A 283,490-nucleotide genomic window follows, 5' to 3' on the forward strand; every position below is an offset into this window, starting at 1 on the left:
CACCCGGACCGATGGTTATTGTTCTAAGGTAAGAGATCTGTGGGGAAGAGGGCACGAAGGGCAGGCTCAACACATGAGAAACATGTAAAGCCCTTTCACCTTTGAACCGACGGTGCGAACAGCTGCCTGATATTGACGCTGAGATTTACTTTGATCCGCTCATATCTGGATTCAGAACAACGGCTCACTTTGTGTAGCGCCGTTGCTTTTGGGAAATTACACCTCCTTTGGATAACATCTACCTGTTTCAAATAAATATTCTCTCACCAAGGCGGGATTATTTTTGCTTGGAGCCACAGGGCAAACAAGGGAGCCTTGGGCCCCCGTGAAGACTGCCTGTTCCTAAACCGAGTGTTGACAATAAAAACAGCTTCCGTTCAGCTTTTATGTCAGCAAAGTTGTGGAGGATGGACATATTTTACAAAGATGAGAGAAGTTCGCCCAAATGACATCTGTTGCCGACATTTATAAACACTAGCTGGCTGCGTTTTAACAGTATTTAATTTTTTGTATCAAGTCTACCCAGAAGCTCTCTAAATTGAATGACGCACGGGAAAAGAGAGACTCCAGTGTGCTGAGGAAGCACTTTGAATCCCTACAACCCTTCTTGTTTTATTGCTTGTGTCAGTGAATCTTGGAAATTTAGCAGAGGGCTGCAAAAGAGTGAGCCATCTGGCTGTGGAACCTATCGGCTTCCCCCTGGTTGCTTTCTTAAGATTCCATTCATTCCGGTTTAAGTCGCCTGTCTCATACGTTGAATCTCCCAATGTATGTGTAATTTATTTATTTATTTATTTATTTAACTGTTTTATTTTATGATATTATTTTTATTTTTGGGGGGTGGCCTTTACTGATGTGGATGACACATCTGGGGGTGAATGAATTCTTGAATCTTGAGGTATGGCATGTATGATAGCAGAGTACTAGCACAGCACTATTTGAGGACTATAGTCTAGATTCTAGGAAAATAAGATATGGATGCTTTGGTAAGCTAGTACACCAGGTGGCCTTGGGTGTTTTTTTTGTTTTTTTTTCTCCGTTTGGCATATGAGTCAAACATATCTGTGCATTCATGCAGACACGACTGCTAATTTGAATTGTCCACGTCCGAACTGCTCTGGCCGGCCATGACGTGACAAAGACCGATGGCTGTCATCTTTCGTACTTTAACAGAGAAAATGTCAGGAGGTTAATAGCAAGGTCCTGATTCATTTACTAGGAAGTGTCTGCAAGCGGATCTGGGAATAGGAGGTTGCAAAATGGCCGTCCTCTGAAATATTACTCATCTATGATAGATCTCTGACAATCCACACCCAGATGGAATGTTTTTTTTCTTCTCTACGCTCGGACTTGACCGAGTGACTCATGAGTGCTTCTGATATCGTCTCAGTGTCATTTTTGCGCCCCTCCCTGCCACTCCAAGAATCACCGGGTTGCGATATGACCAAACATACAATTCCAGTTACACGCAAAACATACACGCACACACTTGGCTTCAACAATATAGTCTGTCCCAGATTTCTCATGGGAGCAAAGTGGGACTGCAGCAGACAGCCATAGTGAGGCATGCGGAGGGAAGGAGGATGGAAGCATGCCAGAGGGAAAACACAGGCTCTTTTTTGTGTGACTCTGTGTGTGTGTGTGTGTGTGTGTGTGTGTGTGTGTGTGTGTGTGTGTGTGTGTGTGTGTGTGTGTGTGTGTGTGTGTGTGTGTGTAGACAACCCACTATTTGCAATGTGCAAGAAGTTTATACGTTTGCAGTAATGTGCAATTACACCCCTGCTAACCTAATTAACCGTCTGACAGTGAAGGAGGACTTTTTTTTTTTTAGCTTCAAGTCGTAAATGCTATCCTGCAGAAAGGGCTGAGTAAGTCATCAGACACTTTTCTTTTGTAAAAATGCTTGATATAGTGTACGCATCCCTATTTATAATGTTTTTAGGATAATTGAGCAATGAATTTGAAATATGGCCGTTGTTAAGGAATAAAATGACAATGTATTGCATTTTAATCGGTCTTCAATTTGGTTTACATTTAGCTGAGCTTTTATGTGAGTAGAAATGTGTCCAAGAGATTTTGGCTTAAGAGGATGATGCAAGCGGCACTGCTCTGTACCAGGCATCTATTTTGGCCAATCAGCCACGAGTTCAACCTCCTCCCACGACATAACAAGATGATGATGATGATGATGATGTGCTGGGTCCTCTGACATGGGATGAGATAACACACATCTGGCTGCATGGACAGTCTGTAGTGCAGCTAAAGCTTTCAAGCTTATGCTTTCTCTGAAAAAAAAAACCTCTGGGCCTCCGCTTGTTGTTCCAAGAGAAAGTCGCGGTTGCGTTAAAACAACACAACAAGCAACACTCATACGGAGGAAAACCACAGGATTGCAGAAAGCTCTGTCAAGTCCAAACTCAAGTGGAATTCCATGCAAGTTGAAGGTTCACTCAAGTGAAACCTGCAGGCTTTTCGTGTCAGTCGCTTTCTACAGATGGCGCATATGCAAAAGGGATAAATTATTCTGCCATGCTTGCTATAGAGCTGAAATCACTTCAGCCTGCACACAAACACGGCATCCATCACACGTTAGCGCTGTGAGATGGATGATCCACACTCATGCACACACTGTAAGGTGGGCTGGGGTTCTTCAGCAGGTTTCCCCCTTCCTCTCTTCAGCAATAAAGAACTCTCCTAATTCCTGCAAGGATTCACTTTAAATAGGCTCCTTCAAAGGGCTAATTATAGAATCGACCTATACCGCGCTGCTCCTTCCACTGTCAGGTACAAGACCGAAATCACATTTGTTACTTTATTTTAATGGATTTTATCTGTGGGGGTACGAGCCAAAGCCGACGGCAGGAAAAAGCTTCTGATGAGCTTATGTAACGCTCACTGCACTTTCAAAAAAAAAAAGTGCCGTACCTGTGTGTCCGGCCCCGAGCGGTATCGTTCCGACATCCTCGGCACGCAACGAAGTTAGCAAGAAGCTCAGGCAAAATAGAAGAGGGTGAAACAAGAAGCTGACTTGAAGAGAGACACGTGGAGGTGAAGCATGTGTGGTGGGAGTGTAGCAAAACAAAGCCACCCGGTCTTTTCAAGCTCAATTGAACGTTCAATCTCTTTGGGCGACAGAAATATGACACGGTGTTATTTTTTTTGCCAAGCTCGTGCAATTTTAAGGCGGTCAGAGGAATTGAGCCAAAAGGCCTAAAAGCTTGTGTTGTTTTTTCAGCAGTGGGACGGCAAAGCTCTCCGACGGCGGAGGTGTGCGGCCGCTCAAGGATGAAGTTAACGGTTCTGTCGACGACTCCCGGGGGTTGCGACTGCCTCATTATTTCTGCTTCCTCACTGCACACGGCGGGGCCACAGCTTGGGAGGGAGTCGTCTGCGTCCGATTCATAATTCATACATTTGGCCCACTGCTCCTCTCTGGCACATGTAAACAACGTGACAAGCCCAGCAGGTAGCTCTAGGTCCAAATCTGTCCACAGAAAAGCCTTCCTTGATAATGTCTGCTTATAATCAACAACTTCAACAGACCCCCCCTCCCCCCCCAAAGAAACAGTTCCGTATGCACATGACACGGTCCACCGTGTTCCCTTGACTAATTTCTTCGCCTTATCAGCAATGTTCCGAGCGAGTCCAACGACGCGGTAGGTCAATCGTGGTGCTGAATCTGTCTTTCCGCCATCAAGACTGCGGAATACAGATGGACTTGTTCTGAACTTGAGGATCTCCAACCTCAAATTGAACTCTACACTTGTGCAACTTTGAAAAGTTTAGAGGGTGTATATCGACGAGAAAGACAAAATCTGTTCTGTGATTTTTCATGGAGATTCTTAACCCATAGATTCTTCACGGCAAAAGTAAAAATTTCAATAAGGCTTATCTCATTATTAAATAAATTTGTTTATATATACACATATATACACACACATATATATTTTCAAGAGTCCCTAGATTGATTATCATGGACAGTGATATACTTCGAAAATATAAAAATGAAACAACATAATGATATCAAAATGTTTCTGAAGCCCTCACCCTCCTTGCACTTGAGCAAACTGTGCTACGGCAAAAGCAAATCAATCACTGACGACCGGCTCGGCATCAACGGTGGGAGGTGATGTCTGCTTCACACACTACCATGATTGGAAGTGGGCCCTTGCTCATATGAAAGACCAACTTTTCAAAAACAGAAAGCACCAGTCATAAAAATCACAGAGAGGCAGGACCACCAACATAGAGTCGATGCCTCGCTCAGTGTTGTCTCCGCCTATTCGTCGGCTCTTTGCCCTAATCACTTTCCATCCGCATCAACCTCACTGATATCTGCGAAGACAACTTTAAGACAATATTGATCCAAGTGCTTCTGGAGAGTGCTGCAGGATTTCTTGCTTCTTGCTTACTGTGTTTATTAACTCTTTGTCATGTAATAAGAATACAGCACGCTAAAAACAGAACACATTCAGCGTGTGCAATCTGTCATACAGGTGTTAGCGTCAGACCTGATAGTGTCACATGAGTACAAGACATCAAAACAGTTTGCTTTTCTCACTAAGGAGCATCACACCATGTGTGGAAAAAAATTGAGGGGGGGCAGTAAAAATAAAAAATATTGCAGTTTGTCAGGGTTGGCATGAACAAATATGTCACCAACCAAAGAGTATTATTAATATCCTACCAAATCACAATCGAGGGGGCGCCCTAGAGACGTAAATAAAAATACTGACTGAAGCTTTGACATGCATGCCTGAGAGAATTTGATTTAATTTTTTTGAAGGGGGGGGAGGTGACACAGCCAAATCCTTTTTTGGTAAACACCGCCAAACATTTTTCATCCTCACATGATGAATCATTTCTGTAAACAGCGTAGTAGTCTCAGGACCACAACAAACAGCCTGTCACCGCTTTTTTGGGGGGGGATGGAAAAAAAAAGAAAAAAAAAAATCAATCATCTTTGTGATTCAACAGCCGCTCTGCTCGGTTAGGAAATGAAACTGGATTGCTGTCCCAGAAGAAGAGAGGAAATTATTCTGATAAATTGCTCTGGGACGAACAGACCAGAATCAGGCCTTAAAGGAAGCGGCTTGTGCACACACAAGAAATATGTAACATTTCCTGCGAGTGTCAGTTTGTCAGAGGAACTCCCGGAGAGTCAGTCATCTGGACCAGGCTCTGCCGTGTCACCGTGGGGGATGCTTGGAGGTCAAATAGTCAAGGTACGGGTCAAAGGGTAATCTAAGAGCGCCTGAGCGGTCACTCACGGGTCAGCGCTCAGACGATCTACATGCCTCAAGGATGAAAGCGAAGGGGGACGGACGTGAGGGTCACTAACTAAGCGACATCACTATTTCCAGAGCCTCTTTGGAACAGACACAAAAGTATTGGGACAGAATCCGACTTGAGCAATCCATTCTGAACAGAAAAGGAAGCTTTCTACATTTTTCTCCTCCACGGTTCAGTGACCTCCAACGTGCTTATTGATATTGACTGCAAAGAGGCAGATGGCAGCGTCACCTCCTTGAGTCTGTCGAGTTCAGGGAGAGGACAACCACACCACAACCCCAATGCTTCCCCATCCAAAAATACTCCTCAATTATTCCACTGTCTGCCTGTTACCTTTCTAATCCCGCCCTTTATTGTCTATTCTTTCCTTTTGTCACCATGTATCTCCCACACACTGTTTTTCCCCATAATGCAGCGAGTTAAAGTTAGGAAGGAGAGCAAAAAAAAAAAAGTTTATTTTCTTGTCTCCTTTGCTCCTTGACACACCCATGTTTTCATTCGCAGGGGTGGAGAGCACGTGTTGGCCAGACAGCAGAAGGTTTTCATGTAACTGCTGCAAAGGGGACTCAAAGTCCCACTCCCCTTGCTAATAGCTCACTGCGGCAAAGTCATATGCTGCACAACCATAAAAAAGAACAGACTCCCGAGTTGTTATTGAACCCAGAGGATATTCTTTCCTTTCCTTGCTATTATATTCCAGAGCGTAAATGAACCCCATCTCCAGATGCAATTGATTGTCTTGATAGTTTTTCTTGGATTGCGGTGAAGTTGTGATGGGAAGCCACCAAAGTGGAACACAGTCATTTGTTCTAATTGCAAAACTATTTTTCCAGTTGTAAATAATGTCAAATGAATCGATACAAATGTGGGGTCGACATGAAACCTAGTTTACTGATACGTGTTATTTACATTAGCAATTGTTAGGTGGAATTCATTTGTATTTGCGATTGATATATAATAAATTGGATTTCTCATTCTCATTTCTCATTCCCATTATCATGTCTCATTTCTCCAAAAAGCTTTTAAAGCATTTTTACCCACCATAAAACTCCAAACAAAACTTTTGGGGCTTTCGACTTTGGGGGTTTGACTAAACACTTAACACAAAGTGAATTCTTTTTTTAGTTGTGCAGATGTCTGGATGTCATTAACTGAAATAGAAGAGCCTTTCATTAGATTCTATATCAATTAGTGCTTCAAATATGAGGTTTTCTCTCCGATTTTGCAAGATTTTTTTTTTTTTTTTTGAACGTCTTAATGTGGTTATTATTCCGGAGAATGGGAGCGTCTTTCCGTGCTACTGGAGCACTGAGAATAGGAGGCTTCATTGCATGTTCCCAGTTTCCAACATATCAAAGTGCTAACATAATTACTATTTCAAGTTGAAGGGACCCTACTGTTTCCCCCCGCGCTTCTTTGCCATTTCTTGCAGAAACTTCAAAGGCCTACAACATTCTGGCTCTTTTTATAACCCAGATCTTTCTTCAGCATTCTGACAAAGCCAGCAGACACCACACCAAGGACGTAGACTGAAAACAAAAATAAAGGCAACATGGGCCAAAGACAGGGCTACTGATCTGACATCATCTGTCAGAAAATGTAAACAAAAAATAAATAAATCAATATTTTAAAAGCACAACAGTGGTGTCTAACGCAGCAGTGTTTGGAAAATAAACTCATTGTGAGGAATCTACTGGGAATGCAGAAATGGAGATAATGAGCAAACATCATTTGGGTTTGGATGATTAAACTGACTTTTCCCGTACATTATATTCCATACAGCCCACAAAAAAACAAAACAAACAGAGGTGGCGACCACATTTGCTTTTTGCTAAGACAGTTAACAGCCTGTTATTTCAATCCCGTAATACCCCCAGCTTCTCATTGCCTCCGGGGGATCCTATCGGAAGGCAGAGCGGAAAAATTCCAACGAGGTAAGATAAATTCACCTCTTTTGGAAATTGAAGGCATGTGTGGAATGTCATGCCATTGAGAAAAAGAAATGGAAGGTATGGATGGGAATAGTCACTTGGGTTCCTCTCACACCTTCGAGGACAAGGTAAATAAAGGCATTGTGGAGGCTCAAGTTGGTTGCGCATGCCTCAAATGCCTACTTAATCAAAAGAAAACAATCTCGGCCATATCCACATGCTGTGAGAATTGAAACCTGCTGTTGGGAGTATTGTGGAAGCACGTTTGTGTTACCTTTGTGAAAGCTTCTGAACTCTGCAGAGGAAGCCACGCCCTGATACTGACACAACAGTGTAGTTTGATTTAAAAAAAAAAAAAAAATAATCTTTCAACATGAAAACAAAATTCCATAGTACCGTTTGTTGGATTTTGTCTGCATACTGAGGCCAGCTGGATATTTAGGAAGAACGACCTCTGTCCAGGAAGGAGGCTACAACTTCATGCTGCTTTCAGCCTTCCACCACATGGCTTCTCTTCTCCATCACGCCAGACAGAACTATCATGTTACCATAATGAATCCCTTTAGAGTAAAGATCCATCTCACTCACCCCCCCCCCCCTTCAATCCCCTTAGCACTTCAGACTCACTTTCTCTCTCCATTTTCTCCTTGCATCCATCGGTGCTTGCAAAACATCGAAACAGTCAACAGCAAAATATGCAACATTTCTATATGACAGTTGTTATTTTTGTCTTTCGAACAATAATATGGCGGTAAATTCGCTTGTTTGATACGGAAGCCTCGGGTAGGGCTTGACCGTCGTGACCTTTTTGGGTGTGACCTATTGACTTTGCTCCAGGGGTTTATGTGAGAGGGACTCCAAATTGATTGCGACTATCAAAGTAGCATGAAGTGAAATGAGAGTGCGGTGGCTTATCATCCATTTAAAAAAGGTTTAATGAAATTGCACCGAGCACATAAAGCACGGAGAGAGTGGCAGGTTGATTCATTGCGTGATCTTGGAGCATGAGCTTGGAAAAAAAAAAGCGATATCAAATGAGGCTAAAGAGATAGTGTCATTCATCCTTATCAGTGAGTATGACTTATAAAATGCATATTTTTATTCTCATACAATGCTTAAAGTAGGTAATTTATATAAAGCTTTGGCGGAGTTGGGGGTGAAATATGCTTAGACCCCCCCCAAGTGCCAGCTAGGCCAGATAATTGACTTTTGGGTATTTTCCGATTTTTGTAGGAATTTTATTCTACATTTACCTCTGTTCTTTGTAGAAAACGTATAGTGAATGTTTACCAGCATTTTCTGAATAATTGTAGGGGTTGGTTAAAATAAAAATATATAAAAATATACTTTGCGGACCCCCTCAGCCCCCCCTCAGGAAAAAACTCCTAGCTCCGCCAGTGCTCTTTACCACAGATACAATTTTAACAGCCGCATTCGTCGTTGAATGCCAAGATCACGATCCAAAACTGACTACAGTATATTGGCTGCAAAATCTAACACACTTTTGATGTCATTTGACATCGAAAAATGCACAAATGATTAACGGCAGGCTGTTTTATCTTGGATTTCCAGTTTCCTACTCTTGAGTGTAGCCAAGGAATGAGCTTCCACTCCAAACCTGGCTTCTCTAATACATTTTCCACAGGCATGAGTGGAATCTGAATGTAGGAGATGTTCTGGAGATTATATTTGTGAGTATTTAGGTGACTCATATTTATTAGAGCCAGAGGATACAGTTAAATGGAATGCAGCATTGGGAAGTTGACTATTTGGGCCATTTGTATCCACCAGACAGAAACATACTTAGTACTTGGTTCTGGGCTATTGAATACATAATAACATAAAAATGAACTCTGTTAGTACTTTTTAATCTACATTCTATTAAGACGACTTTATTCTTGACCTATCAAACAGAAACGGACCTCGGCAAATCTGATACTAAAGTGCAAAGTACCGTGCAGCGAGATGTAATGGGCCATGGAGCAATGCAATATTAGACTGTGAGAAACACTTCTCTACACTTTTTTCATTTCATTTGGATCTCATGAAGTAATGTTTCGAGAAGATACAAATTGACTGGCTGATGAGGAAAAATAGCTTTTTGTACAGCGGTCTTCCAGATGCATGGGAATTTTGTGACTTTCCCAGCTGGTCAAACTTCAATCTGTTTTCAGTTTTATGCCAATACCATGACCTAAAAATGTGTAAGAGACAACTCCTAATGGTTGTATCAACTCTTAGTTCTGCCACACTGATCGAGGTTACTAAAGATGAGCCAACACCGAAACATCACTAATGTTCCAAGGGATTTAAAAAAAAAAACAGCATATGCCATTAGAAAGATTTATAAAATACGCCGGAGACCCATAAAGAGTCGACAGGAAAGCACTTTAAATAATGGAAATAATCCTTGCTGTCTTAACAGACTTTTGACAGTCAGTCAGTTCAACCCGATGACGTGTGTCTTAAACTCACTTGCGTTCTTTGAGACGGTATTAAAGAATACATAAGGCACAATGAAAAAGAAAATGTCGGATCAAGGCACCTTGTGCATCACCCTATGCACCAGTCACACGTCAGTGGGTGGCAACAGATACACACTAATGAGCGGGAAGTCTCTGATCCAATGGGCCTCACCACATTCCAGCGCCTCTAATAAGACCACGTCCCGCTTTACAAGTTGATGGTAGCTTCATTAACCGCAATATGAACCTGCCCTGAACAGGAAGCCGATGTCGCTGTATTTACAGGGGTTTTATTACACAAGAAGAACCGGGACCACTTTAATTGGAAACAACCAGGAAAGGTGTAAGATGGTGGTGATGGGGTTAATCATCTCTGCCAAGCAGGCTAGTTGAAGTCTCTGAGGTTGAAAGGAAACTGGGAGAGCTAGGATTTTTTTTTTTTCTTGGGGAGCCATGTGGAGGTACGCAAAACAAAATAAAGTTACAAACCCAAATAATTCCTCAGATACTGATAAATATGCATATGTGCTTTGTACTGGGAACAGGTGGGAATTTGGATAAATATTCCTGAAAAAATGGAAAATACTACACAAATGTCTGGCAAAGGATAATTCATGAGGGGGCAGTGCTCTCGTGACCCCCTTGGCTCCACCAGTATTCTATACGTCATCTCCATTCTTGGATCGGGTTCTATATTCGTCCAACATCTTCAAGAGGACCTATGAGATCAGCAATGCCAATTTTAGCTGCTGAGCTAAATAGGACCAGTAGGCCTATTTTTTAGTGATAGAAGGCATTCCCACAGTCGCTGCAATGACAGACAAGCCCCGCGGTGCTTTTGGCCTATTTTGGAGCTTTCTTTGAACAAAAGTCTGACTCCCCTCCGGCGATGCTCCCGTATTTGGGTGAATCGTTGGGGGTGCGACCAAACATCCTATCGACGGTGTGTGACAGCATAGGAGACGCTCGGAGCGATGAGCTGCCTTTTTGGATTCCGCACTCAACATCCAAATTGTCCTCAAGCCAGCCCACCAACGTCTGCGGTTTTTGTTGAAACATTGAAATGTTCTGGGAACTCGGAGGGCTGTGAGGGCGGGGCCCGGGGGGGGGGGACAGTGTTTGATACTACCACATTAATCGGAATCTGTGTAATTTCATTTTTTGTTCCACAGAAATAAGCACACCTCAAGATGCTCGTAACGTAGGTTGAGCATTCTCTATTGTTTCTTGTGTCCTGTCCCTCTACAGTTGAGTATAAAAACGGGGAGTGGGTTTCGTTTTACTTTCTCCTACGCACAAATCTCCAGTTTGTACTTGGTGGTAAAACAATAGGGAGGATAAAAGCCTCTAGTATTTTTGGAATTCTTTCACCACCTACGAGTGACATCTGAAATTAATTATGTGTGGAGGAGTGGAGGGTGGGGTGTTTTCCAGAAACGGGGAATCGTGTGGAGGTCGAAGTCTATATTGCGTGAGCGATCTCTCGGAAGGAAAACAATCTTTTACAGTCAGAGGAGAATGAATTACTTTGGCTTTGATTGGAAAAATAATGGAAAAACGAGGAGCCCTTAGTTTGTGATTATAAAAACAGAACTCTTTTTGAATGGTATCGGAATGATTTCCTGGAATGAATGTCATTATGTGTGAGCCAAAAAGAACCCAAACAGAAAGGAAAGTTGTGAAAGGGTAATGGTACTTCGATTAACCTACAATTTGTTATACGGTAGCTAGCAAATTCCAATTTTCTTAATTAGGTCGATCTTGTGTAGGAAGTCAACAGAATGAACTGGCAGAGCTATAAAGCCCATCCTGAAAGCTTCTTTGGGCAACGTGAGGCCAGTACTGTACTGTTTTTTATTTAATGACCTTAAAAGCATGAATCTCCAAAGAACACCTCCTTTCAGCGAGGAGCGTGAATATGAACTAAGCTTTGCGGTCGGGAATAGGCACGGCGGCACAAGTGCATATCTCCTCAGCTAGGTCTGTCCAGCCGAGCGAGCCGAGCCTGGAGATGACATGTGGGCTCTCATTCGACTGATAACACCCAGTGCTGCTGCCCGTAGATTAGGCTCTTATAGGGAAGGGACAAGAAATCTGGCTCATGAGGATGAGGGAGGGAATGGATGCTGTTTAGTGATCCCCACCCACCCCTCCTCCCCCCCGTGCATTATTTAACCCTCCCACACATATGTACTATGTATGCCTATATCTTCGGACGACGCTTATCGACGATAAACTGGGCGAGATTTACAAAAGACATCATGAAAGGCATTGAAAGCAAATATGACATTCATAAGCACGATATTATGCTAAACACAATATAGCTGAATCAAATATTCGGCTTTTATAGAGCTAAGGTTTGGTTTTGATCAACAAGGTCAAAGGTCGGGATGTGGATATTATTGTGGATGTAGTTTTCGGTTGAGTTAACTTGTACACTGTAATAATGGAAGGTGTTCCTAATTTTTGGACTCTCCTGTGTGAATGTTAGAGGGAAGTAAAAATATTATGTCACATTTGTGGGTTTATAAGAGAATCTCCCGAAAGGAAGTTGGTGGAAGGACCGCTCACTATGTTGCTTGGGACAATTAGTGGAACTGCAAAAGGGGAAATGCTTGGCGGCTTTGTGGAGAGGTGGAGGGAAAGAGTGGCGGGGGTTCGGGGGTGATCAAATGTCTTGATAAAATAAGTTATGAAACTAACTGCTTGTTGATAAGGTCTCAAACATCAAACAGCTAAACAATGTGTTCTCCCTTAATACCATCAACTGTTGAAAACAGTTAATGGTTCCCAATTGTATAACTTTCAGGCACGCTTAAATTTTGAGGTGAATATCGACGTCACGTTCGAGTCGACAAAACTAGAAAGCATTTTTTTTAAAGCAGTGAATGCAGAAGGGTTGACACGGAGAACCCAAAATGAACCCTACGTCACCCAGCAGTGCCATTTCATCAAATTCTCCCGAGGTGTTGATTTTCCACATGCGATGCTTCACTAACCGCAGCATTTCATAATTGCTTCGCTGCTCTACCGGCGCCGGGCCCCATCAGTCACAAAGTCAGTGATGGAAATAAACAAACTCTGCTAACATCAAAGAATATTCAGAGAGGAAAGAGATGACGGAGACAGATAGCTTGGTGTGTTGAGGTATGGGGATAGTGACTCAAGTTCAAAGCTGGGGGGAGGGTGGCACAAATGGGCTCCCTCCACCCGAGGGACATCGTCTGCCATCTGTGCCTTGGCCCTGTTGTGCTCTATGGGCAAAGGCTACACGGGTGGTCGGCCTAAAGAAGGTTGTTAAAAGTCTATGGCATCGCCCTGTGACCTTGCACAGCAACGAGTGGCAAAAACAGCTGTCGGCTGCATGCACAACAACGTGCCACGGGATGCACACTCCCCCTTGCACCCTCGGGCCGCCATCTCATATGCAATAAAAAAATAGACATTAACACATCCACTTTAGAATTATTTTTTTCTTGAGCAATTTCGGTTTTGTCACATTTAAAGCATTTTGTAATTTGTCATTGCAAAAATAAAAAATCCCCTTTTGCCCCACTTCACGACAAAAATAAGAATGACATCACTAGAGCACTCACTGACTGATGCAACCCCCCCAAATATGAAGAAAACATTTGCGAGGATCATTATGTCACTGTATTAGGTCATTTGCTCTTACATAATTCAGTCCAAATACAACACTGTCATGTGTTTTTTCTATTATGATGCTTGTTTAAAGATGTCCAAAAATCAAAAAAATATGCGGATGAAATGCATTTTTTTTTTCCATGGCTGCTATAGAGGATAGAATAATAGAATTGCATTTTTAACTCTTGTAAAATCTGTTAACGACATCCACCATACTATTGATTGTGTTCTACGTCACAATATACAGTCCACAGATTGATGACAATAAAAACATTTGCACTGTGAACCTCAAACAAACCTGTCAATCAAGTGAGCATTTTGAAATATATACAATACTAAATATGTGAAATAGTTTAAACAATATAAGTGCTAACCTATATTCTTTTATAAAGGTCAGAGTAATTCACCATTGCCTTGCCATGGTTACCACTTTAAAGTTTCAGTAGCACCCTCCAGTGTTCACCCAAGGAACTACATCCTATTAAAGACGCTTCCTGTGTCATAGAGGTGTCTTTGAGTCATTAAAAAAAGTTCTTTTCCAGGGATGTCAAGAGTCTTTAGCTCTTCGGCTGTTTTTTATTTTTTAGGGATTCTAACAAGCCCTTGATCCGCTCGCTAGCCGGCTCCCTTCTCTTCTTCTTCCGACTTTTGACCCCCGCAATCTGCGACGGCAGTAGAAGGGTCGCAAGTCCCCAGGGTGTGAGGCTCCTGCCCTTTTTGGGTGTCATTGTGTCGCTTTGCTGAAGCAGCCAGGCGCTCTCCTGACACAAAGCCACAAATCGTTCGAGTTGTGTGCCGTTGACGTTCTTGCTGACGTTCAGGGCCGTTTCGAACGGGTTCTGGATGTGGAGCGGGCCCGCTTCGGGCTTGTTCTGCTCTTTGCCCTGAAGACAGGAAAGGAGGGAGGGAAAGTTGCATGTGCTGTATGTAACGGTTCATCTATCTCGTTGGTCATGCTTTTTGCACCCTTACGCCTGTATCTGGGGCACATGGGGGCCAAATGGACCAACTCTCCCCAGGATAGCAAAAAAAAAAAAAAAGAGAAATGTGGACATGGCCTTGGAGGACACTTTTGAGATACAGAAGGAAAAACTTCACATGATGTATAGAAAACTGATTCAAACACGGGCTGAGCGCCCCATCAAACAAATCATCCGTGTAAGGTTAGCGGGAAGTCAGACAGGCAAAGGCATTTGTCAAAGAAGTGGAGCCAACCAGAAAATTGTGGCACAGTAAAGCTGATTTACAGCTGGTCCTCCAGCAGCCAAAACCTAAAGGCTCAGGTCATGGCCGCCTTTTACCTGCAAAGCTTCCTCATGCGTGACACTAATGGGACCTAATGAGATAATAAATGAATGACCCAGAACAAGACAGGAACAAATATGTGGTGATCATTTTTCATATCATGTCGATTGGAAACAGATTCCCAAAACTTCAAGTGCAAAAAGCACCAAAAAGGTTTGACACAGCTAGCTTGCACACAAATACCGTAACGACTTTATCATTTTATCTGCCCACTTTTTTTTGTATTGTGTTTTTGTTGTTGTGTATGAATTAGCATTGATAACAGCACCGGCTTGTTTACCAATGGTGATTGACGATACTCCAAAAAAGGCGACGGTTGCCGTAGTGTGACCCCCGTTGACAGACGAGGCGATACATCAATGCCAGTAAAAACACAACCTCCTCGCTCGTGGTAAATATTGCTTTGCAGCCTGATGGAGTTCCTAAATTTGATCTGGGCTCAAGGGCATCGGATCTCACGGGCCCGGCATCAATCAGACGAGACAAGGGCGGCTGTCATTTGCGTGGGCTGACAGTCTCCGTGCGAGCGGGCTGCCTTGGCTATCAACAGATCTGCTGATAGAACAGCGCACCCGGGAGGGAATGAAGGGATGCCGAGTGGAGATTTTCTGATTTGCGATTGATGCCAAACAGATAGCAAAAAAACAACTCATCCGATACTATGCTTGGTGAACTCAGATATTTCATTTCGAAATAATAATGTAGTCCAATTTATTTCTTCTTTTACATACCTTTCTGATATTTATGGACTTCTTACTGAATCCAAAGGTGGCGTAGAATTCAAAGAACCCGCAAAGCAGTCCCTCTATGACAAAGAAAAGCAAAATCACGTTAGCATCCACAAAATCTGCCCTTTGTGCTCACGTGCTCACCGAGTGTTTCCGTGTTGTTCCGGAGTCGGATCCTGTCGAAGTCGCTGACAAACGTGCAGTCGTTTCCCTCGATCACGCACTTGTCGGCGGGACCTTGTGGAATGAAAGCGAGGACACGAGGTAAATGGCGGTCGTCGAACAGCGCTTATAAATAAGGCACATATATGGAGGGCGTTGTTTGTGAGGAAAAGGAGAAAACAAAAATATGAGGGCATGGATCATGTCCCTTGTGGAGTGCACGGTGATGCCCTTGTTAGCAGTCACCTTGAGCTGATGCTGAGTCTGTGTGTGTTCAAGCAAGTGCATCCAAAGGAGACGGGGTCATCGACCTGACCAGAGTGATGGGCCTTTTATTGTCCTCTAAGCACTCTGTGTGATAGAAACTCCTGAACGGGGTAAAGGCAGTGAAGCAGGTGGTAGCGGTGCTGGCCACAAATGTGGGGTGGGGGGGGGGGGCGGCGGGGGGCTGTGTGGTTTTGGTCTGATTGCTTTTGGAGGGCAATTATCAAGCAGCCAAGGTGAAAGTGAGGGAGAGTTATGAAGGTTGAGTTCAGTTGCCACGGTGTGCTATGGTGGCGCTTTGCTAGATTAGCAAACGATAAGGATGGTAAATCAATATGCGGCCAAGAAAGTTGTACTTTCATCAGCTGTGGCTAATCGTAATGACAATGTTGCATACTACGAGCGTCGCGAATGCTCCGCTGAGCAAATTCATGTGGATATGACAGTTTTGACATATTCTTTGTCTATGCTTGAATTATTCTGATGTCTTAAAAATCTGTCGTGGCTTTTGTTGCACCTGCGAGTTCTCGTAGGTGGTCCAGCGTGGGGATGACAGGCGGGCTTCTCCCCTGCAGGAAGAACAGCACCATGACAGTGAGAGAGAAGTTGGTGATCCAGGCGCCGGGGATGCTGCTTGTCAGTCCATGTGCTCGGGCCCAACATCGTACGGTGAACACCAGGTGACGCACTCGGGGGTCCAGTTGGCCATAAAGGTAAAGCAGCTCTGAGCTCTTCATCGCCACCCTGTGGACAACAGGCAGACTTGTACTACTGTTTGATTTCATGCAAACATTCACTGCGAGCTTTCAAATGCAAGTGAGGTTAACACATCCTGCAGTAATGTGCCATAAATATGTGAAAGAGTCTCTAACACTAATTTCAAAAAATGTTATATTCGTTTGCAAGTGTCTCTGGAACTGGAATCCTAAATCACCGCTAGAGGGCAGTCTTTTCTATGTCACGATAACTCAATGGGTTGTGCCTTGCGGCCGCATTTTTTTCTTTCTTCCTGTTGAGACATTCACTTGCACAAGCATTGTCACCACAGCACAAACAGGAAATTGTAATGACCAAAAGATAAAAGCAAGAAAATCCCCCACAATCTTAAATCCACCCACAACACAACTATTTCCTTGGAAACTACACAGAAGTGTATTTGTAATTGTTTGTGTGGGCATTATGGATGTGTCACATTAAGAGTGGGCTGTCAACAACATCAAAAATGAAACGGAAAGTGTAGTTTCGCTTACGCAATCACTGAACTAGATTGCCAATCAGATTGCTAACTTGATTTCAGGGGTTTTCTATTATGTCAATTGTGGCTGACATTTGGAGACCTCAAGTATGAACGTGAATGTTGGCAAATGTATGGGAGAAGGGGATTGAACCTGTTGTTGGCGGTGAGGTCACACTGAAAACCAGACGGCTGGTGGGCAAAACGGACCAGGGGGCATCGGGCATTCAGAATCTTCTGCACACCCACGCAGCCGGGCCCAAACTGGTCCACGCATTCACCGATGACAGACAGGATGCTCTGCGTGGCGCTGCGCTCTGAATTGGTTCGCTTCATCTGGTACTCCAAGGACAAACCGGATTTGGGCTACACGATGAAAGAGAAATAAATAAAACAATGCAGATAAAATGGAGGCAATATTAAGAGCCTATTTCTCCTTACTATTTTTAAATTCCTTCCACTGATGCCATCTAGGTCCAGAAACATATCCAGATCGCAGCCCAGCTTTCCAAAGCCATTCACTGAGGATCCAAATGGTTTGATGGAGCATTCTGGAAAATAAGCAGCAGCGATGTCTTTGAGCAGAGAGCAGACGAGGAAACGCAGTCGGCTGTTCTCCTCAGTTAGCTGATAGGTTTCAGTCAAAGAGACTATTTGTTGGTCTATCTGAGGGGAAAGGCAGACATAGAAATATTTTAGTTGGATTTACGTTACAGATATTACAAAAGGAAACACATAAATGGAGATGTACTAACACTCTCTTCTTGAGAAAGTTTCTGAATGAGCTCATTAATGGGAATGGTGGTTTGTGGGTGGTTCCGTTTACTGGGCTGCTGGTTGGTGACTTCCGTCAGACCCCTCAGTGTCATTAGTCTTGATTTATAAGGAACCACAGATTCATGGTTGTTATTGGGGATACTGGCCCCATCAAGTAACGAGGAAACACTGTCTTGCGAAGCAAACTCGACCACTGCATGCACGCCCTGGAAAAGAATCACAAAACAATCAAGCTTAGACCTGTTTGTAAAAATACAGCAAAGTGTTGGCGAAGGATTTCACTCACATAGCTTTCATAAGTGAAGTAATTTCTAATTTCGCCGTGTAATGCTAACAAATTGAGGATCTTTTTCTCATTGACTTTTTGAGGGCAGTTGATGAGAACAGATCTTTCTGCCTGTTCTAGTCTTTGGGCTTGGACAGCATAAAACGAAAGACGTCCATCCTTCTCACCTGTTGAGAACAGAATAATTCAGAAACTATTTTATCACCAAAATACATTCCCATGTTTGCGCTTAAATTGAGAATCTCTATTTATTCCTACAATAACCACTTTGGTTACTTTTGTTTGGAAAATGTTTAAAGGCATATTCGATTACATATCAGCGTACATGGTCACAGTTGCATTCAGAAAATGCTTTTAAAGAAGTGACATTATAACACGATGACATAATAAAAACATGTTTCACTAGTGACTCATTTATGACATTATCAACACTTAACAGGTACTACAACATATTTCTAACACTGTTCTGATAAGGCTGACTTATTAGCTTGATTGAACGTAAATTTTACTGACTGGTTTCGTCCTTTGTTGGTACGTCGGCATGGGCTGGAACAGCTGTAGTTCCGACACTTCTGTGAAAGAAGTTGTCCGCCTTTCGGAGACATTTCACGAGGTTGATCCTTCCACACATATGTAACCCGTGAGCTGCTATGGAGGACGCCATTGTTGTTGAGGCAGGACGCATGCGCTGTTTTTTGAGTCGCCCTTCCTACGGCAAGCGAGAAATGTCGAAAATAATAGCGAAAATCACAACATTAAAAAAAAAGTTTTTTATTTATAACTACTTCATATTTGATAATCAACTGACAATGATGTGTGGTTTAAGTGTTCATTCGTAGTATAATACAGTAAAATAATAATACAACCGTTTTATTATATATAATAAATAATACATATAATGTTTACATTGTAACTAACTAGGTGCGAGACGCGTTTGTTTTGGTTAGTTACTATTACAACAATCATTGTTAAAAAGAAATGCTTCCTATTCGGATCAGAAGCAAATAATGAAAAGGAAACACAAAGCTTGGTTAGTTGCGCGACTGACGTATAGACTGAAAGATATGCGCAACATTTCCACTGGGTAGTTCCTCTTCCAGAGCAGCAGATTGGAAACATCAGCCAGTCTCTGAGGTGGACGCAACTGACGCACTTATGGAGAGAAGTCGCTCTTGATATCAACGGTAATGACACTTTGATTTAATTCATTCCATTTACAATATATGTTATTTATTTATCTAGTTACTTAAACGTTATAATCAAATGATATCAGCTCGTGTTAAAATATTTTTAAAGTGGATGGAACGGCAATTAGAGTGCAGTAATAAGTTATTTGTGGACATTTATACATGTTAATATCTGTGACTTTTCATGTATTTGTATTTTGGCTGGCGCAAATAAAAGTCTAGTTGTTTGAGACGCGCTACTTCCTGGCTACTGTCGAGGTGCGCATTTATCCAAATATATCATATAAATATATTTATTTGTGTCCTTTACATTTCGGTGCTTTTTCAGGGAGTTGCACTTGAGAAATACTATTTACACTAACACGTGTTCGAATATAACTTCAGTTATCAACGTATTTACGGTATTCTACACAGAATGTTTTTTTTTTTTTTTGTTACAGTGAGTGGGACAAATCCATGCAAACAAAATGGAGTACACTTATGATAAGCACATAGAACTGCTATTGGCACATATGAATATTGAGGACATCATCAACGCTGCAGAGACGCTCTACCAGCTTGAGAAAGAAGAAGAGGAGGAAGGTGGCTTATTGTCGGAAGCTGAAAGTCAGTCCCCTGTTGAAATGGATGGGAATGAGAAGATTGGAAACTTTATGGAGGAGGACATCACTGATGGGACTGGAAGTGTCCAACATGGGACAGTGACAGACCTCCTGTCTTTTGTCAATATGCTCTCCAACATGCAAGCAGGAGCACTGCAGCACCTGACTGAGGAGATGGGCGTCCTACTAAATAAAGTCAGTTTATTTCGGATAATCTAATCTTTGTCTTACATGATGTTTAACTGCCTAGGCTAAATATGCATTCCATTAAAAAATATCTACTTTATTTACAGAATGATATGGTTGTAAAGAATGGGCGCTATAAGATCAACAAGGATGTGCTCCTGTTTCCTTGGCAACTGGCCTACAAAAACCGTGGCTCTGACCTCGTACCTGAGGGTTCTTTTGGAAAAGTTCACTTGGCTCAGGACATCACGACCCGGAAAAGAATGGCTTGTAAACTGGTACGTCCTGCTGGGAAGATTGTGGAAATTTTTTTTAATATGTCAACTTGTTTTGCTGTCTCTGAAAGCAAAAGAGGAACAAAGTTATTTGTAAAACTGCCAATACCGCAAAATGAGCAGTGGAAATAATTACACAAGTGAACTGAACTTTTGTGACACAGCATCAAAATAATTGTTGAAACTTTGGATGTAGTACTCGTGCACATGTATATTCAATCACCTCACAAGGAAAACATTTACAACCCGAGCTTTCCTCGGTAGATAAAGTTGTTGATTTTGTGCACACACAGCCAATACTGAAGCGACTGCTCACTGGCACTAATATTTACTTTGGCAATAATTTCCTGGCCATCAACTCATAATGTTAGACAATATCATGTCTTATGATTCAATGATTGACCAGCTGTGTAGTAAACAATATGAGGCCTCGTGCTTCATGTACTTCCTCAAAAAAATTAATATAAAAATATATACACAAAGAAAACTATTTCAAAAAATGTGGCAGTGTTCTTTGCTGATAATACAAAGTGAAGCAAAAAAAAAAAAAAATACTCTTGCTAATGAATTGAAGAGTATCACCACATTGTTTTTGAAAGATTCCCATGGAGAACTTTCGAGGGGCCGAAATTGAGTTCCAGGCCCGCTTCTGCCATGAAAACATCGCCAAACTCTACGGGGTATTGCTGTGGGAGCAGAACGTACATCTTTTCATGGAGGCCGGGGAGGGCGGCTCGGTTCTCGAGATGATAGACAGCTGCGGGCCAATGAGGGAGTTTGAGATTATCTGGGTAACCAAGCATATCCTTCGGGCCCTGGAGTATCTGCACTCGCACAACGTCATCCATCACGACATCAAACGTAAGAGAAAAAAAAACGACCTGTTGACAGTTTAAAAGATGTGTCATAGGAATGTTTGTGAACAATTCTGATTTATGTTAATACAGAAGGTTTGAAAATATGCATTTATTATCCCTTCTCTCTTTAGCCAGTAACATTGTCCTGATGTCAGACAAAGCAGTCCTGGTAGACTTTGGCCTGACCGTGCAAATGACAGAGGACGTCTACATTCCAAGAGATCTGAGAGGAACCGAGGTAAAATAACAAAACAAAAAAAAACAAAGGCCGAGTTTACATTCTGTTTAGATCTTGTTCTCCTCATAGCTTTCTTAGTGGAAAGTCCCAAGGCAAGCTCCCGGTCAAAAAATATGAATCAGAAATGCTCACAGACACATTTTTTAGCTCAAGCCAAAATTACACAGCAGACTGGAATTTCCAGCACAGAGACAAGCTACTACTGTTTACTTGCCATGCATGATCACGTTGACGCACCACCTTTGTCACAGGAAAATCCTTTTTTTTATTGTGTGTGTTCATGCATCATTATTCTTGTTTTGGTGTTCTTTAAATGTAACTTTTATTTTATTCAGATGTACATGAGTCCAGAGCTGGTTTTGTGTCGTGGACATGATACCAAAACAGATATCTACAGCCTGGGAACTACAATCATTCACATGCAGACTGGCAACCCCCCCTGGGTTCAAAGATATCCACGCACGGCCTATCCATCATACCTCTACATTGTATGTATTTATTTTTATTTTTTTAGATATTCATGCCTCGAGGAATGACCTAATGTCACCATACGTGACATATGTGCCCACATCTGTTTTCCATTCCACATGGCTAGTTTCAAAGAAACTGATCTGATCTTTTAAATGTGACTCAGTTACTCACTTCCTCTCGAAACTGTTGACAGAGAATACGGAAGCAGTGCGAGCAATTCAGTGAAACGACAGTTAATCATTTCACCTCGCTTTTCAGTCGGTTTAACAAGTTGTAACTAACGGCATCACTCGGAAAACAAAATCTGGGTCACTGCTTTGTAGTTGTTTTGGGGGATTATTGCAAGCCTTGACTGATGTGTTCATTTCTTGCTCTCTTAGATCCACAAGCAAGCACCTCCCCTGGAGGACATAGCAGACAACTGTAGCCTGACCATGCGCTCTTTCCTGGAACGGGCTCTGGAGAAGAACCCGACACTTAGGAGCTCGGCATCGGACCTGCTGAAGGATGAAGCCATCAACCCGCCCAAAGAGGACCAACCCCGATGCTGGAGTCTCGACTCAGCTTTAGAGGAGGCCAACCATGCCATGTTGTACCAGCAAAACCAGCAAGATGACACCACACAAGGTACTTTAAATGAGATCACGTAGTAGTGATTCGATAAATAACACCAGCTGCTATTAAATGCCCATTTGTTATTCATTATTTTCTGTATATTTATTCACATTTTCCTTCCAGACTCTTCACTCTATGCTGAAGTCTCTAGCCCCCCGAAAAGGAACGGATCCTTGTACCTTGACCTTGGAGCTTTGTCTGGTTATTGCCCATTGATGACAGGGCCACCTACTTCAGAATATAGCTAACATTTGTTTATATATGTGGATGACCTTTGTTTTAGGCCACCTAATAATATACAAAAACATCTTCTGTAATTGTTTCGGTTTTATTGATGCGGACCAGCGCTTTTTGTCAGAGGCTAGTGCCAGAGGGGACACGGCTCACTGATGACCTGTGTACAAGACCCACGATGACTAATTAGTTAATCCTTCGAGATGGAGTTGTCTTGTGTGACTCACTGCACTGCAGGACAGTATTTGGATGAGACACATTCATAACGATGTGCATGAATTGTTGCTGTCATTTAGTAAGTTGTCATTTTAATGGCTTGTCATGTCTTGAAATGTTTTTGCTTGATAGTCTTTCTGTCGTATTTTCTTCAAGTATGTGCACACTCTGGAGTCATGACTCATTTAGTTCTTCATGGACTTCCTCAATTTAATTCCTGTGGAATATAAATAACAATCTTGTGATGCCTATTTTGTGTATTGTACATCCTGTGAGATGACCGATTCTGGGTTTTTTTTAATAAATTCAAGTATTCAGCACGTTTCGCTTTCAGTGGTTCCCAATTATGCATCTGTAAAGAAGCGACACGATAAGCCAAAATCTTATTACATCATGTGACGCTTAATAAATGTATTGTTTGACTATTACCGTTAGATGGCACTCAAGTCAAATGCATTTCTGCATCCAACCAACTTTGCGTTGATGCAGCAATATTTTCAATATAAGTCTTAAAATATTAATTGTCTGTATCTAGAAACATAATTCTGGAGCAGAGCAGTGCCAACTAAAACTATGTACAAGAATACTTCATTTTCAAATTACCCTCATAATAAAACAGAATATTGTAGATTTGAATATTCTATTCTATTATATGCAATCACGGGACGTAGCTATCAGATTTATTATGAAAATCATAAGAGGATGTTGATATTCTCTTACAACTATCTTGACAATTTATAAACCAAGCACCTGTTGTTAAAGGAGAAGCGTGCGCTCATAAACAGACAGACGCGCGCATACTCGGTCAAGATAACGTCACTCGTAAAGGGGGAGGCAAGCAAGTCCCTCAAGTAAAACTCCAACAAGGAGCACCAAACCGGTACATACGAATAGCTTCGCTTCCTGTGGACTATGTTTTGTTTTGTCTTATTCAAACATAACTAACCCCATTGGACCGTCTTTTTGCGTTTGGATCCTCATCAGAAGGAATGTTTCAGGATTCTGCATCGGGTTCGTATGCATGTATAATAAATCTGCAGTACTTCATCCAAAAACGCAAAGTATTGTTTTGCAAATGCAACACAATTATTCTTTTTTTGTGTGCGCTTTGCACGCAAGAGAATTAAATCCCACAGCTACTACTATTTGCTTTATTGACGTTATAGTGCGTAACATTGCGCACGGACGAGCTGTGTTTTAAAAACGGACATTTTTTCAAATTGCAATGCATTTTGTTCGACTATTTCTCATCGTTCATCCCCAAATAGTGACAAAACATTTTGCGGTAAAAAACAACCCGCAACACTGCGGCATTTAACTTTGCGTTGTTTACAAGCGGTGCGCCTTTATTATTTGTCAACGCCTCAGCAAATCTGAACACCGCATAAAAGTAAACTTCCACAATTTAAAGAGTTCAAAAAAATAAAGCAGATTCTCTAAAACGTGTTCAGATTTGTTTGGCGGTGTTGTCAGAGAGTATTACTTTAAATGGTATGACTGTAAATATTTGTATTTAGTTTATCAGAAACACGACTGACAGCATTTTTGTCACGGCTCTTGAACTTTTTAGCTCTCATAAGCAGCACTTGTGCCCTATTACACTTAATGTTGCTGATAAAAACAATTACACACCATGCAGGTTCTTCGTTTTTGTTATTATAGTGAGACAATATTGTTGACTATTGTAACACTCGCCTCTTGTTTTGCAGCGCCCTTCATTCTTAAGGCAGGTCTGTGTTCGGATTGAGACCTGAGTACAACTACAGGTTTAAAGGCCACAGGGCCAGGAAAGCATGCTTGCCGCCATGCTGGGCCAGACTACCGGCGGAGGATCCGGAGGTGGCAGTGGTGGCAGCGGAGGGGGAAGCAAACTCTCTCAGAACATGTCTCGATTTTCCAACTCCAGCTTGAACACTGTCACTTCGAGCTCCTCTATGTCGGATAAAGTCTCCAAGGGTCGCCCATTGCACTTGCCCAACCTGGAAAGCCTCACCTCAGACCCCAACTACATCCTGCAGTTGGTCACGGACGTACGCAAATTTGCTGATGTCGTGCTCCAGTTCAGAGGAGTTTTTGCCTCCGGAGGTACGTTTGGGAATTCGGTCTTTAATATGACCTATTTTTATCCTGTTGTGGCCTTGGCTGCTGGGCCACCCAACTTTCCTTATCTCTCTTTTAGTTGCAGGTTATTGCTCTCTTTGTGGTAAACAACACAATGAAATGTGCTGCTGACCAAGCACAGTGAATAAAGTATCACGTGTCTACCACTTTTTTCCACAGAGGAAAAAAAATACTTTTACTTGATGTGCATTTAAATTGTATTCTGTATCAATCCTCTCACCATCAAGAAAACATTAGTCATACAAAATATAACCAGGTTAGCTGACAAACGTGACAAACCCTTTTAGCTCAACTCAAAGAAACCGGTTCATGATTGTTTTTTGATCCATAAAATGATTACGGCAAAGTATGGGTGAGGGTTCCCAAAATCAATCAATTTTAAATCACTTAAATACTGTAATGCTACAAGAAAGAAAATAATGTCATAAAATAATTTCCAATGTACTGTCAAAATGAATTGAATTAATCTTTCAGACTCCAAAAGTTCATTGCATAAGCAAACGTTAGCAGTAAACAGCTCAATTATGCGGGTGCGATCACTGTAGTAGATTCCAACATGTGACTTGAGTCTTCCCATTAGGGCTTGTTTCAGCTAAATGCAGGAAAAGACCAATTTGAGAGCCTGATTCGGAAGTTGAAAACAAAACCCTCCACTTTTGAGGAAAGTCGTAAATAGTCCAATTTGCCTGAAAAAAAAAAGAAACTCTCAAAGGTCCCTATTGTTTCTTAGTCGACATATCCTAGATGTCATTGTTTCGGTTTAGCATGGATACTTGGAGACAGATTGTTGGGAGTCACTGACTTGGATTGTGATTGGAAGTGATTTAAACCTCTCTTTAATTTATGACCGTATTGTCCGCATGCTGCATCACCAAAGTTCAAACCTTTCATTGCTGTGGTCACTCACTGAAAGTGACTGAAACAACCCCCCTCGCCCTTTGGGTCTCCTTTGCAACTAAATTCGCAGTCAATGACGTCACCCATCGTCCCTGGCGGCATCCCCGCACTCCAAAGCGGCCGTGTTTTTTTTCACAAATGGCTACTTTCCCAAGTCTGGAATAACTGGCCTGTAGGAACGATCCCCATGGGGTTTCTTCAGCCGAGTCTTCCAAATAAGACATTTTAGATTTATTTTGACTGGTAGTACTTCCTTAGATGGTTCTTATTGCCACGGCCAATGACGCACACACACACACGCGACTGAGTTCAGTCTTCAGAAGTTGTTTACGTGATTCAACTGGTGTCAGGTCAACGTCGTAGAATTGCCCACTGTCGCTCGGCAGATATTTACATTCTTTTGTTGGGTTGTGACCTCGTCGGCTACGCACTTGTGAAGGGCATGTCAGTAATTGGAGGGGATTATTATTTAGAGGTTAGTCCCCATTAGGGTCACAGAGGACATCATGAGACCATATGAGCTGTGGGGGTGGTCTCTCTGGCCCTTTTGTATTGGATGCTGAAGTGAATAGACACTCCAAAGCACTCCATCATATTAGAGAAGCAAACATTCGGCTCCTGGCTTAACCAAAAGGAGATTTTATTTTCAAATCAGTGGAGGAAGAGAGTTGTTGAGGGTGTGTTGTCTTGCACGCTGCTTGATTTAATAACAGGTGTGTCATCTGTTGTTTGCGCTGCCAAGCAGAATGATTTTTTTGCGTCAGCCGCACAAGCATAAAAAGTGAACGGGTCAGCGTCGACAATGGAAAGTTGAGAGCTGGGTGTTGTTGCCAAGCGATTATAGGAAGTACAGAAGAAACCTGTCAATGACACGGCAACTTTGGAATACCGCAAAAAAGACACATACAGGACGGATGAGTGTTCTTTTAAATAAGTCGGCATTTGTCAGTGTACAGTATGTGCATGACTCACCCTGCTCCTATGTCAACTCAACTATTTGCTCTGAGTCACGAGGAATCTTTAGCTAATCATTATCTATGCAAAAAGCTTACCTCAGGTGTTGCGTCATGCGAAGGTACACATAAAGGCGACACGGTGAATAATAGCTTTTAATTGTCTGGAATAGTTTTTGGGTTAGTCTTGATTTGGTTGTATGGTGCTGGGAAACTCTACGGTTGGTACTCAGAGAAAGTCTAAAAATATTTTCAGTGGTTTGGATGCCAAATTAGCCCTACTTGGACTTTTCACCAACTATTCCAGACTTTCTTTGAAGGCTCTAACTCTCTCGTGTGTTTAGACAGTCGATCCCGCTGGGTTTTGTGGGATCGGCTGTAAAGTACTACAAGCAAGCTTCTTGCTTCCAAAAAAGTTCCTTTTATGGTTCTTCTAAATATTTTGAGGGGGGGGGGTTAATGTCTAAGGTTTTCTTAATCTGTCTTTTTAAAAGGGAACAGGTCACAATGTATGAAGCGCCACAGGGTTAATTCAACTCACAATCATCAGGCAATGCTTTAAGATGGAGAATACTTTAAGCCGAATTTGACTTCGATTCTTTGAGAGTAAGAAGGTAGACTTTCAAGTTCCCAAAGCCCATTCAGTTACCATCAGGATGACAGTAAATCCAAATAGCCTCCCTTTGCTCTCTTATATCCATTGACAGGTGCACTAAAAAAGGGGCCGTCTTCACTTCCTGGCCCGTTGATGTTTCTTTGCGTACAATACACATTGTGGAGAACAAGCTTTTAGCGCCAACGCTTGAGCAGTTTGGCTTCCAGATCAAGGTTGCACAGAGGGGGGGGGGGGGGGGATCGGTGGTTTTCTTAAAGAAAGCAGAGAGCATAGTTGGAATGCCAGCATTTAGAGATGGGGGGGGATATCAAAGTGTTATCTGTCTTTCCTCTCCGAGACAGACAGCTAGAAAAATGAGGAGCAAAACAAATACTGATCTCGGCATTGGGTTATTTTTGGGTCTTGGTTAGTTGTGACATTTTTTGTGATTTCTCCACCCTCCCTGCCCCTCTTGCATGTGTTTTGAACCATAAATAATACATTACTTATGATTTGCGATGCATAATTGAGCAGAGTGAATGGAATGTTGCCAGGTCATACAAATTCCGTACTTCTTTATGTGCTTGACTCCTATAATATTATAATCCAGACAATATTTAGTTGGATACGTTCATCTGCGGCGTAAACGTTTCAAAGGAAAATCAGCAAACTGAAGATTTTGAAATGTTCTACTATTATGGTGTCATTTTGATGGTGACTTGTCTGACAATGTTTTCATTATGGTTCCCTCCTGCCCCCTTGCTGCATCCCCAAGACCCAAACAAGAGGCTGGAATGTTGTGTTTCCATGACGCTAATGAAGTAAAAGCCTGGCAATGTGTTTCTGGCAGCCTTACGAAGGAGCTCCTGATCCGCGGCCTCCTTCTCATCAGGCTCAAGGTCTGATCCCTCCATAGCTTTCATTCAGCAGGCCTTATTATGCACTGGAATGTCTCTCGCTCCTTCTCTGGTCGCGGGGATGTGCAGCGCAAGGGGTAAAGTTGGGACAAATCCCCAAAGGCTGAGAACGAGCCCAAATAATACTCAACCCCCTTCTCCTTTCATATTTTCCCTCCCTCCCTCCCTCCCTCCCTCCCGTACTGGCCGCAACTCCTCCCCTGTCATTCCTTACCATCCTCCCACCACGCACAAAGACCGACACACACTCACACACACCCCGATCATCCTTTCCTTCCAAACCTAAAAGGCCGGCGTCGCAATTTATTGTTTCATAAATGCTTCGTGCGGTCAAGTCCACGAGATGACCTGAATCCCCTGTTTGCTAGCGGCCCCAGGGACAATACTGAGTTTTTTTGCTCCTTGGTTTTCCCTGTGGACTGTGGACAGAAAGATTTTCCCAGAACCTCTCTTTAAACTTTACGTCCTCTCTTTAAAACAAGACTACAGCTGCTGAGTCTAAATTTGTGTTTGTCAGATACAGTATGCCTTAAACAGATTCTTCTTGGTGGGAACAAGTTGGGTATGCTTTGTGGTTCTCACTTTTTGAGGTTAAATAATCAGTCTTTTTTATTAGGGGTGCCTTGCTGTGCCATAATGTCTTGCTAATTAGCCTCAATTTAGGATGGCCCGTGGGACCTTTTAAAGGAAGCCCTTCTATCTTGTGGGGCATTCATGCTTTAGGGTAGTCTGAAATAAAACCTTTCAGTTTATGCCTCCTATAGTAAGGATTCTATTCAATGAATGGGCCATAAAGCCTGGAGCAGGAGGATTTGAGCTATGCTGTTTATTTTGACCATTAAAAAAGATAATGAGTGGGGATTTTAAATGACTAAGACCAATTATAAGGGTTGAAGCAACTTGTTGGAAACTTTGAAACTTTGTCCTGCGCACGTGCCTATATCCAGCCAAGAAGATACAAATATTTGAATTGCATCACCTGACTTTTTGGGGATGCCTTTAATCTAAGTATTTTGTTTTTAATGCCAGTTGGGCAGTTAAAACAAAAAGGAAAGAAGCTTTTGTCATTAAAATCGACCAGTTTCTCAGCAGCTGAAGAAGCTGTGCATGACATTTGATGAAGATGAATGAAAATGGTTGCTATGGGGAAGGAGTATCTAAAAGTCCTGCGGCGAAGCTTTTGGCCAGCGCAAATCATTGGCTGCAAGCAGTTCTTTTTTTCTATTTGAAATTTGAAGTGGCTGATTTTAGGAGTCATGGCAGCTTCTTTTTTTTTTTTTTTTAAAGGTTTTGTAGTGAACTTAGAAGCTCAGAAATATCTGCTTGGAGGGTTATTATTATTATTTTATTTTTTATTTATTATTTATTATTATTATTATTATTATTATTATTGTATTGCCTGTGAAGTGAAATGAAAATGTCTTGAACATTTATTGCGTCCAAATTGGAATGATTTCAAAATATTTGTCTTTGATGCTTGTTTGCACCTTCTTTTGTTTTGTTTTTGTAAAACCGGGTTGGTTACCTTCTGCCGGGAACTTGCGACATACTGTTTAGCTGGCTTGATTTTCTGGATCACCCCAGCAAGCATTGTCAATATGTCCATGCAAAACCCAGCTGCATTAGCCCCGCTGTTTGTCCCACTCCCAAAAAAGAGCTAATGAATAAAAGGAAAAATGGGCGACAGCTAAAGTCTTTCTGATCCCCTTCTCCATGAAGAGGTAATCCAGGGGGGTGATCATCAGCGCCAATGTGGCTTTGGCTGTCACTGGGATGTGGTTTTGTCTGAGGGGGTCGGGTAGAAAAGTGGACAGTAAGCAAAGCGCCCGTCGTTGCGCAACACCGATGTTGTGAGCTTTTGTTATTTTGAAAAATATCAACAAACTGCACCGTGATGTACAGTCGACTTGTCTTTGATACAAACATCCGCTTTGTTCTCTTTGCTAGCTCACTTTGAGGCAGAACATCAATTCCCACCCTTATCACAGTCTCCGTTTTTGGCTTTCTCACCTCATCATTTCTGTTTAAAAAGGGGCTTCTGATTAACCGACTTGCAAACTTCCAATTGTAGTAAGGTCGCAATAGGTCGTGGGTCTTTATGCACTTGGCTCTCAGGTACGACTTCTCTATGTAGGTTACACAGCCGAACGAGTGCAATCCCAATGCCAGCCTTGCTTTATGGCCTTGTTGCCTAGACAGACCATTGAGTGCTTTAGTGTCGAGCGCAACTGCTGTGAATGGATGGTAGTCGTCTGACATGGCTACCATGGCCACCCTTTAAAGCAGCAAAGGCGGAATGTAATCTAGTGATCCTGTTGGCAGAATGGCTCTACTATTTGTAGGATGGGAGATTTGTAATTCTCTTGGCTCTTGATCGACTTTTCCAAGTGGGGAGGGCCTGGGCCGCTTCGATATTCAAATAAGACAAATTTTTATTTTTAATAGAAATCATCATCATAAAGCTTGTTAAAATCTCCAATTTTGTGACTTCACAGAGCACCAAGCCTGCCTCCACAAGGCAGTCCACGAACGTCTAAGGGAGTTGCTGGCAGTCCTGTCGAATCTCATCAGCAAACACCGTAGCCTCAACTCACTTGATATCCTGAGTTCGGCTGGGACGCTGATCACGACAGTGAAAGGTAGGAAAGGAAAATGTTGGCAAAACAATAATGGGAAAAATCAGCCAGGCATAACCGTTTTTGCTGCTCCTGTTTCTCCATGCCACATTTTCAGTTAACATGAAAGCGGTTGTTATTCCATAATCAAAGCTCATGTAAGAGTGTAATTTATTTTATTTTTTTATATATATATAACACAGCCTTTGTGCTTTGAAAGCGTCAGCTAGGAGCACAAGACGATAGATAATACAACAGAACGGAGGATAAAGCGCTTTGGGATAATGGACGGCTTTGAGCACTAGACAATCTTTATTCTGTTCTTCATTCTCTTAGATATAATTTGGTAAGATGATCTTAACTCTTTAAATGGCCAACACCCTGGAATACCAGCTGCCTACAGCCCAACCCTTTGGCGTTTTATTTATAAAATTGCTCTAAAAACAAGGCGGCCTTTCATATGTGTTTATGGTAAAAATATTAGCCAGAGTTTTGTGAGCGTGTTGTGCTTTTCCATTGAAACAATACCATTTTTTCTCAATGATGTAACTTCCGCATTTGGACCACTGGTTGGGGCCTGTGTGAGCGCTGGCATTGTATTCCAACAAGGCTCAGGATGTCCTGTTGAGGGGTTAGGGGTTGGACACAAGCAGAGGCCATGTAAGCACATAAGTGAGTTAGTTGCATGCTTTAAACGGTGATAACGCCGCCGCCGTGTTCCCAGGACCTTACGGATCATTATAATTGTTCATTAAGTCAGTTTCTCTTTGGATTGCTTTTTTTTTTTAAATCCTGAACTCAATTTTGCCTGACTGAGGATAATATGACCAAATCATTTTATTTCAGTGATTGTTATGATAAAATTGCTTGTTGAATAGGAACGAGTTTGGAAATACATTGCAGGTAGGTATTCTTAGATTTTTTTAAAGAGTGCAGGTGTCTTTGACAAATCTTTCTGATACTTAATTGTTTTTGTGTGAAGTACAGTATTGAGCATTTGGTTGCTATCGTTCAAACTTAACTAATTGAAGAAACCTCAGAAAATAAAAGTAGTATCTTGAGCTGTTTGAAATCTTCATTGTTCCAATGTAAAGAAAGACGTTTCCTCAACAGCACTGATTTACTGTGTCTATTTTTTTCTCTGCACAGTCCAGAACAGGAAGGTTATTGTGAAGACTGATTACAAGCATTTTTACATTGGTGTTTTTCTTTCCCCTATTCTGTCTTCAGTCATCACCGTGTTTTGACTCGCAGCAGGAAACTACTGGATTTGCCGATTACGGCCCGTTTATATACACTTGGAATCTTTGCTTATCCTTTCAGAACATACAAGGTTGTTTTGGATGCTTGTGGTGGACTTGACAATTCTATATTACGCATACAATGGTGGTGACTCATTGAATCTGAGCAGGATGTCACCAATGTACTGAATTGATATTAGGACAGGAAGCTTGACTTCATCTCAACTCATCTCTATTTGATAGGAGTGAATTTGGAAGAGGTGAACGAAGAGAACAAACAGAATCTTTTGAGAGACATCCACTGTGCAACCGAGCAATTGGCATTCACCGTTGGCAATGTGTAGGTATCACCATAGCGATTCCATATTACAAGCCCATGTGGGCTTTTCGGCATCAAAATGAATTTGATTATTTTTTTTTCCCTCCAGAGTGTCTGAGTTCCTTATGGGAGATGTAGAGAATGGATCATTGTTAGGGCTCCCCCTAACTAAGACGGGGAGGGTAAGTGGTGTGCAGAATAATAACATTGCAAGTTGCTTGGTCTAAAACATTGTTCCTTTATCTTGTTGCGGTTTTCTTTTTCATGTGCTTTCAGTCTTTTGACAACCTGCCCGTGGAATCTGGAGGATCCAGCTCTGAGAAAGATGATCCGCCAGGTAAGATAGTCTGCTCCCTTTGACAGAATGTATTTTGATTTTGTACTCTAACAATTGGGCTGAAAAAGTGGGGGGAAGGGGAAATATTTGTATTGGTCAGACTAATTTGTACATATCGTTTGAATATGAATATATTCAAATGGTACAAATACAGAGTCCAACTTTTACAATCTTCCTCGTGCAGTTCCTGTGATTGTAACAGGCCCAGCGTTTCGGGGCGAAGAAGTGGATCGGACGCTCCAGCAGCAGGACAACGGGGTGGAGTCAGCACTGCGCTACTCCAAGGCCTGGTCCAAATACACCAAAGAAGTGTTGGGGTGGGTGGAGAAACGTCTTAATATGGGTGAGTCAAGGATGGAGTACGGTTTGCATGGGTTGTATCGGGTGTTTTGTGTTGCCGTAGCAACGCAGAACCCTAAATGTACGTTTTGTGTGTTAAGTAGCAAGATAGTTAAGAGGTTGAGGAAATAACCTTGTTTTTGTTTTTTTTACTAAGAACCAGAAAATCACATATTCATTGGACTTTTTTTTTTGGTTTCAATTGGAAGATAAATTTGACGGAAATTTCCAGGGATATTTTATTCACCTGAGCTAGTCTCGCATGTTCAAAGCTGAGAATCCAGTGTGTGAACTGGTATTTTGCTCGATGGTTAATGAATGGTTTAACTGTCTTCCTTAGTCATTCCCACAGTCAGGATGGTGACACAGGGCCCTCTGTAAATTGGCACAATGTGTTATCAGGACAAAATGTTTATTGAACACATCCTCTGTGGCTAATGGTTTATTTGATGATGGATGACTCAAGGACATTGCTTGACTTTATGTAAAGTCTTTGTTGGCTTTCCTGTTATTCTATTCGAAATTTTTACAATTAAGTCAGAGGGATCTATTTATAGTGTTACTTGAATTGTCACATAATATACATCCAATATATTTACAGATATCGAGTTGGCAAAGAGCTACAACAAAATGGCTGAATCTGCAAATGCCCTTGCAAGTCAACAGGTGATTTAAGAATTTGGTGTTTATATTTAGACGCGCTGTGATTTTTTTATTTTTTATAAACTCGCCTTGTCTGTCCTTTCTGCTCAAGGAATTCATGCCGTTCCGTGACATCTACATGGCAGCTTTCAAAAATGACATTGAATACAGCAAACTTGTACTTAACACCACATCAGTACTCCAAAGCAACAAATTTATGCAGGTAATTTTACAAACCAAATATTAGCTGGACAATAAACACAACAATACTAACATAGTATGTGCTGCTTTTTTTTTTTCTTTTTTAAATGAAGCCTCTAATGACCCGAAAAAATGAATTGGACAAACTACGCAAAGAAATGAAGGAGCGGTGGCAGAGAGAGCTAAAAAGAATGGTAATTATTCTATATTGGTAAAGAATTTACAGTAATTTTAATAGTTGTGTTACCAAATGTTCTTTGTATGACAAGCATGAGGCGGACAGCGCTCTGAAAAAGGCACGGATGCTGCAGGATCAGCGTCAAGAGGAGTACGAAAAGGCCAAGGTTTCTACCAGCCGCTTGGAGGGCGAGCAGATCGGAGGAGTGGGAGGAGCAACGGCCGCTAAACAACTAGAAAAGCGCCGCAGGTTGGAAGACGACGCCCTCCAGAAGGTACTACAACATTTAACTCTCCTGATATCATTTTCCGAATCTGAATTGATAATCCATTTTTGTTGTTGTTGCAGGCTGAGGAGGCGAGGATACACTCCAATGCGTGTCAAATTGATGTTGAGGAAAAAAAAGCTGGTCTAGCCAAAACTAAGAACGACATCATCACTCAGCTCCGAAAGATGGTTTTTCAATGCGATCTCACTCTCAAAGCTGTACGTTGAAATATCTCAAGTCGTGAGTGGAATCTGATCAGTTTAACACCTGACAGAATGTAATTGTCTGTTCAAGGTCACGGTCAATTGGTTCCACCTCCAGCAGGCTCAGGTGCTATCACTTCCTGTCAACCACCAGAGTCTTTCTGAAAAAGCCAAACTGTATGAGCCCGGGCTTCGCTATGTTGAGTTCGTCCGGAATTTGTCCCCTGAGTCCCAATATCTGGATTCAGCTTTTTCATCAAGCACAGGGTGAGACATGTTGAAAGATTTAGGACCATCTCGAATATTACCGTCTTTTTCAGACTCAGGACAGATGTTCTTACTCCTCTGGTAGATTTCCTCTCACCCAGCACATACAAAGTGGCAGTTACTCATCCTTCAGTAACTTGTCACAAGGATCCTTGACATCGGACCTCCTCGGTACGGATGAGAACGACGGATCCAACACGACTCGACAAGGCAAGATTGCAGAGCGCCGCGCCAACAATAACACTGACATTCAAGGTATTTCCAATCCTGCAGAAATGGTTTCATTGAATTAGTCATCATAATGATGAGTCAGCGTTTTACTACCGTGGGTAAACAAAGTGACGTGAGACGAATCTTTTTTTTAATTTTTTTTTTATACGCAGCACTTCGGATTCGTTCTTGCAATTCAAGTCAAGGAGGAGGAACGTGTAGCGACTCAGAAAGTGTAGGAGGAAGCAGCGAGTCCCGATCAATGGATTCGCCCACTGCCAGCCCAGGTGAAGCATTTCATTGGCACCACCAGAAGGATGGAAAATTTGCTTAGACTGCACAAATGTGGATTTAACTTGGTGTCTATTCAGGAGACTTCAAGAGGAGATTACCCAGGTCTCCCTCGACTGGCACCATGTCATCTGCTGATGACCTGGAAGAGCCCAACTCTCCTTCTGATAATGGTATGCCAAGCAAAACAATCACAAATGCTGAGTTTGCAATTTTTTTTTAAATTATATATTGCACTCATTTCAGGTCTAAGCGATCTTTTAAACGAAGTCGCCAGCTCTCCACGTTTTTTTCGAAACGCACAGATGTCCAAAGCTGCTCAAACGCACAAGTTGAGAAAACTCCGAGCGCTCTCTAAGTGTCGAGAGTGTGATGGGCTGGTGGTGTTTCAAGGAGCAGAGTGTGAAGAGGTAAATTGTTTTCTTCTTTCTTTTCATTGACAAGAACGACTTTTGGAAACTCCAGTTAACATTTCTGTCTGGCCAGTGTTCGTTAGCTTGCCATAAGAAGTGCCTGGAGACCTTGGCCATTCAGTGTGGCCATAAGAAGCTTCAGAGGAAGCTTCACCTCTTTGGCGTCGACTTCATGCAGATTGCAAAAAACAGCCACGATGGCATCCCCTTCATCATACGCAAATGCACATCGGAAATCGAGACCAGAGCTCTCGACATGAAGGTATTTACAGAAAAAACATTTATTAGATGGTTTGGTTATTTTTCTTTCCAAATTCTTTGGATCTTAATGTCAAATATTTTGGACTGCAAAAGGGTATCTACCGTCTGAATGGCGCCAAATCACGTGTGGAAAAACTGTGTCAAGCGTTTGAGAATGGCAAGGACTTGGTTGAGTTGTCAGACCATTACCCCCACGACATCAGCAATGTTCTCAAACTCTACCTTAGACAGGTAAGTTTGTGTTTAACACAACATAAAGATTTGTATATGTACTTTAGTTTGACCTTGATGATCTTTTCCTCAGCTTCCAGAACCACTCATCCTCTTCCGCTACTACAATGAGCTTATTGGTTTGGCCAAAGAAAGCCAAAGAGGAATTGCGGAAGATTTGGAGGCATTTCGCCTCAGCTCCTCTCCAGTGGCGCCGGCTCAGGTCGGCGTGGAGCTCAACCGCATCCTCTTCAAGCTCAAGGACATCCTCAGGCAACTGCCGTCTGCTCACTACAAGACGTTGCAGTTTCTCATCCAACATCTCCACCGGTAGGCTGCTCCTAGCTCAAAAAATAAAAAGGTTTAAATACTAACAAGCCTTTTCCTTCAGGGTGACAGAACAAGCTGAAGAAAATAAAATGCCTGCAAGAAACCTGGGGATCGTCTTTGGGCCAACTCTCATCAAGCCGAGGCAGGCTGATGCCGACATGTCTCTTTCCTCCGTGGTGGATTACCCCTATCAGGCGCTCATTGTCGAACTCCTCGTCAGACACTACCACATGATCTTCGACACCCCGCTTAGTCCTCTTTCAGGCAACTCTCCCAAAGAGGTTGGCTCTCAATCCTCACTGGACCTCATCTATCCTTCAATGGGAAATGAGCAGCATCTTAGCAGGCACTCAAAGTCTGTGGGTGACATCCAGGAGGTAAAGCAGGACTTCACAATTAATATTATGGTTGGACCATAAACTTGGTGTAGTGATGCTGTGAATCATCTGCTACCAATTACAGTTGAGCTCCAAGAATTTGAAGAGACATTCCTCCACTCCTCCATATCACTTGTCGCCCGAGTATAAGGACCCAGTTCTGCTCCATCCCGGTGACCATGAAGAAAAAGAATTTGAACCTGGTCAGTATGAAAGTGCATTTTTAAATTGATTTGATATAATGGCATTTAAATATCCTTTTTTTTTTTTTTTTTTTTTAAAGGTGATGAAGTGGATTCAGAGTCCTTCAATGGGGTCATTGAAGGGGCGAAATCCGGCGAGCGAAGTTTCAACCGCTCTCCACACGTCACACCTACGTCTCGGGTGAATCTCCGATCGCACCGTAACAAGTTCTCCCGACCAGTCAGCATGCCGGTGGAACGCAGTCGTGGTCGAGATGACGAGAATCCCACCTGGACAGCCTCGCATGAAGATGATAGAAAAGGAGGCATCCAGTCTATCCAAGAGGTGGATGAAAGCGAGATGAGAGGCGGAGCACGCTACGGGACCACCTTTAGTAACAACCATACCTTGCGTAGGACTTGGGCCGATCAATACAAGCACCGTGATGTTGCGTCGAAAACTACCAAAAATATTTCCAGTCCAGAAAGCTCATCAGAAGATGCAAGCTTGCCTCCGGAAAATTCCAAGAGCCAGCTTAATGGACCTTACAGCATGTCAACATCATTGAGACCCGGCAGGATATTAAGACGGGAGGAAAACGTAACCAAGTACAACATAGTTTCAACGGGTTACCGGCCTTCGAGGACCCTCCAACCACCACCTGGAACTTTCTATAAGCCTCCATCAGGGAGTCAAACAAAATCACTCCATACATTAGCTAACAGCGCTGAAAACGAAGAGGACGAGGACGACGAGTTGGAGATTGAGGTTTCTGTGGACGAGCCTCTTGAGAAGGACGCAGAGGCAGAGCAGGCCACCGCCTCGTCGTCCCACAGCCCAAATCTCGAGGACGGGGATCTAAACCAGGCCAGACCGTTATACCAGAAAATGAGATCCAGGCAACTTCAAGAGGTTGAACATCGAGAAGCTCATTTTGTGTGATATCTCCAGCCACCAGAGATGATCGGATGTCAAGATGTCTGTTTGACACACAATAAAAGACAAAGCTTGGTGGTCCTGAGTGGACAAGGAAAACTTAATTTCCTTTCCCAAAAAGCAAACAGAACGCACTTAAATGGGTGTACATTTTTAGAAGCAAATTGTATTTTTCTGCCATCACTACACTGACACCAGATCGGACTATTTATAATTCTTCTTAAACTGTGCAATTGCATTTTATGTGAATATTTGTAGTGCTCTTCCAGACTCACTGTCTATTTGTCTGTTTATATACCAACAAGTATATTTGACAAGTTACAGAAGATCATGTAGCCATAATACTGAAAAGAACAAAAATGGTGCACTTGATCACTACAGGAATCTTTTTCTGTTCGTTTATACTGTTACACAGAGAGGAAAAAAAAATTGTTAACATTTTTCTGTCAAGCATTAAACACATACTTGCTCTGTGGGGCTAATGATATGAACGTTATTTTACACAGTTGAACATGTGACCCTAAAAATCGTCGAGGAAACAAAAATAGGTCTAACTAAGCCTTATATATATTTTTTGTAAGTATAACAGGATTCGTTTTTTTAAATACGTTTTTTTTTTTTAGGGTGACTTTCGAGCTTGATGGAATGATCAAATGATTCAATGTAACAAAAAAAAAAAGTGGTACAGCCGAACAAGCATACTTTGTAAGTTATTAAAATGTCTCGCAACTTTCAGCCATGGTATTCTTTTGTTTTTTTAACCAAAACATGATCCTTACACGCTTCCCCGTGTTTTGTATCCTTAGCTGTCCAATCGTTTTTTTTTTCTTTTGTTGCCAAGTGCAGGTAAAAAAACCAGCCAATAAAACAAGTCTGCGATTATTCTTGCCAAGGCACTGTCTGTTCTAAAGCACTAATTAAAACAATTAAGACATAAAATAAAGGTCACTACTTAACATCATTTTAACAATAGTCAACTGTCAAGTCATGCAAAGAGTCCAACAAAACTTCCCACCAAGTTTTTGCTGTCATTAACCTATGCTCTGGAATTGTTTTACAAAACAAAAAACTTGGCTTTATTTATTCCCTCTTTGAATTGCTACAATTTACTCATCTTTATTCCTCATCATATTCTGACAACTCCCTTAGAATAAAATCCAGGATGGCTGGTGTGCAGGATTAGCGGCCTCCACACTTGCAAGTGAGATGTTGACTGCCGAGAAAGGAGATTAAATCAATCTGCTTAACTATTCACAAGGTTTACAAATTAGCTGCGTTAGCAATCCCGTAGCGCATTCGGTGGAATATGCCGTGTTATGTGCTATTCATTAGATATCCATCACGGGGGCAAGCATTCATCTGAGGTAGGTGCTACATTAATTTATGCGTGACTATTTTAGAGGGCTCATTTCAACAGATAAAACCCAAAGTGTCTTATGTATGCGAGATCCATTCGAGTACATTTGGTTGGATACAGGCCCGTTTGCTATCGCGACCCCCTTTTGGGGGTGAAACGGAAGAGTCATGGGGTCAGGAACGCAGGTCAGACTCCTGCTGTGGAAGAATTGGACCGTCCGCAGGAGGCAGAGGGTAAAATCCTTTCATCTATCATTTGCACACTGCATTTAATCATGAAGCATGCTGTGAGGCTTTTTTTTTTTCTTTTTCCAACTAGATGCGTTTCTTCATGGAAATCATGTGGCCTGTTATTTTGTTCATTGGGCTCGTTTGGCTACGAAGAGTGAATCCGCTCTACCGTCAGCATGAATGTAAGCTGAGCTTTTAGGTTTTACCATTGCACGTATTTTGAATATATCTCATCTTTCTCAGGCCACTTCCCCAACAAGGCCATGCCCTCTGCGGGGGTCTTACCATGGATCCAGGGAATCTTCTGTAACGCCAACAACCCTTGTTTCCAGTACCCTACCCGCGGTGAATCACCTGGCTTGGTGTCCAACTACAACAACTCAATGTGAGTTTTGTTCCGATGTGTGTTGGATTTACGATTTAATCCTCAAACAAACATCAGTTTTGTTTTTATATTACACACACACAAAAATGTGCAAAAATAAATGAATGAAAGAAGCATGACAAATGTGTGATGACTTATTTTTCAGATTGGCCCGCTTCTACTCAGATGCCCAGGAGCTTCTTTTTAGTGATTCAAAACTTCTACCCATGGGACGACTTTGGTCTGAAGTGAAAGCCATGAGTAATTTCATGGACACGTTGCGTACCCATCCTGATAAAGTTACAGGTGAGTTATCTAAATATCAGCCAAAAATATATATATTTTTTTTCATAATGATGTAGCATTTGATTGTGCTGGTGTCCCTAATGAAGTGACAATTCATATTCTACATTTTCTAAATCTTGGATTGCTTTTGACAGCACTTTGAATATCTTCACTGTCACTCTCACACTTTTTTAACCATCAGACTATGCGTATCTTTATGTAACAGGATTACAGCGCAAGGCTTCAAGAAAGATACGTAAAGTAAGCTGCTTACTTTTGCTGGTGGCTCTGTGTTTATTTGGTGGGAAAGTGCTTCACGGGCCTCGGACCAGTGTCCTCATGAGGCACAATAAAACCACAGTTTCTATCTCCCGGGACACCATGCCAACAATATTGTTTTTGTATAAACAGGAACACTATGCAAGCCGGTGTGTGTATTTTTAGTACAAATCTTAACGATGGGATAGGGAAAAAGACGCAAGTTTTTTTTTTCTTTCGCAATGGTTATGTCAGACTACTCTCATGGCGTAACATTCAACAGACCTAAAAGAAAATAGGAGGCCACATTACACCAGGAGTGCGGTTCCCATGAGCCCTCGGGAGAGAACATTAGAGCATACCAGGCACTGGCGGCGCTAGGATCTTTTCTTTGGGTGGTTGGGGGGAAAGGATTTTTTTACAAGTCTCCAAAAAATGCTGATCAATATTCAAAATTCCTTTCCTACAGGGGACAAGTGGAAATATGGGAAACAAATCTCGGAATAATCGGAAATCTCTTTGCACACCTTTACAAATGTCTAGAATTTTACAAGCCTAGTCAAAACTGAATGATCAACATCACATTTTTTTCCTCGTTTGCAGGGCGAGGACTACAGGTAGAGACAATCCTTAAGGATGATGAGACTCTGACGTCATACCTTCTGAGAGATGTGCCACTAACCCAATCGGTGGTTAATCAACTTGTCACTGCCAAAATCAGGCCCGAACAGGTTCATTACATTCCACAGGTGGGCCTGGGGATCTCTCAAATCAATATTTAATTGTTGACCATTATGCCTCATTTCCCCAGTTTGCCTTTGGAGCTCCAAATCTGCATTTAAAGGACATTGCCTGCAGCTCGGATCTCTTGGAGCAATTCCTCATTTTCCCGAACCACAGAGGACTTCTCGCCGTCCGCAACGCTATGTGTATCCTCACCGCAGAGCGGCTGCAGGTCATCGAGGAGAAGTTCTATGCCAACGTTGACTTTTTCAAGCTCTTCCGAGTGGTCAGTGCAACTTTTAAAATTCTTTTTTTCATTAAGTCTGCCTTCACAATCAACAATTAAAAAAAATAATTTCATGAAATAAATGTAAGAATTTTGATTTTAAATGGAAGTCAAGGCTTCAGATACATTTTTGGTGAGTTAACCAAAACAAGGCGTCGATCCAACTATTATGTGACTGTTTATATAACCGTCATTATTAATCATTTTAATTTAATAAGCCAACAGCTGCAGGGTTTGTCCGAGCCGATGAATAGAGCAAGACCTCATTAAGCTGTGATGGGATGAACCCCAATTCATCTTCTATCTTCTCAACAAAACAAAACAAAAAGGCTACGGCAGGATGGAAGCCAGATTGAACAAAAAACGGATCACACGTAGCTTTTTGCCCAAAAATGACGAATTACTCGATTATCAATTCATTCATCTGACATTTTACATAAATATGAGTCTGCGCAGAATGTTTTCCATTGCATCATTATTCTGTCAGAAGTGTGAAAAAAAAGTCCAGAAGTTTGGTCATGGGTAAAAAAAAATTGCTAGTGAAGTCATCTTAAAAGGTCAGAGGTCACGCACTCACTGACATAGTTTAGATCAAAGAAGGCAATCTTTTCCACGAATCAGCAGGGCGGGAAAGACGAGATAAAAAGTGTGTGCTTGCCGAGCCAGCATACTTGAAATAGTTAAGCATGTGTACAAAACCTGTGAAACGGCATTGGTGGCGCTGTCAGACTCGCCCTCTTGCACTAATTAGCTTAGACGCAACACTCCCTCCTTGATGATTGTCTGGTAAACAAAGGCCGTCAGCCGTATACAGAGGGCGACGGCTTCTTCATTCCTCTGCAGTCTGAAGTTAAGCGAGACCATTAGTAGTCAAACTTTAGCTTACGCACGCACGCTGAGATGGACAGATATGTCGCAAAGGAAGGATGTCTCCTCTAGTCTTTGTCTTGGCCTGCTTCCTGTACCTTCAGCCTATTGTATGCAAGCTCTCAAGCATGTCGGTCCCACATTTAGAATCAGGAGCCAAAACGGATCCTCCCAAGTCATTAAAATATTTAAATCAGATGCAGGATGAGTGTTACTATAGAATATTTTGATATTATGTAATATTGTAATGTTTCTGTTCCTTTCTCAAGCTCCCTCGAGTTTTGGATGGTAACTCCGAAGGCATCGACATTCACTTTTGGGTCCAGGTGGCGTCCGCCGCCTCGGACAAATTACGGGAGGTAATAGTGCACTTGTGCGTTCCTGTTGAGCCCCATTCAAAAGTTCACTCGCTTTCTATTTTTAAGTAGGCAGGAAACGGTTGCTTCCGTTTGCCTCAGTTTTTACGCAAACACAAATGTGACGGTGGTGGGAGGAGTTTAGCTGTAACAGTGAAGATGAGGATAGTTAAATCAAGATTAGGTTCCGCCTCCAAAACACAGTAACTACACTAATAGCATCATAATACTACTTTTTAGAATGTATCATTTGATTTACATTGTACAAAACTACAGAAATGCCCCATCAATTTATCATTTTTGGTTCGCATCACAGTCTAAGCTTTATTCTCTGCTCTGACCATTCCGTCTTTTTTTTTTTCTTTCTAATCAACCTCCTCAGTTATTCCAGAGAAGCAGCACACAGGAGCTCTTCCAGGTCATGACCCCTCTCTTCCAGAACGATCCCACCTTCAGGCAGGTGATGACGGCTGCTTCCAACCTCGTTTGCGGCTACACTGAGGGCGCTTTCTCCCGAGTGGCCTCCTTCAACTGGTACGAGGACAACAACTACAAAGCGTTTCTTGGCATCAGCAGCGGCAGAAGACCGAGCCAGCACACTTACGACAACAACACCAGTGAGTAACTACCAACATGAGCTCCACACCTGCTTTTATAATCACATTGGAATGTAGGGTTCGGATAATGCACAATTTTGCCCCGCAGCTCCTTTCTGCAATGATATGATAAGCGAACTGGAATCCAACCCTGCGACCAGGATCGTATGGAACTCCCTGAAGCCCATGTTGATGGGCAAAATCCTTTACGCTCCTGACTCGCCTGCTGTCAGAATGATCATAAGAAATGTAAGTTTCTTCAACGACGATGAGAATGCCAGCATGCAAAGTGGAAAGACTTTCCACCGCTTGACTACCTGCTTTGATTTTCTGTTGAGCAGGGCAAGCACGCTGCAGGGAACAATGCCTTGCCCCTTTCAAAAGGGGATCAGCTTTCCTCATGTCTTGTCCCAGCCTTTGTATGGAGATGTAGATACTTGTTGGTCAAAGCCCCTCAGGGGGTGGAGGTGGTCATGGATGGCTCGGTTGCAATGGCTGAACACAAGCCGATTGGCGCCATGGCTTTTCTAGTCTTGGTAAACATGGTACTTTAAAAGAAGGTGCCATTGACCTTTAGTCACCCCCATTTGTTTTTCTCTTCCTCCCTGCATTGGCCAAGAAAGTCAGTTGGACCAAAGAAAATATCAATAATTTTGTCATTTGTGTGGAATAATTAAAGGTTTCTTGTATCTAAAAAGAAACGCACAATTATTTTGATCACAAACTTTTCCAAATATGGCTCCTTAGCGGCGTTAATGCCACTCTGCTATTTTCGTCCTCACGGATTCAAGAGGAAAAACAAACTTATCACATTGGAACAAAATAATACAAAGGACTATTTGAAAATGGCACAAATTCCACATCCAGACTGTTACGCAACAGCTTAACAAATACAACTGATGAATGGTTTCCTCTTACGTAAATGGTATAACAGAGGAATTTACTTTAAGTGGGGTTATATCAGCGGCCTTCACCCATTGGCCGAACTTGAGAATGTTCATGTTCGTTTGGTACTGACATACCTCACAGATTAGAAACGCGACAGCTCAGCATTGCGTGAGGCCAACCACTCAAATGTTTAACACACCCTCATTCAGTACCATTGACGGTTATAGACGTCAAAGATATGAACTGGGCTAGCAGTGAATGGGTTAAAATCAAAGCAAATAGATATTTGCTTCAAAACTGGGTGAAGTCAACATGCAGGAAGACCTCAATTGTTTGACTTATACTAATTGTTGCTTGGAACAACAAGTGACCTGAGGGAACCCCTTCAATCCACCTCCTGCTTGTTTCTGCTGTTTTAAACTACCTCGGGAAGGAGGAAGCGCTCACTTGTGGGAACCTGACTAAGATTCACGAGTCCGGAGAGGAACGCATTGGACCAACGGCCTCCATTGTCACCCCGGCCCCATTGTCCCTATTGTCACCCAAAATCAGACACACAGAAGAGGAAGGCGTTTAATTGGGTGTACTCTTGAGCACGCACGTTCACCCCCCTGCTGCGCATGAGTGAACGCTAAAGAGCGGCGAGCGGCGTTAGCCGTTCACACACAAAACACTGTAGTGACACATTTGGGGATTTCAACGATAAGCTTGCGGTAAATATTTGACGTTTTGGCAAAGGTTATGTTTGTCGCATAGTCGATGTGGTTATCTGAAGCTCGTGCCTGGCGGGAATTCTTTGTGTGAGAATGTGTGTGTTGTCTTTGTAAAGCCTGTTTGGGGAGAGGGGTCGGTGTGGGAATTTTGTGAATGCTTCAGACAAGAACGTGCAAGTTTGGAGGTCTTGTATATGAACGTATTCAATACACATGTTGTGTTTCATTGACTCGCATCTCTCTTGTAGTCCAACAGTACTTTTGAAGAACTGCAAAGGATAAAGACGATGGGAAAGGCCTGGGAGGAGCTAGCTCCACAGATCTGGGCTTTCTTCCAAGAAGGAGTGCAAGTCAAAATGATACGGGTATGGCGTGCGTGACACCCGCCTGACAATTTGTGCCAACTATGACAAAAACTGTAACTGCAATGTCATTGTACTTGTAAGAATTCTTTTTCCTTTTCAGGACACTTTTCAAAATCCGTCAGTGATGGATTTTATTGACCGTAGTCTTGAGGAGGCTCCGTTCTCCACCAAACATATCCTCAACTTCCTGCACAATGGTCCACCGGAGGAGCGACTTGACAGCATGCCTGATTTTGACTGGCGGGATGTTTTCAACCTCACTGACCGTGTCATTCGAATGCTCAATCAGTACGGAGATGTGAGGGAATTCTGAAATTTTTTTGCACTGTAGCCTAGAAACCTTTGTTGTATTTTAGCATTCCTGGAGGTACAAAAAAAAAACCCAAAACTTAAAGGAATACGTGGGTTAAGCCAGGTTTCCAAATGAAAATTCGATGTCAGGATCATTCGTTTTGGTCCCCGCCCACCTATTTGAACTCCTGACACTACAATTCACCTGAACTGTCACATTCTTGGACCGACCCATTCATTGAATAATCCAAGTCCGTCACTTGTTGATTTCATTAGCCTGCTTGAAAGGCCGCTGTTTGACGTGATGTGAGCATTTGGATAAGTTGTCTTTTCATACGGCAATTTGTTCCTCCATCTTCAAAACTTGGCAACACCCAGGTGGGACAAGAGCCAGACGAGCTGTCGACTCGCTTCTGTTAACTACTGATGGAATGGAGTGGAAGCCTTTCCAAAAAAATAAAACAAAGCATCGCCGGTGAAGGCCCTCCATAGCTAAGTGGGCCAATATATTTAAAACAAAGTCCAAATCAGCCTTTTTCCCCCCAAAGGGGCTTATAAGGATGAGGGGGTCTATCCCACTGGGGGGTGACACGGGGGGCACGGTTGTGCTCTTTCTTTTTGTCCAAGTTAAAGCTTACAGCACTTGAGTGTGACAGGGAGAGTGGGAACGCCTCGGGCTGATTAGACACAGCTGTCACTTCACCCGCCATCTTTTATAGGGCAACTACAATGACGGTGAGTGCTTGGCTGCTCGCACGTTGGTGGCATGCATGCGAATCACGCAACACACTGGGTCTGTACTGATGATGTGGAGCAGCGTGGTTTTTGGAATGGCAGTTGCTAATGTTGAATACAAGGGGAACTTTGTAGATAATGTTAATTGACATTTTGACATTTAGTTGCTAGCAAATGGCATGGGTGTGGCATTTGGACAGGTAAAATGTTCCTTGTCATTTGTTACCTTGTAAATTAAGACCTTTTTTTGTCTCCTCCAATTCTCATTCCTTCTCCTTCAGTGTGTGATACTTGATAAATTTGTCGCCCTACCCAACGAGGACACCCTAACTTATCGGGCCTTGGACCTACTTGAGGATGGCAAGTTTTGGGCAGGTCTTGTCTTTGTTAACATGCATCCTTGGAGCGCCAAAGTCCCGGCTCATGTCAAGTTCAAGATCCGTATGGATATTGATGCTGTGGAGCGCACCAATAAAGTCAAAGACAGGTTAGAAAGAAGGGCAGAAAGGATGATCATGTCTTACTTTTGTATATAATTGAAGAGATTAATAATGTGTCCTTGTCAGGTATTGGGATCCAGGCCCCAGAGCGGATCCGATGGATGACCTGCGCTATGTTTGGGGAGGGTTTGCTTATCTTCAGGACATAATAGAACACGGGATCATTCGGACTCAAACGGGGAAAGAGTGGCCGTTGGGGGTTTACCTGCAACAGATTCCCTACCCTTGTTATGTGGATGATCTGTGAGTGGACGCACACAACATAAAATTCAATACATCAACACAAAATCAGATGGTCATATCAAATTTCTCATTCTTCTAGCTTCATGCTCACACTGAACCGCTGCTTTCCAATCTTCATGGTTCTGGCTTGGGTGTACTCCGTGTCCATGATCGTCAAAAGTATTGTTCTGGAAAAGGAACTCCGTCTAAAGGAGACCCTCAAGGTCATGGGGGTCTCTAACAGCGTGATCTGGTTTACATGGTTTATTGACAGCTTCATCGTGATGGGTACCAGCACTGCTCTCCTCACAGTCATCATCATGGTGAGAAATTTCCAAAGTTTGTGTTCAGGCTTGATAACGCTGTGAACCGCCTTGGATTGGCAGGTGACAAATGATACTTTGACCTTGTCACCCTTTTAATGAATCACTGACAGTGATTCTCCACATAATGTACAAATCATTAACAAATTGACAGTGAAGTCCATGACATCATGGGAATAATGTCAACACCTGGTGTGCAGGAATGGACTTAATAATTAACTTTTGTGCCCAGTTAAGATTATACAACAAGTTTTCACATTGTGTACTGTAGTGGCCCCTAGTGGCAATAATAGGGAAAACATAATTTGGGAGAGGGGGTTACGTTAAAATGTTGCATGTGAATTTGATCCCTTACTTGTTTATGACTGACTTGCAGGGAGGAAGGGTTCTGAACTACAGCAACCCCCTCATCCTCTTCCTCTTCCTGCTCACCTTCACCACGGCCACCATCATGCAATGCTTTCTCCTCAGTGTCTTCTTCAACCAGGCCAACCTGGCAGCAGCCTGCTGCGGAATTATTTATTTCGCCCTCTATCTGCCGCACATCTTTTGCTTTGCCTGGCAAGATCGCATCACCAAAGACTTGAAGATCCTGGTGGTAGGCAGAACATCTCAACATGGTTGAATCCAATGTATATTTAAAAGGTTCATTCTTGAATATCTGCTCCCTCAGAGTCTGATGTCCCAAGTTGCCTTTGGTTTTGGGACAGAATATCTCTCCCGCTATGAGGAGCAAGGTCATGGTCTGCAGTGGGACAATATCCAGACTAGTCCTCTGGAAGGGGACGAGTTCTCGTTCCTCACCTCTATCTGCATGATGGGCCTGGACACGTTGCTTTATGCTGTACTTGCCTGGTATCTTGACAACATCTTCCCTGGTGAGTTTGATGAGTTTGTCTTTAAGACATGCGTGTGAACATCTGAGACATTTATTGTTGCTGTGTTTTGAAATGCAACACAGGCCAATATGGAATCGGCCGGCCTTTTTACTTTCCCTTCATGCCCTGTTATTGGCTCAACACAGTGACTCCAACTTCAGGTATGCCATTTTCCATTCAAGACTTTCCACTTAATAATTTGTTTTCCTCCTTCTTGTCTTTAGACGCTAAACACGATCTGCCTAAACAAGGCTTTGACAACCCAGCATTCAAGAATAAAGGGGAGCCACCGAAGAAAGAGGAGCAGGAGAAACCAGACAAAATTAGTACATGTGAACACAGAGATCAGAGAGATGTGAACCAGACGGCAAATGGTACTAAATCAGTTTGCTTCTTTGACTCAGTCCCTAAAATAAACACCATTTCATAAATGGTGGATATTTCGATTATATTCCAATTGCAAAATCTGTACTAGCTTGACATTTCTGGTTTTAGTATCGTGCCCTTTGCTTCTTCTTTGTTTTGTGGTCCTCCAATAGCTTTGTTATCACTGTCATCACTTCAGGCCAGGCATTCTTTGAGGCAGAACCAGCTGACCTGGTGAGGGGCGTTTGTATCCAGAACCTGGTCAAAGTTTTCAACAACCGCTCCAAGCCTGCTGTGAACGGCCTTAGCCTCAGTTTCTACGAGAACCAGATCACTGCCTTTCTTGGGCACAACGGTGCTGGCAAGACCACCACTATGTACGTACGGTGTAATCCATCATCAACACAAGGGTCACGTTTCATTAGCCAACTCCCTTTGTCCTCTATCTTCTAGGTCCATCTTGACTGGTATGTTTCCTCCCACCTCAGGCACAGCTTCCATATATGGGAAAGACATCCGTACGGACATGGATGCCATCCGTCTGTCTCTTGGAATGTGCCCACAGCACAACACTCTTTTTCAGTAGTATGTAATAATCCATCTAATTCAAGTTGTGTCATTTTTTGATCACGGGCCGCATTGTTGTTATGGTCCATAACAATGTCTACCTCCGCCTGCCGTGATTCCTCTACAGTATGACCGTCGCTGAGCATATCCTGTTCCACTCACTGCTGAAAGGTCGTCCAATAGCGGAGGCAGAGGAAGAGGTGGAGAATATGCTCCAAGATTTAGGTCTACCACACAAGAGAGATGAACTGACACAAAACCTCTCCGGTTGGTCGGGATATTGTGGATATGAACTATATTTTATTTCCTTCCCTGCCACAGCAACCGTATGGATATATGTTGCTATTGTTATTCAGGGGGCATGCAGAGGAAACTATCAGTCGCCTTGGCATTTGTTGGTGGTGCAAAGGTGGTGATTCTGGATGAGCCCACTTCTGGGGTGGATCCTTACTCCAGACGCTCCATATGGGATCTGTTGCTCAAATATCGTGCAGGTAACGGTGGTCCATCGCTGGCTTAAGTTGGGATCGTCATCATTTGAATTGTGCTTAGGAATTTAAAACCAGGTGTGCCCCATGATGTCTTTTTCCAGGTTGTACTGTGATCATGTCCACCCACCATATGGATGAGGCAGACCTGCTGAGTGACAGGGTCGCGATCATCTCTCAGGGTCGTCTCTACTGCTGCGGTTCCCCTATCTTTCTCAAGAATTGCTTCGGTGCCGGCTTCTACCTCACTCTTGTGCGAAGAATGAAATACAGCCAACTTGGAGTTGTATGTTGAAATAGGCGGAATATTGGACAATTCATTTTGGTCTGTCCATTTCATCTCCTCTTATTAATCATCTTGTAGGATGCAGATGTCTGTTCAGAAAACTGCTCCTGTAAGTGCTCCAAGTGTTTGAAGTTTAAAGTAAACCAAGAGGAGGGTCAGGCTCCGGACAGACAAATGGATGGTAACGTCCGTGTTAAACTGAGACAACAGTATGGGGCCGAGAGTGAAAGTTTTGCATTTCCAGGTAACATTGAGCGCATCACGGCCCTGGTGCATCATCACGTGCCGCAGGCTCGTCTGATTGAGGCCATCGGCCAAGAGATGACCTACCTGCTTCCTAGTCACGACTTCCAACCGCGGGCCTACGCAAGCCTCTTCAGGGAGCTGGAGGAAACTCTGGAGGACATCGGCCTGAGTAGCTTTGGGGTGTCGGACACGTCGTTGGAGGAGGTAGGAAGGAGGACAGGGCAGACTTAATTTTTGTAGCTTGGGACAAACTGTTTTGTTTTTCCTTGTAGATTTTCTTGAAAGTTACTGCTGATGGATATGCAAGCAACCAGAAATGCATTCAAGGTAAGAACATTTATTTTCCATTGTCATTTTAATATTTCAATCCCTTTTCCTTATAATCTGTCATCTGCCTCTCTCAGACAATAAATCATTGCAACAGATTTCTCGAGCTAGCCTTTGTGGATTCAACAGAGTGGCGATTGCGATGGAGCCACCTGAAGGTGACGGTCGCATTTGGCTTGCAGCTTTGAGCAGATTCTACTGCCGCTTTAGTGAATGACAATAAAAAACACCAGCCCGTTTTTATACAAGGAGGATGTCATGTCTTCCTGTGCTTAATTTTAACTTGTACCATTTAGCTTGCTGAGTCACCAAACCTCCGCTGCTTGCCAACTAGCCTTCATCGCAAATGTTATTCAGATGTGTTATTTAACCTTAGCACCCTATTCCAGACTCAGGAGAGCCTTTGGACGCCAATCCGTGTGATGGTCCCAAAGGTATTGAGGGCCGTGGGTCGTATCAAGTCAAAGGTCTGTGCCTGGCCGTCAAACAGTTCTTTGCACTGCTGATCAAGAGGTTGCACCACACCACCCGCTCTTGTAAAGACTTCTTTGCTCAGGTAATATTGGGTTAGGCCCGACTACATTATTTCTCATTTGACTCATTCACTGCCCACCCAGTTAATTGAGTTTAGATCATCTCTGTCCGTTAGATTGTTTTACCAGCCAGTTTTGTTTTCCTGGCACTGACCTTTACGCTGATCGTTCCACCGTTCGGGGAGTATCCAAGTATGACTCTAAGTCCGTGGATGTATGGCCGACAGTACACTTTCTTCAGGTGAGTCCATTTTTATGTTTGTAGCATTTTTCTTTGGGCAATAATATTTTTGGGGCGACTCTTCTGCAGTAATGAACGTCCACTGGATGCCCAGATGAGAAATTTTGGGGAAGTGTTGCTGGACAAGCCGGGCTTTGGGACACGCTGCATGGCGGATGAACCTTTGCAGTAAGTAAATGTCACACGTTTATAGTGGACGCATGATATTTAAAGACCTTTGGAGGACCATTGTGATGTAATAGCCTTCCCCTCGCCTGCCTCAGTGGTCACACAACAACAAAAACTTAATTCCGTGCATAAATCCCACCTGATTTTATAAACGGCGCGCCCTTCACTGTTTTGTTTAACCACATGGGTCAATTCCCCCCCCCTAACCCTAACCCCCCCCCCGGTAGAGATTTTCCATGTAACAACATCACCACAGAGTGGGAGATGCTCCCGGTTAACCCCTCAGTGATCGAGATGTTGGCTGAACCGGAGTGGAACTCCATCAGACCGTCTCCGGACTGTCAGTGCAGCACCGAGAGGAAACTCACCATGCTGCCCACATGCCCCGAAGGAGCCGGGGGTCTTCCACCCCCACAGGTACTCGAGGTCACAATATTCAATCCTCCTGAAGGTTTCATTTTAAATGTCATTCTGTGTGTGCATCAGAGAATTCAGTCAACAGGAGATGTTCTCATGGATCTGACGGGAAGGAACATCTCGGACTACCTGGTGAAAACGTACCCCATTCTCATCAGAACCAGGTGTCCTTGTGTTCAATCAAAACATAATCGGTTTTACAAAATCCTGCCTATATAATATTCCACGTTTTTTCTTTCAGCTTGAAGAGCAAATATTGGGTGAATGAACAAAGGTAATTCATTTATATTCAAATTTAAATAAAGCTGGGTTACTTTTTGGACTTTTCGATTGGCAAGGAGACTGAAGTCTGAAATCTGTGATTTTAAAGGTATGGAGGAATATCAGTCGGAGGGCAGCTTCCTGTTTTAGAGGTCCAGCCAAAGTTCATCCAGGATTCGGCAGCTCAACTGGGGCAAATGCTCAACATTACTGGGGTATCATTATAACCTGTATAATTATACAGTAGAGCGCAGAATGAAATGATGATTATAATAAGTATTAGCGTTGCTATTGTCGTCATTATTTATATATTTCATGTTTTTGCAGGGTGACAACTGTAAACAAACACTCCGAGAAATAGGTACATTTCTCAGGTATATGGAGACGCAGAATAATGTGAAGGCAAGTGATCACCGTGGTTTTCCGTGGGGTTTTCTCGCACGTATATCGTAACTTAATCGTCGTTCAGGTATGGTACAACAACAAGGGCTGGCATGCCATGGTGTCTTTCATGAATGTGGCCAACAACGCCATCCTGCGTGCAAATTTACCAAAAGGAGCTACCCTGGACAAGTACGGAATCACGGCCATCAATCACCCCCTGAACCTCACCAAAGAGCAACTATCGGAAATCACCGTGTGAGTAGCAAAATGTTATGCAGTATCTAACGTCATATGAGCTTTGACGTGGATTTTCTTTTTTCCACTAGCTTGAACACATCAGTGGATGCCGTGGTAGCCATCTGCGTCATCTTCGCCATGTCTTTTGTTCCGGCTAGCTTTGTCCTCTATCTCATCCAGGAAAGAGTCACCCAGGCCAAACATCTCCAGTTCGTCAGTGGCGTCAGCCCCCTGATCTACTGGATGGCCAACTTTCTCTGGGACATGGTATTTATTAGAACTTGATATAAAACCATTGAAATACACCATAAATATGTATTTTTTTGTGTTTTCACAGGTGAATTACTCAATCAGTGCAATGTTGGTGGTGCAGATTTTTGTCTTTTTTGATAAGAAGTGTTACACCTCAACAACCAATCTGCAGCCACTTATTGCACTACTTCTTCTTTACGGGTAGGCGTCAATAATAATGACTTCTAATAGATAATATATATTTTTAATTATGATGAGTTGTGAGAGGTTTCCACCATTTGTTTCTCTCAGGTGGTCCGTCACCCCCATGATGTACCCGATGTCCTACATGTTCAACGTCCCCAGCACAGCCTATGTGTCTTTGTCATGTATCAACCTCTTCATAGGGATCAACAGCAGTGCCATCACCTTCATCCTGGACCTTTTCGAAGGCACCACGGTAAGAACGGACGAGCGTAGTTGTGTAAAATCCGGCTTCTAAACATTCCGTCACCAATGTGGTTGCTGTCAAGGCTTTGTACAAGTTCAACCAGCTGTTGAAGAGCGTGTTGCTGATTTTTCCACATTACTGCTTGGGCAGAGGACTTATCGACATGGCCATCAACCAAGCCGTGACTGATATCTTCACTCGCTTTGGTAATGTACGGTACAAAACACAAAATTCATACGATTTTTGGTCCAAATCCAAAACAAGGCTGGAAGAAATTAGCTTCCGAAGAAAAGTCTATCGACAATTTTTCCAGTGGGGCTTATCTGCAGTGTGTCCTTAGGTGAGGATCACAGTCCTAACCCCTACGACTGGGATTTCATTGGGAAGAACCTGTTCTGCATGGCAGTTGAGGGATTCATCTATTTCACCTTGAACATTTTTTGTCAGTATCGCTTCTTCCTGGATCACTGGTAAGATTACAAGAATTATTTTTCCCAAGACAAATTCAGCCAACAAATGGTAAATACCATTGGCAGGGTACCAGATGGCCCAACGCCTTCGATTCTGGATGAAGACTTGGATGTGGCTGAGGAACGACAGAGAGTCTACAACAGCAGGAAAACAAATGACATTTTACACGTACACAACCTTTCTAAGGTGAGATAATTTTTTTTTTTTTTTATAAAGCCAATTTATTTTTTTATATTTAATCGTCTGACTTTGGCTGTTTTCTATTCCTCACCAGATATACACAGGAACCATCACTCCCGCAGTAGATCGAATTTGTGTTGGTGTATCACCAGGAGAGGTTTGTACATTTGAATAAACAAAAGAATCAATGCACTTCATGCCATGATTTTTTTATGTTTTGCTTCTTTTCCAGTGTTTTGGTCTCCTGGGAGTAAATGGGGCAGGGAAGACCACGACGTTTAAGATGTTAACTGGCGACATTGATGTTACCACAGGAAATGCCTCAGTTGCTGGTCACAGGTTTGTTGTGTAGATACGTGAAAAGATTTCCAAAAGAGTCGCAATGGAAATATATTTCTGACCAGATTTTTTTTTTTCCCCTTTCCTATCAGCATTTTGACCAACATCCTAGATGTCCACCAGAACATGGGATACTGCCCACAGTTTGACGCCATTGATGAACTTCTAACAGGAAGAGAACACCTTCATCTGTATGCTCGTCTCCGAGGGGTACCAGAAGTTGAGATCAGCAAGGTGAGAGGTGGTTATAGGACCAGAACAATTAAATTGTCATTCCTCGCATTGCCCGTCCATCTCAAAGTCCGATTGTACAGATTGCAGAGTGGGCCATTCAAAAGCTGGGTTTGTTTGAATATGCGGGCCAAAGTGCGGGAACCTACAGTGGAGGGAATCGCAGGAAACTCTCCACAGCCATTGCCATGATTGGCTGCCCTGCTCTAGTATTGCTGGTGAGCACCAAAACAATATGTCCGCCTCACATACACAACTTGGGTATATCGCGTGTGTTTCATTCCACAAGGATGAGCCCACAACAGGTATGGACCCGCTCTCCAGACGCTTCCTCTGGAGCTCCATTGTGAGTGTGATCCGAGACAAACGAGCTGTTGTTCTCACCTCGCACAGGTAACCGGAATTGTGTGTATTCAATTTGTAAACACATTTCCTCATGATATTTATTCCTTGGCAGCATGGAGGAATGTGAGGCCTTGTGTACACGTTTGGCCATCATGGTTAATGGATCTTTCAAATGTTTGGGAACCATTCAACAGCTCAAATACAAGTAGGTCCTTGACTTTTACCCCGGTGCAGAATTTATTAGTAAATTGCCATATGGTCCAACAAAGATTTGGAGATGGATATGTGGTGACTATGAAGATAAAGGCATCCAAGGCAGGTTGCGCACCGGATCTGAATCCGGCCGAAGCCTTTATGGAGAACACCTTCCCTGGCTGCATCCAGAGAGAAAAACACTATAACACCCTACAGTATAAAATCGCCTCCGCCTCCCTGGCAAGGATCTTTCAGATGGTCCTCGCTAACAAAGACAAGCTCAATATCGAGGACTACTCTGTATCACAGACGACTCTCGATCAGGTAAAAAAAAAAAAAAATGTTCGGAAGAATATAAATCTTCCCACCTAACATGCGTCTATTTGATCATAGGTGTTTGTGAATTTTGCCAAGCAGCAGTCAAGAGAGGACGAGGCAATTGTGTTGCATCCAAAAGCTGCGGGGGCTCAACAAAGTGATCGTGGCATCCCAGTTAAGAGATTGAGGAAATGAACTTTGCCCTAACCGAACCACTTTTCTAAACTTGGCCTCCCCCCCTTTCATGGTCAGCTTTACTAGAACTTTTTGGGCAGTTGCAATTAATTCTACGCAGCAATAAGGTGCCTATAATTAGACGCTCTTTTGCTCACCTTATAGGCCTTGCGAGCTAAAAATGGCTCAGGACAGCGGAAGCTTTTTAAAAGATGCATCGATCCTGTTTCTGTATTTATGACCTTATAATGCCACGCATGACGTTTTTTTTTTTTGCCTTCTTGGAACAAGCACTTGTGACATATAGGAAAATCTTAGCACTTTATTGTTGCTCCATTATTTGTTTGTTATTGCAGAAACAAACTTGTGCAGAATCTAATTGTTTCAATAATCTTGCTGGAATGATCAAATAGCTTTCCATATGCGAATGTAAATAGTTATCTTTCACAATAATTGTTCCTCATGATTGCCTCAAATAAAATTTTCGCCCGGAGTCCGCTTTGAGATCAGGTATAAAAAACAAATGGATAGATAACTCCACTCCAGATGTTGCAGTTGTCACCAGATTTTAAATGGCTATTAACTGTTGCAATCCGGACCTGCCTGATGATTGAGTCGATAATGACAAGCCACAGCAGTCATTCATACATTTGCACGAATGGATATTTTATATTTTCTTTCCTACGGCAGCACTGCATTAATATTTAAGTACTCTTCTCTGCTGACCTTCTCTTATGTAGATATAATAAACCCCCAAAAAAATACGAATGATGCAATGCAGTCCCACATCACTAAACAGTACAACCACAGTAATTGTGCGGAAATATTGTCAGGCATGCATAATAGTTTGAGGCCTCAGTTTTTCTCCATGTGAAATAATACTGCCCTCTGCTGGAGAGGAGTGCTGGTCCCACACCATGCCACATATCTTTGATCATCTCAAAGCTCAACCCGTTAAAAATAGTTTTTTTTTTCTTTGCATACCGCTGAGCTATCATGGTACGTTGGAAATAATACGGCTATTTGATGCTCAGCATGTTTTGCGGGTTGCATTTTGTTATACACGTTGCCCACTTGCATATGCTCGAGGGTTGTTCAATAATTAATATTGCTTGAATTAATTTGTGGACACATGGAATTTTCCTGTATCTGGAGGTATTAATCTGTTTTTTATGATTATTTCCCCCCTCTTCATGCAATTAAAACAGGTAGTCAATCTGTGGAATAATGAATTACAATAAAAAAAAAATCTTCAGTATAACCCAATGCTGTTTAACTACATCACTAATTAAATCCTCTAAAAGTACAATTAAGGTGACCATCTTCCCATCAGACAAACTGGTATCAGAGGGACAATTTCATGAAATATAAAAAGGAACTCTGATCAAGTATACTTTTTGAATTCATCCAAAGAAAGCAAATAAATTAAGGTCAAATGGAGAGCAGTGAGCTTACCTGTCCAGATCTTCGTTTCTTTTTGGTAATTTGTATTTGCTCTGCATTCCGTGCTGAGTTGCTTATTCTCCTTCATGACATGCAGGTGAGTAGCGTGCACACGCCCTGTTTTCCTTGATGCACCCCAGGTGAGCAACGTGCACGCGCTCAGACACACTCGGCCAAAAAAAACAAACAGCAGAAGCACTAAAGTTTGTGAACCGCAAAAGAACATGAGACCTGCATTGGAGAAAATAAGATGACATGATTTTAGATAAAGCAGTGCATTAAGCTTCCCTGATGCAATTTATTGCAATGTTTCAAATTCTAACTTTTGCTGCTTTGTAACATGATCACTCATTAAATGAGTTCCCCTTCATTTAGCGTCCTCATTAAAACATCTTAAAAACTACCACAGTGCAGTATCCCGTCGAAAACTGCGTTTTTTGGATTGCTGCGAATTTCATCACGCCGTCCCCAAAACATCAACATGAAATAGAGACTTTGATATCGTTTTAAGATTTATAGCTCAGGATTGGAGACTTCTATGAACATACTTGACATTAATAGTAAAAATCAGAAACATTGTACAGAATGTTAAATATTAACTCTTTGGTGTCAGATGATATAAAGTGACTTGATTGCTGATGTCAGCACATTTTAGTCCTTTGGGTTTGACAGCCTGAGGCTTCTGCATTTTGATTTTGTCGTTGATGAAAGCGAGATTGCGCTCTCCAACTCGATTGCTAAAACCTAACAAAAGACAGCATCAAAAATCAACACACTTGCCCGACGTGTTTCTGCAAATACCTGCAGCTCCACATGTGATTAACGAGAAAACACAGTGAAAAATTGCTTTCAGTGACCGCTCTGATGTTTTGTACAAAAGTGCCAACTCTGAGAAATGAACAACTGAATCCATTCAGATAATACAACGTGGCGGGGGTGGCTTTTGCTCAATATAATTTTATATTTAATCAAAAATCTAGAGCTAGCCTGCTGTTCTCAGACTGGAGTAGAATATGAGTGTACCTGAGAGAGTGGAGCATAGAAATACATTTCTGACTTTGCACGCACACCAAGCAAGCAACACAGCACGGCCCAAAGGCAAAGAATGATGGAAAAGGCCTTTTCATATTATTCGCATGCTCATAATGTGACAGGTTGGTTGGACATGGCTGCCTTTTGTTATGATTTATTAGCCTGAGAGAGAATTTTGACGGCCAAACTATTATTTATGATGAAATATGTATTAAGGTGGAGTCTATCGCCTGGTTGTAAATTGAATGCCTATTCTCGACTCAATACGCCGAGATTCTCATTTGAAAGAGATATTTTCTTTAATAGTACAAGCAATATTCTTGTTTGTGGGCTGAGCATGAAGTATGTGTTATAGTTTTTTTTAAAATGCCGACTTAAGGCATTTTAAAATGACAACAAATGTGTAGCAGTGACGGCATTTTCTTCCTTATATTTCCCTCTAAGAATAATACAATTTTTTTTTTTAATTTATAGAACCAGCAAGTAAAAACACAAATAAATGGTGTTTACAGGACAATCACAATAATGTCAAACTAAACACAATCACATCCCATGAACAAAAAGTATTATCATGGTGGCTTTTAGTGCTGCATTAAATCCAGTGTTTATTATCAACACTGCAGCGTTTGTGAGGTAAATTTGAGCAGCTTCCCCCAACATCTGCTCTCCTGATTTAATGTGATTACAATGTTCAGTGCTGAATGCGCTATGATGATCTTTGGGAGTTTCAAGACTGATACCCAAGTTCTATAAAGGCACAGTGACTATGAGTAATCTTTCCCCTGCAAGCTGAGTCATAGTAATGAAATATGTTACATTACAGTTGGACATTTCCATCAGTATGCTACTGAACTGAAGATAAAACAAAAGTTGGCTTGGATTTACTTTCATTTCATGTGATGTCATTTTGCTGTTTTTCTTTTTTTTCACCATGTGGCATCTACTCATTAGGTGACGATCTCTATTTGTTTTTCTCAGCCAATCAGCTGCAGTCGTTCGTGTCATGTCCAGGTGAGACTCGTTGTCTTTGTATTTAAGGTGGGTGCTTTGTTTGGCTGTGTCATTTCTTTTCTGCACTGCTGTTCCACAGACCACACACTAGAATATACTCCAAAACTAGAATTTACTCAAAAAATATGACAGACCACATTTACCTGTGAACAGAGTAGAAGTCAGCTATCCATGCTTATATCTAATATTTTAATAATTTCAATTATATTGTATAATATAATGTGCATTTCTTTAATGGTGAATGAAAAGGATTCAACTGCTTTCAACAAATATTTTATTAAAAATGCACGAAAAATATACAGACGAAAAAATAAAATGCTAAATTGCACCGATTGCAAGCACGAGAAGCATAGGGCAGTAAGAACATAATGCACATTAGGCATGCATGCACAAACTAAGAAGCTGGGCATATATTGTACAATATAGCAATGCCATATTTAGGTGTATCATCAATGTGGAAAAAGTGTAAAAATGTTTTTCTACAGTACTCATGCTGCAGTGGTCCACTCGCTTGGTAACAACTTCAGTCCCCACTCAGAGATGGTGTGAATTTTTGTGCCCTGTAGTTGTCTGGCAACCACTTTAAGATGACGTCTGCCTTTTGCCCAACTGGGAAATTCTCCAGCTCCAGCCATAGAATGGTTTAATGGACTTATGGACCCCCCCCCCCGCATTAACTCATTCACTACCAACCCATTTAATATCTTTGACGTCTATAACCGGCAATGGTACTGAACGAGTTAAAGACGTTGCTTTCCATGCTCCATTTCAGAGTCTTGAACTTAAAAATTAGAGGACTGAACCACACAATTATCCAGGTTGGACTAAACAATTCGTCAATGTTGATCTCACTTTTTAGAGTCATCATCTGTTTCGATGACATGGAACAAGGTGATATTGAATATAACCTGGTGTCCGTTATTCCAAGCATAGAGCACTCTCTCTCTGGGATTGTAGTCAAGCATGGAGATATGGAAGTACTGATTGAAGAATGGAATGTCTATGTACTCATACGTGGAAGTCTTTGTGGAGTACGCGTAGTAAACTTTTGCTCCAGACAGATGCGAATTGGTGATGTAAAGCGTCCCGCAGATCATGAACGACTCCCCGGCGTTCCTTTTGGAGTATTCCGTGTTCCAAGTTTTCAGGACATGTAAGGTGTCCGGATCGATTTGAGAAATGACCACGTTGCCAGCGTTTTGGTTGGTGGCATAGGCCACCCACATTCCGAGTTCATCCGCCATGATGTCGATATCTGAATATCCTCCCCACGTATACGGGTACACATTATAGAAGCCGGCAAATTCCAAAGCTCGCTGGGCCAGCACGGTGCCTGTCTCAAAGTTGTACTTGACAATAATATTGCTCTGGTACTTGTTGTAATAAAGTGAGCCGTTGTAGACGATGTGATTGGTTCCCTCCCATTTGAACGGAAGGCTGTACGTACGAGCAACCACTCCTGCCGTGAAGTCCTCCATGGTCTTGAACTCTCGGACGATCTTACTGTTGGTATAACCATCCATGTACCAAACCTGTGTCAAACATGGGAGATGTTATTTAGAATGGCGTCAACAACAAAAAACCAAAACAGAATCTTGAACTCACTCTGTTGTGTCTTGAAGATACGAGTGAATCGGTCATCCATGCCCCAAAGCGGGTTCCGGAGATCTTTAGCGTAACAGGCCCGGTGATTTTCATTAACTTTCCACATGCTGAGAATAATAATAAAAAAAAATCAATATAATGAAATAGTGGCTTGGATTAGGTCAAATTTTGTTTGACTCACTTAATTTGCCCATACAGCTTCGGAGCCTGGTATCAAGTTGCAGGAGCCGCTGATAGAGTTCTTCGAAGTCGTAGACACCAAGTTCCTCCTGAATACTTGTTAACACTGCTGAGAGATTCCTGATCTCCTCTTTGAATTGGGAGATGAGTGTCGCGTCCATTTTGTACTGCTCCAACACGGGGATCAATGGCTTCAGCTGGTCCATCTTGTCTTGAAGCTCCTAAATGCGGGAAAGGAAAACTAATGTGTCCGAGAAATTAAAAAAGCGTAAGCGCAAATATGTCAGACCTGGAAGTTTCTGCTCATGACAGATTTCTTATCATCCTCAAACTGTCTGAATTTGGTCCTCAGGCCCCTCATCTGGTTCTCCATTTTCATCACTGACTGAAAATCCCTCTGGGTTCTCATATTCAGAACCTCAATGGACTGAGATAAATTCTGCACCTAGAACCCAAAATGGCTGATTAAAAAAAAAAAAACAAGGAAGAATTTGAGCGCTCCTTCCTACCTTCTCAAGAAGATGGCGGAGCTGCTTGTTCTTGGCATCTCTGGAGCACAAACTTTGTTCTGGGGCCACGACAGTGCAGATACAGCGTCCGTCAGCATCCTGACCCGAAGTGTACACCTGCCAACCCTCTTTTGGCCCGATAGTCTACAAGCACAAAACATACATTTAGACTGTATATTGATCGAGGACGGGCTTAAAACAAAAGATGAATAATGAGAAGATGCTGATGGAAAGCATTCATTTCCCCTTATGAATGTGTCACAAGTAAATCAACATAAAAAATGTCCGTCATTCATTATGTATGGCAGCCTGCGGGACAAAGCTGTCCCCAATTTCATATTTACTCTGAACTGACATTATTTTTGCTCTCAAATAGTTCATTGCCATAATAATTCTTATTGCTTAAATATGACCAAGATCAATCAAGTGTTCATTCATTCGTCTTTTTTTTTTTTTCGCAAACGGAAAAAAAAAACACAACTGGCCATGAGGTGGGTGGTTGGGCAAACAAATGCAAATATATCCCGCCTCACTCTTTCTTCCTCTTTTGTTAACACCTTAACCTTGGTGTTGAGGTCTCCTGAGTGCAATTCTGCTTTCTTTCTCAGCAACCATGTACAACAAAGGTCAACAATTCTTTGACTCTCTATTACTGCATTTTTTTTTCCATGAGCTGACTTTAATAAATAAATATTCTCCATCATACAGAGGACCTTTTTATTTCCAACTTAACCTTTCAACCAGATCCCAAGAACTCTCACTTAGTTCCCAAGCCTCATTTAAAATGCATGTAAACTTTTGAGTAAGATTTCCCGGAAAGATCTGTTGTAGTTTGCAAGCAAACTGAATTAAAACTCATTCAACAGATGAATGTGAACTGGCACACTTCCAGCGTCTTCTCATTAGTGCTTCCATGAGTACAATTTATGCTGTAGGCCAACTTTCCTTTTTCTGCATGCAGTTTATATTCTATTCAGCTTTTGTACCCAATCTTAAATTGTAAAACAAAGAGAATAGCTTCCACTTTTTAGCTAGTCTCCAAGGTGGTCCCGCTTTTGTTTGCTCACAGTCAACACAGCGCACAAAGGAAGCAATGTGCTGACTGGACGCAAAAAGCCTTGCGCTATCGTAGCGTCGGGCTCAAGGTAACCTTTGGAGAACAACGTGTGGAGAATGCTGCAATTAACTTGTAATTTAGCACACTTTTTTCGCTTTTGTCTAACTCCCTCATTGTCTCTTCAACTCTCTGTTGTCAGACCGCTGCAATAAGTCTCCAAAGGCTGGCCTAAAACACTGCTGTGCACATATTGAAAAAAAATTTTTTTTCGGTATTGGCTATCCAAGAACATGATTAATAATCATGTGGAATAATATACTCGCTTTAGACCTACATGGAATTGAAAAATTCCAGGAAGATGATCACCTTTTAATTCACTCCCAAAGACACATTTTTCAGACTCCTTACATTCAATCCTGGTATCTCGTTTCTTTTTACCAAGAGTAAAAAGTGGGACGAGAAGTAAACAAATTTGATTTGTCGGTACATTTTGAGCCGAATAGCTTACACAAGTCCGTCTTGCCAAGCTAATTCATCTCCTCGTCCATCTGCCTGTTCAAACAAGCCACGGCGGTGTAATGTGCACGACTCTTATGGAGTGAACACTTCAGATGTAATGGCAGAGGAAGACTAAGTTGAATGAGTAGCCGTTTCTGCAATCAGACTGAGGCAGATATCGGAGATGAATGGTAACACCCTGAAGACAGAAGCCATAGCAACGATAACGACCACCAGGAGAGGAGAACACTTCAGAGTGGAGAACAAAAGAGGTTGTCGGTTGAGTCAAAAGCAGCTAAAATTGTAAATGTGGCAGCCATTAAGACATGTTAAGCTTTCAGATCCGTTTGGAATCTAAAGTGGCTTCACTACTTGATGTGGGTGCCTGCACTATCATCATCCTCCCTCACAGTGTTTATGACTGCAAAACAATTGCTACGGTGATGGAGTGCTGTTGTCATTTGGCAGGATACATTCTAGTTTCTGTTGAATGACAATGAAAATAGTTCCAAGAAAATTGTTACAGAGTTGCAGCTCTATTGTAATTCCACATTTTGATTGTGATATGTTGCTATCTCGCATTTTATCACAAAGTTGAATTTGAAAAATTGATTATATAGCCACAGTGTATTCATTCAAAATAACTCACCTTTTGGTGCTGTGTTTGCTGCGATAAAAAGGAAAACTGATGACAGCCTCTTGCAGTTCAAAAAATTGCACATTATCAGTCCATTTATATGTGGCAGCACTCCAATTCCAACGATGACCCGAATCCTAATCCCGACCTTTAAGTCTTTAGTGAGTATTTTGGACAAAATGACTTTTTTCTAAATTGCAGTACAGATGCTCTATGAGCAGCCACAACATAAATACCTGGCTTGTGCAATGCAAATATTTTGATTGGCTTTGTTAGGGCACGGGGAACAAAATACACATCTTATATTAAAGGCACTTCTAACACATTCATGTACATGTTCAAAGTGGAGGCCACCAAATTGCTCAGTTCAATGCATCGAAGAACAAAGCTGTGTGTTGCGAAAGGGTTTGGCATCCAGTGAGTGACAGCTTAATTCTTTGCGGCTTAGAGTAATTCCATAAAAGGTTTGCATTTTCTAATCATTTCACCCCCAGCAATTAGCAATTCATTTGTGCACCAGTAATATTCCCCAAATAGGAGTGGGATATGAATTAACTTGTCCTTTAGTCACCCTATTCAAACTATTTCAATCCCCTTCAAACAGTTTCAAGCCCCTTAATAGAAGGTTTAAGGGGGGGGGGGGGGGGGGGGGGCTTGATTGTTGCAAGCCCCCCACCCAGCCAGTCGATTGTTTTTAGTATTTCAGCACCACGACAATGGACAGCTCCCCCATTGCCACGCGCTGCAACACGTTGAGCAATCTTTTTTGAAATGTATGTAGCAATACATTTGGAACTTTTCTAAGGTCTGGATGACAACATTTAAGATGAATAGTGATGATTTGATGATTTACAGATATAATGCAGTGTTGATTAGCAATATGAGGGATTTTCATTAGTGATGGAGATTTTGGAGATGCTCAAAAACTAAATGAAAATGTTGTGTCATATAACTCACCGCAGATGGGTACAATCCAAAGATGGTCAGGGAGAAGAAGGAGTACAATATACTCAAGAGGAGCCGCATGCTGACTGCTGTGCGTTAATGTAGCTGGATTCCGACTTCACTATGAGCAGCCCCCACAGTGGCCGGTTGGGGGGGGTACGATTCTTGGAGTGCGCAGAGAGGAGAGCTCGGCTCACGAATAAACGTCTGTTCGCTCACTGGCATCACACCCACCTCTCCTTGGTAGTCAGTGAGAACCAAGGAAAGGATTATGAGGGCGAGCAAGAGATAGAGAGAGAAATGTTAAGGGAGTTGTAGAGGTCTATTTGATGATTATGTAGATTAGACAGACTGCTGTTGAGTTCAACATCTCCCATTTTAGTTTTTAGAAGTCCTCAAAAACTTTGTATATATTTTATCAGCATTCACAGGTTTTTCTGTGGGTCATAAATCAACTGTGTCGTTCTTTCATCAATATAACAAGATTTTTCTATTTCTTATCTACAAACTGTTTTGTATCCCACGGCAGTGGAAATTGTGTGGCAAGATTTATAGATTCATTGTTGCCATTTGCTTAAGAGGCTGATGAGATAATAAATAACAAAATGTAATATCTGTGAAATATATCAAGCGTTTCCCCGAGACGGCATATTATTGAGGAACATTCATAAACAGCTTTCAAATAACATCGAATATAATTACTTTTGTGTAGTTTTGAATTGTTTGGGGAAATCATGGCTGTCATGCCAGCGAGTTATTGATTGAGTTTTCTTTGAGTGAGGAAAAAAATCAAAGCTCTCTTAAAAATCAAATCCACATGCCAAGAATGAACGCAAAATATTGTAAGATGGAACTTTATTGGTTTCAAGAGAGATGGAATTGCACCAGCCCAAAGTTTTTAGTTGACGTCATTTTACACAAACCACTGAGACATTCAGTTCACTGTTGTTTCCAATCCAGTTTTAATATTTAATGGAACTATAAAAAGCAACATGAAAAAAAAACATTTAGTTACAAAAATGGGTCACCTTAGGGGCTTCTCATTGCATTCACAGAAAGGATTTGAACAGTGGATGTCGAGCAGTTGTGGAACTCTCTCTTTTCAAAAATAATCCCCACCCAAAATATATCAACTTAATTGTTTAACCAAGGTATATACAGGGTATAACATCCTTGCATCCTAAAAGGTTATCAAGAAAGTCTGAGGTATACAACCAAAAAAAAAAAAAAATTAAAAAGCCTGTCAGAAAACAAAACAGAAAAAAAAGCAACAAATAGAATTAAATTAATTAAATGAATGCCATGATTGCTACTAGCACAGGATCACAACATTAGTGGGAGATGTTGCCATTATGTTGTTGCTAAGCTTTTTTGGAGTGTCAATATATACAAAGGGCAAAGTCTAAATTTGGCAATGGAGAATTGTTTGGATGCTCACTTTATTTGCCTGGTGAAAAGGTACACACAGTATTGGTAAACAGAATTCAAATGTGGAATCCGTTTGCTGAAATAAGCAGAATGGAACACATGCAAGTTTTGAAAAGTGGATTCAGAAATAACAGTAATGTACAAAATACTTACAGTTTTTATTATTATTATTATCAAAATATACCTTCTTTCTTTGCTTAGCACCTCTTTATTCCTTTGGAGTGTGTTTTTGAACAAGCACCATTTGAATTTCCTACAGCACCAGGAGAACCCGGAGAGGAGGTCCGCCGCCTCTTCCCCGGCTCGCTCCGATTGGCCCGCCTCCTCTGCCACGCTTTCAAATGTCCTTCACCTTTTGCTCCGTGATGGGGTCATGTGGTTCCAGCCCTACAAGGGCAACAAGTATTCTCCGGGTTTACGCGTACATACATGGAAAGGACATGTTTGCTACACCATCTCTTATTCAAAACTTGCATGTGGCATAGAAAAGCCTGGGTTGGTGTGTGGGAGGGGGAGTATAGGGGGCGGGGCTTCAACTTGACTTTCTCTGCTGACCCCATCAAGTCCTTTTTTTTTGGTCATTTTTATTTAGCCGAGGAAGCAGACGGGCCCGACTTCAAACCCGAACTTCTGATTTGGGTCCCCAAAGTCAGTCAACATGACGTCGATGATTGGAACCTGATCGATTTTGGGAGTATTAATCTCCATCACAGTCTTTCCGTAGCCCTTCCTCGTCTGCAACGAAAAAAAGACTCAAATGAAAAAAATCTGAGCCGACGATTGAAGTCATCCGGATGTTTTTTTTTTTTCCTTACCGCACATCCGTCTGAGAGGGCCTTGATGTAAGGGTTGTTATCGTAAGATAACTCCTCGTCATTGGCACCCAGGAAGCGTAGCGACTTGTCGTAGCTGTCACTGGTGGCGTCGTGCCACGCCACGGATTGGTGGCAGCTGTAGGTGAAGTTTTGCCTCGCCGAGGCTGTCAATAGCCTGAGGAAGGTCATCTGCACCATGTTAATCGAGTTGCCGTCCGAGTCGACGTAAGAAAGCTGCGGCGGGAGAGAAAAATCCACGTGTAAGCTCAGGTTGATAGTAAATAAGAGGAAAACAACAACAGCTGAAAATACAAACGAGCTACTTTAAAAAGAAAAAGCCGTGACATAAAGTTTGTCCTCTAAGCGCTTCGATTGAGCAGGAGTTGTTTACGACGGGATATTTTTACGTGCTCAAGGGCAAAGTAAGGATGACGGTGATGTTATATTGAAGACGGGTTTTCATGAGCTCTCGCTCAGGTTTTTTTTTTTTTTTTTTACTAAAAGCTAGTTGATGAATCAAGAAAGAAAGAGAGAACACTTACTATTTTACCACGCTTAAATTCACTGTACCATGACCCTGGAACTTCTTTAGGCCATGAGGATATTCTGACCTGTGGTAAAACAGAAAGACATGTTATTTTACTAATATACTCGTCTTCTTGTTAATTCCAACAAATATTTCTCATTTGCATATTGCTTCTTTGGTTGCACCAGAGTGTGTTAACCCTGAGGCAAAAGGCTTTTCATGTGATCCATAGCCTGCTTGCTAATGAAACATTACCACGATAAGATTTCAGAGAAAATAAATCATGAGTATTAAGAATGCAGACTGACTTACCCCATTGGATTTCTTATCGGGGTAGATGCAGGTTTCTCCCCCAGCAGTAAAGTTACAGTAGACTTTGAAAGAATCCCCTGAGCAACCTTGGTTTGGATCAATCCAGTATTCACCTAAAACAAACCCAAAAAAGATATTTATCAAAATGTACGACTTGATGCGACACTGTTGTGTTTTCCTTTTCTGGATTTACCATCGGGGAACTCCGGGTGGCAGAGTTGCAGGTCCTTGCATGTTCTGGCTGGGTTGTTCTGAGTCCCCATTGGGTATTTCATGCGCTCAATATCCTGTTTGAGATGGTTGAGAGAGCCAAAGATGTCCTCCATGCCCTCGCCGTAGTCCATGAAGGTACCGGCCGCATCGGACTGCATGTCGCTGGAACGCTTGGTCTTCTTAGGGGAGCGGACGGGCAGTGGCTGGATGACCTCACCCGGTGGACCCTACAGGGAGACGTGTGTCATACGTGTTGAAATTTCCTCTTAATTCATACACAGTCCTTATATACTCACAGGAGGACCCGGAGGACCCATAGTTCCAGTGTCTCCTTTAGAACCAGCCGGACCCTGTGAGACACATTCATCATATTAACCAAGTGTCACTTCATTATTTTCAACTGGATTTCAAATGATTTGACTCACAGATGAACCTTTAGCTCCCTTTGGACCTTGGGGACCCTGAATGAGAGAGGTTATCAGTTTTGCATTCACTCAGCTGAATTTTAAATGATCCAATTATTGAATAGACTTACAGGTAGACCAGGGGGACCGGGGGGACCGAGAGGACCTGCTGATCCGCCGATACCCTAATAAAAGATGAGATGGAAGAAATATTATTACAGTCGGCCATCATGATGTCTTTTTCAACCAAGTCAGACAGAAACTACTTACACCATCTCCTTTGCTACCAGATGACCCTTGCGGTCCAGGCAAACCTCGGTCTCCCTTTTCTCCTTGTTCACCAGGGGGTCCGATCAAACCGATTAAACCTGGATGTCCCTGAAAAAGAACGTTTTAAGCATAACGCCAAAAATAATTGCTTTCTTTCACTAGAAATCCGATAAACACACCTTTTCACCCTTGGAGCCTGGGTCACCCTTCAGACCAGGAAGTCCAGGAGGACCCTGAACAAAAGTAGAAATGAAAATGTTAAAACAGAACCACGTGGTGCGGAATATAACATTAAAGTTGAAGTATAAAAAGCTTTGACCTACGATACATACGTATGTGATACATACTTAAGGACGAGGTGACATGTACTAACCATTGGTCCAGGTGGGCCATCTTGACCGGATGCACCGGGAAGTCCTTGTTCACCCTGTAAAAAAAAAATGACATTACAAATTTTGTATTTCCTCTGCTTCAAGCTCATCTCTCAAATAAAATATATTTCGACTTACAACAGGGCCAGGGATTCCACGTAGACCCTCTGGACCAGGCTTTCCAGCAGGTCCCTGAGGTCCAACAGGTCCTGTTTTACCTGCTGGACCTTCAGACCCAGCCTCACCCTGGAAACAGGAAGTTGCGGCAAAAGAGTTGTACTCATTGGTAAAAGTACCGACGTCACTTCAAGCCAAAAAATTGAATTGAGTGCTTGTTACCTTGGCGCCCTTCTCGCCTTGTCTGCCTTCAGCACCAGCAGCTCCCGGAGGTCCCTGGGAAGGAGAGCACCATTGTTATGAAGCATTTTTAAAAAAAAAAAAGTGATTTTTATTCAAAAATATAAAATATAATCATTAAAGACATGTATATAGTAATCTTTATTGTTAAATTTTTTTCCATGGGTATTTCTTGTATGTCAAAACGCATTTCCTTAGTGGATGAAAATTCTGCCTCGCAACAAGCAGTTGGGAAGGGCGAAAAAATATGCCTTGTTTATTTCATTTATTTTTTCCCAAAGAGTTTCAGACACTAATCACGACAAGCTGAGTAGTGCCTGATGTGTCAATATCAATTTGATCCGCATTGCAGGGTCATCCTTTCCTCTTTTATCTTTCCACCATCAACCTGCTCGACTCATGTGGCCAGCCAAAGCCGGAGCGCCTATTGATCCAAAGTCCAAATTGAGCCCGCTAATACCCCTAGAGAGATCCTTCTGCCTCGGAGCTTTTATTAGCTTGTCATCTTAAACTTTTAACTAGTGCTCAAGATTCTCTCTGTCTGCACTAATAAGACTGTGGCCTGGTTCACAGAGTAGTTGTTTCCCTTCCAAACTTTGCCAAAGTGAATCAATGGATTGATTCAATTTTCCCAAAATGATGCAATCAATGAAAGTAAACAGCTTTTTTTTTTAGACAATGACGTGACTGACTACCTCTTCAAATAAAAGTTGGCCATAATGTGTTTTATGACTTTTCCAATCTCGAAAATATCACCAGCATCTGTGAAAGCAGCTTAGTACCACCATGCAGATATCTCATTCACGCTCCATTAAAACATTACCTTTAAGTACAATTGGGTGTTCTTAATTTGACAAGACTGCAATTCCCAATTCAATAATCTTAACAACCAAATTCACATTCTGTTCGACACTTCTTGAGCCAAGTCATATTTTCTGTCAGCAATGGTTCCACATTCATGTTATGAATCTGCTTTGCCGCAGCTGTCAGACAGCAGCATGAGATCAATAATGTGTCACGCTCGCAATGGCTCTCATTTTCAAGAAGATTTAAAGGAATCAAGGATCAATTTCTTGATAAGCCTTTTTTCATTTCTTTTGCGTAAGGGGAAAACGGATTCCTGATTTGGAAGTCTCACTGCTCGTTTACCATCAGACTTAAGAGCATCTTTTGATCACAGCAGGATTTTCACTTTAAATTTCCAACTTTTGTTATTCCCCTGTTCTTTTTTTTAATGAAAATGAATCACTCGTACTTGAGTGCAAACATATGGCACACGCACGGCAACCTTCGGACGTTGGCAGTTTGCAAACTTGGATTGCTGACAGGCACGTGACAAAAAATCCAATCCCCATACAAATTCTGAACTTACTCTTTTGCCTGGAGGTCCAGGTGGGCCAGCTTCCCCAGATGGACCTGGGGGTCCCTTGAGATCACCACAGAAACACAATGTTATGTCACAAATATACAGTACCGATTTGAACCCAGCATTATAAATATGAATTACTTACCGCTTGACCAGTTTCACCATCCTCTCCCTTCTCTCCAGGTTCTCCGTCCGTGCCCTGAAGAAATACAAATATATGTCAAAAATATATTTGGTCTCTTTTCGGTGATGAGGCCGACTTAAATTTAATAAGCATATATCAAAATCAGATTTAGATATGAAGTGAATATTGCTTGAGGATTTCAGTACTCACAGCAACGCCTGGCTCTCCAGGAGGACCGGTATCTCCAGGGAATCCGACTGGACCCTTTTAAAAGAGACCAACAAGTTGTGTCATTGACCAGATTTGCTGCTGTTGAGGCAAAATGCTCTCCGTGGAGTAGATATATATATTGATTTCTATATTTATGTCAATGCTTACAGGGTTACCCTTTGGACCGTCATCTCCAGGGGGTCCTTTAGCACCTGCGGGTCCAGCAGCACCAGGAGGTCCTGCCTCACCCTTCTCTCCTCTCTCTCCTTTGGGTCCCTGTCATGTCAGAACAAAGAACCATATCACGTCAATTTTTGTGTGTGACGGTATGAATTGAACAGAATGGAATGGCTCTCGAGATTACGTACCCCAGTGCCAGGCTCTCCAGGTGGTCCCGGGTTTCCAGCTTCACCTTGTTCACCCTTGTAGAAAGACAAACCTCAGTGAGTAAAATTATGATCGTACAAATACGGGAAATGTTTTCACTCGTACCTTTTCTCCCACTGAGCCCACTGGACCCACACCGCCAGGAGGACCTTGTGAACCCTGCGATACAGAGAAACAACTTGAACAACACCTGCTGATAGCTGATAATGAAATCACTGACTGTGGAACATAGCTACTATTTGATTTCAAATGTTAGCATACATACATCAGCTCCACTTGGACCTTGAGGACCTCGAGGACCAGGGGGACCAGGAGGACCCTACGGAAAATATATTTTATATTGTATACATTTTTCAATACTTAAGTGCGTAACAGTTGAGGTCACATTTCTTACCATAGGGCCAACATCACCGTTCTCTCCCTTCTCACCGGGAGGTCCTGGAAGCCCCTGAGGATATAAAAACATAAATCTTTAACCACGTCACAAAGATAAAAAGGAAACGTCATCCAAGTCACAAGAGGTGTGCATTGCCGTAAAACTGAACGCACATCGCTTGTAAATCAATCCTGTGCGGCAAAATCTCTGTGCAATGCATGATAATTTCCTGATGCTGAGATCTCATCTCATTGGTGTCAAGTTGTCCTCTGAGATTAAATCGTTAGTGGTCTAATTACCCAGTATGCTAAAAGTGATAAACAGAAAGTCACAAGTGCAGGAGGTTGGTCGCTGCAATTAATGGAAAGTCGGTAGGAAGTGAATGAGTCTTCTTTAAAAGTCTATTAAATGTACCTCAGTGCAGAGTCATTTTAAGAGTTTGTATCGTCAACAATTTGGCCTCACAATGACTGAGGGAAATAAATGGCTCTAACCTGCAGGCCGATGGGACCAGGTGGTCCAGGGAACCCTCTGGCTCCTTCATCACCTTTCTGTCCAAACATACCCTGCTGACCCCTAGGCCCAGGCTCTCCATCAGCTCCCTGAGAACCAACAGTTTTACAGTTGCTGATAGAACACACACCAAAAAAATTCCAGTACAAAATTGTAACGGCAACTTACAGCAGGACCTGGAGCACCAATGGGACCTTGAAGACCTGCTGGTCCAGGAGGACCCTATCAAAAAATCAGAAGTAATTAAGGATAGAAAATATCCAGTGGGATTTGTAAAGAGAATTCCTTGAGAAACAAACCTGTTCTCCCTTATCAGCTTTGCTTCCTTTCTGGCCGGGTTCACCAACCTCTCCCTAGGAAATCCACGTAAAGATCAGTCGGCTGTCTCCAATAATTTTCCTCACCACTGACAGATGTTGAAACTATCTTTGGGATGTGGCTTACTGACCTTATCTCCATCCTCTCCAGGTGGACCTTGTGGTCCAGCAGGTCCAGGCAGACCCACAGGACCCTGGACGCCGTCACGACCAGCTGGACCTTGAGGACCTTTCTCACCCTAATACAGTCAAGACATTTCTTTGCTTTCTTTTCAGACAAAGATAAGGAAAGTATTGTATCAATCAATGTTTACTAATACTTACAGGTGCACCTTTCTCTCCAGCAGGACCTGGAGGACCTTGTGGCCCAGGTCTACCAGACAGGCCGATTGGACCTGCTGACCCAGCAGGACCTCTCTCACCAGGAGAGCCCTAAGTCAAAATAAAGACAAAAAATACATTTGTCATCAATGGTATAGTATTAGATTGGAATTTTTACCACTACACACATTCTTATTGATAAAAACTCTGGTGATACCTCTCTGGATTATTTTTCTAATTTTACAATAATAAATACATCTATCATACTTACAACAGGTCCAGGTGGACCTTGGGGCCCCTCCCCGCCCTTCAGACCTGCAGGACCCTACGAACAAAAAAAATGTCAATTATTTCCTTCATCAGCAAAATATTTGCTATTGTCACCAATGCAACAGATACAAGCCATATGCAATCTACGATAAACCAATTTATATCAAATCATATAGGAAGTCTTGCACACCGTATTTGGCAAATCATTAAAAAACACTGCAGTTGGATCCCTGACCATCCTCCCTTCAGCTCGGACCATGATGCATTGCAGTTGAGGACTTCATTTGTTCCATGTCACGTTGCGATTCCTCGACATAAGATTAAATGTGAGAGCTGCTGTCTCTAAATGAGCGAATAGTTGGAGATAGGTGACGGTTCATTTGTTATGGAGTCAAGCTCTGTCACCATCTCCTATATCAAAGCCATGGGTAGAGAGAGGGAAGCGTTGATGAATATGTTTAACGTCAAGTAGCTCTCTTACCGTGGCACCAGGTAGACCTCTCTCGCCTGGAAAACCTCTGAGGCCAGGAGGACCGTCTTTACCAGAGGAACCTTGCGGTCCGGGGTCTCCCTGAACACACAATCAAAAATCCCGGTCTAAGTTTGACTCATTAAAACTCAGGCAATGATACATTAATTCTTGACAATACAATTCTGATCAAATGCAACTGTAATTGAAAAAAAAATGTAGTCTTCACAATGACAACTCATTTTCTAAGCAGAAAAGTTTCTTCGAGCTATTTTCTTCTCATTGAGCAAAACAAGGAGGCACAGCCACAGGAGAGCCTGTGGGGCTTATAAAAAGATTCAAACTCTGCTGCTTGGACTTCAGCAAAGTGTCCCTGGCATACTAAAATGGAGGCCTGAGTGAAAACGAGGGAGGGAGATGGGTCTGGGAGTAGTAAAGTGTTTAGAGTCGGCTGACAGACTTGATTAAATTGTCTGTTTTAGGGAAGATGGGGGTGGAAATGAAAGCACAAGACTGGAGAGAGGAGGAGGTTAAGTGCAATGGAAAGTCAGGGGAGCCGTTTGGACAAAATGCCTCCCGACGGCCTCTAATGGGCTCTCAAATGGTGACAAACGGGAGAATTCAGATAGAGCATTTCAGTAGTATGTAATGTATAATACATATACCTAATGGCCACGGCCATTTTTGCCGACGTGACACAAATTTGTACGTAAGTACGGAGGCGCCTCGGAGTAAATGGAAACTTTTACGTAAGCCGTATAACAGATGACTGTTGTCAAAAAATAATGTACGCTGTCTTAACTCACCTTTGCTCCCTCCTTGCCACCAGCTCCAGGGAGACCTTGCTCTCCGGGTGGACCTGGAGGTCCAGGGTGGCCTCTCTCACCAACAGGACCGGTCTCTCCTGTGGGTCCCTAATATGAAATTTATTTTAGTAAAAGAGGTAAAGGTGACAGACAATCAGATATATACATAGTATATATATATATATATATATATATATATATATGTACTAGTATTTATTTATTTTTTTACCTGTGGCCCGACAACACCGCCTGGGCCTGGTGGACCAGTTTTTCCTTGAAAACCCTGAAAGAAAATAAAGTCTTAAATTAAAAACAAACAAACCTAATAAATATATTGACCTATTTTTGAAGCAGCACCACTTTACCACCTAAGCAGAGAATCTCACAAAATACTTTTAGAAAGATCATCTCAGGAGGATGTCTGATTCTTGTCTCAAGAACAGTTTGAATGTCATCAGAAAGAAATACACATGCACACACACGGAGTTCTCCGGAGAAAACGGTGGAAGCTACTGAACAATTAGTTTAGAAAAAAAAGCTGCTGAATAAGTTGACAGTTGCACTTGATTGGTTTATGCCGTGCGGTATTCCCTTTGGATACACTTTAAAATTCTTTACCCTTCATAGGGCAAAGTAACTTTTGTGATTTTTTTTTTCCCCCATCCAATGTTGCCCTCATATTACATTTAGCGGAAACAGAGATCCAGCTTGACTCTAACACTCAGTATTTGATATGCACTTTCTGCATTACAACTTGTACTGACAACCCATGAGCATTTTTATCACTGTAATCAATCCACATATTGGATGCCTGCAGAGCGAGCTCCTTAACTATAAATGCAGGACCATAAACATTCTAATGAAGAGTATATCGTCGTTTGGATAGCAGAAACGAAAAGTATCATACGAGGCGATGATGTGCTTATAGTCCTTGCACAACTCGTGATTCATCTCAAGTATGGAATAAAAATCCCGAGAGAGCCAAATGAATGCGACATGGTCCGAATTTGCTTTTTTTTATTGTTGGATTAATCTCATGTCTGTCGGAATATAGCCTACTGTGTAAAAAAAAAAAATGAAACGTTGTCATACCAGAATGTAAATATGCTCCATATAGTGTGTCTAATAATAACATATATTAAAATGAATATATTAAGGGAGTACTCACTGTCTCACCACGCTGGCCCGGATGTCCAGGCAGTCCATCCTTCCCGGGTGGTCCCTATTTTGAAGGATGAAATATATTGGATTGGTTTCAAGGAGATTGCTTTATATTTTGTAGTGATGTGTAGATTACTTACAGGTGGTCCTTTTGGTCCAGGGAAACCCACAGGCCCCTGCGGTCCTTGAGGTCCCTGGAATAAATATATGAAGATTCAAGGTGTGGAAGTATTGTTTTGGAGGAGGATATACCTAATCATATGGCCCCAAGTTTGATTAGAATCATGCATCATGGACTTACTCTCTCACCAGGCGGGCCTGGAGGACCATCGTTACCCGATGTGCCCTGTAAACCGCAACAACAGCGACAAATGATCATCAAACATCTTTCAGTTCTAATCTATATGATAGTTTATTCTCTACAATTTAAGAGTCACTTGTATGTTATGATCAATATTGAGTCATACCTTGGGGCCTGGCTTTCCTGTTGGGCCTCGGGCTCCTCGAGCCCCACGAGGACCCTGCAAAAACAAAAACAAATATATAGGATGAGAGGACAAAATTAAGTATTTCAAGTAGAAATAAGATTAATGTAAAATTATGAGTACATACCGTTGGACCTCTTTGTCCTCTTGGACCAGGTTTGCCTGCAACACCCTTTTAGAACCAATAACAAAATATATAAGCTTATATACATTAAAGATAATTTTGTGATTTAGAATTCTTACCCTGGCACCTTTCTCTCCATTGGCTCCTGGGAATCCGGGAAAACCACTGGAGCCCTGTCAAGACAGGGAATAAAAGGACACAAAGGGAATTCATTCTGTAGTCAGGACAACTCTTCAAAATGAGGAGCACGTCATTTTAAATGAACATACACGCACAAATAATCAAGCGACCATCTTACCAACATGTGATGCCCATATCGCGTTGCATTGGAAACAAGAAGTCAATTGTGCTGAGTCACGCAATCTTTGATCATTTCACATGTCATGTTTCTTGAATTTTTGAATTATTAAACAGGACTGTATAGTTGTATTGCAATAATCCCAACGGTATTCTGATATTTTATTTGAAAATGCCATCCATTCTTTTGAAAGGCTTTATCCTTACTAGCTGGGCAAGAGGCAAGGCATCAATCTCAAGTTTAAAAAAAAAAAATGAAGATGGGCTTGAAAGTCAACTTTTAAGCTTTGGCTTTGTTTGAACAATCACTTACCTTTGGTCCTTGTCTTCCTGGATATCCCGGCAATCCTGGTACTCCAAGTTTACCCTGAGTAAAATGAAATCATGAAGCCGCAATAACTCCAAATGTTTGTCAGAAAGGTGTCCACTGTCATATTACCTTTTCTCCAGCAGGACCGATGGGGCCTGCTTCTCCATTGGGGCCAGCTCTTCCCTTAGGTCCCTCAGGACCATCCTCTCCACGGGACCCCAACATGCCAACCTCACCCTGATTAGAAAAATCTTTAATTAAGATGATGACCTTGAGTGACTTGGACGTGAGATTGAAAAATTCTTTCTCACCCGGTCTCCTTTGATTCCCATGTCACCTTTAAAACCTGGGAAACCATCTTCACCCTAAAACAAAACAAGAACAACCTACAGCATGTTTCTAGAATTGCTCATTGCAAACAAACAGTCATTTCCAAGTTGTAATAATATAAATCATTATTTTGTGATAGATCATTTAGCATTGTATTTTTATCCGCTCATACACACACATGAGCAAAAGCCCATCCATTATTCATGACAAAACTTCATCCTCAAGGCTCAGGAGTTTAAATCACATCTTTGAATCATTCACGAACTAGCACACACTAACACCGTTACTATGGTAACATCAAACTCACATTTTATACAATCAAATTTGTATCGATCTCGAGTGACCATTTCAGCTACTTCAGAGCTTTAAATTCCGAGTAGTGACACACGCGCAAACACTTGAAAGAACTGGAGATGAATTGTTAATTGTTCTTTGAAAGCGAGGCGCCTTGAGCACGGCTGCTTCACATTCGTCTCCACCGAGGGAGGCCATCCCATCGTCTGACCTCTGCTAGGCAATAGCTCAAAGGATTCAGACGGACGTGAGGAGGGCAAAGACGGGGCCCAAGTTACAGACGTTGCCGCTTGAATACAAACGATAAAGAATTCACTCCCCTCACTTGACTTTCATTCTTACCTTTTCTCCCTTTGAACCTTTCAGGCCTCTCACACCATCAGCACCCTGTTGGATATGTCACTCTTTAATAGCTCATCTGATGAAACTGTACAAACATTACTTGACTACAATTCAAACAGACCATTATTATTGAATTATTTAATTTTCTAAAGGAACTTACCTTGACACCACGAGGCCCAGGATAGCCGATTGGACCCTGTGGACCCAGTGGACCCTGAAAGAAGAAGAATGGTAGTCAGGGTGGACGAAAAGAGCAAAGCAATGACACACTACTTGAGCCTGACATCGGGAATAATCATTTAGGTAAAAAGACTATTAGAATTCCTGAAGATACCTACTTGGGCTCCTTTCTCTCCGGCCGGACCTTCCTTGCCAGGATGACCCTGTAAAAACATAACACAGATGATACTCAAATATGATGGTCCCAACAAAGTATTATTCTGGCTGCTTGACCACAAATAATAATTGCACGTACAGGGGGTCCGTCCGCACCAGGAAGTCCAGGCAACCCTGACCTGCCCTGGGGTCCCTGCAGATGAGAAAAATACATATTAAGAATTTTGTATGACAATAAAGACTGTTATCAGAAACAAAACAATTGCCCTCCCTAAATTATGCACATTTAACAGAACAAATGCAATTAAAAAATAATTAGTACGTACTTTTTCACCAGGGGGTCCGATAGGGCCTTGGGGACCGGGAAGACCCTATGAAATAAAGATGTGCATTCCGATGAGCTTTGGTTTCTATGGCAACGCCATTCAAACTTTCCACACACTTGGCTTTGACATCAGATTGCAATTCAGAGTGTGATGAATGAGTTTACCTGAGTCCCTGAAATACCCTGTTGGCCCGGTGGTCCTGGTTCTCCTTGTGGTCCCTAATCAAAATACGAAGCAGCGGTCAAAGCAAACACAACACAAGGCCGGACTTGAATTCAAAAGTATCACTTGGTTTATACTTGTTAATATATTCAAGCGTCCTTCAGATTTCTATTGCCAATAAATGCAAGTAAATGCCATAACAAATACAAAATGAGGATTTTCTGTAGGTCATTTTGAGGCACAGGAATGACCTCTGATCTCAGCTGTGAATCGCAAAAGAATGCCTAAAGAGATGAGAGGAAATGTTTGAAAGATACAAACAAAATAATGTTCTTGCCATGTTTCCTTTTGGACCATGAGGCCCGTCAACTCCAGCAATACCCTGTGAGGCAGAAAAAACGAAATCAAAATGAGGACGAATGCGAATCTTTTACCAATATCAGGAAGTGATCAAATCATGTACATACAGGTGAGCCAGGAGGTCCGGGGGAACCGCGGGGTCCCAGCAAACCTCTTGGACCCTACAAGGAGTGAGAGTATTACCATTATTATTATTATTATTATTATTATTATTATTTTTAAAGCAGATGTGCTAGAGACCAAACAAGAGCAGATTTGGAATCAGATAAATACAAAAATAATCTAATCACTCATTAAAAAAAATTGTAAAAATGTGTCGACCGGTGTTATTAATTTGAAAAAATAAATAAACGTACACTCTCGCCAGCCAACCCTCTGGGTCCGATCTCTCCATCCTCGCCCTGTGGGGGAGAAATAGACAGTTTGATAAATGCAAAGTTTGATGCAACTCAAAATAACAGTGGGTGACTGAAGATTAGTGTTTTATTTTTGCTTTCGTTCTACCAACTTGTGTTTTCAAAATCAGATGTACTTACTCTCTGTCCATCCTCTCCATGAGATCCTGGGGGTCCCATTGGTCCTGGCTCACCCTAATTAAAAAAAAAAAAAAAATTAAAACATTATGAAATTCCTGATGATCTCACATCTAATGACTTTTGTTCATTCTTTTCCCTTTCCTGACATTTCATAATAAAATTTAGTTTCAATTAAACATTTGGAAATGATCACAAAGACTATTGATGGTTCATAATAAAGATATTTGAAATGTATTTTTATAAGATAAAATATGGCTGAACTTACCCTGTGTCCTTTTTCACCAGGCAGTCCGGGTAGTCCATCAAAGCCTCGGTCACCCTGTTTTTTTTTGTTGTTGTTGTTTTTTTAAGACAACAACGTCAACTCACAGTAGCATAACATTCATATTGCACTATTTTGCAGACATAACTGCTCGTAAATCTATTTTGTACCTTGCTGCCTGGCTCTCCAGGCATCCCACGTGCACCATCGGCTCCGGCACGACCCTAAAAACAAAAGAAAACAACTAATAAAAAAAATAATAATAATTGTAAAAAAATTAATAATTTGTAAAAAAATTAATTAAGTAACAAAAATATTAGTAACCAATTAGGTCAAGCCGCTTGGCGGGTGAGACATATTGGGCCCGCACGTCACCTATTCGCTTTCTGACTCACTTTGACATTTTCAGACAGATTAAAGAGGCCGGCAATTGATCCGATGATTGGAAGCTGTACAGGCCTTTAAGCAAGCGATTGTTTGTTGGTTTGTAAATAATCCTCTCAGTGTTTGAGCAGCAGGTCCAAACAACTCCACATTAACAACAAACACTGTACAGTGAGAGTGGACGGGTCATTAAGGCCACTCACCCTCTTGCCAGCTTTTCCCATTTGTCCTGGTGGCCCTTGGACGCCGCGGGGCCCCTTTTAGACAGACACGCACACAAAAAAATACAACTTTTGAGTGACTTTCACTTGCTATTTCTTTTTGAAACACATCATTCTCACCTGAGGACCGTGGTCTCCACTTTCGCCTTTGAGTCCAGTTGAACCAGGTAGACCCTTGACAGATGATAGGACAAATTAAACCAATTGTCTGGAAAATTGTCAGCATAATATACTTTTGTCCAGCAATGGCAGGATTTATTTGAGTGTAACCACTAGAGGGAAGTGTTTAACTACATTAAATCCCACTGTATGTGACTCAAGATTGACACGGGCTTGAGGAGACTGTGGGCAAACATGTCCTGGAAATGTAAATATAAATTTGTTTTGCTAAAATTATTATATGTCTATGTTCTATACAGCTCAAAAAGTAAGCAAATAAGAGCACACAATTAATAAATATTAAAATCTCAATCCAGCATGATGCTTCTTTTTTTATTTGTATTTTTTTGGGATGATTACACTTGGACTCAAGCCAGTGAAAGGTAGATTTCACAGAGGCTCTATCCATGCGCTTTTTCCAGCAGATAATGATGGCTCGTGTATCAACAAGCCCAAAAAAAAGAGGTAGTGGAAGGTGGGGGGTAGACAGAAGTACATTTTCTAAGCAGCTGGTAGCACCTAGATAGCAACAAGCAGGCTGAGCCCCTAAATGCTGCTCACATTTCCCTATAAACAATTTGGCATGAACTCCACCACAATTAAATGATGCCATCATTAGAATAATGATGGCTTCATTTATATATAATGAAAAAAGTCAACTTTACGATCTGTTAGTAAAATAAAACATGTTGACAAAAGGACCTACATTCTTAACATGTTTCATTGACGATGCTTTTGTTGAATGTACGTTGGAGGCTGAAAGGTACAGGAGTGATGTAAAAAAAAAAAAATCAAGGTGAATAGTTGAAAGAAGTTACTCACCACTGGCCCTGATCTTCCTGTCAAGCCCATTGGCCCTGGTGGTCCCCTCATAGCCAGCTGAAAAGTAAAGATGACTGATATAATATTCTGCGTATAGTATTTACTGTATCTGCTTGATTTGGATTCATATTTTAACATTGTATGCATTTGTTCTACTAAAATGTAGCTTTTTAAATTTCCATGTCCTTGTCCACTTACTCTAGCCTGGGAAAGGATGGCCTGAGCTTGGGCTTCTTGGGCCGACACCACCGGACCCTTCTCACCATCCCCACCGAAGCGGAACTGTTACACACAAATATACACACACGAAGACTATGAAAAGGTTCCTCGGTGCGTTACTAATTGTCCCTCATTATTCGGTGGGACAAAAATAACTTCAACTGGTTAATATTGGTACAACTTACTGGCAGCATCAGCATGGTACCGGGAGGTCCGGGCACGCCGTCAGCTCCGGGCAAACCGGCACGACCGGGAGGACCCTATGGTGGATCGTGTGGAAAGAATAAATTGATGTAAATAGATGGAAATTGATTTGATTTGAACAGACTTTTCGCATTAGAACAATTTGATTTGACAGGACAAAGACATTTTTCAGGTATTTTGCAAACACAGCAATTTTGACCTACGGGTCACCATAACCGATTAAGTGATTAGAATGCACACGCAATGAAATCCGGTGCTAGATGTAATTAACTTTAGCAGCTACTCGGATCATAATTAACTTAAAACAACAAGAAAGTAAGAAATCCATTTGACACAGTTATCAATGCAGGATAAAGCTATCAGAAAATAACATGGATGTAAATATAAGTTTAATTTAATGACCAAGAAGTGGTCCGTAATGGTGGCAAAAGTCACAAATCTAAATTTAAAAAAAATAAATAAATAAAACTTACTCTGTCACCTGGATCTCCAGCACCACCAGGGGGTCCTTGTAGGCCTAAGGGGCCGGGAAGACCCTTTTCAAAAACAACAGGAAGTTAGCCAAGAAATAGAATAACGTGATAATCAATTCAGGTGACCGTGTTGTGGAAAACAACAACTGAGCATTTGAATCATTTATACTCACAGCTGGGCCAGGCGATCCTGGTGGTCCTTCAATCAGCATACCCTTGAGAAAACAAACATTGGCAGTAGAAAAACAGTGTGTTTAAACAAATATATTTACTCCAATTTGTCGTATTTTACACGACAGCAGGGGGAGTTAAATTCAGATCGACTCAAGATTAGAGTTCCTGAGCACTAAAGTCTTACAGGTTCAATCACAGCAGGCTCGCCCTTCTCTCCCTTTTGGCCAAAGGCTCCTCCAGCTCCAGCAACCTGTGGTAGTAAAGACAGCAAAAATGGCAGCACATTTTACTCCATCCATCAAGACTGTATATATGTGGGAGCCAGAGGTCAGATTTCAGACTGGAAGAAAATAATCAGGCAAATAAATGTTAGTTATCCGGAGCAAGAATGAACCCCTGGACTTGAAGTGGAGCAATGGTGTCAATGGTGATCAACTAGTTATTGCTAACATGCAAACCCCAATCCAAACAATCCTAATCATGTGATTGATGGTTAGGTGTGGAGAAATGATTTCAGAATGTATGAGGTGAAGCATTCTGTGAAGACAAACCCAAACAATGAGGTCAATCAAATCATCGGCACGACCGGTGCAACATGCCAGTGATTCGTTACTCATGCCTAACGAGATAAAAATGCACGTGCACACATGCACACACCCCTCAGTCTCCAAATTGGGGTGTGAATACTTACGGCGCTCTCAGAAACGTCCGTTTCAGCAGCCACCCCGGGCCCTAATTCCTCATCATAGGCGGCAGAGGGTTTCGAGGGGGCGGGGCCATACTCATCATATGCCCCATAATCATACAACCTGTTGTCAACCTTTCCCAAGTCATACTCCTTTAGGTCATCATATTCCTTCAAGTCATATGCTTCCACACCAGTGTCCACCTTTTCCGCCGTTTCTGGGACAACGGCGGGATCCGAAGCAACGGGAGGGGCTTGGGTGACATAATCACCGACAACATCCTCCTCCACAGCCTTGGGTTGTTAGAAAAGCGAAGAAAGGGAGCAATGGCCAGCAGAATGTTAGTTGAGCAAATTGAGTTGTTTTTTTTTTTTAATCAAATATATGGAAATATATGGTAACACCTTAAGTATTAAAAAAAGGAAGATTTCATACTAAATAATACAAAAGGTGTTATCATTATAAACACAATCAAACTAGTGTTAATATACACAATTTCTGCCTTTTTTTGGGGTTCCATATGACATAATGTATTCATATTGAAACCCCAAAACATTTTGCAAGCTCAGTCATTCAGAATTGTAAGCAAATTCACAAATTTGGATATTACCGCTAAATCATTTCTTTCTAGATTCAATTTTGGTGGGTAACAAAAAGAATGTGATTAAACAGGGTTGGCTGTCCCTCATTGATGTCTCGAAATGAAAATTTGGAGGAACCTTGTGTAATCACATCCACATCATCAAACAATGCGGAAAGGCAAAGCAAGCTGATAGCTGGCTGTGGGGAAGATTTGTTTTTTGTTGAGCGGACAAAAAAAAAAAGAAAAACAATCTGCTTCGATGACGAGGCATGTATGTTTTTCAATTATCAGTCACTATCTTATATTCAAATTATTTCCAATTTTATGTTGTTGTTTTTTCCGAATGTTTTAGGGCGTAGATGTCCAACCAGACAGTGCATAAAGTCTCATAATTTGAATCAAGATTTTAACACCAACTAACCAAAAATAAGTTAGTCAATTTAAATCTTCAGACTTTTTTATTTTAAGCAGGGTACAACCCAAAAGACGCACCAATTTCACTGAAATAGTTGTGTCTTCACATACCAGATACCTTCTCGGGCAAAATCCTCCTGGACAAAATTTCCTCTCAAACTTTTTTTTTTTACATTTAATTAAAATGAATATAAAAGTTACCTCAATGGATCCATGCGTGGCAAAAGGGGACTGAGTCTGAGAATCATCTACAGTTCCGTAGTCAATGCCTGTATTGTAATCTTCTACATTGCTTAGCTGAGGCATGTTGAAAAAAGGAAAGAATAAAGCAAGGGTTAACACAAAGATAGGTTTGAACCGGCCGGTGGGGGTTATTTGCTAAAGGGCCCCTTCCAAAGCTGACTATAGACTGCACTAGTGCTACACGGAAGAGGTTAGGGAGCTGGCGAACTACCATCACAGATTTTCTCTTGGAAATCTTGATGGGTTTCTTTTCTCAACTTGATCCTTTACCCTAAAACTGCCTCGGGGTCGCGCCGGCGCTGTGGCTTGGTAGCCAGGCATCTGTCGCTTCTTCTTAGCGGCAAACTTTTTAGTCGGTGTTTTTTTGGCAGCAAAGAACTTTAAGGGCTTGGCCTTAGTTTTACTGAGGGACTTTCGGGTCCTCTTCTTTTTCATGGAGACACTACGTTTGGTTCTCTGGAAGAGGGGGGGGCGGCGACAAAACAAACAGCAAGACAAACATTCAAGAGTGGGAATGATTTCAGGGCACAATTTGTGAGTGGTGTTCACATTTTGTCATCTAGTTCGTGACTTTTTTGAACCACAACAATTGGGAGTGTAACAACAATCACAGACTGTGCCTTTCATGCAACACAGATTCCGTGTCGGGACATATATGGACAGTCTTGGGACGGATGCACATTTAAATATTTGCTTCCCGGCTTTTGGAGTAAAAAATAAAAATTGCCGCGATTTTTAAAAATGTCAGGTGATTGGAAAGACATGCTGGAATGCAAAGATGGGATTCTGTTTGGTTGAAGCCTTGTAAGACAAAGATGTTTGACACATGACAATGTTTATATGCACGTTCACAAGTCAAGCTAATTGACAAAAAAAAAAGACATTTTTGCAATGATTATAATTCTTATTAGTACCAATTCATTTATTCAAAGGATTCCCATAATTAGATAACGTAACCAAACACTGTCACTCAAAACCGGCCTTTATAAATGAGCCTTATCAAATTCAGTACTTGGAATATTAACGTGCATATAAACATAACATTAAGAAACGGACAACACAAAAGACAAACCAAGGAACGAAGAGAAACGACACGTTGCTTTTCCTTTTTTCATTTACCTGCGGCTCAGAATACTCATCATCGGTAGGAACGATGTCACTGGCTCCCTCAGAATAATCATAGAACTGAGAGTATTCTAAATCATCAGTAGTGAACTAAAGATGTTGACAGAGAGAGAGAGAGAAAGGGAGGGAATCAACGTGTTAACATTAGCCACAAGGATGCTGGGTGAGAAGACGTTGCATCCAATGCAACCATCACAAGCATGTTAAATAGGTCAAACCAAATAATTGCATTATTTGTATGTTTTAAAAAATATATTAAAAACAGTCAGTATAGTTGTTTTTTTTTCAGTTTGGATGACATTACATCCATAATGCCTGTATGTGTAACAGAAGGGTGGAGTTAGAGGTTGCATGATAAATAAATAAATAAATAAATAAATAAATAAATAAATAAATAGTCAAGCGTTACTGAATAAGGGAGTGGCTTGAATGTGGCGAGCAGATGAGCGGAATACGGAAACAGGCTCCGCCTCCAGACACGATGTTTAAGAGCTCATAAAGTAGAGCAATACAAAAGGCAAACTTCAAAGTCCTTATATTCCAGCTGCATTTTTTAGTACATAGTAATGCAAGTTTCTCATGGAAAGCACGTAATTACATGCTTCAGAGCAGCTAAGGTCAACTAAATGAAAGATTTATTGCAGACAAGCATGCATCTCTTAACTGGGGAAACAATTCACATTTCACCCATTGATTTAAATGTTATAAGTAGCATGTTTGGTTAATTATTTTTTTCTGTGCATCCTTATAAGCTTAATAAGAAAGAAGAAAGAATGATTAGATAGAGTTAGGTAGATGGATTGAAACCAAATGACTCTTTCCAACACTAGCAAAAAATAAAACGGACCCTCTCGACACTTTACCTACAGAGTGCCGGTCAACTTCGTACACTGCACAGATGTCCACAGGTGAACCTATTCAAGCATGTGCATGTGTGCCGTGGAAACACCTTGAACCAGGTATATGCAACGGCATGCTTTGACAGCTGACTGAGGCCACTTGCTATGACATCACAGGGGAGCGGAATGCTGTGTAGGTGTGTACAGTTACAGTATCTAGTTCGGCACTTAAAAGTTATTAATGTGCACACTGAACATAGTCATAAACAGCGCCATTATTTTTAAACATTTTTATACTACACTGATGAGTAAAGTGATTTCATTAAACTGTGTGTGGAAATGGTGAAACCCGCTGAAAAGAAATAATCGTCTTAATTGGAGTATGAAAATAGACAAGGGTCTTAAACAGGTACTTTGCGGAACCCCGTCCCACTCTCCCTGATTGGCTGACCTCTTCCTGCGGCTGCTGGGCTTGCAGAGATTCGCCAAGGGGGGTGTCACAGTCTGGGCTGTAATGTTCACAGTAGTCGTATGCTGCTTTGGAGTCAGCAATGATCAGGAGTTGTTGGATGTCACCCTGTGGAAAGTAGAACAAATATGTTCAGATTAGTTCAAGGAAGTTAGTAAATTACAGTGTCACGTGTCACAGACAAAACGAAGCTTCAAGCTTGGAAGGCAGTCATAGGTGATCTTGGGACTCCCACAACAATAATGTAAAATTATAAGTGACCTAGCAGTATAAACAAACAACATAATCAGCAGGTTACGTCCTTTTACTCAATGACAACTGGCACAAATTATAAAAATTCAAATACGCCAATCCATACACACAATACCTATAATATTGTAAACTACAGTTAAGTGTTTAAGATCACCGCCTACTAATGTGAGGATACCACTTCAAGCCATTGACCAGCAGAAGCGTATTTTTGCATGTGCAAATCTTTAGTAAATGAGGCCCTTAGTGTCAATGATGATTACCAGTCAAACATGAGAAGAGAAAAGCAGGCTGTAACTTGCTAGGAGAATGTGAGCATGTATCCCCCCGCATAAAAATGTGATCTATGGATCCTGAGCATGTAGCTTCATATAAACATCCATTTGCTAAGACTTGCAGAGCCCCTTGTAAATCTCTTTGTTTAACCATCCATCAACATCTTGCACCATTTCAGCTCTTAAGATTCCTTCTTGGGTGCCTCTAGGTGGGTCAAATGCTCTTTTTAAAAAATGATTTTATGTCTCTACATATACGGCTATTAAGGTATGATTGGCTATTTGAGAAATAACTAACGTGTGTGTGTTTGTGGAAACCGGACAGGAAAGGATAGATCAAGATTTGGCCAGATTCAAGCTGACATGTATTACCTCATGTGTCACCCTAAGACCAACAGTGAATGCTTGAACCCCGGCCTAGAGTCAGTTCTAATTAGTCCATATCTGTGAGCCACCCGTTTACACACAAATACACAGTGGCAACGTGGTGTTTAACCCTCAAACGAAATCATTACCATTCAGAAATTGTAATGATTATCTCTTCTACATGGTGGGACAAATAAATTGACACCATCATTAAATCTGCTTACTTCTTGGAAACCAATTTGCCACATTGACCTTTCTTTCCAGGGAAAAATAACATTGCAGCCATGTCATTTGGAAAAGACGAGCCAATTCACAAGATCAAGCAGGGGCAAGTTCAAAACTGCCAACTCAAGAGGGGGAACACTGACAGGAACCCGGAGACAGACAGGCAGGCGGCGGTTGAGAGAGAGCAGCTGCGACGGCAAAAGATGTTTTGTGCAGGGTAACACCTGGGGAGTCTTCGGGTCTGTCCTCTACGGCGAGATAAAAGCTTTGGGCAAGTTGCCCGTCAAAAATCAGCAAAAGTCATTTCTCACATATAATCACACTGCAAGTATTGGTCGAGCACTCATCAACATGTTGGTGTACCTTTGCCTCAGGCTACATTAAATGTCAGTCATGGGCAACCTTCCTTTTGTCTGACCCTGGCCGGCTATAATTAGACATCCCCCGTACAACAATTAGCCAAACCCCTTGAAGGTCAACACAGATATGCACACACACACACACACGTACATTAGGTAGCTCTGAAACTCACGAAATAGTGACGCAGTAAAATAGAACACCTATTTGACGTCGACTTCTGGATCGGTACGTTCTAAGCAGGAAACGAAGGAACAGACAGGTATGTATATCTTCACTTCAGCTAAGTCATGTCACCTTTACATGAATAGGTGGTCTCATTGCTGCGGTGAGGCCGCAAGGTGGGAGGGGAGGTAGTGGCGGGAAGGGCAGAATACACAGGGAGGGGAGGAGATGAGGAAGTGATGAGGAGGAGGGGGGGGAATGAAAGACTTCCATTCATCTGAAGCAGATTCCTTTCCAAAGGTGGCCACCTCAAACCTGGGCCAGATAGGTATGAATAGACGTCTATGCAGAATACAGGTCATCATGGCGGTAAGAGTAAATATGGGTAATATTTGAATGTTATTTGATGTACAGTAGAAATGTTGCCTACAGCAGATGTTGACGATTAAAATGTCTATCTATGCCTGTTGACACGATTTAGCATATTCTTAATATTTCAAGCGTAGAAAAGCATCACTAGCTCAAACCCCAAGTTTCGTTACCAACAAAAATACTTTGAGCAAAACTGCTTTCACTGTTTATTTTCTCATTGTAAGCGTGTGTATGCTTAAGACTTCGGTATTTCCTTCCCCCTTTACATCCCAGCATGCAATGGGCCCTGTGGATTTGCGCCGAAAGCGGGGACAGAGAACAGACAGGAAACCTGTTCCAAAAACCACACAGCGAAGACCCTGTTGGCGTACTCACGGCTCCTATTTTCAGCGTGTCCACTTTTGTCAGCCTCTGACTGCTCGCACTGTTTCATACAGATGTTGCTTTCAGGGCTCTCTCGAGAAGGTAATCAAAACTGACGGCTTATGGGAGTAAATCAGGATTTTAAGTAAATTGTGCCTGGATCAACTTTATTTATTAATAGACACAGTTCTTTTAAGGCTCTTCGAGTCCCTATGTCGATGAGGAAGCATACTGACGACACAAACAAAATGGCGTCCGAATAATGGTTGCTCATAAACAAACCAGCCCTCTCTCAAAAGTAAACATGGCCTCTCGGTGACCTTTCCTTTCCTACAGAGAAAACCAAAAGTGTCATTATTTGATCATTCTTTACCCCTCTATCCTCACATAACCCAGTTTTACAGATTCACAATAGCGCCCGAACAAAAACAAATAGGCGCTTTTAAGAATTCTGCCAACTGTTTCTAATTACCACTCAGAATGTTACCTGGAAAAACTCCTGGTCAAGGATTCTGGTGCCAAAGACAGTGATCCCATCGGTGCTGATGGAGGTCTGGTCACTTCTGAGGAGAGGCTTGGTGATCTTCTTCTTGCAGTCCACAATGATGGTGACTGTCTTTTTCTCCACACTAATAGCAACACGGTGCCACCTGTTTAACAGCAAAAAAAAAATGGAAGATGGGAAAAATTATTTAACCGATACATTTATTTTGGTAGATCTCGATATGAAACGGGCTAACTGGGGTCACACGTGAGTATGACACCTCCTTCCACTTTGGACCATTTACCAGTGTGCTTAAGAGCTATTGCATACCAGGCAGCAGTGGACCACATTCTTGCCCCCACACTTTGGCCTTGTTTAACACAGGATTACACTCATTAAACTCCAAACTTAATCCTCCTTCAGGGTTACTCGGCATGACAGACACGGTGAACATTGTGGAAAGTGTGTGTCGGAATCCAGGAAGACTTGCCTCACCAGAGCAGGAGGCATACAGTCAAAACATTGTTCTGGGGTGGAAGATGAGACTTGGCACCAATGAAAGCTCAATGCAGGCATTAATCACACATCTATATCGGATCACGTATGAGTTGATTTTCTCTCGTAAATCTCGTAATGTTGGTTGCTTTTGAACGGGACTCCTACAGCAGATGCATTCCGGAAACACAGTTTAGAGGAAAATAAACGTGCTACAGCCCGGAAGGATTACCGGTCACGTTATAATCTAACAAAGTATCAGCTAACTTCAAATGGTTTGTATCGACTTTGAGAAAATGACTAAAAAATGACAAGTCGAGTAATGTTTCGACGATTCTACCGAGCAGTCTTTCCATCGTGGCTTATTTCCCCAAACGCCAAAAGAATCTCCTAAAAATGTATTAATTTCTCAGCAGCCTTTTTGTTTATTTATTCCTTTTTATCCCTGCACAAGGGTTCATGTCAGCTAAGGCAAAGCTCTTTGTGAGAACTTGAGGATTTCTGAACCCGGGAGCATGTAATCAGTTTTATGCTAAAAGGTTATAAGCACCGTTCCTGGTTGGGTGAGGTAATCCAAGAGGTTAAAAAAAAAAAAAGGTTGGGGGGTAGCACTGCTTTCTGCAGCACTCTCGCTAAAATAACAGAGGCAGTGAGTTCATGGATGAGGTCAGGTTGCCCACTGCAGTCCCTGCTGTGCCCCTGTAATCCAGAGTCCCTCGCCTGTCTCTGTGCCCAAAGACCCCTGAGGAGAAGGATAAGCCAGCCATGGGCACCTATGGTGCATCAATGGAAAAACCGCCATTGGTTTCTTGCTTTTGTCCAAAAAAGCAAACCACTGGAGATCAAGCGTGAGACCATGACAACGCCACGTGAAAATGTTTTTTTTTCTTACATGCCGTGTCACTTCCCTGCAGATTTCTACACTCATGCCTGACGGGTTTTTCTTTTTTTACTTAATGTGTTTTTGTATATGATTATGGAAATGTTGCTGATTTGACGTACTTTCCATCAGCAAGGTTGAGTGTACGGAATAGAGGGTAGTCCTCCGGGGCTGGTTTTCCATTCTGATCCTCATACAGGAAGACAGGTGAGCGTCCCACTTCGATCCCCAGTTGCTGGACCCCCTGCTCGTTGTAAATAGACAGCAGGAAGGACTGGAGGCCAGACTTGGGGCGTACTGTAGTCACGATGGAGAAGTCCTCGGGGAAAACACCTTCTGTGAAGAGAGAGACGTTATTGGAGGAGTTTTCCTTAATTCCATACTTCCATGTCCAGATTTTTAGTCTTACCAGGGAATAGCTGCGTGGTAGGGGCACTGATCTGGATCTGCTTGCCAACTCTGTAAGCAGCGTCCGGCTTTGATGCTCTTCGGTTTGTGCAAAATCCTGATGTTTTTGTCACTCCTTCTGGGTAATTGTGAAATTCTAATACTTTTAGCACATCCACTTCCTGTGCTGTTAAAAGACACAAAGGAAACAACTGTTAGGTCGCAGGACTGCTTGTGTCAATACATCAAAAATCTCTCGCTCCGGTTTTCCCGAAATACTGCAAGAAAACCCCTCAGGTCAAGTAAACAATATGCCAACTGAGCTCCATTCTTGCACCAGTATAGGTTTACCTGGATAAGAGTCTCCTCGAGTTTTCCATTCTCTTCCATTTGATGCCCTGCACATAAAGGAGCCTGTGTGGCACAGTCGTACCCGCTGAGACCCTCGTGAAAGCACTATGACCTTACTTCTTGTTCTAAACCAACCCCTCTCCGTAAATATAAAACAACTTTGTCCAAATGAGTGTTATTCTATATGCCAATTAAAAAGTCAACAGGAAAAAAAACATGATAAAACCTGTAAATAGAAGCCACGCCCCCTATAAAAAAATACTACTGTACAGGGAGAGGAAAGCCACGCCCCCTTTTTGGTTGGCATGTGCAGGTTTAATCCCTGTAACGGTCTCTTGAACTGCTGAATACAAGGGGATCTTTGCTATTCTCCTCTGAAAAACACGTGGTGTGGGCACAAGTCCCTGTTTCAACATGAATTTAATCCCGGTCGACAATAAAACGGGTGCCACAAGCACACCTTAAATGCAAGAATGGGATCATAATGCATATTATCCTTATTTGAGATTCTGCAGATCAGAGCACATGACTCCGACACCTCAAATGGCTTCTTATATTTCCACATTCAAATATTAACCCATTCTCTACCATCGACGGGTCTAATCGTCAAATTTTTAACTGGCAGCAAATGAGTTAACTGTTATACAACCAGTTTGTGATCAGTTCTTACTCACTGTTTGCCACTCCGCTATAGAAAACAAATGCAAAACATACCAGGTCAAGGCACAAGGAAAGATCTCATCACTGAAGACTGTAACCGAGGATGGAGCTTACTTTGGAGAGTGAACTGAGGAAATTATTGTGAGCTCCTGCTGAGTTGCTCTCCGTTGAAACGCTGCTCGATCCAGATGTGGCATTTTGGCGGGGCTGCAACCCTCACACTTAAGCATTCCGAAAATGTCAATAATCGCAATTGAATGTGCTGAATTGAGTTGACACTGAAGGGGGAGTCGGGCGGTTAGCAAACAAGGCCGCATAGCGACCAACATTTACAGGTTGGCGGAGAGAGAGACAAATGATAAGATGTCCTGTATTACTCAAACATCCTTATGCAAATCTTGAGAAGGGGAGGAGTGATATGACACACATGACTGTTGGACACATTTGATATTTTGCCAATTACAGGTGTAATCACTTGCTATCGACATTCTCATCGCAGGTGAAACATGAAGCAGATCAAACCAGTAATGAACCTGTCATTCCAAGCTTGTACATCTTCACAGAAATATGCTAGTAAATGAAAGGAGGACCTTTTCACCTGCAGCTCCCTGAGACTCCAATAATATGTCTCTTTGTCTATCTCTTCACCTGCTCTCCCGTTTCCCTTTCTAAAAACTCCCAAACCAACATTGGGACCTTTCAAACGAGAATGCTTTGTAATACTAAGAAAATGTCTACATTTCTTTACGTTTTGCTTCGTTGAAACACTAAAGTGGAATTGTCTATATTATTATATTATAAAGCGTCTGAAAATGCCGATAATTTCCAATAATTTCCAAACAAGGTAAAACAAGAAGCTGATTAGCCGTTGTTTCCCGCTTGAGCACATTATGTGCAGAAGAAGCTGAAAATGCTAGCTTTGTCTTGTGGAATGCACATCTGAACCTGCGCCCCGGGGGCTGAGAAAACATGTCAGTACACCGCTAGATGGAGAGGGCACCCGGCAGAAACAGCTTCAACTGTCACGAAGACCTTTGAAAAGAACATATTTGACCGTTAAAATCAAGAAGGAGATCTTCGTGAGTTTAAACTGTCAAATTCAGTTCTTTCCACACCTACGGAATCATTACGAAGCCCAAACTAAACTGTTAATGTCGATCAATGATCCGTCGAGAGTCAGCGATAATTCAGAACCTTGTGACTTGCAAGCTTTACGGCTGTCAACTCAACCTGCATCCATGCCTGCTCTTTGAAGGCTTTGAAATCATAGGGAAGTGCAACAAGGACCATCATCAAATAACTGCTCACCACTTAGAGGGGGATGAAGCATTCCCACACAAGACACACATCGGCCTGAAGACCGAGCGAAGAAAAAAAAAAAAAAACATCTAAGTGCAAAGTTGAGAGGAAGAAGAGTTGGGCACCAGGTGGGGAGGGGGTGAGGAAGGGGGGGGGGGGGGGTGATGGGCCAAAGCACTTTGGCCTTCAGTGTGGACCAGGCCAGTGTGGTGATAGGGTGAACCTGCCTGGCCAATCTAGGTGCCTGCGGACATTTTGGAGCTTTATACTCTCACCACTCGTAATTCTGATGAAATGCGCGCACTAGTGCATATCACCAACCCATTACGCATTAAAAATACACACAAAACCTTCACGAATTGCTCAGATAAGTTTGAAGTCACACTTGAGCATTGTATATCCAAGTGCTTGAGGATGACTCATAATTCGCGCTCCAGCATTGGCCGAGCGCTTTTCCATCCATGCGTAAAGTGGATCATTCCCAAAAAAAAAACCGCGCACAATTCAGCCTTACGCACCTCTCGCCAACGTTTTTTTTTTTAAATGGGGCGCAACTCAGGTGCGATTCCTCTAAATTGCCCCTTAAGTGCGCAAAAATCTGATACTGCCCAATCTCCATCATCAGTTTGCAGGCGGTCGGGTAATGTTTCCTTTTTTTTTTTTTTGAAAGGTGCCAATATTCTTACCTGCCGAGACACCGGTAGTCTGTAGAACCAGGGTTAACGTAACAAATGCAGCTACAGAGGAATCCATAAGCCACCGTTTCGTTTTCCACCTTGTGGACCACCTCTGCATCTCCATAGTCGTCAAGTGAACTTTGGGCCGACTTCAAGGTGATTTCTAAGTGACGTCCCTTCCACAATCCCAAATGATGATGGATGCTACAAAGAAGCCATATGTGATGAGTTCTATGCCTCTTCTCTGCAGCCACCACGAGGCCCCCGATCCTCCTTGCCAGTGCCCAGCTTCCCAGTGAGGGTAGTCGGGCTTTAACCAAAACGCACCGACTGCACTCGCTACACTTGGTGAGTACACGGGCAGGAGGGCTGGGCAAAATCCACAAACCAGAGCTACGTTTACACAGAGGGGGAATGACAAGGGAACCAGCCCCCGATTAGCAAATCACGGGGCTGGAAATTCTCCTGTGGGTCCACCCATCTGCTTCACAACGCGCCTCGGAAAGAGGAAAGACAAACATGGACAAAGTTGTCAAGGAGCTATAAAGGAGAGCATCAAGATGCAACTCTAAAATATTCAGAATACTCGACGTATACGCACATATTTCTATTCACTCTTAATTTCTCATGAACTTCATCCTTTTTGCCCCCCCCCCCCCCCAAAAAAAGCTATATAAGCAAATTTATTTCCTGGGATGAAATGCTTTTATTTCACTAGTCGGAAAATCCCAATACACCATACACAAGTCAAATTTGGTGTTGCACTATGCATTCATAATAATAATAATAATAATAATTAAAAAAAAATATCTCAAAAGATTTCACAGGCATGCTCAAGGCAGTCACCGGTCACTGTCTGTCACTGTTTACATACTGCCCATGGAGGAGTATAAAGAGCCCTTTCTCTGCTCTCACTTCAGTCCACAGTCTAGTCGTGGCAATGGAAGCTTTGCAAGTATTATTTTTTTCATAATTTGAAGGCATCAACACACTATAGATTGCATCAAGTTGGAAATGATCTCATCTTGCTCGGTTGTTTTTTGTTTTTTTTTGTTTTTTTTACTCCAGCCATCCATAGAAGATTCCTAAGATGTCAGATACAGCAAATATTTCAAGTTAATGAGATTTCTGCAAGTTCACAGAAGCATTGTGAGGCATGATGTGATTTGTGAGATCACAAACTAGGACAACAATTTCTCTGTAACCCCCCCCCCCCATTTCAGTAATGCGGTAGTTCTTCAACTACTGTTCTCGTCAATTTTAGCAGCCAAAATGCTGCAGCTCTTGCTAATATCATGTAACTTTGACCCATAGTGATTAGTCAGCAAATCTTCCGATGCTATCATTTTGTGGGTTGGACAAATCTGCAGGTAGCATTCCTCACATTCTGCCACATCCCTGGATTGCTGACCTGCTTTCACCCGTCGTTCGATTCCTGCACACTTTGGTCTAATTCTGTACCGAACTCCAAAGTCTTACAGTGACACAAGCATGGCATGTAAATGAGCATTAGCATGGCAATTAATGATTTATCACATTGACATTATTCTGTTTTTAGCTTTGAACTCCTCTTTCCTCTTTTGCAGAACAAGACTGAGCTTTTATTCCCTCCGGTGTTTCTGAGTCACTCACTTTGTCTGGCAAGGAATACAAGCACGAACTTGCATTAAGGGGATGCGTAATAAAGCTTTTAACTCGGTTCGAATACGACAATAAATGTAATTATAATGAAACGATAATTGTCAATATGGAACATCTGTAGGCCAGATGTGACTCGGATACCCGCAGCTGTTTTTCAGTACGATTGCTTTTAAATCTTATGGCACGAATCAAACTGGATTACATCCACACGAGCATGTAATACTGAAGTTCCGTTTCAGCATGTCTGAGTGTTTTAGAAATAGAAGTTGTCTGGGGGAAAGGTCTGCCAAAAGAACATCAAAATACTTTATTCCCAAAATAATATTAAATGAGTTTGATTTTAAAGTTACTCGTTCACCCATTTTTCTTTAACTAATGGGGCGGCCATATTGCCACTCGCTGTCAACTAAAAATGACGTCACAACCAATCACAGCTCAAGTTCAGAAAACTGGTGAGCTGTGATTGGTTGTGATGTGAAACCTGGAAACTGTGATGTCATTTTCCGTCGACTGCAAGTGGCAAAATGGCCGCCCTCGGAGATTAATTAAAACAAGTGGTTTATTCCTGTTTAATTCATATTCCACAATTAATCAAAACACTGTGTTTAAAAAATTTGAGTTAACTTCCTCTTTAATTATATTGAATATCCCTTCATCGTCATATACATCCACAGAAAAGTAGACAAATGCTCATATCTCATTTTTAGCGATAAAAATTCCAATTTTCTTTTTTTTTTTCAAGCAATCTTCAAACAATTAGCGTGACTTGAATGCTTCCACTTCATAACTGCTAGCGCTTGAGGATCACAGCTGTTCACTGAGCGAGGAAAGTGGAGACTTGAGACCCTGGTAAGTACTTATTGGCATTCCACACCAATCTGACACATCAACTTTGTCAAACACACACTCACATGCACAGGGTCAAGAAGACAGGCAGGGTGGGACGGGATGCGGCTGCCTCATCGGAATGCGTTTCTTTAGGAAGCGTTAAACATGGCTCCACTTGCAATTTAACTCATACGGCATATATACAGCATAAATTATTTATTGATAAAATACCGATGTCTTGAGGTGATAAAACCTGAAAATGAATGGTTCACTCAAAGCAAACTAGGACAACAATTTCTCTGTAACATATTTGCAGATGATATGATGTATTCAGAACCTGAGAGTTTCCATGAAAGCTGCTGGAAATACCCAACGCATTCATCGCTCCAAATGGTGAAAGAGTCCATTTAAAAAGTTGAGTTCACTGTCTAGGGGGTAGTCGCCAAAGGCGTCTGAAACAGACTGTTGAAGGAGGAGGAAGAGATTCTCCCAAACTATGAAAGACTACACATTTGGTTCTACATTCAATATTTATGTTTCTAAATATAACGAATTGTGAACCAGAATATATATGTTGTTCAAACATGCACTGGAAAATTAATGAAGTGCAAAACAACATATGTTAAATTGCCGTCATGTAAATAGTCAATTGTCTATTTTTATGTCTTGCAATTACATTTTTAAATCAGGGTATGTGTGTGTTGTGTGCATGTGTGAGGGAGAGCGTGCGTTTGCTTTTTCAACGTTTGCCAATACAGAGCCTTACTTGTTACTTTAGAGTCCTCCAGTTGGCACACGTAAGACATCCACGTGTCACACGTAATAGCGCAGAACTAAACGGTTTGGAAGAGATTCTGGAAGATGGTTCTTCCTTGTCAAATATATCAGCACCATTGACCACAATTTTGTGCAATATACTTTTTTTTTTTAAATGTGCTTGGAATACATTTTGATGCATGCAGAGGCAAAGTGTAAAGGTTAACAGAGTTCAGTCAGATATTGGTCAACTGCAGATTTTGTAAAAATAAATTGATTATGGATAATTGGTCCTAAAAGCTGCTTAGTAGATTGTGACAGTCTCTTGCATGGGGGCCCAAGAATTTGGGGCTATGACCCTGCTTGGTCAATGACTTGGAACTGTTCGCTTCAAGGAACCCAGAACCCTTTTCTTTTTTTGTAAATCAGGCCACTGAGAACCGTCCGTTGGACTCATTTTGTTCACTCTCCCAGATAGCCACTCCCCTTCAGCATCTTTCCCTTCCCTCCAATGCGTCACATTGGATAGAAGAAGGCGGATCTAGTGTCCACGGTTCCTCCCATCACCTGTGAAATTTCTGAGTCAGTTCACGGTGAAAGGGGGCATTGTGTCCCCCTGATGAGGAATGCCCTTGCGTCGCTCCTCAAAGAAATGGCTTCATTTGGCCAGGAATTTGGAGGCATCTTGAGAAGTGTTGGAGTTTTTCTGAGGGCTGGTGATAGAAAGAAGAAGACTTCAGGCAGCATAGATCGGCCTGCTATTCTCAATAAGTGATACTAAATCAATTGTTGCCCTAAATATGACTGTAGGCTATGCAGTCCGGATTAGCAATAATAAATTAAATTGATGTGCAATGAATGGACTAATTTAAATTCATAAATTTGGCTGCCATTGGGGGATTTTTAACCCTTATATACATGAACCAAATTAACTGGATGAGATTGTTTGTATTTTATTTCGCATGCAATAACTTTAATAGTCTCACTGGAGCTTCAGGCTCTGTTCCTACTTCATGCGCTGAGGTTGACACCTGGTGGTTAAAAATATTAAATTGCATAAAATGGCAATCTCTTCGACCAGCAGCATGAATAAAAAGCCAGGAGATCGGTGCATTACTTTGTGCTTCTATCATTTCATTGTTTACTCTATTTTATTCTTTATTCCTGGACCCCATGATAAATGCTATTCTTATTACTCTAATTCAAATTCGCAATTTATGTTGCACATAATAATGACAAGAAACCATTCTGTTATATATTCTGTTACAGAGTTAAATCACTTAGGATATGTTTTATTATTGTGGATACAACAAAATTTAGTTTTAAATTATAAAACAAATTCTCCTGTCATAGACCAAAGTGCGTCTACGGTGACGTCACTACGCCTATACGTCAAAACAGAGCATGCGCAAACCGGACACATCCCGGATGGAATTGTTTACAAACATGATGCTCTTTCGGATTGACAAAGGCGATATACCATAGACTCGGTATCCATAAAAAAAAACTATCAAGATTTCAATTCTGATATTTGCATTGAACATTTGCTTTTCCGAGTTCATTGCAATCAGAATATTTACCCCGGCAGTGCAGTTCCATTCCTGCAAAACGGGGTCGACGCTGTGCTGCTTACTACTTACCATTCACACGTTTTGTGTCAGAAGAAGTAAAGACCGGAACGACTGAGCCCAGCGAGGTTGACAACCATCTCATGGTGAGCTTTTAACACCATTATGGGGTTTATACATATATTTATACACGTACGTGTGACTTAATGTGTTTGCAGTTGCAAAGGAATGGTCAAAAGGTCATTATGCTACTCAAAAGCACCACTTTCTATTGAAAGTAAATTGCATGCACCAATGACGAGAATACTTGAATCAAATGTTCAAAATATCTTATTTTTATTTTAAAGAATAAAAGAATGCACATTTTCTTAGGTGCTAAATGCAGCAAAACATTGAATTAACCATAGCACTTGAATGTCAAATGGATCAAAACACAAACAGCAACACTACACAAACGTCTTTGTCTAAATGTTAGTCTCCCACAATTCCTTGAGACAAGGGACACAACTGAAATACAAGACAAAATGCAAAGGATAATGTAAATGTAAAAAAATATAATATACATTACAATACGGACAATAATATTACAGTATTCTGTAAATCTGTTATCTATCTATATCTACCTGCAGAAAAATGGACTTTTCTGAGGACTCAACTGCAGAGCATGGAAGCAAGACACTGTTGGTCCGCCATTTACCGGCCGAGCTGAGCGAGGATGAGAAAGAGGACCTGCTCAAATATTTTGGAGCGCAGTCTGTCAGAGTTTTCTCCAACTTTGGTAGTATGGTGGGTTCACAGAAAGATGCAGAGTTAGCTTGGAGTTAGTTTCTTACTCAGATGTGTCTGTTCTATTCTCCCCACAGAAACACACAGCATTTGCAACTTTTCCCAGTGAAAAGGCTGCAGAAAAGGTGAGCCTGTAATAACAAATGCTGACACTAATGTTGCTTTTTATTTTTACCGTATATACGCTTACACTCTGTCTCCAAACATCTGTTCAAGGCTCTTACCCGGCTCCATCAGCTCGAGATTCTCAATCGAAAACTTATTGTGGAGTTTGCAAAAGGCCAAGATAACCTGACAGTATTAAAGGATCCACCTGTGCCAGACAGGTTAGTATCCACAAATATGCAAATTTATGCTAATATTCTAGTGACATCTGAACTTTTTTTTTGTCAGTACTAAAAAGGAAGCGCAGAACAAATCAGATGCAAAGCAGCCTAATGTTCCTCTCATAGAGACGGGCATTGCTCCAAATCTTGGGTGAGTGTTGCACATACAGGTTGATTATTTTATATAATTCTTAAAGATGACAAAACAGAAAGCCAGAATTACATTTTCTTTAAAGATCAGATTGATTTATTTTTATTGGTAGGATCCAAGTTACTATAAAAGGTGATATTAATATTTTGCTTTTCTTTGTCAATTACAGATTGAAATACCAACCAAATCCATCTTTGAAGTATTTGTACCCGCCCCCTTCCAGTAGCGTTCTGACAAATATAACACATGCCCTTTTGTGTGTGCCCAAGTTTTATGTTCAAGTGAGTACACTTTTATTTTTTCCACTTGAAATCTTTAATACGCAAAGATAAAAAAAATTCAGCACGCTCTTTTGCATGCTGATTTAAATTTGGAGTGAATATTTGTCATTATAACAAAATCCATCTCTGCATGTTTCGCCCCGGGAGACGAGGAAAATATATATATTAAAAAAAATGGTCTTTGAACTGCATCCATTTCCTTCAAAGACCATCCAGCAAACGGTTACCTTTTTTTTTTTTCCTCAATTCCAATTTGCGCATGTTAATAATAAACCATAAGTGGGAAGCATGAGTTATAGGTTTAACATTTGAGTGGCCTGGATTTGTAATGCTGCTGTTAGCAGCTTTTGCATCATGGTGGCGCTCTTGCGTTGAAGCAGTGGCGGGAGCATCAGCCCCCCACCACCACCACCACCACCACCACCACCACCTCTCACACTTCTCACCTCAATTTCGCCTTGATCCATGCATTTGGAAGGCGAAAGCACAAAAGCTCTGCAATTTCCGTTTGTTTTCTTTTTTTGGTTGCAGGTATTGTATGAACCAAAGCTCAGCTGTTTACTGTTTTAATATTTTTTTTAACAGGTTCTGCATATGATGAACAAAATGAATTTACCCTGTCCGTTTGGACCAGTCACTCCCAGACCCCCAATAGTGAGATTTTTTTTTATTTTTTATTAGGCCCTTTGAATGTCGATTATTTTTCATTAAACAATAGTTATGTCGTTTTTAGTCTAAGCACAAATTGTCTCTTGCAGTTTGGGCAACTTCCGACCGCCCCACCCATCCCCATGCCTCCCCCGTTTCCTCCTGATCTCCCACCTTTCCCAGATGAGGAGATGATGTCAGCTGATGAAGAATCTGAGTATGAAAGTGATGATGAAGACAAAGAGAGGTGAGAAGTGGAATGCTCACATGATTGCATGGTTAGCATGATTTTAAAACAAGGGGCTTGGCTTCAGGATCGCTCGTCTGATGGGTCTGGTCAACCAAGCATGCACGAGACCCTTAAGACCAAAAACATCTTTGAAGAGGAGAAAACCCAAGATCAAGGATCTCCTCTATGTGCCCAAAGTAGATTCTCAGAGGTACAACACAACTGCTCGTGCATGGTTGCGGCTTCTTCTTTTTTTTTTTTAAATGGTGATTATCTCTGCTGTCCATAGCACTCCAGCCATGCAGCCGTCAGACGTGTTTGAGCAGCCCAACCCTGCTGGAACAAAAAAAATCGAATTCCACATCTCGGTTTCAGAGGTGGCGGCCAAGGTGGACGGAAGTAGGACGCAGTCTGACGAAGGTAGGAGGAACTTGACGTCATTTCAACTTCAGTTGTTTGTAGTTTTATTTTTCACTCTTTCAACAGTGCCTGTTTGTCCTTCCGAAATGGATGTGACCGAAGTTACCCTCAACAACAAAACAGAGGCTGCTGAAGGATTTGGGAAGATCTACCCCAGCATCCAGTCGTCCCAGGAATGTGAAGAACGCAGTGATGAAGAGGAGGATCTCCCATCGGATGTCATCTCAATAAAAGAGCTGGAAAAAGGACGTCTCTCAAAAGACGGTAAACAAGGAGATGACAAATACGTACGCTCCGATATGACCTCAAAGGTGCTGACTGTTTCCTCCTTGAAAACAGAGATAAAAAGGATGTCGGTGTTTAAGAATTACGAGCCCGGTGAGCCGACTTGCAGACTGTACGTGAAGAATATCGCAAAACAAGTGGAAGAGAAAGTAGGTTCTTTTCTGGCACTCGGCCTTTTTCCATGTGCCGTGTTTCTTGCTGAAGTCGTCAGATTGCTGCCGCATTGTTGAATGTCAAAAGTAAAACAATCCTGAAATTAGCTCCGCTGCATCAGAGCCGCTTTCGTTGTTATTTATTGTCCTTCCGTTGGTCTTGCAGGACCTCAAGTACATCTACGGGAGATACATTAATCCCTCCTCAGAAACTGAAAGGAACATGTAAGTGTTTTTTGGTTTTTTTTTTTTTTGTTCTATCAGCGATAGAACAAACTGATTTTATAAAATGGCAGCTGAAGAAACGAATCTCGGAAACATCTCTTTTTTTACTCTATCTCCCATTCATCAGCTATTTTTGACTTTTGTAATTTGTCACTTTCTCTCAGGAGATTCCGGTAATGCATGCTGACTGTGCTATGTTATTTAAAAAAAAAAAAGAAAAAGAAAAAAAAAAGATCCAGCCTGACACGCAGATCAGGAGGGATGTTTTTGTTCGTGTTGGAGCATCAGCCATACTTTTAAATGAATATTCCACCCGGGATCTCAAATTGAGTTTTTGTTGTGTTCACACTTGTAATCTGTCACTCCGTTCCAGCCCCCACCCTCCCTAAAAATACACAAACAGTAGGTGGTCACAAGCTTTATAGCATCATTTCGTTTGCAATCGCAAAGTATCACTTCTGAGTCTGAGGGCTCTCTCGAGTGTTGTTTTGAGTACAGCAAGCAGTTTTTTTTTTTTTAATAGAAGGAAATGGAAAGTTTTTCCATTTCCTGCATCCATATTTTTTAGCCCTTTTTTTGTAGTACCATTAAAAACGACACTTTTCTTATTTTCATTTTTTCCATTTCCCAGGCCTCTATTGGTTCTCTAATGCATACTTTTTGTGTGTAGTGTGCTAAACCGGTGTATTTTTTTTTTTAACCCCCCAAAGCGTGTTCGGCAACCACAGGTGCTAATGATGGTCCCCTTGCTTCCTGTTCCTTCGCCAGGTTCGACGTGGTGTTAATGAAAGAGGGCCGGATGAAAGGGCAGGCCTTTGTCGGACTTTCCAGTGAGCAGAGCGCCGAAAAAGCCCTGCGGGAAACCAACGGTTTTATTCTCTTCGACAAACCCCTCGTGGTGGTATCCTTTTTGTTACGCGCTCGCAAATAATGTCATTTGAACACAATGTGGTCAGCGTGTCATTTCACGGATGTCATTTTGGTGAACTCGGCTAACTCTGACATGAAGAAAAATAAAATGACAATTCACCCTATTGTGAATTTTACCGTAGTATTCTGCAGTGCTGCAGATAAATGGACAGTTTAACATCCTCCGTGTAAACTTTGAAAACTATCGAAGGTGTCTGCTTGGAAGAGAAATTGCTTTACGGTGCGAGTATCAACATTGACCTTCTTTTTAATGTTGAACGTCCTTAACTTGTAATTGCAGCAATTTGCTCGATCAGCCAGGCCAAAACAAGACAATAACGACGCCAAGAAAAGACCAAAACAACGATAACATTACAGGTGGGTAATGTTAAAAATTGTTATGTTGTATGTTGCAGCTGTTGTGAAATGCAATATATAAATAAAATATTGTATTATAAGTTTATATGAATTAAGTAGTTAGCAACAAAAAAAATGCATTGTCATGCGGCACATCTTCCAATACCACCTAATCAATATCTGCCATTGTACTATTTTATAATTGTGACCCAGAAGTGTATTTATTCTACTGTTTATTATAATTGTGACTTTACTACTGCCTTGGGATAGACTTAGGGAGAAAATTAGGAATGTAAACCGAGGACCCCCTGTAACAATCAATGGAAGGAGTATTGTATTATTATTTTTTCTGTTTCCTGAATTGTGACAGAGTTCACGTTGTCATGTTTTCCTTTAAATTTCCATTTATTCAAGATGCCAAGGCTTGAATTTTGTCGGCCAGCAGAACCATTTGTATCCTTATTTGAACATATCCTTTGGAGAAAGAAAGAAAGAAAGAAAAAAATAATTCTAAAGAGAAGAGGGCAGTTCTGTTTGTGGCACCAGTGAAACGTGTCGTATTGACCTTTTAAGCACGTTGATCTACATTTACAAGGACGGAGCGCTATTATTTTCTTCATCTGCATTCAGTGAATTCAGTCTTTTTTTTTTTTTTTTTACTAAATGTTACTTAAATGCCGTTTGACTGTTTATTTTTACCTCGTCTGGCTGGATTTCAGGTGATGATCATCAGAGGTCGTCTTCATCTATATTTAATAAAAGTTGTTTTTATTAAAATGAGGTCATGTCTCTGTTCCGCACACAAAGTCACATAATCGACATGTTATGGGGTACTTTTTATTATTCACAAACATCTCTAACGTTCAAACCGAGATGGTCGGCTCTTGGCAGTCGCAGGTTCAAAAAAATAAATAAAAAAGACTGCAAACAAACCAAATAGAGTGAAGTCTGTGGGAAATTGCCGCAACCGCTTGAGCTCACCTTCACAATCCTTCTCGCCCCACCGGCGTTATTACAGAGCGTAAACCTCTGAGAGTGAACTTTCCCCCTCAACAACCATCATATCAGAGGATTTGGAAATCAAATTATTGTTGTCCTCTGAGTAATGCGAAAAAGTGGAGTTGGGAGCATGTAAGTCAGAGATCGATTAAAGTTTGGGATGTCGTTTCAGATGTTAGATGGCTGACCACTATTGTTGTTTACTGACCACTGGAAGCACTTTGATATCATGAGGACAATTTTCTCTCAAAGCATTTAAGATCTATTCTGCAGCTATTCCAATTAATGTAGCTATTTTTTGGGTATTTCAAAATAAAAGGAATCTCAATGCAGCTACCAGAAAAACGTTAGCATATTAAATTTTTGCATTTAAGATCCGAAACCCAAAGGGTCATCCATCACATGCACTCATCTGCTCTGACCTGCAGCCCTTATCTCCTGCATGAGGGGAGAGTTGGGGTGCCATCTGTGGTCGACTTTGCCCGCCATCCCAACGATGACAAATGTGCACCCCCGCAGTGGAAATATTGAGTTACTGAGGCATTTATCAGGTAAGATTTGAGCAAGATGAACGCTAACCTTTTATAAGTAGACTCAGATGAAGATATATGATGTGTGCTAGCTCTGTCTTTTTCATACCCGAGTTGCATTTGTGCTTATCATTAGAATATTTCACTTGTCTTCCATCTAACGAGGTTACCAAAGTATCTTTATGGAAATGGTGGCACCTCTACATTTAAGGGAATCGTTCTGAAGAGGTCTTCATGCAGGTTACTACGGTAATAGTTTTGTAAACAAGTATCCAATTTATTGTAGAAACAATTTATAATCTGTTCTAAAGAGTATAGAATATTTTTAGACTCCATTCTATCGATTAATCGAATCATCAGAAAGAATTTTATTTGTGTATTTAAAAAAAATATTATTTGTTGATTAAAGGAAACATAACAGTTAATTTATGAGCAATAAGACTATATGAAAGATTGATGGTCAGTTTTAAAGCAGATGTTATATTACTTTTGAAATCCTGAAATAAGAAGATTTTGACTGTTTTTAGTTGAAAGATTTATTGAAATAAGTGGCAGATAATTTGCTAATTTGTTATCAATTAATCGATAAATTTCGATACCTGGTACGATTTGGTGGTACTCGTTCTACCTCAGGTCAAATCATGAACACTTGAGCGCTCTTTGAATTATCATCTATATTTAACGCTAGTTGACACATGACTCACCCATGACTTTACGCAAACATCAGAAGACACACAATGCTTCGTCATCTCATTGCCAACCTCCGTCCCAATAGTCAAAGTCACTCGGTGGAGCAAAAGTGTCAATTCAAAGGTACACTTATTCATGATGAAGAGAGTGATGACTTCACGATGCATATTTCATTGGCTGAAAGCTTGCAAGTTTAATGAAGTTGTCCGAACGAGTAGCATTTAATGCTGAAGGAAAGTCATGTGCTTCAAAAATTCATTCTAAGTGTCTTTGATAAGAATTAAGTCCAAGGTCATTCACTTTATTTAATCATCCAACGTTGCATTTTTCTTTAACTATTTTTAGGGAAATAACTCCCAGTAGGTATTTTATCTCTCACAATGTAAAACCGAACTGGCATTGAGATGAGATCTTCATCCCCCATGCAAGTGGCCGCTTCCGTTTTGACTTGTCTGAGGTGTCGGCGAATTCTCATCCTCACCCGCATCCACAGCAAACCTTGTTTATTCCCCACAGTAGCATTAGCAAAGCTGTAAAAGTATTTATGGGGGTACAAATGTGGGACAGCCAATCTAAGACAAATCTATAAATCCTGGCTGTTGATTTCTCAGGGCCACGAGGTGCAGGCCAGTGATCAGTAGAGGTAGGAAGTATTCCCCGGGTGACTCTGTGTGAGTAACGCACAGACACGGAGCAGCATGCCAAACAGTGTTACAGCGACGCTGTTGTGCTTTTAAAATGGCCAAGCTGGCCTTCGCCTCTAAAGTGAGACGCAGACCGGCTATCCATCTACCATGAGCTCGTATCATTAGCTAGCACCCAACTGGGACCCCACTCAGCAGTCGGTACGCGTGCTACAGTTTGCACCCTGTTCCTGCGCCGTTTGCGCCTTGCACCGGCAAGATATTACAATTGTAAAGAATTGGGCAGTGGGTAGCCATGATCTGTGTTTTGATTGGTGTCACTTTTATTTCATGTTCCCTGTTAGTTCTTCATGTCATGTCTACTCGTTAGGCTCTCGTCAACCCCGCCGCTCGTGTCTTTCCCAGATATGCCTCGTTATCTCGTCAGGTTTTTTTTTCGATTGAGTTGGCTGGTTTCGTTCAGTCTTGTTTGAATGTTATTGAGGACATGTCACATAGCTTTTGTCATCTTGTGTTTTCCGTCGTATCTGTGATGTTTCCTTTCCACTGGCGCCATCCACTTGCTCTACGACTGCAAGTTAGTCAAACTTCCTTAAAAGTCATACAATTTGGAGTTCAACCAAAATCTGGAAGTTAGAAATTTGTGCCTTGTGATTGATTGGTGACCAGAGTGTTGTCTACCTGAAGTCTGTTCCCAGCAACCCTCAACAGGAACAAGCTAGCTTAAAACACATAAGCCCGATGTCGTTTTAAGAGCGCCAAGAAAAGATATGACTTCTTTTCCATCAGATTATGCAGTAATCGCAATTCAAAAGAAGTTTTTTTCCACAGTATGTTGCCCATATGAACTTCTTCCTTCTTGAACAAGATTTGCACAACATATAGAAGAGCGTGCCGTGCAGTATACCGTGGGAGCACTTCCCTCAATATTAACAGGGAAATCGATGATCTAAGTAAACATAGCAGTGCAGTTTGCTATCACCTGCTAGGCCAAAAGTAATCATTGAACCGGAATGGTCCAAGAGTTTGTACATCCAGTAGGAAAGTTAATAATGAAAGAGTCACCTGAGCCTGTGATTGGAATTGGATATTAATCCTTATATCAAGAATAATCACCGCAGGAGGTATGAAAAATGAAATGGCTGAGTGAACCTCTCTGCTGGATTCATTTTATCATTCAACAGGCATCTTGGCCGGTGCATTGCCCAGATTGTTGTGCTTTAGTTGACACTCACTTCTAAGCTTTTGAATATTTAATTTCAGTTTTTAGGGCAAACAACCATAATTGATTATTCAAAGTTGAAATTCAGGGTGCACAACCCTTGTTTGATACTACTGGGGGCTTCACACAAGTGGACACTTTTTATGCCGGTATTGCCAGCAGGTTTTGAAACTCAGCGGCTTGTGGAACTCTTCGTGATGTTTTTTTTTTTTTTTTGCTTCAAATCGGTGATCCCTTGAGAATAGCTCAAAACAGGATTTTTTTTTTTTTTTTTTATCCATTGTTGTCTGAAATGACTTTTAGTGAAATCACCCCCTCCTGATAATCCATCCAAAATAATCAGCCGACGTATACCTTTGAGTGAGTAAAACGAAGCTGTCAGCGTTCCGTCGCGAAAGCAACGATTTTGATCTCCTCCTGGCACGGTTTGTCACGCTGAAAAATATAGCCATCAACCTTGAAGGTGAAATCTGTCTGCTGTGTAGATGGAGCCCTATTGTCTGGAGGATTGACAAGGGTTGATGCAACAGGCTACACTGAGTCAAGGCCAACACACACATTAAAAACACACACATTCTTTCTTCACCACCTTCATCCCCAGAGAGGGAATTTTTCATACTTTCAACCACTCAGCAGTGACAAGTCTTTGACACCCCTGCTTACTGTGACAGACCACTTGAGGGCTCCACCACAATCCCTCCTATGATGGTTATTGTTAGAGAAATGTTGCAGGGAAATATCAAGAAAACAGGTTTATTTATGAAGCATAAAGGTTGCAGACATGAAAATCCTCAACTCACTTCAACATTGTTTCCCAGCATCAAAATTCCACTACAAGGCAGTGAAGTACTACTTTTCGCCAAATAAAGCTCCTCAATTGACTTCGACAAAGTTCTTTAGTGCTAAGCTACCACAAATTGGCAAATAATTTGGAAAAAAAACATCCTTTCTATTTTCCTATGTAGCTTTACACCGCCGTGGTGTTGTTTGTGTCAAAAGGGCAGTGTTCTCACCTGCATAAAGAGGCCGCATCTGTTTCAGATGACTGCCCCAGCGGTACTTGCCAAGTGTGGCTTTAATGCTTCACAGCATCTCTCTCTCTCTGTCTCTGACTTGAAGCATCCATCCCTCTCCCTGAGCAGGATCGAGAACAGTCTCAGAGGTCAGTTCACATCTAAGTCCCTCCCTTTCCAATTGCCAACCATTTTTGGTCAAATCGGGACTTGGCGTGACTATAGCATGTCATCATTCATTTGGTGGGGACAAGCTAGAAATGCCACAATCCTGATTTGTTGTCATGGTAACATGAAGACCTGCACAGACAGTGGTCCAAAATATTAGAAACAGTGTGTTGGCAACTGATAGATTTGTTTTTGTCTCGGGGCTCCTTTGGGGAATCAGGTGCAATGTTTCTAGACCAGTAAATATCAGCCATTTGGCAAAATTTGATGACTGTTTCGCTAACCATAGAACACTGCAGACATTATTTTGGAGAATCCACATCCACCTGCGCTCCCCCTTTTCTCTCACTGAGCCTCCACCCCGACATTCCTCAACATATTGCTCCTGTTCAATTATTTAGTTGTTAGCCTGCTCGGGTCCCGAGCTGCAGGGAAAGCTTTACCTGGCGATTAGAACAGAGCTTGTCAGTGATGGCGACCTGATATCTCTGTTGTTTGTTGTCAGGGACTGGAGGAAGATGACTTTTGCCACATTATGCAGGCGGAAATGTCATTACCTCATTGCAGCCTCGTCATTTGCAGCCTTTGGTTTCCCAGCGGCGGAGAGGAATTGTGTGTGTTTGTGTAGATATGAAGATGGGCTTGTGTGTCACCCAACACAAATGCCACAAACCCATACAATAGAGAACAGCACATCCTTGCAATTATTGGTAAAACTAATATTTATTTGAAATGCCCACCTCTATAATAATAAGAAAAAATATCTCATTGACTACCTTCATGCTATTCCGAGAAAGCAAATATTTGACTGGAATATGACATTTTTGAATGAAATGGGAATTGGATGAAAATCATGAAAAATCCTATTTTAATCCGCTAGGGGTCACTCTTGAAGCAATTCTATTTATTTATTTTTTTAAACAATTCACTACCTCGATATGGTGAAGTTGTTCATCCAGTATTTATAATATGCACTCATCAGAATTTGAATTTAAATCACCTATCTACTCAGATAATATTCAATCGAAAAGCTGCACTTCAAATTAATTTGTTACTCAACTGAGTAACAACTGAGTTGAGTTATACTTTGTGATAGTGTTTGTATATGTCAACACATTTGTTTTTAACAATACAATAGTTTGTACAAGGAAATGCTGGTAAAGTAGTCTATTTCCCCAGACTTCCTGTGTTCATTATAGGCCAAACACTTAGGGAGAAGAGCAATCAAAAGTGCACAGTAAGCATTGCCGCTGATTTTAGCCCAAGAAAAGTCAATCTGGATTTCTCTCGCTGATCTATTATCCGGCTAAAAACACACAGGACTATTTGTTTTCTTGCTGGACTTTATGCACTGCCAATGTCTGTCCTTTCAGGCATGGATATGCAAATCACACTGGAGTTATTAATCACTGTGTCACAGGGATTATGCAAATGAATAATAATGAGGAGTAAAGACCGGGGATAAAAAAAGAAGTCTGGACATCAACAAATTTATGTTGGCATTCACCAGAGGTGAAGTGTTAAATTGTTGGCTGTGATCATGGTCAACTTTCCAGACTTTGTGTGGAAAAGGTTAAGGAGATGTTTGAAACTATGGGAATCAATTTGGTGTTTGTGGTTAAACAATGGCTTAGAATTTTAACGTCTATGCTCATTTATATTAGCCCGTTTATGGTGTTTCACGTGATAAATTAGCATTAAGCTACCGGACTTTTGATCATGTTTTCATTTTGAAACATACATAGTTTGAAAAAATTTTGTCTTTTGTACCATAAACTTCAAGTAGGAGTGATAAATAACCATCTTGAAGCAAGCACACTTGGCCTCTTATTTGGACAACTCTTTGAAATGCTTTTTTAAAAAATTTTAAAAATTACTATCTTATGTGTGTTTTACTAAATTTAGCCGTAGACATACAATAGACATACAATACCCATTGAAGCTCCTTTCTATTGTCCCTAATATAACGGTGGCCCTCACAAATTGGAAGCAGCCCACGGGAGCGACGCTCACCTCCCCCTGCAGCATTTCCTCCCAACCTTGGTGGATGATTATTGGCAGGTTTTGGGGCATTGCTGCGAAAGGTGAGTGAATGCATTTCTGCAGATGACTGTGAGGCAGGCAAAGATTGAATTCTCACTACAGTGTCCGTGTGTGTGCATGTGTGGCAGAAAGGGGGGGGAGGTATGGGTCAGTCTCCTGGAAATAGGCAGTGATAGATGAGTTACATAGAAGCAGACAGCTATGCCTGCTCCCCAGCCTGGCTGAATCAGGAAGCTGTCTGCCAACTAAATGCCTCTCCCTTCCTCCCGTCCTCTCTCACTCCCTCACTCACACTCTCATTATAATTTCCTACCTCTTTCCTCTTGCCCCCCCCCCCTTCCTCTGCTTACGAATCAATCGTGGGTTGTTGTTTTTTTGTGCTTACCAGACAACAGATCTTTAGTCATTATGAGATTGAGTTTTATATCACTGCTTAGTGAGCACTACATTCACTGCAAGCCATTCAGGAAATACAAAAAAAAAGGTGATACTTTTGATCCATTTGGCTTTTATGAACTACCAAATTAAAAATATATATTTTATACATGTGGTGTTTTTGGGGTGTGACCTTAAGTCCAAAGATGAAAGAAGTGCATTGTTGTTTTCATTCTCTCTCCAGTGCTTTTCCTTGTAACTTTTATTTCTGCCCGGGGATGCTTCTTTGTGTCTTGTTTGGGGAAAATGTACATGAGGCTTTAAAATGACAGCATCTGCCTTAGAGGGCACACTTGAGCCATGTGACATTGTCACCTGCCATGACTTTCGAAAGAGGATTAACTGGAGGAAAGGGGGATGGCAAAATATAGCAAATGAATGACTCTATGCAAGTGTCTTTAAGGAAACATATTACGGAAAATTGACTATTTAATGGCTTGTATGCCAATAATTGGATCTCTGGAGTGCCTGCCCACCAATCAAGTGTGAAATTAAACAAGTTGTGAGATAGCTATTCTGCATTTCCGCATAATAACCCCACACTGTTTTTATTCTGCCCATGACATGATTTGCTCAGTTTGGGGAAGATTCAGAGCCATTTTCAAGTGATAGCCAGAGTTTGTTGACGAAAGGTTAGCTTTGAGTGTATTAGCGGCGATAGCAGTGACGTATTTTTCAGTCTGATGCAAATGCAGGTTTAAGTAATAAATAAGCAATTTCCTTTCGTTGTATGTGGGGAATTCTTACTCATTGGTCTTGTCTGGTAATAATTTAATTAGCTTAGTGAGCGAGACTTGGCCGTGGCTGTTTCCGTGTTGTGGTCAGTCTGTTTTCTATCGCTGCAAATAGGAGCAGAATATGACTGTATAACCTCAAAATAATTCCGCAGATGATGCAAGACCAAAAAAAAAAAGTTTCTATTAGATTCTACTTTTTTTATTATATTTTTAAATTAGATTACCGTTGGTTGTATTCCCTCTTGTATGTGGTTAGGGTCACTTTATTTGGAGCAATTTGATCAAAACAGAAATGATATGAATGCATAATGAGCCACGACCGATATGAATATGAATAAACCGTTGAATACCCGCATAAGGAAGATTAATCACAAATCTGTCATATTAAAGAGCATTAGTTTAATCAGTTTGTCGAATAAATTTGTGTGAGTGCACATCTGTATTAACTAATCAGCAGTCTAAATGGCTTAAAGAGTTTTCTGATTTGACAACTACACAATTATGTACAAGAGAAGAATTTCTGTGCATAAAATAAAAAGGAAAAAAAAAATCTCACAAATAAATAAAAATTGATGTCAATTTTTACCATAATATAAATATTCACCATGACACGATATTGTCACTTTTCCTTCTATCCAAACATGCATGCCCTTCTTTTTTTTTCTTTTTTTTTTTATCACCACTTGACGATGACCAACACTGCTATCATCGTGCTGATGATAATCAATCATCAATCAATTGGGCAATAATTGCTGAGCCAATAGGCGAGGCTGGTTAAATATTGATACACGTCTAAAAGGCTCATCAGGCTTTATTGAGCATAGAGGGAGACACACAATGCTGTTGGTGCAGCTGATGAGAGATGGCAAAGTGACTCAGGTCATACACTTCATTTAAGTTAATCCAAGCAAATCTTCCGATTTATTAGAATAGTGCACTAGAATTTAATCGGGATAATATATTTAAGTGCTACCTTCCAGTGTCCAAGACACAACTCAAGGAATGGGCAGAATTTGTTTACTCTTATTTCTAAAAGTTGCAGTTCCACTTGAAGATTAAAAGAAGAGAAGAACAGTGACTTTGCTCTAATTATCCTGATGGCCAAATGAGCTGTGTCAGTTAAATTGCGTTCGCAATCGGCACAACCTCTGGCTGCTTATAGCAGCTACTTTCTGACACTGCGAATCAGCCTGATAGATTGCATTGCGAGTCTCTCCTCAACTGATTGGCACCTTAATGACAAGACCCAGTAAGGAGGGGGCAAAAAAAGAAGCCCAGACAGTTTAGGATCCTCGGCTAATATAAGTTGATTTTCCACTCTTAAAATTGATGCATGCAGGTGGATCTGATATAAAGGCATCATCAGAAAAAATATTCATTTATAATACCGTGTCTGGAACTTTCCCTGAAATGGTCTCATTTATCAAAATGAGATGACTAGTGGAGCCCAGTCTTCACGTAAAATGAATCTGTCTCATGGAGCTAATGGTGCCTGTCCAGGCCACTTAAGATATAACAAAGGTTGACAAATATTCAAGACTCACGCACAACTTCTGACAGGACAGGACATTTTTTTTCATCCAATGATTGTTTATATATTTTTTTGTTGATGGATGAAGCCCACCAGGTGAATATTAAGCCTTAACTTGAGTTAGCATGGGAACAAAGTCTCCTTGCATGCCAAACGGTCTCCAATGTGCAGTCAAGTTGTGTTGTGCATGAGCAAGGCTGCAGAGGAAGCAGATCACACAGCACAGGCTGCATTATTAAAGCACTGTGTGCTCACGAGAGCTGACAGAGGCTTTCTCTTTGCTGTCACAGGTTGCATCTTGCACGACCATATAAAAGCAAGCTGGTCAATTCAAAGCTTTATTATCCTATTTTTAATATTAGATGAGAAACAAAACAAAAATTTAAGATCATATTTTTTAAAATGATACGTGTTGACAGACTCCACTCATCATGATGAATTTGATGGTTGAAATAACCACATGAAAAGACACCAAAGGAAAAGCTGCCAGGATCTGTCATGAATATTTTCATTTCCAAGCAGTTTGTGTCTGGTGGTCTCATTCACTGAGGAGAAATGTGAGTGACAGTCAGACACAATGATAAAGCAATCAATCAAATGCTTGATTGAGGGATAGTCACAAAATCTGGAATGGAACATCTCTCTGGATTAGTGACACAACTGAAATGTCAAATCAAACAATGACATTATTTTATAACAATTAAGCCTGGAGCTACAGGTCAAGGTGACAGTGAGGTGGTTTGTGTCTGTTTGTTTTTTTTCCCCTCCGTCAACCTGCTACAATTTTAGTCCTCAAAGTGGACCTGTGAGCTTTCTTGTCTTTCGAAATGAGTCGCCCTGCAGGGTTTAGTCTACAAGGCCGACACTAATTTATCCTTTGTTCTATATTGAAACTTTGAGGGGGGGAAAAAGGGATTTCGTCTTACTCGAAAAGTCTCCCGGACTAAATATTTAAAAAGCAGTTTTCCATTGAATACTAATTCATCATCTATTTATAGCCCATTTTTATCACTTCCTGCATAATATGTCTTATGGCAATACATTTTCTTCAGACTTATATGAGAAGAATACTGAATGAATAAAATATTCAGCTCCTTGCTTAGTTAGTGTGTGTGTGTGTCTGTTTGTGTGTGCGTGTGTGTGTCTCATGACCAACCGTAAAGTAATATATACTCCACTGGTTCAGAAGAGATGAGTTCAAATCCAAATCTATTTACCTGTCACCGATGTCAAACTATTTGGAAAAGTTGTGACTTGATTTCCCCAAAGAGCTTTACTAGCAGGTTACACTGATCTCCCACTTAATTGCCCTTTCCCGTTAAGAGGTGTTTTCGGAAGTGTAGAAGGAAGGCTTGGGTTTTGATTTACTTTTAACAACCCCTCACAGTTTTTTTTTAGACAAGGCTATATTAGACTTTAATGAATTCTGTGGCTTGAAATACTCAAAGGTAATGGCAATTCAGGTATGCAACGCACAGCAGAGGTCTGCAGGGTGGCAATTAATAAGACGGCCCCAGTTGAAAAGTCGAGGCCTGCCATGTGACATCCTCCAGGATTTTCACTTTGGTTTGTTTACTTTGTCCGTGTCAGTCTCGGAGATTCCAGTAGGTCTTCTTAAATCTCTATTTTATATCCCATTCCAAGTGTTGGTAGTTTCAGAGATAGGATCAAGCTGATGCAAGAGCATTTAAAAAAGGTCGGTCTGCGCCGTATAGGGCGTGGACGCAGTTGACTTGATTCTTCCCAAATCGAATCGCCTCTTCTGATTCTCTTGAAACGTGATGTGTAAACGTTACATTGACATGTCTGAAGACAAAATGTCATAGCTTGCAGCAAAACCCAAAGAAAAGCAGAGTATTGGATGAATATCGCCGTGTTTGTTAGGATGTGTCAAAGAGAGTTGACCGGAACAAAGCTTAACTGAGTTAGAACCAGAGCGGCAACTTTTTGAGGATAACATAAAAGTCGGGGGGCTACTGCTGTCTTAGGAGTGCCTTTCCAGATGAGAGCCAGTCTGGGAGAGGGGCTGAGGCAGGAGGGCAGAATGATTGAAGTGGAAGTCAGGCTGAGAATCTGCTGGCTGAGAACTCCTTGACAAACAAAATGGGGCAAACTAAAATAGAGAGGTTTGATCTCTGACTTACTGAGCAAACAATCTGGCAGTGTTGGGGGAGAGTCATGTCGTTACGACAAACCGAGGCAGACAGGTCAGCTCTTCGTTTCCAGATCACATTGCTCACCCGACTACTGTATCTGATTATTTATCAGCAATTGGTTCTGTTTGTGAAGAATTTCTGAAGACGTAAACCCCGTAATGTTTAATCGGCCAAGTCACGCTCTTCACGTTTATTGATAGATTTAATGAACATGCCGGCATTCATTTGTGAAAATTACAGTTTTGCGAACAGACATAATTTGGAGTGTCCATCATTTGCATGCTTGCATTCACACACAAACTCAAACACACATTCTTTGTGGTTAATTTCTCCACTTACAAAGATAGTGTTATTGATGTGATGGGTCACATTGCAATTTGGAGGCAATTAAAAGGTAATGAATGTACTCGAATGAAACCTATGCCTGGAGGGCAGCAAGATGATCTATTTGTGCGCATGTGTGTGTGTGTGTGGCTTCCAGATAAAATGCAGCTAAAGTTGTTTTCACTATATATGCCTGCATCGTGTTTTCTGACTAATTGTATCTTAATGATCTCTGCATCTTCCTTTCGCTATAACTCCATCTGAATTATCATCTTTAGCTTTCATTCGAATGTTGGTGAAACTCTGAACGCATCTGGTCTATCCGTAGTGCCTAACAGCCAAACAGAAGACGGACAATTTTCGCTTGGGCTCATTCATCCCTCCCCAAGGAAACAAATTCTGTCGCTACGAAGGAAGAACTTAGCGCGGTAGTAGTCATTTTCATGTTCATTAGATCCGTCTAACCTTAGAAACCTAACCAGGCATTGCTTGCTAACGGCTCTCCTAGGTGTTTTTAATTAGTGAGGATTGCTTGTTATGTGAGGCAGATGGCCCAATCCTCCATCTTTTGTTAAAGTCACACTAATTAGGATTCTCACAGAAGATGCGTCCAACCCGAATCCTTAATCAGTAAGACTGCTTAGCCAAGTAATAACGAAGCCTGATGTGTGTCCTTAACAGTGCTCACCTTCAAACTCAAAAATAGAAATCAGGCACAGTTTCCAGACAAGTCTTGTTTTGAATGTATGCGGTTGTCGAAGGCAAATCCAGAAAACGGTTATTTGATTATTTGAGAGATATTTTGGAACTACAGAAGACACGGCTCCAAACAGATTAGCGATCAGAGGTCGTCTGGTAAATAAACCAACAGTTATGTCAGAAAAGCAAAGCAATACGCTAGAGAACGCTTGATGCCTTCTGTGAGACTGAAAAACGTGTCATTCTTTTCTGGCCCTTCCAGCACGTTGAAAGCACGACTTTGCAAAGATATGTAAAAGTTCTCATCTCATCCGAGTCCAGATATCTCCTTCTAAACAAGCACAGATGGTAAGTATGGCCTGAAACAATTCTCACGGTGGTTTCTACACTGAATAGATGCTGAGGGAAAATAATGACTCAGAAATTATTGCGACTGCTTGAAATGATTACAATATCGGGTTTATATTGCTGGAATGTCTTTATACTCAAATGTTGCTTACTTTGGAAAAGTAGACTTTGTATAAATCACCAGACCTTCCTAGTGTGCAGTCAATATTGGGTCAATAAGTCCCCAGCGTGGTAATAGCGAGAGGTAGTTTTCGAGAAAACAATGAAGTGTGAACGACATCTCTATAATATGAGTTTGCTTTTTCTATTCTGTCTTGTTACTTTTGCAACAAAGGTATCAGACACTGCTCTTTGGTCTTCTTTATAAAAGAGCTAAAATGGCTTTTATTAAGCACTTAATCCAATTTGCTTTGTTACATTATGCTCATAATAAGGCTGGGTGGATGGAATAGACTGCCTGAAACGTTTTTTTTATATATACATCTTTATAATGAAGTTCACTCCTTTGTTGGCTTGAAATGTCATACATGAAAATCAGAGGCATGGTTCCATTCTTGCCAACCAATTAATCTTTAGGATGAACTTTTTTCCTCTCCTGATAAGTGGCTTGCGTAAAAAGTCTTTTGGGCGAGAAACATCGGACTGACAAAGTTTTACTTTCGGGAATGATGAAGAATCATTTCCAATTTCCACTCCATAACATCTTTTTGATTTGAATGGTAAAATAATGACACGAGAAAGTGTCAAGATCAAATGTTATGCGGTAAAGCAACAACTAATATAGAATAACAGGATGCCAGCACAAGCACAATTTGCTTTGCCCGTAGTTCAGCCACAATAAATAGCCGGGGCCCCTACCGCATTCATCATATCGATTTTTCTTTAATGATATGCGCTAGAAAGTAATTTCCTTGTCTCTGCCTTGTCAGCGGTGACTAATCAAATTTTCTCGAGTCAACCTATTCTATAGCTCAAGGAAATGCTTGGTTGTAGGTGTTGGTCATCCGAGTGCCACAGACATTTCCGAACAACTGAAATCTTACTCTGAATGCTAAATATGAGCTGTGTTTTAATTAGTTCACATATACTCGTGACAGAAACTGTAGGAGAAAAATACCCTGCCTTGTGATCAATACCTTTAGATATATTGTCTTGATTCCATATTTCCCCCTCACATCATATTTTGAACATATGGAAGGAAACTGCCACCGAAAAGCGAAAATAATGCCAAATATAACTCATGCATTGCAGACATAAATCGAATGGGTATGAATATGCAATTTTCAAATATCATATAAGCCATTTTATGATTAAAATCAAATGCTAATTGCATTGGCTCATTACTACTTTCACTTCTAAAATGCCATTCAAAGTAGCGCACCCACAAACCAATCGATGTCAGCTGTCTTTCCGACAGAATCTTTTATTTGCTGTAAATACCGAAACAGAGCGTTATAGATTGGGGGCAGCCAGCTGGACGCCCACATGCGCGTTGTTTTTCCCCCTTCTCTGGGTGGTGGCACTCTGGAAAGGCATTGATCATCGCTTGGTGTCCAGTTTCATGGAGGCTGTCTAAAGCTATGACTAAGGCCTACCGGGGCCAAGATGTTTGGAGTAAACCCGTGACCTTTGAGGTTGGTCTGAAACCATGTTATTGATAGAAACGCGGATACGGTTACTCACCCACTGGAAGTTGTCATTATTCAATAACTGTGATTTCGTAGTCGATACTGAGAGAAACCACAATATTCCATATTTAGTCAATGTTCATTCCAATTTATTTTCCGAAATATGTGATACTGTTTGGAATTCATAAAGCCTTCTTCCACCAAGCAGAAATCTAGCTTTGTATTCATGCAGTCATTCTGACATTTCTCTGTCAATAGTATCAGACTTCAACCCATACTGGGCTCCCTGCAGTGCAAAGGGAAAGAGAAGGTAGCAGAGTGTGTTTTTCCAAACAGCCTGCTCTTCCCACCCACCTCTGCACGGTGGTTAACACTCGGATTTCTCTTTGTAGCTCTGGCTTTGGTGAATTTTCCTAAAATACACATTCATCATTGCCGAGGGCATAAACAATTATCAATCAGCTTTTACCCGGTATTCCACATAGGAGAGATTCTCATGCAGCTTGCAGAGCTCCTCTTTTATTTTCAGTGGAACACCTAATGTCCGATTGTCAACATAGAAAAGTAAGTTTGTTCAAATAAAAAGTCTAATTACCTCACGTCCTGTCATCTCCCCGGTCAGAACGATTGAATGGCCACAGGCAAAGAGGTATGTTCGAACCTAACACACCAGAGGGCATTTGATTAGCATTCATATTGTTTTGCCACTTTTCAACATATTGGCTCGTCAATAATTCAAACGGCAATTACAATGACGAAGACATCAAAATGTAAAACGGAGCACTCCGAGTCGCCCTTATTCAATACCAGTTGTTTACAAAACTACAGACAAGACTAACTTTTAATTAGTGGCTGTGTAGACTAGCCAGGATGAGCAGATTGTCTGCTCCCGCTTTCACGGTCTTCGTCATGGAAATAGAGAACTGGAAGCATTGCTATGTGAATTGTTGTTAGCGGTGCTTCATGTGCAAGTTGCCAATTTAGACTGCAATGGTCCATCTGTGACAATTGAAAACATGATTTGGATTTAATTGTGACTGACTCCTTTTATTATACATAATGACAGACGCGACCATATAAAAAAGAATATGTTAACGGACATCAAATTACGAAACACGATTGCTTATACAGCATGACTCCTTCTTGCGATTGATTATCCAGGCACAATGCCCGTCAAGCGTACCAAAACCATCTTAACTTTGGCTTTCTTTTAAGTAGAATGTCTTGTCTGACCTTTTTTTGGAAGACCTTGCTTGAGTAAGGCATGTCCTTGTCACGACTAGTTTTCATGGACCACTTGGCAGAAATGTCCTAACTTGAGAATATTGACAAAGAGGAGAAGCGGACCGTGCGTGCGGCTACTATAGGACATTTTTTTTCGGAACAAATAAAGTACAAATTGAAAACAACTCCAATGAATAATTAGAATTATAAAACATCTTTAGACAAAACACTTTCTGCAGAAAACATTTAGCCCCTAGCTTCATCTAATTCAATGACAAAACAGAAAACAAATTCACCGTTATTGATTTTCTTGTAACTTATGGACATCTTATGTGCAAATGTCAACCGCTCTCGGTGTCTGCGGAATATGTTATCTATTAATGAAGACACGCTCCGGCACGGTGGCGTGTGCCAGGCCTGACAGTCATTCTATGTGATCACAAGCTCTAATACCTCCTTTAATCAACACTGCTTGGCCCGAGGTATTGTGAGGGTATCCGTCTCACCTCGCCGGGAACACACGCTGGCAGCCGTTTTGCATATCAGGCCTGGCCGATCGATATGTTATTAGAGAACAACCTGTTGGAGGCATGTCAATTAATTCCGGGCTGTCAGCTGCCTCACTCGCGCTGTTTAGCAAGACAACCAGAAGAGTCGAAATCGCTTCAATGCCCTGAGAATGAAATAAACTGGACGAATGAGCATCTTTCTCAATCGATAAATTCTTATTCTCGGGAATCAATGCTGTCCTGAACTGTTGCTCTATTGATGTGTTTTTTTTCTCGCTAGAAAATGGGACAATTACCTCAGAATTTGACATTAGTGATGTGTGGAGGTAAATATTCATGCTTACAATGGCAGATCTTTATGCTGTCAAATCGATTCTGCAATCAAAATATCAATATTTTGGATTATTTGAGGACATGTACAAGTATATCAGTGGCGGGAAAAGTGTAAACAAGAGATGATAAAATGATGAGGGTTAGCGGGGACTATTTTTTCTTCCGCCTGGGGTAAGTGCAGAATGCTGAGTAGAGGCAATTACTCAGTGGACACACTGAAAGAGTGTAAATGGAGTCAGCGTGGAGCTATTTGACCTCCACAAACAACCAAGATGCATTTTGGGATGTTTGTGGTAAGTCAGAACAAACCACAGAACAAAATGATTTATGTTAAGTATGAGAAAATCTAATCCACACAATCTGAAAGGAATTTTGTGAGGACATTTATCTGTCATGATTGGTGTTCATCTTGGTTTCAACCAATCAACTCGCTCCAGCCACATAGGTGTGCCTCATTGTCTCATCAGTTCGTTTGTATTTATTCCCAGAATTCCTTCAGTCTGTGCTCCTTCATTGTTGTTGATGCTGTTGTTACCAATGGAAAAAAAAAAAAAAACAGGTTGGACATTTTTTTTTCTGTGAAAATAGCTTGATTATTGCGGAGGGAAGAGAGCTGCTTGAATGGGGGAGCGGCAATCCATATGCTACACTTAACAACCAATGAAGTTGTGATTCAGAGATCTGAAGCTGAAAAGAGCTGACGGTGCTTGTCCGCACCCCTGACTTTCTCAGAACAGCAGAGGCACGCAATAATCTACCTCAAATTATTGCCTGTAAACTACGTCATGTAACAGTTAGATCAAAATCACTCAGTTATGACCTTAACTGTAAAGACAATACGTTCATTGTGTTTTGTTTTGATTTCATTGCATCGTAGTTACAGCAAGACCCGAATTATTTGGAACGTTAAAATACATTCAGATTTTCAGTCAACCCATGATAAATCCTGTTTTACAGTTTGTGATCACAAACTATTACTAATGGGCTCTTTGGAAAGATAGTGTGTATAGTCAGCAAATAATCTGACCAGAAAATTCCCTTAATGGAAACTATAGAGCTTTTCTAAGCTCTCTTTGGATGCTGACAGCTTGACATGATCGCTCAATGACTTCAGCACAATTTTACTGTACTTTGGAATGTAACCAAAGCAAAATGTTTGCTAGACTTGGAAATGATCTGATGTTCATAACGACTGAGATAGAAGTCATCAGTGAGTATTATTTACTGTATAGAAAAACAATCAACTATGGAATCAGAAATAAAAATGTGGGGCGTAAAATAAAATGTAAGAGATATAAAAATTTCCTCCACATAGTAATTTGCTTGTATCATATGCTGGTTCATTAAAATAGATCCAAATCTACACAGCATGATGAAGCACACACTGGAAAGAAATGTGAGCACTTTCACAAAGTCTAAGAATGTAATAAATACCAAGCTTTTCAGAGCATTCCACTTTTGATTTATATTTTGGGTGAATTTTACCGAGAATGCAAAAAGCTTTATCGGTGTAAGATTTAATGACCCAACATAAAGAAATGGGAAATAACGTATCATATCTCTACATTTATTTTCAAAGCAAAAGCATGCATTGTGTTTATCCACATTATGAGTCCAGTTCGATGTCACTTTCCATTCAGTGAAATGTTGAATAATGTAACAGTCGTGCAATTTTGCTTTTCTCAATGGCCGACGTGAGAAAATGCAATCTAATCGGCCGGTATCTATTTTTAATGACTGGCTGACCATTGTCATTTAATTTTGCTATCATTTTGAAATTTGAAAATTGCCAGTTATATCACATGACCTTTCATAACATCCAGTCGGTCACTGCTAAGCCAAACCAAATTTCCAGCAGTTGAAAGTGGAAGTCATATGACTGCTTTTGGACACATTGCTTCAAAACTAAAAGTGGACTTTGACTTTATTCAGATGACTGAGAAATAACATAAAAGATTGAGGATGGAAAATAATATTGCTCCAGGGAGAGTCATATTCCAAAGACCTCCTTACAGGTGTCACCTGGAAGCTTTCTGCCACTCAGCAGCCCACTTCTCTAGAAGCTACGGATGAGAATCTTTCAATCAAACGGCCTCAGGCACAGTGCCCCCATAAATAGTCAACACAACAACTCGGGTTGCTTCAAGGTAGCTTGAAAATCTCAACTTGGTGTCCCGCTATGGGCTCCATTCATAAAGACTCTTTAAAGCCAATATGAAAGAGTCAAACCACCTCTGGGTTTAAATTGGGGGGGGGGGGGGGGGGGCACTTTTAAACCTACAACAGCCAAGAATTTGATCAATTTAAATCTTATATAATTACCGCAATGTGTTTTATACCCATTCCTTCAAGAAAATGGTTACAGTACACCCGGCTGTTCATGACATGTAGCAGATGTAAAAGATGTTTCCATATAATCCCATTTCCTGAGAAACGCAACACCCACAGCAGCACTTCCAATTACTCTCTCCTCCATTGTCCAGTCATCTCACGTTGCCCATTATTTCTCTCTGCATCGCATGCTGCGGTGCGAGAAGGCCGATTATTGTGGGGTGCTTTTGACATCAATGTGAGGTTCAACTCATCCCTGCTCTTATTTTATGCTTGCTTAGCCATCGGATGCTATGTAAGTTCTACAGTGTTTTGACACTTTTTTTTGGGAGTCGATGTTTTCCCCCAAAAAATAAGAGCATTAATATTCTTCTTTGCATAAATTGTCATACAAATACCGTGTGCCCTTTTGGATCCAAACATGCTCACTGCGAGAGGAACACATGGCCAGACAAATCCCCCGTAGCTTGACGGCGGGATATTCTTAGTGTTGATGGAGTTATCGATCACGCACACATTAAAATGATGTCGGCAGCGGTGAACACCAATGGCGGAGAGCTCCATTAATCAGGAAATCAATGCATCCTATCAATAGGCTGCTGTGGTTCTGACAATGGACGATACGTTTGGAGGTGGGACTTAGCTCGAACCCGACGGGTCTCGCACGTCTCGGCATTTGAACTTCGACCTGTCTTACGCAAAACTCTGGTGATGCTTCCATCTTTTATCGGATCCTTTCAGGGGATTGCTCAGTCCCACAACTCATTGTAGGTTGTGAGCATGGAGGAGGGGTCATGAGTCATGAACGCTTGAGATGAGTAAGTTCACTGTCAGCTTTCTTCTACTTGTACCCCTGGAGATAGTCACCTCCATGACTGATGGAGAAAAGTCATCAGCATGACTGGACAGTACAAAACGATTTTCAACAAGTTATTTCATAATTCTTTTTCACATTTCACAATTTCATATTCTACCGTTTCTTTCGTTTGATTTCATCTACGTGCTGAGAAAGTAGCCTAAAAAAAGACTAACTGACATTATTTTGAAAGTGTCGAATCAGCACGATATTTGAAGTGCAGAATACTTATAACTGATCATGTAAATTACAACCTGTAATGTCTGAAAATAGAACTAAGGGTTTCTAATCTGGGTCACTAGATGAGAAGCATCCAAAATGTGGAGAAAGCGAAATTAACTTTGCCAACTTGAAAAAAATTAAAGTCACATCCTAGGGGGACCAGTTGGTTTCAGGCTATTGAATAGCAGCTTTGTAGATGTCAAATAATTACCAGAACATCCTGTTTCCCATCAAACACGACATGAAGGGCCGTAAAACCTGCCATTCATATGTCGAGTAGAAGGCAATTTGGAGGTTACATCTTTTGTAAACGTATCTTTTACTGGAGGCGCTAGATTGGAACATGCCTTTAAACAGATTTCCCTCCCCTTTTCCGATCAGTGAATTGAATTGCAAAGTCTTGGATATAATTTGACTTTAGACATAACCAATTTATCTCCCGCTGCTGTGCAATCCAGCCCTGTAATGAAAACCCAGATGGGCAGTCAGGATTGGCGGAGACTGACACATGCTTCCGTTGGTTCAAATTAGAAATGCCAAAAGAAAGGAAGAAAGTGTCAAATGGCAATGCCGCGCACGGTTCACATGTCGAAGAATCGGGCTGGAGGATTCAATCTCAAGAAAAGTTGTTTTGTTACCCGCCAATGAATGCCCTTTCTTGTTTAAATGTTACTTTTTTTTGTGGAATCGCTTCTTTATCCACCGATTTTGACCAAATGACAATTTCTTATCCAGTTTTGTGCAAATTGTCTAAACTGAGATATTTTGCTGTACTTATATTTTTCTCTCTGTCTCTCTTACAGAAAACACAAAAGTCAGAAGAATCATAAAAGGTATTTGGTGCACCCTGACATATAAATCTCCTTATATAGGATGCACTAAAAAACATACTGTAACATAAATTCTACTTATATAGCAGCTGGTGAAATGTACTGTTGCTGAACCATTCCTAAAACCGAGTTAACCAGAACCCATATCACAAAAATATATCCAAACCTGAGAAAAAATCTTTATGAATTACATGGATGCCAATCTGTTATAAAATACTCTAATACTTTGTCAAATTATTCAAGTACTGTAGTTAAACCTGCAAAGTATCTAGCAGCACTTTACTTTTCCTCCTTTAGTTTGACTGATTACACCAAATCGGTGAACGTCGTGATGTCGACGTCCTGGTGAGAGCAGCTGCTCATCTTCTCTGATAGCTATGTAAATGTGCACTCTTTTGAAAGTTTTTTTTTTTTTTTTCCTAAACAAAAAATGTTATTTAAACTGTCAATCATTGTTTGCATAATTACCCCATCGTAGTTTCACTGAAATTCTGATGAATGACACTCGGCTCTGGTGATTTGTACTTCAGAGAGGAAATCTCTAAATTTAGATTTGTCATCAGTTGTATAAATGATATCGTCCGTGTCAATTATTGGTTATGACACATGGTGACACAAACAAACCACTTCTGCGCTTTTAAATTACGTCCTCTTATTGTTGCTAATCATCTCAATGTCAGAAAGCTTTAGTGGCAAACTTCATTTGAACTGATGTCACACACGATTAGGCTATGAGGTCTTCAAGGTCCTAATCAATAAAACAAATAACATGCCCAACAATAATAGCCATGTTGTATTTTCCGGAGTTAGTTTGATGCTTTATTTCAAGACCAGTTAGCGTAATCTTTTCCGCTTTGGCTGATGGATTTGATGGACTGTTTTAAGTCTTGGACCTAGCGCCAGACACCGTGCCTCCAGATATCTGGTTTGTAGCATTCGTTTAAGTTCAGATAAATATACTGCATATTATGTTGAAAATCAGTTTATAATTAAAAAAAAAAAAAAGCCAATTAATAGGTTTGAGTTGAAAGCTTTCCCTTATATCTGCTTGATAGTTCATTGGATTGATGGCATTTGTATAGTGCTCATAATAAAGTCGAGGTCACTTCACATGACTCCAATCGAACGGGAGACTTTTCTAAGTGTTCCATCCCTGAGCGCTATAAAATGGTTGTTTTATTTTCCTCTTCACCTGGTGACCCGCGTAGACCACTTGGGGTCAGTATCGAGCATTGGGATTAAATAGACGTGCGAGTACAGAAGGCATGGGAGATGTATGCATGAGCACAAGATTATTAATAGTCAATAGTGTGGATTCCTAGAGCCAAGACTAAATTTAAAATTTTCTTTTTTTTTCCTCGAATAGTTATACTTCTAAGCTAATTCAAAAGCATACCACGACCAAATCATTTAACGTTAAAACGATCTCTGCCAACATCTTCATACAGGCGACAATGCAAATTTCTCCACGTCCACAAACGTTTTTCTTTAAAGCCCCTGATACATATTTTAATACAATCACAGGCTCGGCGCCACGGATAAATCTGTTTGTATAAGACTGATAAAGTATCTGGCCCAGCTGTCAACCTATTTCCATGACAGTTGTGTGCAACTCCTGGCAAGCATTATGCTATCCAAATCAATCATATCTGACATGCTTTCACTCAAAATGAAGCAAAGTCCTTGAATGGCTTTAGTAATGTCATTCGAGGGAGGGGGGGCAAGTTGCATGTTAAGCCAGTGCAGCACAAGCTAGCTTTTAGGGAATCGTTATAGTTCAGTGGCACACTAGAAACTAAACTAAAAGTGTCGATAATTGTAATCTATTGTATTTTTTTTTTGCACAATTCTGTATCTTTACCATAGAAGCTCCACGACCATATTTGGCTGTTAAAATGTAGATCTGAAATGTTACCCACAGCATTTCGACTAATAGCTTGTGTTTTTAAAATTTGTGTTCCTGTTGACCTCACCCGACAGGGACGGATTGGTTGGCATTGTCATGGTAGATGAAAGCTTGGGCTGTTTGCAGGTAATTGCCCCCAATCCTTAGTCATCAAGTTGTGTAGATTTCTCTCCAGCTCATTAGCAGGCTTTATTTGAAGAACCTTTTTCTCTCTCCCGTCATCTTTCTCAAAGCATCTCAGCTCACTCTCCATTTTGCTGAGAGTTTTTTTTTTTTTTACTCACGTGTACAAATGTGTACAATTTGAGTTAAACACAGTCACTTTAAATATGACTTTTTTTTTTTGCATAATTTGCTTTCATCAATTATTCAGACATATCTTTTTCACTTTGCGCTGGTGTCGGCATCATCTGCAGCACAACTGTCTTGTCAATATTATCAACCTTGGATAATTAGCCGCCATTCTTTTGTAACATAAGCTGGAAATGTCTTCATTGATGAGCAAAACAACACTATTGACGTTTCCTGTAAAGCGGGATTTAAAAAAGCTGAATTTCAGTACTAATCGGAAGATCGACATTGTCGGTTCGTCTTATGTTGAAGTTGTAATTATTATTGATCATGTAATTAAATAATACAGTATATATAATATTCTATATATTATTATATAATATATATAATATTATATATAATTTAAATAATAGTGTATTATTTAATTATTTCACAACACTTTAATTCATATTATTAGATGGTCATCTTAAAAATTGGATCACCAAATTTGAATGGTAAATGAAGTCTCCCATCTGTCTGGGTTGGAGCTGTCATGTTTAGTGTTAGCGCACGGAGCCGCTTGGGAGAGTTCATGAAAGAGGCAGAAGCAAGCGCAGCTCATTTGACATGCTGAGGGAAGGCAAACGCTCCATATGCACACCAAACCAAAGTCATTATGGAAATACATTTCAAATGCATATTTATATTGTGAGACAAAAAAACATTTACATTTCATACTCTCGTCCTTACCGCCGAGAGACCTCTTGAGGAAAGCATGCGAGAATCAGTCCGATGGCATTATACCATCCCCGTGGCATTATGTGTAAATTCTGTACAGTCCTTGTGGGTTTTGTGGAGTTGTTTGTTCATGGAAATGTCATGTTCCGAATTCGGGTTCATGAATGAAGAGGTAATTGATTGTGGCGATTTTCACATTCTCCCCCCAACGTAATGAGGTTCCTAGTATGGTGCTCAGTGTTGCTGACCCAACCGGAGTCTAACATGCCCCCTTTGCTCCCGCTGAGTGATTTGCAAGGCATGGCTGTCCTTCAACAACTGGTTGCATCGGAGACTTGAAACGTCTACAGTATTTCCCCAATCTATTAAACGGCCGCTGCACTCAGCCTGTTGTAATTGTGCTGACCGCAACTGAACGTCTTGCTTGAAAATGCACTGACTGCAAGAGAGATTCAAGTCAAGTGGCTGGGTTGGTCTAGGTGAGAATTTTAGGGCAAAAAAAAAAAAACAAAGCACATTTTTCAAGATCATGCAAAATATTTAGACTCTACAGTCTTTTAGGTTTTATTTATTTATCCCTTGATAAATTTGCCTTTACTGGGGTTTTTTTTTTTTCTCAGGCCAAAGCCTCGTCTAATGGAAAAGTCGTATTTTGGTGCCATCTTGTGGCATCTTCATGCCAATGAACTATGTTGGACTGAATGAAGCATCTTTTCCCACTACTCATCTTCCTCTGCATTTGCTTGCATCAGTCAAAATAAACATATACATCCGAATTCTCAATTGTCACAGATGAAAAATGATAAAACATCAATACCTAACTTTACTAAGATAAACAGCAAAATACTTCCTCTGACCAGAGCATTGAGTACTGCAAGCTAGTGCGGTAGAGAGAATGCAAATGAAAATTAGAGAGTGGTCATAATGTGGAGCGGTACCCCTTTCAGCACACATCTTCCTGACTATAATCCTGGCACAAAATCAAATCCCACCTCCTCACTGAACCTAGATAATTGCAGACAGGGGTCTGATAAGCCCCTGTAATGGAACTCTGTCAATCAGTTCATGCCATATAGCCTCCCCCTCTCTCTCTCTCTCCCTGGTGTTTGCTCAAATTGAATGAAGAAATCCAGGAGCCGCTGACATTTAGGGCTACTGCTCTGCTGATTGTGAGAAGAATGTACCGGTTTAATTTCATTAACGGGGAAAGTAAAAGCAAATTTGCCGTATGAAAAGCAATTACGGCGCTGCTGACTGGAGCTTTTATGCTCGCAAAAGGTCCTCCTTCTCATTGTCTTTCAGAGTGCCGAAGACTCGCCTCAATTTATCGCTCGGGTATTTATTATGCAAGCAAAACAGAACTCAGACTGGGTAATTATTTGCCTTCTGTGATCCAAAGATTGTAGAATTCCGCAACTTGGTGAAGATCTAGAGTAGTTTATGAGTATGTTTTGGGTAGACTTTTCTACTTTGAAAACTGCAATCTAATATAATTTTTGAAAATATGATTCAGGCAGTGGAGAGAAATCAATGGTGGCCTTTTTCTCCACAGCTTCAGTCCAAAGTTCCCTGCTGCTTGAGTGCCATGGTTTGTTCTCCCCTTTCATCCAATGAACATGCCCCCTCCGAGCTTGGAGAATAGTCTGACTGCAGGGTAGAGGTTGCGTTCTTCTCACCTGGATTTATAGAAGAGGGGCAATTTTGAAAGGTCTTTGGCTTCACTGTAGATTCAAACATGCTGCTTCTGCTGAGAGCCATAAGTGAAGGAACATCTCAACAACTTAAGGTTTCCCATTTTGTTGTGATGGGGGAAATATTGATATTTTATGTTGGGAAGAAATCAATAATGATATCAACTTAGAGTGTGTTCATGTCGATTCATCAGGGTTACACATAAGATTGTAATTTCTCGTGCTTATGTCAAATCCTAAATGGCTAAAATGAGGTAAAACGGTTCAAGTTCATGTCCTTGTGATTCACATTTTTAAACCTTAATCAAAGGTTCGTGCTCTTCTGAGTGCTTGAGCACCAATAACTTGTGGAAACACAGAGTAGACTTTGGCTTTATGCAATAAAACGGCAGCTGGATACTTCTAATGGGCAAAAAAAAAAAAAAAAGGACCCAAGGCCCAGGGAGAAACCCTTGGGGGCAGACACTGCCAGGTTGTTTATCTCCACACGGAGCCCCTCGCCGCTCCTGTCTCATTAGTAACGCAAGGGAGTGTCACAGTGGGGCTAGCTGGCTAAAAGAAGTTGACCTTGCTCACAAGTGGAACCATTCTTCCAACGTGCACTTAGTCAAATGAGGACTTTGAAGATTATTCCATTATTATTTTTTTTTTACTTTTATTCACACAGAAAAATTTGGAGGGTTTATGTATTTAGACTGCAACCCCCCCACACACACACACACTTCCTTATTTGGAGTATAATTGTGACTTGTGATTTGTGCTTTGTGAAACACTGAGAAGGTAGATGAGAATTCAAAGCGGTTCATGGGAGAATGATGAAATGGGGACAGCGTGGTTTTTGACAGTTGATAAAATGAGATACGGAAAGGCCACGACAAAGACAAACATCTCGGAGACACAAAAAGAAACCAAAATTCATTTAGATTTTTTTTTTTTTTTTTTTCCTCAAGGCATATTTCATATTGCTTGACATCCTCACTGGTTGCTGTTTAGTTAATGTTGCAATTAAACAATGAGCCATGTTAACAACTTTTCTTTTTTTTTTTTTATAAATGTGTAAAAATGCTTTTCAGGTAGATACAGTCATGGTTCGTTATTAATCTCAGTCGACGACATGTACTCACCAAATCTAATCAGTAGTCAAATTGGAGTAACGGAAGGAGGCTTTTACTATAATTCACAATCAAAGAACTGGTTTGTTGTATGTGTTTGAAGCTTAGAGGAAGATTTCCTTGTAAAGCTCTGGGGGGAAAAAAAAAAACACAACTGTGTTACTCCTGTACCATTTCCAAATTAAAAATGTTTCCACCCTGACCATCCTCTCATCCCCCATGTATGAAGAGGGATTAAGTTGGCACAAAAGACTCTAACAATAGCTCACCTAGGTTAAACCACTTTTTTTTTTTTTTTATCACATAACTGTTATTGTTGTCTGATGACATTTTTGAAAAGAACGTTTGATCATAGATGCACGAATAATAATAAATTGAGCCCATCCCACAAAGATGATTTTATTTTTTATTTTTTTTTAGTGTGGGCTGTGCTAAAAACAAACAAACAATAAAAAAATAAAAAAATCATGATGCCACCATTGTTATAATAGCTCATGAGTTTGGCTTCCTTCAAAGTGAGCCAAGGTTAATTCCGTCAGTCTCGCCTGTGCTTTTCCTGCTATGACAAATCAAAATGTCTGCAGGGAGGCAGATCTCGGCTGAATTTATATTGGATATTGCTGAAACCACGGTTTAGCTCGTGAGTCATAAAAACCAAAACAAAAAAGTCAAATTCTCACATTCCATTCAAATACATGGAATCAAGTTGAGCGCCTTCCAGATTGGTTGATGGATAATAAATAAAACAAATAATATAATAAATAATAAAAAAATACAAAATAATATAAAATAAATATAAACAGATAACAATGAAATAGAAAATTGAGCTCCCCCCATGTTACCCTTTGGTTTGCCAATGGCAAAGTCGGCATAATATCCATCTGGCTCGACTGCACCTTCCGCCGTCTCCCAGCTAAAAAGACACAGAAATGATTATCTTTGCTCAGACATATCAGTACCCTGACTCCAGTTTCAACTCATTTGAAAAACCTCATACATTATATTTCACTCAGCAGCATACAAAACGGATTATTACGACACTAGCTGAACCATGAGTGGGAAAACCACCAGTAGCAAGCTTTGTATGAGACAAGTTTAACCCCAAGGTCACACACCACTTGTCACTTGTGGATATCCTAATCGTGAAATTGTATAGCAAGTTCTTATGAATAAGAAATGATACCTTCATAAAAGATTTAGTCGGGCAGATACTATACTAAGATTTTGGCTTTTGACATTTTACCATGTACAGTAGTGTCGTCGACCTAATCCTGGAGGAAATGGAGGCCATTTTGTTTCTATGGATTTGTTCTGCGCACGAAGCAATATTTTGGTAGTGCAGCATAAAGTAATGAGATGGGGATGCGTTGTTTTGTTTTGCCTAGATATTATGTATTTGTACATAATGTATTTATTTTAACACACCCGGGGAATATATTGAATTCTTTGTTTGGGTCACATTCAATATTGTCTTTGCACACTACATACACAAATAGATTCCTGAATAAATAACAATGATGAGTTCCCCCATCCATTCAACAATCAAAGCAATTCAATTATTCTCAGCAAGTCTCCATTTTAACACTCATTAATGCAATTATAATTTCACAACATAGATGAAAATATTCAATTTTACTGTAGTTTTATCTTAATTCTCTATCAAGCAAGTGCTTTCCCATATTAATTATACCCATGAAACAAATTGAATACTAAACAAAGCCTTCAGCCGAAGCGTGCATTTGATTTACAATGGACATGTCTCGACTCCAACCTATTACACATCTTAAAATACCCCAATATTTATATTAATCTGAGCAGATTAGGCCATGAATTACATTTTTTGATAGTTAGCCGGAATTTGGTGACCGTGATGGTTGGTCGTCATATTCATTCAACACCTCACTTGCAAAAATTCTTTGCAGACACCCCCATAAACAACATTGGTGGCTGATGTTGCTGTACCTTCAGGGTCTACTAAAATGCAGTCACTTGGAAGGGGATGAAGAAACTCTTTTTAATGGTCGCTGGAGACCAGCAGTATATTTACCATAATCCCGAGCCTGAGGGGCATCAACTTCTAATCACCTTCATCTTCCCTCCCTAATGCAGATAGAGATCAGTGCCTATTATGCACCTCATAAAGCAAAAAGCTTTAAGATAATTGTCGCTTGAAATGGAAAACTTGATTGGAAATGGAGGTAAATTACTTTGCGTGTTCTTTTGTGTCTTGGTTAGCGGATAAAAGTTACCAACTGTTGCTCCATGAAGCAGTTTTTGATGTGTCGTGTCAATTCCCATTGATATTTCAGAATACGGATTTTATAATTGTGAAATTGTGAAGGTAAATTCAACGCCAAAAAGAAAAAAAAAAGTCCCCCAAAAAAAGTTTCTCTAGTTAAATAATAATTGGGTATGGCTCGGGTTATTACAAACCAGAGAACATCTCACTTTCTAGGGGGTAGGTTGTTGGTCCACCATATTGGCAGATTAAGCAAATTAATCCTTCTTTATGCTTAATCCCTTTCCTTATCATACGATTATGAAAATACAGATCCCTCCCTTCTCTCAGATATTAAATTGCTGGCAGAATATAGCCTCTGGCTTGAAGAGGAAAAGAAGGCAAAGCAAAAGAAAAAATAGCCCTCAGTTGTGTTTCAAGTGCTCTTTATTTTGGATTTCGTCGAGTAATTTATAATTCTTCCACTCGGTTTCTGGCCCGGGCTTTGATATTTGAAAGTTGACACAAATTAAAATATAATATTTAGGCATTGGATTTTCCGTGTAGTTCTTCTACAGAGACGACTTTTACTGGACACGTCTTGGAGAAGCGTGTCAAATCTTTTGCTATTTGTCTTGGGTTGAATCAGCCACTAATTACCCATGAAAGCAAACCAGACAACTGCACTAATTGCTATGAGGGGCAAGCTACATGAAAATACTGCATCATTAGCACATCATCCCAGATTCCAAATGCCACTCAGCCACAAAGGAGACAATGAAACCGACTTTAAGCAAAAAGCCAAGCTCTTTTTCAGATGCATCAGCGGTCAAGCCATGGCGGGAAGGTGAATCCTTGCTTTCATTTTATGCAGGGGGGGAAGGGTTGTAGATATAAATGTATAAATTCCAAAATGTATTTCCAGATAGTTGACACATCCATCCACGGCTCTTTTCATCTTGTTAAACTAAACAAATGCAACCTTGGACGGTGGAAACAGCCGGAGCTGCGGCAGACGTGGTCGTGTCAATATCACTCATCAAACAGGATTCGATCAAAGACCTGCCTGTGCCCATACATGCCGGGGGATTAAAGTAGAACCACCTCCCGGGAAAAAACCAAAAAACATTATATATATATATATATATATATATATATATATATATATATATATATATATATACACACACACACACACACACACACACACACACACACACACACACACACACACACACACACACACAGGTATCAAGTTCACGTAAATTGTAAAAATTCTTTCATGTTATACCCAAGATGGTGTTGCATGAAAATGAAATCCACACCTTGCCATAAATAACATCCAAAAAGGGCTTTTAAACATCAGGTATTATTTCCTCTTGACAATGTAGAGTGTGAAACAATGATTTCACTAAATATACTTTCACAAAAGGCCCCTTTGCATTAAAACAGCAGGCCTACATGAATACCAATCAACCCGCAATGATTTTAGAGTGCTGGAATGAAAACTCCACAGGGAGATGAAATATCAGCCCACAAGCAGTAATAACTGCAGAATCCTGAGGATGAAAGATTATTAGGCATAAAAATGACTCCACCCTGAGACTTGAACAAGCACAGCGTGATGTACATAAATGCGTAAACCTGTTTGTCGGCTTTCTATAATGGAATGTGCGAAACATAAACCTTAGTGTTTATATTTTTCAATTATATGACAGATGTGGATAAAACCCTCACTTAAATTCATTAATCTGTCAGCGGTCTTTTTTATGCAAGATGTACAACCTTTCCGAGGGAGGCCGACAGTAATGAGCAGCCATTTAGCAAAGTTATAAAATGAGTACGAAAAAAAAAATGTTTCCTAAGGGGGAACTTCAGTGCTTGAGAATGAACCATAAGAGAAACGGGATAATGTCTTTTAGGTGGTTTCATTTTCACATGAACGAGCCGTATAAAGTGCCATTCCCCGTGTCATTTGCATCTCAGGGAAGTAAAATGCATGACACGTATTTTTTATTTTTATTTTTTGCAAAGTGACCTCTCTCCGTGCTTCTTAAATTTCGACCTAATTTAATTAGAATAATTTAAAAATGTATCTTTTAAAAAAATATCGCCCTGTTTTAGAATCTGGTAGCGAGATGCATACTTTGTTTATTTTTTATTTTTTATTTTTTGCAAAGTGACCTCTGGCCGTACTTCCTAAATTTCGACCTAAAATGTTATCTTTTCAGAAAAGATCACCCTGTTTGAGAATCTAGTAGCGAGATGCATGCAGACAAATAAATCGTATTGCGGTTGCCTCTCAACACTTCCACAGAGGAGCAACATTTCCTCATCAAAGTCACTTCCTCTTTCCACTTCTGTCAAGGAAAACCCAGTGGGATGCTGTGGGAGAACAGTGGCAGATCTCAAGTAAAGACCCAAGCTGCCGCCTGGCTTTCAGAATAAAAGGCAATGTCTGGCCGATGCTATTGTCATATTGGAAGGGAAAAATAATTTCTTTGTTTTTTTTGATAAAAGGAGAATATGCTAATGAGGGTTCAAAAGTTGCCTGTACCTCAGGGAATGCTTTTAAACATGAACCTATTAGGATAAATGTCACTTTGCCGTAGAACAATGGCTTCCCCCGATGAGTCTATTACCGTGTGTGCTTTGTGACGCTGTTGAATGAATGAATGCAAAATCACCTTTTTGTCAATATCATTTACTTCTTGACTCACTCCTCTTCACTGAACTTTAAAAACTATGCCGGAAAATGGCAACTCTTTTCAATGTGACTCTAAAGTAAAACCCAAGGGGGTGGGACGGGAATATATTTTTTTTTCCTCAATCTACTCGCTGATCTGTTTTTTTACCTTGGCCAGCGACTTCAATCAGAATGTTAGCCCTAAGCCCTTTGATTGCGCCTACAAAAGTTGATGGTCTCCGAGCTTGTAAGCTGCCTATCAGATAATAAGCAGGTCTGCCACAGCAGGCAGAGTGCAACAATGAAGGCGTAGCTACTGTTGTCACTAGACGTCCGGCATGTCTTTTCTTGCCCTGTCTTAGTGCTCTCTCCAGGGAAATCTCCCAAGAGCAGCTGTCCTTATCAATGTGCCAGCTCTCCGCTCACTGCCTACCTGGGTCGCATTCTCCATGACAGTAGCACAGAGGTAGCGCTAATCTGCCAAGACTTCAACAAAATTAAATCGCCAAGCGGGCCACTGGGTTGAAAGGCAATGGGGAAAGATTTGCCGCTCAGTCAGATGGCAGTTAAGGCCACGCGTTTAATAATATGCGTTGCATCTGCCACAGACTACATTTGCATCTGAAAGTCAAATTTACTCCTAAAGATTCATTATACCTAAATGATAAGGATCTTATAACATATATAACATGAGGGGAATAAAACCAGTAAATCAAATCAAATGAGCCCAACTTCAATTTGAAAATCTGTATTTTGGGGGGGAAAAAATTCAATAAATCGTGCCGTTTTTAATTTTCGAAAAATTTACGATATGCCGAGAAGCAGGCTGACAGTTAACCCCCCCCGACAATTCCTCCTGTGACATCCAAACTCATCGTTAGCCTCGCTCGCCGGATCCCGACTTCCAACTGACACCGACCACACACACATAAGTACGAGATTAATCAGCAGAGTGGTTCTACTAAATGACACCATGTTGTGGCATGTTATACTTTGTCATCACTGGTGGTGCTTGTGCCATTTTCAAGCTTTTTCAGAATCCTTTGGTTACGCTCCCGGGCTGTTGTTAAACCTCCAGCAGTGCCGTCTAAAGCATGAGTGGTTCACAGTCAAAACATTTATTACATATAAATCATTTTTCTCTTCAGCTGAGCTACCTTGGGAGGGCTAAAGTAAGGACAAGAATCAGGTTTATACAGTTTGGCACAGACTAGGCAGGAAAATAGTTGGGGGTGGGGGAGAGAACCTGAAATTTGTTGTCTCTTATTAGCTCTTATTGCTAGAATTGGTGATTCCATGCGGCGGTCAGTCAAGATTCAACACATATTCAAATGTTCAGGAAAAAAGCGTGCTTAAGCCCAGCATGGAGCACACGCGTTGGTTACCAAATCCGTTTTTCGGCCGGGAGGCACCTTGTGGCATATGAACTAAGTGAGGCTCTGGTTACATATAAATACAGTATTAATAGTGGTGATTCATTATTCAAGTGCAACCTGTAGGAGACATAACATGAGCCCACCTATTTGCGACACACAACACCTTGACATTTGAAAAATCTTCAAGCCAGTATAGAATATCATCAAACCAGAGACTATGATTGTCTTTTTATGAGCTCCACTGGGAATTGTATCAACAGCAGCATGTATGCTCTAAATATTATTCGGGTATTTTGGTTCCGCCGAGCTATCGGACCTTTCACGTCCGGAGCCTCTGAGTCTGGACATCCAGGCTGAAGGCCAAAGTGCTCCTTTCTGTTACAGACATTGTCTTTTTTTTTTTTTTTTTGCATGCAGAGTGCATTCCTCATCACATATACTGTATATACACAGAACCCAATATCACCTCACGGTACATTAAAAAAACGATCGATTTTCATCGTTTCATCAGAACATGATAGTAATTTTGTTCATCGCTACACTGTGAGGAACAGCTTTAAGGAGATGGGGGGAGGGGATCCTTAATCACTTGAGCTCGCGCTTGTTCTTAATAGGCTCGGCTTGAAAGGCAATGATCTGAAGATGTGTTTCTCGAATGCGCCGCACGTCGTCGTTTAACATCAATGAAACTATGCTTTGGTAATTGTTAGCCATCTGTTTTTCTCAACTTGACTCGTGTTCCTTTCTTTGTACGGCACCAAGTGAGATTTGCGATATAATGGGCCAAGCAGCTCAGAGGGAAAATACCAGAGAAAAATTTGGCTCAGTCCCTACTTAGCGCTTGGTTATATGTAATTATATGGGTGGAATGACGATGCCATTTTTTCTTTAGTGTCCTGCACGGCCGCACAACGGGAGGCAAAATAAAGCTGCGTGGCTTGTTCTGTAGCTCGCCTCAGATGACTTAATCAGGCCATAAAGAAGGCCTCACTTACGGATGCTGTGTTGCCCCTGTGCTCTGCATTTTATCAGCCCTAGGGAAAGGTGAAATATGCTCCCTCCGAAGGTAACGTGCCCTATCTCTGTCTAAGAAGTGACAAATTTATCGCAGCCATCGACTATTTACAATCCGTCCGAGGTATGATGATACGGACTGTTTTATTTAAGCTGCAGAGTAACAGCCATGTTGGTAATATTGTCGTGGTGAGTTGGCACAAAAATGAGAAGTAGAAAAAAAAAAGACAATAAAAATAAAGTACAATCTCATTTGTCTATAGCAACTTTAAAATGATGTTTTCGCTCATTTACAAATAGAATCACGTCCAACTAATCAGCCAATATCATTTAATGACCCTAATTAGGATGCATTCTAAATTACTGCTTCAAACTACTAATAAAATATTCATTTGCTAATTTGTCAAAGACAGATACAACTAAAAACAATACAATCTAATTTGTACTTGATAAATAATAAGTTACCCCTGCTGTTTTGTACACCTGCGGATTTATTTAACTTCCACTTGTGTAGCCTCTCTTCCAGCTCACTATAAACCCTCAATATTCATCTTCCTCTCACTCTTCCTCGCCACTCACTTCAGTGCCTTTTTGAGTGGAGTGACAGTCTTTACAATGTGTCACTGTGAATCGACCTCACCTTTAATATTTCAATAAAAAGTCAAAGCGCCGAGTGGTGAAGGGCCCTGAGGATTGACTTGTAGCTGGTTCCGGTACTTCCATATTTTGGTCTCTTTAAAAGCACAGCCAAAAAAAAAAAAAAAAAAAGTGATGATTTTTAAAATATTATTTTTAACTATCTTCCGTATAGATGATAATGTTTACTTATTGTGGTTTTGTATTTTGTAGAATTGAATAGGAAGGCTGTTGTTGCATAACAAAACCCTTCAACCTTGATTTCATTGCTGCAAAGATGACCTATGAGCAACTTTTCTCTGCATTACTACGTTATTCGAAAAAGCAGAACTCTTTTTTTCAGCAACTGAAAAGCAAAGTAGCACTTGTGCCCAGCAAATTCAAGACCTCTACTATGCCGTGACCCAACATTGTAAACACTTCCCGTCTTTGCACTGAGAAAAGCAAAAATAGACAATTGAACTTTTTTTTTTTTATTACATTGTTTGTCATATACGGACAGAAGAAAAGCTGACTCGTAGAAAAGCATGTGTAGTAAAGAGAGGATGCAGTGATAGACTATTTCTATCCAAACATGTCCTGCAGATTATGGTTGACTTGAACCTTTTTATTCCTCAGGGGAAATCAGCCCAAAAAATTCTTCAAAAACGCTGCAGGTCGGCACGTCCGCCATTTACTACCTCGATAAGCAAATCAGACCAAAATAAAGATTCTCAAAAAACATAAGGGTCTTTTCCAGCCTTTATTGATTCCGTGATGTGTACAGTATACAGTCATGGTCCAAGTTGTTCTCTGTTCATTTACTGCAAAGAACTCCTCGCTAAAGACATTCAGTGGGTCTAATGTTTCGACAGAGTGCAGGTGAAAGACAATATCTTTGTCGCCTTGCCTCACTTCATTCAGACGGAAGCTTGATCAATCCTTTGGCTCTGTATGGACTGGGACTGGTGTTACTAGGCGTCACTGCGCTCGTTTGGGTAGACTACCCCCCCCCATCCCCTCCCCGAATTCAAACCAGTCAGATCCCACCAGGGAGACCCTTAAAAGTAGAGTTACGGTAGATCCGAGTTACTTTACGCCACTGATTCATTGCTCTCTTTGGGTCAACAAATGATGACATCATCATGTGTAGAAATATCAGCTCATCTTGGCACGATCTGTCCACGACCACCTCTTCTGCTTTGCATATTAATTGACGGTGTAATCTCGTTGACGTGGAGCCGAGTGAATCGCGGGGATAACCTGAAGAGTTCATCTGAGCCGGTGTTTATCCGGGCCACGGCACGGGGGTGGCTGCCAGGGTGCTGAACGGGCGAGCTGGAGCTCAACTGGGTGTGTGCATACATGATTTATGTGGCTTACCCTCGGAAGAGGGAGATAGAGACGACCTTCTGAGGAGTCAGAGCCAAAGCGCTCTCCCTATAAATGAAAAGCGTGCTTGATTACTGCAGGAAAGATGATACAATGCAAGAAAGGTTATATTGCTACCTATGATGTGGATGATACATCACTTTAAAAGGTTTACAGTTGCAACATTATCTCTGAACTTCACAGGGATTTTGCAATTTGCTGATGCAAAAATGTCCCCCGAAGTTCATGAAAGGGTTTGTGATCGCCTCGTTTCTGTTTTCCTTTGCCCTTTGACAAATCAATTCTAAAATCAATAGTCATCTTAATTGGGTTTTTGTTTTTGTTGACCCCTTGTCAAAACAAGGTGAGATTAGGTTTTAGGGAATTGTTGTGGTTTAACCTTTGTACCCAAATTGTAGTCGCATGGTTGTGACAACAACAAAACGGGGTCATTGAACTTGTCTTATTATTCATTGAAGAATCCCCAACAAGTTAAATGAATAAAATAAAATAAAAATTTCCCTCTGGGACAAATTTCATTTTTTATAACCCCTTCGTGTTTCCCTTTGACCGTGTTGATGTACATAATTCACTAGCTCACATCCCCCTTTGATTGCAACCTCTGCTGCTTCTTAAAGTGAGAATCTAATTTGATGCCAAATCATGTTTCGGAGACCTTTTCACTCTTCCAAATTGACTCATCGTTAATTTATAAGATGGCCTCCCACCGTTAGCACCTGTTCATATTCTCTCGCCGCATTTCAACATATGGTGGCACACATAATCAGCCATGCGTCTATCCTGCCGCGTGACGCTGCTGACATGTAAACGTGTGTGGTAGACATTTTCTGCTTTCTTTCAAATGTAGTCAAATGTCATTTGACTGCCACCCGTACAATTTTCTGATGTATGTAACGTTTCTATATATACAGTCTCTCAACCATACAGAACACAACAAAAACAATATCCAATTAGTCTCATGCAGCCACTGAGGAGTCCGCGACTCAGAGCAAACTTCTAAAAATGCAAAAATGTGTCACTCAACAGTGTACACATCCATAGGGAATGCTATTTATATTCATTGGAATTTCTAAACAGTCGGGAAGGGACAAATGTATTGTTTGCACATTTAAATGAGGGTGACTTTCCGCATCCGTCTCATTTGTAAGGAAGGAATTGTTCAGTTCTTGATGTCAGTTACACGTAGTGAAGGCCCGTAGATTTGACCGTCGCTAAACTTCCACGAGACAATGACAACCATATCACTCTCAAATTCCCTTCAACAAGCCATATCAAAGCACCTGCCATTTTGTAGCCGAAGGTTAAAGGCCCACACAGGGCTACGAGCAAATCATAATGGTCCACGCTCTCTGGCTGACACTTGCAGCCTGGGAGTACTTTAATAAGCTGCTGGCTGACAGACAGAGGCGGAGGAAGTGAGGCGCTCTCGATGGGAACGACACCTTGCACTCCCTGACGGACGGGCTGTGTGCTGAAGTTATAATAAGAAGTTCAAAAACCTCTCGGCTGAGGTGATACCATAAGATTCCAAAAAGATGAGATTCATACTCGGATTAGATCTGTGTAGCATTAGCAGTTAACATCTTTGACGTCTATAACCGCCAATGGTACTGAATGAGTTCAAATTTGCTGTTGACCGATGTAATTCTTCATCTTGGTGTCTTGCCTCCGTCGGACCAAACTTAAAAAAAAAAAAAAAATCAATATCCCCACGGAGAGGCTCAACTGTTGTAGCAGTGGCCAGTAGTGCGAGATATAAACACCCCTGTTAAAAGATTATTCTTATCAGTCATCTGTGCCAGCCCCTACGCCATGTAAACGAATATCATCGCCTGTCCCGAGATTAGAGCGCTATCGCGGTGACTTTCCAGTGCAGGGTAATAAAAAGTAATATACCCAGCTTTCACTCAGCGGTTTATACGACGCTGAGAGAATAAGGAATTGGCAGTTAAAAAAGCAGGAAAGATAAGCAAGGTTGTAATAATGCAGGTATGTCGCCTTCTGTGACAGATGTGGAGAATGTGTCGCAAAAAGAGCATGAAATATTATTTGCATCGACTCCAACATTGGTATTTAGTTTGTCCACTTCCTGGACCCAAAGCGGAAATGATTTTCCCCCCCTTCCTCCAACACAAATGATCAGCTCGTCAACAAGCTCTGTAGGAGTCTGATAAGATGACGTTGGCGAGATAGCAAGCGGTAGTTGAAGTCAGACAGCGCTTTTGATTTGACTGCGTCGGAGACTGATGGTCAACGTTTCGGAATACAGTAAACACCGTTTTTTTATAGATCTTACTTGTTGCGTGTGAAATATGTTTGCTATTTCAAATGACCTCCAAAAGCCATCAACATTGCTCATTTTACGAAGCTCCAATACATTTTCTCCCAATCTACCGGGATTCGTGTTTCTGCATACGGTAGTAAACCCGAGTGACATACAGTATCTCTTTACAGCTCACTTCACATTTCATCTAAGGCCCACGAAGATAAACCAGAACCCTTCACTTGCTTTGTTGGCTCTTGCTGCAAGCAATAGGACGGGAAATCATTGCCATCAAAACAATCCTGACAAAGGTCAGGCCAAATCAAGGGAATTAAATTAGTCACCTTGAAGAAAAGCAGAGACCCATCTGAGGACAAACCCGGAGGTAGAATTAGTAATTGAGTGTGTTTACTGGCTAATAAACGTGTCATTTACTGAGTCTCATCTCAATTTGAAATTATTATTATTATCATCTGATCATCATTTTCTACAATGGCGGGGAGAAAGAGGGAAAAAAAAAAACGACTGGAAGGCTTTGAGCGCCGGGATTGTTTCCACTTAATTTACATACAACTGTGCAATCTCATCTTCCAGAAATGTGTTCCCATTGATAGAGACACACAAGAGCTGCTGGCTTTTTTTCAGATCAGCCATTCATTAGACAGGCAAATCATTTGGATGTTAGTATGTCACACATAAACACCCGGGACTGTATTCATAGAGTTGTCAAGTAACGGAGAAGGTGGCCAGAACTATTTTTTTTTTTATCTTTGCTGGTGAAAGCACTTGTAAGAATCTCAATACAGACCATAGCGATGGGATAATTGTAATATTATAATATACAACAAATCATCTCAAGTAATCGGCAGCCAATCCGTCATCATTATTTTTAGTTTCTGATAAAGTAAGTTAAAAAAAATCCATGTTTTCAAATAATAAAAAATAAAAATAAGTGTAAAAACAAAGGTAAAATAGGTTACCAAGACCTTGATGATTATTTACACCTCATTAGTTGCAGAGGGACAATATTTCACCTCATCCAGTGATTACACGCCACCTCGACTGTATTCTGGGACCTCGCTGCAGAATCTTGTCGTTTACAGCCCATTGTATGTCTTTGCACTTTCTTGCAGGCAATATAGCATGCTCCTAACTGACTCTCTGGGGATAGAGAATGACCCGGGTTCACTAAATATCCAGTGCAGCAGCCCAAAGTAGCCATTTAAGACTGCAATGTAATGTCCCTCCCGGCACTTCCTGCCCGGCCAATTAGAGGTCCGAACTGAAGTGCTCAAGCTGAGCGCTGCTTTGGATAGATGATGTCATTGTTTCAGGGAAGGGGGTGGGGATGGGGGGGGGGTGAGGCCGTTAGGCTCGGCGTGGATCCCCAAGTGTAACTTTTTGAAATGCAAATTAAAGGCTTTCTCAACACTTTCAGAAAGTAGCAGCCTCTCTTCACATGCCACTGTTGTTTTTTTTATTCACCGGACAAAAATAACTGCACAATTCTCTTTGTTTATGCTCCAAAAAATATGGAACATCCTGATGAAAAATGCGGCTTTGGATGGAGCAATGAGCTGTGTGTGTGGGGGGGGGGGGAATGTGTTTGGTGATGAACTGTAACAGTAAGTTTATGTTGCTTCGGGACAGCCTTTGCCTGTGGGCACACTTTGTTATTTTTACGGGTTCACATGAGGACATCAACACCACCCGAGGCGAGACTCGCTTTCGGTCATCTTTGACTAACAATAGAAAAACTGAAAAATTGACTTTCCCGTTCAAATTCAGACTGACTCGGAGTACCGTCGGGTTTCGTTAATTTAATTGGAACTTTGTTTTGGTTGAAAGTGAAAAATGTGTCAGGATTGTGGTGATGGGATTTAATTTGTGGTTAGTCCAAATTTTACTTGGCATAATCCGCTTCTGGAGTGTGCCAGAGAGAAATCGGGCCAGAACATAATGAGGGGTTGTGTTGTAAACAAACGACCAATCACGGCTGTCATGGCTCGCAGGCTACGGCACTATTCCATTAAGCTGTTAAGCAGCTCATTATCCATTTTCCTTTATATTCCCTCCCGGTGCTTGCCATAATTCAAAAATGTAAATGCATTGAACAAAATAATCAGATTAAGAGATTAAACTGACAAAGATTGTACATTAAGACAGTCCTTTTTTTTTTTTTTTTTCACGATAACAGTGGTATTGTTTTCCCCGAGTCTTGAAAATGGAAGCAACCCGGTGATCCCAGAAAAGCAAAACAATCCCCCATATATTCGGGCTCTCTCGTTTCCATTTGAAATTCTTAACATGGGGATAATGTGGCAGCAAATCCTTTATCTGTCTACTGAAGTTCTTTAATTTCATATTTTCATTTCAAGCAGTTGAGGTTGTGGACAGGTCGATGGATGCAATTAGACACGCAAGACACAGCAGTTGCGCTAATGTGCTTAAATGGAATTTTGTATTTGTTTGAAGGTAACCAATACGCTACAACTAAATCTCAAGACTTGCTTCTTGTGGTCAGCACGTGTTTCTGTGCAAACGTCCGTGGGTCTGTCAGCTCAGATAAATGTCTTCCTACCAGGACAGGTTTACTCTTAGGCTATCTTACCTTCAGGGCGAGACGCACGGCACCTTAACAGAAAATGAATACTGCCGTGTGTCTCTTTGAAAGAGCATTGATTTTTTTTTTTTTAACTTGGCAACAACCAAGGTCAACGGAAAGAACAAGCCGGGAGCGCCTTATCGCTTCCAAAATACCAAACCTGTGCGTCAGTCTATTTGTTGACAACAAAATGAAGATATTTGAACTATTGTGTCCTTGTAATTAGAACAAATGAACATTTTCTGCTACAACTTTTCCGAGTCCCTCGGCTGCTTGCGAAGTCATAATTTTTTACCATGAAATGACCCGCGGAAAGCCGACACGCTCGCTACCTGCGAGACAAGAAAAAGTAATTGGCCGAATCATGGCAGGTGACATCGCCTTCCTAATTCATTCTTTCTCGATAAATGACTTAAACCTGTCTCGAAATACATGGGCGGAAGTATTACATACGAAAAGAACCAACAAGACAAAAAGTATCACAAAAATAAAAAGTCGACATTTTTTAAAAGTTGAATTCTAAGTTCACAAGCTGAATTCAAATGTGTTGAGTATTAATTAAAGAATGTTAACACATTAAGAGTCCAAGGTAGCATAATAGAGTACCATCATTACGCTTTAATGTGTTTTTCAACTCAAAGACCCCAGCGACATATTTGCTTTGGGAAATGTGGTTTCAGTCAATTTCTCATTATCCCAGATAAAACTTGAGAATTGGATTCATACAATGAAAATATAACAATCCCAAACGTTTTCTCACTTTTACAATTTTCATCATGTATGGCCACGCCGTTGTAGTCTGAAATAATAATATAGCAGAATTCCATTGGAGCATATCCACTTTACTCTTAGTATATATAAATGTCGTCATTACATAAAGATTAAAATACTTTAGATTTATTTTTTTTATAAAATGGGCAGTTATTCTCTCCTAAGCAGCCAGCCCAGGCCTCCTTTCTACGCCAAATGGGGCATGTACTTGGTAATTAGACTTAATTGCATTGTACTGTCACTGATATTTGGATGCATGAGGGAAGTGAGTCTACAGGGAAGTGGTTGTAATTAATGAATTGATTTCCTGGGATGTGGATTGACGGGTTGAGGTCTTGCTATGGGACCGGCTGGTGCGACGGTGTGTGCGCTGGGTTGGTGACTTGACAAATAAGTTCGAGTGGAAACCCCCCCGGGGTGAGAGATTTTGCTTTTCACTGTTGTTTTCCATTAATACAATTAGAAAAGACAAAGTGGATGTGAATGTTATGAAAGACCAGCTTCACATATTTGGGGCTTTTTTTTTTGGTGAGTCAAACCAGCCTCATATTGATCGTCATTGCCCTTTAGTATTGTCGTCAAGATGTTCGCCCCCCCCCCTCAAACGCTTTTGCAGGTCCCTCTGCATACATTTCATGTTATTGTGTGGATTGCGTGACTGCAATCTGTCCACGCCCGTGTGCACTTCCAGGAGAATGTTGTGATCGTGTTTAGGTGTCGGTTGCCGGAGCTGACAGGTCCGGTATTACGAACAGAGTACAGGCAGCTCCCATGAGGCCATGCAAGCTGACCAAGAGGAAGAACAGCTGCCTTCGTGCAAAGCCAACCTTCTTTAGATTTTTACTGCCCCCCTACACACGCGTTCAACACTTAAACATGTATAGAAAGTGCTTCTTTCAACACATTATGTCGTGATGGCTGCTGTTTAATTACAAAACATTTCAATTGGTAATTAGGATCTAAAAAGTAGTCAAAGTAAATCAGTGATTTCTACAGCTCACATTATTCTTCCACATTCCTAAAAATTGAAAATCTCACATTTTGCTTTGCTTTGTTCCCCAACCGACTGCTGTTTTCATCATTAGAACACAAAATACAGCTTCTGCTCGTTTGTCCGGTATCGTTTGGCCAAGGTATCTGAAAGTCCCATAGGACCATCAGAATAAAAGTTCTGCCTGCCATAACTTTTGGGGAAATTTCACAAGTCTTGCACATAGCTTGTTAGAAGGTGAACAGGATGTCTGTCTAGATAAAGCACTCAAAACGAGGCATAGATGTTCAAATGTTATCCAAAAAGTCGACTAATAAAACATTTGAATAAACAGAAAGATATGAAAATAGAAATTTTGTGTAGTATAGCGAAAGCCATATATACCGCCTTCTCTCAGTCCCTGAACGCACCATTCTACTCTTACGTCATTGTCGCTTACTTGTGGGAAATGTAGGCGTTTGTACATCCACGTCAGTGCATCCCGGGCTGTATAAAACTACAAATCCCATATCAAATCCAATACCATTGCGGAAGTATTTCGACAAGCACCTCTACTACCTTTTGGTAAACATGTCTCGTGTGGCTAAGAAGCGAAAATTCGATAAAACCCGACAAGACAGCCTTTACTTTGATAGCTATTCCGATGTGACAATACACGAAGAAATGATAGCGGACCATGTACGAACCAATACGTACAGATTAGCCATTCTGAAGAATAGCGAATCGATTCGAGGGAAGGTTGTGTTGGATGTCGGGGCAGGAACCGGTGTTTTAAGCATGTTCTGCGTCCAAGCCGGTGCAAAGAAAGTGTACGCCGTTGAAGCGTGTTCCATTGCCGAGCAAGCTGTGAAAATAGTCCAACAGAATAACATGGAGAACAAAATCCAAGTCATACGAGGGACTGTTGAGAGTGTTGAACTACCGGAGATGGTGGAGGTGATAGTAAGCGAGTGGATGGGTTATGCGCTCCTGCATGAGTCCATGCTCAACTCGGTGCTGTACGCCCGTGACAAGTGGTTGAAAAAGCCCAACGGGATCATTCTGCCCGATAAAGCCGAACTTTTCATCACCCCCATCTGTGAGCCGGTAGTGGAGGACCGCCTACACTTCTGGTACACCGTCAAAGACAATTACGGCGTTGACATGTCATCTATGAGTGACTTTGCCAGGAAATGCATCAAGAACTCAGATATTTCTGTCAGTCCAGTGACCGGCGAGGACGTGCTGTCCCATCCGGCCCGGTTCGCCGAGCTGGACTTGTACACGACCATGGCGGAGCACCTGCGGTCAGTCAAGGGTCACTTCAGGTGCGAGTCTTTTGGCTCGGCTCTAGTCAACGCATTCTGTGTCTACTTCACCGTCTCCTTCCCTAGTCCGGACAAACAGCAACCACTGGTTCTCTCGACGTCTCCGTTCAAACCTGAGACTCACTGGAAACAGGCCGTTTTGTACTTGGATGAGCCCGTGGATGTGATGCAAGACACACTGGTGACCGGGGAGATCAACATGTACCCATCGGAGGAAAGCGACAGACATGTATGCATCCACCTGGACTACACGATTGGAAAACAGAAAACACACTCCAAGACGTTTTCCATCCCTGACTGGACCTCTGAAACATTGTCGTAGTTTGCTGTACTCTGAAACAATTAAGTTGGTGTCATAGTAGAATAGTATTTTATTAGTTTAGGGAATTATGGAAAGTTGTTGAATTTAGGAAATATCATTGATATGAATGTGCATGCATTTTTAAATAAAATATATCAAAAAAGCATTTGATGTTACAATTATTACCTTTTCTATATTTCTGCAATGCAGTCCTCATTTTCATGACGTGTTATACAAAAATTTATATATACAAATTCTGATCCAATTATATAAAGTTTTTGGAACAATTACAAAAAGTGAAAGGAAATTATTTCAATTTTCAGCAGTGATGGCAGGTCTAAGTCATTGTTTTTAAATTACCAGGTAAACATTTCTAAAGTGTATATTGTTCTCGCTTGTGCTATCAATTAAAAGCGAACAAATTATTGAACGTGTTTACAAGCATCTTCCTTTTCGATCGCCGCTGAAACCTGACTGGCGACGTCCGTATCTAATCACGGCCACTCATTCATCCTTGTATGCTAATGACAGCATGAATAAGCCAATAGGATTCAATTCCCGCAGTCAGTTACAGTAAGCAATATTTCTGTCAGCACATCCTAAGCACACAAATTAGGAGCACAGTATTGACAAAAGCTAATTTGGTGGACCAACCTCCCAAGAGGTGGGCTTCATTTCTTCTCGCTAGCCGAGCAGATTATTTATCATCATTACCATGAGCAATCGGAACTGACCCGTAGATTCCGTGTCCGTTGCATGGTGCTACATTTTTTTTCTTTCAACAGCCATAAAACATTGTTAATTTTGGCCTTGGGCTGCAAATCTCAGCCGTCTTTTCAAATACATCTGTCTTAAAGCACTGAGGCATGATAGCACGGACGGACGCGCGTCATAGAACAAGGACGGATCTGCCCTGTGCCTGTTAAGAAACCAAATCACTAGTCGAAGCACGTAAACCAAAACAGGGTAGACCTGAGGCGCTCTACTCTCGTACAATCTACCAAACTGTGCGAGGTCGCTAATCCTTTTTCAATCATGCACTTTTTGGATTATGCCTCCGTGTAATTCTTTTCAGGTATTGTTTTATAACATAATATGATATTTCAATTTTGCCAAGTTGGTGCATGGGCTTAGAAGAGCATATAGGATTGGATCAACGCTGGAGGTCTGCTTGCAGCAGATTGGAGCCCAGGGTTAGCGCCGGGCTGATAAGCGCAAAGACTGACCTGATTCGCTCCTTCAAGCCATCCCATATTGAAATGGGAAGTGACTTTTTACCATGGGATCGCTCCCTGAAGGATGCTGGTTTAGCACGCCATTCACCTGGATCACACCCAAGGGAATTCAAGTACCACAAAGACTATTTGATACCAACCTTATTTCAGGGTATCGGTACTTGGTATCGGTATATTCTTTTGAAGGGGGATTTTTTTTCTATTAAAAATACTTATTTTTGACACTTGGTATACTCAAACTTTGACTAGAATTGGTCTGATAAAATATGGTATCAAACATTCTTTATATATATATCAAATATAGCCATGGCTGGTGTTGTCCAGAGAGGGACGCTTTGTCCATCAATTTTCACTATTATGTGATTTGACGAGCGAGGAAAAAGGAAGGAACTTTATTAGACGCAGGGGCATTTTATTGGCAGTGGCACCTTTAACTCTCTTTAAAGAAAAAAATATTTTTTTGGGATACCGCTTATATTATGCAATTGTGTTTAGCTACATTTGAGTCTTTTAAAGTGGCCGCCAGATATTCTTTGGTTAATTTCTTCAAGGCTTAACTCTAGAATAAAAAAAATAAAAAACATATTCGAGGAAGCCATGGATTAACATAACCATCCCAAAATGCATCCGGAGTGAACACGTATTTTAGTCTCGACTTAAAGTGTCTCTTTGTTAGCTTGCCGCCGCGTACCTCTGTCTTGTCACAGAGTGAATTAGAAAAAGAGGTTCATGACAGGCAAGCTGCCCTCGGGCTAAGAGGCAGACACAAAGAGAGAGACGGCTGCAAGGAGAGCTGTCTCCGCCGTCCCCACCCTTGACGAGTCCAACAATGATGAAGCAACAGCGATCATGCTTGTGTGCTTTACATCTGCCATGCTTGCGTTTATTGCGTTGATCCATGACAGGGATTAATTGCTGTCAAAATCCACTTTGCCCCTTATATTCTCCTTAGGATGGCTATATTTGATATTTTTTTACACAATGACACGACTTAATATTGTTGAAAAGTGAACATTTGTCAAGCGTTTAGCTATGAGGCCTCTTGGCGTATTTCGGATTTCCTCCATGATTTGTGTCATAAAAATATCGGTTACCATTTGCTTTTCATTAATAGTCTTCATACAGTATATGTTAATCTCAATGTCCTTTTAGTTTCTTCGTCGAAGATAAATTATAAGACTCATTTGGAAAAGTATCTCCATTTGCAACACCTGTGCCAAAATATGCAAGTTTGGGGTATTCTAGTGAAGAAAAACGGATAATTTTGAAAATAATTCTGTTCAGATGTGAATTCCATCTCCAAAGAATGACTGAAAATGACGACAGGCATATGGAACCAGCAACCAACCTGACACTGAGTAGGCCACGCCCCCTGAATGGTACACAACTCAGGTAAATGCGACTTCTGGCTCATCCCAACATATAGTAACAATTATGTTTACTAAACCAGTTTAGTTCTTTACATACTCTTTTATTGTGTTTTATTATTTATAACACATTAGGGTCTTAATTTTCATTCTTAAAAGCACGTAACAAAAAGCTCGCAGTAGAAACATCTCATGCATTCTTGCTCCGTAAGATGCTGTCTGACTTCTGAGTGCTGTTGCAAAAAAACAAAAACAAAAAATGTAAATAAAAAATAAAAGTAGCACATATTCCTTTTTTTTCTCAACTTGTGACGTGCTGATACCGAGGCATCTTTGATGAATAAAACAAGTGCAGTTCAAGGTGGTGGCTCCCTGGCAGCTGCTGTCTGCAAAGAAATCAACTTGAGCTGTCAAAGGCTCCCAATATTGTCTGCATGTGTGCAGCCACTCGGCTCGCTCGCTCACTCTGCGCCTCTGACGCCAAACGCCCCCCCCTCCTTACCTACCAGAGCGACTTGCAATGCTTGCATCCAGCAGCCTGAACATTTCTGCAAACTTTTAAACAATTGCACAGCTCGTAGGAGAGTTCAAAGGTATTTTTTCTAGTATTGTTGTCTCCAAATCGTGGTCGCTTCTTCAGGTGCTCGAGTGGCTGGACTGGAAGCTGTCTCCCATCCAGTGGAAGGGCGGACGCAAAGCTGGTGGCACCTGCGGTTGACATGTCCCGTCGTAAAGCGGATTTGGGCGGCTGCAACAGGCAGCATGGCCGGCTTTTCACGGGGCTCTGAGACTAAGGTGAGAGGCGTGCACAACGCATTTCCGTCATGGTGTTGAAACTTTTAATTTGTTAGTAGATGCGCGCCGAATCCGGGATGCGATTTGTGGTCAGGTGACATTTTTAAGACCCACACAGATTTTTTTTTTTTTCAAATTATGTTTGTGAAGATGTGCGCAAATTGTATTTTATTTTTGCTCTACCAATGTCAAAGTTTATGCGTTAAATTATGTGGAAATGTGTCATTAAGTCACGTCACGTTAATTAGTTTTTTTAGCACAATAATGTGTCTGCAGGTTTAATGTTTTTATATCTTAAAAGCCTAGATCGACGCAAATGCATCATACATATACTGCAAGATTGCGTGCTATTACCTCACAAGCAATTCATTCACTTTCTGAATTAAACGCAACAAATTGCGCTCGTTAAATATGCGGTGAAATATATAATCAACCTTTTGATGATTTTACCCATGCTTAAAAGTTTTTTTTTTTTTTTATCAAAGCAAGTTTAACAGCTCACACTTTGGTAATAGGGTATCCCCAATTTTAGAATACATTGTCGTAATGTTTGCGCAATTATTTTTGCATGCAGGTCAACGTTTATTTTGCAAATGTTTTGTTCTGTGAGATGACTACATTTACATTTCTCTAATATATCTATTTTTTTATTCATATAAGCAATAAAGGCGAACACGCTCCTCATTCTACTCCATAATATAAGATTTTTAAAATATATCTATATATATTACTCGTATGTGCGTCTTAAAAGAGATTGCATGAGCGTGCGTGTGGGTGGATGCATGCTTGGGTGGGGATGATGTTTGGCGCGGTGAAGAAGGGCAGGACAAGGAGGCTGGGTAGGGGTGGGAGGGGAGGAGACCACCCATAGGTGTGCGCGGTGGAGGAGTTGCAAAGCTGAGCGGGCGCCCGGGAGCGCACCATCCTCCTCGCCGCCACATCTCGCATCTGAATCAATAAGTGAAGATTGTGATGGCAAGATCATCTCTTTAGTGCGTGCATGTCCAGAATTGAAGAAAGGTGGGCGCGATCCAAGCGTGAAGTTTGTTTTACGATAGTGCCACCATCGGAGAGTCGATCCGCGCGATGGATGGAATGAGACTTGGAAGGGACTATGATGGACACTTTGGAGCTAGTGTCCAGAAGTGCTCCGGTTTCCATGACGCGCGGTGTTGAGCGAGCCCCCAGGACGGCCATCAGTCATTGGTGTTCATGTGACAGGACAATCCTCTCGATCGTCCAAATAGAGCAATGGTGGTGTGTGCAGCGAGACTGACGTGCGAACTCATCACTTTGCTGCGCCTGCAAGAGCGCGTCTTAAAAACGCTTCATTCTTCATTCATGATCATTCCGATGAACTTGTTGATGAGCCCGGGGACCTTGGAGAACATTTGCACGAATGGACTTTCAGCACTTGTAAGTTCATCCAGTTGCTTAGTTTAGTTGAATATTTGTGTGCAAAAGTATTTTCTGTAATGTCATTAATAGGATTTGCTTCCAAAAGCACCGATTATTATTATTTTTTTTTTGCGCTTTTGTCCGGTACTATATCTCCAAATTTCATTAGTGGCGCCCCCTTGTGGAAGTCATTGACGCTTTTCTTCATCTATCAAGCATGATTGCATGTCTCCACTGGCATTAAATTTGTCATCATTTAAGCTGCCCGTTATAGTTAGACCTCCCTCGGCCTATTTTAATCAGGTGCTTTAGTTTCCCATTCAAATGCATTATAGGGGCGAGAATGGGGCTGCATGTGCTTGAGGCTACCAGTGAAATAAAATATTTTGTTGAATTATTCTCAGCAAATTAGATGTATGACTGTTGATGATTGTTACAATGTAAAATGACCTCAAAATTAGTTTAGAGTTGAATTCAGGTAGAAGGCAACAACTGAGTGCACTTTTAATTTGTAGTTTAAACATAGCCCAATTATATTCCGTTGTGAAATTAAGAGTCGACATGCCACAATTTCAGAGTTTTTATTTTTTTTTAATAACTGTCTCCATCTACAGTTTTTCTCCAGGCGTTAATTACTTTAAGTTTGTGGCAAGCAAGTAAAAAGTGTCTGAAAAAATATGAACGCTCACCGTTTTTCTGTCAAATAATTTATTTCTGCCACTTGCTTTTTTACCTACATTTGTTTCTTTTTCTGGCTTCTCCACGGTAGTTCCTGCTTAACGCAAGTGAGCATCTTCCTTACAGCTAAAGTGGACACTTTTGAGTATCCAAGCATGTCACTGAGGCTGCAGAGTAATGTGCATACTGCCTTTTAGGAAAAGTGTTTTTAATTATGCATTAGGTGTTCCTGTGTCGCAAAGAGACGCAGTGTGTGTGTGTGTGTGTGTGTGTGTGTGTGTGTGTGTGTGTGTGTGTGTGTGTGTGTGTGTGTGTGTGTGTGTGTGTGTGTGTGTGTGGGGTGGGGGCAGAGGCGGGGTTTGTCTCGCCCTCTCGTAAGGTGCCTGCACGCCCGCCACTTGTATGTGCCACAGGAGTAACTGACGCCTCAGGGCTCTCGACTCAAACTCGGGGGCAAGAGGCTCCACGTCGCCCCGTCAAAAGTGCTGCCCCTGCACAAACAGAGTGCATGTGTCAGACCAGGCCGGGCCACTCAAGGGAGGACGTCTATGTGTTTAGGATGGGGGGGTGGAAAAAATGTGTTGTGGCAGATGGAGGCCAGTGGATGCAAGTGAAGCGTGTCTTGAGCAGTCACACTTTGATTGCCCTTCAATGTCTTCAGACATGTGCTTGCACTTGATCCTGGATGTGAGGAGGCTTGTATGTATGTGGCTTGGAACTAACTGGACAATGTTGGCTATGGGAATCACATATGGAAAAGAAGTCTAGGGAGGGGGGGCTGTACTGTCCCCCCCACCCCACATGTCACATTCCATCAACCAGCCAACATCTCATGCACTTAAACAGCGCCGAAGCCATTTGCCGACATGATTAAAAGTTCATAAGGCAGCCACTTGTAGGCTTTAAAAAGTGGAAACGTACCGAGCTGACTGGAAGGCAAGCCCCCTCGGCGTGGTTCCATAGGAATGCGTGTTTGCTCCGTTCTTTGCATGTTTATTCACGAGGAGCGCGGTCCGATATTGGCAGGTTATTAACAGGTAAAATGAGCAGAGAAGACAGAAGCTTCTGTCCTTATCTATCTTTCATCTACCTCCGACTGTCTGCCCTCCTGTCTTTCTGGCCTTCCCTCTGCCCTGTTTCTGCTTTTGTGAGGCACTGGTGGAGAATATGAAACAGTGAGAGGCAGGGAAGATGAAAGTAAAAGAGGCAGGACAGAAGCTGTGGAAGAAATTGCCCTTGAAAATGCATAAAATGCGTGAAATTAAAAATAAGAAGGTGGGGGGGGCATCCATCGTATCGACGCTTTACCTTAATAAGTCCGCTTTGGTTAGTGCTGAATCTATCCTTTTGCGAGCTGAAGTTGTTTTGAAATTATCGGGCATTACGAATTTGTTTCATTGTGGAGTAATAGCGCTGACCTCACATTTAGTCACTGTCCATGACTCATAGGTGATGATGTAATGTTCGGTTAGGCAAGATGTATGTTGCGTGAACATCAATTTGGTAACCCAAAATGTATCGCTGGTATATGATTGAGGTTGAAAGCAATGCACACATGCAGTCAGCATTCCAGGGAGCTCTTTAGTGTGCCCCTTAACACGGTAATAGTATGTCTCCTAATAGGAGACAGGGAGCCCGGTGCCAAGAGTTCTTCTGGATAATTGGCTGCTTCCTCACCCGCTGACTTCTCGCCCATTCACATTCTCTTATTTTACATTTAAGGGGCCCCTTAACCTCTCAGACCTTTATAACAGTTGGCAACTTGATTTTTTTTGCTTCAAATTATACACGACAGTTTTTGCCCATATTCTCCATATTGGTGTTGATGTAATTTTTCATGGTTTTCTGCGCACTTGGTCATACTTAAAGTACTTTGTCTGAAACTAAAGTTAAGAAGCTGGTTTTTTTTTTGAACCGATACTTGCTACCATTCCCATCACCGTCATTTATTTTATTCCACTGGGAGCCACGTGGTACTGCTCTGTTCTCAGAGCAGAGAAGAGGAATTGTACAATGTCTATTGTGACAGAAATACCCCAAGGCATGCCAGGTGCTCCTGTGATTGTAGACAGATCTGCCATCACGCATGTCATGTTTTAGAAATATATTTTCTGCTGGAAAACAACTTGGCGACCGCTGAGAAATATGGACATAAAAAGGAATATAGAAAAATAAAAACTAAAAACATGAAAGAGGCTAAACTAACGGTTAACTCATCTAGTCGCTACATTGAATTAGCAAACCATTTCTTCATCTTGGTCTACAAACACCAACGTATTTGCATTCCACCTTGCAGTGGTGCCAAACAATGTCACCGACTTCAATCCTCGCCATAGACTCACCCTTATTCTCTGTTTCTCATTTCTCCACAGTTCCAGAACGCCACACAAGACGAGCACAATGACTGACAGCCAGACAAGCTGAGGAGACCTGTCACACATTGTCTTATCAACACGTCAAAGGGTTATCTCCTCCTCGCCCCCCCCCCTTTTTTTTTTCACTAGCCTTTCTCAATCTCGCCCTCTTCTCAATGGGCTGCTAACCCAAGAGACACCGAAATCGTGAAAAGACACCTTTAAGTCACCGAGAACGCACATCTCCCCCGTTGCTGTCAGTGGAAGCAAAAGTAGAAGAGGGGATCCTTGTTTCGAAGTCTTCATAAGGTGATCCAGCTCCAAGTCGAGGAGCTGTGAGAGGACCAGTCATGCTCCTCTACTTGGCACTGACGCTGCAGGCGTTGTGGACTGGCCTTTGCCAAGCCGCCATGCAGCACTACCCCGCGGCTTGGGGTCACTACGACGTTTGCAAATCCCAAATCTACTCAGACGAAGGACTAACCTGGGACTATATGGCCTGCCAGCCAGAGGCGGCAGACATGACCCACTACCTGAAGGTCACGCTTGATCCACCTAACATCACCTGTGGAAATCCTCCGGAAACATACTGTGCATTGGTGAGTACATAGCTTTTATGTGATGATCAGTTTTCAAATGCAAAGCCTGGCCTCGCATGAATGTGACTAAAAACAAAGAGGCTCGCTCCAACTGACGTCACGTTCTGCTGTTTAGAGAGCTGCTCCTCAGCGTGTTGTTGACACCGATTACTCACTCAAAACACAACATAATGTGACTTTGCCAGAGAAAACAAACACGATAGCCTCGGTAGTACAAAACCAAAACATAAAAATCATGTCTGTTCCAAAAAAAAAAAAAAAAAAAACCCTCAATGAAATCAATGATTAGCTTTAAAGACCTCTCTGTTGCAGATCTGCAAATTATCCAGCAATCATGAAAATCACCAACTCCTTGTGGAGCTGCAAATAAAACGGTGCATATTAGGTCAAGTGTTTAATGAGCAAATCGGCCTCCTCCGTATTTGGGGTCCTTTTCACTTTGAAGCTCGCAGATGGTTGCCCCAGATTGCTAAATGATTAATCAATTTTGGTGTGTAGTGTAAGTCATGCTCTCAGAACAGGCACGCAGCGTTGATAGCTTTTTAGATAAATCACAAAATGTTCCTGGAAGAAGAGTAGTAATTTGAGAAATATAAATAGATTCGAGTTGTCGTCAGCAGAAACTCAGATGAGGGAATGAGACGGAGGGGGGTGGATTAACAAAATTGGGATGACAAAGGCGAGCAAATGATCAAGAGAGATTGGAGAAGGAAAGAGCATCTGGGACTCATGAGACCCAGAGGACTATGTACAAAGCATGCAGTGGATGACTAGCTATTATCTTCTCAGTGGGCCACAATGGAGTCTTGGGAATCGGAATCATTCAATATGTAGATAATGTGTTTTATTCATACTGATATGATGCCTGACATATTTTAGAAATTGTCCACACAAAGTATTTTTGAAAATGTTCTAATCTGTGTCCGCATGAAAAGCCATTATCAGGCCGTCACACAACAGGTGGTGCTTCGGATCGGTTCATCAGAAGCCTGAAAATGGCAAAAAGAGACACGTACCAAAACAGCCAATTAAGGAAAGCAGGAATTGACATTTCAAATGTATTAAATTATATAACTCAGTCTGCATTTGGATGAAATATCCTTCCATCTTCTACCCTCAATTTTCTTGGTAAATTGTTTGACTTCATTTTGAGTTACCGTATTTTTCGGCCTATTAGGCGCACTTTAAATCCATTGATTTTCTGAAAAATTGAGACTGCGACTTATAATCAGGTGCGCCTCATACCGTATATGGACGCCGAATTGAGAATTTGACTTCTTTGTTGGATTGGTTTGTTTCCTTTAATCTGCTGCAAGGCTCCTTAAAATACGATGCGTCTTTTACAAGCCGGTACCCCATTGAGGAAATATCCGGTATGTTCATGTGACAGAAAATGGATGGCTGGATACATTTTCAATTTTGAACACATTCTTTTTTTTTTTTTTTGGTCTTTCCCTCCTTCAGTTAACTTGACATCGAATTGAGTGCGGTGAGTTCAGCCGGTGAAAAGGTTGCTTGTCATATTGAGAAGGCCGTTGTCAAAACAGGGCCGCCTTCCATTGTGCGACTGCTCGTTTGTGTGACCCCCGATTGATCCAAAGGGAAACCTTGAGTGCGTCTCCTGTTTGCTTCACTGCGACTGTGATGGACAAATGAATCACGGGCGGGTAGTAGTCATGCCTGTCGGCGGCTTCTCTACCACGGTATTTTATCTCTATCACTGCCAGCCTTTTAAACCATTTGATAAACTTTTATCCAATTAGAGAGTTGACGCCATCCTGTTGTCCCTGTGTCTACACCAGGCAATGTGATAAGAGCTTCAATTAAAAAGCCAGTGGGTGGCTTCAACGTCTTCTCGCTCTATTGCAATTATTCCATACAATACAACTACTATGGTGCATTTCGCAACAGCTGCAGCTGGAATAAAGTAGACACCAACGGAACAATAACAACAAAGTCAGTCAAACACCAAAGAATACAAATAGGTCTTCAAACGAGTTTTAAAATGGTCACACAATTTTTTCAAGTCCAATTCAACATATGAGCGAGGCAGCGGTGGGTGCAGCCGGAGGCTATGATGCTTATATGAGTATCGTTATGTCCGTCCGGCACAGTCCTTCATCCCTGGGTCATGGATAGACGAAGGTTGCATCAGATACTCCGAGTTGCCCGCACACATTGACGTCTTTTTCGGTTTTAGCCCCGTGACCTTTCAAATAGCAATAAAATGCCAATCATTGAATGTCGAGATACAAGACTACCATTATATGAAATGGCCTGTAATAGCACTGGTTTGACATATTCAGCAGAGAAGCCTTGAGTTTAGGAAAAGTACTGTTAGTCATGGCTGAGGAGGCTAAAGTCTCGAGTTAAAAACAGAAACTTTCACTATAAGCAACATTTCATTTCGAAAGATAATTCAACAGCAAAACTTCTTTTGCTCAAATGAAATAAGACTTAACCCACCATTTAATTGGCCTATGAAAAAATGTATGTGCTTATCTGTTATTTTTTAATGGGAAAATTCTAAGGCAAGTAACGTATGAGCCAGTTTAAATTAAATAGATGAAATAATCTGACACTTGTTTTCATTACATTTAGTTTTGTTTCATACCTTTGTGTCGTGAGTGTTTTTTTATTTCCCAAACCATTCAAGTTGCACAGCAATTTTAGTTTCTAGATGACACATTTGTTTAGTTCGGGGAACCCCACGATGTCTTGAAGGCCGAAGTTGGTCGGCTGACTCGACAAAGCCTAAATGAACCTAGATGATTTCTGAGAATCAGCTGCTTTCCCAAAGTAGTCAAGCAGGTTTAATTACATGCTAGCCTGCTGATGTGACCGTTTTGACAAGTATTAGTCAGGGCTCATGTACTTCCAAAGAGACAACTATAACAGACCATGACAGTTTACTTCATTTGCTAAATTATTACGAGAGCTTTGGGACAGAGAATGGGACTGCAAAAAAGTCCCTTGTCGACCCATAAACCGAAGACCACCTGTACTCTAAATTTCCCATAGGTATAAATGGGAGCAGATTTTTAATCTTTCAGTCCTTGTCAAAGCAGTTGTCTAATGTGTGACATGTGTCTAATTCAAACTTGTCCAGTGCAGTCATGGGTATTGTTCACTTTTGTGACTTTTTGGTTTCTCATAAACCAACTGTGTTTTAATCGGTTTGATAGTGACCAATTGCAATTGAGACATGCCCTTGTCATCCACACGCAAACTTGACCTTATCCAAAGCTCATCCTGATTAAGGATTTACGTTGGGGAAAGTACTTTTACCCCCCCCCCCCCTTTTTACTTTACTCTTGCTGTCTGCCAATTGACTCCATGATGACATTTCCTTAAGAAATAAAACAACTGTCATCCACAATATGTCTCATTTCAGATCCTAATACCGCTCAGTTTAGTGGTGGATGAGTGGGTGAGATGATTTTCACAGGGCTGCAATGTTTTCATAGTCTGTGACATTCTGTCTCATAAACCTGTTTACGGTGCCTTTTTTCTTGTGAAGTGGGCGAGATAGAAAAAGACAAGTACTAAGGCTTTTTTTTTTTTTTTTTTTTACAGAGCAACTGACTGACATCAAAAAGGTCACATGCCAGAACCGCGGCAGCAATTAACCAGCATAGAAAAACTAATTACACATCCAATAGAAGTGTTAAGCGTCGGAGGATGAAGATCCATTTTGATCCATTTTTAACATGGCTTATTTCATCTTTGCCCAGCTAAAACCAACTGAACATTTTATTCCAATATGATGCAACTAAATGGATTGGGAGACGTCTATATCTATTTAATGGGAGTCATTTTGCCAAAATGTGACACAATACCGTAATAAGGCTAAAAATTATTAATCGTATGCACCATCAACAATATTCTGTATACCGCGCATGAGTTAAAAATGTTTGTCGACCCTTTTGGGGTGAAAAGTTTGAAGATAGAAACTTGGTGAAAAGTTGGCTTGCTGACAACATCAGGTGTTTTTTTTTTTCCTGTGATGGAGTGACTTGTCTATCTGAGTGTTGCTTCAACCGTTTATATTTCCACAATGCGATAACAGCCCCCCCCCCCCCCCCCCTTGACTCCAGCTTCCCGCAGACTCTGTTGACTCCCTTTCAAAAGTAAGGAGACAAACATCTCTTATTTTGCCCCAAAACAATGAAGAGGAAAACTTTGTATATGTTTGAATCTGAATTTTAGAGTCTTTGTCTGTGAATAAAAATAGTGTAGAAAGTGGAATTTTATGGATTGAGCCCTTTGGAAAAAGTATCGCTTTCAATAATTCAGTCACTTGCGGTTTTCACATATTTCACATGACAGTTGCCATCAAAAAAATCATCGAATGGATTATCTCGTAGAGATTTCACCTCCGAATATTATTTAGAGTTATTTAACTGAAAGCCAAGAATCTCACATTGTCTCCGTGTTAAACACTCTTGCAGCTGACTGATTTTTCGAACCTGATTAGCCTCCTTGAACTCTCAATTTTGTCCATTTTTTTGGTTCAATTTTTCTTTCTTCATTCCTTACTGTGTGGTTTGAATCTTTCATGCAGTCATGGGGGGATTTGTTGCATTTGACAGTTAATCACTTCGGAAGAATTACGACAGGAAGCTGCTTTCATCCTACTTTTCCCATTTGATGCCCCGAGAATTGATAGCGATGCTGTAATATTACTTGTAATTGCTCTTTGTAATCCTAGAATGAATTTCTGCTTCAACACTAATTTTCACAGCAATGTTTGCGATAGCAAATGCAAATCAGATTCCGTGGCATATGGCGCGTATGATTTTATTTATTTATTTGTGTTGGATTTTTAATGTTAATTGCAGCAGATGAATGGGCAAAACCTATTGCTCATTTTTATCTACGTGATGGGGGTCGAATGATTCCCAGATGCTTCTAAGAACAGAATTGAATCTCTTTTTTTGAGCAAATATTAGAAATGTATCTGAGGAAGCATGAATATTTTTTCCACATTTGCTAGCTGAGGTAACGTGAGGCAGTAGCGGGGTTAAGTTGCTTGTCTCGTGCTCCTTTTTTTGGAGTATCCAAAATAGAACTCTGGTTACAGATAGAATTGTCAAGGAAGTACACACTCTGCACTTTTTTTTTTTTCCAAAGCAATATATGAGCAGCATGCTGGAACATTTTGACTGTGCACTCAGCTTGATCTGACACCGAGAAGTAATCTGACATTGGCTGCTGTGTATCACTGTGTTCACTACTCATTGACAGAAAGCGAAACAAAACAAATGAATCCGGATGGAATTCCTCCATCCTCTGTTATGGCGATATATTTTCTTAAATCCACAGAAAAAAAAAAATAGAGTCTGTCATGCTTTTTGTTTTTAGCCATTTAAGTCTGCTGGGAATGCACTCGAGTGGTTCTTGTTTTCCCCCTCCACATGGCTCGCTCCCTATTTAAGCAAGCAAGCATATGCCGTGCAAGGGGAACACACTGAAGCCTGGAAAATGTGCTTGCTTAATTAAAGAAAGGGAATAGCCAGTGCAGCTATTTACACCTAATTCTGACATAAATCTGTAGTTATCGCACTAGTGAGACCAAGCCCCCCCCAATTTAGTGACGTACCCCAGAGCCTTTCCTTAATAAGCAATCTTCCTGATTGAACCGAGGTGAGAGTTCCACTTTCTTTTTAAGGGATGAGAGAAGCTGAATTTAACCAGAAGAGAGGTAGCCAAGTGCTGTCAAGGCTATTCCGATTGTTAGCATTCTATTAACCCCGTTTAAGACAGAGAGAGCATTTTGGTAAATTGTGGCTGGATCTGCAGTATCTGCAGGAATGTAGGCAGGGGTAACCAAAATGGACTCCCCTTTAATTATGAAAAAAATATAAGGTGTCATGCACTTGTCTCAGAAGCTTGATATGACAAGCACTAATCTTTTCATTATGTTTGCACTTGAGAGGCTTGGCGTGGAAATGCATTTTACATCCTGTCTGCACATCAGACGCTAGAAATGAAATGATTTAGTGAGAGGCGCCAAGTATTAGCTGTTACTCTGGGACTCGTATTGTTGTCTCACCGAAAGGCTTCTCTTTCAATGTTTAATTCAGCGTCCTTCGGTCTGTAAACACATGCGCCATACAGCGAGAGGCAGCCATTGTGGCAAATAGCGTTGGCGTTTGAGATGAGTCTCTCTCTCTCTCACCCTCCGCCTGGATTCCCTCGGATGGCATCAAGTGCTTCTGTGCACTTGTGTTATTAGTTGGCATCCTGCCTTGCCGTCAGACTGACTTGCTTGGAGAAATATGAAAGACTAAGTAGCTGATGATTATAGATCAGTCGTCGATTACACGCTTCATTAGGATTTCTTTGAAATTTAACATCAATCACCTGAAAGTGTTCACCATTATTTGTCTCATTTACAATTTGCAGATGTCGATTTGCCATGATGTTCTACCAACTTATATTTGCCTCAGTTGAATAAATTACTAACCTCGGTTTGACTGATTTGAAGAGACTCTGTATTAATTTGTATAACATGCCCTTAGTACATAACAATATAAATGTATCATTTGAACACGATGTCTTTTCGGTCATTAATAACTTAATGGTTCCTTTCAGCAACACTAGAGGTGTGACTATTTATCTATTTGGGAAATGTGTAAATGGTCTTATTCAGTCATGAATATTCAGTTTGGGATTAGATTATAAGTAACCAAATGACTGGATGACAATAAATTATGCGCTCCATGTTACATCGGCATTGGAAAAAGGAAATACACCATAATGCACCTTTTTCAAATATAGTATGCCAAGAAGAGAACACGAGCTGGATAGCCTCCATTGTTGTTCTTTATTTACTGTGACAGGCTGCTTGCCTTTATTGAATTTATTGGCAGGTTAGACTGTGTCGCGCCGCTATGATGTCCCACTATTTACGCGTTGCCAACACATCCAACGGCGAAACCACAAGCCAGATGAAGATTTACTGTTCCAAACCGTACCACGGCGAGCTCAAGCGAAACGTAAAGCCTGGTAGTGATGCGGGATGTTGGGGACGATGTAATTGTTAAGTGACATAGTCCGAGTGGGTTTTATTGTTTTTGCTATTTGGGGAATTTGAATGACCTTTTTGATTCTTTGCACGTTTTCGGAAATCCACGGTGGTGCGCGGTGACTCACAAAAGCCGGCGTGTGACTGCACTTCACCACGTATCTGGGTGCCATGTGGCAGCAAGCTCCTCAGCATTGCTCTTGCCAAGAGATAAGAACACAGAGTAAGCCGCTCACCGTGCCAGCATACTGGATTTCCACTCTGAATCATCTTTGTTGAAAGCCGTAGGGCTGCTCCATTTCTAAAGTAACAATTCCTACGGAGCGCCGTGTTGACTTTAAATTCTTTACATGCTCAGTGTGAGAAGCTATTTGAAATAGATTATCAATAGCAAAGCACTTGACAGTGAAGCAGAAAAGTGAAATCCCACAAGGGCTGGAATTTGTAAGGTTGCTAAAGCGAGCGGGGTAATGAAGGACACATTTGCTTGATGATTAGAGCTAATAGCATGTATCAGGGTGCTCTAATTGTTGTTGATTATGTAAGTACTTTAATCTCAACTACTTTGTGTTATATTATAGTGCCGTCGAGATTTAGGGAAAGAAGCTTTTTAATTGAGCGTGTTATTGGAGATTAGTGCATTGTGATGTAAAGGGAGACAAGGTTCTGAAAGCCAAGGTGGGAAACTGTTGTGCTGACTGGATGAACACCTTTCAGCAGACTTGTGCCAGCGTTATATTGGCTGAAGTCAGCTAACGGGTTTGTGACAAGAGGGCAGTGCCCGCTGGGAAGTGTAGGCGGGGGCTGCCATACGGGCTAACTGCTTACCTAATGTTTGCTTCAGCCTTGTTAGGATGCTCTTTGACCACACAAGAGCTGAGAATTTATTTGGGATGATTTTTGTGGGTTTTATTATATATATATATATATATATATATATATATAAAATTTAATTTATGTATATTTAATTATTTATTTGATATTATTTTATTTCTATATTTATTTTATGATTTTATTTTATTCCACATTTTTACTAAATCCTAATGACATTACTCCTCAACCCTGAGTGACATCATACTTCATCTAATCACACTGCTGCATCATCTCTATCTAGAAAAAAGAAAAAAGAAAAAAAAAACAATCCAACACACTGTTACATGCGCCAGCATTTGTTGTATAATTGCTTGTAGCACAATGTTAGTTCTTTTACTTTTGCCGTGTCATTATGAATTACTCGATATGAATATTCAACACGGGCCTGCAGGAAAAACAATCTAAGTTTGAGTGACAGTACCTGAAAGCCTCCCTAGCTTCTTCACTAACGTTGTCTTTTCAAATCCCTTCTGGACACCGCCTGGTTGCCTCCAGCATAACAATTTAAATCCCACCTGATAATAGCTCTTGTCACACTGACAGCTGTCATCAAGTCAGCCGTGTATACACTTTAGTTTGCATCTCAAATTAGCAAGTGGATTTTCTCATAATGTTCTTTGTGTTTCTTTGTCTATGAAAAAGGAAGAAAAAAAAAAAAACACCCGAAGGGAAAGCAACCATGCGTGGAGCAAGTTTTGAGAATTTAAGTTTGATTGAAGATAAACTACAATTAGTGAAGCGGTTGGTTTTTGTTGAGACATTCGTGCAAAAGTCACAGAATTTTAAATCATGCATGTGTACAATGTGCAATATCGCCGCTCGTGACTAACACACATGCAATTTGTGCTTCACTGACTTGTAACGTTTCCTCGGTTTTGACAGAAAATCAAAGCTAGTATGCTAACCAACTTCCACATTCACAGTCAACCATGACAATTATGCACCCCAAGGGCTTGCCTATATATATTTATTTTTTATTTTTCATAATACAAAAAATATTGTTGATGACATCCATTGATTTGTCCTCATCATTGATTGCAAATATAATCCCTGCTTTCCAAAAGAGGCATCAGTTCAGATGCCATCCTCCCAAAATCAAGTCAAATGTTTGGCAACGCTGTTCCATCTCACTGCCAACAGATGCTCTCCAAGGGTTGGTGCAGGCAGATGCCCTCACTGAGCAGAGCCAGCGAAACAAGACTGCTTGCACGGAGTGTGCGTACCCAGGAGCCCCCAGAGACTGGTTATTATTTGGTGGATTAGCATAATACTACAAGCCAACATTTTCTGCGGTTTATCAATAAATGTCCACATCGCCGGTTTAGACTACTAATTAAGTGTCTCAATAATCTTCATTTGCTAGACTCAATATTTGGGGTACGAGGTTTTAACTGAGTGGTTTATAGATTTCAACATTTTAAGTCGAAGTGTGAATATGAAATTTGACAATGCGGTTTGTCTTGATTTGGACCGTTTTAGTTTGAAGATGATTTTTACACCTTAATAATACACCCTGTAGTTGCTGTGTATCCTAATACCCCTGTGTATTTAAGAGACAGAGACTCTCCACACTTTGCTTTTTACTCACAGATGTGGTTAGGTATTGGTCGGGTCTTGTTTTATGCCTGGAAATTTTGTCGCATTCTCACATATTTGTCCAATCCAAGCAGTGATGTCTTATATTGCTGCGGTGATTAGATCGATGTGAAAGGCGAAATTACATCTCGTTCTCATTTGTGTCAATAGTGTTGAGTCAGAAGTAATATAGTAGCTCGATGCTCCACAGTGATAAGCGCTAATAAAAACCTCATTTACAGTAAACTGTTTACTTTTTCAATGCATCATTTGAATCTGGGATATTTCCACTGCCATTTACCACCTCCATGTTAGTAACTTTTCTCTCACCAGTCCCTAAAGTAAGTCATCGGAATCGAGTGGAGATATCGTAGTTTGTCGGTGTCGATGAAATGAGATATAAAGGCCGGAGTCATATCGGCTACAGTGATGCACTGCATCTTTACCGATTTCCCCGGCGCTGCACCCGAGAGCTGTCAAGGCGTTCGCTTGCTGCCGTGTTTCGAGCGGTGACAGAGCATTTGTAGCACCTCCGCCCATGGCTTCCTCAACTCAGTCACGTCAGATGAAATCAACTCTTAGAGAAGATAGATAAAGGTAGAGTGGGTGCAGATGGGGAGAGAAAAAAAAAGCAGAAGCACATATAGAGGAACAGAAAATGGTGTTGAAATCAGCGTTGCATCGAGGTTCATCGTGCCGTTGAATATTATTATTGTTTTGAGCCACTCCAGGAAAAAAAAAAAACTTTTGTGTGAGAATACTGCATGCAAGATTACAGAAAAAAAAAAAAGGGAGGCAGTTATTATAAATGGAAAGGTACCCTCACCCGAAATTCACCTCCCCTGAGTGTGACAAGATTGCTTTCCGTTGTGCAGCTGTCAGCAAGATGTGCAAGCAAGGATAAAACGAATCTATTTGCATGATGCATTCACTTCCAGACAAACGACAACTTTGTAAATGACTCTCGTTCTGTTTGTTTGCTAAATATCCAAACGCAGTGGTGCGTTGAGCTACGAGTTCATCTATGTTCCTTAACATATCTCAAATCTTTTTTGCCCATGAATGCATTGAAATGCCATTGATCTGTTACAACCCCCCAGAACAATCAATATTGTGAAGCGTATGTTAATTAGGAAAAATAGCACTTCACATTTTACTTTATAAAAATAGACAGCAGTGACATCAATGATTATAATAATGTTAATCGTTCTTTGCATCGGACAAAGAATAAATGACTTGAGTACTGTCTGTATGTGTTGCTGCACCATTTGTGTACAAATGGTTATCGCACCACAACGTGAATGCTTAAGCTCTGTGGTTGTTTAAAAATGAAAGTCTAATTCTCATTTACGTTTAGTTTGACATTAAAGTCATAGCCTGTAGCCTGCATCATTTCGAAACCCATCACAATTTAAAAAAACACACAGCACTTAAACACCCCCCAAGTGTGTTTATTCGCAGATGGACTATTCCTTTATTTCTGCTATTTTAAGCCCATGCTGACTACCTAATGAGCGCAAGTGTATGCAGCCATCACAAGATCAACCACTGCATCTAATCCCTCATTAAAGAAGATTGCAGCCTAAAACCAGTGTGCTTCTGCTGCATTTGGCACCAGAAACGTACACATGGAATTCTACAAACAGGCAACCCCTCGTCAAGCACACACAAACACGCTGCTCTGTGTTGACTCATTAATTTATATCTCTTAGTTTAATTCACCACTAACACAGTGCTTAATGTATCTTTAATTTCAGCAGAGTGGAGTTGATTAGTGTACTCACCCCCCCCCCCCCCCCTCCCTTGTGAATCTTATTTTTCGGTTCCAAACGCCACTGGCTCCCTCTCATCTTTATGGCATCGTTCTAATCATCAGGCGCTCAGTCACAATCAACTGGTAGAGCACCCTTGAGTCCCTTTTGAGAATTGTGAATTATAATTGCAGTGGATGATTGGAGTCATTGTTGGGAATGCAATTGGATGCACTTGTAATTAATCAGTGGCATATACTGCATTTTCCCCCCTTTTTTATTTTTCTTGTCTTTTTTTTTTTAACCCTGAGTGTGTGTCTTTGTGTGTCTGCGCGAGTGTGCGCTAGGACACTTTGCCAGTCAGTCAGTGTGTCCGAGTGTCGTGATCTTCCAAGCTCAGAGAAAGTAAAAGGCCTGAGCTGCTTTTCCCCCCAGAGTCATCTGTCAATCATCTCCAATTCCAGGGTGGGGGGGGGGGGGTGATGAATGTAAGGCGTGCAGAGAAAGAGACACAGTGAGAGAAATAAAGACAAGAAGAAGAAAGTCTCCCTTTAGAATGACTAAATAGACCTTCAATGATCTGACAGAGGGGCCTGGAGCTGAATCACAACTACTCTCCGCACAGTTAAAGATCCACAGAGGGAATGCTAGGCCTAACCACAATATTGATTTTAATCATTTCTTAAAAAAATAAATACAATTTCTTGAAAAAAAAAAAAAATATATGACTTGAATCCGGAAAATGACGACGGGATTGCATGCATCATTATTCTCTCCTGATTTGGAATAAAACGTTGCATTGATTCACTTTGCAATATGAAGTGAACATGATGAGAGACTCATTGATTACCTCTCCTTACTTTATGATGTATTGTAGCATTTTAATTCTAATATCAACATTCTGTCTTTTTTACACATATCTTGGAAAAGCTGCCCATTAGACAAACAGAAAATGAAAATCAATGTTGCCCTACTCGTTGGGAAGATTTTCTCTGACTGAGATCATTTTTGTCCATTTATGCCAAAGTTCAAGTGGTTTAATGGGGGTTGAGGTCAAGCCTCTCAAGAGTTTACCGTTCTTACAACTTGCGCCGAGCCGCACAAGCCATGAACTCTTCATGTTAGCGATGCACTGTGACTTTTACGCTTCTACTCTCCAGCACGGGGCCATCATCTTGTCCTTCAAAGCATATGATAGTGACACCGCACATAAAAGATAATGGAATGTAAAATGTATTTTATATCCTCTTAACGTGAAGACGAGGTGCTGAAGGCTCACTCCACTATTGTTTTTAAGCTTCGTGAATCTCCCAAATTGACACATGGTCCTGCCTCATAAGCTCCCCTCCGTTTATGTGACGGTGCGAAAGGTAGTTAGCCAGAGCAGCCATCTTGGATCTCTCCCAATCGGGGCCACAAAACAAAAAGGGTTGAAGCCACCCTTTTTGGTCTGTGTGTTGGAAAACAATTCAAGCCATCCCAGTTGCAGATCTGCCAGGAGACATGAAAGTATTTGAAAGATAAATACTAGCAAGTTGGTGTGAATACACAGTGTGTGGTCCGCTATCATCTTGTTGACCACCGTGCAGTCTGGGCGACCTCTGGCCGACCCTGAACCATTTGAAAATATGATTGTAATCCTCATGAGGATTTGGCCCAGGTGTCTATTACCACTGTAATCTGTCACACTGGCATCCAATATTCATTCCACGTCCAGGTTAAGCCCCTCTTTCTGTCTGCACCACCTATCGCCATGGGAGTGGGAACGAAGAAGAAAGGGGGGGGGGGGTTGGTTGTGATGGCTGATCCACTCAAGGCATGGATGGGAAGAGAAAGAATTTGGAAAATGAGATGGCACAGCTTGAAAAAAAAAAAGTCCCCCGGCTTGCTATGAAGAAATTATTAAGGAACTAAAGGCTTCACTAGCATGACGAGGATATCGTAAAGAAGATTTTTGCTTCATGTTAAAAAGATTGTTATAAAAACAAAAAATGACAAATGAATAAGTAAATAAATAAGCAATAAGCTAAATCTTTGTCAGGATGAAGGTGATTATCATTGGGTCATTTTTTACCTGATTTCAACTCGAATGCTAGAAAGTGGATATTAAGTGTGCTGTAATTTCTTATCCTAGGTGTATGTCGACGTAAGAATATCAGCCAACTTTTACTTTGTATTAATGTGGAAAAAAGGGTGAATCTAAACCCCCCAAATGATTCGGACCTTTTTTGGTAGCAACAGATAGATTATTTTAAATGCAGAAAAACACACATTATATGATGATTACTGTGTGTTTTAAGATGTAACAGAGAAGAGGGGGGACACAAAGGAAGAGAAGAAGAATAGATGCTACAGGCTGGGCTCAATTTGCTGTCTGGGCTATATGTCTGACACATCTGTCACACATACAGATTGATTTGATTGGTGGGAGCCCATCCATCTTGATGTCTTATCAGCAGGCAGTAAATTTATATTCCCTCAAGTCCCATCCTCCATCAATGGCTGCAATGTAGACAGGCCAAGGTTGTCAGCGCCACAGGTTGAAAACTGGTTTGAATTAAGAGTATGGTCAAGCAGTGAATTAAATTTGTATCTCAAAGCACAACACTTTTTCATATATTCAAGATAAGGACGAATTGATCTCTCGTGAAATCCCCCAAATCAAACATGCAATTTATCTAGAGCTATAAAATTCTGAGATAAAAATTAATTTAGACTAGTGCTTTATAATGTGTCTAAAAGCTCCTCACATAAAAAAAAGCAGGAGTTAATCTCCCTTTCCAGCGCATGAACACTCCAAACAGCTCTGACTCTGTGAAGTGCGACTCAATGGAGTCTGCAATCAAATTCATGAGCCGCTGTTTACGACATTGTTGATTTTTATCCTTCTCGTTGCCTGTTAAATTGGGTTAACAGTTTGACAGTAATGGGGACAATGCGACAGGAATTCAGAGCAGTATCCTGCCAACAACACACACACACACACAATCTCTATTCTAATCTGATCAAACCGGTGTGTTATGATGACATCAACAGCAATTAAGTGCTCCAGCAACCTCAGTTCGGGATTGGTTTTCTACCCACCCTCCCCATCCTGACCACACAACACCCCGGTGGGACTTGTACAAACATCTTTAGTAATTACAGCTACGCTGCGTTTAGGGTGCGGTCAATTATTTCTGCATGTGCCAAAGCATTAATTGCTTAACAGAGCCTTCACATGTTCCCCTCCAGTAAAACACAGATGTCTGCTATTGATTTTCATAAGGCCATACACTCAGCATTTTATCTCTTTCCGCTTCTGCGGGTCGAGGTTATTGATCTACATAAAGGTTGTATTTCCAAGCGGAGGAGACAAGTAGCGGCGGAGGCGGTGATAAAATATATCTAACCTGTGGGTGCTGGACCACTGGCCAAGGTTGCCAAGTTTAACACGCAGCACATTTTCAGCTCCTCGGGGCACGGGGATCGATTATATTTGGACATACGCTATCTAGTGACAACAGCAATGGGTGAATATACACAGGTGCCATAATATTAAGAACATCTGTACACACCCAAAACGAGAATTATTTAACTGGTGTTTGACTCCCTATTAGTTTCAAATGTTGAAATATTTGCTAGCTAGCCATTTTTACGATTGCCAAGTGGATATTTTACTGCTACGGCTTTACGAGGTACTGACATACTGTCCCGTCTTTTACCGTGCCTCAGGGCCTTAACTCAAATAACCCTATGGACATTACTTGGATTTTTTTTTATCCTTATTTCCCCTAAGGGACTATTTGATTTTCCTCATGCATGTAGTCTTGGATTGCAAGCTATCTTAACATATTAGCTCTCAAGAGATTGCATTTTCAATTTAGCCCAAAGACACACAGGGCACCAGATGCTGCAGTTAATGTCACACCTTAACATGCCACCGTGAGATTGTGTTAAGAAACTTGGGTGGAATTTTCCACCACCGTCCAGCTTTTCTACCCCCTCACAGCCAAGACTTCCCAGGGCAGGAAATTGCCTGTAGGGGACGGTCGAGGCAGGATATTAATGAAGCTCTCCAACAGTTAGAAGACCTGGGAGATTGCTGTTTCATTGTCACCTTGCCATGGAGGACGAGGAAAAAACTTGCAAAGCTTATTAGCCCAACTTAGTTGTTTCTATGTTCCTCGACCTTTGGCCGCCTTACATGTAGGGTCTGACCCTGTCATGTTGTTTAATACATCAGAATCACTTCTGCACATAAACTGGGTCGAGTGAACTCTCATTTATTTTCCCCCTAACGTGTGATCTTCTTCTGTGGTTCTTCTATTTATAGGAAAACCCTTACATGTGTAATAATGAATGTGACGCCAGCACCGAGGAACTCGCCCACCCTCCGGAACTCATGTTTGACATCGAGGGCCGCAACCCCACGACGTTCTGGCAGTCGACATCCTGGAAAAGGTATCCAAAGGCCCTTTTGGTTAACATCACGCTGTCGTGGAACAAGACCATCGAGCTGACCGATGATATCGTCCTCACGTTTGAGTCGGGCCGACCAGAACAAATGGTACTGGAAAAGTCGCTGGACTATGGACGTACCTGGCAGCCGTATCAGTTCTATGCCACGGATTGCCTGGATGCCTTCACCATGGAGCCCAAGACGGTGCAGGATCTGACCCAGCATACCCTGCTGGACATCATCTGCACCGAGGACTACTCTCGAGGTTACGTGTGGAAATACGATAAAACCGTTCGCTTTGAGATCAAGGACCGCTTTGCGCTGTTCGCCGGGCCTCGACTCCACAACATGGCTTCGCTTTACGGCCAACTGGACACCACCAAGAACTTGAGAGACTTTTTCACCATCACAGACCTGAGAATCCGACTGCTCCGACCTGCCACTGGAGCTACGATGGTGGACGAGAACAACCTGTCCAGATACTTCTACGCTATTTCGGACATCAAAGTCCAGGGCAGGTAAGAACTGGATTCTTCTGCAATGCGACGCAAACATAAGTGTCCGTGTTTTACACTTTGTGGGGTTTTTTTTATTTGACAGATGTGAGTGTGGCTGAAGCAGTGTAGGAATAAAGATTTAATCACGCTTGATAGGCTCTTCGCACTCGGAAGGCTTGCGGTACAAAACGTGCAGCGTAGCTTAAAAACATCACAACAATCTGAGCGTGTCAGAGTTTTGTGAGCCTGTCCTGCTTTTTTTTTTCTCTTTAATGGTCATTAAAATCGGTCTGTCATACATGCGGCTTATTTATAGGATTAATCCGAGCAAACCTAAGCATCACTATGGGGCTGTAGGGTTGAGCAATGGCTGCGCAGCATCATCAAGCCGTGGTCACTGACCGGACTCCCCGCCGTGTGAGTGATGTTTGAAACCTACGCAAGTGTTTACCAAAGGTAACACACAGTTCAGACATAATGAGATACACTTTAGACTGGGAGTATCAACTCTCCTTTTTTACGCTCCCATTGCAAATCACCGCTCAGCTCTTTTCTTCAAGTGTCGTATACGAGACGTAAGCTCCTTAACCCCTCGGAATACGCTTCCCTGAGATTCCACGGGAGCGATTTTTGCCGGGGCACTTAGGTCGAATCTGGCACGTTTGCCGTCCTCCCCGGATCAGGAAAGAGAAGCGGTGCGGAGGGGAGAAATTCCGTAAGAGAGCTCCTAGATTTTCTAGCCTTTCCGCAGGAGTGTGAAAAACAAAGACGGGATGGTAAGCTCTTTCCCCAAGTAGGTCAACCTAGAAAAGCAAGTGCAACTTTGCAGATGCTCTACAGGAATTGAAAGACATGGGGTGTCATGCATGATGAGCCTCCTCATGGGGTTTATTACTGGAAGGGCCCGTACTTGAGGTACTTGGATTGAAAGAAATCAATGCAAAGAATTTTAAATCCAGCCAAGCATTTAAGCGTGTGATGGATGTGAACAATACAAACCCGCCCGGGATTGAAATGAATTTGACACCCTTGTCATTTTTTATTGCATCCACTATGCTAAACGGGGGCTACGGAGAATGAAAGCGTGAACGGTTCCGAGGATTTTCTAATTATCTACCGTATGACTGGAACATAATTGCAAAGTCGACATCTTTACAGTAACGACGGTCTGCAATTTCACTAACTGCCCCCCCCTCCCCACTCCCGTCCGCCATCTTGCCTGTGATCAATATAGTGTAATTAAAGCAGAAGAGCCCACCAAAGGATCTTTTTCGCCCTCCCTGTCCCCCACCCCCGCCCCCTTCCACATGTTTCGCTCTATTTCTTCTGTGCAGAGAACATGTCTCTGAGGGGACTGTCTTGAATTATACACAAAGTTGCAGACCCTTTCCATTGGCGGGCCTCCACTCCAGGGATAAACAACAATCACGGAGCCATGAAAGAACCGATGCTGATAACTGTAGATTGGATGTTTGAGCACATTTAAATCAAAAGGGCTGTTGCATCTTGATATTACCAAAGTCTGCAAGGACTTTGAGGGCAAAAGTTGCTTCCCATTCTCGTTTGTGCCATCCCTCTAAAACCTTCCTCTCATAGTCATGAAAGGCTTTTGCAGAAACTTCATTTCCTGCTGGGAAGAGGACATTTTGTTTCTCTGCATTTCCCGCCCTGTCCCTTCAGATTGTACCTTTTTTGATAAAATGGCTTTTCGCCTTTTTTTTGGGGGGGGGGGGGTTGTTTTGTTTTCATGAAACTACCTATGGGATACATTTTACATTTGGACAGAAATGGACTGCGATTACCTCGCAGTGATAAACAACGGTGCTCCAGATAATCATTGTATTTTTTCTGTCCTCACTCAATTTGAATTGTAGTTAAGTGCATGTGAGTGCTCTTGGATGTACATATCAGCAGTTTAGTGAGTGATGGCTCTCCCTTAAGGGAGGACCTAAGAAGAAGTCAATCTGCTTTTTTTCTCCCCCCCCCTTTCCCTCACTTTCTCCCTCCACAGTGCTTGGCTTGCTCTTAGGCCTTGCCTGTAGTCGACAGATAATCTATTTGTGCTAATTTCATGTTTCTTCCTGTCCGGTTCCCCGTTGAATAAGTCATTCCACTTGTCTTACCTCCTTAGTCCATCTTTTTCCCGCACACTCAATCTCACTGCCCGCCGAGCACCATAAGCAACTATTGACGTGCTTACGCTGGGCATTTTAGACTTTTTGGCTATCAGCAGTCTGTACCCGTCCTCATGTGGGAGAATGTCATGTTTGGTGGGGGAGAGCAACTAACGGGTCTGTTCTAATGTGGACCATCTGCTTCCATCCAGTCTGATGACTGTTTTTTTTTGTTTTTTTTTTGCATTCCTCAGCTTGACTTTGATACAAAACCTTGATTCTGCTTAACATTTCTATCGAGGCCAGACCTTTTTTTTTTCCTTTATATCTCTTGTTTCACTTTTCTATCACCACCTACAAAATTTGTCCCTTCTGACCCTTCCACACAGCTCTCCTCCTCTGCACCTCCGTTTCCTCGATTGTCTTTTTTCTCACTTCCTTTGGCTCAAGCTCCTAGGAGTTATTTTCTCAGCTGGACCAGAAATGCTGTGGCCAGTGTTCCTAATTTAAAAAGAAAAAAAAGTTGCCTGTGTTGTGTTATCTGCCTTGTCTGTACTTCACCGGCAATTGTGTCCTTATGTAGCAAAATATAAAAATGTAGCATGACTATCTGATATTGACTGGTCAAAATAATATTTTATCATATAAAAGTTTGTTGAGGAAAATGAGCTCTGTTGCTTCAGGGGACTTTCAATTTGTTGTTCAAGGGCATCTGACAAGAAACTTTTCTGTCCTCCATGTTTAGCAAGAGTGCTATGTTGGACCTTTTGTGTCACATACTGTCTCCGCATTTTCCCAAACACAGATTCCTTCTTTCCTTTAAAGCCTCTTCTATCTCCTCTTCCATGCTTACCATTTTCACATTCCAGTAGCAGAATGAACAAGGAAGGATTTTTCCTGCTTAGTCTGTTTGCTGAGTTGCTCATTTCCAAGCAGCTTAAAGCTATTGTATTGTATTTTTAATATTCAAAAGCCAAACAATAGACGGTCCTACCTACCTCCAACTGCTTCCTGTCTGATTGAAGGTTGCCACAAAAGCAATAGAGAGGAAATATTCCCACAGAGTTGCAACACCTTGAGATCAAATCAAGTTCACGGAAAGATTTATGTACAAATAAATTCATGTGATAAGGGTCCGTGTCGCTGACATTGAACTTGTAAAAGCCGCGCTAGCCATGGAGTCCCTCGCTGTTTATCACAGATCGGCAATGTCGAGGTGCTTTCGAGATATACCAAGCAAACCGACAAGTGACGTGATGATTTTATCAGCAGAGTAGAGCAAAGGACAGGATGCACAGATACCTCAACAAATCCAACTCTCAAGCAGGAAGCGAGATTATTTCTTTTAAAATGTTTGCACTTTAATCTCATTCTGTGGCTGTATATATCAAATGTTACATTACTGCACTGACGTTCACAGAAAATTACTTTGGATACAAAAGTATAGCAACTGTTATATACTTTCATACTTTTATTCCTGTAATATTTTACACTGAATGTATAAGGTGAATTTAACGCTACACACACTCTCGCATCGACAAAATTGCTGGGAAAAAAATATATTGTGAAATCGAGTAAAATGAAAAGAATCACATACATAGTATATATGCATTAAATGCTTTTTGTGTAAGAATAATAATATAATATAATATAATATAATATATAACATAACATAACATAACATAACATAACATAATATAATATAATATAATATAATATAATATAATATAATATAAAATAATATAATATATGTCCCTTGTCAGTTGCCAGAACCGTCAGGCCTTTGCTCTTTCTCACTGTCGACAGACCACATTCAACATTCATGTGCTGACCCATTTCATTAATGGAGAGGTCTTTTTTCGGCATGTCTTGTCCCCGTCTTTGTGGGCTGCAGCCATCCTCATAATGGTCCCGGCTGTCAGGGTTTCATGACTAATCCCCTCATTGACCTCTCCTTCACTCGCTGCATTCCACCACTCCCCCCCCCCCCCATCCCCGCCCCGCCACGACCCAACACCAACGGCCTCCTGATGAATCAATAACAAGTGGAAATATATGGCAACCCTCCCTTAGTAAATGACTTTAACTGGCCTGAGTAATTTCTAAACATAATTGTAAATTTGCAGAATTTTATATTCATGTTTATGACCGCCTCAGCCCAAAGATCATCATGCTGTTTCTGTTTGCATAATTTATGCGAACACATGCGCACGCACATGACAACAAAGTTGATGTGCTAACATCCGGATTTTCCCAAGCGAGATATTTGATTTTGATCTAGAGACGACGCAGACTGATGAATAAAAACTGCTCGATAATGGGCGCATTGAGTCATGAAAAGCGATCCGGAGTTATCTTCTCGCACAAAGCCGGTGAATGCAGAAGCTCATTATGTACGGTTATCCGACGGTGAGTTAGCCTTCAAGCAGAGCGAGCGTTCACAAAAGAGAAAAGGGAGAACACTTGGACAAAGAAATAGTGTTGTATTGGTTTTTCCAGACATTTGCAACTTCAGTCAGCCGATGTAAGTTATTGAAGCAAAATGCCTCCCGATGGGCATACGAGCTGGTCAAGGGTCAATATGGAAGACAAAATATTTATTTTAATCTAATGAAGAATTCATTTTTGTTTCCATTTTTCCACAGTTGTCAGATATGAAAAGGAAAAATAAATGATTGCCAGTTGCAGTCAGTCCTAGTAGTCACTACAAGATTAAAATAAGAGTAAAGAGCAATAAAAGTGGATTGCTGTGCTTACAAGGCTGATAAGTGCACTTAACATGGCTCATTTCATTTCTTGCAGTGGGCTTTGCTTCTCTGTTTCAACGCAGTAAAACCGTTTAGCTCGACGCTGATGTATTGCTTAATACCCGATCATCTTCATCTGCAAATTGATATTGTTGTGCCATTTTTTTTTTTTACTTTTGACCGAGAACAAAAAGTGACCTTGAAGTATCATGAGAAAATCCTCCAGACACGGTAACTTTAGCTGGTATAGCTATTGACGTGCATTAAACACTTCCTCGTCTGAGTTTTTATTATCATTAAACACAGAAAAAAACAACAACATCCAATTCCGGCTGGTCTACCAAAGCGCAAACAAACGAGCTCCAACGGCACCTCCCACTGGGATTAAGAGAGGAGAGAGATGTTAAGGGAAGAGTTCTGCTATCTGGGAAACTGCCAACATTTTCTGCAATTACACCTACTCTCCGGCCGGACCCTGCGGCGAGCACAGGTTCTGGCCCCTGGTGGCTGTTGCCATGGGAGATGTCTGGTCCGGATATCAGTATTAACGGTAAAACGACTTTGCTTTGGTACTTTTTTCCAGTGGATTCGCTCGGCACTTGATGCTCGGCCAATAGTCTTTAACACTGGGTTGTATCAGTGAGGTCAACATATTGATTATATTGAGCTTCTTTAGCACATCACAGGTGGTAAACACCTCCCGATTGACTCCTGCTTAGATAGCATGTCCGACTCCATACATTTGTAAGGGTGGTGGCTTTGATTGATACTCGGATTATTTATGAACATATAAAAGTTCTAGAAAGCTAGCCGACCGAGTAAATAGTCAAGTGTTTAAACGTTATTGAATTTTGAATTCATCACCGACAGCACTTGAGTCTGTAACTCTGCGTGCGCCTTTGCTTACAAAAACTTGTAGTCAATTCAGAAGTTGTCGGCTGACTAACCGGTATTATAAAAAAATAAACACACAGGTATCAAAAATTCAACGTTTCTAGTAGTGATGGAGAACCGCACCGCATCGTCATTTTCTGATCTCGGTTGGTTTGTTAGTTACATAAAAACGACATAAGTTAGTTCAATGAAACGACAGTTTTTTTTTTCTACAATTGAATACTTGGGAAAGGTTGGGCAAAGATGGATGCCATTGCAGCAGGTTTGAGGACTTAGGTCCAGTCCAGAGGGAAATGATGCTTCCCACAATCCACTGCAGGCTGCTAGTAAGCGGCGGAGAAGGCAATTACCAGGTAACATGTGGCGCAGGACACAGAAAGCAGCTGCGAGCGACGCTTCACAGGGGGAAAAGTGTTTTGTTTCGAAGAAGCTCTGCGTGTGTGTTCTGGAAGAGAACGACAGAGACAAAAATAGTCTTTTGTAGATTTCCTTTGCTGCCACGCAATTATCTCTTCCACTGTTGACAAATCACATGCAAACACCTCAAGGTCAGTCCGTCAGATAGCATCTCGTACATCGGACCACCTTGTTGCCTATTCACGCTGAAATAAAAGCACATTGTCATTTCAGGAGTGAAATATTCTCAGACTGGCTCGAGGCTTAGCTTTGGTAAATAACTTGGTGACACTGGAGGTTCTCGCAGTGACGTCTACGGCCACTGTGGGGCTATCAAGTGTCATCTGGCCCTTCAACACCTTCATGAACGTCTCCATCTGGCAGCCTGAGGAACAAATCAAGAGATGGCGTTCACCTCTAAAACTGAATGACTTTGAGTCATCGCAACAATGGAATGACAATCTTGAACTTCAGAATCAAGATTTGGACTTAGGCACTAATGCATCTTACAATGCCGTTAGAAGCGTACAGAATCTTCAAAAATGTTTCTATATTTTCTATGAGTACATCACGAGCCGAATGACAAGGTCATTAATTAACCAAAGTAATGATATCCCCTCGACGCTCTTCTCGGGACAGCCTAAAATGAATTTGTCGAGTCCATTGTTAAATGAATGTAGCGTGAGTGAGGATTTAGTACACCTTAAGGGAGTCCTTCCCTCCCTCCCTGCCTCCTTCCATCCTGAAAATATGCTTCTGAGAGCTCATCTCATATTAATCCCTCACGGTAGAGCGTGGATGTGGCTCCACACTGCCCGCTGGCTAACTTTGAGCTATTCATTACCTTTCAGAATTACGAGCTCCTCGCTTTTTTTTTTTTATCCTCCCCATGTCTGTTTCACCGGGCTTGTGTTGCTCAGCCTTTTGTCCTTCTCCCCGCTCCAAAATCCCTCAACTATCGACTGCGACCTTGCAACCGCCACGCATCCTCCTGCGGGACAATTAAACCTTAGCGAGAACAGACGAGAAAGGGATATAAAGAAGCCAGGTTTGTCTTTTTTTCTTTTTTTTTTTTTTTCCTATCCCCTGACTCACCTGCCTCCTTTGAATCCCTCTTGAAGTTCGAGAGGAGACCGTTTTTATCTGCTTTACATCGCCTTGAGCCAAGGACGAATGAGTCTCCACCTGGGTTGTCCAACTATATGAAATCCTGAAGTAGAAATTTTCCCCATGTTGACATGTTTGTCATTTTCATCCCCTCCCTCGCCTCTTTGACAGGTGCAAGTGCAACCTTCACGCCAACAGCTGCGTGTTTGACAAAGAGAAGCTTAGCTGCGAGTGCGAGCACAACACCACCGGGCCCGATTGCGGCCGCTGTAAGCGCAACTACCAAGGCAGAGCGTGGAGCGCCGGCTCCTACCTGCCCATCCCTAAAGGCACTGCAAATATATGTGAGTACACACACACACACACACATATATACACTTGATTAGTAATAGTGACAGGTCATGTGACAGGTGTTTGAAAGAAACGCTCCGCTACAGACAGCTGGCAAGAGTTGAAACCCAATTAGCAGCATCCCGCATCATCGTCTTTGACTTCTGACGATAACAATTTTGAAAAGGCAGACAATGACTTGTCTGACTGCCTCAAGGTAACAAGAGGCAATTAGAGAAGTTTCAAAGAGACAAACACATAGAAATGTGTTTGTCCCATGCGTTAGGCCCATTCGGTTAAATAAGATGCGAATGATTTGAAGTTTCATTTTTATTTTTATTTTTATATTCATTTTACGCATCAAATGTTTTAATGTTTTATTTATTTTATTTTTTAATTTTTTAAATTTTTTATTTATTATTATTATTTTTATTTTTTTTATTTTAGTGTTTTTATTCATTTCTCATTTATTCATAGTCTCGCCGCCATGTAATTCATTATTCAATTGAGCCATGTACAAGATCACACATAGCCATTGCCGTTCATATATCAGAGCAAACTATCGGCTCCATGTCTATGCTTGAGCGTGCCGATATTCGTTTGAAAGTCAGGTTTTATCCGGCTCCTTCACCTTATTGCATCTGCTGTGATTTCTGCATTCATCACCGGCGCTCCGAGGCTCTTGGCCGCCGACTAATGACTTATTCTCCCTCCCAAGGGATCCCTGTTATGAGACTTGGAAAAGGGCGAGTGAAATAGCCCTTCCTCGAGACCAGATTGACAGATCATTATTAAAAAAAAAAAAAAAATGTCACACACTCTTTGATTCACAGGCACACAAACACACATTCATAACCACTGCACAGAGCCGCATTGTGTATTCCCTGGATGTGATTGAGCACATTTTTATCTTTTATTTGAGGCAAAATCTGCATGCAGTGTTTATTAAAAACAAAAGTCTATACACCCTTCTTCAAAGGCCAATTTGATTTTAATTTTAAAATGTATTTGTATTTATAGCTGTTGAAAAATGACTCCAAAGCAGGAAGTGTTCTCTTGTTAAAAATCGTTTTTTCTGCCTTGCAAATGTGTTGATTGGGTGCACATTTGACCACAAATAAAAAAATATATATAACGTAGAAAACATTAAACCGGCCATCGGCTGACTTAAAAACACCGTGACCGAGACAAGTCCGAGGCAACCGTCGTTGATGATGACTCCACATCCCCCAATGACACATCTGTGCCAAAAGTATGGAGGTTAAAAAGTGACAAAAAAAAAATCACAACCCAAAGACAAACTTATCTTTTCATCTGAGGGTTGCCAGGAAACAAGCGAGCCGCTTGTAGTCCATCCGCCACTTCTCAAACTAGTCTCTCCAGATTCTTGTCAGATTGTAAAATTCCAGCCCATAAATCTCATTTAATAAAAACAAAAATTCATATCTCATTATATATTTTTTTCTCTATTGAATAAAACATCCACAGTCTGGTGCCAGGGTGATAGAACATTATATTTTTTTACAGTCAAAATAAGAGCCAGCATTATGCACGATATTCATTATGCTCTACCAGATGCTGCAGCTTTATTTTAAGTCCAACTCAGAGGCCAAACGCACACACCTTATTAGTGCATACCATACAGTGTAATGCCTCACACTCATTAACACATCCTTACACAGACACACACACACACACACACACTAAATATTTTGATTAATCTCTCCAGCACAGTGTGAGTATGTTCCCGTACATATTTCAGATGTAGGAGCAAATCCCGCAGGATCTTCCAACGTCGCTGTAAAATAAATCTCATTGTCAGTGAGCACAAACAAGCATTATGCAAAGAGTCCTCCTGATATCACTTCTGCGCAATAATATTTTGAATTACATTCACATTTGACTGGAACGTTTCTAAGAGTCGTGGCTGATCATTTGTATTTGTAGAACGAAGGCGCTCGCTCATCCCATCCAAACGCAATTGTACAACAAGTTGAATATTTATCATCTCACTGTACAATTATGATGATCATCTTTATATAATTTATTATTAAGGTCACAGTGGTGATCTTCCATGGATGAGTGGATAAATATGCAGTCCGTGAAGCATTCATTTCTCGAAGCATTAAGATTTATTGTAAAATCACTTGACGTTACCACTCATGACTCAGTCTCCCTAATATGTGTGTGTGTGTGTGTGTGTGTGTGTGTGTGTGTGTGTGTGTGTGTGTGTGTGTGTGTGTTGTGTGTGTGAGTGCGTGTGCATGGGCTACTGACCCCCACATGCTCATAGATCATTTGCAGTGAATCGGACGCCCTTCACAGATCATGTTCAGTGACTTGCAACCGTGATCCCGACACAGCTCGTAAAAATCAATGAAGCACACCGTCAACATGAGCCGCTAATGCTCTTCCTGTGCGATAGAATAAAATTAGATTGCTGCCATGCCCCCCCCCCCCCCCCCCACAACCCCACCCCCTTTCCATAATAATAGGCCTGGACCACGTGGACGGGATAGGAAATGACAATGATTAAAAAATAATGGAATGGGTGCGACATTAGAACTTAGACATCTGTTTGAAGCACCACAGGTTGTGAATAATTGCTGCTCCAAATTTTCGATACATGTATTTCATAGAACGTTTTCATCGGACTACTTTGTTGAAGATTTGAGGTGTTTGGTTCTTCAAGTACCGCGCTGTGATTAATTGTGTCTATTAGAGTGGAAGCCACCATTAGAGGAATTATTGCATATTAGAGCACCACTGAGTACATTGTGCCTTTATCACGGCATTCCAATCAACAGCTTCTTTAGCGTTACAACACCCTCATATTTTTTTTCGCAAAAGGCAAAGAGCAGTCGTAGAACTTTGACAGAAGATATTTTATCTCTATAAACCCCCGTGATTATTTCACCCCCCACCCCCCCTCCCCTCTTGCTTTTTTGCTCAAGCTGTGAACTTTGAGTTTTGTGATGCTCGCTAAGAAGAGCAAGTGTCTGTCACTTTTTCTGTATGGGGATATCCATCTTTGAGTACATGAAGATTGAGTCGATAAGTTTGTCAACATGGCCGTATTTAGAGCCACAGTGATTTTTTTTTTTTTTTAAAGAACAAAACAACAACTCAAATAGACAAGTCGGAACACTGAAGTCACAAGATGAGCAAACAACTACAAAGTTGTTTTTTTTGTGGCACCTTCTTTCACATCAATGATTGTTTTAGTTTTTTTTTAATTTCAGTGTTCTTTGTTAGCATTTATTGTTGAGACTCTTAATTATGGTATTACATGGTTTATTTTTATTATTATTTTTTTTATTTGGTAATAAAAGAAATATTTATTTATAAGGTATTTTTCTTCCATTTTTGACCCATTCTTTCACATCAATGATTATTTATTAGAGTTTTGGTTTTTAATTTTCAGTGTTCTTTAATTTTGACACTCTACTGCCAAAAGTGCACTCTTAAGCACAATAAAGGTAATTATAATTCAGCTCATCCTGGTCGTTGTCCTTCCCGTCTCCTTGATCGCATCTGCCCACCCCCCGGAGGGTCCGACATCCATTATCCTCCGTCCCCGTGCATCGTGCGTAGCTTCCTGAAAGTTCACATCTCAGAGGGGAACACACATGTGCTGCTGCTAATTTCCAGTACGTGTGGCTGGCAAAGATCAGACGGAGCCAGTTTGCGCACATATATTTAATGAAGATGAATATGACTTCATATAGTGACATGATTGAAAGTGGAAGAATGAGACGTCTCAATTCCACAGAAGCACAACCAGTCGGCACCCTGAGGTGAGAGTGATCTTGTCACCATGGTGATGAGACACTATATTATATGCTCAGTCGCCGTCTGGCACAGGGACGGACGGACGGACAAGCCGGCTGCAGGATGAAACATGTCCTCATTGACTTTTTTTTTTTTATCTGCGGTGACATTTGATATGTTGTACCGCCGATGCGTGAGAATTCTGTCTGGGGTTCCTTTGACAAAGAGTATTTTTAACAAAGCAGCTCATCTTCAAACGTCTTTTTTAACTTTAAAAGATAAAAGCTTGTATTGTTTCTGACCCGATTGTGTCCACCGGAATTAGTTTTTCCACTGATGCTCATACGAGTCGGGCTGTTGTGCAATATAACGTATGCCGATCTTTTATTTCCTTCCTTTCTTTCTTTCTTTCAGGTATTCCTAATAACATTGGTCCAGTTAGTAAGTAATCCGCCTCAAAAACACTTCTCACAGTGCCCGGATGCTTGGCTTTGCCTACCGTGCCACCCTTCACCGCACGTCTCTGAAATTGATGCCAAGTGTTCATTTCTGATAAGACGCACTTTCGGGTCTGTACCGTCACTCATATGTGCATCTCGGTTTTATTTAAGTACCGAGGCCTTTCTGGAAGTAGAAGGTTGCTTAAGGTTATTTTAATATAAGGTGTGAGCCACCTCGCGATGGTATTATCCACCATGACGCTCAGAAAAAAAGTTGGATCAAAGTCAAAAGTGCATCCACAGCCTTTTATTGCAGAGAATATTACCGGCAGACGGTTGACCGATACATGTCGGATTTAAATTGGCAGGAAGAAAGAAATGTAAGCGCTACCTCAAATTATATCTGTGTCCTATGCACCAGTATCGGCCGAGCGTCCTACGCCGTGTCGTGGTGTGTAAACAGATTGTCCTCAGGTGGCTTTTAATCAGGATTAAGATTAAAGTGGTCAACATGCTAGTCAGAAGTGGACACGTGGCAAATGAGACCAAGCAATTTCCCGCCACTTCTTGATCACCTTGTCGTATATTTTGCTCCCTCTCTGTAACGTGCATGGCTTGACTGGAGCTAAATGTGTGTGTGTGTAGTTCTCTGACACTCCAAACACACGGGCCGCAACGCATGAGACCCGAATCTTAACACAGAGTGTGCATGTTCGACACTCGCACTGCAGCCTTTCACAGTAAAACTACTCCGACTCCATGCGTGCAAGACGACGAAGCTGTGCAAACAACACGAGTCTGAATATTAAATGACTAAAGAGGATGAGAGAAGTTTTGCTGTCCTTGAGGATATTAACCAGACAAAAAAAGATGTGTGGAATTGTTTTGTAAAGTATCAACAATACATTTTTGGAGTTGAGGCCACCAGAGGGTGAATTTGCAATCAGCGCCTGATTACAAATACAAGATCAATCATTTTTGGGAAGGAGAAGTAAGGGGGGAAGGGCAAAAAAAAAAAAGGATGAGATGGGACCAGAGTCTTTTGTCTTTCTTAAATCAATAAATGCAGACGTCGGAGGTGATTGTCACGGTGTTCCGAGCCTCCGAGCTGATGTATTATTCAGCTTGAAAAGTGTTCTTTGGTGAAAGAACAGAGGTCATACTCTTTGTTGACTTTTTGTTTTTTACATTCATCACCTTGGTGTTAAGGTGCATGAGGTATAGGACAACCAATGTGTCCGTGTGGCTTGAGTCCTTTCCATTTCCAGGAACGAGCGTATTTCCCTGACCCGGAAATACCGACCCAGGTTCTGCTTCCCGCAGCAGTCCGTCATTCCAAATCCCAACACCTGCCATTATTTATTCATTGTTATTCCTCCACCAGAAATACACTGTAATTAGATATTGATCACATAGTCAATGTGATGAATTAAACAAAATGCCCCCGAACGTCTCGGCTTGCCATTAATAGTTAAGTCGCTCGCATAAGCCATGACTCAAATGTGATATTTTTTTATTATGATTTTTTTTTTAGAAAAGTTGTTTTTGTTGTTGTTTTGTCATTTATTTTCATCATCGCCATCATCATACTCAGCACAAGTCACTAATTACATACGACGTCCTTCAACACGATGCTCGGCGTTGCTCGTCCATGTCAAGCTATGCCACATTACATCTGCTGCCCCCCCCCCTCCCAATTTAACCGGTTCATGCCAGACATGTGCGTGTCTCCAGTTGTGTGTGTTCGCTACCACATAGCCCCCCCCACCCCCTCCGCCCCCACCTTCCCTATAGACTATCTGTTAAGTGCATCAACACAAGTCCACATGAATAACTGATGGTTTCTCTCAATTGCACGCAGTTCGGCCGAATGTCTCGTCCCTAGGTGTCGCTAACCGAAAAGAAGGTAGGCATTTCAGATTATGCAATTCTCTTTTTTTTGCTTTCACATAAATTTATATCCTGTACTTCCAAATAAGGCCTTTTCAAGATAGCCGTACTTGAATGTAGCGAATGACCCCCTTTTTTTTACGTCCCAAAGATGCTCAGGCTTAACACAAGTTGACTCGTCACGAGAAAGCTCACTCTTATGATTTGAGAGTGCACGCTATCTTTGACTACCCTTGGACACACATTGTGTGCATTCCGCTGCTTTTATTCAGAGGATTCTTGAATTCTCCGTCCCATCGGAGCGCGTCGGGAAGAAAAGTGTGTTCCTCAGTGGTTTTGTGCATATTGATGTTAGGGGCTCATCTCGCTTTGAATCCATCATGCAGATATGATGCGCAAACAACTCGTGCGCAACACTGCTGCAGAAAAGCGTCAAGGGCTTATGTCACGCCAGATGCATATTTCCTTTAGCGACTGTTTGTTCGGTGACTGAAGAACGATCGGGAGAAGGATGCGGTCAGGCTGCCGCGCACATATTTGGAGTGGAACGTTCTTGGCTGGCCTCCAGTGAGGTGGACGAGTAGTTTGTGTGTGGGGAAGCACGTGCGCACGTCATACAAAACACTCATTTCGTAAACCAAGCATGAAATAATAATAACGAAATGATTCTCTGTCACAGTTGCCGTCACACGCGGCCCAGCTTCACCTTTTTTCCCGAGCCATCATTCATCTTTTTGCGACCTGCTTTTTTTCCTTTCCTTTTTAAGCCGGATGCTCCATGTTCTTAATTATCTGACATTACATGTTTATGTTTGATTGCACTGTCATGTTGTTTTTCTTTATGTTTTTTTTTTGTTTGTTTGTTTCTAGTAGCTCCACAAGTTGCATTGTCCACTGTCCCTTCAGTCCACGTTGCAAACCGCAAACGAGGTAGGAATTACCACCCCCCTGATGGAAACTCAGATTTCTTATTCAATGATCAACAACTTTTTACAACCGCAGCTCGTTTCTAGAACATTCCACTTGTCTTGTTTCTCAAAACCTGTGAGAATAAGTGGTAATACTTCAATCTTACGCCGTACATGGTTGTGCATTGGACTACACGTGCGCTCCTTCATTGTCAAGCCTTGTCAGGTTGTTAGTAAGTGGGCAGGGAGAATTGACCTCAATACTCATCCTTAATAACCGCAATCCCTCGGACAAAAAGCCCCAATCTCACCGTTCCCTCTCTGGGTTTTCCTTCCAAGTGGTTGGCGCCGGAGAGGCTTAAGAGGTCACATCTGTCTCAATGGTGACACGCCGTGTCACTGGTCATTCAGCCAGCCAGTCTTATTGCTCAGAGTAGACTTGAAGTGAGGCTCCAAACCTGCCCGTCCTGCACCTTTCAGGACAGGGATGATAGGACACAGAAATGACTGCCAAAAAATATATGTATATACATACATATATTGGACAAGGGTTTTTTTTTTTTGTCGATTTGTTGGAGAAACGCTACTTCCAAAACCAGTTTCATCTCATCCTCTTTCCCGTCACTTCAAATCAGAACAACCGTGAAATTGTATTTCGACAGGTCATGTCTAAAGTCTGCGGTGGTGCTCCCCGGGTTAAAATCCCTTCATGGTTTGACCTTCCCTACGCTGTGCGGTGATCTTAACGTGATGGTATCTCTGTGCTCCCATGACCGTCCCCCGCCTCGCCTCGTCTTGTGATGTGTTGTGATTCTACTAACGCTGTGCTTTTGTCATGGCTGCGCTAATCATGATCTCATTATGTCACAAACGTCTCCTCCCTCGAGTCGCCATTGTTAACCTGGCATGCCGCGGCACCAAATTCGTGCTAACCCGACCGCCGTAGCGCTTAAAGCAACAGAGCAAAACATTCTCTACCACATTTTTCTTCCTTCTCTGCACACATCCGCCATCTTTGCAAGACTGCGAATGCTTCGGCCACTCCAACCGGTGCAGCTACATCGAGCTGCTAAACACGGTCATTTGCGTGAGCTGTAAGCACAACACTAGGGGGCAGCACTGCCAGCTATGCAAGCTGGGCTTCTATCGCAATGCTTCGGCAGAACTGGATGATGAAAATGTTTGCATAGGTTAGTTGGCCCTTCGCTTCCCTTCCCGCCTCTGTTTTTCCTACAAACTGTCCTCACTCAGACTAATCCGCCTTCATCGACCTTTTATTAACCATTCTCCTCATCTTTTGCCTTTTCTAATCAAACACTTTCATTAACGTCATTGATTTACATGTCTCGACTAACGTCATTTTGGGCAGAAACCACAGACTGTTACTTTGGATGGATTGGTGACCTATCGCTAAAGTGCAAAGACCCATTTACGCGGCGTCATAAATCAGCAATGTTTGCAAAGCCACCTTAAACCTGTTAGATTTTGAGGCATCTTCCATGTAAAGCCTCCCTTCAGGTCATCCCACATACCATATTTATTTTTTAAATCGGAATCAGCTCTGTACCCAGGCTGAGCTATTCCGAAACTTTAATCCTCTTCTGGATACATGCTCCGTGTTGAAAAGGGCTGAAAGGGGAAGGCTCAAGTTCAGCCACCTTCGTCTCAAGCACACGCCTGAAGGTTTTGTGCAAAAAAAAAAAAAAAGATTGGCAGATTTCTGAAATATTTTATCCATCACCTTGACGAAAGCCGTATTTCCAGGCAAAGACGAACAGGCCAAATTTATGTCGTGTTTTTGGAAGCATTAACGAAGCGTGCATTTTTTTTTTAATATCTGCATGTGGCCTAAATATAGATTTTAACATTTCTTTGTTATCCAGTAATACTCTTCATCTATTTTTTGGGTGACAAGTTAAATACGCTCAGTTTGCTATGACTTTAAATAGCTGGATCATTTGTGAATAAAGCAACTGTAATCGTAATATTCCTGCCACACAATTAGTTCCAATATAGCTTTTTTTGTTGTAATTGTCACTTACAAGCCATTTCAATCTGGCACTGACCTTTGCACAAACACTTTGACTTGCCTGTTTTTTTCTCAGTATAAAATGTGTGAACATATTTGGCATAGTCCCCCATGGCAAAAGTTACATTTCGCCATCTTTCAACGTCCATAGTGCCAGGTGCATTTGTGAGTCCTAAGGGAAAACGGGGAGTGACACATGACAGGCCGCGACACTTCCGAGGAAACAAAGAAGTCGGATGTGCTATATGACTTGATGTCAAATATATGAAAAGGCCTCAGGAGTAGCAGCTGGAACCCATCACGAGGCATTAAGAGCCGCTGACAATTTGTGCCGACTTGGCATCCCAGTTCTGGATGCTGACCTTCACGCCTCCATGCGTCACTTAAAGTCACCTCTTTTCTGTTGCCTGGCATGTATATGCAAGTTGATGGGTGGGAGTCCTAAAAAAAATACTCTAGGTGTCATTTTGAGCAGCTGTAGTGCAAAACTGGAAGATGAGCTTGAACCCAGTTTGGGAAGGAGGCGGGGCTTATTATTATCATTATGACGACAATGCCCATTTCAATGTGATCAATGTCATTCCAACACATTTGTCTTGATTTCCTTCCAATGTGTACGTCTTCCACTTCTGCCTGTTTTGATAAATGTCATTTTACACCTGCATGTGCAAAATAACCCATTTTTGTTTTCATTCGGTGTTTCTATTGAAATGGTAGCATTATTATCGCCGATGACTAGATCAGTAGTTTTCATCCCCGTAATTGAGACAGTTGGGTTGTGAAAAATCTAAAGGGTGTGCTGTGATGTCAAAGCACCTTGTCTCCAGCTTGTGTGTTTTTTTGTTTGTTTGTTTTTTCCAGAGTGTAAATGTAATCCCTTTGGCTCAGTCAGTGATCGCTGTAATGGCACAGGATTTTGTATATGTAAGGAGGGCACCACAGGGCCTAAGTGTCGCGAGTGTCTGCCCGGCTATATGTGGGACGATGGCTGCAAATGTAAGTAGAACCATTACAAAAATCTACAAACGTGTGTGTATTCAGGCATTACGGGAAAGAATACCGAACGGAAATGTACTTTTTTTTTTAACATATTGGTAGAATGTAGGTCAAATGTTTTTGAATGTATTCGTGAGAATATTTGAATGTCAAAAATTCTTACTCCCATATTAGCAGGTCCATGCTTCTGTAGAATAGCTCAAATCTGTGGACGGGGAAATGCAACGTGCTTATTCAGCCGTGCAACACGGCAGCAACATGAAAGCTGAGTCAATATTGACAGCTTGACAAGCCGCCTGGAATCTGTTTGAGTATCCGTCACCTCTTTGTTAGTCCACAACAGCAGACAATGTCATCCAAAGCTAACAACTCTAGATGACAATACAGGTCGTTTTCCCATTAAGTCAATGAATAAATTCCCGATTTTTTTTATACGATAATACTTTGTTTTAGTAGTTGATATCGACTTCTGTTGTAACCATAGAGACTTCAGAAAAGTTTTGACCTTCCTATTATATTCTCAGCTTCCAAAGGAGTTGCTTGCATGGTCAAGTCTCCATTTGTATGCAGACTGAGGAATGCAATTAAATCTGAAATCTCTCACCAAACACATCTCTGGTCCTGGCAGACACGCCTACTTCATCAGACACCCCCCCTCTCTTCAAATATTTTCTCTCATCAAAAGTAAACGTGCCGGATCTTATCATTTACTACCTGTGTACATGCAGATTTTCTTTTTTCTTCTATGAGGTCATAAATTGGGTCTAAAACAAAGACTTTTAGCAATACCCAATAATGATTTGGCATGAATACAGGTCAGATATTTCCACCGGGTTGTACCTCGCCATCTTTTTAAAGACAAGAAAAATATTCCATATCAGTTCAGTTTGCTCTTGTCAGGTCCGTTTTTTTTTTTTGATGTGGCACAGCAGGAATGGAAGCTGCTGCGAATATTCTCGGAAGGAGGAGACTTTTGCTCGAAGGAGCAGGGACAAGATAAAAGGTCATGATCTAATTAAAGAAATCTCCCCTGCGTCCTGATCGTATCTCAGCTATTTTCGAGTAAACGCCTTCTTTTAATGAATACATCTCACTGGCTTTTCTTTTTTCCATTTTATTTTTTCCATTTGTTACCAAAGCAGGGTACATAGTGTACACGTTTTTAGCATCTTAAGCATTTCTTCTAATATGATCCCTCATGACTGCGTAAAAAAATAAAATAAAGTTTATTACTCTAAGAGCTACAGTGGTGTTGTAAAAGACAAAAATATACTAGGCTAACTGTTAGTTTATTTAGTAACAAGATAATGTGCAAATATATCGTCTTGGTTTTTTTTTTGTGGTGAATAAGATGGCGGCCACAAGCCAGACATGGCCAAATCCAAGTCCATATTTCTTTGCACGCTTCCCATCAAAGCCCAATTTGACTCCTCCCGGGAGTCTGCATGCATCCAGCTGAGAGCCCCTGATATTTGTTGTTGTGATATTTATGTCCCATCCAGTTCATAGATGGCTTACCATATTGTTTTCCACTCACGGTGGGGAAAAAAAAAAAAAAAGGAAGGGGAAATTGGTCCAAGTGTCTCCTGTGTTTATCATTGTTTATTTGTCTCTGTTGGTTTATTAGTTTGCGCAGCCTTGCTTTTGTTTGCCTGCAGCTTGCTTGACAGCTTGCCTCCGGCGGGAATTTAGTGGCCTCGCTGTCCTAGCTCTAAATATACACCAATTTTCAACCTGATGTTCACTTTGTCTAAAGTAGCTGCTGTTTGGAGGTGGAGGGGGAAGCCTCGAAGGCTTTTGAGGGGGATACTGCTTTGTTTACGCTGGAAATTAATAATTTGCACAAGTGGAAATTGTTGCACTATAGGAAAAAAAACACTAAAATACTTGATGCCCTCATGACATCAATGGAATTGAATCATTTTCATTCAGGGACCAATGATGGAGTTGCTTTAGAATATATCAATGATTTACCGTCCAGTTATAAGATTATTAATGACCGAGCATCAAAAATAATTGGTGCACTATTTAGCAAGCTCAATCTTTTATCTCTTTTTAATGATCCCGCAGTCGTGATGCTCTTGAACCATTTATGAAGTATAAGTGGCAAAAGGGAGCTTTAGTTTGAAGTACAGAAATCTCGATGAGGATTTGTAGCTAACAAGGAGAGACGTGAGCTCATTATTTGGTAAGCAGGAAGTTATGCGCTCTGATCCTCTCTAATGGTTTGTATCTGTTAAGTCTTAACCAAGTATTTGAAAACTAATTCATGGTGTATAAAGAATTGAGTTACCCTTGAGGATTTTCTTATTTTGAAGTGGCATTCAAATGACAAATATTGACATTTTCAAATGTTATTGTCTTCGGTTGCCATTTAATTTGCATTTATTCGTTTTACGTTTGGGTGAAAGAATCTTATGATTGTCATTATTGTTGATTTCAAGTGTTTTACTCATTAGAACTATATTTTGCAATAGGTTAGATTGCGGATTTTGACGAGATGAAATCTAGTTCAGAAACCCAAACGTGCTTCTGTCAGAATTCCCTTTAACATCATTCAATTTTCAAACGCTCCCAATGGAAAGCTGAGATGAAAGATTCAATTATATGAAATCAATGTAATTTGATGCTTTTTGAAGCTACCGTGATAAGAGGCTCTTTATTCCTCACACTGACCGTCGACTTGTAAAAAATGTTCTAATGGACTCATTGTTGTGTTTTTTTTTCCACCGGCTCCACCACAGCTCGGGTGTGCGACAACGAGCTCATGCGCTGCCAAAACGGCGGCGTGTGCGTCGGCAACGTCCGCTGCAACTGTCCCTCAGCCTACAGCGGCCTGCTGTGCGAGAAGCCGCGCTGCGAGACGGAACTCGGAGGTTGTCGAGGTCCCAGTTCGGGCCAGCTCCCCCTGAGGCCTCCTTCCTCCTTCGGGTTGCTGCCTCTGCTTCTTCTGGGCTCGGCGCTTCTCTAAAGAGACCTAGTGGGAGCCATTAAACCGCAACACACACACACACACATAGCCTTCACCCCACCGCCCCATCCCTCTTTCGAATAACCGGCAACCATTCAAGCAGAACAATCATGAGCTTTGTGGACTGTACTGTACCAGCTTCTTCTTTGAGCAGCCTCAGCGGACACTGATGTGAAAAGGAATGTGCCAGACTAACGAGTGCAAAAACATCTTTTATTTCCATTCAATATCAAAGAATATATACAAAAAAAATCTAATGTATACTTGTAAAAAAAAACGCAAGATGATTTAACAAAAAAAGTGCAATGGACAATGAGGCCCCGCACCCCCCGCCCCTCTCTCACCCTTTCCACCCCGCCTGTCATCTTTCCTCTAAGCCATACAGGTGCTTAAGCTCCCTCCAGTTGGAGCGAATAACTGGAAATGACGTCCTCTGTTATTGCCACGGCAACAACGGCTGCAACCCATTGACTCGCTCGAGCTGACCGAGACCCCGCTGGGACGCCCCCCTGTAATCTTAATGTCGGCCGGACTGTCGAGAAAGACCAATCAAAGAAATATTTCCCTCGCTCTGTTCAATATAAATGTCTGTGGGGGGGAACCCAAATGGGGAACAGGTTCTATGCCATTGGAAAGAAATGCAGGCAGACTGCTACTTTGTGGCAACTTTCAAGCTCATGCTCCTATTCCTTCTCCTCGCCATGCTGCCACTGACCTGTGCATTTGTGAATGTTACTCTGTAAAACCCTCGTTGGTTGAAGGATTCTTCTTTTTTTTTTTGTCAAATGTTGGTGATGCACATGTGTAAGAATCCTCTTTCTCTCCCCGTCTCGCTCTTTCTCCGCTCTCCCCATCATATGTTCTCCTCTAATAAGCTCCACTAAAGCTGTCTAATTCTTTTGCATTAGAGCTCGGTCTGAGGATAGTTTTCCACGCTACAAGTGGATAGAAAAATCATCCATGTATTTACAGGTTCTCTTCTAAAACTGAGCTAACAAAACAAGTAATGTAGTCCTTTTGTATTTTTGCTGAACTGTGACAAAAAAAAAAAAGGCAACTTTAACGTATCTATACGACACCCAAAATGCAGATTTTTTTTTCTTTTCTTTTTCTACCCCATTGCAATTTATTTGATTCTTTTTAGTTGTACGGGTCATTTTTATTTGTGTTTCCAATGTGCTGGAATCAAAGAGAATATCAGTTTACATACAATATAAATAAAGTGTATTTCAATCCCACCAAAGCACATTCTAAATGTTATGTTCTCGCGTTAACACTTGACGATTTAAGTGAATAAAAGCTTCGAAAGATGCGGTGTTGCTGCTTTTAATGACTCGTCATGTTTAACGCAATATTTGAGTGCAGACTGAGAAAATTAAAAAATAAGATACATTCGTATTCTGCAGCTTCTGATGACAAAAGTTGCATTAAAATGAATGCATCAGTTTTGGTGATATTTCCATAGTTCGAATCTGCTAACGATTTGTTTCCATGGTGTGGCTTGTCACGGAATTAAATATTTACAAGCATTGATGTATCCCAGAAAGTCAGTGCTCAACATTTATATTGTAACTCTTGTCACTTGATAGTACATCCATAACCTTCTCATTCACGCTCTTCTCAAAAGTTTGACTCTATTGGTTCACTTTTAGCACAGCGTGTGGTCGAGCGAGACCAGCATGATTTGAAAATGGTCAAAATGTGTGATATTTGATCGTTTTTAAGGTCACATTTTAAATGTTATTTTTCGTGGGGTTTGAAATCCAGGTATGCTGCTCATTGAGAGTATGTGTGTCACCTGTACAAAGCTGCACACCTGAGGTGGGCGGGGCCTATCAATCTAGAAGTTTATTTAGGCAACAGGTTACCTGAGTTGACTGTCTGTTGGTTTTCACTCTGACAAGACCGCTCTAGGTTAGCTTAGTTTATTATGCCGAATGATTGATTTCAAAATCGTGTCAGGCTTTTTTTATTTTTTTTTATTCTACTGCACAGCTGATATATGCATGTCTTATTTAGCTTTATTTTTGTTAAAAAAATTGATTTCACCTTGACTGTGGATCGTTAATAATAGTCGAATGTATAAGAAGATGCTACGTGATGTTCGGTTAACAGCTTGGAGGGCAGATCAATGTCAGCCATTACAACGTGCCGACGGCTAAATTGATTCGAAAACAGATACGGTGGAAATTCAAACGGAGTTAACATGATCATTTAGGGACGGGCTAATTAATTTCGGAAATATAAATGAATAAAATGGTTTAACCTTAGTCAAGGTGATTTGTATAAGAATCAAGCCTTGAGTGGTTCTGTTACGATTTGATGGTCTGGTTAGCTGTTAACAACGCTGGAGCTTGACTTTTGTGTTTTGGGTGGCTTTTCCTACTTTCCAAGTTTTTTTTTGGCAAAACCACAATTAGGTTCATCTCTCCTCTTGAGATTGAGACACAGTCACTCATGTCAAAGTCAAATAAGTGAACGCAAAGTGACAGCCCGTATTTGATTTGTGTGTGTGCAACGCCAAGCTGAGTCCACACTGGCTGATTTCCACCAATGTTGTGTGTGCAGTGTACAAACAGAGCGTGCGCTACAGCTGCATCGACAAAAACCCTGCACAACGAATAGACTGAACAAATGTTTGGGTGCCAGAAAATCACAAGGCTCAAATACCAAATAGGAGACGAAATAGAGTTGGCTTGAAGTATTTGGGCAATGAAAATAATTCGATCATTCTGATCTATGTTGACCTGGCTAGAAATGCATCTGTTCACTGCATATTCTGAATCCTGTCACACATGTGCTCATTCGAGTTTGTTTCATTAATGAAACCTGTAGCAGCTCGCTTGCTCGATATAGAATCGATGTGTTATCGCCACAGGGAAACACCTGATGTGTAAAAACCATTTTCCTCATGTGAGATAGCCTTCCTGTGAATCTGGGAGACATGATAGAATTTATTTATTTTTTTTAAGACTTTTGCCTATAGCGCCACTTGCTGGAAGGGCAAATTGAATTACACTAAAGAGTGTCTTTAGTGCTGTAAATAAAGTCTGCTCCACCGATGGCATACGCGGCATGAATACGGATAAGATAATTACCAACCTTGTTGTGGTCCAGACCCCCTATTGGGAATATCTCAGCAGGCGCTTTGGCACGGGATCAAACAAAATGATTTATTTAAAAATGGTGAAGAGGTAAATTAAACCGGACGTGGTAGCTGGATCATCGGGTAACCTTCATGGTTACCATTCAAATGTGTTGAATGGCGCCTGATTTCATACAAGATTGTAAATTTGATGCTAGAAAGAAAAAAAGCAAATGACAGATAGCTTTTCTTTTCATCTTTTTTTCTAGTGATGAGAAGAACCGGCAACCTGCAGGCTGTTGCCAAGGAAAAGGTTCATTAAGTCAGACATACCTGTTAAGCTTTGGCTTCTCTCCCAGGGGATGGACAGAGGGGGATAAAGCTGTAATTTTTTTTTTTTTTGAATTCAAGCGGCAAACTTCAAAAAAAGCTTCAAGTTCACTTTCAATAGCAACAATGCGACATCCAAAGTCTCCCATAGTTATTCATAAGAAGTTCACATTTTATTATGCTGGCAGGATTTGATATCAGGGAAAATGTTTGAAGGTGTGCAGTGAAATGGTTGGGAAAAAAAAATCTCTTATGCTGCGTTTTATTGATTTGGTGCATTTATGTTGTAAAAATTCACATCACCCGCTGTAACTATGCTTCCATAAATTCAGCAACAACCTTGAACGTAACGGGAACCATTTTATTATATGTTGTTTTTTTTTTAAGAATAATAATCCTGCTGATCTATATGACCTGTGCTGCAGAAATTGAACATCCCGTGCCAATCACTCACAGTGACACTTGGAAAAATATTAAAAGCATAAAAATTCATCTGTACGTCCGCACGCGACCTTGGCGGGCTGAATTACCGCCGTAACGATTGACACATCCCAAAACGTGATTTACAAAAAAACAAAACCTGCATACACCGAATAAATAATTTTTTTGTCCTCAAGCTTTTTTTTCCCAACTCTCCCTTTCATTTATATTTCACTCACTTCTTTTCATAGCGTGACCCAAGTTGATGTGGCCACCTAATAGATTCGTCCGTAAAGTGAAAAATGACATTTTGGGTCGGGGACTTCAAGGATGGTCAAGTTAATGAATGGTCACCAGATGGCCCTTATTAGGCTAATGTGTTCCCTCTCTCGACAGCCCCCAGCTCTCGCCGGGGGATTTGGCAAATGTGAGTGCGTGTGTGTGTGTGTGTGTGTGTGTGTGTGTGTGTGTGTGTGTGTGTGTGTGTGTTTCAGACCAGGTGATCTCGATAGAAGAGAAGCATGCGGAAGCCCCACTTAAACTACTCACTGTGTTTTGATGGGGTCAAATGTGCAGGGTGGACCTACTGCTGTCCTACCCTATTGACCCCTTTTGGTCAGCAGCCCCTCCCACTTCTGACAATCTGACAGCGGGTGTCACCGTCTACGCTCAAGTTTATTAGTTGGGAAACAAAAAAAATAAAAAGAGAGAATCAGAAAGGGACCAAGCTCTTTCCCCTCCGTGACAGCGTGTTAATTGCCTCATTTATAATCGCCTGCTCATCAAGATGAGTAATTGCTATAGTGCACACATCAACAACACAACCTTTTTTTTTTTTTACACTCCAGAATTATGAATTAAACCCAATTAATTAGAACGTTTGGCATAAAGTGTTGTCAGTGTGCCATGCCACCGGGCCTTTATTGTTTTATGATGTGAACGTTGAACCCAGAGGGAAGCGAGCGAGCAGAAATGAATGCTGCAATCACATGGTTACAAATAATGCCTCGTACGCAGTGTGCAGCCGTTCCTAATAAAGTGTCCAGCGAGCGTATATTACCTATGGGAAGCAAATGAAGAAATAGGCCAGCATCGCCTTCATTATCCATCATGTTGAGGATGGGAACGCTGTGAGAAGGTGGCAGCGGGGACCTCGGGTGGCGCCGAAGCTTCTCGATTCCTTCTGTGGTGTGTTACCATCAGTAGGCCTGCCATTTAAATGCTGACGCCACAGCAATCCGCCGAGTAACAAATGAGAGTTGAATACATGGATGTGGAGGTGCTCAAGGGGACCAGAGAGGGGAGGGGGGGAGCGGGGAATGGCGACATTCACATAGCTGAGGTTAGGCGGGGGGAGCCAGAACCTGAAATAGAAGTGTAGAAGGGAAATAGCACTTTGCCGACATAATAGTCAGACTATAAATAAACAACCTCGTTATACATTTGGCAGCGGCACGAAATGTGATCAAATACATCTGCAACTGTCTCCGTCGACGTTACGATTTCATTCAAGCTTGCCACGTAACATACACGAGAAGCTCACCTGTGACCCGAACGAGGACAAGCACAAAAGAAAAATGATCGGTGGAATCCAATTGTATAAATAAAAGCCCATCTGCAGTTCAATGAACCAAAATTGTTCCAAGGCAAATAAATGTATTGATCCCTCAAGCAAATCATGCATCTCCACCAGCTTTAAACATGCAAATCACTTTTTGCCACCATCTGTTCTCATGATTGTGATGCACGCTTGTGTAAGTGTGAATAGAGAAACCTAAGATAGAAAAAGAGCAGATTTGGAAAGGAAAGGCATTTTCAGTATGCATGAGTGACGCGTTCGTTTCATGTCGGAGCCAGTTGGAGCGAATGCGAGTCACCCGACACACTTGGGAACAATGTAAGGCTCCTTCAAAAACTTTCTATGAAAAGCTTCAAGCTAGAGATGCTTCAATTGCAAATGTATGCAAAACATAGATGTAAATATATGAAAGGTCTATAGATTTGAATAATGTTGCAAAAAAAGATGTAGGCAACAGCTGATCTGTGGATTTTATGGTGATGAGCTGTTGAGTTTCTTCTGTAGTCATGCAATCCAGGAAAACATGGGGGGGGGGGGAGCTCAAGGGGGCGGAGGTGCTTCTTGATATTTACACACAGCAGCCACCACCGTCTGGCAGCGATGATGACTCCCTCGTGGCTCCAAAAGACAGCAATAAACCTTGAGAAAGCACGCGCCGCAGTGAGGAATAGACTAGCAAATGTGGAGTGGAGTGGAATTCAAAATATAGAAGATGTTATGAGATTTGCTTCCCTGGGGGGGGGGTCAGCATAAATGATATCGTCTGTGGGGATTAGATGCCACAAATGACACTTGGAAAGATTTTGTTGATTGAATGTAGTTTGTAGTAGTTTAGTTTCATTTATTTAAGAAACCTCTAAGAATGAGTCTTAATACACATGCAGAAGTCTTCTGTGTTCTCACAAGCTGAGAGGAAATGGTTCATCAGGAGGATGACACCCACAAGAGACACTCCTAACCCCACATTCATTCACACTTATTAACAAACAAGCAAGTGAGAAACAGACCCCCCCCCCCCCTCCCACCCCGCAGGTTATTTAAGTCCGGTGGCAATAACAACAACAGAACACAAGTCTAACACCATGACGTTGACGTCTGTTCAGTGTCACTAAACTGCCATGACTGAGTCTTTAAATGAACTGAGAAGGTTTTTTTTCAACTCAAGACAGTAAATAAAGAATAGCAGCAACCCGTTAATTAGATGAACGCCAATGAGATTTGGAGTGCTGATCTTAAGAGTGCATTGTAGCGCTGTCCATGGTGCTGAAATAAGCACACTGTTTATAGCTTGCATTTTTTTTCTCCAAAACGATCAAAATCCGAAGATAAAAGAATTACTCAGATTTTTTCAAGGCATTATTCCGAACCACCACACTTTTTACTCCACTCCCAACATTTCAAAAATCTGTCAAAGAAATTAATACTTTTCTGCCACAGTGTGTGAAATTTTCTGAGTGAGCGTGAATTTTTCATTTGATTGTATTATTTAACAAGGTGTTTCATTTCATTATCATCCACGGCTATCAAAATGTTGACACTATTTCAGTCTCAATCACGCAGCACTTATGTAAATAAAAGATTTTCCAGCGCCGTATAAATGAATGACTCTTTTGAATAAGCATCATATTTTTATGATTTACTATAAACATATTTTACAATATGGTACAATTGACAATATACAGGGGAATGCTACACAGGCCTGAGCCGTTTTCGATTTAGGCCACAGCGGTTGTACCATTATAATATTGACTGTACAGTAAACACAGCATACAGTACATCTTTGGTTCAATAACAGAGCACACGCACAAACTCAGTGAGACAAACACACAGTGACTTCCTGATGATTCTTTTTTTAGAAGAAAAATATCACGTTTAAAGGTCACCTATTAACTGTCACGCCAAATCAATTTTGTAATTCCATTCTAAAATATTTTGCTTTGATTGCTTATGGCGCATCACACCACAAAGCCCTCAGAGCATCACGTGAGGGATGAAATCCACAGTGAAAATGAGAGAACAGAGATTGGACTAGAGATAGATAAGGAAAGAAGGGACTGAGAGGAGAACGCTGTGATTTAGGCCGAGCGGGAGAGGAACCGACAGAGACGGATGCAGCGGGGTCACCCATGTGTAGAGATGGTGTCATGATTAGATCGCGGATACCCTTGAGTCTTCCCTCCTTTGTAAAGACATTGAAAAAAAAACAAAGAGGAGCATACTTGGTGGAAAGAAGGTCCGCGCTTGTAAATGACTACACCGTCATAGTTCATTTAGGCAGAGGAGCAGAGTGGGAGTGGATTAACATTGTCAGCCATTAGAGAAGCCCACTCTTGGTCTCCTGAGAGGTTCTGTTTCTTCATGGTCTACCAGACAGAGATGGAATTTTTACTTTCTAGAATCTGAAGCCAGTTGAAGCTAAAGAAAATGTCTCTGCTCACTCAGTCAAATGCCATTTTAAATGTTGTTAATTAGATGATGTCATGGCAAAAGTTTGTCACGCTGAAGGTGACCGCTCGCCAATGAAAGAGCCTCCCACCTAGTGGTCACTTGTGGACATGAATAAAAATCTTTAAACCAGCATTTTGGTCAAAAGACAAGCAGAGAAAAAAAATAAAGCCATCCACAGAGCAACATAACATCATATCGTGGCTTTGTCCACAATAATCACTTCCAAATATAACAACTTTAATAAGAACATATTTTACAAATAAAATGTTCACCGTACAAAAACAGCGAGCGGCACAAACCGCCCGGGGGCTTCGCACACCTTGAGGTCACGACGCCCTGAGGTGTGTTTCCAGAGGCGGCTTCCATCTGTTCATCAAATAAAGTCACAGACTAACAAGTGGCTCTTCCTCAATGTCACCTTTGGACAGTATGATGAGGTGTGTGCTGCATAATCAACACTATCTTATGTGTTTTCCCTTCTCATGAATTCTAACAAATATCTCCCTTATAGGAAATAAGGTCACGTAAAACGGAACGAAATGACAAGAATGACTGTAACCTAAGTCAAAGGGCTGAATTCCAAATGGCTCGGTGTGTTCTGGCTCATAATAGCTCCAATAAGATAAAGCCAATGGGCTCCTGCCAGCGATAAGCGAGAGGATCGCTAACGGCCGGCACGAGCGAAAACACGAGGGTCTGCGCCGGAGATAAAGAATGTGAACAGCCAGAGGAAAATAGGCACAAGAACCATCAATTGCTGGAAGCGAGCGCCGACTTTATCTTATATCTCCCGTATGAGTGCGAGTGCGGCGATTGCGATCAAAGAGGAGCCGTCGAGTGATCAATAAACGCCGGCATTAGTGGAACAAACAAGGTCAAACTGACTTCAAAAGTGAGAAGATGATGTGAGAGTTGTTTTTTTTTGTTTGTACAGTGTGGGTCCTTTCCAGCTTGGTTGGCTTCATTCCCATGAGAGACAGAAGGAGTCCAGGTGTAGCCAATGGATGAAGGAGTGCATGAATGGAAGAGTGGCGTCTGAGTTCCTGCTTTTTGACATGTCTGCAGCAGCCAAATTGGGATTTTTTTTTTTTCTGGCTGATTGGGGCAAGAAAGAGGCGGGATGAAATGCATGGCTGGGCATCTGGCGAGCCCGCGTGGCCCCCGCTGACAGGCAAGCTGCTACTTGTAGATGGTGCAGTTACTTAGCCACAGTGAGCCGAGCAGAAAGGAAGAAGGCCATCTTTTCGTCAGAGATGTTTGCTTCCTCTGCTGGCTCAGAACTTCTTTCGTTTTTCACTCTTCTTCGTTGGTATGCTCATTCCTCGCCTTCTTCTACATAGGTGGATGGAAACCAGCCGATCTGAGGGCAGAAAGGTGACACGTTGGACTCGTTTTTTTTCTTTAAGGGCGTGGAGCTCACGCACTTACCCTCCCGTTGACCTCGCCCCTCCACCACCCGTTGGCTCCGGATTTGGTGTAAATCTTCACCACGTCGCCCTCCTGCAACGAGAGCTCTCGCGTGTCTCGGGAGCTGAAATCGTACCGTGCGATGGCCACGCCCATCACTTTCGGAGTAAACACTGAGGGGGACGAGAAAAAGAACTATGTAAGGACGTGCGATTGGCGTTATGAGTGAAATCATTTTCTAGCCCTGTCGAGCAGTGTTGGACAGACAGACAGACAGACAGACAGGCAGACAGACAGACACCAAAAGAGAAGTGATACCTGTACCTGACCAGAAGGGGGCAGAGGAAGGAGGTACAAAGCTGTAGCCGGCAGGGGTTACAAAAGAGAGGCCACAGAGCAATGGCGCTATGGCGGGGCGGGGCGAGCCAAGCAGGAAGCGGCGGGGTGCAAGTGGGAACGGGGCAGGGATGTGAGGATGGAACAGAGAGAGAGAGAAAGAGAGAAAGAGAGAAAGAGAGAGAGAGAAAAGCAAAGAAATATGTTTTCAGAGGTAACAAAACAACACGGTCTCGGGTAGGAAACGTTCTTCGAGTCACAGATGTGAACTTTACGACTCTTTCGACATTCATCTCATTTTCATAAGACCGAGAGGAAGCCCCGTTTGGTGTTGGGCGGTCATAAAACGACAAAGATTGTCCTCGATTATTTAAAGGTCAATCTTTCCCAAATTGGTGATATCGCACCTGAAATGCAGAGAGACATCTTATTTCAATCTGGCTAGACTTGCATATTTTTAGGTCGACCTGTAGAATCTTAAAAAGAATTCAGAATTTATAACAATGATGGTTTTATCTTGTATTTTACGATACAGCCATTAAATCGGATCTCGTTAAGACGCTACAAGGGTAACCAATGAGGTGTCTGCATAATAAAAGTAACTGTAGCATGACAACTACAAGCACAGCACAAGTCAATTGCTTTTTTTTTTTTCATCATCACAGAGGAGTCAACGTTTGTCCTCACTAATGGCGGCTAAACGAGCGTACCTTATGAGAAACATGTTGTTCGGAACAATGCTAGCGAGATAACTGGCCCGCGTTATTGGTACGCTGTAAAGGGAGATGAGGCGGACGGCGGGCTCGGTTGCTTTTTTTAAATGAATACTAATCAGCCCGCCGGGAGACAGCTCAGCAGCCTCCAATAGAGTCCGGGTACAAGCATGGCCGACTGCCTCAAGGACCACCAATCACATGTGCTTAGTTTGAGCAGGGTTAGTTAACTGCTGGCTACAAATCAACCCAACAAAGCAATCGATACAAAGGTGCAAACTAAGAAAGTACAACAGAATGTGGATTTAAAAAAAAAAAAAAAAATTTAAACATGATCAACACCAATCTGTTGTCATTTGTCCTGCCAACAATGTGACCATCGTCATGCTGTTTCTTGTCAGACGCGTCAAACTGGCTTGAGAATAAAACGTTAAAACATGGTTTAAAAAAAAAAAAACGATTGATGGGCACTGTTGCTTGGTGCGTCGCACGCACGCTGAGTTTAAGGTATTTTTTGGGGGGAATTGCTTGAAAGACTCAGCTTGGCAGCAGCGCCGTGTGGGGTGAGTGGAGACTTTTGAAAGGTTGAACTACACAGCGCACTTTTGGAAGAAGGCAGACAGTCAACTGTGAATCTTTAATAGAGTCTTGATGTTTTTTTCGTTCCCCCACCTAGCATTGTCTACTACAGCGATAGCCTATAGATAAAAAGAAAAAAACATTTACTTCTCCAAAAATACTTTTGTTGAAACTGCCAAATATTTATTTAGTTTAACACGCTATAATTTTGAACCACAAAATTTACGACAGTTTATTTCTTCAAATAATGTAACATGGACGATATTTATTTACTCAATGGCAGAATTGTTTTTTTTTTTAATATAATTTACTTTTTTATCAGTTTTGTGTTTAGTGTCACTATGGTTACTTGCCATTATTTCCTCACTCGCAAATGATCTTGTTAAAATTGTTATTCAAAGTTGTCAACAACAGCTGCTCTTGTCCAAGTCGCTAAAAACAAAAAATCTTACTGTATGTTATGTTTTTCATTCAGCCCTAATTAGCAGCAACTCTGGGATGTGAATAAGTTAAAAACTACATTTGCATACATAAACAGCATCATGTATTGCATTGCAATTATTACAATAATTTTCAATATATGTGACTCTGCACTGTTTAATTGGTTCATTTGCTCGCATCTTTGGAATCAAATAAATACAAGCATAGTAGGCCCCAAAGCCCTGACGATATATTTGCCTTCAATTTAGTTAGTTCACTGAAGGTTTAACCAGATAATTTAACTCCCTTGGAACTTATTTGTAGTATTTGATGGTCTGGAAACTGCAGATACTGTTGTCAAATCTAATGAGACGCAGAGCTCAGTGAAGAAAAAAAAAAAAAGAACCCAACAACAACAATAAAAGTCAGCGGAGACTCAAGTGTTCCAAATAGTAAATAGCTGTGCAGTTCTTTTACTGTAAGGTTGTGAAGATGCTCCCAGGTGAGTTAAAGCACTGTGAAAAGAGATGAAAAAAAAAAAAAAAAAAAGGCATAGAAAGCACCGAGAACGGTGGGCAGAGAAATCAGACGAGCCAGTAACAACAGTAGCGAGATGCGGGATTGGAGCATAAAGTGTAAAGAGCAAATGGAACACGATTTGGAAGGCTTGGTGGACAGAAAATGTCAGATTGCAGAACTGCTCGTTCATCAAAACGTTCCTCCGCGGGGATGCTTGTGGTCATAAAGTCGACATGCTACCGTTACTGTTGTGATGACTTATTGCACACCAACACGTAAAATCCAAGCAAAGTCGTGTTTAAAAAAAAAAGAAGAAAAAGTGTTCTGTTTGAATACTTTTGGAAAGCTTGTCAACTTGTGGCCTTTTATTGAAAACAAATTGAAAAGGTCAAATGAAAGCATTTTAGTGTTTATTTTCTTTCACAGCACCTCAGGCGTACTCACTGTTGCCACCGGAGCGGTTGAGCCGATGCATTGCAGAATTCTCCAATTCCCGGTAGGGATACTGCAATGTGGTGTCCAGACTCCGAAAACCTTCTCTTAGCGAGTGATGCTTGTAGTATTCAATCAGCTCCTGAACACACACAAAGAAAACAGCATCAATTAATTTAGCACTGATTATTTCGATTTGTTTTATTATTAACCCAGTTAATAACTTTGACGTCTATAACCGTCAATGGCACTGAATAAGTCAATAAATATTTACCGAGCGTGCAAAACACACGAGATAGAACAACGCTTTTGTTACTTCCGAAACACATTTATAATCTTTAATTATTTTTGTGTGCACTGCTCAAATAAAATTCAGCTTTTGACACCCCATTAATGAAAGTAATGATTTATTCATAAATTGCAAGTGGTGGGCGAAAAAAAAAATAGGAGGAGCTTAACAGACTCACAAAAAGACTCCTGAACTTCTTGTTCTCTGCGATGTGGAAGCAGCCCTCTTTGGTCAGGATCTTTATGTGCTTCACGTCGCTGTTGTACCTGTGGGCCATTGAATAAGTTATGAGTGTAATTTCCCTCCCTGATCACCGCCATCGATCGGCGGTCGGCCTCTGGCCTCACGGTGAAGCCATAATGGAATGCGTTGGGGTCCCAAAGGTGGTTGACATGCAAATGATGGCTGATCTGAGCGACCGTGCACCTCTAACCGCCCACCCGCACGATTGTCATTCATAGTCATACTCGACTCCAGGTTATTCACCTTTGTGGTCTTTCGCCTTCATTTACGACTATAAGGGGGGGTAATTGTTTTCTGATCCTCGGCTCCCCCTGCAGTTGGGAAGTATAATTGACTTTAAACGTAACCACGTGGAATTAAAAATAAATTCATCTCGGGTTTTTCCACACAGGCTAACAAATATCACCTGGTTCTATGAACCGCTTGTGTCAGCACTGTCTTCGAAATTGAAGGAGACGCCGTGTCTCTAAAACAATGCGAACGTCGTAAACGCAGACTCAGCATTCCGACACAATGGGAACTTACTTAATGCTGATGGCGTATTCTGTGTACTCTCTGCTGCGATGGCGGACCAGGTAGGTGCTGTTGACCCGGTTGATGAGCTCTGCCTCCGCCTGGAGCCTCTCCATTGGTCCCGCAAACCTAAAAGAAATGTCAAGCAAAAGTATTGGGACAGTGAGATCTATCAACTGCTAGGAAACAACATCTGTTTGCTGTGTTTAGTTCTATCCAATAAAGCAGTCATTTAGGAAAGGCTTCTACCTTCCTTATTGACCATCTAATTAGGCAGTAAAAGCTCATTTGTAAACTTACCATGGTTGAGAGGAGTAATCAATGGGCTTTGGGACCTGAAGCAAAGAAAAGCAGGCAAAGTAGACATGCCGTTTTTAGTCCTGTTAAACTGTCACCCAGCATCAGATCAAGTCAATATCGTTTGGCGCCAAATCCAAAGTGCAGTGTGTGTTCAACCTAATGCTTTTGCCTTTATGTCCCCCCCAATAAAGATGTTGCTCACTCAGAATCGCTGTTATCTTTACAACCGATAACAGCGTCTCATCTATAACAGCGACATCGCGGTTCTAAAGAAACTGGTCTTGGTTCAAAAATCCAATTTTATCTGCGGTTAAAACTTGCCCTCATTGGACGTTTTAAAAAGTCAATTAAGCCACTGCGGTATGTTGACGAACAAGACGGAAAGGCTGCTTGCTTGCTTACACATGGGCACGGCCTAACAGCGTCGCTTGGAAAGAAGCCAACTTCTTTTGTTGACAGGATTTTACCCTGAAAGAAGAAGAGAAGATAATTGTGTTATGCGCTGTACATCTGGGCGACTGTCTCAATGATTCAACAACAATTAGCTCAGGACACAGAGCAGCGCATGCATATATATTCTATTCTTGTAATAATGGCTGTCGGGAAGAAAACCCCTCACTCTAATGTCTTGATTTAAAAACACTGGGGAGTCCATATAAGGGTGATAGTAGGTTTACAGGTAACCATAGTGCGAGTTATTTCCTTCAGTTCAGGCACCGAAGCTTAATTGTTAATGTTGCATCACCGAGTAACACGAATGTGCTGTCAGATCAAATAGAATGAGCACGGATACGCTTTTTTTTTTTTTTACAAACTGCCGATAATGACCCTGAGAATTCATTCGTACTGTGGATTACATAATGCAAATAAAATTCACAATGATCACGTAAGAGTTGGCACGCTAACGGTCAATCGGCACTGCCAGAAGTAATTTGACAGCCAGTGTTTAGCGTTAGGACAGTATGAGGTCATTGCCTGTCACGTCCTTGTGACCACTGTGACATCTTTGCTGAGAATGTTATGATCATTATAGCTGGGGCATTGAGTGAGTAAACAGAAGGCGGCCACTCAATCCATTCTATCTATGACACAGAAGCCACGAGAAAAAAAGGATTATGGTCGCCTGGCTGCAAAAAAAATGATGGATATTGAATGTGTGCACATTCAGTTGTCAAAAGTGATTTTGTTATTTATCTGTTTTGTATTATTTTGCTGTGATATGGACGCCATAAAGCATGATAAGCAACTGTGGTCCTGGAGTTTTCTAGGTCTCCATGTTGCTACACACCTGATCCGTCACTCCAGAACCATAATTGCCTACCCATGCCATAAAGTGTCCATAGACTCGATGACTGTGGATTAAGAGGGAGTGTAAACTCCGACCTGCCACCACGAGCTGTGAAGGTCGGCGCAGATTAATTCGATGATGTCACCCGTCTGGATACTGAGCGCCGGACCAGGAGTCGGACTCGGCACGCCGAAATAGTTCCTGATCACCATCATCTTGGGCAGCCCTGCAACAAAGACACGGCCCAAATCGTAAAAAGAGAATCCAATGATTGTTTGTTATTCAAAGTGCTCCTTTTTTTTTTCTAGTTCCCTCCAGAACGACTGCTTTGATTCATCAGTATGCGTGCCTCTGACCTCACTTGTGAACGGGCACGCTTGTCATTCGAAAGCTTTTGCTCGGCTAAACTATTCATAGGTCTTTTTTTCCATGATAATCAAAGTGAGTATAGGTTGCATGTGTGCACACATACAAATACGGCTTTTGTCAGCCATGCAGCGCCCATACAAATCATCTGGAGGCATTATCATAACACACTTTATATAGGCGCTACGCTAGCTGCTACATATCGGGGTAATCAAACCATTATGTCTGACATCCATAGTGTCTATTTTCCCTCTGTGAGAGAATGATGAAAAAAGGGACAGCTCAAGGCAAGTATTGTCCGTTAACAAGAGGGCTAATCTATCTGCCGTGCTTGTGTTCCAGCTCTGTGACATGGAGGCTGGCAGCCTGACATGCAGCAGCCTGTCTAAAAAGTACCTCCAAAAAACACGCGCCGGTGGAGAATCCCATCTTGGGGGCATGAATTGCATTCCTCCACGTGTTTGGAGCGGCTTTTTCGAAAACAAAGGACGCAGTGTTATGAAATGCCCAAAGGCTGGAGCAATCAAATGCTTATTGATTTTAATGCGTCTTCAGTCAGAAAATGATTTTCCGCAGGATAATGGAGAGAGAGAGAGAGAGAGGAGGACAAACGATTTTCGAAAAGAGAGATTGTGATCCCACACCAATATGCACAATGCATTTGATTTATTCACAAATGCATTCCTAATGGTACAGTGCCATCATCTGATTGACAACATAAATGTTGATCAGTTTATGGGTCAGATGTCAAAAGACTGTGGAGTGATTTTTTTTTTTTTTTGCACGGCACAAAATAAGATGGCGTCACCGATACTGGTAAGTTAGCTCCTCTCACCTGGATCTCGATCTTTGATCTGAAATAATAAAGAAAAAGAAAAAAAGTTTAGACGGTGACACAGATATGCACATTGAAATGAACTATCACATTGACATTCAGTATATGGGGAAAATTCTTGCAACAGATCTATTATGCAATGGTGTCTTCCTTGCCTCATGCACAAACAAATAGTTTTAAAGGCTTGTGAAATGATTAATTCTCTCATCCACCGTGTACGACTTGCACCCAAACAGAATCCTGCCAAAAAAGTGAACTTTTTTTTGCCAAGTACCAAAGTGTACAGCTCGGCAGAAACTGGATTTAGAGGTTTATAACTGGAGGGACACGGTTTCAATGTCACCTCATCCCCAACTTTCATGATTTTGCTGATCAGCATTGCTTGTGATCACAATGTAATCCCCCCGTAAAGACCAGTAACAGTCAAGACGAGTACAGGGTGGAAAAATCCGAGTGTAATTTGCTACAACGCTGCGCCCAGAAGCAAAGTGAACTTGGGCTAAATCTGCACAGGTAGACTGCAAAGTCAATTGGAGTCTTTTTTTTTTTTTGGCAAAACAGCTGCAGGGGAGAGAAGCCCCCTTGGATGCTGCACACTTTCCGAGGGAGAGAAGGGTAACAGACGCCCCACGCTGACATCGGCGTAAACACGAGCGGCGGCGGCGGCGGCTCACCTGAGTTCTGCCGGAGCCGGGATCTGAAAGAGGTTTGAGAAGAGGCATGGTGAGTGACGGGTTAGCAGGTGCAAGCAAGCACTCGCACGCCTTCGCCGCTACAAGACAAGTCTCCCTCATTAGTGGTGAAGGCGGACGCCTCGTGTTTGACCGCGGTTCACTTTGTTTTGCTTTGCTGCCGCTACCTGACAGCTCAGGTAGATGAAGGTAACGAGGTTGAGGGTTTGGAGAAGAGAGGAGCTTGGCACATCTGTGCGTCTGTTTTTTTTTTGTTTGTGCTTTTTGCTCCACCGGTTTCTGTTATTGGTTCCCTGAGGGAGTGGCTACACCTTCTTGAAATAAACACACACGCCCTTGAGCACATGTACACACACACACTACTCTAAACACACATTGTTCCACTTCTACATAAAAACACACGCGAGCCTTGAGGGAACTTTGACCTGTGATAGAAACACTTGGCGCCGATAAGAAGGACAAACGTAGGTAAACAAACACTTGGCGATGCGGCACATGTGCACTCATAAGCATAACACAGCAAAGCTGAAATTGTTTGTGCAGATGTGGTGCAGTCTGTTCCAAAGTTATTTAGCAACCCAACTAACAAATCTGTATATTCGCATTTAAACTTCCTGAGTAAACTTTCTTCAGTTTTTTTTTTTTGCTGTTGGAGTCGTGGCGGCGCCGAGTAATGAGTGAGGGAATTCAAAGCGACAACACGGCCGTCACAGTTCCACGATCTCCCATGGCGGGTGTTGGCCAAATCTACTCAGGTGCGCATAGCGCCGAGGTAGGCCCGGCGGTGGCGTTATTGCTTCTGCGACCTGATAGCACCGTGACAGATGCTCGGGCCAACTCGACTTGGCGGCTCGCTGTGGGGGGGGAATGTTGCGACGACGCACGCTTGCTGAACACTAGGGTGAAATGTGTCGGCCTGCTTGAAAACTTTATGCACGCTTTCTGTGTGCTTCCAAGACCTAAATGGTAAAGTTTGAATTGAAGGTTTAGCTATCGCATGTTTGCACACATTCATAAGCGGAGGACTAAGCTGTTTTCCCTCCGTTTCTTTTCACAACAGCCACGGCATCTGCACAAGGGAGCTGAGCGGCAGACAAAATAAGGGCACAATAAAAAGGTTTTTTTTTTGTTAGAAGGCTCCTCTGTAAAAAAAAACATTATTAAGCACTACAAGTGCACACACGGTGACATTGCCTTTAGTGTTGTGTGTCAAAACCTCCCAGGGAAGCAAAAGAGTATTTGAATGAGTATTAGAAGCACTTATTGAATATGTGGCTGACCTTGGTTGTTAGAATTGAGGGCATGTTTAAGGCTCCAAAGCCGTAAATTCCCCCCAGTACCACCTCAAATAACTTTTTTTGGGGCGCTATGACATTGCAAACAAATCTCACGCAAACAATTAATTACTCACGCTGCTAAATTGGAATGTATTATATTTGCTCACCTGTTTTTCCGCAGCAACCCAGACGGTTCAGGCATTCTTTATGTGCTCCTAGACCACATTTGGAGCATAAGTAGCCTTGGTAAAATATACCCCTGTAGAAAGATCATAAGGATATTTTATATTAACCCCCAAAAAATGAGATTTTCTGGTGTGTGGCCTGTTACCTTAGTAGCATGTGGCAAGAATTGCAGGAGGTAATTCTTTCAAAAGTGTGCATATGAAAGTCATGGAAATTGTTGGTGGCATTCTCCGGATGAATGTTGGAGCTAAATAAAACAGACAAATCGTTTCATCTTTGGTTTCGGGTACTGGGAGGTAAGAACGTATAAAAATCTTGAAAGTCAAAAGTCCTCACATGGCCATGCCAAACTGCTCCAGCCATTTCTTTTTCAGTTCTTTGGTCTTGAAGAAGAACTCAAAGCCGTTTTGGCCCTGGTTATGCGTGAGGTAGAATCCGTAGGACCACTGTAACGGGAAGTGAAATGCGTGAGAGGAAAGAAGACAACAAAGGCCACTTACATGGAGTGAGAATGATGGTGAAAGACAAAGTGATAAGGAGCCAGGACGGGATGCCGAGAGACAGATGGACGCAAAGAGATACGTGTGAAAGAAAACTACGCCTCGGGCGGGGAGGGGGGGGGGGCCGAACAACGAGGGGAAAAGTTTGGAGGGCCGCACTAAAGACAAAGACCATGAAGACAAGAACCCAAGTGTGAGATGGCGCTGCCATAGCACAGCATGCTCAAACTTAAGAAGACTGGCAAACAACTCCAAGGCAAAATTGGATTCGGTTAGCCATATGCCCGTATTCTTTTTTTTTATTCAAACTAAAAAGATGCTCGCGAGAAGCACGGTAGCTATCTCCTGCTTTGTTTGGGACTATTTTTTCCTGATAAAATAATAATAATAGTAATAATAATGATAAAGTTTTGCTTTGTTATGGAAGTGGGCGAGAAACAGAAAATATATTGACTGATATAAGAACAATCTGTATAATACCTTAAGTGTTAGATTAAAATTCTTAATGGTGTTAGAATGTTGTGTTTGTGGACATTTGCATTGATTTGAATGGATTTCAGTTTTATGTTTTTGTTTGTTATGTTTTGTCTCCACCTGACCCGATTTCCTCAGGTGTGTTCCTTGTGTCGACCAATCAGCTCTCTCCAACCATTCTCTTGTTCAGGTGTACCTTGTTGACTTGAAATGTGTTTGTATAAAAGTCCCCTGGCTTCTTTCCATTCTGTTTAGTCGTTGTTTTTGTAGGTGATGTTTTCTGAGTTTGGTCGTGAAATGTTTGTCTATCAGTGGCGCCTTTGCAAACTACTCGACTTGGAACATGAAAACAAATGATTGCGATCAGATTTGTTGAAAAGCAGTGTTTGTTTAACTGCCAACTTTGTTGCATCACTATAGAAAAGAAAAAAACAAAGCTGTCCTACTCTGAAAGGTCAAGCACAGAGTCATTTGTAGAAAGTAACAGCACAGCTACACCTTTTTGTTTATCAAAATGTCAACTGTCATTTGCTCTTTGCAGCTTTGCGGAGGAGAATGGACAACCGACAACAACAAACTATTTCTTTTTGAGTGCAAAATGCGTCCTCTTGTTTACTTTGACGCCACAAACCTTTCGGCTTTCCTTGTCCGACGTGGGGTTGTTGGTGACCTTAAAGAGGTGCAGGTCTATCACGTCTTTCATTTCATAGTTGTCTCCTCGTCGCTTGCAAACGATGACGGCAGCATCGAACAAAAAGATATGCCTGGGGTTTAAAAAAAAAAAAAAAAAATTAGACTTTTTTTTTTTTATCAAGTTGCCAACACGGGTCTTCAGAATTGCTATTTTTTTTGCATTTGTGAGTTTGCATATCACTCTCAAGTCGGCACCTTTTCAAATATTGAATTTATATGACCACATGGAAAAAATAGAGTGCAAGAGCTCTAGGAAAAAAATCTGTTTTCAATAATTAAGGACATGCAAGGCCATTTTGATATTCCTAGATATACGTGACTTAGCAGCAACGCTTGAAGGAACTTGGAGTTGTTCAGTTCCCTTTGTCATATCAATCAAGCAGATATCTCACCTGTCCTGTTTAGCACGTTTGTCCACTGAGGCCACCCGTACTTCTCCGTCACCTTTGGGTCTCCCGTAGTTACTCAGAGGCTGATTCTTGACAAGGGACAAAGCACAATGAAGTGAATAGAAAAAAAAAGATATATTTTGTGGAAGTGGGTTGCTTACAAGGTTTTCGATGGATTTCTGATATTGATCGATTTCTCGCAGAGTCTCGTTGTCTCGCTTGACTTCATTGACATACTGGGCCAAATCCTGTACACAACAAGTATTAATTAATGCATGTAAGCGATATTTTTGTTTCCCAAACTGAATATCTGCACATATAAAACAATCTACCTTCATGGCATCTAATGCTTTCCGTAGATTGCTTTTCTCTGTAGCATCGTGAGTGTGTTTAACAAGCTCCTGTTGGAAGGTAAACAAGTTAGAATAAATAAACTTCCAAAGTGGCCCATGGGGAACACATGTTTTGCTTTTTTTTTGGGGATTAAAAAAAAAGTGATTTGCGTGATGAGCCACTGGATGAACAAAAACAATGTTCTACAAGAGTGCGTGGAAAAGTAAATGTGGAAAATCCAAAATACTTGTTCAGTTACGTTGGATCTTGATATAAAACGGAAAAGGTTCGAGCAAAAAAAAAATAAAAAATTATCCAATAGTGTGTGTGTGCGTTTCTGAGATAAATCGTGTATCTGAAATTGCTTGGCAGTCCCATGCCCCAGCATAAACAAGACATCTAGACCGCAGTAGTGGAGGATAAGGAAGGATGCCATGCATGTCCTTCTTCCAGGCCAATAAAAACGTCCTCCCCACACTCTTTCACACACACACAATGAATCCCAGAGGGAGATATGTATATATACGTTTTCTCTGCACTGCTCAAATCCCCGATGTCAGTCATGCTCAACCGGGGCATTATTATTATCACTGGCAAGATGGCAGAGTTTGTATTTATCGAGCCTTGCTTCCACCTGCACGCATCTACAGAGATACAGGGTGAGGAGTCTACAAACAGATAATCATGATTGGACTCAGTGAGGCCATGGGAAAAAGAGTGGTGAGCCAGAGAAAAGAATATGAAACACAGAGAGACTCAGAGGAGAGCTCACACTGTAAGAAAGAAAATGTCATCTATAAATGCTTTGGAAGAAGTTTAACAGGGGTTCATACGTCATTGCATATCACAGCAAGACCCACTGCTATTAAGTATGACTGATTCTAACCCTGCAAGGTTGTTCCTCAATATATAAAGTGAGGTCTATAAAAAATATTCACTTTAGATGAATGCAACAAAAGTGGAGGAGTTGTGAAAGTGAAACCAGTGTCCCCTAAAATATCTCTCTCCTCCAAAGTACAAAACATTCAATGAAAGGTAGACAGCAGTGCCTCTAGTGGTCAAGAGTGAAAGTAATTTCTCTGGACGTATGTCAGTAATGTTCAGTTCTATTTTGATAGGAAATAAAGTCATGTTATTTAATGACAATTATTTATTTGGAAACTTAATGGTATTAAAAAAAATCAAGTCATGTGCAATTTGGATGCATTTGGATGCACCTGCAGAAGGAGGTGATACTTCAAGACCCGCTGCATGGGAACCACCAACAGATCCCTCAGAGTGAATTTGCCATAGTTGGCTCTTTTAGAACACTCCTGTAAAAATAAAACAAAAAATATATATATATTTTAGTATTTTACACTCGTTTTATCTTGACATCATGCAATTCTTGAGTTATACACACGGAGGCGCTGTTTGGCTGTTTATCAGAGAGAATGGGAAACAGCTTGCTGGAAATATAATTGACTAAAAATATAAATATATATATATATTTTTATTTTTTTTTTACCTCAAGCTTCATGCGTACATCCTCTCTGTCTTTACAAATACTGTCCAGCGTGGCAATGGCTGTCTCGACATCGCTGCAGTATTTCCCATAAATTAGCAACCTAAAATGAAAACACAAGCTTCATAATCATGTGAAGACATAAAATGTTTGACTGGTGAAGATTATGAAAACACTTTGAGTGGAAAAATGTCAAGATTGAACCTTTCTTTGAAAGCAATAAAGATCTGGTGAAGATTTTGGGCACTTCTGTGTTGGACTGAGTCTTGAATTTCTTGCAGTAAACATTTGTGGACTTTCACCAAGTCCTGAAAGACAAGTACACGAGCCATATTGAATATATTTTAAGTTTGAGTCATATAAGAAAGAAGATGATGACTTACCGGTATATTAACAAACACTTTCTCCATCTCGGCCGTGGATAAAAACACAGTGAGAGGTGTCATAAAGTTCTGTGGTAGAGAGAAAAGTGGAGGCATGAGAATAAGACTGGTCCCGCTAGAATAAAAATGGGCAAATCATTTTTTGGGAGAGGTCATTACAATACGCTGCCAACTTGCAAAGTCGCTGGTGTCAGCGAAAACAAGGCGCAGCAGCGTCTGGGGTCATGACAATAATCTCATTTTCAGACTTTGCAATTTAATGATTTCCTTTCGGAAAACACTTCCACCTCCTAGTCACCTCAAAGCAGCGGGCGAGCGCGTGTTAAATTACACCATCCGCTTCATATTGAAAGTCATCTACTGCTTTCACTCCACTGGGAAATCAAGGAGGGTCTTTTCCGCGCTTTGAACATAAACAGGAGCGAGGAGACAAGCGGGCACTGAATGGGTGGGAAGAGATTCAGCCTCCCCACCGTCTTGCAATATTTTTAGCATGGAAAAGTTGGATACAAATACCAGAAAACTTTTTTTTTTTTTAAATCACATGTACCTTTTCTATTGAGTCCAGGGTGTCTGAAAATTTCTCCTCAGTCTGCCTGATTTCTGTTAAACAGCAACTTCGGATGTCGATTTCTGCTTGTTTCTGTAACACCTGCACACATAAATTATAATCGAGACACTTTTTGAAAAATCTGGATTGTTTGCCTTTTAAAAAAAAAAAAAAAAGTACAACTCTTGTATTAATATTGTGCATTTTAGTATCAGTTAGAGGCCCAGTATGAATTCCACTGAAAGTATTTCCACATATGTACATAAGTGATGTGATGTAAGAAAAAGACTGACCGGGGGGGCGAGCGCTTCCGTTTTCATCAGGTCCTCGTAGATTTCCCCGCCCTCTTCGTTATCATACACGCAGTCGTACAGATCCTCCTCATCTTCCACCCCGTTTTCACTGCGGCACATATGACAAGACAAGACGTGTATTGAGAGGAGCAGAAATCTGATCACACTAATGATGGCCGCCACTTCCACTGCCGGGCCCTGGCCTATTACATCCCAACTGTCAACACTCTCTCGTGGGTGCCCTGGAGCTGTCGGCACTAAGTGGGAAAACATTTCAACTGTCTCTCTCTGCTGATTTGAGTTACTGTAAAACCTCACTTATTTGGTTTTCAATTTCAACCACAGATGAGTTTAACACAATTTGTTTGGCGATTTTAAAAAAACGATGCATGGATAAAAATATGTATGCATAATTTGTGTCAAATACAAATAAAAAGCAGCAGACACATTGCCAGCAGCTGTCCTAGTCTTCCCAATATGTTTATCTTAAGAACCTTCACAATCAATATTAGTCAGTGTGCTCCAAATCTTCTTTTGCTGCATTGCACTTAGAAGGCTTAGGAAAGAATTGTGCCAGGAGTCTTTTTTTTTTGCTTATGTAGGTGGATTATAAAATATAATATTGACTTTGGTCTTTATTTGCTTTTCTAAAATAGATGAAAAACGCCATGTGATGTTTGGAGAAAGTTATTCACGACAAAACAAGGACAAGACTTGAGGACGAACCTATTTGTCAATAAGGTTTCCACGTTTAAACGGGCGCTCGAGGCTTTCAATTGACATGCAAATTTAGAATTCTGGAATGAGTCCTGAAATTAAAGATGAATACGGGTTGAACGAGCAGACGGTCAAAGCGCAAGCTGTACATGAAAATAAATAAATAAATCAAAAAGCAGGCTGAGGTGGCACTGGCTGCTTTCCAGTCAACACCCAGGCAACAAATGTTCCTCAACCATACAACAGCATGCTGTCGCTCGTAGGAGGGAGACTAAATTCCCCTCGAGGCAAAAACCTAGATTATTTCATGCTAGGATATTCATAAAAATCCACCAAATATTGAATTCAATCTGATCCTGAAGCCACAGCAGCAAGAAAAAAAAAATGAATAATATGATTAGCACACATACTCCATGAGGTCTTCAAGGTGGTTGTAGATATCCTCATCTTCAACACTTTCTTCAGTTGGAAAAGACCTTTCAAACAAAATGAACATTTTTCAGTCACTTTATATTATGGAGCTCTAAAACACTGTAAACGGAACCATACCTGATTCCAGTTTGCTGTGCAATCAATGTGAGGGAAAGCTTAGAAAGTGTGTCCATAACCTGCAACGAAAATGAAAACAAGAATATAATTATTCACGAATAAGAATATTTTAAGCACAAAAGTGTGAGGGTAGCAATTCTCACGTTTCGACACTAGAGGGAAGCCTTTTCAAACTTTTCAAAACTATCAATGGTATGTGCTTAGCAAAATAATTTCTCATATATTTATTGAGAAAAAAATTAAAAAGGCCCAATGGGAGATGACAGTGCCATGCAAGTGCATGACTCAATAAGCATGTCGTGATGGCAAGATGAGTCATCACTTATATGTTCTGGTGTTTTGTTTGTTTTTTATTTTTTTATTTTTTATTGTTTGTAGCCAAAGAAGCCACAGACAGCCATTTATAGGTCATCAATTCACTGACACGACACACAGAGACATGCCCTGGGGTGCTCCAACAGATCAGTACCGATCAACACAACTGGCTTTTTCCTGTTCTCTACCACTAACTAATAGCACAATAAAGAAAAAGCAGACTTTAAATGGTCACCATTGAACACCAAATGAAGCACAAGTACCGAAAGTGATTATTGCTAAATTTAGATTAGGTATTATACAGTATATGGGTACCGAAAGTGATTATTGCTAAATTTAGATTAGGTATTATACAGTATATGTTTTTTTTTTTCTCACTGGGTGTCAAAAATTCACTCTCACAGTTTAGTTTAATATTCCATCCAATAAATAGTCAAGGCTGGCCAATTGGCTGGCTCACCAAGATCCAATGTGTGCTGAACAGAAGACTGGAGGCGCTCCAGTGGGATGAGTCGCCCTTCAGCTTCTCTGACTATGTTAGTCACACATATTTGCAACACAAGTGACCATCTGCACACGGCCAGAGAATGTAGCTGGACATTTCACGACAAAAAAAAAAACACGTGTCCAATCAACATTGACAAAAGTAAATGATGGGTTTGAACTCCAAGTGGCAGTGAATTTGAATAGAGGAGCCCAAAAAAAGTGGGTGCAAATAGTGGAGCAAAAATAAATATAATTGCTGCCTTTAGCCCATGGCATGAGGATGTCTAAGATTTAACAAGATAATATCACAGTCATCGAGTCTTTAAATCTTAACAATGAAATCATCTCAAATCATTAACCTTAATCCGGATGCTTTAATTAGTTTTAATTCACAACCTCAGGCAATTACCTGAGTAGAATTAGAAATATAATTACATATTATATTCTTTCCTACAGTAAGTGGGGGGCCTCGATAAAAATGCCGTTCTGTCGGACTGTTGTAGTAAAATAAAAAAATTATAATAAAAAACTTACATCGCCCTACATTTTCAAATTTTCCAGCTCGAGTATGACCTTTTTTTTTTTTTTTTTTTAAAGATAGCTAGAAGCCAAACTGTGACGGACATATTCAAGCACCCAAAATGAACAGGTGTGAAAGCACCTTCATAAGGTGTTAGCATCAAATGCGCTTAGCTGCAGTGCTCTTATGTAACAGAGCATCTATCATCTGTAATCTAATTCCTCATAAAATTATCTGCGTAGCACTTGGGATATTAGTCTTCTTGAATCTGACAAAAACAAACACTGGGACTTGGCTTTTGAAAGAAAGCCACTGCGGATTTTGTGACGCCTTAACGACTGACACGAGTAGAAACTCTCTCTGTGTTGAATTTGCAGGCCATGTTTGGAAAAAAAAAAAAAAAAAAAACTGGCTGGGATGAGAGCAAATGAATTCAATTCTAGTTACGTGTCCCAAAATTAAACTTTTTTGCATATAAGCATTTGGTGGAAGACACAGTTTGTCGTCTATGTCTGTCTGACAGATGCAGTGTACAAGTTCCCGTCCATATAGTGAGAAGCCAATAAAAATCTGATAAACTCAGAGAGAGGCAAGCTAATGTTTGGCAATCAAAGCCATGGCTCATTAACACCAGTAATGCATAATTAGCAAGCCTGGCTATACAGATGTAGCGCCGGTTTGGAATGCAACGCACGTCTTCCCTCGGTCCTCGTTGCCAACGTAATTTCCTCGACAAAGCGACCTCTCGCACCTCAACTAAACCTGCCGTGACGATGCTCCCTCCATTTAGTTTTGTCAGTCGATACTAATGACTCAACAACTGGCACAGGTTTCCTAACGTGCTTTGTGTTCAGAAATGAATTTTCCAGAAGAAAATGCTTGGAACAGATCTAACTTCAACTTCTAACTTTGACACGGCACGGTCATGTGATCTTCCTCAAGTCAACCAAATAACCGCAGCGTCTTCAAAAAATTGTTCTCGCTCTCCCACGGCGTTCATGAACATATCACATATGGGTCACACACAGCTTCAAACTATTTGGGCATGCACGCCGACTGGGTTATGCTGATATTACCGCACGGGCTTGAGGCTTCGATGCGTAAAGTAGCACATCTGATCTGGCAAATCTTCACCTTGCTGACAGCTGGAGGGAGGGAAAACTTACAACTGCCAACATAAACAAGCATCCCTTTCAACATGTCACACACATGCATGTTTAGGAGAAACCGGGTCAAGTCTTCAAATGCAACATGAACTTAACAGTCCTTAATTAATACCGATTGAAATTAAAAAAAAAAGTTTGCATTGTTTCCACTAAATCAGGAAATCAGGAAGAATTCAATACTGAATATGCACAAGTGTTTACTGCCCACTTTCAGTCACGCAGCTGTGCACAATTCTAAATGACTTGAATCATTTGAGTCAGAGTAAAACGAAACCACGCATCCGTTAGAAATACGCTAAATGGTGTATTTATAGCTTTTTACAGAGGCGTGATGTTGTGACTTGAAGACAATTGGTTCAACATTCCAAACAAAACTGGAAAATTAGCATGCAGGCTTGGTGGCATACCTGACTTGAAATGTACAGCTCATTTATGGAAATGTTTTGCTGGTTGCCACACAGTATATATAATGAGGTGTGATATTTTCTGAACATTCTTGTGGAGTGCATCCACCTACTCCACCTCTGGGAAGCAATATAGGAGAGGAAAGGGGGAGGGGGGCGGTGGGGAGTAAGCATTGAGCATCTGGAAAAAAGATAACCAGAAATCTTTATGTTCCAGACCAAACATACCTTGAAATATCATAAACACCCCTTATGAATTGTTTACCAGAGCGATGGCAGATTCCGGCACTTCATCCAGAATGTGAAATGGATTTGCCACAATCGGACAAACAATGTAACATGGAAGAAAAAGCTGTCAGAAAGTAGGCCAGTGAGGTGAAGGAGACTAGTTTGGAGACTTTGCACTTCATCCTTTGTACTCTTTGATCCTGTCCACGGTGGCTCAGCTTCACATGCGCACCGGCACCGGCTGGCCGGGGCCCAGCGGTGGTCTCGAAATAATCTGCCATGTATCCTCGACACACCAACCAGTGAGAGTAAAAAAATGTTGCCTTCTCACCAAGGTGCCAGAAAACACATTAACCTCCTTCTTTGTACTTTCAAACTGCACTTTTGACATCTCAAATATATTCCAAAAATGAAATGTACTCAACAAAAATTGTATTTGCACTTTATCCAGGACTCAGGGTTGTTATTTGACTGAGAAAAGCTGAAAATACACATTCGGTACTAAACAGTACTTTTTATTGGATCTTCTCTCTCTTCCCTGCAGCTTTAATGTTGGGAACTCAGTAGGGGGCTTCCTTTCAACTCGTATTGTATGTACAGCAAAGCGCACACTCGCTTTCAGGCCTGATGAATTTGATCAGTCACTTGACTCAACACGGGTAGCATAATTGATGATTTGACCAAAAACGATGCCTAATAGACACCGTATGCGGAATCAGTATAATTCATAGAAACGTGTTTCTGCAACTTGGATAAATATGTTCATTCAACAAACTATGATCATCACGGTGAATGGAAAAAGAGACGTGGTGTGCTGTTTTGCACATTTGTGCGTGCGTTCACGCTTGACAAAGGCCGACACGTGTGTGTGTGTGTGTGTGTGTGTGTGTGTGTGTGTGTGTGTGTGTGTGTGTGTGTGTGTGTGTGACTTAAGTAAATGCAAGCGCCATGCAAGTCCATGAATTATCCACAAACCTTGCAGCACTGCGACTATAAAGCGTCTATCAAATTTTAAAATTCCAAATTTATAATCCTTACAAACGGAAAATGGAAATGACGACACGCTCGATGCTATTTGCCCAATCCAGCGTGGCCAGTATAAGCCATGGAGGAAAATGTAGTCCACACGGTAGCTAAGGCAAAAACATTTTTTTTTTGCAAAGATACAAAGTGGAGGGAGGGAAACTTACATTATCTATTTACACAAATGACATATGATAATATCTGGTCACACAAATCTTCTGGTTAGAGAACGGCTGAAGGGCAACAGGGGGGGGTGGGGGGAGCAGGTCGGATAATATCTCGCTGCTTTAGTTAAACATATCACTGGGGGAACAAGGAATCAATAAAGCTCCAGCTCCTGCTTCACTTTCATTTTTTTTTTTTTTTTTTTAGCTTTGCACTTCCATGTCTTGATTGAATGATTTAACAAGATAGGATCCAAATCCAAATCAATCCTGTTTTCTCACTGTTTCCTTGGAAGTCACAATATCCTATCACCGGTGTGCTATATTTAGAACCAGCCTGCAAGTTGCTCATGCGTTCATTGTGTGTCCCCCCTTCTCTGAAGAGGTCACTTGTATTTTGCCAATACATTCTTTCCTACTGACTCCACACAAAAAAAAGCTGCATACAGATTTTAGTACCATATTTGTCAAATGACGAGATGAATGAATGACATAAGCAGACGGGAAACACTTTCTTGAATTTGTATAAAAGAGGCAGAGAAAGTCAGGTCAGTCCGTGACACATTATTTTCCAACGACTTAGCAACATGTGACACCTAGCACGGAAATGTCCGCTCAGCTTTTTTATTTAAAACAAGCTGCAATGACATGTGTCGAGTCACAAATGAGGTCACGTGATGAGCAAGGCAATTTTGAAACTTCCTAAATACTATGAATCTCCCGCTCCCTGAGGAACGCCGTAGTTCGAAAACCCTTTGTGTATCTTCAAGGCAAGATGTGTACACCAGATGTTGTTTGATGCACGACTTTTTAGTTTGTCTTTTTTTTTTATTTCTTTTTTTTAAAGCTGTTGAAGGTCAGGAGGAATTTCTCCCGTGATTCCACCACGATATGAACGCTACAATAAACAGACAGTTGATATTTAATTCATAGGGAGCAAGGCAGCTATTTTTAAAACAAAACCAAAAAAAAAAAAAAAGCAGGTGAGTGGCAGCTTAGCCCATTGCGGCTGCTCCTTGCTCCATTAGCTTCGGCAGATCCAGCCAAGCGAGCATTACAGTTGCCCGGCTTGCTGTCTAATTCCAGAGATGTAAAATTTACTCTGGGCAATGTAGGAGTCACTCAAGAGAGTCATCAAAAATGTTCTGCCTGAGCCAAATGGAATCACAGGAGAAAAAAAAAAAGTGAATTTAGAAAACAGCATTTGTATTTGAATCACGTAGATGCCACAAGAAGAGATGTAAAAGCTATCAAGTGTGTTCAGAGTAATGATTTTTGAACATTTTTTTTATTTATATTTGCAGTCGTTAAGGACTGACACTTCATAACTCGTGCTGGCTTCCAGGCCTAAAGATTTCGAATAAAATCTTCTGAGGACATCCCGGCTGGGGTCAGCCTGAGGCTTGTCAAAGAACTTTCCTAGCAAAGAGTCAGCAACCTTATCAAAACTAATAAATCCCTGTCCAAACTTTGCAGATCCAAAAAAGACAGCTTGCTTGCTTTGACGTTTTCTTCCCAATGAGGAGAAGTCATTTAAAATTCTTTGTCATGCTGCTGCTTACTTCAGATTTTGGTGAAGTAAGTTCATTCATTTATTTACAAAATAAATTGTCGGAAAAAAGCGAGCAAACAGAACCTATTTGGACACTTACCTTTCCAAAATCTCTGACGTCAAAGAGGTCAAAGGCTTCAAACAGCTCACTTTTCTTCATGCCAAATGTGTCATTGCACGCTGCCAGAAAAGTCCTGATGTTCTTCAGGCAGAGGAACTACGTTGGGAAGAGATACATTATCAGTGTGTGAGGTGTGCATGTACAAATTATATTCGCACCCAAAAGGTACCCGATTTGGAGGTACATGAGTTGCGTAACAGCCATAGTTCAAGTAACTTCATTTTTAGTAGAGATGGACGAGTATCGATACCAGGTATCGGTACCTGCCTTATTTTAAGGTAACGATACTTGCAACGGTGGCAAATGTGATCATTTTACAATTAGGAATTAGAAATTAGAAGAATAAAAGCTTGACATTTTTGATTGATTATATAGGTCTTTATTCCAAATGTGTAAAAATACTTGTGGTATCGGCACTTGTTATCGGTATCGGTAACTACTGAAGAACTAGTGCTGGTATGGATCTAGAAAAAAAAAGAATTGAAAAAAAATGAGTTGCGCTATCAAGGTTGACCAAAACCTTTCTTTCAGACTTTGATAAGTGTTTTTAAGGAAAGCAGGGAAGGGGAAGGTGTCACCAGAGTGAAGTTAGCCAACATGCGGTATCGCTGGCTTGTGGCCGCTATCCTTCCTGTAATTGATACAGGATGGAAGTGAGGAGTGTGCTGATGAAAGAGCTTTTTTTTTTCAGGAAGTGATGTTTTTGCCACATCACTATCCACCCACACTCATGGGACAAGGTTAGCCAGAAGACCTCATGTGTTAAATGTCCATTCCACAACGAACCAATGTGAACAGTTCACTGCGTCGATCAAATCAAGAATCGGATGTATAATTGAACACGGGATTTGATGAATATAAATGAAGTGTGTTTTTCAAATTGAGCTAAACACTGCTCCATTGAAGGAGAAAAGCGGCCGCATTATTCTATTATTCACAACGCACCTCCCCTCATAATGAGATTTTTCCAAGTGATGCATAAAATATGAAATAGTCCAACTGAATTTCCTTCTGAAGACATCAAGCGGCACCTAAACCAATGAGCTCCGGATGAAACCAGCTGCAAGTGTATTATTGGATGTTTTACGTTTGTGCACATCGGTCTATTTTATCAGACAAGCACATCTTGTCAGCCTACAGTCTCTGGAGAGTCTCTCGGGATTCTGTATATTATCTAAGGGAAGCAGCTTCACGCGGTACTTATGAAGCACAGTGTGTCAGGCCGGCTGCAATGAGTTGAGGATAGTTGAGGGGAAGTCAAAGAAGAACTTTGGCAGGATTAATAGTAAACCCAATGTAAGACAGCAAAAGTAAAAAAAATAAAAATGATATTGTTGATCAATTGTTTTGTTCTATTTTTTTTTTGTTAGGATTTGGCTAGCAGACTTATTTTAGGCTCAATACACTGGCAGTTTGAAAATAGAAAAATATTTAAGACAAACATCTTGCAGCAATATGAGCACATCTCATTCGGAGGAGCTGTTAGCAATCTGTCGAGAAGAAATAAGCAAAGCTCCTGAGATTCGGAAAACAAACCATCATTGTTGAAAAAAAGCTAGGGAAAAACGTGTTGCCTTTTAATGCACACTTAATAATGTGATCACACACACGAGCACGAAATTATTCATGACGTTAGTCTTACCGATTTGAAGTGACCTGATCTCCAATGCAAAAGATGAGGCATCTGTCGGCAAAATTTAAACTAAATCACAGATTTAAAAAAAAAAACACCTTGCTTAGAGAACTGCTCATCAAAATGTTGTACTATTTTTAAGTGAGTGCCTTTTTAGTCACTCACATGACGATGAACTGAAAGGTGATTGGTTAACATGCTTTGATCTTTGATCTGGTTCTTTGACCAAAGAAGTTGATAGCCACTTCTTTATTTATTATTCCACTTCTTGTGTAGGATTAGAGCTGGATAACCTATTTATTTGCATTTAAAAAAAAAAAAAAAATTCAAATGCATCATGCAGGTACAAGCTCAAAATCAATCTGTTGCGATCATGTGACTAAAATTACCGCTACAAAGCAGAATGAAGACTTTTGTTGGTATTATTGTATTTCATAATGGGGGATGGGGGAGGTAGAAGCACAACATTTATAAAGAATAGTGTAAAGAGCTTTAAATCCCACCACTCTATTTAATCTTAGCCCAAGCATCTGGAATATCAAACACAAAACGAGGCCTGAGAGTCAAGTCGTCTCACTGCTGCTCTTTTTTTATATGCTTTGTGTCCTCAATACAGATCCAGTTTCCACTTATGTATTCCTTCATACACGTACGTCCAAGCTCCATAGCAACAAGCTGAAGCCTTTTTATGGCCCCTGCGCGTATTGTCGAGCGTAATGAAATCCAGTTTGTGTACGCTCGCTGCATGGCTGCACGGCTAAAGGCTTGTCTCTATTTTAGCGTGGCAATCTATTTTTTTTTTTTTTGTTCAAGGAAATCAATCTGTAAAGATAAATTAGGCTTGGGCCCATTTATATCCTATATGATTTTCTATCAAGCTTTTTTTTTTTTGACAGACATTTGAAGCCACCAGATTGCAGTTTTGACATGAGTCTTTGTCTGCCGTCTAAGCAGGAAATGAGAGGTGCTGCACAAACGAAGACGCTGATAAAACTGTTTTGTTTTTTTTTCGCGTCGGGTTCACTGCAAGGACCCGAGAGACAGCCGGGCCATGGCCTGACATTACATTTGACTTTGCACGTTTCAGGGTCAATGTGAGCTAAAGCCTCTTCTTTTGGTTGAGATGCTTTCTTAGAATTGAGAGAAGCTGAAGACTAACCGTGATCAATTCCATTTGTTAATGCAGTTTTAGAGCCGCACAACTGAGAATCAATCAAGCACTTCACCAGCGTTTTTTTTTTTTTTTTTTTTTTTTTTAACAGCAGAGGGACATTACCGCCTCCAAAATGTAAGCCATCCAATTGTTAAATCGATTGCGGCAACTAAAAGCTTGTCACGGCGCTTCCATGCAACATATATAGATGGCTCACGTCTCATTTACATCAGTGAGCATCAAATTGTTCAAATATATATACAGTATGTGTACCTGCTGTTGTGTCAATAGATAATAAATATAATATACAATTCTCCGTGCTTCTCAGTTTTCTACATGTTAATACGATCAGGAAACACACACACTTCCCAGTATGCCACCTCCCCCACGCTGCCAATAAATATGTCCAAAGCCATTTTCCATGAAATCCTACTTTTAACCCCTGTGACCCCTACACACACACACACACACACTTTCACTTCTACACAAAACCCGAAGCCCAACCCCCACTCGTAGATGGATATGAATTACGGCCACTATGTGTGATATGAATCCAGTTTGTGACAAGAAGCCATCTCATGTAGTTTTAGTTGATTGAAAATCCAATGTACAATTGTAATTTCTTTCAACTACTTTGTATTTTTATTCGATTGTACAGGTGTGTCAATTAAGTACAACTTCGATTCTTCATTACACCAATAAGGGAATTTCCACTTCCGATATTGACAAAAGGTCATCCATCACTTTGCTTTGTCCATGAATGTCCCCCATGGGATCAATAATCTACTGAGATGCACGAGGCTTTGCCATTCATTCGATATGGTGTTTTTGTTTTTGGGATGTTTGCCTTCTTGAATTTCTTTTTTCTATTTTTAAATCAATATCACTGGATAATTTTCAGAGTCATTTGAGATAAGAGCCTTTGACTCTGCTTTCAATAGAGACTATAATGGTTAGCCCGTATTGATTTTTCTTAATCAAATTCAACCCCGTCATGCTATGTAACATAATATTCATTGCATATAAACTCACCACCTTGAATTTCTCCTCATAAAATTCCAGTCATTTACTGGAGCCGGTTTTTAGAGGCTGACCACAGCACAGGGTTGTTGCCTTGGTGATAGAATGAAAGTTCACTACGCTCTGTGCATGTGCAGCTAACATGCACAAAACAACGTAATCTTGTCTTCCATAATAATTATACGCAAGTCACTGTGCATAGAGCAGCGTATGCGCATGCATGGAATTGAGGTGACACTGCGGAACAAACCATCATCAAACGTCTGCTTCTAACGTTTTGAAGCAGAGCTCACTCGACGTTTTCACAGACTTTGGCATCAGAGATTTATTTTTTTTTTTTTTGGTGTCGTCTTGATTAAATATACATAGGGAGCATTTATTATGTATTACGCTGTTCACAAAGTGTACAAAAGTAATGTGCATCGGCGACAGTATTTTGTATTGTGGCACTTGCTGAGCTACCTGCTGTGAAGGCCACCACACATCTGATCATTCATAAATATTGAGATGATGTCATTATACCATCTCTTTTGTAGGTTAGGAATGTGTTGATATACTAAAGCACCTCGATGTACTTTTCCTACTCTGTTTGATGCTCGTTAGACCCTTTTGCATCTTCCCGCGTTCACTTTCCAAAAATGAAGATTAAACCATAGAAGGCGGTTTTGTACTATTGTTTTTTTTTTCTTTCTTTTCTTAGTGTGACGAGAAGGCGGCTTTTTCGTTTCATTGTGTCTGACATGTCGCTGCTTTGGGCTGAGCTTTATTGAGGGCATGTTTAGTTTCATTTCCTTCCTCTATTCTGTTTCCTGATTTTTTTTTTTTTGCTGCTGCTCTGTGTGGGAGATGTGTTCAGCTGTTGTAATACTTGCGACAATCTTGTGTTGTTGGACAACAAGGTAACAGCAACTTCCCAAGCGTAGGAATTGGGCTGTATTGGAACTCTTTCTAGTCAAATGAAAATGTTGCAGTTAAAACAAGCAATGGCAAAATCCAAACCTCTTGAGCCTCTGATGCTTTAATTACGCAACCAAGTTGGGACAACAACCCATTCAGAGTTCTTTTTGGATATATGAGTCCATAGGGGAGGGGGACCCAGACAGTTTCTTTGTTGGCCAGTCCCATCACTGCTTTTGTCTTTCCATCTCGAGGGTCCCCATGGGTTTAAGGCCACGGTGGCGTCACATGTGTTGTTATTGGCCAATGAGAAAAAAGCTGCCAGGGGGCCCTCATGAATAATGCACACACAAAAAAGGGGAAATTAAACTCCACCCCCAATTATGTGGCTATGAGAGAAGCTGACACTGATTTCCAACTAAATCTTGATGACCAAAGTCTATTCTATATTAATATTAGAAGGATGTTACATGAAATAGCAAAAGATGACATCATGTATTCATTAACTTGCACTATATGTCATTTGCAACTATGTTAGCACACTAATTTCGCTCTACATGCATAAACACGGCCATGCATAAAAGAAAGTGGCTATAAATAGCCCAATTGGAGTCAAGTCATGCACTGTGCATGAACAGGACAGTACAGTTCTTTTTACAGCATTATGTCATGACTCACACTAATAATGGCTCGGTACTATTAGCTGCAAGTAAATGCTTCATCTCTTTCAAGCTCAATCAAGTTTTGCTTAGGTAGAAAGATCCATGACTCGTTGATGTCATTATAATTGCAAATGCGGATTTAAATTGTCCACTTGACCTGCTGGAGCTGTTTGATTGTGAGAGACCTAACTGCGTATTATATTGACCCAGCCACTGTGGTCATTGTGTTTGGAGAGCTTTTCCAGGAAACGGGCCTAATACGACTCTCCATCCACGTGGCACGACATCAATACAAATGATATTTTCGATTTCAACTGGTTCTTAGCGTGTGTGACTAAAGTTGCTCGGCAGGCTTAGACGTTTTGCAAGCGCTGTGTGTGGTCACGGAATACAACACTCAATATTAATCTGGCTCCCTCTCTGGCTATTGAAGCAGATGCTATCTGACAAATAGGAAACATGTGGCCATAACTCTATCATTCCAACTAGTATAGACAACACATAGACATCTCTCAGCTTTTGTTTTCCATGATGACTAGACTATTGGCAGTAAACTTGATGATTGTTACTTTGAGTCTTGTCGAGAGAAAAAAAAAAATAATCCAAATCACATTTTGTCATTATCCACTGTCTTCATCCACCATAAACTGGGGAACATTTTAATGTGATTGTTCAAAGTTTACCAAAGAAATATAAAACAACCAAATGGAATTGTTAACAGACTTTCGGGATTGTTACAATAAATGGGTTTGATGTAACTTGAGCACCAAATTGGGTTTACTTAATTAATATCACATTGAAAGTTTGTTTCCACCCTAACAACAATGTGTGTCTCATAAAACGTTGACCAATACGATGGGGATGATCCGTTATATCGTGAAATAGCGGAGGCGGTATTATAATGAGTAATATGCACCCACATTGGAGCCAAAGTTAATCATTTCTTAAAGCAATAATCCAGATCGTTTGTTATATCACGCCGAATTCTCAAACTACTCTTTTATACCCATATGCGTTGCAAAATATGTTATTTTACGTGTGTTAGTTTGCTAACAAATTAAGGGACCCTTCAAGTAGCGTCAATGTTAAGGAAGTCTGGTGATGGCGCCGCGCTTCAGTTTGACAGCAATATGTTTTACTCTCATCTTACCTGTGACATTTGAGGTCGCAGGTTGATCTCCTTTAGGTTGATCGAATGGGGTTTGAGATTATTGAGGAGATGGCAAAGAAGCACTCCATCCCGGAGCGTTTGGGCCAAATCGAATACCTGCGCAGTCTCCCACGTAACCCGATGGTTCGCTGGAAGCACCTTGCAGTTAATCAGCCATAGCGCACATTGCCTCCAATACTCCATCATTACTATTCTCACTTGAGCGACAAAAAAAAATAATTAAGCGTATTCGACAATCTTAGGAAAGTGCGCTTCCTTTTAGAGCGCGTCCATGTTCCAACCCGATGAAAATGGAGCAGGACAAGAGTCGCGCATAAATGGGCCGCAGTCGATGTGTGGTTGACAGCCTTGTGTGCTCGTATGACTGGATGGAGCGCACCCACTCGATCTCTCTCACTCGATTTCTCCCTCCCTCGTTCTCTCTCTCTTCCCTCCCCCTCATCCTCTTCCGCTTGACACTGCATTACATTGCAGAAGACAGAGAACACGCTCAGAATTTTACCTCCCCTGATATTGTGCATAATATCTGCAGGATGGAAAGTGTCAATACTTTCTTCCCGATACTCGAGTATATTTCTCAAGCGGGTCACTCCAAAATTGTAGAAAATTTCTAACAGTATGATGCTGTGAAGTTCTACAACAACAACAAATCATTTTTTCATTTGGACAGCCATTTATGCCAAAATCTAGTTGTAGATTGTGAACGGCTGCTTTCTATGACTTTCTTTCCGGATGAAATACACCATCTCACAAATTGTCACTGCCCCCATATGCATGATATCTTTTGACAATGAAAGCCATTTAGAGCTCCTTCCCCATCCATCTACTACACCCTACCAGCGTCAATTAACAGTCAGACGACACCATTGTTTCCAACACAGCGGTTCCTGTTTACGGCATTGTACGATGACAAAAAGGTCATTCAGAATTTGTCCACTACCAAGCTCATTAACGCTCGCTGCCTATTAACGCTGATTAAATTGATACGTGTCGAGGCTGGGGAAGAACCCTTTCGGTAGATATTGATACAGAATAATGATGGAAAATACAGAAATACTAGAAGTTTAAAATGTGTGTGCTATACACTCTCAATATTTATGTTTAGCTAATCACATGAACTGAGCTATACCCACTTGTTTCCAGTAAAGAAATGAGATCAAGAAAAAAAAAAAATAACCACAACTGTGTAAGTTCAAGAAACGGCAGGCAAAAAAGTGCACAATGTGTGACAACAAATCCCTCGAATTGCATTTATAAACAGCAGCTGAGCGTACGGCCTTGTGGAAACAATGCATGTGCAGATTAGCCCACAGATTATCTATACTGTTGGAGAAAAACAGCCAAGAGCTAGAACTTCTCATCCCTGCTCTATTTCTCACATGTAGCTCATACAGTTTTTTAAAGTTTCAATAGAAATCAGCTGTTTTTTGACCCAGGCGAGTCTTTGTTAACTTCCAGTCATCTGCTGCTATCTTCCAAGCGGTTGCATGGCCGGCATAGCACAGATGACAGAAGAGGTGACAGGCGGCCGGAAGCTGATGTGTGTCTTAGCACCGTTCTCCTGTTACACTTTCCTCAAGCGTACTGGAAGCGGGAGGATTATCGGCATTCGTTGGATTAATGCAGGACGGGAGCCGAAGGTTTCCCCAAGTGCGTTTTAACCTTGGTCTTTTTTAAATATGTTTTAATTCAACTTTAGTGAAGTCAAATTTGGTGAAAATAAACATCAACCAAAATTACGGATGGATTATTTGCCAGTCTGACATTTTTCAGTGACCCTGACTTTATTTGTGTTCATTGTTATGAACTACAATTGATTGGGTGAGTCTATTCTGTTTGCTGAAAGGACCATCAGAGAAATAAATGGCCTGGGATTCCCCCAAGAGTGATCTGGGACAGGCCTTGCGGGTCTCATCCGAGTGGAATCACCAATGGGGATCAGCTGGGAAAGCATCAGGATGGAGGCAATGGAGTGGAAGGTGAACATGACGCATCAAAATGACTTCCAGTCATCATCTGGAGAGTCTGAAAGCTACTTCAATATGCAGCATTTGTCACTATTGAGCTGGAGGGTTTAAAAATGGATGACATAAAAGCATCACTATGATATATTTGACTTAACTTAGCACATCCTCTATTTTGTCATTGGAGTTTCGTTATCAGGCGGTGGTACACTCCGCCTACTTTTTAAGGGGCGGAAAATGCATCACGTCAAAAGACATCAAGTGAACACCAAAGTCACAAAGAGACCCAAAGGTAAAGGATTATTGCACTAACAATTTATAATTTATATAACTAGCATTAATATTGAGAGGCTCATGTTTTTTTGGTAATTATTATTATTGTTATTGTTATTGTTATTGTTATTGTTATTGTTATTGTTATTGTTATTGTTGTTGTTGTTGTTATTATTATTATTATTATTATTATTATTATTATTATTATTTTGGTTGTCATAGGGTGTATTCAGACCAGAAAAGTCCTGTAGTCCGCTTCTTTGGTCCGGATCAAAAGCAGATTTAATTTTTTTTGTTTCCTATTTAGAATACATTTTGCAAACACACCCACATTTGTGACGATCTGTGCTCCCATTGGACACAGACCCGGAAACGGAGCAAAACATATGAGTCTTCCGTGTTGCATTCCTGCTCTGCATATTTGGTTGTTGATTCGGATCTACGCCGTTTGTGTTCACACCTGAAGCGAACCGCCGTTTCTTTAATCCGCACCAGGATTCGTTTGCGTGTATTCACACCTGCACAAAAGGTCCGTACCAGTGTTACTATCGAACTCAGTCAGGTCCGAAAACACCCATAGGATTGCAGTATTTAACTTGAGTTGTTGTTTTTCCAATTTTGTTGAAAGCAGATGGCCATGAGTATGCAACACAGAGCCCTTGGGGCCGTTATAGGGGCCGCGGTAGCAGATGCAGCAGGTAAGATAAAATGTGCTGAGAAAAGTTGTTTTTATCTCTAAATACATCATCGCCATGGTTTTGCAATGCACTTTAATGCAGAGTAAAAGTTTACCCGATTATTCGATTAGTCGACGTAATAATCAATAGAATGCATACGCAGTATTTGTTGTACCAGCTCTGTAGAAGATGAATTTACCATATAGCCAATTACATTTTGATTATATATATTTTTATACAATAAAAGCCATGGAAATTGTGAAAATGGAAGTTAAGGGTATACATTAGTTATTAGGTACTCAATATTATCATTGCTTATTTTTTTTCTCTTTTAAATAAGCCATAAAAGCAGACAAGTTGGGTGCATCTACAGGCAACTGTTCGAGCTGATAAAAAAAAAAAAAGGTGGGGGAGGGCGTCTCGATATCTAAAATGAGCAGCTTACAGTTTCCCGATAGTTTCCTTCAAAGTAGACTCAGATATGTTCTTAGTTTCCGTGTCTGTGTCAAATGCATGTGTGTGTTCTCCAATGCAGCCCAGCCCATGCACTGGATTTATAATCTAGACAGACTCCGAGAAGTTCTCGCTGACCTGGAACCCACACCAGAGTTTCGTGCCGACTCTGCAAATCCTTTTTACCGCAGGAAGACGGGCGAGCAGACGTGCTATGGAGACCAAGCTTACGTCCTGTTGGAATCGTTGAGTCAGTGTGGAGGTACACAACTGAGTCAGGCGAGACAATGTGTCATATGTTGTAAAAACAGTTTTTTTAAAAGATTATTTTCAAATGTGTCATCGCCGCTGGGAAAGAAGACGATTAGCAAATTCCTTGTCAAAAACAAAACTGTGACTAAATACTAAAATAAAACTTGTTGATTAATTCCAGAAGGAACCAGGTTACGATGTTGAACAATATAAACTTTTTTTTGTGTCGGCAGGTGTCAACGTGAAGGATTTGACTCAGCGTATCTACAAATTCTTTGGGCCGGGGACAGTGTATGACTTGCCAGTCAATGATCCTTACCGCAAGGAAGGAGGTACAGTAAATGTTCTCTCATTACCAAGTTCAAAAAATAATTAAAAAAAATAATAATTTTAGGCCCCAAAGCTGTCCTTCCGATTGATGGTCCATGGAGGCATGCAAGCATCAAGGTTTTCTTAAAAAATGTGGATTCCGGCAAAGAAGAAACCGGTAAATATTAAAAACAACAATCGTTACTGACTGCTAATTTGCATTGTGACGTATTGTAATTTTATTTATTTTTTTTGAGGCTGTGACAAGGACTGCCAAATGGACGGCATTACCAAGCTAGCCCCATTGGTGGCTTTTTATGCCGGCCGACCTGAAATGCTGGACCAAGTGGAAAAAGTTATACGGGTGACCCAAAATAACGACATATGTGTGGCTGTGACATTGGCTGCGGCTCGGTAAGGAGAGAGGAAAAAAAAAAAAAAACAATGACGACATTCCATTCTTAACATTTGGTTTCTCGTTGGAGGGAAAGTTGTAAACCTCAACCGGTTTGTCTGTTTTATGAATGTGGTCAGGTTTTTGGAACATTTTATTCTGAATGGTCCAAGTTCCAAAGCTCTGGAAGCAGTTTTGGCTCAGTTGAATGATCCACAAAGACAAAATCCTCAAGAGCTTGATAATGCAGTCATTGGTAAGATTCTTTGTCTTTAAAAAGCATCCTATCCAGATCATTCAAATCATTCACAAGAATACTTATATCTTTACGAAAAGCACATCTCAACGAGGTGAAGAAAAACCTGGCCAAGCCGTCCCAGCAGCTCATACCGGCTCTCTTTACAAACACATGAGGTACATTTAATCTGATGACACGGCAAAATTCTCACACCCCTCTGGTTCTAGCCTTTCATCTCCCCACTAATGATCCCCTTTCAACTGCCTTTTTATTTCCCCCCTTTCCTACTGCGTTAACCGTCTTAAATTTTACAAGACTCAAGGTGGAGACAATAAAATATTCGTGAAAAATTTTGCCCCTGGGAGGCTAAATTATGATGTTCAACTAAATTGCGGGGTTTTTTTGTTCAGGTTTGCCCGGTGCGTTCCAAGGAGCGCTACATGGAGTCCTGACATCCAGTCGATTGGATGAAGCCGTCAGGGACACCATGCGCTGCGGGGGATGCACCGCCAGCCGAGCTGCCTTCATCGGAGCTTGCTTCGGGGCACAGGTCTGGGAACGACCCACTATGAGGATTCTGGAGAGCAGAATCCGAGTCACACGCTCCAATATCCTGCAATTATTAGTATTTTTTTTTAAACTCCAAACCTGTCTTAAAATTCTCAAGGCTGCTCACTCTGGGGATTTTTTTTTTTTTTTTTCTAGAATGCAATAAGTTTCATTCCCCATTACGAATAAACACACGCATGTTACATTCATTGTCACGCTTTTACAATGTGCAGTTTAAAATGGCAACGTGTCAAAACGACTCCATTGAGGGAAACGCTGTCAGAAAGGCAAGAAAAATCATTCAAAAAGCATTTGTGTTTTGGATGCATCTGGTAAAATCGACCCGAATCACAAAGCATGAATTTCTAATCAAGTATGGAAACCTTTTGGATTTGGGCTCCAGGCCTGCTTGATTTCACTTCTCCATTTTGGAAGGGTAAACGCTGATCTGGCTCGTATTTCCGATGTGGGGGCGGGATGGTGATAGCTGCGTCAGCTACAATGACATCATAGCAGCATGACGCTGCGTAACCTGCCAAGAAATTCAGCAAAGAACACGACACAGTAAACAGGACAATGACTTAAGTCAACTGTTTTTTGGTTTTTTTTGCCTTCTGTCTCCTTAATGCCTTTAAAAAAAGAACACAAGTTTGAGTTGTGCTACTTTGGAGGTTACATAACATAAAAGTGCTATGTTGTGAAATGAGTTTCAGCCAGGATCAACTTTTGTTCCTCATATGTGTCACTCAATCTTGTTTTAATGATGTCTTTGCAGACTGGCCTCCAAGGAATCCCCGAGTCCTGGAAGACAAGAACGCTCAGATATCCCCGACTGCTGGAGCTAGTTGAAAAAATGTTCCAAAAATCTGCTTAAATTGAAGTTGGGGGGCTTTCAGTGCAAGTTACTTTCCTTCAGTTGCAGATGTGCTTTGAAATGACAGTTCGTGACGGTCTCGTTTCAAAAGTCTCCGACTGAACGAGACTTGAATCTGTTTGTTGTGTCAAAAAAAACATCAGCTGCTAATAAAGGATAGTGTTACTTGCATGTGGGTGATGTTTTAATTGAAGTTCCCAAGATGGATAGTTGAGGTTTCTGAACGTCTGGAAACATGTTTTGGGTTTTTTTTTCTGCTGAAGTGAAGAATTCATTTGGTTTTCGTCTTTCCACTCCACGGAGCATGTTTGGTTATTGAGAAGTGAAAGAGCAGATTTACTACTGGAACAACGTGAGACTGAAAATAATGCTTCCCTCAAAGGAGCTGTTCTGCCTTCCAAAAAGTGCTGACTCTTATTTTCATTTAAAGCACTTACCACAACAAGTCTGAAGTTGAGAAGTCCAACAACTTGATAACTTTTACATTACGGATGTAAAATAATACATTATACAGATATATAACAACTGGTTCATCTTTTCCCCAGAGTGAAAATATTTTCACTGAGAATAACTATAAAAATGTCGGAGCGTAGCTTCAGAATAACACATGAATGAAGCTGATGATGAATACATTTCCACAGCATTGTTTTGTTGGGTGAATATGTAAGAGTGCATAGGTAACAAACAGAAGGGAAGTCATTTGATTTTTCCCCGTGCCTGACTTCCTCCTACACAGCGGGTCGTCGTGCATGTCTGGCATAATTATATCCAGACCTGAAGAGTTGTTTTGTTTCAAGGGAGCTTTTTCTTAAAAAAAAATGGTTGTCAAGTAAATTGCGAACTGATGCTATTGACAATATTTTTGTAAGTTAAAAAACTATCCCATGTATTAAATTTGGAATTGACAAGGTGCAGAGAGGCTTAGTTATGACACCACTTGTGAATGTTGTCACAATTGTACATTTTGGAGTCGAGCCTTGACAGCAAAAACACACCCACGTTCACTGACATGAGACAGATGAGCCTCCTCCTACGAGTCCCAAGTGACTCCACCACCTGGCGTTAATATACAAGTCATTAAAATACTGTTATATGTGTACTCTTCGTGTCAGCATACAATATTTTATATTGGGGAAAAAAAGCCATTGATGGCTGATGATTGAGAGGTCAACAGTTCATGGCCTTGTAGTCATATCTCATTTAAAATTAAAATAAAAAAACACAGTAATTTTTGCCACAAACGGTTTACCTTGAGGCCAAAGCACAAAAAAAACAAAAAAAAACGTATTTTTCAAAGCTTAGTGTGTGCAACAAAAGCTCGTAATGACATGACCCCCAAACGGTGACGTCACCGAAAGCCCGCATGCGCAGTATAGATCCCAACGGTCAAGTTGCTTTTGATGGAGAGGGAACGCTCTTGTTGTACTATCATCTTTGTTACATTCAACAGCTGGGTGGAACTCCGGACAAAACTTGCTTCAGTGACGTTTTGCAAAGAGATGGAAGTCGGACTGCTTTGAAAGAAGCTTACCGTAGTATCAACATTCACTTCTCACAATTGTCATGGATTTTAATGTTAAGCGTCTCGCTGCAGACGCGGGTACCTTTCTGAGCCGTGCTGTGCAAGTAAGTTTTCAACGTTTTGCTAGTGGAAGTTGTTGCTAATTAGCTGCTAGCTTAACCTCCCAGATACCTTTGAAATTTTCACAACTTCGCCACTGGCTGTGTTGTCTAAAATAATATTTAGTTAAACATGGAGATATGTCTAACAACCACGTCATGTCAACTGCAATAGCACGACAATGTTTGTGTTGCCGATTAGATTTAACCAACCATCAAAACAGGCCTCTATGAAGATAATGCTCTTCATTAGCTGGACGCATGACGTTAAATTTTGTCCATCTGACATGTTCCATTCCAAAAAGTATGCTGAACGTTACATGTATTTGTGTTTGGTTCTTTTCAAAGTTCACAGAGGAGAAGTTTGGTCAGGCTGAGAAGACAGAGTTGGATGCCCATTTGGAGAATCTTTTGGTAAGAGCTGAGGCCACCAAGCAATGGACAGAGAAGATTATGAAGCAGACGGAGGTCTTATTACAGCCCAACCCAAGTAAGAACATACTTAATTTACAATTAAATAGAATAAATGCATTCCTTTTGTGTCATCTACATGTTAGCCTATGATGGATGACTTGTACAGTATGTGGAATTTTACGTTTGCCAGCACATAAGATGGCCAAGATGATGTTGGATGAGATCAACTGGATTTGTATTTTTGTTTTCCATAAAGTGTATTTACCAAATGTGTGTCACGTTGTCTGAAGCTTTCTTGTTCACACTGTGTTCCATTTGACAGTCCGTACATGGCTCCCTCCCTCACTGTTGTCTCATGACTTTATAATTGAGTTTCCCTTGTAATTTCCAGATGCCCGACTTGAGGAATTTGTGTATGAGAAATTGGAGAAAAAGGTCCCGACGCGACTGAACAATCATGAACTGTTGGGCCAGTCCATGATTGACTCCGGAAATGAATTTGGTCCTGGCACTGCTTATGGTGACTATCATTGGTGTATTTGTACCACATACAGTCTATTCTCTCTATTGTCCAATATTTTGTTTGTGCTGCTCACTATTGTAGGAAATGCTTTGATCAAATGTGGCGAGACCCAGAAACAGATTGGCGGCGCAGAGCGAGAGTTAATTCAAAGTTCTGCCATCAATTTCCTGACCCCATTCAGGAACTTTCTAGAGGGGGACTTCAAAACAATCCTGGTGATTTCTCATTTTATGTCGTTCACACAATGCTCGTGGTTGTATAACAGTTGGCCTGTAATCAGTAAACTATACCTGACGAAAATGTTTGAAACATTTTTAGTCGGAAAAAAAAAAAAAAACAGTACCTGGAAATCCAGTGTGTTTATTTGTCTCCAGAAAGAACGAAAGCTGCTGCAGGTCAAGCGCTTGGATCTGGATGCGGCCAAAACAAGACTGAAGAAAGCCCGCATGGCTGATGCTCGAGCTGCGGTATGTATGTGATCCTAAATAATCGCTTTTCGTCGATCTGTTGTTTACATTTGAGTGTCAGTTATTTCAATGTTGAAAATGTTTCTTCCCTAAAAATATGAGGCAATGTCCTCTTGAACGAAGGGCTTGTAAGGCCGTACCAAGTCACGTGACTCTCTGTGTAAATAAAACCTCAGATCCCCTCAATTCCAAAGTTTTGTTGTTAATATTGTGTTGCGCGGCATTCCGAGTTTGTCAAACCAAAACAAAGGCACGCCGTCTTAAATGTGAGCCGTAGTTACACGGCAGCTGTAGCTCTAACTTTGTGTCACTTGTTTTTTTTAAATTGCAAAGCAGCAGATGTGAGCAGAGGAAGTGACAGCGGTAAGTGGAATGTTGGAGCCATGTTTGACCTTAGCAAACAAAAAAACCCAAATTCATCACGCACACAGCGAAAGCATCGCATCCCCAAGTCACTTGTCTTGTGCGCTATATCCCATGTGTTGATCTCAAAAAGCAAAAATGTCTCCCGCAGGCAGAACAGGAGTTGAGGATGACTCAGAGTGAATTTGACCGTCAGGCTGAGATCACCCGACTGCTGCTAGAAGGCGTCAGCAGCACCCATGTGTGTATATTGCCACTTTGCCCGAACACAGCGCGTCATCTCGAACATAGTCACGCCACACATTTAGAAAAAGCATTTTACAAGTACACTTATTTTTTTATTTTTTTTTACAAATACTTTTCCTGTCTTGACAGTTGCCAAAGTGCAAACGTGATCTAATTACTGCTAATGCCCTTTTCTTGCACTCAAAGGCTCGTTGCATTCGTTGTTAGCATGCTAGCATCAAAGCCGCTGAAAAGAACGAGGCTATCAAAACACGTCCGGGTAACTCTTCATCTACTGAACACGTTTCTTCTCGTGCGGGATCAGGCGCACCACCTACGCTGTTTGAACGATTTGGTGGAGGCTCAGACGATATACTACGCGCAATGTTACCAGTATATGGTGGATCTGCAAAAGCAGCTGGGAAGGTAAAAAGAATCGTTCGGGAACAATCGAGCAGCTTTTTTGGGGGGGGCGTCTCACTCTGGTTTCGCCTCTCCGTCGCTAGTTTCCCGTCAACATTCTCCAATAACAACCAGTCGTCAGTTACGGAAGGGGCCAGCGTCTCCGTGCCCACCATACCGGTGTCGGCCTCCCTGCCCGTCTCTTCCAGCCGCGGCGGCTCTACCGCGTCGGGCGGATTCAGCGAATTGCGCAGCTCCAGCGGCAGCCGCAAAGCTCGAGTCCTTTACGACTACGACGCGGCCAGCAGCAGTGAGCTTTCCCTGCTGGCTGATGAGGTAAGCTACTCTTGTACAAGTGCTATCTTGTATTTGAAGTGGCCCATTTTTTGGGTGACAAGTACTTGACATGCCTCCCGTGTGTGTGTTGTCAGGTTATTACAGTCAGCAGCGTGCCAGGCATGGATTCAGACTGGCTGATGGGAGAGCGAGGCAGCCAGAAGGGCAAAGTGCCAATTACCTACCTGGAGCTACTTAACTGAGTCTTCGGATATGAGCTTACGCTGCCATGTCAAGTTACTTCCACAGTATATATTAAAAAAAAAAAAAAAAAAAAGTCCGGCACTCTTAGTCAGGATACTTGAACTCAAAAGCTGGAATCAAATGCATGCAAGTGAAAGGAGAGGGGGGGGGATGGAGCTGATGTTTTAGTATCCAACTGCCTTACATTTCAAAAAAAAAAGTTGCCTTTCTTCCATTGCCTTTGTATTTGATGTTATCCAAATAGCAATATGTTCCAGAACATCTCCCAAAGTGTTTTATGCATTTATTATTTTTTTTGTTTACATCATATGAATAGCTCAGAAATGTGTACACATCTCAGATTGTTACCGCTAAGTACATATTTTTTTCATATACTTCAATCAGAAGTGTCGGGTGATGCTAGTTGAAGTCCAATGTCACAGTGGCATTACGGATAACCTAAATCGGAATAGGTTTAATCATAATGAATGTTGTACATGTGTATGATGTCGTAGTGAGAAAGTTGGAACATTTAAGTGCCAGATGAAATTATAGTAGCAACTAAATCCCAAATTTATTTAAAACAAATTATAAAAAGTTGTATTAACTTTTATTAAGCCACCTATTTTGTCTTGCATTAATTGCAACACTGTTGAGATGGACAATTTCTTTTTTTTACATATTTATTGCAAATTGGAAATTTGTCAAATCTGTAGGAAATTGTCAACCCAAGGCTACTTTCTGTTTTAAGTTATTGCTGCATGCATTGTTGACAAATAATTCGATTTTTTTCGTATGACGGGCTGAAAAATATATCTTTGATATTTTCTGATCTGATGTGTGGCATGGCTAACATCAGGATCCTACCCCAACCCGAATTGCATTTCAATATCAAAATGGTGCCTTCATTACTGTGTGAAATCCATGCTATTTGCTTGATAACATTTGGAAAGTGGAAACATTAAAAGATAAAATACAAACTTGTTGCAAGAGGTCTTTTTTATTATTTAGTACTTCTATGACGTTTTGGAATGAACAGTGACGTGTGCAGATTGAGCCACCAGGTGGCAGTATTCTACTGTGTGCCTTATATCAACGGACGAGTGCAATTGAACTACTGAGATCAACTTAACAATTATGACAATAATAAATGACATTTTAATTACAATTATTACTGTTTAGTGGACATTTTACTGATTTTCCTGTTGAAAGTCTACAGCAATTACATTTTTATTTATTAATTAGGTCATTTGAAAAAAAATCCAGTTTGAAGATATTTATGGTTTACACTAGTGGTCCCCAACCACCGGTACCGGTCCGTGGGTCATAGGTCAAGACGCTCTTCCCAGTCTCGTAACGTTTCCCCAGTCGAGGCCGCAAAGCTAGCAAAAATAAGAATTTATTTTGAAAATTATCTAAAAAAAAAAAAAGGGGGGGGGGGTTCTTCCAATTACATCCGTCACTGCATCTGTGTCTCTTGACACAGGTGAATTCAGGTAAAGACGCTCCTCCCGGTCACATGACATGTTGCACCGGTCGAGCCCGTGAAGCTAGCAGAAAATGAGTAAGAAAAAGAAATGTTTGGAAAGAGAAAAAGGCCCAATGAGGAGACAGAAGAGGCTACAACTTCCAAAATGGATTAAAATCAATGCAGAATATCCCGAGATTGCCACAAAAGCACAAACCATGCTTCCTTTTCTAACATCTTATGTGAAGCGGAATTTTCTGCAGTTACAGCGACCAAAACAAACTTACGGAGCAGATACTTAATGGTGAGTTTTATTTTGATGTGGTTTGTATTTGTTTTAATGCCAGTTGTATCATTTTATTTCATCATATTTATATCAATATATACTATATATAAAATAAGTTATTTATTTATATGGCGCAAAAAAGGTTGGGGACCGCTGGTTTACACAATCTCCCACAATCTACTAATGCAGACTCAGCATCTTCACATTAAGGGCTTCCTTTTTCTACAAATAAGTGTTTTTGAATGTGATAAATACATGTGCTTTGTATTTCTACACTTGTTGAGAAAAATTACCAGTTTACTGAATAATTCTTTTATATTTAATGAGCAAAAAAAAAAGAAATAATTAAATGTCTACTCGCCCTATTTAAAGAAAAAAAATTAATTATGCAAGACCTCTCTGGTTTCGATCTATACTTCTTCAACCGCCGTGACCTTTGAGCATCACCACAGCGGTATTTTGGTTACCTTCTGGTTAGGCCTCATGCATTCTGCTGTAACGGCAAATATATACTTGCCCGCTCCTCAATAATTCATACACACTGTCGAGAACATCTTTTTTTTTTTTTTTTAAAGCGTGTTGATTCATAGTTTCTGAGAGTTAGTAGGTTAGCGAGCACAAGGATCAGCATTCAAAAGTGCCCCTCGTCGGCCCTCCATTAGATAGGAAGGAAACCCTCCTCCTCTGAGATACGGAACTGGGCAGTGTGCTGCACACTTGCGCAAAACAGGAAATTTCTTGTTTCCTCCACTGCTTATAACAACAGCTTGCACCACAACGCTTGTGCATGTGTTCATCACACATGAAGCGCACGTTCACACACACACACACAAAGCTAGTTGGCACAGCCGCAGTTTTACATTTTGTGGTTTTGAACCACACTCTAACGGTGCATGCAGTGGGAAAGAAAAATCGTTTTTACGATGGCTGAAATTTTAATGCCAACCCTAATCAGAGCACCACAGGATAAAATGATCGTCGATCATCGTCCTGGTGACTAGTTGTTCATCAATTGTTAATGCTGGATTCAAAGGTAAACATACCGAGCCCTCATCAGTAGGACGTAGGCTTTAAATATTTTTTTTGGATTGATTTGTGGATTACTTTGGGCTTGAGTGTGAGAAACATAATAACAACAATGCCTACTAAAGAAATACAAATGGGCACAAAAAGCAAGATGTACCAAAAAAAAGGTTCTCCGCTTTCGTCGGAGCACAAAAATGAGCGGTAATGTCGAATGCTGCGTGTTTGGAAGAGATCCGTGCATTCGATGTCCGACTGGCCGACCACGTGGACGGTCTTTGTTGTCGTAAAAGTCCTGAACCATTCGCTTTGGCAGCAGTTGAATGGATTCCCCGTCAGGAAAACGGTGCGAAGTTTCGAAGCTAACGCGTCAGCCTGATCCGAGGGAATCGTCGACAACTTGTTGTCCCTCAAATCGAGCTGTCTTAAGTCAAGACTCGAGACTGAAGTCGGAAGATGCTTGAGGGAGTTGCATGAAATATTCAGAGACTTCAGATTTCGAAAATCTGCAAAGTCCAATTCCTCAATGTGTGTGTTTCCCAAACCTAAGTGCTGTAACGTTCTGCTCACACTTTTGATAGACTGCTGGCCTCTTAGTCCAGGGTTATCCGAAAGTTCTAAATGAGTAAGAGCGAGTCCAGAGAATGCAGACGTCGGAATTCTTTCAAGATGGCTTCCCTTGAGGAAAAGCTGCCTCAAGGACGTGGTGGTGTTCCAAGCTACACCTACACCGGCCTCACGGAAACATTTCCCAATGTTGCTGTAACTGAGGTCCATTGACCGAAGTCCCGGCAAGTTGAACAATCGTCCCGAGGATGAACAGTCGAGATCGTTCAGGCTGAGGTTAAGGTATGTCAAGTTGCTAAGAGTCCTCAGCGTAACGTCATCCGCTGCAATCTCTTTCAGTCCGTTGTCGCTAACGTCCAACTCCAACAAGCTAGCAGAGAATCGCTCGGATGTTAGATTCAAGCTTTCGAGACAATTGCTGCGTATTCGCAGTCTGGACAGGGATGGCATTTTACGGATGAATCCCCGTGGGAAGTACTGCAACTTGTTTCCTCGTAGATCTAAAAGCTCCAGCGAGGAGACGTCGCCGTGAAGGCTGTCGTTCCATAGCTTAGCCGTGACGGTGCTGGTGTTCCTCCCCAGGTTGTGGAAATCCACAGTGGAGGTCAAATTTGGGAATGTGACGTTGTCCGTTAGGTGCTCATAAAAACTCACAACGTTGCGGGACAGGTGAAGATGGCGTAAGCGGCTCATCTCGGGTAAGAACGGAAAGAAGAGCAGCTTGTTATCGGATAGATCGAGCGTCTCGATTTGAAAAATGACGTTCGCGTCCGGCCTGGTGATGAACCATTCGATGAAGTTGTGGCTGGCGTTTAGAACCACCAACTGGCTCATGTGGAAGTCCGTAAGGCAAGGTAGATAATTAAAAGCCAAATTGAGCCGCTGCAATCTGGGAGTGCCGTCAAAGGCGTTGTCAATCTCAAACAGGAGGTTCCTCTGCAGGTCCAGCTCTCTCACCTGGCGGAGATCTCTGAACGACGTTTCATCCAGACGCCGTAAGAGATTCCCCGAAAGATTTAAATACTCCAGCGACGTCAGATTTTCAAGAAGGACGGCCGCCATTTCTTCATCTAACCTATTCTCGGATAGATCTAAAAATTTAATCCCGGGCAGCGTCTTTAAAGCATTGCTGGTTTGCGTGTAGCTAACATACAGATTATTCGTTGCCAAATTAAGATTGTTTAACAATTTGGAGGATTGAAAAGTGTTTGGATGCAATCCCTCCATCTGGTTGCAGGCTAAACTGAGGGTAGTCAACGAGGGATACCGAAGAGAGTCGTCCTGTAGTGTCTTGATAAAATTATGATTGAGCTGAAGTTCTTCGGTGCTGCTCGGTAATCCCGCCGGTACTGACGTGAGGTTGGAATTGTTACAGAGAGCCGTTCGTTGCGTCTGTACACACGGAAAGAGAACACACATGACTCGGTTATTACAACCATGAATTCATTTTGACCTCTGTAAACTTAGAGAGCTTACCAGTTTACACCGATTGTGTTGTGGATGACTTGAGGCTGGTGCGAGGATCATCCACATGGGTAGCAGTAAGCAACAGATGATGGATGACGTGCCGTGAACGGACATTTTAACATCCTCACTGTTCACAAGACAAAGAGACTTTTTACGGAAAAGGCAGAGTCCTCCCTCTTTGTAAATTTGATTTCCAAGCAACATTTTTGATGTGTATTAACTAACAAGTTTGATTATTTTAGTCTGATGACCAATATAAAGCCCCAAAATGACTCAAGTCTCACGTTATACTCAATTTAATAACACATGAAACAATAATCTATAATAGAATTTTTATTATGATCATATCCCCTAATTACGTTCCATTTACATATATTTCATTTTTTTAAATAAATCTTTATAAAATGTATTTCTTTTTTTTTTTGCAATAATAAATCAATAAATAAATGAAATAAATAAATAAAAACTTGCAATAATAAATAGTGAGATCAGCTATGTGCATTGCTCCAAGAGATAAACAATAAAAACAATCCTTCCGATTGCTTCTCAGACAGCACCGGTTAACTTTCCAATGTAAAAAAAAAAAAAAAAAAAAAAAGTGCATAATGCCTCAAACTTACAGTGGTGGTAAGGCGTGGATCCCCCGAGCCACCGATGCCTGCACCCGTGACCATATCGCTGCTTCTCTCTCGGCCGTCGTGCGTGTTCTTCATGTGCCGTCCTCTGACAGAAAGCATTGACACCTCGCTTTTACTATTCGCGGAAGCATGCAACGGAAACCAGGTCACATGGACAAGCTGTAATCAGAGAGAGGTTCTCAAGCTCAAAGGGGCCACAGGAAGGCAAATTGTTCAGAACTTTTTTCTTCTTTCTCTTCACCATGCAGAGCCCTGGTGTTGTATCTCACATATTAGAATTGCTGTTGCAAGTGCAAAGCCTGGCAGAGGGCACTTTTTTTTTTTTCTTCTAACACACTCTTGGCTTCTTGTGATCAGCCAACATCGTGGAGAGGAAACCAGTCAGCGTACACACCCTTCCTGCTCGCTTTGAGGCCAGCTGCTACAATATCGAGTAGTTTGTCTTGTATTTTATCTATGGAATAGTTTCGCCAATCGGAGAGTTGATTGCATTATTAAAGAGAAAACAACCCCCCCCCCCCCCTGGAGTTTGTTTACAACACGTTGAATGTCCCCCCCACTGGTGTAAACACGGCATTCTGATTGATATTGTTTGTGGAATGTGAATTAGGCAGAAAAATTGACCCCTTTTTATCCATCTTAGGGGCCGGCCATTTTTCCACTGGTCTCTGGTCACAGCCAATCAGGGCTCACCAATTTTATGTAGCTGATTAGTGCCTGTTTAATTCATATTCCACAAATGAAACATGAATCGGTGTTTGAACTAGTTGGCCTGCAGAGGGCTGCATTTCAACCCAAATTATTTATCCTGGGTATCCACCCAGCAGCGAAAATAGGGAACAATGAATAAGGAAGTGAAGCGGCTGGCTAGGCCATAGGTCATGAGTGTGGCAACAACAATTCTGTTGCACATGATTGATTGTGGCGAATCCATGTATCTTTGGCAAAGTGTACCTAAAAACAAGTACCGCTCCTTGAAAGGTTCAAGGTATGATCATAAGTGCCACAATGAAATGTTGTGAATCAATTGATTCATCAATTAAATTTAGAGGTAAATAAATCGAATAGTAAGGCTTTTTTTACTTGGAATAAATTGACCGTTTATAGTAAAGCTTTTATTAAGAAAAAATAAAGACGATATATAGTAGTATGGCTTTTTTTTTCAGTCTTATGTGACCTGTGAGAATCTTGTGACCAAGGGTAGCTTAAAATTAATGACTTATTTAATATATTTAAATTGTGTTGATGTTTTTAAAGCCAGTCAATGGCTTGCCACAGTTCAAATGACAAGACAATTTTGAAATGAGCATTTATTTAATATGCAACAAATGTGGATTGTCACAACAATGGTCATTTGAGCTGAAGAGGGGACTCCATATATTTCAGCTATTTATAGTTAATCAAAATGACAGCTCCACTCAGGTCTATCTGCGCTTCTTGAAGGCTGTAGAGAAACAAATGCGTTATCAGAAAAGTGCTTTTTCTACATTTCTTCCATTAATTGGAAGACTTTCCAATTGAACTGATTTGCAGCAAAGTAATTCGACTGGCTGGTCCTCACCTTTTCTTTTCGTTTTCTTCTTCATGACCTGCTTCTTCTTTTTCTTGGGCTGAGGGTTATCAGCATCCTGAAGCAGTAAGCATACAGCCATAGATTTTCTTTAACATGTTGGGTTCTCGGGAAGGAATTAAATCTGTGAGGGGAACCTTGCACGCTGCTTACCTGGCCACCCTCACCACCTGTCAGCGCTGTAATGTCCCCAAAGTGTGTGATGCCACCCAGCTGACCAGACATGGACATAATGCCTCGCTTTTTGGCGTTTCTCTCCCGGCTTGGCACGTTCAGTCGAACCATCATGGATTCCTCAAAATCTTTCCTGCACGTGGAAAATAATGAGTTAGTGATCACGTCCTATAAAACAAAAGGCACGTTGACTGAATTAACACACCTGTGTAGCTCCTCGCGGCTTTCTCGCTCACTCTGGAAGTCCTGTTTTTCGCGGATCTCCTCGGGCGCGTCGCTGTACTGCTGCCGCAGCTCCTGGATCACAGAACTTCTCAACGCAATACGCCGCTGACGCTCCATCTGAGCCTTCTTTTTGTCTGCTTCTGTCATGTCGCCATCTAGTGGGTAAAGAATGAAGTTTCGTGCAGTACTGTTAAGGCTGGAATAAACAGGAATGGGTTATTAAAGAAAGAAAAAAAAATCTATCATTACCATAATACACAGCCGCAATCTTGGGTGGAATGTATTTCTTGTCAGCGGAGTGGGCCACTTTCTTCTCTGATACCTGGTCTTCTTCATCTTCAGACTCACTCAGCTGTTACAAAAATTAATATAACGTTAAAAAATAGGCATTTTGAATTGGGAAAAAAAAAAATCCAGGTACGCGTACTTTGCTGATGAGATTCTCCGGGTTAGGACGAAGATGCAGCGGGTCATTTTCAGCTGAAACCACAAACCTCAGGTTTAATTCACTGTCATACAAATAAGAGTTATCAACTTTGATGACATCTTACCCAAACTGCCAGTGACAGCTGTGCGCACCAGTTTATCAATTTGGTACTTGAGTTTGTGATCAAGAGGTCGCATCTTCTCCAGGACCTAAAACAAAGGGAATCGCTTACTACAACTAATAATACATTGTTAGTCGTTACTGGCAGTAAACATCTTACCGTCCTGACTGTTACCAATCGGGTTAAGGCTTCACTTTCTTTTATTTTTCCACCTTCTGTCTTGATGCTGATCAGGTGAGTGAGGTCTTGAAGATAGAAAAGCAGCAGATGATAGCGAAGATCCAGAAATGACAAACCCTGTCACAAAAGAGATAAAATTGGGCATTTGACTTTAAGGACATGAATTCAACACTTTATGAATAAAAGAAAATATGGTGATGATTAAATTTAAATGTCTATTCTGCACACACCTTTGTTGTCCGAAACACACCATCTTTAACTTTGGCGATCATCCCTTGAACATGGCTGGTAACCGCTGCCACCTAGAGGAACGTTTTGGTCATAATAAAAACACATTAACGAAGTAGTATTAATCAATATTATGTCAACAGTGAATGAAACAAAAGAAACCCTGAACAAATTTGTAAAGAATCTTTGATTTGCTATAGTGCTTAGCATATATTTATAATGATAATTATTTTATATTAGACAAGAACGTAACACACAACGAATTTACCTGCTCTGCGAGGCTATTCAGCAGGTTTACAGCCTCGGGCAAATCATTATCAATCAAGTCCTGCAAGAAAATTGAGTGGTTATATTACAAAAGTCGTCAAAATGCACAAGTTGTAGAAATGGCTAAATATGTGTGTGTAGCTAACTGGCTAGCCATCGTCATTTTGACAACATGTATTTCCTCATTCTGATTTTACGCGACAAGTAAATCGTCATCGGCTACTTTCAATCACAATTATGAATGTGACAGACACACAAAAATGTAAACAAATAAAAAGTAAAAGTCAAAAAAGTAGCACAAGCTCACTCACGTTATCGACGGGGGAAGCCATTTTGGCCTTGCTAAAAAAAAATACGGAAGTTGCATTGGGACAAAATATGTCTAAACGATTTTTTTTTCATCACACAAGGTTTAAAACTTTAAGCCCTAATCAAATAAAAGTATAGAATGATTTAAAATAATTGTTTTGAATTAAATAGGTATCAAATATGATTTATTCCCAGTAAACTCAAGTGGACAGCTTTTTATACTAGTGTCCTTTTTTAAAGCAATATTTAACATCAGTGTGTATGTGCGTGTTAGTGCGTGAGAGAGTGACTGGGTGAGAGAGTGAGAGAGTGAGAGAGAGCTGTGGTAGTGGTGTGAAGGGGGCGTGGGGTACATATTTGGGGAATCGTTTTTTTCTCCCCCTCAGACCATTTACCATCAAACTGTCAACCTGTATGACAACCTGACAGCATTATCTGAGAGTCTGAGGAGAAACTCGTCATGGTAAGTTAAGTCGTCATATATTTGTTTGGGGAAATTTTGTGCTCAAAAGCGAGAAATCTTAAGTACAACTAGGGATTCCTACAAAATATAATAATAATTGTTGCATAAAGTTATTGAATGCATAACAGCAAAATTGTACTTTGTGTGCATTATATGTTATCATTGCATTTAATTTCATATTTTTTTCTAGTAGTAATTAACTTGTAGCTATATATAAAAAAAAGTACAGAATAGAATTATAAGATGCAAAAATGATCATTTTTGTTCTGGTTGTTGTGATGGTTGATGTGATGATGACTTTTATTCTGCGTATTTAAGCACCAATGTAACAATTTGATACGACCGAAATCACATAAAAAAAATCAAAAAAGATGCTAATATAGAATATAAAGAATAAATGCCAATTTTATCCCTGCACAAATATTTGGAACAGTTCTAAAATATGCACATTATTGCATAAAACAGAAACAGCTAGTGTAGTGTTTGTCCGGGTTGATTATTTTTTTTCTGCATCAAAATATTTGAAATTATTTTGATTAAACACCATTATTTTATTAAACCCTAGCAGATGTGTGAATCCAGGGTGTCCTCTGTCATCCAGGAGTGGATGACTCCATATCCCAATCAGGCCCACGTGACATTGAACCCAACATCTTCAAGCCCTGCCGGCTCATCCAATTTGGTTTCAATGGACATGATAACATACAGCCAGTCGCAAGGATTGAGGGGGAGCAGTGAGGACAGAATAGACGAGCAGATGATGGGACTGTCGTATCTCCCGTACGCGTCCTCTTGTCTCAGCAGCGCCGCAAGTTCTGGGAACCACCATCAGAACCACGGCAACAATTTGCAAGTGAGAGACAAGAAATGATGCGCTTGTTATACATGATGTGATGTGCACTAAACATCAACTGTCCTCCTCAGGAGTTCTCTCCTCCTTTCATCTTGCCAACCATGCGTGCTCCGGTGGCCAAGAGGAGCATCAGCAAGGACAGCGCAGAGTATCGGCTGCGGCGCGAGAGGAACAACATCGCCGTGCGGAAGAGTCGAGACAAAGCGCGCAGGAGGATCCTGATGACACAGCAGAGGGCCCTGCAACTGCAAGAGGAGAACCAGAAGCTGCAGATGAAGATCGGGCAGCTCTCACAGGAGTTGGACACTCTCAGACATATCCTGTCCCAGCAGCACCTGCCGGGAAGTGACGAGGGGGCCGCGGGGGTCACCGCCGTATGAGCAGAGAACAATCAGTTGGTTAGGTTCAGTGCTCAACACGCTTATTAGATCACCTGTCATAAAAAATGAGAACATGCGGCAACATCATGAAGTGCTTCAAAAACGATTTGGAATCAGTGGTGTTAATTTAGGGCAAAAGGAATCCATAAGCCTTACACTGAATGGTGGTCTAATCATTTTGTTAAGCACTTGCACAATTCAAGGAGAACCACTACAAGAACTATATCCCAATTGTGCAAAGATACTGATGCTCAGTTTGACTAGAACTAAAAAAAAAAATGTAATTTACAATCTGCTTATTACTTTGGGGCTAGTAGACTGTATGATCAGGTGTTTCCAATATTTTGGTACCCTTGTTAATCTTATGCAAGAAGGTCCAAATATTCAAATCACTTGTTTGTGTGATGTCATTCAACCACTGAAGCCTGTTACATCAAAACAGAACATTATCTTAGTTTCTAGTGCGGATAAGTGCTACAGAGAATAAATGGAAGGATGAATATTCATGTTCTGCTTTATTCATCTTGAGCTGCGAAGGTGTTTGTAAAATAATTAATAAATATGGTTAACAAAAGTATTGTTTTTGCAAAGTCCCATTTTTTAAGTTCTATCTATCTATCTATCTATCTATCTATCTATCTATCTATCTATCTATCTATCTATCTATCTATCTATCTATCTATCTATCTATCTATCTATCTATCTATCTATCTATCTATCTATCTATCTATCTATCTATCTATCTATCTATCTATCTATCTATCTATCTATCTATCTATCTATCTATCTATCTATCTATCTATCTATCTATCTATCTATCTATCTATCTATCTATCTATCTATCTATCTATCTATCTATCTATCTATCTATCTATCTATCTATCTATCTATCTATCTATCTATCTATCTATCTATCTACCTACCTACCTACCTACCTACCTACCTACCTACCTACCTACCTACCTACCTACCTACCTACCTACCTACCTACCTACCTACCTACCTACCTACCTACCTACCTACCTACCTACCTACCTACCTACCTACCTACCTACCTACCTACCTACCTTTTCTTTCTTTCTTTCTTTCTTTCTTTCTTTCTTTCTTTCTTTCTTTCTTTCTTTCTTTCTTTCTTTCTTTCTTTCTTTCTTTCTTTCTTTCTTTCTTTCTTTCTTTCTTTCTTTCTTTCTTTCTCATAGATAACGACGTGATGCAAGCGGCGAACGTATCGTCCGTCATTGCGTACATTATGTATCGTATCTTACATCAGGGAACATAGCATCCATCCGCCACATCATTTACCATAAGTCGTCTAGCCACAGAAACGGACGTCATGTCACGGACCGTTGTTCACTAGCGGTTTCCCTTTGTGAGATGGGTAAGATTTCGACACAGCGGAGAATGGAGATGAGGGAGCGTAGAGATAGTATCAGCGTTTGGGGCTGCCAGGGCCTTCCTGTGGCTGTGATGGTCGTGAAGGGACACAGAGATAGGAGACACAGAGGAGGGGGTAGGGGAAACCAGACTCACACCAAAATAATCGTTGTATCTTTTTGGAAATCTTCAATTCTGATTGGTGTTCATTGAGGATAAGAGAAATTAAGATTATTAGGATATGACTGTTTTGGACTCATAAAATCAGTCGTAAAATAAACAAAATGGGTCATTAATGATTTTGAATTGCTCACTGCAGCAAAATACACCCTCTGCTAAATCACTATTATGTCGCTGTGGCGAAACATGTGAGATTACCCAGTGGCTGCCACATATTGAGCACCAAACACTGACTTCTTGTTTGACCTGAGCGTGTCTGTTGAAATGTCCCGCAGCATCGTGTGGGGCAATATGTGGTCCTGCGACATCTCCACAGAGTGAGGAAAGACTGTATTTCATCTAATCCCCACCAAATTACCCAACAAGTAGCAGAATATATGAACCCTCCACCACAACACCAATAAGCATATGCATATCTCAATCCAATCATTCGTTATTTTCCAGTTTCACTGATGCTATATTATGAATCACCAAAGTTTAACATGTCAGAAAAGTTAGATGTAAATATACTCAAGTATGAAAAAATGTTTTTTTTTCTACATCACTTTGCAAAATTCTGTTTTTGTTTTTATTGTGCTGACAATTCTGTATGATCATTCTCCTAAAACAGCCAATTAAAAAAATGCAATTGGGCTAATTTTCTTGTTTACTTTCATGCAGCAGTTTTTTACTCGTGTGGTTTGCACTTTACTGCTCAGAGGTGTAATGTGTGCAAAAGCTAAAAAAAATGAAAACGATTTTGGCACAATTATTAATTGCTTTAAAAAAAAATCACCGACTTTCTTGTAAATTATATCCATCAAAGCCGAAAATTGCAGAAAAATATGCAACGCAGCAACTTTCTTTTAAATGACAAAAAGAATATCTGCAAATAAAATCTCGCAATCCTTGTGTCTCGTGCTGAAAGGAGAAGTCATTAAATTCTTGTGCCGTGAGTCAAAATCAAGAGTTCAATTGTGCAGTTGAGCGATAATAACTTTGTAGCGCCGCCATGTGGCAAGGTAGAGTCTGTACAGTTTTCTAATGAGTTTTCTAACGCATAATTAAAATAATTTATTTTGCCCATTTAGTATTCGGTACATCATTTTTTTCCTCTTGTCAATCATATTAAAGAAAAATACCAACATGAAATAAAATAATCTATCCATCGATCGATCGACCTATCTATCTATTGGTCTGCACTCGATAGAACATGTCTGTAGTAGCACCGAGACAGGAGACGTCATCGCCTGTTTGACGATCGCAGCCGAAGTTTGCCGAAATCCAAATCGCCGGCGGAGGCTCCCACAAGCCTTCCTTCCCTCAATGCAGTTCTCCACAAGCTCTTTGTCCGCGAACGGCTGGATGACGACACGCGTTTTTGTCATATATTTCCTTTGACAATTCGTCATAATTCATAATCGGAAGATCGAACTTGAATGGAAATGATTAACGTTTGAAAATACACCGAGGAAATAGAAGGAGGAGCGACTCCCTGTCGCCCGACAAGCTTCATCACCATTCCAGTCGCTGCCAGTTAGCTGAAACACAACTAGCGTGCCCTTGTATGGGTCAGTGTGTTTATTTGTTCATTTTCTTACCCGAGAGTAATGTCGTTTGATTCTAGATTAGTAGTGCACAAAACAGACTGGCGTTAAGGCGTATGTGCGTTGACAGCTCTGGAAGAACTCTGAGCAGGCTGTGCTCGCACTCCGCAATGTTCGGGACGTTTGGAAGAGAACGCAGCAAATAAATAACACCATCCTAAAAAAAAAAAAAAAAAAAAAAAAAAGGGTAAGTCACGATCAGTGCTTCTTATGTTTATGACCACTGTGTTGTGTTGGTGGGGCAGGTGTGTGTATCTCAGCTGTGGACTTCCTGCCCCTTTAGTTTACATTCCCTTCACGTTTTCCACCTCTCGTGGAAAACAAAACAAAACACAACAACTCTTATATAACCAAGTGGAATTCCTCTGTGCAAGGTTCCCCGTGCAGGGAAACACTGGCTGCACCCAAAGTGCATCCACAAGGAAGGCTGCAAGTAACAAAGTGCAATTACTTCTTTACTAGCTGAATAATTTTTGCATTTAGTTCCCTACATTTGAGACAGGAACTAAATATCGGTACTGTCTTATGATGAATATTTTTATTAACATGACACAATGTAAGAAAAAAAGCGTGAAGAACCAAGATATTCCCAAGTCATGGCTTTTTTTTCCTCCCAAGAGCATTGTTTAATGTTTTAATAACATTTGTGTGATTCTTCCCCTCTTAGGTCTTTGCTCCGTCTCTACATCAAGCACAGTCAGTCCCATCATGACATCGCCAGACTCCCCCCCTCTTGTCTCACCTTCCCCATGTCCCCCTCCTCCTCCATCCCTCCCCACCTCCCCCGTGCCACCCTCCCCTGCCCCATCCTCCTCCTCCCTCCCGCTCCCACCTTCGTTGCCCCCCACGGGGGAAGTGATGGTCCTGGCTCTGGGTCGGAAGAAGCAAAGGGTCCTGATTGTTTTATCAATCCTTCCCAATCTCTTCCTGGCCTTCCTGCTCTCCTCCGACCCCCTCATCACCCTCTCCTCGCCACACCACTGCCACCTGCCGGGGCCGTCGCCTTCGCCCGAGATGCTGAACATCTCCTTGCCCTGGGAGAAAGGCTTGCGACCCGGTGACAACGGAGAGCTTTCCCAGTGTAAGCAGTACGCCAACGGGAGCCAGTCGGTCGTGGTGGACTGCCAGGCGGGCTGGGACTACAAAGTCACGGAAGGGCTGAAAAACAACATCGTAACTGAGGTATAGGACCCTCCTGTTGTTCACGTTAGCAGGAATTGGACTCTTTACTATTCAAACATTCTGTGACAGCTCATACAGGCATGTAAAGCAAAGTCACAAAACTGGTCCGGGGAGTTTTTCAACATGTTTACGAGTCTGCCAATGCGCAACAAGAACTTCCGAGATGATTTGACAAGCTTTTATGTGTTTGCACTGGGGGCTCCCAATTTAGACCAGGCCTTTTCATCTGCGATCGTCTTTTCCCACTGTTTGTTGCTCTCTGCAGATCATTAAAAATCATTTTGCTCTCGGCGTTCAGCAGACTGCATCATTAGCAGCTCGGTTGGTAATGAAAATCAGTGGCTCGCTTACGTGTGATTAAACTTTCCATGTCATTCTCCTCTACTCGCTCAAGACAAATAACTAGCGTATATATCATTGTGCGTTTGTTTGCAGTGGGATCTGGTGTGCGATCGCTATTGGCTGGTTCCAGTGGAGGAGGTGTGCTTCATTTTGGGGGCTCTGACCGGTTGTCTCGGCCTGGGTTTTGCTGCTGACAGGTGACGCAAACGCACCCACGCGTACCTATTCCCGCGCAAGACGACGACAATTTGTTTTCCTCACAGAATCGGCCGCTCCAAGACCTTATTGACGTCGCTCACTCTCTCGGTGGTGTTTGGCGTTTTGGTGTGCGTCTCTCCGTACCCTTCCATTTTCATCGTTATGCGTTTCTGTCTGGCGGCCGCCAACGCCGGCGTCTACCTCATCCTTTACATCTCACGTAAGTTTCTTCAAAACCCTAAAAATATCATTTGATGATTTCTCCTTCAGTTAATATTTGGTTGGATTTTTTTTTTTAGGGCTGGAGTTGTGTGAGCCTTCGCTCAGGCTGTTATCTACCGTACTGGCGGGATTGATGACTGTTTCCGGGGAGCTGCTCCTGCTGGCGGTGGCACTGGGTTGTCAGTCCTGGAGAGGTCTGCTGGGAACCGGTGCCGCCCCGCTAGCGCTCTTCCTCTGCTACGGGTAGGAGAGAGCTTCAATTTGTCACCATCCATTTAGAGTATGGACAAAAGACTTGAGACAGCCACTTAGCTTTAAAAAAAAAGCTTTATTGGGATTGTGCAGGCGGCCGAGCTCCTGATTGGCATTTGATAAAGCGTCTCAATTGTATCTGACAAGCTTTTTTTTTTTTTTTTTGGGATCGTATCGATCGTAACTCCCTCGGCACACTGAGCTCTTTAGCTCACGTCAATATGCGTTTAAGCAACTTTGTCAAGGGTGTGTAATTCGCCTCAAACCTCCATTCTTGCTTCCAAACGAAATGAAAGTCATAATCACAGATTAACCGCAAATGTGGGGGTTTGGTGGATTATTGGTTATTTTCCACAGAGCGAGGCCTATAAATCACAAATCCACTCGTAGGATGCTGGGTAAAGGTCAGCTTGTATTTCCGCTTCGCTTCGCTTGCCTGCAGCATTCCCGGAGTTTTTCCAGAGTCTCCTCGTTGGCTCCTGCTGTCCGAGCGACATAGCGACATGAACTCCTTCGGCGAGAGGAGAAACTCCAGCAGAGATCTGAGAGATGACGAGAGCTTCACAGGTGCGTGCGAAGCGATAGCTTGGCGGGCGTCCCCTCGCTTTGTTTACATTTAAGAGGAGATCACATTTTGCTTCCGTTTTAATTCTCATCAGATGATATGAAAGTGACCAGCAGATGATAAAAAATCTCTCTGGGCTTGATTGTTGCTACTCCATCCTGCCTATTTTCAGAGCTGGATTCGGAGCCGACGCCCTCCTCGCGTCCCCACCTTTCCTTCCCTGAGCTCATCCACAGTAGGAACATCTGGAAGAACATTTGCGTGCTGGGCTTCACCTCGTGAGACATCCGCCGCGGCTTCTTATCATATATCCCGTTGAAAGGTTCTCACAACTTTTCTCTCTGCTTAGATTCATCTCTCACGGCATCAGCCACTGCTACAGCTCTTTCCGAGGCGACGTCCGAGGCACGGCTCCCGGCTTTTATTGGACGTACCTCCTGTCGGTGTGCGCGGGCGGCGCCGCCTGGTTGTTGCTGTGGGCGACTGTGGACAGGTGCGGTCGGCGTGGCATCCTTTTACTCTTCATGACGATGACGGGCTTGGCCTCCTTAATCCTTCTGGGACTTATGAAGTGTAAGCGGAATCATTTTCTTATATTTTGCCCATATGAGTGATAGAGATTGATTTGTAACGTTCAATAATCTCACACACATCTTGGAGAAAATGATCTATGAACTCAAAACGATGGAGTCTTGAATTGAAATACTGAAACTTAAAATGGACATATTTGTCTCTATCGCCCTCTTGTGGCACAAAAGTTGTAGCGCATAAACAAAGCTAAATGTTCACCTCAGAGAAGTTCAAACCGGATTGTTTACACTGTGGGAAACATCAGACTGGAGAATGTCAGTGTTGTTAATAGTATGATATAATAGCAATCAAGTCGGCATGCTCGGAAGAAGACACGTGTGTTCTTTCGTCTTGGCACATGCAATTGTTTTTTTTCTTTACAGGCAGGTGTTTGTCATTCCTTTCATATAACATGTCTGTCTTTCCAATTTTAGATCTCAGTGAGAACGCCATCACTGTCTTCTCCGTGATGGGCCTCTTCTCATCGCAGGCCACGGCTTCCCTGTGCATTCTCCTCACTGCAGAGATCATGCCCACTGTCATCAGGTAGGAAGACACCTCATGTACTTAATAAATACAAAATGCTAGCAAAGCACTCACTCGACACACGTTTTAGCACCAAGGTGCCAGAGGATGGCGCCAAAGTTGTTATTTTACGACACAAATCCAGTCCCTGTTTATCTATTTTCGTTTGCCCAGTGAGATTGACTTCTCGTAAAACACGTGCCTCTGCGCGATAAATGTCGGTAAGCAAATGTTTGGATTAAAAAAAAAAAAAAAAAACGAGGGCGTGTGTCCACAGAGGGACAGGCGTGGGCGTTGTGCTGGCCCTGGGCTGCGTGGGCCGCCTCAGCTCGCCACTCATGGACCTGAGGAACCACTACGGCTACTTCTTGCACCACGTGGTCTATTCTTCTCTGGCCTTGCTGGCCGTGTTGTCCATCCTGCTTCTGCCCGAGAGCAAGAGGAAGCCGCTGCCTCAGACTCTGGCCGACGGGGAACAATACAGGCGTCCCCCGCTGGGCAGGAGGAGGCGGGACAACGTGCCGCTGCTGGCCACGCCCAACCCGGAGACTTAAAACAAGGAATCGGAGGTGGCGTGCGCAATTCCACCGAAACACGACATTCATTTATGTTCACGGAGGAAGGAGAGTTGAGAGATAAAAAGGGCTGTAAAGATTTTTAACTTATGGCGACGATCCGCACATTGAAATCTTCCTAACACTATCCTCTTTGTGGCTCAGCTTCCTCCACTCTCCAGCCAACCAACCTCCGGGCATGTTGTTCTTGTTCTTCATTTAATGTTAGTGAACTGAAACCTCCACCATCTGACGTAGGGCACAGTTCTCAGACGTATCCTGTTACACTTTTAAGCTGTTGTTTGCTGTAAATACTTTTCTTGATTTTTTTTTAAAGTCTGTTGGAAAGATGTGCACTTCTATGCAGAGAAGACGGCGCGGCGTAGAGAACTTTGATATCACGCCGTCAAAGTTGAATGACAGTTGCCCAACTCAACACGAATCAGTATTAGGAATCCAATTCAAAGTGTAACTCTGGCCCGGAGCTGGAGGATCATCATTTTATTTATTACCCCCAAAATAATCGGAGCAATACATTTTTCTATCGATACATTTTTCCGAATCCCCCCCCCCCCCCGTCCCCTCGGGAATCAATAAAGTATCTATCGAAATGATAGTTTAGGCATGAAGGCAAAAGATGTCCCAACATTCCGATCTGCATGCGTGGAAACACTTTGAAGGCCTTTTTTTTTTTTGACGCTTTTGTTCCTCAGAAGCTTACAGTACCTCTTTAGATGCAAACTCAGTGGGAGTAGAAACTCACACGGTTACTAATTGAAACCGAATGCTGAATGTCTTGTCAATGCTGTAGAAAGGGCCCAATGATGAAGCTTGGCAGTAGCTTAATGGAGGGTCCTCGAGCTCTCCGTGTTTCTCCACCTCTGACTGTTTTCTCGCTCATGTCGAATGTTGTGATTGCAGTCAGAAAAATGTTTGCCGGTGGGCTCACTCAATTGCACTGGTGATGCCTGGTTAAAAGGGATTTATTTTTTCCTGACTGTTTCTTCACGTTTAAGTACCTCTTCTGCATAATTACCTTGACTTCTCATAATAGCGTGTCTGAAAACAACCAATTGTTCAATGATGACCCAGTTAACTCTGTAACCTGATTTCCCATTCAATAAAACTGGTTCCATCAAACTTCTGCGTCTCATGTTTGGAGCGCTTATGAACAAAGACAAACAAAACTTGCCAATTGGTTATTTGTTTGTGGCTTGTTGGCGGAATGTGGAACTACACGTACCAGTCACAATGTTAGGCACACCTGCACAGCATTATGTATTCTCGCTGTGCCAAAGCTAAAAGTACACATTATACAAAGCTCGTGAGACCCAAAAAACGAAATGTGTAAGATATGGAGAAAGGATAAATCACAACAAGGACCAGAATATTCCACCCTTGGTCATAAAACAAAGGCTATGAGGTGAGTGATATTTTTAACACAAAGTTGTGGAAAAGTTATGAAAGTTAAAATGTGCAGGGAAAGAAAGATGACCCTGTCAAAAAATATTACTGGGCATTTTGCTGTCAGAAGGTCCTTCTTGTCCTAGTAATTTGGAACTTTAGATGGTTTTTCCAGAGAAGGGCAGAATCATTTCAAACCCATCACAAGAGGCACAAATTAAAAGGGCAAAATCAAACTTTCCCATGACTGACTGCCAAGGAAGATCAAATGTACTTAACGTTAATTGCGGGTACCTCCCCGTGAGGATTTTTTGTTGAATGAAAGCCAATACTGTTGACATTTGCATGTGCCACTTTTGTTTAGCAGATTTGATTTTTATTTCCTTGCCAGAAACCCTGCCAGTAGGGGGCGCAAATTTCCCCTGCTGTTTGGCCAAATCATGAAATAGCAGCCTGCAAGATCATGTGGCGTTTCTGAGGAAGGCTACAGGAAGTAAACATGCAAAACAGGTAAAATCTTCCCTTTCTGACTAAAAGAACTGTTTAAAATGGTCAACTTAAGGAAAACAGTATGAATCTTCACAAATGATGACATCATGGAAATGCTCTATGACTAATAAAGCAGCCACACCCGCATGATGTCAGGCCAACGACTATTTGTCCTGAAAACTATGAGACAGAAAATCAAAGGTGCAAAGTGCATCAACAGAAAATCAAGGGTGCAAAGTGCATCAACAGTGACCAGACTGTTTTATGGCTGACTACACCCATATTTACTCAGTTATCACCATGGCAAGTTATTTTGACCTCCTGGTGAAGTCACAGTAAATGATCTCACACTGAAAACCATTCTAAGAAAGAGCTTATTGGATTTGAATTTATTTATAAAATGCATATATTAGGATGTTTAATTGTCACTGTTGCAAATATTTAGACAAACAATATCAAGCATTGTGTCAAGTACTTGTTTGTGACAATGAATGTTAAAAAAAAATCACAAAATACAGTATGATTCAATGAAAAAAAAAACGGTTAAGAAAATAAAGAATTTAAAGCAGAAAAAATATATGTTTTTTTTTTAAACATGAATCCTCCTTCACCAATGGTTATCGCTTAGCAGCAGAAGAAAATGTACGTAGATAACCCTGATGCATTCAAGCGGAAACTGCATAAAAGCCCAATAGGCTCTACCCAGTGGGGTAGTAACACTTTCAGCAACCATTCAAGATGCGACATGACAAAAAAAACATATTGACACATTCAGAGCTGGAGCTATTAACACAAAAATGGAGATTTTTCATTTTTTTGTCTCCATCACCTTTTATAGCGGGAGGCTGGAATTGCGAAACTTCATGTCACTTGTCAGCCAACATTCCTGTCATTCTCATCTCTTATTTTTACAATCTGGATCATTTAGGAAAAACTTACATCGAGACTGCTTTTCACAATTCGGTTTCCTTTTCGTCATCGTCGCTTAATTCTATATAATATTCATCATCTGTTGTTGTATCTGAGCTGCTGTCTGAAGATTCTTCAAATGTGCTTAGGTTAGAGACGTAACCTCGAGAGGGCAAATGCCCCCTGGGGGATGGGCTGTCCAATGGTTCTGGAGATGGGCTGGAAAAATTAGGTGAGGAAAGGCTGGGAGGTTTGGACATGCGTCTGGGCTGCGGTGACAAAGGTGGCGTTGGGGGAGGAGTCGGGGGGCTCACTGTATCCCAGTCAAAGTGACACGTCTTCATGTTGGGGCTCCAATGATTGGGTGACATCGCCACGGTGTCTGCTGGTGGACAAACCGAGACACCTGAGCTCCATTGGGCCAGACGGCGAGTCAGTGATCGAGGAAGCGATCTTGATCTGGCTTTTCCGTCGTCGCTGGGCATATAAGACTGCATCTGCCTGAATGCCCGATGATTACAATTTCTCTCCAACCACTGATTAAAATCCCCATCGGTGCTTCCGTAATTTGGGACTGTTTCCGAGAGATCGTCCACACTCATGAATTTGGGACCAGTGGAGATCCGTCCGGGCCCCGACCGCCGACTGGAGAGTACGGAGCTCACCGAAACGGACCTCCCGGGCTCGATGCCGTACTTTAAATCAGCGTAGCACGATGCGTCGTCCTGGATCGGACCTGTGCTCGGCGGACCTGTGGAGGCCCGGCTTCTGCGTGAACTCACCCGGCTGATTCCCTCGCCCGGCTCGCACGGTGAGGAGGCCTCACGCCGGCGCGGCATCTTCGGGCTGTAGAAGACGCTATCGTCCGCCACTTCGGGTGAGGGAAATGGCGAGTGGGTGGAAAGAGAGGAGAAGGGGGAGAATGGACTTTTGGAACTGGTTGTCAATTTCCTGACATTAGTACAGTGACCGCCGGTGGGTTTTGGGCTTCGACTGGGATTCGGATCTACACTCAGATGAAACTGCGTTGTCGCTCTGTTCTTGACGTCATTGTGGTCAGACACTTTCTGGGGATCGGATTGATCTGGCCAAACGAAGAACTCGTTTTCTGTCATTGGGTTTTGTACCGATAAGGTTGGTATGAGGGAGTATCGGTTCTGCGTTGCCCTTTCGTCGTCTTTCGGTTCGAGTTCTCGGTCTTCTGCAGTTCTGCTGCTCTCAAGCGTGGCATCGCTGTTATCGCTCAGTCCACCGACTGAAGCCGTTTCAGAAGCTCGCTTCCATTTCCACGGAAATTGCTCGTCTTCGGGGCGCTTAGTGCCAAACGTTTGCCTCAGTTTATTGATGACCTGGTCCATTTTAGTCGAAGTTTTATTGGCCTTCTCGTTTTCCGAGTTTGGCGTGCTGACGCTTTTCTTCATAACAAAACGGCGTTTCTTTGGATTTTGTTCGTTGTTGCTCTCCGCTGAGAAAAGTTTGAATTTACCCATCACGCTCTCCTTCATCCTTTTGCCGCCGACTTCGTCACCCGCACAGCGACTTTCCGTTGAGCTGCTGCCACTTGAGCTTGGATTGGAATGAGTCAGAGTTGTGTTTAACTGTTCAGAAGGGAGCGTCTTTGTGAAAAGTGCCGATGATTCAGGCTTTGTGCTCTTTGGACCAGAACCTGTTATGTCCATTTTTGAACTCTGCGGAGTTTGCGGGATGACATAATCTCTGCTTTCGATAAATAACACACGACCGGTTTGTTTATTACGACATATACTCTTGTGGCTATTATTATTGATTTCTTCCCCGTCCAGTATATTTTCATGCGATGACGTTTTGTTCAGCAGAGGAGAGGATTGTTTTGGTGAATTTACAAGTGATGTTTTCGAGTTAGGTGAGGTTGAATCTGCTACTGGATGAGAATGTAAGGGATGATTTGAGGTGTAATTTGAGTTCAAATTTTGGAAAAGTGGCTTCCGTGGAGCTACCTTCTTGGTTTCACCACGGCTGGAGATGAGAGTGGAGTAGGGCGGGGAGCTGTAACGGATCTTGTATCCATTTGAAAAGTCGGGAGATGAGAGAGCAGTTGAATAATATAAGAACTCATCGGCCTGCAAAGATCGTGACCTCTGAAGTCTGCGCGGGGTCTCGTCCATCCTCTCAAAGCTACGTCGATTGTCAAGGAGGTTTTGTTTCGAGTCTCCTTCCTCTCTTGAGGTTTGATCCGCAGAGTCGGAAGACAAAGATCGATACTTTTCTTCTTTCCCCACCTGCAAGTTTGAGGTCTTGCGTGATGTGGTGGATAGAGGAATGTTTTTCGTGTTCTGACTGCTCGATCTTAGAAAAGAGAAGATGGATGGAGCTCGGATGAGCGACTGAGACCTTGAGCGAGATAGCGGACTGATCAAGACAGATGGATCTGGACCTTTGCTGGATTCGGAATTCTTCGAGTCCTCCCACATGACATGTTTCACTCGCTTTCCGTGTCCTGTTTTTATGTTGTCTTTTTCTGATTGGTTGGTTAATATTCCACCCACTTTGCGGTTTGGACTGGTTGGAGTGGTAGGGGATGTTTGGAGATGGGATGTTATGGAAGGCGTAATATGGATGGGAGTAGTTGTGCTCATAGAGTCGGGGCTAAACTTTTGTTTGGAAGAGTCATTTATCATCGGAACACGACTGGACACGTCTTTTGTTTGGAAAGACTTTGGGTTGGTGCCGTAACTTCTTATAAAGCCAAGAGGGGAGGTGTCGCTCGCTGTATTGGGGACTTTTGATGTTTGCGATGAAGAGCCAATAAATAAGGACACGTGAGAAGAATCGGCTTTCGACTGAAATGACGGACCGCTATTTTGATTCTGTGAGAAAGCGCAGATATTTTTTGAAGGACCGACCTGATTCTTGTGAGTGTCGGTGCGATCAAACGACGAACGTTTTACGGAGGGTGCCAATTCGCTCTCATGTGGTTTAAATGAGCCATTAATGACATCACGCTTAATGGAACTTGTCGGTTGACTCAGAGTCTGCAAACGTTGCGACTTTTGCGTTTCTAGTTTTTTTAAACTGGACTCGTGGAGTTGTTTGGCGAGCCTCATTTTGTCAAATGAATAGTCGCATTGTTTCTCTTTGACTCTACCGATTCCTCCTCTCGGGGGCTTCGTGGCGAGATTGACGCCATCGTTGCAAATCGTCGTTGCTTTATTGCTGGGAATATCCGAGATTTGACCGTTGAGACTTTTGCTAGGAGTTCGACTCAGAGCTGGCGTGTCACAATTATTGTTAGATAGAAGAATTAAAGGCGTGTTTGACTTGTTTATGATTTTGGGTGTGTCGGTGAGAACGGGAGGCTTCTGGCTATTTTGTTGCCACCTGGATGATGATGTAACAGGTGTGTTTCCAGATGGTGAACCATTTTCGGAGAGCCTACCGGTGTCATATTGAACAGATTTAGGTGAAGCGCTGTCAGGAAATAGATTTAAACCTCTCCCTGAATTTATCCAATTCGGTTCACTGTCCGATGGTCGCTGACTGACAAATTCTTGTCTGAAGCACGAAAGACTCGGTTGTGCCGTATTCATTATTTGGAGTTGTTTGGGCGTGTCAGTTGTTACTTTGTTTAGGGTTGACGACGAAAACAAGCTTGTTTTTGACGGGCCTCTTTTACCGTGGTTAGGTAGTGACGGAGGATTAACTGCTTGCATCTCGGCTGCCCTGGGAGAAACGGACAAAGAAGAGGGGAGTGGCTTGAACCTTTCCCTCGCAAGTGTTTTGTGATAGGCTTGAGTCACCTGTGTTGAGAAAACGTCTTGGTCAGTTTTCAAAGGCGCCGGCTTGACCTCTGATGACGTGGGGTTATTAGAGTTCATATTTTGATTGTTTAGTCTTCGTAGCGACAGAAGAAGACTGCTGGTTGTCGGTTTTGAACTCAAAGATGAGCGTCGCAGCGGATGATCATCTCGTTGAGTCTCCTTTTGTCCGTATGGATCCCAGCTCGTACTTGCTTGCGCTTTCTTGATTTCCGTCTCTTTAGCTCTTCCGTCCAACGAGGCTGTCCGAGGAACTTTACTCTTCAATTCATAGTCCAAGTTTTGAGGACCGATTTTAGAGGACCAGCCTGTTGTGTTCTGTCTAGTACTCAGAAACGGAGCCCTCGACTGGGCTTGCGATACGTTAAACAGTCTTCCCATACTACTTTGAGAACTCTGAGAGCAACTTTGTGGACGGATCGCCTCAGAATTTGATAGACCTGGAAGACTCGTCAGAGTTTCCAAACTGCCCGTCTCCTCGAACCTTTTGGACCGTCGAAGGCGGCCACTCCAAGTCGGGGCGAGAACCGTCACCATGGCAGAAGACAACATTACTTCCCCGGGCTCCTCAACATCCGTTTGGTTCTCAAGCTCAGCACCGTCTTTGATCGTTTGATCCAATTCACTTGATCCACGGACACTTGTGCTTGGTTGCAATCCAGAAGGAAGTCGACTTCCGGACAGAAATGGTGGTAATGGCGACTCGCTTGTTACTCCTCTGGAAGTGTCTGGTTGTGAAGTCCGATTATTCACCTGTCAAAACACGAATTATCTAAGCGTAACCAAAACTTTCCAATGCAGTGTCTTTTCCCAAGGTGTAATAAAGTAAAAACATTCAAGTCTAGACAAACAGGTTATTTACAATTACATACACACCTTGACAGTTCTTAATCCATCCAATCCAAGATGATTTGAAGAGAACACAATGTTACTAAAAGTGTTACAATCTATTCAGAAATTAAAAATCGTTTGAGCATTCCATTTTAGTTCTTTTAAAAGGCCTCGTTAAAAAAGTACCGAACATGGCGTTACGGGACATTTTTATATCAATCCTTTTTTTAATTACAAATCTCACAATAACTGATCATCAATAATAACTTACCTGAGTGCTGCCAGCCACAGTTTCACACCTTTGCTTCTCATCCAAACTGAAGGAGAAAGTAAAAATGTGATTAGTGCCGTTTGAGTAATCAGGAGACAAAGCGGATATTTCACAGGATGAAAAGGCTAAAGTTTTAAGTCGGATAAGATGTCAAACGTTTCGCGCGGCAATGCCGAGCAACACGATGGCCGGCATTCCTTTTCTCTGTCCTCCAGCTTTTACTAAACACTTTTCACACACACTTAAGTCACACCTGAAACCATTTTGAAGGTATGCGTGTGTGTGACACGCTTGAAAAACAAATCACACAGAAACACACAGGCTCTCTCTCACATATAGTTCCAGATGCCGACATTGTATACTGTAAAATTGTATTTTTGCTGATATGCACAGGTGCTTGAGTTCAAGGGTGTGTGATTTCCTGGTTCACGAATGAATGAACTTCCTCGTGCACTACAAAATTCAAAAATTGACCACAAATATGTCCATGAAACAATAACAGGGACTTTCTCATTAAGGGCGGTACAGGTTCTTATTTTAGTTTGGGCGTTGATGATTCGTAGTTTTTTTTATTTGACTTTTTACTCGTGGTTCCAGACTGCCCATAAATGGCTGCGTTTCGCTGTTAAAATTTGAATCTGTTGAAAGCTGTATTTCTCTCACATGTACCCGCCTGAGGATATTTCTTACGACGTCCTTAGCATTTTTCAAATACTATTCCATGCACAAATTAACATATTTGAAATACTGAATGGTGTACAGAAATGAGATCAAGTATGTTCACCTATATACGCAGGAGTCTTGCTTCCTTTTGAGGTCCAGGTAGTTGGAGAGTGTTAAAACAATACAGGTGGTGTATCCGCTCCCACTTTCAACATTCACCTCTTGTCTTGGTCCGTCTGCTCCCAATTTACATTCTGGAATCATAATTGCATCCAAATGTTAATTGATGGTAAGTAACACCGATCAAAAAAAAAAATTGAAAACAATGAATTGTCACCTTCGACCGTTCTTTCATGTGTGATGGCACGGAGGCAAGGATGTGGACTTTTGTACCCGTCGTCACACTGTCTGCAAAATCAAAAAATCATTCATTTTGGTTTTACTCACAATTTAAATACACGGATGATATCATCAGCTCCAACCCGCCGCTATTTTGTCAAGTGTATTGTAAGCACACCAAATTTGGTGATGCATCAGCAATTGGACCATAGACATCTCTCATATAAACAATAAGCAGTCCCATGTTAAGAAGAATAAACATTCCTTCCATCTTTGGCTTTTAATTACGGTATGGAGTTTCTGTTCATTGTTGAAGCGGTTGGCAGGTTTCACCCTGAATCCAGGTCACCTTATTTCAACTTGAGTGAATTTTATATCTTCAACAATTGCCACATTATGAAATGAAGTGTGTTAAAAGTGCACGGCTATGTCTTTCTTCCAGTAAATGACACGAGTCATTGATTTAAATATCTCCTTCCTTATGTGTAATCATGCTCGATTGATAAGAAGCACTTGTATAATCCAAGTGGCGGCTCCAGCACGCACTACTCCGAGCGAGCATGACAACACAACAAAGACGAGGTACAATTCCGCATGTCGGAATGATTTTAGTGTTGCTGGAATTCTTCCTTGTGTCGATAAATGTGTGACCACTTTGTGTGAGGCCATCATAAATCATACATTTTTAATACAAAAGAGAATTTGCCCTGGGGTCACATGGATTATACAGCTTTACCCTTCACGTTATTGTATTATAAAAGCAAGACTAACATGACCTGACAAGAGAGAAAGTTACAAAGAAGGGAGGAACATCTTCAGCTCAACACACCTTTCTTGTACATGTCTCTTTTAGTCCTGACACGCCCGCAGGCCAGGACAAGAAATCAAAAGACATACACAAATACTGTAACAGCTTCATTGTCGTCATTAACTTCAGTTAAACCAGCAGCCAGTTTTTATTTTCTTTGAAATATTTTCCTCACTCCAATTAACCTAAGGGATACATCAATAATCTCATTAATAACACCTTATATCCTTCCCAAGTACAGACTTGAAAGGGACTAACCAGCCAACATAAGTGCGCCTAGTTTAAAAATAAAAAATAAAAAATATATATATATATATAATAATTGACTACTATTGCGGTTGGTCTGTGTAGTAACTTCACTCTGTCCACACATACTGTAGATAAGAAAACCATTGTTGTGTCTTTCCAAACAATGACTTTCTTCCTGCACTACCAGTAGCTTTGGCATGCACTTGAAAGCTTGGGAACTCACTTTTCTTTTGTCATACAAGAGAAGGAAGGTAAAAAAAAAAAAAATGTGTTGTCATACCACTACAACTGCAATAATAAACAAGTGACAATTTATCACAACTTGCTGCAGAAATTCCCATCAACTCAAATATGATTAATCAGTCGGCTCAGGTCTTGACGCCAAACATAATTTCAGTATTTGTGTATCATAACATGCGTTGCCACAAGCGTACGAAGTATGTCACGGTTTTTATGACTTTCAGCCGGATGACAAATTGTTTTCTTTGACAGGATCGTTAGTCTGAAACATTGCGTGTGAGGTATGTCGGCTCGGGTGTACGGGCCGGGCCGTACTACTGGTGGGTGGGTGTGTGTGGCCTTTTCAGGCAACTAACACTTACATAACCACAATGATCCTGGCTGAACTAAGTGTGGGTGTGAACTCGGTACGGACAAACACATCATTGAGATGTTCCAACTGCAAATTACTTACTCCTTAAATGTCTCTCCACAAATGAATCTTGCAGTAATTTGCAATATTAAGGCAAAAGCAGAACCAGACTTGTTTTTTTGTTTTTGTTTTTTTCTCGAATCCCACACATTCACTCCGCCACACTTTAAGCAAACAGCAAATGTGTGCAAAGAAATGAAAGTTGTGCAGCCAGTCAGTGACTTTGTGTATCCATGGTGATAGTTCTGTTGCGGATCTGAATGCCCACGCGTCAACAAATTCATCTCAGATTTCAATCACACAAAAAACTCATGAAAACTAGCCTTCTACGTCCATGCACCTACATGCAAAATATGAAACACTTGAAAAATACACACGTTATGCAATGCAGACGCTTCAAATATTTTCAAAAACCTTGTTTAAAAATCACAGTTTACTCTCATCTGATATCTGGAAACACCAACATATTTACCCAAATGAACTCATTAAAAATGAAACAAAACGCACCAAACAATTCAATAACCTTAACGCCGAATCGCTTGAAATACCTTTAAGAAAACTCAAAAGAATATTTCGACAAGTTAAAGGCGATGCAAGAGCATCACAGATAAATTGAACACTTAAACACGCAGTTTTTAAACGAACTTCAGCATCAGTAACAACTCGGCGTTCCAAGCCCACCCGCAAGGGAAGAAAAACCAACACACTTCGTAAAAAAACCCACAAGTGTATCATAAACGCGACAAAAACAAGTATAAATACATTATCAAATGGATTTGGACCCACTTTGAAGTCGAATTCCGTGTTGAGCGCTTTTCCCCGTGCGGAGGTGTCGCTGTCTCTCCACGAACTGACAGTTCGGAGTGTACTGCGTCACTTGTTGACATTCTATTTGAACCGGTTCGGAGCTCCAGGACGCCGATGAGACACACGCATCTTAATCACGACGTGTGGAATTTAAACAAGCAGCGTGAACCACAAGAGGAAAGTAAGCGTCCACGCAACAAGTCAAAGGGCGACTTGCAGGTCAAGCGCACCTTGACCACGGAACTTAAAGACAAGGCGAAAGTCTTCTTCAGTAAAAGTACACATACTTGTCTCAAACTTATTGTGATTAAAGTAGAAATACGGATTCAACTCCTTTAAAACAATTTAAATCATATCAATAAATAATGGCACAACAATTGTATAGGACTTTAATATTACTCCTATAGTTGTACTACTAAATATTTTGATTAATTTATTCACTGAAAAAAGTATGACGTAATGAAATGCAAAAAAACAAAAACAGTTTTAGGGTTTAGAAAGACTAAAAATAGCTCTAACACGTCCGTCCGTCCGTCCATCCATCCATCCATCCATCCATCCATCCATCCATCCATCCATCCATCCATCCATCCATCCATCCATCCATCCATCCATCCATCCATCCATCCATCCATCCATCCATCCATCCATTATTGTTATTAAATTAATAGTCACACCATCCACCCAGCCACGATTATTAAATTAATGCTCAACATAGCAAGACTGCTCCCTACCGTTGAGTTAAGAAATTACATTTCAACTGTCTAGCAGCGATAGTGACTAAAAACCCCCACAAGAGGTCAGTGTTGTCCTATTTGTTTTTTGCACAGACGTCACAGTGGTTCCATGTTTTATTTGAGCAATCGTTTGCTTGATTAAAACTTGTCAACAAAGCACGGAAATGAACATTTGCAAAACGCATTATTGGCGATTTATAATCTTTTTCTTTTTGAAAAGCAGTTATCAAGACGCACTTAATGGTATTAATACTTGCACCGCTCCTCCTCCTTCTCCTCCTCCTCCTCCTCACCGGGATGCAGGACTGGTGCTGAGCTCTGACTCCTCACCACCGGCAAGTCTCGATTATCATCACCAGGACACACGGGGGATCACGCACAGGAATCTTTGCATTTTTTCTTTCCTCCCCCCCTCTGTTTGTGGCGCTTTCTTGGATTCTCATTCGAATCGAGTCTGCTGGCAGCATGAGGGAACTTGATCTGGTCTTTTAGGGATAATAATGGCCCGTTTCAAATGTACAATTTTACCGAGCTGAATCTGAGCTTTCATTCAGAGACTAACTGGATCCACGCAGCGGGATGGATACAAATGAGTTTGCAGTGCTGAAACTTTTTGTTGTTGGGATTTTGGGTGAGTGCTCTTTTTTTTTTTTTTTTTTTTTCCTGTATTTCAAAACAAACACAGACAAAAAATAAATAAAAATAAAATAGCCTACACTGGATTAAATTATTTCATGCGATATATTTCTACCGATCACACAAAATGTACTTGCACAATTTAATATCACTGAATTAATAGACTTGTATCATTTAATAAGTGTCCATTTGGTATGGGAGGAAAAAAATGAAACAAAATTGCATGAAGGTTGACCTTTCAGAACGTGTCAGACCTCCATACGCAGTGGATAAAATGTGGGCTACATATATTGATTATCTGCCTCCTGCCATCAAGTAAAAGAATATTCAATTGTTCTGCTTCTGCTGATGCTAAAGAGATGAACATGGATTTATTATTTGTTTTGAAAAAAAATTTTTTAGAACAATAAAGTTCAATTGGATTATTTCCCATGCATAGCAACATTTAATTGGAGCTCATTAGATTGTGCAAGTGTACCCAATAACAATCACATAAAACAATTGTTCTCAGTATCATGATTGAGAAAAAATATACAGATGGGCATGCAGAATTGTTTTTGATCAATTTTACATTGACTTCCATGCACAACTGTTCTTTTTAAGCAGTTTAGCGTTAATCAACAGAAACCGCTGGCTGCAGCGATAAAGCCGCCCAAATGGCTTTCTGATGCATTTCATGTTTTCCATATGTTCTTCTGCATAGATGAATTAATATCCACAGCTTTAGAAAGACAAATCATCAAATGTAGAATGAGCTAACTCTCCATGACTAGGGGAGACTCTAACATTGCACGCCCCAATGGACAGAGCTAACCTATATATCGAGGCCAATAGGACCTTTTGGATCTGGCTCATTAGTCGGTCCTTAAAGGATTAAATCATGTATGAAAATATCTTTCATATGGTGGAAATGTTGCCACTCATGAGTTTATGTACAAGGTTCGATGAACCGGTTGGCGTGATGAGTTCAAAGATTCATGGGTGGTCTGCTTCTAAAATCACAATTTCATTTGTATTGAATAAAAAATAAAAGATAAAAAAATTGTCTCAGCCCCCTTAAAATTGAAGCCATTTTATTTACAGTACTTTTTTTTTTTCTACGTAACAGCAAAATCACGTGTAAATGGAAAATCACGGTAGGCAGACAGAGAGACAACTGTAGTAAAAAGGATTGAGTTTCACTGATGCTATCAGGACAGCAAAAGTGCTTGATGGTGATAAAAGGCAGGAGAGGGGAGTCACTCGCCAACATGGTGTGGCTATCAGGAGCTGATTGTGTCACTGTCATGACAAGAATCAGCCTTGGCGCCACATTATAACCACCGATGACTTCCATTACACAGCGTCCACGCAAGTTGCACAATTCCAATTTCAAGCATTTTTGGTTCGGCTTTGTCATTTCTGTCAGATTGTGCCATGCTCTGGTTGCATGAGCTCAAGCAAAGTTGAGGAAAACTTTTTTCTGTTTGAAAAACTCTTTGGATACTTGAGAATGTGGTCTGTATTTAAAGACCTCCGCTCCATGGATAACGGCCATGTGACAGTTGCGACCCTTGCGGCAGTGCTTGGACATAATACTTGAATTGCTGTTTATTTTAGTATTTTTTCCATTCTGGTTCCGGTAAAAAAAAAAAAAAAAGCTTAAAACATGGAAGACAGATTAAAATAGTTGCATCAGGTTGTGGTGAATATTGTCCATGTCGCAGGGATTTCCCCATATTAGCCTTGGTCGAGACAAGAAGATTTTCCCGTCAAGCATTCCTATTGGGACCGAGAAAGTTTGGGAACAGTTTATTTTTTTTATTTTTTCTAAAGACAAACAAACCACTGAGTCAGTGTGACTGCTTACATGCTGAATTTTGGCCAGTTGTATATCAATCATAAATCTAAACACTTGACCCACTTTCTTAAGGTGTGCCACAAGGTACACTTCTAGGCCTCTCTTATTTTTATCCTAAACTTGTTCAGATAAGTCACCGTCGTGATCTCTTTTTAAATCCCCTCCACAAAAAAATGAAGTGTGTACAGTATTACGTTTATTTTCTTTTTTGTGACGACTTGAGAATATTCAACGTATTTCATAACGGTTACATTCGTATCACTCAGGCTAATAAGCGTGACACCGAACGTTGCTCCGACTATTCTAACGGCAGCGAGGGTCTTTTAAGAGCCTGATTAATATTTCATGGGGGCTGTAAAAGTTTCATGCAAGAGGAGATGGAAGGCATGAACTTTGTCTCTTTTCGCTCTTCCCGTTTGTTTCAAAGTGTGACACTAAGGTCTGGCTGACACCAGTCTCCCACAAAGTGCGGCTGCCAGAAAGTGGACTGCTTTAACTCACCCTGTAAAAGCCTGTCAGTACTGACCAAAATAGTGGCCTTCGTCTTCTCGAAACGGCGCCACCGTGCAGTACAAAAAAAAAAAAAAGATCCGAGTGGATGGATGCCAAGCAGGTGTCTATTTATATCAGGATAAAAAAGATCTCACAAGGGGGATAAATAGTTTGCAGCCAAAAGACTTGGATGATTTTTAGAAACAATAAAGAATAAACTGACACTTCCTTAAAAAGAAGCTAATAGCAGACGGGAACGTTTTATTCCAATTTCGGGAAAATGTTTCCAGGAATACTGTGGGAACAACCGTTATTTATTATCTCAAAAGGGCTTTTGTATTTTTTTTTATTTTTTTTTTTTAGCCTGATGAGGGAATGCACTTTAAATGACTTTGTCAGAAGCATCTTGGGCATCTGTTCATACAGTACTAGACAACATATGCCTTACTTATTTGGGCCCTTAACAAAGTCTGCGATTCATTATAACCCAAAGTGCTCATCCTTTACCCCATAAAATTGGCAATTTATTCCTAATGTGTGCCATTCGTCCTCATCATTATCCTGCGGTGCATTGTTCTAATGTGGCCGAGTCCAAAGGAGCATTGTAGAATGTGAATTTCACCTCCTCTGCTGCTTGAGGAGAGAGGGAAAAAAAAAAAAAAGCTAATTGGCTTTACGGTGAAGGTCTTGCCTTTGTCTGACGGAAAAACAATGACCTCTTCGTCTCATCAAGGAGATCATTAGCTTCTGTTCGTCTGTCCATTTGTCAGGTCATTAAAGAGATTTGAACCCAAGTGTCTTTTGGATCTTAGCACTGTCAGCTTGGCTTTCTATATTAACAAACAGAAAATGTCTTTGAGGTTAGTGTGCTTCACAATGATGAAGCGATGTGTCTTTGAGTAACCATCGAGAAACAATTGACGGTCATCTTTTTCAACATCTGCTCTTTTGACACACTGCGCCATGGCAATGTTCTTCCCGTCAGTCGTGTTTAGCGGAATACGGCTCATAAATGTTTGTCATGACGTAATGCCAAACAACTTGATAGCCGAGATTGTTCTGTTCTAGCTTGTTTTTCTTTTTTTTTGTGTGTGTGCATGATTCAATGGAAGTAAACCACTTTGGTCTATCTCGAGCTTGAAATGATTTTGAAATGGCTCATTTGAGGAGTTGCGTCGAGAATTCCGAATCTCCGTAATGCCGTTTGTTCCGCTCGATTATGCACACAAACAAGCGTGTAGCATTTCACAGTCTCTTGAGTCAACAAATTCACTTTGTCATTATTGTACTGGTATTTCCTTATCTATCGTCCACAGCTTGCTTGAACTCGTGCCAAAAATCCAAAGTTTCCACTGGGATTTTCCAAAATTGAATGTTGATGAGGTGCTTAGTGCTTCAGCTTGAGCGGGGGCAGAACAACTGATGGGATGCTCCTCTTCTTAAGTGCCTGTTACACAACATCTTTAAGATGCTGCATTTGCATGCCAACTTAAGACCCCTGCAATTTGTTTGCTTGTGGCGCTTCTTACCGCTGGAACAAAATTTTGTGGCATAACAGAAAGCATATATTGTGTTCTGGACCTGCAATGCTCATTCATTCATCTTTCAAACCGCTTTGCTTGGAAATATAATCTCTTGTTCCAGTGAGTGACTAGAAAAATCAACATTAATTATTTGCTCTGAATATTTGCGGAAGTGCGGGTGATTTTTGTTGTTGTTCAGGAAGTCTAGCGAGCAACGGTCTTTTCCGATGCCAATTAAGTGATTAAATTAGAAACACGGGAGACAATGCGTCCTTGGGCATAAATACACATCCAGTCAGACGACTTAATATCCTGTTTGGGATGCGTTTTGCATTTTTTCCTGTTTTTAAACGGAAAATAAATGTAATAAAAAATCATTGATATATCTTTTTTTTTATTTTTATTTTTATTTTTTATTATTATCCAATATGAATGTTTTCCCCAGCCAGTTCCACTGGCATGATTATGTCCCTACTGTAGGTGATGCAAGTCAGTTGTAGCTAATGATGCTGCCGATTGAACTGATAAACAAGCAGCACCTCTTCAATTATCCCCGGAGACAGTTGGCACATTAGTTCATCTTCCATTTCCTAATTTCCTCTCCTCATTTCTCTTTTTAAGCAGACAAATGTTGTTGCCTACAGACTACTATTCATCTTGTGAAACAAGCACCGTATTCGACGTTATATTTGATGACCGAGCTTGACTTTTTATTTGAGTGTTTTAATCATGGAGCTGTATCCAGAGAGATTATGCACAGAGTAGTTGTTAAAAGGGCTTTAAGAATGGATGGTTGAAATTGAAATCTATTAGCATGCTAAACACTTCACATGAAAGTGGCTGCTTCCATTCAAGAGTCATTTTTCTCGGGATAAATTTGTGAATGCAGTTTCATTTTGGAGTCACTGAATATATTCTGTCTATTATGTGAGCTAATTATGTTTGGTGATAATAATTCAGCAAAGCAAAGAGGCAAAGCAGGAACGCTCTCCAAAATTGTGTTTACGTCCAAAACCAAAAATGGCAAACAAGACATTTGGAATCAACAAATGATGTAATAATAAACACCAACACCCTGCAAAAAAATAAAAAATAAAATAAAAAACAGGATTCAAAGTAACAAAAAGGTGGCTGATGTCAGGTTGACGAGCACAGGTAAAAAAAAAAAATCAAGACATGCCTCACAAAAAACATGAATAAAAAAACTAAATACAATTTCAACAAAAACAGATCATGATTTAGTCTTTCAATAATAATGGCGGACTGGTATACAAAAAGAAACCTCATTTCCGAGGAAGTGACTCGCTTTTGCTGAAATGTCTTTGCTCTTGGGTGTGATCCAATAAAAAAAGAACCTTAGCGGTATGTGCGTGACTCAATCGCTGTCTGAATTCAACAAAGAGGAATGCTAGGCATCTTTCAGAGAAACGCCTCCACGTGTAACGCACGAGACTCTTCTCATGGGAAATGAGTCGGACGTCACAAGCAGCGAAGCATGTTTTCCCACTTGGTTAAGGTGGCTTTTTTATTTTTATTTTTAATGACATTCTACGGTTCTTATCATAATAACACAAGGGAAACATGACAGGTCAAAGGTCAGGAAGACAGATGTGCATGTCAGATTTTTTTTTTTTTATTTCCACTTAACATTCATCTTTTTCAAAACATACTTTTTCATCAAAATAATTGTCTTTTTTTTTTTTTTATTTGCAGTCAATGCCTGGATGGCGAAGGGCTTTTCAGGTAAGCGAGCGTCCGTTCGGTCGACGTCGGATCGATTTTGTTGGACTATATGAATGATGTTTTCCAACATCTGCTCTCCAGCTACTGAGAGTTTGAACATTGAACATACTTCTGCTCGGCCGAAGAGAGCCTGCAACGAGTCGCGCTTGGAGTGGGAAGTGGAAGTCTGTGGTGAAGACTTCAAGCGCGACATGGCTCACATAGACCCTCAACATTGGTGTAACCTCACTCACTTTATCAGGTATTGTACACACACACACACACACACACACACACACACACACACACACACACACACACACACACACACACACACACACACACACACACACACACACACACACACACACACACACACACACACACACGACAGAATATTTGGTATTTTCATTTCAATCAAATGGACACTTAAGATTTCATTTCAAAACTATAAACGTTCTAAATTAGTTTGACTATCTACAATAAACCAGTTAATTACAAAGCTTGGAGGGAATTTTTTAAAATGACCTTTTCACAGAGACACGCTTAATATTTTACCCCAAGAAGTCAGCCTCGCTAAGATAAAATCTCTATTTTTTATTTTTTTTCCCCAAAGCACTGAGACGGGAAAAAACAAAACATAATTTTTGATATTTAACCCTTGACAACAGCCCCAAACCAGGCCTCGTTTTATTTGTCAACCTTCTTAAAAATGTTTCCATCTTCACAATTTCTCCCTCTAACCTTTGAACGCTTACACGAGAAGAAGGAAAAAGCCACGAGTTAATTTGTCGCATAAACGCGAATTAGCTTAACATGCGATTCCAAAATGACTACGAATGTTCGTGCACGCGGGAGGACGATGACCGACGCTTCACACGCCACCTCTGCATGAGTGCTAAAATTAACCCCTTGAACTCAGTGGTGCAGACAGATGTTTGACTTGAGGCATGCTCGGCTACATCTGAAAAGATGACGTGGAGGATAAAACAGACCGTTTGGAGATTTGAAAACAATTACCATTCATTTTTTTGGGATTGTCTAGAAAAAGACATCAATTGACACCGGCTATCGTGAAAGAGTGCGAGTTCTGAACTTGGTCCAAGTCTGTATTATTTTAAAGTCCCTTCTGACTTTCTCTTTTGAATTAGTAGAGACTTAACAGGAAGCACGCTGTTGCATCACTTCAGTTTGAAACAATGATGCCTTTTCTCAGGAATTGTGTTTGCAATTAAAAAAGGGTGAAGCAATACCGAATCGAGTCACAAGCCAATGTGTTGCCGGCGTAGGCCGAGATTCGGGACTTTTAAGAGAAAAGCAAATATACAGATTGACCTGAACAAGGGAACCGAGAAGGGGGAAGGGAGGGGGGGGGGATCAGGCTCAGAGAGCAAAGAACCTCATGTTTAAACAAGCAGTGATCCCTGCAGAGCTTCTCCTGTTTGACAAATGTGTCACTCTTCCCCACGGCGCAGCCGCTGCACAAACAACTCTTTGAGCTTGTTGTTTGAGTGTGTAACCAAATTAGAAATGTTAGAATATATTCAAGTGAATATAAATTCAAAAAAATGTTCAATGTAAAAAATAGTCAATAAAGTTACTGGGATAGCCTCCACGTGGCTTTCTCCGTTTATGCCATTCAGTCACTTACCTCCTCATGACTTTGGAATTGATTATTACTTTTCTTGTACATATATATATTTATATATACATATTTATTCCCTGCGTTGAGAATGAACAGGAAGCAAAGCACTTGTCTGTCATCTGCTGCCTTTTTCATTGCCTACAGAATCTCTTCCAGCCAGCCAAAGTTGATTTGATTAGCAGCGCTGAAGCAAAGCGCCTTCAAAACAAAAGTGACATCTTGACGTCAGAAGACATACAATCATGCCATAGATGGCGACACAATTCAAAGCGTTAAAATACGAATCATATAACAATTGATCTTTATGTGACTCCTGTGTTTTGAATTTTGCGGTAATGGTTTTGTTCGCAGTGAGTACCACATCTTTACACTCTGCACGGAGACCAAATCCTTCATCGTCCACTGCTACTGGCCCAATCCATTGGTGGAGAGCTACATCATACGCATACATAAGCACTTTTTCGCCAATTGCACTTTGGATCAGGTGGTGTGGGTGGACCCTCCGGATAACACGTTGACCGTCCTCATCCTAATTCCTGTTTTCCTCACCTTGGCTATGATTGCTCTTGTGGTGTGGTGCAGCAAGAGGAGCGACAACCTGGTTTAGGGGGGACATCACCCGAACATTTGTTACAGCAAGTGTTGGGAAAGTTTGGGAGTTGGGTTTATTTGATCCGTAGGTTGTTTTAGCAATCCATCTTCTAAAGTCCTCCAGACAACAACAACGTGTTCAAACATTTCAGGGTGCCTTCACACAAGCATCTAGTAATCAGTTTCATGTTCTCCTTTTGTGTGTGAGCAAAATACATGGTCCAAAAGGTAAATGACAAAATCAGCAAAGAGCCAAAAGATGTAATAGTGACTTACTGCACATGTTTTCTGTTGAGCATGTTATCAGTTTGCATGTTATCTGATAGATGTTCGGATTCAGATAATCAAGATGTCCCCTTTAAGTGCACTCACTGACTTGCTGGTGTTTATTTTTTTTTTAACTATAGCCTCTTGGATTGCCAATACAATTAAAGCTATTGACAAGAGACAATTTTGTGGTCAATTGTTCCACATTCCAATATGTACACCAAAAACATTCTTCTGTGTTTTAAATATTTCTTTCCATCAATAAGAAAAGAGCATCATTGCACAGGATTTTTATGTTTTTTGTGATTAGTTCAGGTTTTTGGGGGATTTTATCTTTTTATTACCCTGTGATAACAAAAAAATAATTATAAATATATTTAAAAAACCCATTTTTTTCTGTCTCTTAACTTATGCCCCAAAATAATATCCCACTTTTAATATAAATTAACAATAAATAAATAGGCAAACATTTTTTATCTGTCTCGCTTAATTTATGCCCCAAAAAAATAGTATTCCACTTATAGCTTGTACAAATGACAACATGCTTTATCCAAAAAGGTGGCTGGAGTTTTTTATGATTTTTTTTTTGCTTTATTTGAAGCTGTTCTTTCAGGCACTGGTTGCTCATCCAACTCTAGAAAGAGTTCATGTATATTTGCCAAAACTTCAAGCTATTTATTGTATTTGCCTTCTATACGTGCGAAACAATATTACCTGTTTAGGTTTGGAACATTTCCACGGATGGATGAATGGACTGGCCAGACCGAGACTTTGGACTTTTCTTGTCAGTCAGAACACTGTATCCTAGCTGAAGGCCAAAGTTGATGGAACTCTTGGGGAAATAAGATTCCCGCGTGGACAACATTTTCAACATACACAAAAGGATGAAAAGGAACCCAAAGTTGGACTTAAAGGGATTCTATGTTTCCACACACTGCCGAAGTTACTCAAGGGACAAGTCGTCACTGGAAAGGACAACAAACATGAGACATTAGGATTCAAGCATTTTTTTTTGTGGCTGTTTTATGACTGATCGCGATGAATAAAATACTGTTCGTACACTGAGAATTTCTCATCGTCATGAATGTTCTTTAAAGTTGAACCTACGAGCATCTGGGTGTTGCATTAGCCTCGCATGATCTTTTGTGGATCTCTTCCAGAATTTCATAATAGCAATGAAAGCCAAGAACAATGACGGCCCTGAATTTCACTTACAAATCTATAATACTCCTTTGCTTTACTGCTCTTAATTGTTATTTCACGAAACAATACCTCTTAGATTTGGGAGTAGGTGAATTCTTTTTTTTTTTTACCCTCCAGAGAATTTCTTCTTGGAAATTCATTGTCTTGAAATGGGCTCATTGGTTCTCTGGGAGTGTTTATCCAAGTGTTTATTCAATTCCGAGACATCATTCTCTTATTAAATCAACATCATTGACGTATGCAAGCGTCCGATGGTGGAATTTTGTAAATACAGAATCGGACAATGCAGTCATTGGCCGACGGTCAATGATGTTGATTTTGTTGTAGACACCCACGTTAATCCACATTGAGCGGACCCAGAGGACGTCGCCGGAAACCACCAACTTACTGAGCACAATACAATGCCCAGTATCATAAGTTACCATCTAAACAAACACACGGCCATTATTTATTCCCGAAGATCTCCAGGAAAGAACCAGAGAGATTTTGTTACTTCAGAGACATAAAACAAGAGCGTTTACATACGCATGCCCCATGGGAGCGTAGTTTATGAGAGGTGGGGTCTAGCAGTGCAGGTTCCCTGAAGGATGCTTTTCCACAAGGCCTCCATGGCCAGCCACTTGGCGGCAGGAAGGATATTCAAGCTTTTTTCCCAGAGTTGACAGAAGAATACAGGGAAGTGGGTTGACCCAGTGCTTTTTGACCAAAAGCGGCGAAGGAAGTATGAGGGTGCCATTCAACTTCCGTGTAGAGCTGCTTTGTCATGGCCGAGCAACTTGTGGCAAAGATTATTGACGACCAACGAGCTGGAGGTTGTGGCGAAACGAGTGACCTCTGCCAGTATTTTATATATATATATATATATATATATATATATATATATATATATATATATATATATATATATATATATATATATATATATATATATATATATATATATATAGCAAGTTTCAATATTTTTAAACATATCTATACATTTAAATATTATTATTATCATTGTTTTTTAAATATTATTATTTAAATATTATTTAAATAATGCTTTCAAGATTGATAAATGAATGATGAACACTGATTTTTTTTTGGGACACATTTTCTTTCACTCACAAACTCATTGCAACAAATATTCTACCTAGGTGGTCTCTTTTGATTCCTCAATGATTAAAAAAAAAAAAAAGAATCACTGACAGCTGTCCTGTATGAACAGCGAACCCTTACAAAAAAATAAAAAAAGGCAGTTCTCACAAGTCACTAAAGCAGACCTCACACAAACCCATAGTTTCCCACAGTAAAACTACTCCGAAGCACATGACCCAAACAGGACATCCTCCCAGTTTTTCACCCGCATTAGCTCCCACTCTCACCCTCATCTTGCTCTCCTCCTAACTCTTTAACCTCATTTTTGCCCACGATGACTCAACCATTAAAATAGCTTCAAATGATATCATAAATATTTGTAAATTCAGTTGACCTTTCTTTGAGGCACCAACCACTACTTACCAAAATGCTCACCGAAACATGCATCACGTTTACGTTCATGTTTGGCTATGTTGACATGAATTGATTTCCCTCAAATCGTGTTTCATGCT

The 283,490-nt window shown here is 41.3% G+C and overlaps 18 protein-coding genes across 41 annotated transcripts; 11 read left to right on the top strand and 7 right to left on the bottom strand.

The window, feature by feature from the left end:
* Positions 1 to 13,164: 13,164 nt before the first annotated feature.
* On the bottom strand, positions 13,165 to 18,788 carry mtpap (mitochondrial poly(A) polymerase). Its single transcript, XM_085939720.1, has 9 exons — positions 18,603 to 18,788; positions 18,090 to 18,256; positions 17,782 to 18,009; positions 17,468 to 17,692; positions 17,181 to 17,392; positions 16,310 to 16,536; positions 15,511 to 15,603; positions 15,370 to 15,443; positions 13,165 to 14,217 (listed from the first exon to the last, which is right to left on the bottom strand). The coding sequence occupies exons 1-9, from the start codon at positions 18,772 to 18,774 to the stop codon at positions 13,891 to 13,893; spliced, it is 1,725 nt and encodes a 574-aa protein (XP_085795846.1). The 5' UTR covers positions 18,775 to 18,788; the 3' UTR covers positions 13,165 to 13,890.
* A 257-nt stretch (positions 18,789 to 19,045) lies between these two features.
* Positions 19,046 to 23,283, top strand: map3k8 (mitogen-activated protein kinase kinase kinase 8). Its single transcript, XM_085939176.1, has 8 exons — positions 19,046 to 19,273; positions 19,717 to 20,073; positions 20,172 to 20,342; positions 20,939 to 21,200; positions 21,328 to 21,434; positions 21,770 to 21,922; positions 22,286 to 22,532; positions 22,644 to 23,283. Exons 2-8 carry the CDS (start codon positions 19,744 to 19,746, stop codon positions 22,766 to 22,768), a joined length of 1,395 nt encoding a protein of 464 aa, XP_085795302.1. The 5' UTR covers positions 19,046 to 19,273; positions 19,717 to 19,743; the 3' UTR covers positions 22,769 to 23,283.
* A 493-nt stretch (positions 23,284 to 23,776) lies between these two features.
* Positions 23,777 to 39,009, top strand: LOC147041712 (rho GTPase-activating protein 29-like). Of its 6 annotated transcripts, none has more exons than XM_085938573.1 (23): positions 23,777 to 23,981; positions 24,680 to 25,055; positions 30,949 to 31,092; positions 32,553 to 32,649; positions 32,738 to 32,810; positions 32,905 to 32,965; positions 33,150 to 33,308; positions 33,906 to 33,970; positions 34,059 to 34,169; positions 34,261 to 34,341; positions 34,417 to 34,599; positions 34,674 to 34,811; positions 34,888 to 35,063; positions 35,149 to 35,318; positions 35,447 to 35,560; positions 35,645 to 35,737; positions 35,811 to 35,974; positions 36,051 to 36,239; positions 36,332 to 36,469; positions 36,543 to 36,778; positions 36,840 to 37,155; positions 37,241 to 37,358; positions 37,439 to 39,009. In XM_085938573.1, exons 2-23 carry the CDS (start codon positions 24,764 to 24,766, stop codon positions 38,278 to 38,280), a joined length of 3,960 nt encoding a protein of 1,319 aa, XP_085794699.1. In that variant the 5' UTR covers positions 23,777 to 23,981; positions 24,680 to 24,763; the 3' UTR covers positions 38,281 to 39,009. The 6 variants fall into 6 exon arrangements, with proteins under 6 accessions (XP_085794699.1, XP_085794700.1, XP_085794701.1 ...); XM_085938574.1 differs by having other exon boundaries at positions 35,149 to 35,273; XM_085938575.1 differs by lacking the exons at positions 23,777 to 23,981; positions 24,680 to 25,055 and adding an exon at positions 29,809 to 30,568.
* Positions 39,010 to 39,798: 789 nt separating this feature from the next.
* On the top strand, positions 39,799 to 57,262 carry LOC147041713 (retinal-specific phospholipid-transporting ATPase ABCA4-like). Its single transcript, XM_085938579.1, has 50 exons — positions 39,799 to 39,864; positions 39,950 to 40,043; positions 40,105 to 40,246; positions 40,392 to 40,531; positions 41,372 to 41,499; positions 41,580 to 41,777; positions 42,914 to 43,003; positions 43,383 to 43,617; positions 43,706 to 43,845; positions 45,446 to 45,562; positions 45,663 to 45,860; positions 46,870 to 47,075; positions 47,155 to 47,331; positions 47,411 to 47,633; positions 48,010 to 48,231; positions 48,307 to 48,511; positions 48,595 to 48,672; positions 48,736 to 48,885; positions 49,077 to 49,254; positions 49,331 to 49,462; positions 49,572 to 49,711; positions 49,801 to 49,938; positions 50,037 to 50,218; positions 50,297 to 50,399; positions 50,463 to 50,668; positions 50,737 to 50,791; positions 50,869 to 50,949; positions 51,181 to 51,347; positions 51,441 to 51,565; positions 51,635 to 51,733; positions 51,961 to 52,150; positions 52,220 to 52,314; positions 52,392 to 52,424; positions 52,521 to 52,626; positions 52,739 to 52,813; positions 52,881 to 53,050; positions 53,122 to 53,299; positions 53,370 to 53,485; positions 53,576 to 53,723; positions 53,797 to 53,920; positions 54,055 to 54,184; positions 54,251 to 54,371; positions 54,460 to 54,522; positions 54,598 to 54,704; positions 54,797 to 54,938; positions 55,019 to 55,153; positions 55,225 to 55,328; positions 55,393 to 55,485; positions 55,550 to 55,799; positions 55,869 to 57,262. The coding sequence occupies exons 1-50, from the start codon at positions 39,799 to 39,801 to the stop codon at positions 55,986 to 55,988; spliced, it is 6,915 nt and encodes a 2,304-aa protein (XP_085794705.1). The 3' UTR covers positions 55,989 to 57,262.
* Positions 57,263 to 59,710: 2,448 nt separating this feature from the next.
* LOC147041714 (noelin-3-like) lies at positions 59,711 to 65,106 on the bottom strand. Its single transcript, XM_085939008.1, has 6 exons — positions 64,897 to 65,106; positions 61,748 to 61,891; positions 61,528 to 61,683; positions 61,240 to 61,459; positions 61,059 to 61,165; positions 59,711 to 60,985 (listed from the first exon to the last, which is right to left on the bottom strand). Exons 1-6 carry the CDS (start codon positions 64,963 to 64,965, stop codon positions 60,302 to 60,304), a joined length of 1,380 nt encoding a protein of 459 aa, XP_085795134.1. The 5' UTR covers positions 64,966 to 65,106; the 3' UTR covers positions 59,711 to 60,301.
* Positions 65,107 to 65,797: 691 nt separating this feature from the next.
* On the bottom strand, positions 65,798 to 94,907 carry col11a1a (collagen, type XI, alpha 1a). 3 transcript variants are annotated; one of them, XM_085939349.1, is made up of 68 exons: positions 94,694 to 94,907; positions 91,720 to 91,884; positions 91,433 to 91,646; positions 89,939 to 90,101; positions 87,062 to 87,187; positions 85,766 to 85,861; positions 84,917 to 85,102; positions 84,605 to 84,700; positions 83,412 to 83,699; positions 82,905 to 82,970; positions 82,720 to 82,761; positions 82,547 to 82,609; positions 82,055 to 82,129; positions 81,849 to 81,932; positions 81,651 to 81,707; positions 80,790 to 80,843; positions 80,652 to 80,705; positions 80,235 to 80,288; positions 80,068 to 80,121; positions 79,803 to 79,856; positions 79,623 to 79,667; positions 79,374 to 79,427; positions 79,244 to 79,288; positions 78,909 to 78,962; positions 78,745 to 78,789; positions 78,558 to 78,611; positions 78,421 to 78,465; positions 78,243 to 78,296; positions 78,083 to 78,127; positions 77,428 to 77,481; positions 77,246 to 77,353; positions 77,120 to 77,173; positions 76,629 to 76,682; positions 76,513 to 76,557; positions 76,368 to 76,421; positions 76,202 to 76,246; positions 76,041 to 76,094; positions 75,908 to 75,961; positions 74,969 to 75,022; positions 74,740 to 74,847; positions 73,946 to 74,035; positions 73,466 to 73,519; positions 73,198 to 73,305; positions 73,005 to 73,112; positions 72,856 to 72,909; positions 72,725 to 72,778; positions 72,538 to 72,645; positions 72,062 to 72,115; positions 71,933 to 71,986; positions 71,773 to 71,826; positions 71,649 to 71,702; positions 71,449 to 71,556; positions 71,281 to 71,334; positions 71,092 to 71,145; positions 70,953 to 71,006; positions 69,563 to 69,616; positions 69,362 to 69,469; positions 69,226 to 69,279; positions 69,032 to 69,085; positions 68,853 to 68,960; positions 68,714 to 68,767; positions 68,604 to 68,639; positions 68,475 to 68,528; positions 68,159 to 68,405; positions 67,966 to 68,078; positions 67,670 to 67,738; positions 67,128 to 67,361; positions 65,798 to 67,047 (listed from the first exon to the last, which is right to left on the bottom strand). In XM_085939349.1, the coding sequence occupies exons 1-68, from the start codon at positions 94,806 to 94,808 to the stop codon at positions 66,901 to 66,903; spliced, it is 5,625 nt and encodes a 1,874-aa protein (XP_085795475.1). In that variant the 5' UTR covers positions 94,809 to 94,907; the 3' UTR covers positions 65,798 to 66,900. The 3 variants fall into 3 exon arrangements, with proteins under 3 accessions (XP_085795475.1, XP_085795478.1, XP_085795476.1); XM_085939352.1 differs by lacking the exon at positions 84,917 to 85,102; XM_085939350.1 differs by lacking the exon at positions 84,917 to 85,102 and having other exon boundaries at positions 83,412 to 83,687; positions 84,605 to 84,781; positions 85,742 to 85,861.
* Positions 94,908 to 99,338: 4,431 nt separating this feature from the next.
* Positions 99,339 to 105,017, top strand: rnpc3 (RNA-binding region (RNP1, RRM) containing 3). 2 transcript variants are annotated; one of them, XM_085939142.1, is made up of 16 exons: positions 99,339 to 99,623; positions 100,107 to 100,263; positions 100,341 to 100,388; positions 100,480 to 100,589; positions 100,657 to 100,740; positions 100,910 to 101,021; positions 101,607 to 101,675; positions 101,780 to 101,916; positions 101,984 to 102,109; positions 102,188 to 102,318; positions 102,385 to 102,582; positions 102,658 to 102,752; positions 102,922 to 102,980; positions 103,749 to 103,881; positions 104,191 to 104,267; positions 104,966 to 105,017. In XM_085939142.1, exons 2-15 carry the CDS (start codon positions 100,111 to 100,113, stop codon positions 104,257 to 104,259), a joined length of 1,524 nt encoding a protein of 507 aa, XP_085795268.1. In that variant the 5' UTR covers positions 99,339 to 99,623; positions 100,107 to 100,110; the 3' UTR covers positions 104,260 to 104,267; positions 104,966 to 105,017. The 2 variants fall into 2 exon arrangements, with proteins under 2 accessions (XP_085795268.1, XP_085795267.1); XM_085939141.1 differs by having other exon boundaries at positions 104,661 to 105,001.
* Positions 105,018 to 105,737: 720 nt separating this feature from the next.
* Positions 105,738 to 195,390, top strand: ntng1a (netrin g1a). Its single transcript, XM_085939102.1, has 13 exons — positions 105,738 to 105,796; positions 125,692 to 125,721; positions 126,016 to 126,063; positions 151,494 to 151,601; positions 152,217 to 152,371; positions 156,820 to 157,400; positions 172,945 to 173,588; positions 180,997 to 181,169; positions 185,341 to 185,367; positions 187,228 to 187,272; positions 188,127 to 188,186; positions 191,055 to 191,189; positions 193,934 to 195,390. The coding sequence occupies exons 6-13, from the start codon at positions 157,152 to 157,154 to the stop codon at positions 194,158 to 194,160; spliced, it is 1,560 nt and encodes a 519-aa protein (XP_085795228.1). The 5' UTR covers positions 105,738 to 105,796; positions 125,692 to 125,721; positions 126,016 to 126,063; positions 151,494 to 151,601; positions 152,217 to 152,371; positions 156,820 to 157,151; the 3' UTR covers positions 194,161 to 195,390.
* prmt6 (protein arginine methyltransferase 6) lies at positions 147,866 to 149,338 on the top strand. Of its 6 annotated transcripts, none has more exons than XM_085939128.1 (3): positions 147,866 to 148,478; positions 148,569 to 148,673; positions 148,740 to 149,338. In XM_085939128.1, the coding sequence occupies exons 1-3, from the start codon at positions 147,937 to 147,939 to the stop codon at positions 148,993 to 148,995; spliced, it is 903 nt and encodes a 300-aa protein (XP_085795254.1). In that variant the 5' UTR covers positions 147,866 to 147,936; the 3' UTR covers positions 148,996 to 149,338. The 6 variants fall into 6 exon arrangements, with proteins under 6 accessions (XP_085795254.1, XP_085795255.1, XP_085795251.1 ...); XM_085939129.1 differs by having other exon boundaries at positions 148,569 to 148,652; XM_085939125.1 differs by having other exon boundaries at positions 147,868 to 148,673.
* Positions 195,391 to 201,199: 5,809 nt separating the features above from the next.
* vav3a (vav guanine nucleotide exchange factor 3a) lies at positions 201,200 to 231,647 on the bottom strand. 3 transcript variants are annotated; one of them, XM_085939133.1, is made up of 28 exons: positions 231,297 to 231,647; positions 224,761 to 224,877; positions 218,803 to 218,861; positions 218,664 to 218,729; positions 217,537 to 217,645; positions 217,244 to 217,345; positions 216,694 to 216,762; positions 216,515 to 216,618; positions 216,314 to 216,413; positions 216,024 to 216,119; positions 214,806 to 214,874; positions 214,635 to 214,721; positions 214,477 to 214,562; positions 214,023 to 214,155; positions 212,754 to 212,863; positions 212,563 to 212,664; positions 212,399 to 212,490; positions 210,937 to 210,959; positions 210,263 to 210,281; positions 209,157 to 209,287; positions 208,176 to 208,241; positions 207,774 to 207,808; positions 207,486 to 207,602; positions 206,896 to 206,983; positions 206,441 to 206,570; positions 203,754 to 203,834; positions 203,451 to 203,602; positions 201,200 to 203,382 (listed from the first exon to the last, which is right to left on the bottom strand). In XM_085939133.1, exons 1-28 carry the CDS (start codon positions 231,501 to 231,503, stop codon positions 203,338 to 203,340), a joined length of 2,595 nt encoding a protein of 864 aa, XP_085795259.1. In that variant the 5' UTR covers positions 231,504 to 231,647; the 3' UTR covers positions 201,200 to 203,337. The 3 variants fall into 3 exon arrangements, with proteins under 3 accessions (XP_085795259.1, XP_085795257.1, XP_085795258.1); XM_085939131.1 differs by lacking the exon at positions 203,754 to 203,834 and having other exon boundaries at positions 201,201 to 203,382; XM_085939132.1 differs by lacking the exons at positions 203,754 to 203,834; positions 231,297 to 231,647 and adding an exon at positions 226,424 to 226,530 and having other exon boundaries at positions 201,201 to 203,382.
* A 2,198-nt stretch (positions 231,648 to 233,845) lies between these two features.
* selenoj (selenoprotein J) lies at positions 233,846 to 237,488 on the top strand. The gene is made up of 10 exons (XM_085939736.1): positions 233,846 to 234,083; positions 234,186 to 234,252; positions 234,767 to 234,946; positions 235,170 to 235,268; positions 235,331 to 235,423; positions 235,503 to 235,659; positions 235,780 to 235,895; positions 235,976 to 236,053; positions 236,288 to 236,427; positions 237,202 to 237,488. Exons 2-10 carry the CDS (start codon positions 234,186 to 234,188, stop codon positions 237,298 to 237,300), a joined length of 1,029 nt encoding a protein of 342 aa, XP_085795862.1. The 5' UTR covers positions 233,846 to 234,083; the 3' UTR covers positions 237,301 to 237,488.
* Positions 237,489 to 238,696: 1,208 nt separating this feature from the next.
* On the top strand, positions 238,697 to 242,813 carry LOC147041721 (endophilin-B1-like). Its single transcript, XM_085939334.1, has 9 exons — positions 238,697 to 238,926; positions 239,269 to 239,410; positions 239,726 to 239,854; positions 239,939 to 240,072; positions 240,232 to 240,324; positions 240,839 to 240,928; positions 241,238 to 241,338; positions 241,419 to 241,650; positions 241,746 to 242,813. Exons 1-9 carry the CDS (start codon positions 238,864 to 238,866, stop codon positions 241,851 to 241,853), a joined length of 1,092 nt encoding a protein of 363 aa, XP_085795460.1. The 5' UTR covers positions 238,697 to 238,863; the 3' UTR covers positions 241,854 to 242,813.
* Positions 242,137 to 247,538, bottom strand: nrros (negative regulator of reactive oxygen species). The gene is made up of 3 exons (XM_085939333.1): positions 247,265 to 247,538; positions 246,654 to 246,771; positions 242,137 to 246,569 (listed from the first exon to the last, which is right to left on the bottom strand). Exons 2-3 carry the CDS (start codon positions 246,756 to 246,758, stop codon positions 244,641 to 244,643), a joined length of 2,034 nt encoding a protein of 677 aa, XP_085795459.1. The 5' UTR covers positions 246,759 to 246,771; positions 247,265 to 247,538; the 3' UTR covers positions 242,137 to 244,640.
* cebp1 (CCAAT/enhancer binding protein (C/EBP) 1) lies at positions 243,302 to 253,025 on the top strand. Of its 6 annotated transcripts, none has more exons than XM_085939336.1 (4): positions 243,302 to 243,605; positions 251,170 to 251,246; positions 251,812 to 252,099; positions 252,171 to 253,025. In XM_085939336.1, exons 2-4 carry the CDS (start codon positions 251,244 to 251,246, stop codon positions 252,477 to 252,479), a joined length of 600 nt encoding a protein of 199 aa, XP_085795462.1. In that variant the 5' UTR covers positions 243,302 to 243,605; positions 251,170 to 251,243; the 3' UTR covers positions 252,480 to 253,025. The 6 variants fall into 6 exon arrangements, with proteins under 6 accessions (XP_085795462.1, XP_085795465.1, XP_085795461.1 ...); XM_085939339.1 differs by having other exon boundaries at positions 251,848 to 252,099; XM_085939335.1 differs by lacking the exon at positions 251,170 to 251,246.
* On the bottom strand, positions 248,569 to 250,870 carry ngdn (neuroguidin, EIF4E binding protein). The gene is made up of 11 exons (XM_085939167.1): positions 250,786 to 250,870; positions 250,476 to 250,535; positions 250,210 to 250,281; positions 249,959 to 250,096; positions 249,803 to 249,887; positions 249,679 to 249,731; positions 249,501 to 249,603; positions 249,232 to 249,406; positions 249,006 to 249,159; positions 248,844 to 248,910; positions 248,569 to 248,726 (listed from the first exon to the last, which is right to left on the bottom strand). Exons 1-11 carry the CDS (start codon positions 250,804 to 250,806, stop codon positions 248,707 to 248,709), a joined length of 948 nt encoding a protein of 315 aa, XP_085795293.1. The 5' UTR covers positions 250,807 to 250,870; the 3' UTR covers positions 248,569 to 248,706.
* A 2,207-nt stretch (positions 253,026 to 255,232) lies between the features above and the next one.
* slc22a17 (solute carrier family 22 member 17) lies at positions 255,233 to 261,169 on the top strand. 3 transcript variants are annotated; one of them, XM_085939647.1, is made up of 11 exons: positions 255,233 to 255,583; positions 255,690 to 255,806; positions 256,287 to 256,801; positions 257,237 to 257,340; positions 257,407 to 257,561; positions 257,641 to 257,806; positions 258,258 to 258,382; positions 258,553 to 258,658; positions 258,730 to 258,953; positions 259,385 to 259,496; positions 259,753 to 261,169. In XM_085939647.1, exons 3-11 carry the CDS (start codon positions 256,328 to 256,330, stop codon positions 260,027 to 260,029), a joined length of 1,743 nt encoding a protein of 580 aa, XP_085795773.1. In that variant the 5' UTR covers positions 255,233 to 255,583; positions 255,690 to 255,806; positions 256,287 to 256,327; the 3' UTR covers positions 260,030 to 261,169. The 3 variants fall into 3 exon arrangements, with proteins under 3 accessions (XP_085795773.1, XP_085795772.1, XP_085795771.1); XM_085939646.1 differs by lacking the exon at positions 255,690 to 255,806; XM_085939645.1 differs by lacking the exons at positions 255,233 to 255,583; positions 255,690 to 255,806 and adding an exon at positions 255,817 to 256,052.
* A 113-nt stretch (positions 261,170 to 261,282) lies between these two features.
* Positions 261,283 to 281,758, top strand: LOC147041726 (receptor activity-modifying protein 3). Of its 2 annotated transcripts, XM_085939460.1 has the most exons (6): positions 261,283 to 261,452; positions 261,825 to 261,943; positions 272,286 to 272,613; positions 278,187 to 278,216; positions 278,298 to 278,457; positions 280,192 to 281,758. In XM_085939460.1, exons 3-6 carry the CDS (start codon positions 272,562 to 272,564, stop codon positions 280,445 to 280,447), a joined length of 498 nt encoding a protein of 165 aa, XP_085795586.1. In that variant the 5' UTR covers positions 261,283 to 261,452; positions 261,825 to 261,943; positions 272,286 to 272,561; the 3' UTR covers positions 280,448 to 281,758. The 2 variants fall into 2 exon arrangements, with proteins under 2 accessions (XP_085795586.1, XP_085795587.1); XM_085939461.1 differs by lacking the exon at positions 272,286 to 272,613.
* On the bottom strand, positions 261,890 to 271,384 carry LOC147041727 (uncharacterized). The gene is made up of 5 exons (XM_085939459.1): positions 271,225 to 271,384; positions 268,728 to 268,798; positions 268,512 to 268,644; positions 267,728 to 267,773; positions 261,890 to 267,378 (listed from the first exon to the last, which is right to left on the bottom strand). Exons 1-5 carry the CDS (start codon positions 271,323 to 271,325, stop codon positions 262,876 to 262,878), a joined length of 4,854 nt encoding a protein of 1,617 aa, XP_085795585.1. The 5' UTR covers positions 271,326 to 271,384; the 3' UTR covers positions 261,890 to 262,875.
* Positions 281,759 to 283,490: the final 1,732 nt, after the last annotated feature.

This window comes from Syngnathus leptorhynchus, chromosome 19 (genome assembly GCF_054491065.1).
Source record: "Syngnathus leptorhynchus isolate UIUO chromosome 19, UIUO_Slep, whole genome shotgun sequence".
Classification (NCBI taxonomy): Eukaryota; Metazoa; Chordata; class Actinopteri; order Syngnathiformes; family Syngnathidae; genus Syngnathus; species Syngnathus leptorhynchus.

Coding starts and splice junctions, on each gene's coding strand:
- LOC147041712 (XM_085938573.1), top strand. CDS start 24,764: ATGCTTGCCGCCATGCTGGGCCAGACTACCGGCGGAGGATCCGGAGGT. Junction 34,170..34,260: donor AAAGCAACAAATTTATGCAG/GTAATTTTACAA, acceptor TTTTAAATGAAG/CCTCTAATGACCCGAAAAAA. Junction 34,342..34,416: donor AGAGAGAGCTAAAAAGAATG/GTAATTATTCTA, acceptor TTGTATGACAAG/CATGAGGCGGACAGCGCTCT.
- LOC147041713 (XM_085938579.1), top strand. CDS start 39,799: ATGGGGTCAGGAACGCAGGTCAGACTCCTGCTGTGGAAGAATTGGACC. Junction 49,463..49,571: donor CACAACACTCTTTTTCAGTA/GTATGTAATAAT, acceptor ATTCCTCTACAG/TATGACCGTCGCTGAGCATA. Junction 55,800..55,868: donor CACAGACGACTCTCGATCAG/GTAAAAAAAAAA, acceptor ATTTGATCATAG/GTGTTTGTGAATTTTGCCAA.
- LOC147041726 (XM_085939460.1), top strand. CDS start 272,562: ATGGATACAAATGAGTTTGCAGTGCTGAAACTTTTTGTTGTTGGGATT. Junction 278,217..278,297: donor GATGGCGAAGGGCTTTTCAG/GTAAGCGAGCGT, acceptor TCTGCTCTCCAG/CTACTGAGAGTTTGAACATT. Junction 278,458..280,191: donor AACCTCACTCACTTTATCAG/GTATTGTACACA, acceptor TTTTGTTCGCAG/TGAGTACCACATCTTTACAC.
- col11a1a (XM_085939349.1), bottom strand. CDS start 94,808: ATGGAGATGCAGAGGTGGTCCACAAGGTGGAAAACGAAACGGTGGCTT. Junction 76,247..76,367: donor CAGGAAAGCCAGGCCCCAAG/GTATGACTCAAT, acceptor TGCGGTTTACAG/GGCACATCGGGTAACGATGG. Junction 75,962..76,040: donor CTGGACCAAAAGGACCACCT/GTAAGTAATCTA, acceptor CCTTCAAAATAG/GGACCACCCGGGAAGGATGG.
- slc22a17 (XM_085939645.1), top strand. CDS start 255,830: ATGTTTATGACCACTGTGTTGTGTTGGTGGGGCAGGTGTGTGTATCTC. Junction 257,341..257,406: donor CTGGGTTTTGCTGCTGACAG/GTGACGCAAACG, acceptor TTTTCCTCACAG/AATCGGCCGCTCCAAGACCT. Junction 259,497..259,752: donor ATCATGCCCACTGTCATCAG/GTAGGAAGACAC, acceptor GTGTGTCCACAG/AGGGACAGGCGTGGGCGTTG.
- rnpc3 (XM_085939142.1), top strand. CDS start 100,111: ATGGACTTTTCTGAGGACTCAACTGCAGAGCATGGAAGCAAGACACTG. Junction 100,264..100,340: donor TCTCCAACTTTGGTAGTATG/GTGGGTTCACAG, acceptor TTCTCCCCACAG/AAACACACAGCATTTGCAAC. Junction 101,022..101,606: donor TGCCCAAGTTTTATGTTCAA/GTGAGTACACTT, acceptor TTTTTTTAACAG/GTTCTGCATATGATGAACAA.
- LOC147041721 (XM_085939334.1), top strand. CDS start 238,864: ATGGATTTTAATGTTAAGCGTCTCGCTGCAGACGCGGGTACCTTTCTG. Junction 239,411..239,725: donor CTTATTACAGCCCAACCCAA/GTAAGAACATAC, acceptor TGTAATTTCCAG/ATGCCCGACTTGAGGAATTT. Junction 240,073..240,231: donor GGGACTTCAAAACAATCCTG/GTGATTTCTCAT, acceptor ATTTGTCTCCAG/AAAGAACGAAAGCTGCTGCA.
- LOC147041727 (XM_085939459.1), bottom strand. CDS start 271,325: ATGTCAACAAGTGACGCAGTACACTCCGAACTGTCAGTTCGTGGAGAG. Junction 268,645..268,727: donor ACATGAAAGAACGGTCGAAG/GTGACAATTCAT, acceptor TTATGATTCCAG/AATGTAAATTGGGAGCAGAC. Junction 267,379..267,727: donor CTGTGGCTGGCAGCACTCAG/GTAAGTTATTAT, acceptor GTGTTTTGACAG/GTGAATAATCGGACTTCACA.
- prmt6 (XM_085939124.1), top strand. CDS start 147,937: ATGTCTCGTGTGGCTAAGAAGCGAAAATTCGATAAAACCCGACAAGAC.
- nrros (XM_085939333.1), bottom strand. CDS start 246,758: ATGTCCGTTCACGGCACGTCATCCATCATCTGTTGCTTACTGCTACCC. Junction 246,570..246,653: donor AACACAATCGGTGTAAACTG/GTAAGCTCTCTA, acceptor CCGTGTGTACAG/ACGCAACGAACGGCTCTCTG.
- mtpap (XM_085939720.1), bottom strand. CDS start 18,774: ATGCGTCCTGCCTCAACAACAATGGCGTCCTCCATAGCAGCTCACGGG. Junction 18,010..18,089: donor ACTTCACTTATGAAAGCTAT/GTGAGTGAAATC, acceptor ATTCTTTTCCAG/GGCGTGCATGCAGTGGTCGA. Junction 15,604..16,309: donor CCACCTACGAGAACTCGCAG/GTGCAACAAAAG, acceptor TCATTCCACAAG/GTCCCGCCGACAAGTGCGTG.
- vav3a (XM_085939133.1), bottom strand. CDS start 231,503: ATGATGGAGTATTGGAGGCAATGTGCGCTATGGCTGATTAACTGCAAG. Junction 206,571..206,895: donor AGAAGTTCAGGAGTCTTTTT/GTGAGTCTGTTA, acceptor GTGTGTGTTCAG/GAGCTGATTGAATACTACAA. Junction 203,835..206,440: donor CAACCGCTCCGGTGGCAACA/GTGAGTACGCCT, acceptor GCCCCGCCATAG/CGCCATTGCTCTGTGGCCTC.
- LOC147041714 (XM_085939008.1), bottom strand. CDS start 64,965: ATGCGGCTCCTCTTGAGTATATTGTACTCCTTCTTCTCCCTGACCATC. Junction 61,892..64,896: donor TTGGATTGTACCCATCTGCG/GTGAGTTATATG, acceptor TTGTGCTTGTAG/ACTATCGGGCCAAAAGAGGG. Junction 61,166..61,239: donor AAGCTGTATGGGCAAATTAA/GTGAGTCAAACA, acceptor TATTATTCTCAG/CATGTGGAAAGTTAATGAAA.
- ntng1a (XM_085939102.1), top strand. CDS start 157,152: ATGCTCCTCTACTTGGCACTGACGCTGCAGGCGTTGTGGACTGGCCTT. Junction 157,401..172,944: donor CGGAAACATACTGTGCATTG/GTGAGTACATAG, acceptor TTCTATTTATAG/GAAAACCCTTACATGTGTAA. Junction 187,273..188,126: donor TGTCGCTAACCGAAAAGAAG/GTAGGCATTTCA, acceptor GTTTGTTTCTAG/TAGCTCCACAAGTTGCATTG.
- ngdn (XM_085939167.1), bottom strand. CDS start 250,806: ATGGCTTCCCCCGTCGATAAC. Junction 250,282..250,475: donor TGAATAGCCTCGCAGAGCAG/GTAAATTCGTTG, acceptor ACGTTCCTCTAG/GTGGCAGCGGTTACCAGCCA. Junction 249,732..249,802: donor AGCTGTCACTGGCAGTTTGG/GTAAGATGTCAT, acceptor TTGTGGTTTCAG/CTGAAAATGACCCGCTGCAT.
- cebp1 (XM_085939336.1), top strand. Junction 252,100..252,170: donor ACCACGGCAACAATTTGCAA/GTGAGAGACAAG, acceptor TGTCCTCCTCAG/GAGTTCTCTCCTCCTTTCAT.
- map3k8 (XM_085939176.1), top strand. CDS start 19,744: ATGGAGTACACTTATGATAAGCACATAGAACTGCTATTGGCACATATG. Junction 20,343..20,938: donor AAAGAATGGCTTGTAAACTG/GTACGTCCTGCT, acceptor TGTTTTTGAAAG/ATTCCCATGGAGAACTTTCG. Junction 22,533..22,643: donor GCAAGATGACACCACACAAG/GTACTTTAAATG, acceptor TTTTCCTTCCAG/ACTCTTCACTCTATGCTGAA.